At 41.7% G+C, this 243,793-nt stretch overlaps 2 protein-coding genes and 1 long non-coding RNA gene across 6 annotated transcripts in view; 2 read left to right on the top strand and 1 right to left on the bottom strand.

The window, feature by feature from the left end:
* The first annotated feature begins 7,802 nt into the window (after positions 1-7,802).
* ANO6 (anoctamin 6) lies at positions 7,803-144,290 on the top strand. Its single transcript, XM_032221836.1, has 23 exons — positions 7,803-8,129; positions 17,782-17,889; positions 41,720-41,839; positions 48,463-48,553; positions 51,469-51,548; positions 53,069-53,194; positions 60,890-60,955; positions 65,519-65,797; positions 66,988-67,101; positions 80,866-80,981; positions 83,193-83,327; positions 86,041-86,146; positions 90,218-90,278; positions 96,227-96,372; positions 97,873-97,950; positions 100,411-100,636; positions 101,881-102,050; positions 114,295-114,392; positions 114,979-115,109; positions 123,174-123,379; positions 141,495-141,697; positions 142,049-142,154; positions 144,084-144,290. The coding sequence occupies exons 1-23, from the start codon at positions 7,803-7,805 to the stop codon at positions 144,288-144,290; spliced, it is 3,300 nt and encodes a 1,099-aa protein (XP_032077727.1).
* A 50,841-nt stretch (positions 144,291-195,131) lies between these two features.
* Positions 195,132-205,138, bottom strand: LOC116511347. The gene is made up of 3 exons (XR_004255739.1): positions 204,245-205,138; positions 202,846-202,909; positions 195,132-196,073 (listed from the first exon to the last, which is right to left on the bottom strand). It is a non-coding gene; the product is annotated as an uncharacterized LOC116511347 (long non-coding RNA).
* Positions 203,115-243,793, top strand: part of ARID2 (AT-rich interaction domain 2) — a 171,756-nt gene continuing 131,077 nt past the window's right edge. Inside the window, exons 1-4 of one of the 4 annotated variants that reach the window (XM_032221274.1) lie at positions 203,115-204,162; positions 207,677-207,909; positions 208,079-208,172; positions 209,242-209,339. In XM_032221274.1, the coding sequence (XP_032077165.1) occupies positions 207,818-207,909; positions 208,079-208,172; positions 209,242-209,339 (284 nt within the window). In that variant the 5' untranslated portion in view covers positions 203,115-204,162; positions 207,677-207,817. Of the gene's footprint in view, positions 204,163-207,113; positions 207,910-208,078; positions 208,173-208,268; positions 208,324-209,241; positions 209,340-243,793 lie in introns of those variants that run through there. The other 3 variants (XM_032221275.1, XM_032221273.1, XM_032221276.1) reach the window with 3 other exon arrangements.

Below are 243,793 nucleotides of genomic sequence, written 5' to 3'. Positions count from 1 at the left end.
TCGCTGGAGGGATGTTTATGGTAGCCATGAGTCTTTACTTTCTCAAGTTAGGAGAGGAGCCATTACATCGAGCTTTTCGGTACACCATTGGAAGATTTAGTTGTGCTGGGAACAGATAATTCTGGAGAAGAGTTTAGAGTTTTTTTTAGAGTTTTATTGGGATTTATATGCCGCCCTTTTCCCTGAGGGGACTCAGGGCGGCTTACAACCACAGGTCCATATTCTGTATGTGGTTTTGATTCAGCTGGAATGAGCTGTGTAAAAATTGAATAAAATGAATAAAAATAAAATTAAAATAAGATACAATGAATTCCATACTACCTTGAAGGCATATAATCAGTCAATAAACTCTATGAGAGATCAATAACCATAGGCATACATATCTTAACCAGAAAAATGATCAACTGTGTGTAATGTTGCATGTTTCATCAGCTGTCTTTTCTTGTAGACATTGCATCAGTCATATTATCCCCAAATTTTACCAATTTTCTGTAAATCTATCTCTTAATTACACAATTGATCTTGCCATTTATAATCATATTCATTTTCATTATAGTACATGTTAGAATAAAGCGTACTTTATGTTTCTGAAAATTCCAAGTGCAAAATTTTCTTCTTAAATGCAACTCTTATTCTGATATAACATCATACCTTATTACAAGTTAGGGAAAATAAAATGGTCACATATTTGTAATTGTTTTACTTTTACTTGTATATGTTTACTGGGAAATATATCCCAGTGACTCAGTGGGCTTTACTGTCTTTACTTTCAGCATAGGTTTGCAATCTTACAGCATAATTCTATCCATGTCTATTTATTTATTATATTTATTTATATTCTATGAGCAACATGCAATTCCACATAATATTTTGAACTTAAACTGATATGGAGATTGAAAAGTCTATAAGGTGTGTTCTTATTGTCACATGAGATAGGCCACTGACATTTTTTGAAAGAGATGAAATTCTCCTGTAATATTTATTATATTATTGTAATATTTGTCATTCTTTTAAAAAGAAACCACATTAGATTCTAGCAGTATCATATTGATTTAAAACGATTAACAGTTTCATGCATTAATCTGTTTGTCACAATAAAGCTTTTATTTTTGCACTGAAAAATATGTATTAGTCAAGAAGTTGTATTTTAGTCCAAAATTCTTTTCCAGACTTGTGAACAATTTTTTATCTCACCAAAAAGTATTATTTCTATCTTTTTCCTGTCATTATTACCCACTTGCCTGAGTCTTGTACAATTTGCATATGTTTAGACAGTCACCTTCAGGACATTAAAAAAAAACCTTCTGTACCAGAAACTGATGGAGATTCCAATAGTGAAACTGGGTCTATTTGCAATGAATTTAAAGTTGGACTCCTGCATTAAAAAAAAGCAACTTGGAACAAACAAGACATTGAACAAGTTAATTATAATTTCATTGACTTTACCAGGCTTTGATTTTTATTTTCATATCTACCAGGCTCTGAAGTATTAAACATTGGCATTATGAGAAAAGAAAAAAAAGCAAGAAAAATCCTGGAGAACAGTCCTTGTTTTGCAACGTTCATTTAGGAGTGATTTATTAAGGACTACTGAATCGGGCTGATTAAAATGCATAAACAGCTTTGAACAGTAAACAACCATGTCTAAAGATGAAAAAAAATAGGACCCACATGCTTGGCATGGAAATAGCCCTTAACAACATGGCCTATTGTTCAATAGATAGAAAGCCAAAGGTTGCTTGTAATCAAATTTGAAGTTTCCCATCACTTACTTATATAAATATTTCAATTTGTTATGGTTTTTTAAAAAGTGTTTCCTGACTTTCTCCTTACAGAAGCCTGCTTTCTTTGAACATCAGGTGGAGAAACAATTAAGAACTGGAAGTCAGAGCCAGATTTTTTTTTAAGGTGAAAGAATCATGTTGAAAACAAAGATTCCCAAGGATTAACAGATCCATACGTATTAGAGCCTTTTCAAATAGGAACATAAAAAATAGCTTTCTTTTGCAGCAGAAACAGATAAAAATCATTTTTTTTTTATTTTTTATTTTCCCTTTATTTGTAAGCCGCCCTTTTCCCTGTGGGGACTCAGGGCGGCTCACAGTTCAAAAAAAAAAGGGGGGGGGTAAGGACAAACAATTTTCCAACATGAAGACAATACAACATATTAAAAAGAAAACACAACAGTCACACAATTCGAGTGGGGTTAGAATCTTAACCCCAGGCCAGCCGGGACAGCCAGATCTTTAGAGCGGCGCGGAAGGACTGGAGGGTGGTGAGGGTCCGGATCTCCACGGGGAGTTCGTTCCAGAGGGTCGGAGCAGCCACCGAGAAGGCTCTCCTCCGGGTAGTTGCCAGTCTACACTGGCTGGATGATGGAATTCGGAGGAGGCCTAATCTATGCGATCGTATCGGTCTAGTGGAGGTAATTGGCAGTAGGCGGTCTCTCAATCAGAAAGGATGCAATCTATTTTGGTACTGTCGAGCTTCGCAACCAATTTCTTTGTTTGCTATATTGATAATAAAAGTTCAAGGTGAGATATAATTAAAGACAGATATGATTATAAGCATTTCACCTATATATCTCTAGGACTGGATAATTAAATATGAATAAATAGATTACTTACTTTCCTTTGTTGAATGTAATTATAATTTTATTTTAATATTAAGTAGTATTACTTTATAAATTCTAAGAATTCTGGTTAATCCTGGAAAAAGAAGTGTGCTAGTACACAATTCTCAATTGCTGCCATTCCTCCATGGAATTGTTTGTGTGTTTGAAGGAAGCCGGAAGTGTCCCTACAAGACCGGTTGGGAAATAGCGGAGCTCATCGGACCCAGCCGGACAAACTGCTGCCAGGGGATCCTTGGATCAGAACTGTTTTGGAGGAACAGGGAAGAAGGAGAGACATCTCGAATGACCAAGAGGAACTGGCAGTTCCTCAGCAGGTCGGAGATAAAGCTGTCCAAAACTGACAACGGCGGTGGCAGCCATATTCAAATGACCGCTTCAAAGTTGGGACAACCAGACCAAGCTGTTTGAGCAGGAGTGGTGTTGGAATAGAGTGTTAGATTTGGGCGAGAGAGTGACCAATCCAAAGATAAAGGAATTTTAAATTTGGATCTAAAAAGAGACCCAGAGTGGCTATTTGGCAATCAGGATCTTAATGGAGGAAGAAGGACAAAGCGGAGATTAAAACGGAAAAGCCCTAGAAGATTTTTGTTCCTAAAATTGGAGTTGGAGATGTTAAAAATAACTGAAGAACTAAGGGGGGATCCTTTCTTTTTCTTCCTTTTTTCTATTTTTATTGACAGCCAATTGATCAGAGTGTGTACTATAGCCATCTACTGTGAGAAGAGAATACTACAAGACCTAGAAGAGGAATAAAAGAGAAAGGAACAGCTGCAGAATTTGACCTTGACTATAGCAAAAGATACTTTGAAGATACTTTGAAGTGGTGGAAACCATTAAGGAGTATTTGTTTTTGCAACAGTGTTTTGGATTTGACTTACTATTGTTGTGGAAGGAAAAAATAAAATAAAATATTCAATGTGGATTGGACTGGACTAAAATTGGAATTGGACTCTAGAATTTGGAAACAAAAAAGGGGGAAAATCCCATGGACTTCAAGTTTAAATAAATGTGATATAGCAGATTTTTTTTTTTAAAAAATGTTAAATTAGCCAAGCAAGCACTATGGAACTGGATATATGATGAACTACTTGATATGTTAAAAAATGCATGTGAAACGTTAAATGTAAAGACTAAAATTCTTGGTTTTGTCTTAGTTCCCCCCTTTCTGTTAAGATATCCTTGTATCTAATGATATTTTCCATACTACTAATATTTAGATGTGTCAGTACTTCTATCGTTGAAAGCCACATTGGTATTTCTAAATAGTGTTTCCCTTTCTTTCCTATATTGTTAACAATCCATTCATTACATAATGTCTTTGAAAATAACCATGTGCCTCATTTTTACCATACCACAAAAAAGCATGCCAACCTAGTTGTGAATCATGGCCTTCCAGTGTCAATAATCTTGTATTACTCAGTAAAATCCATTTTTTCATCCAAGCTAATCCCTCTGCTTGATAATACAATTCCCAATTTGGTAATCCAAATCCACCTCAAACTCTTGCATCTTGTAACATTTTTATATTAATTCTGCTTCCCCCCTCCCGCCATATATATTTTCCCACTATTTTATTCATGCTTTCAAAGTATTTTTTCTCTAGTTTTATTGGTATTGTTTGAAATAAGTATAGCAGTCTTGGTAATATATTCATCTTTACTACTGCTATTCTTCCCATCAGTGATAATTGCAGGGTTTTCCATTTTTCTAGATCTATTTCTATTAGTTTTCTCACCTTATAATAGTTATCCTCCTTTAGTTTTACACATCTTGATATCAATTGAATACCCAAATATTTCACTTTTTTCACCACTTGTATGTCCAGTTTCCAGAAGTTAAATTTCTGAGAGACCAAGAGAAAATAGTTAGAAAAAGAGGAGGGAAAGAAAAGGATTTACCAGTAGAATAAAATGAAATGTGTTAACATTGTTAATGGTATTGATGTCCAAATATGACTTTTTCAGGCTCGTGCCTCGGTGTGCATATTTTACAATGAGACAAACCAAGACAGGAAGATCATTTTATTCCAATTTATCAGAATATTCAGACAAAAGGAATTCCTCATTCAAAGAGGGAACCCCGATCTTTATCTTACATCCCCTTTTATAGTTAACATAACAAAGAAACCTGAAAGAGAAAAGTGATTGGACAGGATAATAGCATACATGTTTATTAAAATGAGGTCTGAAGGGGAATAAATTGTTAGGAGAAAGGTTGTTTAGGGTTCACAAGAGATAAGCCAGACCCCAATTTGTACTAACAAACTTTTCTTATCTGGAGCTAGTCTCTAGATTGTTTATCAGTTTAAGAATGTCAAAAGCTAATAAATCTTGAACATCACTTTAAAAGAAAGAATATAAATCAGATTAAAATACAAACTAACTATGTTAGTTAATAAATAACAAACCCATGTTATTTGCCCCTCACTATGTAGCTAATTAGGATGTGAGGGAACTAGATTAACACTATTAATTGTGGATAACTAAGTGAAATATTTATTATAGAAAAATTAAATTTGATGATATATGCTATCTGTAGTAAAATAGAACAGATGAAAATGAAATGATAAATTTGATTAACTTGGAGGGGCAAATAATGGTATTGTTTATGTATTAAAAAAAATTAAACTTAAGATGGAAGACATAGAAAGGAAATAATATGGTTGAAATTAGAAATGGAAATATGATGTAAAATGAACTATGTATATGAGAAGATGTTAAAGGGAAAAGCCAAGGCAACACTTTGTTTATATAAGAAGTTAAAATTTGTAACAAAAAATAAAAAACTTTGTTTAAAAAAAAGAATTGTTTGTGTGTTTGTATGTGTGCGTGTGCATATGCGTGCATATAAGTGTGCGAATCTTTGATACAGTGTTGACTCTTGGTGAATGCATAGACTACTCTGAAATTTTCTTGGTAAGATTTTAGAAGTGGGTGCCATTGCCTTTTTCCTAATGTATTTCATAATCACCACCATTCCTAACACTTCTGTTCTTTTTTGCCACTGAAGCCACATATAACCTATGCATTCCAGTCAGCTTTTGAAATAATTCCCTTGACTTCCATCCAATTTAACTCAATATCCACACTTTTGTACATTTTTAATTGAACTGGATATAATTTATTAGACTTGTATGGATACTTGATTTCAACATGGTTCTATTCCTTTTCAGTTTCTAATTCACATTCTTAATCTAAAACATGGAGAACAGCACTCATTTTAAATTCATGCATTGCAGTTTATTAAAAGATTTGCTTTCTCTGAAGAAGAGAGTCTTGGTTTAAAACAGGTTTAATGAATTGTCTGCAGGTTTCTCTTTTAAATCTGCATTGAGTTGGTACATGTGAATCTGTTACAACAACAGAATATTCATTTTGATCTGTTAAGTTTGTATGATGTTAAAGGTTTATTCACATTTCCTTTCATGATCAACTGCAGCTTCATGGAGACAGTAATAGAAAAAGTTTCTTAAATGTTAAATTTTCCTTGTTAAGAATCTTTTAATGTTTTCTTTTAGATGCATTATTTAACATTTTGCCAAATTTGCAATATTTAGATAGATAGCATGGACTCTCTTCTTTATAGCTTATTAAACATCCAATGCTCTGTAATCACTAAGAGGAAAGTTATGAAATGTTCCTGCAGTAATTATATTACTTATAAAAAACTGAATTGGGAAACTTCTTGATATACAACATACGTTTACCCTCCATAAGCTTCAAGGAACATACTTTTTCCTTCCCAACAATTATCTTATTTGCCTCAAATTTTGAGTTTTTCTTAATATAGTTATAATCTATCTGTGCACTTTCAAATGTTTTACACTTTCCAATAAATTTATCCCTGCTGTTCTACTCTTAAAAAATAGAAATTACTTGGTTGTCTGTTTTACTACCTTTTTCCTCCTTCAGAGATAAGAGTAATCAGATTCTTGAAATTAAGAAAACCTAGAGCATGTGTTTGGTTTCTGTGTAAATGACCGTGAGCTCAATTTAGGCACTGTACTGTACATAAATATCTTGTTTAAAAAGTGCTAGGAGCCATTAGTAAGCCTACTGACTTGTAAATTTGCTCATCTCCTGCATATATTGTACACCATCCAACCCCCTCTCCAAGGTAAATGGGCAGTTAAGAAACATGAAATATAAATAAATTCTTATAGTCATGCATTTCAAACATTGTGTTTTCTCTAACTGTAAATAATAACCTACTAATCAAATAATTTCTTTTCCATGTCAGATTAATTTTGTCCAATTGTCAGTTTGGGGATTTATAGGTAAAGGTTCTCCTCGTACATATGTGCTAGTTGTTCCTGACTCTAGGGGGTGGTGCTCAAGAGCCAGCATTGTCCAAAGATGTCTCCGTGGTCATGTGGCCGGCATGACTAAATATTGAAGGTGCATGGAACGCTGTTATCTTCCAACCAAAGGTGATCCCTATTTTCCTAATTGCATCTTTACATGCTTTCAAATTGTTACGTTGGCAGAAGCTGGGACAAGTAATGGGAACTCACTCTGTTACGTGGCGCTAGGGATTCAAACCGCTGAGCTGTCAACCTTTCTGATCGACAAGCTCAGTGTCTTAGTCACTAAGCCACCGTATCCCTAGGGGATTTATAGTTTAACATATTTAGAAGATATTAGGTTGGGAAAACTGATTTAGAGCAAGTTTGTCAACCTCTGCTTCGCTGCTGCTTTTTGGCTGCAATTGAAACGGGTAGGGGGGCATGGTATTTGGGAGGGGAATCATTCTGTGCTGGAGGACTGTTTGATTAGGGAGTTATTCTCACCACCTCTTTGCGCATGCGGAAGGAAGGGAGTTTCCCGCCAAGGCCAACTGTCTAGCATTCCATCCTGATGATGATTTTCGAAGATGTCTCCCACCTGACAGTTGGGTGAATTATGATTGGACTATGGACTGGGGTACCAAGGGGAGGGGATTGAATCTTGTATTTATATCTATTGCTTTCGCGCCTTTTTATTCAGAATCAACTTTGCTTTGCTTCTTTTCGTTTGTAGCCGTAAAAGTACACTTAATTCTGAAATATGGACTTGAGTGGTTTTTTTTCTTGGTTATTAAATGAAGGGGTAGTGACATTAAGCTGAATCCCACCTCACATCCATCCCAGAGTGAAAACTTCTGAGGGGGGTGCAACCAAGGAAAAAAAATGTCCCTCCACGACAGTGATCAAGAGGAGGATATGAGAGCAGCTGCAGCTCCTACATTAACGGAATTATTGGCTGACCTGCAAGTGGAAGAACCGACTGTTCGACCCAGATGGACTTGGGGAGTGGGACAGAAAGAGGAAACTGAAGAACCGTTAGCTGGGATTACGGTGAGGAGACCAAAGAAACCAGCAGCTGAATGGCGGGGTCCTGAAGAGGAGGATTTCATGATGGCCCAAGCCATGAAGCTCCTCGAAGGAGCGTGGGAAAAATTCCAGACTCGAGAGAGTGGGGGTGACAAAGAACTGGAGGGAGAACTGGGAAAAAAGGTACACATTGCCTAGTTTTAAGGAGGCTGGGGGGCCGAGGAATCAGGGGGATGTGCACAAGATGACCCAGAGCCGACCCCACCTCTGGCGGCTAGAGACATTCCAAGAAGGGGAGGGGAGGGGAGGCCTCGCCGACGCCAAATGGCTAAGGTCCCTCCTCTCAGCATGAAATATGCCGGGGACCCCAAAGAACTCAGGTTGTTTTTAATTCAGGTCTGGAATTATATGCAAATATATGGACCTGACCTGAATTCAGATGAAGCTAAAGTAAGAATCGTATTAATGGCTCTGGAGAAGAAGGCAGCTGAATGGATGGTCAGATTACATAATAATGATTCCCCCCTCCTAAGAAACTTTAACGGGTTTATGGCAGCTTTGAGAAAACACTTTGATGACCCTCTCACCAAGCGTCGGACTAGAATTAAATTTAGACAGGGCAAAAGGACTGTGGCTGAGTATGTGCAGGAATTCCAGGAATTGACAGCTTATATGAGAGGATGGTCTGAAGAGGCCTTACTAGATCGTTTTGCAGATGGCTTGAACAAAGAAGTTTACCAGCAATGTGTAAACAGAAGACTCCCCCCCCCCCATTTAGAACCTTGGTATGAGGCAGCAGCAGATGTTGAAATTGATTTAGCCAGACTTCATTACAAGGGAGAAGGAGAAACTGAGGATTCCCCACCTCCCGCCAAATCCCCACCTCCCGCCAAATCCCCCCTCCCAAAGATGCAAAAAGGGGGAAGGGGAGGATTCACGGGCAAACCCAAGCCTCCCGTCTGCTTCCGCTGTGGGAAGGAGGGGCACGTGCTGTAAATTGCCGAGTCAAGATGAGCCACACCGCTCCGCCCCCCCCCCCCCAGAGAGAGAAAAATCCAGAGAAGCCTCCCAGCAAGAAGAGGGAACCTGTTTTGATGGGGGAGGAGATTTCTCAATGCTTTGGCCCGGAGGAAGGAGGGAGCGGAAGCCCCAGTTCGTCTGACAACAGTGACTATGAGGACACGGACCGCTGGGTAAGTTCCCGTTCGGGGCCCATGCTTGTCCCAGTTGAACTTAGAGTGCCCTCTGCTGGCACGCAAGAGAAACTTCTTGCTCTTTTAGACTCTGGTTGCTCACGTTGCATTATAAGCCCAGAAATAGTTGAAAAAATGGGATTGAAGCTGAAAACTTTGAAAATCCCAATTGCATTTTGCCAATTAGATAGCTCTATTGCGGGGGGAAGTCCTGCTCATTTTGCTACTGAACCCATTGAAATGTGGATGGGGACCCATCAGGAAATGATAACTTTTATTGTAGCCCCAGGAATGGACCAGCCCCTTATATTAGGACTCCCCTGGCTCCGTAAATGGAACCCATGTATAAACTGGAGAGATGGGTGGTTACGCATTCGGTCGGCCACACCCCCTGATGAGAGAATGGAGGACCCAGAGCCGGATAAGGCTGGCCCCAAACTGGCGGCCAGAGGGCAAGAAAGAATTGAGGGGGAGGAGAGAATCCCAAAGGAATACTGGGACCTGAAAGATGTTTTCAGTGAGAAATCTTCTGATAATATGATTATATGGCATGTGACAGATTGAATTATTATTGTAGTTATCAAAAAGTATTTTTCCTCATCTAAACAAATCAATGTGCTTAAAACCATTGGAAAAAGTTATTGTGATCTTATACTCACTCTGAATTAAATTTAATTGAATCTCTGGTAGTATTACATACTTCTGTATGTGATTATAGGCATTACCTGCAAACTAAAATAAGACATGTTAATGCCATACTGAGATAAATGGAAATCAATTGAATGATGTATATATAATACTTTTAATAGGGATTTTAGTACATTTGGTTTTTCTGAATTATTCATCTTCAAAGTTATATAGTTTAAAATTAAGCACATTTAAATTCATGTTTCCTATCTGAGTATATAGTCATTTGTTAATTCATATGTTTCCAATCTGAATATAGAATCATTTACATCTGCATTTCTAAATGAGGTGGCTGTTTAACAATTAGTACTTTCCTTTTTTCTACAGCTCAATCAACAACTCTGCTTGAACCATGAACCTACATAGTGTATTCTTAAATAAATCATTCAATGTTGAGGAATTAAATACTTTTTGCACATAGTTGTACTTTAAAAGCGTATCATAATGAGATATTCTAAAAAAGGAAAGTTAGCAAGTATAATAAGTGTAACTATTTTAAAGCCATCCATTCCTGATGAAGCAGGAATTTCAAGAACTTGGGGTACATTGGAGATGCTGGTAAATGGATTTCCGTGACAAAGAATGAAATGGTGAATTACAAATGAGCCCTTCTTTATAGCTAGCATGCTAAATTGGTGTGCAAAGCTGAAGAAAGAGAACAATAACTGCCTCCTGACTCTGGGCTGGTGAGCAGTCCTCACAGCAAATGTTAGTATTGTGTGAGTAGGTTTTTTTTTTTTTTGTCTTTCTATAAAGTCCTAATGAGCTCCTTGGGTGAGAGTGAAACAAGTTGCTTTTTCACACTGTGCTCCAGACTCTTAAGCTTCACAGGGTTGAGCCTAAAGAAAGAACAAAGGTCCATGAGGTCCAGCTTAATAGACCTTAAATTAACACAACAGCAAGAATGTCACCAAATGCAAAGTTAGGGCATGATATAAATTGTCTATTTGTTACACTTAATACCATACAAAGATTACACAGGGATAGTACTAAATCATTGTCACCACTGGAGGATTTTGGAAACCTAAATCTCCCCCCCCACCAAATCTCATACATTTGCCTTTAATTGTCATTAATTATAATTTTGCTTATGCATTATGGGTGTGTGTGTGCATGTGTACAGACCAATGAGAATCCATTATTGCTATTTTCCTGTAAAATTGCCATAATGTCTGCTTCAGGATATTTTTATACAAATGAAATGAAAGCCTGACTGGCCTTGTTATCTAGATAGCTTAAGCAAAGTACACTGTGGATTTCAAAATGCATAGTATGAAAATCCATCATCATCCTTTATGGATTTTGACTAGGATCCTTTATTTGGAAAGTCTCTAAAAACGAATGTAAACAACACATGCAAGAAAGTGATTGACAACAGTAAATTATATTAATTGACTAGCTGAATACCAATGCTTCACTACAAAACTATGTGATGGGGCTTGATAATTTGACACTTAAAGCTTGAAAATTAATGACTAGTTTAAAAAGTGACTGTATTATTTCATTAGAGACAGCAAGCTAAGTTTCTGATACAGATGAAGACATTATTGTAAGTGTAACAACAATGAAATAGATGGCCTTAAGCCCTTTAATCCCAGTAGCAACCGTGGCTGTTTTGTCTATGTAGCCAGAGTAATAAGTTGCATAGCATAGACTTTCAATTCATCCCTCAGATGGACCACCCCCTAAACAACATTTCTGGTTTTGCTCTCTGGCTGGAGAATGACCAGGCTGTCAGGTGAACTGAACCTGGAGCATGCTGCATAGAACTGGCCATGGGAAAAAGAGTCACTCATCAGATGCACACAAGCCACTTTCAAAGTCTGTCCCTGTGCCTTATTGATGGTGATGGCATACAATCTTAACGGGAAATTGTAGACATTTGAACTCAAAGTGGTAGTCTGATGGGATCACAGGAATTCAGGATATGAAAACAGTGTCTCCCTGTTAAAATTGTGGTTTCAATTATGTGTTTGTACAGAGTCTTCACCTGAAGCATGATGCCATTGCACAGTGTTGGAGGGAGCTGTTGACTGAGTCATTTGTTGGAGTGAGAATAGCTCTTTCCCTCAGCCATGAACCACAATCCACTCCAGATTGATGAATGTTGGGGTATATTCTGTCAGTCAAGCTGATCAGATCTCTCACAACGTGGCAAAGGTTACTCAAAGTAGTTATTATTCTTTCCTCTTCCAAAAGCATGCCATCACCAATATCAAGTAATAATTTAGAAATGTTGTGCCCTCAAATCATGTTGAATGTGGACACGCATGATAACTGTCAAGGTCAGGACTTGTTGCCAAGCTGTGTGAGCACCCGAAAAATGTGGCATGGCCTTATTTTCAGGACATGTCATATTTTCGGGAAAACATGGTAGCATTCTTCACCATCACACTCCATTATCCTGTAGCTGTAAAAGGCAGCAGCACACAGAGTCTTCTTTAGAGGAACCTTGGTGTTTGGGTCGCACTGACATATATTGATGTAATAGTCATCTTCTCCAAGCAGAACATCAGAGGGTATTGGAGAGCATCATAGGCACAGTGCATCTCACTGATTCATAACAACCTATTGTCTCTGCTGTGGAGAACAATATCTTGCTTCTCCAAATCCTGGCTGACAATGAGAACAGCCACTTCTGTAGTTGTGACCTCGACCCTCTCCAGAAGGCTTCCTATTGGCATTAATCACCACTTGGAAGTCCTTGTGGCCCTTAGGAACAGAATCAACAGCAGCCTTAATTTCCAGAATATACTTGTAGTGTTCACGCAGCAACCTCTGCAGTTGGCAACCATTTGTAAATTAATGACTGAGTCCACAATGGATGTCCCTCTCATTGTCATCATCACCAACAAAGTATATCTGGAGAAATGAAGGCTGCTGCTGAGGCCTGCCATGATACTCCCTATCCTGTGGTAGATCTGCCCCTGCACTTTGAATGTTGGCATAAATTTTCTGTTCTTCACCTCTCTGGCTTCAAAATATATCATTTGGAAGCACCCATGATACTTCTGGACAGCAGAAAGAAAGTGCTTTGCCGTTGGATGCTGGTGGGTGAGAAGGCTGTGTAAAGCTTCAGGGTAGAGCTGAAGGGAAAGGGGTGAACTTTACCACCATTGCAGCACATCCTGGGACTCTCATCCTGCCACTTTAGAGCACAGCATCAGGCACAGGGTAACCGCAGTCCAAGATCAACAACCTTGCCCCTGGAGTAATCAATCTGAGGTTCATATTTAAAACTAGACAAATACTTATTAGTCCAAGCATTGATCTCATTTGTGACTGATTAATGTAGGGGTTATTAGATGTATACTTTTTATAGCCTGTCTACTGACTCAGGTATGAGTTTGGTGATATTTGTGTGCAGTTTCCCTTACTTGTGTTTTCCTAATTGCATCTGTAAATCTCTTTTTGCGTTTTTTGCCTCTTTTCCCTTTAAATGGTGTTACAGTAGACGGAACAGATTCGTCTGAACTAAAAATAAGGGGGAGAATCTGCCTCTGCCTACCTGGGTGTGGCTTACCTCAACTGTTCTGTAGTAAAGCTGATGGCTGCTGTGAAAGTAAAACTGAAACCCCTCTTTTGAGGCAGGGAGGGGGAGTAGAACTCCTTAGCATCAGAGTGTGGAACATATTTCTTTTCAGGTGGGGAGGAGGTATAGAACTTCTTTGCATCAGAGCGTGTTAATAATAATTTAGGAAATACTAATGCTCTGATGGTCATTTTGAAAAATCCTTTCTTAGTGAGCACCTAGTAGCCAAGAAGAACATACGTGGCATACGAGCCTTGAGATAAAGTTCAAAAGAAATCCATTCATTTATTAAGATCAATATTTTGGCATATTCTTCTGAGGAGCCGAAACTGATTTCCACCTATTGGCATCTGAACTTTACCCCTGTATCCCCTCCCTTCGGTCTGTATATAAATCACATCCAACAATAAAGTGCTGCGGCAGGCTATGAACGTGCGCATTTCACATGCTAGCTGTAGAAATATGAAACCAGACTCTGGCCAAAGGTATGCATGGCATTCTCCTCCCTTTTCTCTCTTTTTTATGTCAACTTGATAATAGTCATGGAAATGCTTTACAAGTTGACATCTGGCTCCCCTCACTTCCCAAAAGCGACCTGTGTGGGGAAAAAACAATTTGAGTACAGGTATATAATTTAGGAATGTGTCCCTCCCCCAGGATTGCTTGGATTTTCTGAGTAGAATTTTGCTATAAGGATATTTCTACTTTTTACCCAAGATGCCTCTGATAAGAGGTAGCCCTTCCACTTGATTAAGTATTGGAGTTGTCTCCTGTGCCACCTCGAATCAAGGACTCATTTTTTCATTTATTTCATTTATTTGGGATTTATAGGCCGCCCTTTTCCCTGAGGGGACTCAGGGCGGCTTACATTCATAGGAAAAGGGGGGTGCAATACAGAGACATAAACAATATGTGAATAAAATAAACAGTAAAAACACAACTTTCATTCAACACTCAACACTCGGGTGGGGCGGATTAGAAACTTATCCCCAGGCCTGACGGGATAGCCAGGTCTTAAGGGCTGTGCGGAAGGTCTGGACGGTGGTGAGGGTGCGAATCTCGACGGGGAGGTCGTTCCACAGGGTCGGAGCTGCTACTGAAAAGGCTCTCCTCCGCGTAGTCGCCAGTCGGCATTGACTGGCGGATGGGATTCGGAGGAGGCCCAATCTGTGCGATCTAATTGGTCGGAGGGAGGTAATCGGCAGGAGGCGGTCTCTCAAGTACTCAGATCCACTACCATGGAGGGCTTTATAGGTGGTAAGTAATACCCTGAAGCGCACCTGGAGATCAACAGGTAGCCAGTGCAGCTCGCGGAGGATAGGTGTTATGTGGGCGAACCGCGGTGCGCCCACTATCACTCGCGCGGCTGCATTCTGGACTAACTGCAGTCGCCGAATGCACTTCAAGGGCAGCCCCATGTAGAGCACATTGCAGTATTCCAGCCTAGAGATCACAAGGGCTCGAGTGACTGTTGCGAGGGCCTCCTGGTTCAGGTAGGGTCGCAACTGGCGGACCAGGCGGACCTGGGCAAATGCCCCCCTGGTCACAGCCAACAAATGATGGTCGAAAGTCAGCTGTGGGTCCAGGAGGACTCCCAAGTTGCGAACCCTATCTGAGGGGTGTAAAATTTGACCCCCCAGCCTGAGCGATGGAACACTGGCCAAATTGTTGGGAGGGAAACACAACAGCCACTCGGTCTTGTCTGGGTTGAGTACCAGTTTGTTAGCACTCATCCAGTTCTTAACGGCCTCAAGGCCCCGGTTCATCACGTCCACTGCTTCATTGAGTTGGCACGGGGCGGACAGATACAATTGAGTATCGTCCGCGTATTGATGGTATTTTATCCCATGCCTCCGAATGATCTCGCCCAGCGGTTTCATGTATATGTTAAATAGTAGGGGGGATAAGACCGAACCTTGCGGCACCCCATAGGTTAGGGGCCTCAGGGACGATCTCTGCCCCCCGACCAACACCGACTGCGACCTGTCTGAGAGGTAGGAGGAGAACCACTGCAAAACAGTGCCTCCCACCCCCACCTCCCGCAGTCGTCGCAGAAGGATACCATGGTCGATGGTATCGAAAGCCGCCGAGAGGTCAAGGAGAACCAGGATGGACGCATGGCCTCCATCTCTGGCTCTCCAGAGATCATCAGTCAATGCGACCAAAGCGGTTTCTGTGCTGTAACCAGGTCTGAAGCCGGACTGGAAGGGGTCAAGGTAACTAGCTTCCTCCAAGGACCGTTGAAGCTGGAAGGCCACCACCTTCTCGACAACCTTCCCAACAAAGGGGAGGTTGGAGACTGGATGGTAATTGTTAAAAACGGCTGGATCCAAGGATGGTTTCTTCAGGAGGGGTCTCACCACCGCCGTTTTAAGCGTGGCGGGGAAGTGCCCCTCCCGAAGGGAGGCGGTCACGACCGCCTGGATCCAGCCGCGTGTCACCTCGCTGCTGTTGGCAACCAGCCAGGAGGGACACGGGTCCAGTATACAGGTGGAGGCACTCACAGCTCGTATGGCCTTGTCCACATCCCCAGAGGCAACATCCTGAAACTCATCCCAGAGATGGTTTGCCAAGTAATCCCCTTGTGACTCGGCTGGATCTGCAGAGGTGGAGTCCAAGTCCGACCGAAACCGAGCAACTTTGTCCGCTAAGAACTGGGCATACTCCTCAGCCTTACCCTGTAGGGGGTCCCCCACGTCCCTCCTATCTAGGAGGGAGTGGGTAATCCTAAACAGGGCGGCTGGGCGGGACTCAGCGGACGCAACCAAGGTGGCAATATGTGTTCTTTTAGCTGCCCTCAATGCCCTGATGTATTCCTTGGTGCATGTTGTCAGAAGTGCTCGGTTCGATTCGGACTTATCGGACCTCCACAAGTGCTCTAGGCGTCTCCTCCGGCGCTTCTTCTCCCGGAGCTCCTCGGTGAACCAAGGAGGCCTCCGGGATCCGCCGACCCGGAGGGGCCGTAGTGGCGCAATCCGGTCGAGAGACTCCGATGCCGCCGAGTACCAGGCAGCAACCAGAGTCTCCGCCGAACTGTGGGCGAGAGTATCAGGAATAACCCCAAGCTCCGTCTGGAACCTCAAGGGGACCATAAGTCGCCTGGGGCGGAACCACCTGGTCGGTTCCTCCTCCCTACGGTGGGGGTTTGGCCTCCGGAAGTCAAGCCTCAGTAGGCAGTGGTCTGACCACGACAGGGGTATGATCTCATTACCCCTCAGACCAAGATCACAAATCCACTGCTCCAAGAGGAATACGAGGTCGAGCATGTGACCCGCTGAGTGGGTTGGGTCCCGAATTACCTGGGTCAAGCCCATGGCTGTCATGGAAGCCATGAACTCCTGCGCTCCGTCAGAGTGTTCACCGAGCGAAGGCAAATTAAAGTCCCCCAGAACCATAAGCCTGGGGAACTCAATTGCCAGCTCGGCTACTGACTCGAGGAGCGAGGGGAGGGCTGCTGCAACGCAGTTGGGAGGCAGGTACGTTAGCAGCAGACCCACTTGACCCTTGAGGTCCAACTTCACCAGCAGGGACTCACACCCGACAAGCTCCGGAGCAGGGATCCTACGAGGTGCTAAAGACTCCCGGATAACAATAGCCACACCGCCACCCCTTCCCTGGGCTCTCGGCTGATGATGCACCTGAAATCCTTCTGGGCACATCTCTATGAGGGGGACTCCTCCCTCTGGGCCCAGCCAGGTTTCAGTAATACATGCCAGGTCTGCCCTCTCGTCAAAAATTAAGTCCCGGACGAGGGGAGCCTTGTGAACAACAGACGTGGCATTTAGCAACAACAGCCTGAGACCAGGGTCCTGACTACTCGCGCCATCTGGCCTCGGAGTGGGACTCATAGGGCCGGAAGGAGGGATCTCTGTGATGTAGCGAGCCCTCCTTCCCCGGTAATGGCCAGCCCTAAAGTCCCCGCCATATCTGCCCCTCCCTGTTACAACCGCAATGCTCCGACCCACTCCCGTGGCAGTAGTCCCCCCAACCACCCCGGTGACCCCCGCATTCCCCAGCAGGCCCTCCGAGTCAGGCATATTCATTCACTCACACAAGCACTCATTGAACTTCATAAAGGGTTTGGCCCCCTATGACCACAGGGCCCGGGGGCTCCCAGGGTAGTGGTCTCAGAGTGGATCTGATCACGGGTTTTAAGAGGCTACTATGAAACGCCAGGTGTATCTTCCCCAGCAGTCAAGACAGTTTCAATTGCACTGTGACTGGATTGATTATCTTTACTATGGGGAATGGTCCCATAAACTTTGGCCCCAGTTTCTTGCTAGGCAGTTATAATCTCAAATATTTCATGGAGAGGTAAACCTTTTCTCCCACCCAGAATGGCTGTTGCGGAGCCCAGTGTTTATCTGCCTGTTTCTTATAAGTTTGTGCCGCTTTAGCCAGTGCTTTTTTGACATTTTCCCAGGTTGCTTTCAGCATCGACATCCAATCAATCAAGCTGACTGTGGAGGGGGGATCCCTTGGATATTCAGGCATTGGGAAGAAGTCCATACCGCTCACCACTTTGAATGGCGTGAGTCCTGTGTTACTGTGAACAGCATTATTGTACGTGACCTCAGCAAAAGATAAAAGGTCTGCCTAATTGGACTGCTGATAGCACCTCAGGTACTGCTCTACCATGGCATTCAGTCTCTCTGCTACCGCATTGGTGCTCGGATGAAAAGCTGTACTAAGACCCTGAGATGACCCAATAGAAGAGGTACCCAATAGTACCTCTTCGAGGTACTCCATGCAGTTGGTAGATATGCTTCACGAACAGTTTAGCCAGCTTGTGAGCCGAGGGTAGTCCACTGTAGGGTATGAAGTGTGCCTGTTTGGAGAACAGGTCCATTACAGTCCAAACCACCGTGTTTCCCCCACTTTTTGGCAACTCTACTATAAAGTCCATTGCAATCTCCTCCCACAGCCTTGTTGGCTCTGCTACTGTTTGCAGTAGCACATCCCAGATACCATGCCCACACCCACTCTGTTTCTATGGCAGCCGATAGCAAGTAAGCGAGGCAGAGGCTGACATCTCCCCACCAAGACGGGGGGCCCGCGCTAAGTTTCAGCTTACTTACCTGAAGGAGGCAGCAATAGCAGCAGGGAAGGCAAGTGAGGTGAGGATCAGGTCAGCTAGCGAGTGACAACACGAGAGCCAAATGGGAAAAGAGGTAAGCATAGCAGTATACATAGGCTCTCAGAGGCAGGGTGATCGGCAAACCAGCAAGTCAGTGAGCGACGGGCAGGTAGACAGGCGGGGCAAGCATTGTGCAGATGGGTGGGGTGAGCAAGCGGCAACCGTGTGGGCGGGGGGAGCAAGCATGGGCAGGCTAGGGGAGGGAGCGTTCCGGTACAGTGTCTCCAGAAGAACAGGTACGGGAAGGCATGTTAAATTTCACCAACTGGTACACCTGTACTGGTGAATATCAGCTGAAACCCACCCCTGCTTTCAACGCTTTTTCTGGTTCTTTAGTACCTTTTAGTGTTGAACATGCATCTTTCAGCATTTCAAGTTTTTCTTCAAACATCCCACATTCCATGTTCAAATTTAACAAATTTAACAAAATTTTAATACTTTATATTTATCACATTTAATTGAGTCTCTTTCTTATTTCCAAATTTTCAGCTGTAGTATTTATTTATTTATTTATTTATTTATTTATTTATTTATTAGACTTATATACCGCTTCATAGGGCTTTCAGCCCTCTCTAAGCGGTTTACAGATTTTTTAGCAAATTGAGTCAGCAACTTGCCCCCACAGTCTGAGTCCTCATTTCACCCACCTCGGAAGGATGGAAGGCTGAGTCGACCTTGAGCCGGTGAGATTTGAACCGCTGAAATGCAGATCACAGTCAGCTGAAGTGGCCTGCAGTACTGCACCCTAACCACTGCACCACCTCGGCTCATCCAGTCCCAAAGTAAATCCAGTATCCAGTCCCAAAGTAAATCAGTCTATTTCAAAGCTTTTAATTTTCTTTCTCCCTCGTTGTAAAACAAAGTCAAAACAACCAAGACAAGCTGTACACTCCTTAGAGCTTTTCCACTTGTCTTTTCTGTGCTCTGTGCTCAAGGTTAAAATTTTCAATTCTTTTCTTGCCAGATGTTGTTGCACTCTCTTCGCTCCAGTAGATGGCGTTTACGCTCTCCCAATCAATCAAATCAGTAAATTGACGATATTTTCAAGAGTCCAAAAGTTCCAAATCAATTCAAATATAGATCTTTCTATTTTCTCTCTGCCTTTCCTTCTCCCTCCTTTTTTTTGATGTTTAATCCAAGTATTTTAGCCACAAACTTCTTGGGCGGTCACCTTTTCCCCCCTCCTCCTCTTCCCTTCCTCCCATTTCCAAACGCCACATAGCCACTGTTTTAAATTGCCAAAGATTTTTTAAAGTTCCAAATTAAAGATTTTTTACCTTTGGGTTGGCCAGCCTTCTTCCCAGTCTCCACACTCCCATCTGTTCACTGCTCCTCCTCTAAACTTGATCCCAATTGCCCCAACTTCAGAATGGTCATTGAAATATGGCTGCCACACCCGCTGCCAGACTAGAGAGCTTGTTTTGGACCTGCCGAGGAGCTTGCCTTGTTCCTCGCGGTCACAGAAATGCCCCTCTTTTTTCACCAAACCTTCAGGATGGATTCTGGCCCAAAGGGCCTCCTGACAACAGTTCACCAGCTGGGGTTTTTGCAAGCCCCCTCGGAGGTCACTATTTCCCTGCCATTCTGCCGCAGCACTTCCAGGTTCTCTCCTTTACCTCCCCTTCAAGGACGCTATCACCCCAAAGTGTTTTCCGGCAGTGGTTACCAGCTGGATTTCACAGGGCTCAGTCGAGCCTGCTATTTCCCAGCTGTTCTCGCTGCAACCTGGAAGTCTCCACCATTTCTTTTCTTAAAAAAGCTTCCTGGGTTGATACCCAAAGGAGCAGCTTCGGAGAGAGCCTTGTTTTATATTTATTCCAAACTCTTAGTATGGCATGTCTAAAAAATAGTTATTAAAATCAATATTAACTTTACTTTTATCATACCATAAGTAGCCGTGCCATCCCAGATTGTGAAGACATGTCTGTGAGGGTGCTAAATGGCCATAACTCCAAGGACTAGTCATAATCACTATTCTTTCAGTTCCATCATAACTTTAAATAATGACTGAACAAATGGTCATAAGTCAAGGACTACATGCATCTCTAACTTAAATATTGTTTGGTACGAGTGTATATGTATATTGACAATATTCTTCCAGTCATTATTGTTTAATACTTCTACTTACTGTTTTGTATTGCCATCTAAAACATGGAAACACCATGAATACTTAAAAGGCTGATACCGTGTTTCCCCAAAATAGGAGCCGGTCTTATTTTCTTTTGACCCCTGAAAAAAACAGTAAGGGCTTATTTTCAAGGATGTCTTAATTTTTTCCCCATGTACCGATATGAGGTAGAGGGAGCAAGCTTCCCCATGCGCCTTGCACCTGCTTACCTAAAAGTCACACAGCCATCCATACAAAACAGCCTTGCAGCGGCCGCTCCAGGAACCCTGACCACCAGGCCACTTCTGCTGTGTAACTGCAGCCGCAAAAAGACCAGGCGGCTGAGCGACATACCCCATGCACCTCAAGCCAGCTTACCTAGCAGTCGCACCAGCCAACCAGACATAAGAGCTGCAGCGGCCACCAGGGCCCAAAGAGCACCAAGCTCAGAGTAGCTGTAACCCAGTGCTTGCAGCACTGAGTAAGCATGCAGGCTGACACTCAGCAGCCCAAACACTTGACAATGCAGGCCGATGCCACACTTTTTGCCCACTTCATCTCTCTCTGGACAAAAAGTACATGGCAGTTCAAGTGATCAAATGTGTGTGTGTGAGAGAGAGAGAGAGACAGAGAGACAGAGAGAGAGAGACAGAGAGAGAGAGAGAGAGAGACAGAGACAGAGAGAGAGAGAGAGTAACAGAGGGGAACTGTGGAGATTGAATCTTCCCAGCCCAGAAGGAATGTGCAGTCTCTCACAGTAATGAGAATTGCAGGAAATTCTGGAAGATTGTGGGAAGAAGGGGAGACCGCGGAGGGGAAAGCGTTTCAAACAGCATTGCCTGCAATTCTCACTTGTTTGGTGCGACCACAGGCAAGCCAAGAAACATTGGGATGGAGTGGGCCATGCATTTGGATCGCCTCTGCCTCCCCCCATGCCTCTGCCTGATGCCGGTGCCACCACACAATCCTCCCATGAGCCTTCCATGAGGGGAAAAAGGGAAAAAGCAAAGCAGCTGGCTGCGGAGTTGCCGGCTTTGGGAAGCAGCCCAACAAGCAGAAAACACGCACCCCGAAAGAGATGGCAAAAGTCATTCTGCCAGCTACATGCAGTTTGCTCCATCACCCCTCAACTGTGGAGCCCGGCCAAGAAGGTGGAGGGCAGAGCAGTGTGCAGTGCCACAAAACCTTTCCCACCTCCCACTGGGTTAACGTGCAGCTTGTCACCTTCTCTCTCACTCCCACCCCACTCCCAGAACCCTCGCCTCCCCCCACCTGGCCCTCTTTTGACTCTTCGGTTCTGCTGCAGCCAGAAAGGAGGTTGTGCTTCACTTTCAATGCACAGTGCTCTCCATTTTAAAGCAGCTGCGCTTGAAGGGTGTAGGCAGTGCTCCCCCAGCCAAGGCAAGCTCACCCCCCCAAATCACAGAAACAACATGTTTCAATGCCTCAGAAGCTGCATTTTTGGCACACGGCAAGATTCTGAGGATCTCTATCCTCTTCTGCACAGAGAGCTTATTACCAGTAGTGAGAGCTTACAGAGGGCAGAGAAACATGCACCAGTTTCCTTTCATGGCAATCAGCTTAAGAGCACTGGGCATGGGAGAAAACAGAGAGAAAGCCTCTTGATTCCTGTGCATGTCTTTTTACTTTTCACTAAGTTTAAATGTGTGTGGGGGGGGGGGTGCGGGGAGCGGATAAGAAAACATATCCAAGAAAAAAACATTTCAGTTTAACATGAAGCTTGTGAAAAAGGCAATTGAAGAAAACAAAGGGATTAATAGAGTAGAATCATGCTTATAAATACAAGAAAGAAGGTTTTTGCATTAAAACGGGAAGGTTATAAGGTTACAAGGTTTATTTCATTTGTATGCCGCCCTATTCCCAGAGGGATTCAGGGCGGCTAACAAACCAAGGGGAGGGAATACAGACAAAAGGAAGAGACAAACAAACAACTACAGAGACAATTTAAAAGCAGTCAACAGCCACACAATTCGAGCGGGGATAGGAACTCATCAGCCCCAGGCCTGCCGGAACAGCCAGGTTTTAACGGCTTTGCAGAAAGCCTGAAGGGTGGTGAGGGTCCGGATCTCCACGGGGAGCTCGTTCCAGAGGGCCGGAGCAGCCACAGAGAAGGCCCTCCTCCGGGTGGTAGACAATCGGCATTGGCCGGTGGATGGGATTCGGAGGAGGCCTAGTCTGTGGGATCTAATAAGTCTGTTGGAGGTAATTGGCAGCAGGCGGTCTCTCAAGTACCCAGGTCCAATACCATGAAGGGCTTTATAAGTGACGACTAGCACCTTGAAGCGTATCCGGAGACCAACAGGCAGCCAGTGCAGCTCGCGGAGGATAGGTGTAACGTGGGTGTACCGGGGTGCACCCACAATTGCTCGTACGGCTGCATTCTGGACAAGCTGAAGTCTCCGAATGCTCTTCAGGGGCTGCCCCATGTAGAGTGCATTGCAGTAGTCCAGTCTTGAGGTCACAAGGGTGTGAGTGACTGTTGCGAGAGCCTCCCGGTTCAGGTAGGGACGCAATTGGCGCACCAGGCGAACCTGGGCAAATGCCCCCCTGGTCACAGCCAACAAATGGTGTTCTAAAGTCAGCTGTGGGTCCAGGAGGACTCCCAAATTGCGAACCCTGTCTGAGGGGCGTACAATTTCACCCCCCAACCTGAGAGATGGAATACATGGCCAATTGTTGGGAGGGAAACAAACAAGCCACTCGGTCTTGTCAGGATTGAGTGCAAGCTTGTTTACCCCCATCCAGATCCTAACAGCCTCCAGGCACTGACACATCACGTCAACCGCTTCACTGAGTTGGCACGAGGCGGACAGATACAGCTGTGTATTTTCCGCGTACTGATGATATTGTATCCCATGCCACCAAATGATCTCACCCAGCGGCTTCATGTAGATGTTAAACAGGAGGGGGGACAGGACCGAACCCCATGGTACCCCATACTTAAGGGGCCTAGAGGTCGACCTCTGCCCTCCAACCAATACCGACTGCGACCTGTCCGAGAGGTAGGAGGAGAACCACCGAAGAACGGTGCCTCCCACCCCCACCTCATGGTCGATGGTATCGAAGGCCGCTGAGAGGTCAAGGAGCACTAGGACGGAGGCATGACCCCCATCCCTGGCTCTCCAGAGACCATCAGTCAGTGCGACCAAAGCAGTTTCCGTGCTGTAGCCAGGCCTGAATCCAGACTGAAAGGGGTCTAGATAATCGGTTTCATCTAAGGACCGCCGGAGCTGAGAGACTACCACTTTCTCAACAACCTTCCCAACAAAGGGGAGGTTGGACAACAGTTATTTAAAATGGCTGGATCCAAAGATGGCTTCTTCAGGAGGGGTCTCACCACCGCCGCCTTTAATGCGGGGGGAAAGAACCCCTCCCAAAGAGAGGCGGTAACTATCGCCTGGATCCAGCCCCGACCAGCCAGGAGGGGCACGGGTCCAGCGCACACGTGGAGGCACTCACAGCTCCCATGGCCTTGTCCACTTCCTCAGGAGTAACAAGTTGAAAATCAATCCAAAGATGTTGCTCAAGACCCTCCCCCTCCCACCTCGGCTGGTTCTGCACAATTGGAGTCCAGGTCCGTCCGAAGCTGAGCAACTTTATCTGTGAGAAATTGGACGAATTCCTCAGCTCTACCTCGTAAAGGATTGCCCGCATCCCTCCCATTCAGGAAGATGCTTCCGTGTATAGAACAAGACAGGAAATGTTAGAAATAATTGGAAAATTCTATTCAGAGCTATATAAAGATGAAAGTCACTCAAATATAGCAACACCCACAAAAGATGAAATGCCAGATATCCTAGTGGAAGAACTATCAAGTGACATAACATTAATGAAAAATGGCAAAACCTCAAGAAATTATTGTTTTATGATTGAAATGCTGAAAGCTGCTAGTCACAAGATACTAGCAAAACCATACTCAAGATGCCTCAGAGAAGAAAAAATACCCAATGCATGGGAAAATGCTAAATAATAAGGCTTATTTCAGTCATCTACAAGATTTTCATAATAGCAAAAAGAATATTGAGAACATTAAATGATGCCCCCAAAGGAGCAGGCAGGGTTCAGAAATTGCTACAGCACAATGGATCAGGTTCAGTAAGTCATTGAAAGATACAAGCTCAGCATTAGAAGACAAGGTAGAAAGACCTGCACATGGATCAAAGAACAAATGAAAGTATATACAATATCATCAAGAGAGTAAAAGAATTGAAATGGAAATGGGCTGGTCACATAACAAGAGAAATTGATGGTAAATGGACCAAGGCAGTCATAGAATGGATCCCACTTGATAAAAAGTGTTCACGAAAAAGACCTAAGACAAGAGAGATTGATGACATCAGCACGTATTGTGGACCCAATTGGCAAAAGAAAGCTCTGTCTGTATTGGTTGGAAACATGCAGAACAGGCCTTCATCCTGCAGTGGATAGACAATAGCTAAAATGATAATGATGATAATGATGATGAAGAAGATGAAGATGATGTTGATGATGATGATGATGATGATGATGATAAATGTATAGCTTGTGAATTTGATCTGTTGTAACATTTGAAAAATTGGAACAGTTAGGAACAATGTCTGCAAACATTGTGATAGACTTCATCTCAACAAGTACATACTTTGTGTCTTTTAATCTAATATCTATGTCTTCTGAAATTCATGTAGATAATCCTTAAAAACAAAGTTCAAATGTATTGATAATTTACACAACAGCAGTCGTAACATAGCATTTAAGCTTAGAAAATATATCTTTCGTTAAAGATAATATAGATGTGCCCTCATGTGGTCAAATAATGACTTACAACTATTGAACACAAATACAAAATAACTAGATTAGGGATAAAGATGCCACTGGATGAAGTTCACAAAGACAAACAGGAACAAACCGACACTGATTAACACTAAGACATGAAAGAAACTTTAATTGCTTGACATTCCTGCAATCTAACCATAATGGTTAAAAAAATATTTCTACCTTCCTCCAAAGACACCTTTCTCTTATGTTTTCACAGCTTTCTTCAATAAAATCACAAAACAACCCATCAGTGCATCTAGGGCAAGGGTGTCAAACTCAAGGTCCGCAGCCCATGATGTGGTGAGATCTGGTGAGGGCTGCCCTTGAGACAGTGGAAGACCCGTCCCAAGCGCCTCTGTCCTGGCCCAGGCCAGTGTGCTAAATTATAACTTGATGGCTATGATCTGGGGCAGAACACAGTCAGCCTTAAATCCACAGGATTTAAGTAATATTAACTCTATTACTTGTATCAGATGGAAGTAAAAAAGGAAAGTGAGATTCCTTTGGCTCAATGATACTAGGATATAGTACTGAGTTTTAGGCAAAGCACTATATGCTACATCAGAAAAAGAATACATGCTCAGCAAAGCACCCATGGCAACCAGTCCCTGGGTTACCTAGGTGATTTACTGGCAATGTCCAAAAGGAGAAATTGTATCAAAGCAGGGAAAATACATGTGCACACAGGAAGGAAGGAAAGAAGGAAGGAAGGAAGGAAGGAAGGAAGGAAGGAAGGAAGGAAGGAAGGCCCTGCAGCAACCTCCCAGCATATAAAATATAGATTTTATATGCTGACAGGTTTCTTCACTCTTTTTATATTTTTCCCAATGTTTATATGTCACCTTTCCAAAATATAGGTTTAAACTGTAGATGAGCTCACTGAGAATGAGAAGCTTCTAAAAGTGACACTGGAATCGATTTTTGCCTTTCTATAATATGAAAAATATGTTGACTAGAAAAGTAAAACAGCCTTCAACTTTGTAGAACAAGCAACTCTATATGGAATGTTGAAAATAGCTAGGAACAAGACTTCTACTATGGTATATATTTTAATGTTGAAATTGGCTATTTTGGTTATTTTTCAAGGGTGAATAAGTTAAATTTTCTTTAACATACAATGCATACAGATATTTCTAGTAGCAAAAGTTAAACAATTCCATCTTTCTTTCCATCTGAAGGTCATTCTTCTATGTCTGGCTCTTCTGTGTTTTAATCTTTGATTTTCATTTAAAAAGAAACCCAAACAAACAACAATAGGAATGGAGTGCAGTCTCACAAAGTTGATAATATGCACTGGATTAAATTTTTAACAATTATAATTAGATGTTTATCCATTTAAATTCAGCATGTTAGTCAATAAAAATAAAGTACAGCTGACTTCCGGTTACATCGCCGTGAGAGCGGCTTGGAAAATAGTGGCTCTGCTGAGCCCAGCAAAATCCAGCCAGCAATCGCTGTAGGAGCGGTAAAGTAAGGAGAGGAATTCACAATTTCCTCATTAGGTCCAAAGCAAGGTCTCCCAAATGGCAGCAGGGACAATGGCCATTTTTGGCAGTCACAAGTTGGAACAACCGAGACTGTAAGATTTTTGCTGAAAGTACAAAAGTATTGGATTAAAATTTGGAAATACTGTAGATACAACCAATTATAGAGGAACAAATAGAATATAAACCAGAACTTTTTCTGCTGGGAATAACCAAGGGGAAATATAGAAAGAAAATTAAATATATATTAATACACTTGTTGTCTACAGCTAGAATAACATTTGCCCAATGTTGGAAACAGAGTAATATTCTCCCAGATGAATTAGTGATTCAGAAAATTCTAGACTGCTCAGAATTAAATTAACATTAAGATTAAAGGACAAAAAAGAGTCTGAATACTATGAAATTTGGGATAATTGGTATAAATGGTTGTTTAACAAAAAGAAAGTTAATTTATCCAAGAAGCAATAGAGAAATGTATAGAACTGTAAATGAATGTATATAAATATAGAAGCGATATAAGATTTGTGTGTGTGTGTGTGTGTGTGTATGATGACACAACAAAATTGTTATAGATGGGGGGGACAATAAAAATCTATTTTAAAAAAAAGATTTGTGTTGGAGCTGTTCATGGACAGAGCATTGAAACTGGGTGAGATAATTACCAACTTTTACTCTAAGACCTGATTTAAGTACAAGAATTTTAAAAGAACTTCCAAGCCTAAGAAAGCAGTGATTAAATACACACAGAGGAGGGTGGGAGGGGACTGAAAATCAAGAGGCAAAAGAAACTCAAGGGAAGCTTTAAAACACAGAAAGCCCCCAAAAAGCTTAAATAATTTGAATGGTGATTTTTGGGAGAAACTGTCTTGTTTATTTGCATTTTGAAACCCCCTGGATTTATCAGATAATCAGCTGTTTTGACAGACTGTTTAAAGTTTTGAGAACAAAAGAGCCATCTACTGGAAGAAGGGAAGTACTATAGCACTATAGCTGCAGTATATTCAGTGAAAGTAAACACAATACACACAAAGTCTAATACACAGAATAGAAGAAATAATATATGGAAGATGGCCTGGCCTTGACTTTATCTTAGAAAATGACCTGGATAATTTGATAATTCTTAATGAGGTTTTTTTCCCTTCTGAAGATTTTTAAAAGAAACTAACTTGCAAATAACTGAATTTTATTAAAATTGGCTATTGAATTATGGATCTGAAAGATTGGAGGAATCTAGTGGATTAATTTGGATTTGAACTATTAATGTTATCTCATTCTATGAGACAAAAGAAGAAGGATGATAGAAGAAAAGAGAAAAGAAGGAAAGTTAAATAAGACTTTAAAATTAAAATCAATTGGGAAGATATATAATTGGAAAACTGTAAGGCTATAAATTACTAAAGAATTTTAAAGATCATAAATTTAGGGGTTTTGTAGGTATAATTATGGGATTGATATTTTATTAAGCAGGAGTTTTAAAATATTGAGGTGTTGGAACTATAGAAATACATAGTAATTTTATTAAATTGTTATAAAATGGATTTACAGGGGATAATAGAGGCATATGAATAAATATTCTTGATGCTAAAAAGTGTGCATGAAACTATAAAGAACAATAAGAGGATTGTTTAAAGACACAGAAATGAATGTAGAAGTCACTCAACAATTGAGGGGAAAAGAGCAACATGATATTCAAAAAATACATGAGAAATTAGAAGAAGCAGTGGAAGGGAGAAATCAAAATGAGACTCAAGAAGCTAAAAATAAAAAAGAGAAATGATTAATCAGTAGGAATCAGTGGTGCAATTCAGCCACTTCTATCCGGCTCGCATGAGGTGGTAGTGTTGGTGGTGGGTGGCTTGGTGAGCTGGTAGCGCCAATGGCAGAAGCCCCCCTTTACCTACCCAGACATCGTTACTTCCTGGTTTTTACCCATTGCACATACACAGTGCGCACATATTTCCAAGCCGGTAAGGAAGATAAGAGCATTTTCACCCCTGCCTCCTTGCCCGGCATGGCTGCCAGGGCTTTTCCTTCATCATGGGCTACAGGAGGAGGACGGACCCCATCTCCCCCATTGGGAAGTGGGCTAAATTTCACTGTGCTGCTGCTTAAGGCAGCAACAACAAACGTACCAAAGAGCCAAGGTGGCGCAGTGGTTAAATGCAGCACTGCAGGCTACTGCTAGATCAGCAGTTCAGCGGTTCAAATCTCACCGGCTCAGGGTTGACTCAGCCTTCCATCCTTCCGAGGTGGGTAAAATGAGGACCCAGATTGTTGGGGGCAATATGCTGACTCTCTGTAAACCGCTTAGAGACGGCTGAAAGCCCTATGAAGCGGTATATAAGTCTACTGCTATTGCTATATTGCTATTGCTACCAGGAGGAAGTGTCAGCCTCTGCTTTGCTGCTGCTTCGGCTGCCATTGTAATGGGGGGGGGGCATGGTATTTGGGAGGGGAATCATGATGTGCTGGAGGAAGATTCTAGACACTGACCTGACCATCTTACTGCGCATGTGGAGGAAGGGAGTTTCCCGCCAAGGTTAACTGTCTGGCATTCCATCCTGGTGATGTGTTTTGAAGTTATCTCCCACCTGACAGTTGGGTGCATTACAATGGACTATGAACTGGGGTGCCAAGAGGAGGGGATTGAATTATACATGATATTCTTAGCTTTCACGCTTAATTAACCAGATTCAGCTTAGCCTTGCTACTGTTCGTTTATAATTAGTAAAAGTACACTTGATTTCAAACAAATGGGGTTGAGTGGTTTCTTTCCTGATTATTAAATGAAGTTGCAGCTGACAGGAAGGCATCTTGCATGGCTTTTTTTAGTCCCACAAATGATGGCGAGAAATGCAATGGAGCTGGGGTGACCCCCCCCCCCCAGGAGAAAGAGAGAGAGAAACAGAGAAAGAGAGGGAGGAAGGGGGAAGAGAAAGAGGGGGAAGAGAAAAAGAGAGAAAGAAAGAGGGGAGGGAGGGAAATTGAGGAAGAGGGGAAAGAGAGAAAGAGAGGGGGAACAGAGGGGAGGGAGGGGAAGAGAAAGGGAGGGGGAAAGAGAGGGGGAAGAGAAAGAGGGAGGAAGGGGGAAGAGAGAAAGGGGGAAGAGAAACAGGGGGAGGGAGGGAAAAAGAAAGGGAGGGTGGGAAAGTGAGAGAAGGTGCTGAGGTGGCACAATGGTTAGAGTGCAGTACTGCAGGCCACTTCAGCTGACTGCTATCTGCAGTTCGGCGGTTCAAACCTCACTGGCTCAAGGTTGATTCAGCCTTCCATCCTTCCGAGGTAGGTGAAATGAGGACCCAGACTGTGGGGGCAATATGCTGACTCTTTAAACCGCTTACAGAGGGCTGAAAGCCCTATGAAATGGTATATAAGTCTAACTGCTATTGCTATTTCTATAGAAGGAGAGAGGGGGGGAGAAACAGACAGGGGGAGGGGGAAGAGAAAGAGGGGAAAAGAGAGAGGGAGGGAAAGAGAGAAAGAGGAAGAAAAAAGGAAGGAAGGAAGGAAGGAAGGAAGGAAGGAAGGAAGGAAGGAAGGAAGGAAGAAACTAGTCCAGAGGTTTCAACTAGTATAAAGTGCAGGAGCTAGATTATGAACTTTTTATAAATTTTAAGTATTTAAATAATTGCCACCTATTACATCAAAGAAGATCTGTTCCAAGCTATTAGTCTGGCAGTGATCCATATTCAGGTGTCAAACTAAGTCCTAAATAAGTAAGCATAGAAAGTGAAAGTAAAACTCCAGTCACTCAGCTATGACCAAAAGGACACTGAAATAAAATGACTTTAACCAGTTTATGGTACTGTAACAAAATGAGGCTGAAAATATTCTTGGGCTGGTGGGGTATGAAGTTGCAGCTATTACAGGGAAAATCTGTTGTTGTCTCACCCAAATCTTGCAAATCTCATAATAGGAAGGAACTTTCAGCAGGTTCTTTCTGAATTTATAGATAGATTCTGTACTGGCAAGGGCACTGCCGAATGTTTTGTGCTGTACTTTTTCAGGGCATTAAAGGAAATAAATTAAAATCACTTTTAATTGGGCCCAGAAGTCTACTGGAAACCAGTGATCACTTATGCTGCTTTGGCTTTTCCCAGATATTCCTTCCTTCCTTCCTTCCTTCCTTCCTTCCTTCCTTCCTTCCTTCCTTCCTTCCTTCCTTCCTTTCTTTCTTTCTTTCTTTCTTTCTTTCTTTCTTTCTTTTTTCTTCATTCATCCTACAACCCACCCACCCACCCACCCACCCACCCACCCACCCACCCACCCACCTATCTATCTATCTATCTATCTATCTATCTATCTATCTATCTATCTATCTATCTATCTATCTACCTATCACACTTATTAGCCACTCTACTCCCTCACAGATATGGGCAGACTAATCTAATTTTCATTTACCCTATTTTAAATTGCTTTATGGCTATATATAAATTAACAAAGACTAAAACCTAAACAAAACTTTGAATTCTATACCTCAATGTAATACTTTCATGGCAGAATATAATTTAAAACAAACATTATTTCCAGCAAAACTTCATACGTATTTCAAACATTGCTTTGTTTTAAATATCACATCAAGCTAGAAAAAACTCTGTATTTCAACAATTTGAATTCTAGGCAAAATTAATTATCTAGTGTTGTAGCTAATCTTTAAATAAAGCCATGATTTGCATTAAAGTAATCTGAAATACAAACCGTGTGTTAGCATTCCAAGTATCATGTAGAATTAAATCAGAATCAAAGGCAAAATAATCCTTAAAGTTCCAATTTAGTAAAGCAGACATCTTAGCACATCTGTGTTAATCCCAATACTGGAAATGACATCAGAATTCCACCCAGTTAAAAGTTCATGATCTTGTCCCCACACCCACAATCCATCACATGGTCCCATCTTCTTCTTCCACACTGGCATCCACACCCAGCTTCCGGTCAGGTGTATTGGTGCGGAGACAAAGGATGACCTTGGCTTCTAGTAAAGAATGAAACAATACATTCCACAATCTCACTCCTGTCTATTCCCCGCTCCCATCAATTATACTAAAGAAACAGCATAATGAAATAAAAAAAAGTGTGGCAGGCCAAAATTCTAAAAGGAATATAATTGCAGGCCTGACACCGTGATTTTGACCTGCCTATTTTCATTTTCACATGCTGTTTTAAGGGAAAAGATGGGATTTTCATTGTGCCCCGAAGAGCATAAGGGGCCATTCATCTTTGGGGTGCAGTTGTTTCAGTGGTGGGTTTCAAAAAGTTTTAGAACCTCTTCTGTAGGTGTGGCCTGCTTTGGGAGTGGCTTGTCGGCCATGTGACTGGGTGGAGTGGCTTGCCAGCCATGTTACTGGGTGGGAGTGGCTTGCCGGTCATGTGACTGAGTGGGCGTGGCCAACTTGTAAAATGTGGTGAAACTCACTTAACAATTCTCTTGCTTAGCAACCAAAATGTTGGCTCAGGAACTCTGGCATTGAAGTGTGCAAGTCTTAAAGCTGTCAAGTTACAAGACCCTTGCACCTCTAACCCTTTAGAAAAAAACCCCAGGGGTGTTCAAACCTGACAGCTTTAAGACTTGTGGACTTCAACTCCCAGAATTCCTCCTCTCGCTCTTCATCTTGATGATGTGTGGACGGGCGGGGGGAGGGAGCTGGAACCAGTTCTAAACGGCACTGTAGATTTGTGGAACCTCTTCTATAGAAGAGGTTAGAACTGGCAGGAACCCACCTCTGAGTTGTTTCCATTCCAGGGGCTCTTGTTTTATTTCCTCAACTGAGCAAGAAAGCTCTCTGCACATGGGAAAGCAGCATCTTACTCTACCTCAGAGCAGCTGGGAGTCCTTTTACAAGTGAAATAGGCTCTGTTTTCCTTTACTGAGATCTGGGCCTCAGACATAGGAAATAGGAAAGAAAGGTGAATTAACTGATACTTGGGGGTTGGGTGGAGGTGTTGGGGTGTGAACCTTTTTTAATACTATTTAAATCTTAAACTTTAGTGGGGGAATTAAAATTATAACTCAATTTAGTCACAGGGATAATTTGTGATAAGTTTTGGAAGGCTATCCTTTTGTTTTAAATAAGTAATCAATCAATTGTACACTTGTCAGTACAAGTGAATAAATCATCCAACCACCAGTCCTAACTATCATTATTCAAAAATAAGATAATTTGGAGTTGAGAGAATTATGCTCTCAAGTAAATATGATTGCCATTTTCCATGAAATTGATCAGTTTACTTTTTGCTTTCAAGTAATGAAAGAGGCGAGGCAGGTTGTGAAACAATAACAACCTTTATTTGCTAACAAGACAAATAATGAGGCAACTCCAGAACTGGCAATGGGGAACTTTCCATCTGACAGTTCTTTATATAGCAGCTGTCAGACGGGCTGAACAATGGCAAGCCTGCCTTCTCCCACCGAGCAGCTGTCAACAGTTCAGCCAATGGGAGGTGCCTTTGAGCCGGCACACTCCCGGATCAGCAACATAGCTTTGAGGACCCCTCCCCTCCATGATGGCGCATGCATAGTCCTCAAAATATGTGGGGCACCAGCCACTCTGTCCAGATCATCTTAGTTCAGGGGCAGTAGCTGTAGAAGGAGGTTGTGGCTGCTCAAACTTCAAAACTCCCAGTCACGTGGCAACTCCAGTTGGGAACTCTACCCTCAACAGAAAGCCTTTTTCCAAAGGTGAGTCTGGCGACGAGAATGCTTCAGTTGTCAGCAGGCAGTGTGGTTCGCATTGGTTGGGAAGGTCTGTCTGGACTGTTGATGCCATCGGGTCAGAGTGCGCCCATATTGGCTGTGGCCTGGTCACGTTGAGACCCCGTCCCCTCAATTGATTGATTTGGTGGTGGCAGGTTCGGGCATCGTCGGGCTTGACCCTATAAGAATAGGGCTCCATTATTTGTGTTATGTGTCCGGTCAGCCATTATGGTTCACCCCCATAATTCTGGGCATAGACCGGGTCTTCGATTGCAAAAGTCCTGGAGTGGCTGATAGAGTCTGGGGCTTGGTCAGTGGCATAGCTGGGGTACAGCTGGTCCAGGTTGGTCTGGAGCCATCGGCCCACTAATAACTCTGCGGGGATGCAGTTGGTGACCAGGCATGGGGTCATATGCTGTGCCAGAAGGCATTTAGTTATTTTTTTCATGCCAGTTCCCCAGGCCTCCTTGACTGAACGGATGGTTTGATCTGCCATGCCATTGCTGGCTGGGTTGATTGGGGCCGTTGTCTGAGACCAAGGTGTCAGGCAACCCATGGGTGGCAAACAGCCTTCTCAAAACTCTGATTACTGCCTCAGAAGTGGTGGATGCCATAAGAGCTAATTCCACCCAATTGGAATAGGTGTCCACCAGGACCATGAAGGTCTGTCCCAAGAAGGGTCCAGCGAAATCCACATGGATTCATGACCAAGGGTCTCTAGGAGTCTCCAATTCCCTAACTGGGGCCGCTGGTGGTGCTGGCCAGGACTGTTGGCACTGCTGACACCCAGCTACCCATTCCGCAATCTCCTGACCCATCTTCGGCCACCAAATATAGCTATAGCCCAAAGGCTTCATCCTGACTATGCCAGGATGAGCATCATGCAGGCGATTCAAAATTGCCACTTGCAGTTCGGGCAGGACTACTACCCAGTTTCCCCACAGCAGGCATCCTTTCTGCATGGATAGCTCATGCTGTCTCAACCGGTATGGCTGGAATTCAGCAGGCACTTGTCCCTGCGGCCGCCCCCTGTGCACCCAGTCCAGTACTTGTGCCAGCATCTGATCTTTGCAGAGTGCCTGGCAATATCAGCTGCTGACAGGGGTACCTGTAGGTCATCGATCAACAGGACCAAAGAAACTGGGGCTGGCAGCGGGCAGCGGCTTAAGGCATCCGCATGGCTTACATTGTGAGAGCTGCATCAAGAGAGATTGGACTGCCATTTGTCAGAAGTGATGTAGGATCTCCTGCTTGGGTGGGGGTTGGACTAGATGACCTACAAGGTCCCTTCCAACTCTGTTAATCTGTCAATCTGTCAAACTACTTTGAAAGTATTACATAACATTGACTAAGTGTTCACAATATAGAGAAATGCACAGAATAATGAACCAAGAATAATCCTGCTGATTTACTGTACCCGAGTAGATATTTCTATTATTCTTCGATCTTTGGTTTTTCCCGCTGCCAGGAACAGGCAAAAAATGGGGTGCGCCAGAGCTGAAAATGGGGCATGCGGAGGTTGAAAATGGGGCACGCAAAGGTGGCAATAGGCTATGGCAATCCCTGCAACACTTGATCATCAGGAGGCCGATCCAAAGGACAATCAGCTTCTTGTCAGGCTGTGCTGAAATTGAAACTGAAACATGCTATTTGATGCAAGGAGGCAAATTGCTGGGAGGCAGAGGCAGATTTTTTTTCTTGTGCTAATCAGGCTAAACTGAAACTGAAACAGGCTGTTTGCTGTTTGCTACAAGGAGGAAAATTGCTGGGAGGCAGAGGTAGGTTTTTTTATCCCTCCCCAAAAGCTAGGTGCATCTTATACTTCAGAGTGTCTTATACTCCGAAAAATATGGCATGTCACATACAGTGTATGCATGGGCATAACTTCCTAAAAAACAACAACACCATGCCCCAAGCATTGCTAATCACGACTACAAAGACATGCTCCATTGCATTTGTTTTTCAGTTAAGCAAGGCATAACTACTGACCTAAAAAGAAATTTTATTACAAACCTTCTTTTCTGAATCCAACATAACAATAAAATCCCTATATCATAATGTAATATAAATATCCATTTCATAGCTTAAGTGAAGAAAGGACAAAAGAGTTCTGCTTTTGTTCTGTTGTTGTTAGAAATTCTGTTTATATTGTGGGAAGTTATCATCCAGCCCTCTCCCAGAAAAATGAAATATCCTAGGAAATATTGAAAAAGCAGAATATTTCTCCTGGATATGAAAAGAAAGAAACATGTTTTAAAAGACAGAATAGTTGCCTGTAGCTTCCTGCCCATCCCCACTGTTAATGGGCCATTAAGAAAGTGAAACTAGTCCCTTTTACATAATAAAGACTTCTCCACTGCAGCCCCAGGGGGGATGGAAGTAAAGGCATGATAATATTGGCTCTTTACTCAATTGACCACATGGCATCTGAGAACTCAATTAAACCTGGATTCAAAGCACAGCCCAGAGAGTTGCCCCTGCATGGCCCTATGGGAGTCTGAAAACCAATCAGAATACATTTCTTACACAGGAACAGGAAACAGAGAGGTGGGACTGAACAGGTTATAAAAAGCCTAGCAAGCCCCTCCCTCAGCCCTTCTCTTCTTCTCCACCAACATTGAAGCATGTGATCACCTTTTCTGTTCAGGGCTCAAGCCATGGGGCCCTGTCCAACAATAAACCATCTTTCCAAGCAACCTCCATGTCTCCAGTGTCTTTTTCCCCACTTGGAGCCGAACCCAGAAGGACATTTCTTTCATCAGTTCATCACAGCATGATAAGGTGCATGTAAGCAAAATATTGTTTACCAAACAATCATTCTTTGTATGTGTTTATTCCATTATGATAAAAGGTGCTGATTTACACTATCTCTGTCTGAACTTTTGATCTATTTTATATCAAATCCATGCATAATCATGAAACATGGGTGGTTTTGAATTATACTTTCCCCATTTCTCCTAACTTACACCACAAAATAATTGTGAAGATTATATGATATAATACCAAACTTTGTGAAAGGTATATAACACTCATAACAGTAATTCTATTTTTTAAAATAAGTAGCACTGTAGACCTCAAAGTTCTGAACTCCCACTTGAATAAATTTATACAGCATTCCTAATATACAGTTATCCATCCTTTGCTTTAAACGTTTCTTAACACTTTTCTAGTCAAATAGGTCATTCTATCGTCGAAGATTCTTTAATCAGCACCTACCACCTCCCCGTATAGATGAATCGGTGAGATATGCTGCAAGATAAAAATGAACTTCTCCCTCAAAAGACTTTGCTAACCGTAAAGCCTTGCGCGGAAAGCAGAGCTTTCTTTTGTTTGACACTCCGGCTGAAACGGAGGAAAAGTTGTTGGCCGCTGAGCGCCATAAAGGGAAAACACAAAGCAAAACATCATTGCTTCCAGCTAAACTTCCGAGGGTCTCTATGGCAACCAGAGGAAACTCCCTTCAGGTTTTCATGTCTTCCAAGTGGCGGCAGCGGCAGGCTGCGAACGAGGCTTGCAGGCTCTTCGCGAAACTCCGTGCCACGACCAAAGCCCCTTCGTCTCACCGCTCCCGATTTCGCCCCAAACCCATCGGGTCTCCAAGAGCTGCGAAAGTCCAGCTTGTGCGTCTCTTGGGAGCTTCTTAGCCGTAACCCTCGGCGATTAAGCTCCGCTAATTGCGCTCTTTTCTTCTCTCGCCCAAGGAACAAGGAAAGCAAAGCAAGAAGAGAGTTCTGGCGTGATGAATGTGGAGAACCGGGAAAGGTTCTCGGAGCAGGAGGAGGGAGAAGAAGGAGAAGAAACGGAAAGAGAGGAAGAGGATACAGAGATTGGTGAGTAAGAAGATTGGGAGAGAGGCAAAGAAAGGGGACAAGGAGAGCAGAGCAGATTTGAGCAAGGGAGGGATGGAAGAGGTTCCTCCAATGTAGATTGGACCTAGAAGTTTTTCTCCTTCTCAAATGACAGCTGGATATTTTAAAAATATTCTGTTTGACTGATGGTTAGGTTCACCCATTGCCACGTCTGCCTTCTAATTCTCACTGTGGGAAAGATGGCAAACAGTTTGGATAGGCTGCATATCTTTTTTATATATCATTTTTTTATTTTTTATTGTTTATACATATCACTGCGTGAATGGTGTGATACCTGAGTATCGTACATTTCAATACAAACAGACAGTATTATTACTCATAGTTATTACATTTCATTTTCATTATTTATATTATTTACCCATATCTTTTACTTTCACCCTTCAGTTCTAAGCCTTCCTTACTCTTTCATATCTTAATATATTGATATATGTATACTATATTTCCCCTTTTATTTCTATATCTATTTTAATTCCCCCTCCTATCACTATTATTTTCAAAGAATTGGTAATGACATTTATTTTCTGTTTCCCCTCTTCCTCTGTTTTGTTATTCATTTTTCCATTATTTAGCTTTTCACATCTGTTTATATTAAAGTTCCATCTTTTTTTCTTTCATTATTCAATATCTCAATATACACTTCTGGTACCAATAACAATCATTTAAAGCATTTAAAATATATCTATTTCATGTTTTTTTCTAATATCATCATTCAAACTTTATCTTTCAATTAAAACTTAATTCTTATACATATATCTATTCATGTTCTTTCCAATCCTCTACTCCATATAATTCTACTACTAATACACATGTTTACATTAAAGTATACTCATTTATTTATCTAATCATTTATCTAATCACCTTTTGTTTAATTCTAACATTTCACTACTAATCATATACTTATACTGTATAATTCTAATATTATTACACATTTTTAAAATACTTTTTTACTTTACTTTCCCTATATTTTTCCTTTATCCAACGTCTCTTGCCCCATCCAAATTTTTAGTCTTCTTTTTTTGGGGGGGTACGGGACCCAAACTCTGATTTTAGATTTTTTTAAGCCTTTTATTTCATCTGCCTTTAAGTCTATATTTTGACTATGCATTCTAGCTTTCTCTCCCCTCTCTACTAGCCCACTGTCTAGTGTTAAAACTATTTGTTCTAACCCCTGTCTCTTTTCCCCAGCTATCTTGCTGTTTCTCCCATTCCCTTTCCAAATCTTTTAAAATGTTTTCCTCTTGTTTTAATTCCCTATTCCCTATTAATTTTAATAATATCTCATTGCTGTCTTCTTGTTGGTCTCTCGGTTCCACTTCATCTGGTAGCTCCATTTATCCTGGTCTTTATTCTTTGTTCCTTATGTATTATGTATTGTTCCTAAATGTATTATATTTTCCCATTTTTGATCTATACGATCAAATATTTGCATCATCTCCTTATGTTGTTCCTTTATAAAATCCTTAATGCTTTAATACATCAGCTCCATTTTGTACATAGGGAAAAATCCATCCTAACAGAAAACAGGTAAGTGCATGACTGATAGTGATACAGAACTCAGGAATTCTAGCATTTGAAAGTTTGGTAATGCTGCCCTGTGGCCAGCTTCCTAGGTGACATTAGAACGAGACCAGGAGCATCTATTATGATGATTGGTCACATAGTCAGAGCAGATGTTTGGACTGGATTTGGCATTTTTAGGCACCTTTCCAGCTATTTGGCATTTTATTCACTTCCCTACGGACCAGGAATAGACAGAAATTGCATAATAGTATTAAAGAATCTCAACGGGATGTAAGCTGTTCTAAAGCTGCCTTTACAATTGACTGATGGTGATTTTTTTCATGGTTAATGGTGTTCAAGTAATGCACCGGATATTTTGGAATTGCAGCCAAGGTATCTCTTACTATTGGCATTGCAATTTTCACTATCCAGACTTTTTTATCTTTCTTATCCACAATTGTCAAGCTTGGGATGTTGCGTGGCAGATGGTTGGTCTATTTGAATTTTAAAGTCATTTATAAAAACATTTTAGATTCTTCATTTTCTATTACTTTGAATTGTGATCCCACCATTTTCTGCTTTCTGGCAAGTGGTATTTCTTGCAAATGTTCCAATACTACTTTGCCATGCTGCCATTTGTAATGAGTCTGTGTGATCTTCTTACAGGAGCTAACTAGGTGGTCCACGGTTTCTTTCTTCCACTTTGCAGAGAGGACACTTGATGTTTGTTGCTCTCTTCTCACTGCTTGAAATATATTTGTTCTTGTGGTTTGTTCTTATGCAGACAGAATTAGCTTCTCTGTCTCTTTCTTCAACTTTCTTGCTCTTATCCATCACCAGATGTTTTATTATCTGCTTTGCCTGCAAGGTTTTTTTAATATATACTAGCTATCCTTTACCTTGCCATGTCTCTTTTCTTCATTTAGTCTTTCTTATTGGTCATCTTGTTTTCTTTGATACTCAGTAAGTGTACTAGCTTCAATGCATCTTCTTCACTGTCTTTCAGATATTCTTTCAATGCCTCTTTTTTCTTCTTCAGTTATCTGGTATACTTGCAATATTCCATGCCTCCTATGTTCTTTGTCAACATATTTTTTTCTGATCTTTTTATTCAGAACTTTTAGTTCAATTTGAATTCAGTCAAATATTCCAAATGTATATCTAATGACTAGAATTGTCCAGTTGACAATGAACAGCAACTGTGTTTTCCATTGTGCAATTGATCTTTGCACAAAGTTTCTAATGTTTCTACTGACTCCTGTTATATCTAGGCACTTGATTATTCAATCATGTGACAGGGATTTGAATGCCTTCTTGTAATCAATGCCAAATCATTTTGTTAATTAAGAGGTGATCTTCTGTCCCTGTATTCTTTCAGTGGCTTCCTTTCTGTTCATCTGGAAAGAGCTTGTTTTCAATTAGATGCTATTGCATTGCATCAGCTACCAAACCAGTTAGCAATTTGAAAGTTGTTGGTAATCAGATAATAGGTTTGTAGTTGCCTGGGGCAGTCCCTTTTGCAGGATCTTTTATTATTGGGCAGGTTTCGCCAGATGTTAGCCACTCTTCAATTTCACCTCCTTGTGAATTATGGTTAAATGAGTGGGTATAGACCAATCAGATATTTCAAACAAAAATAATGCATTTCATCTTCATCTGGTGCTGACCAATTCTTCGTTTTTCTTGCAATTTTTGCCCTCTTTCTTCTTTTATTATAAATTATTTCATACAGTTGGTTTGTTTCTTCTTCTTTACCTCCTTTATCTAAGCTGCATTCTTCTATTTAATCATAATGTCCTATGTCCTACTGTTTCCCCTTTGTCAGGTGTTGACAAGTTCCCTGAAGTTCTTTCATAGATAGTGTCAGATCCCTAAAAATGATACTGCCATTCAATTGGGAGGAGGGGGTCCTTCCTCCCAATTATTAGCAGTGCCTGTGACAACTTATATTTTACAACTGGTTTCCTGGCGTGATCCCCTCACCTTTTGGGGGGATGTTTATGATGGCCATGTGGGATTGTTCACTTTAAGGTCTAATGGAAGATAGCATTGGGAATGTATGTTTATTCAGTTCTCAGGGCAGTTGATATAGGAAACATATTCACACTTGTGTATTGGCTAAAATGTGTGTTCTAACTAATGGGAGGGGTCTCTACTGCTTTAATTCTACTCGCATTGCCTAAGGGGATTCAGACATTGCTTTGAACTGAATGGTTTCCATTCTACTTAATAAAAGGTTCCTTTTGAAATACTCCATTTCAAGAGTCTTCACTTTCTTAAGCTAGGAGAGGAACCCTTACAGATGGATTGAAATAAACCTTTCTGATTCAGTTGAAACTGGGGAGTCTGCTGGTAGTGTGCAATTCAAGTATTATCTGATTTTGACTATGACTGTTATTTGTTGTCACTTTAATCACTGCACCAAACTGACTCTATAGAGTAACAAATGGTAACTTACTGAAATTAAATTGCATTCATTAAATTAAATTAATGAAATTTGTTAATGTGAAAAGTTGTGACTAGATTAATTTTGGGCTTTCATAAACTAATATAGTTCTCCTCCTGTCTTGTCTCTAAGGTGCATTAACATTCCTGATGTTGAGAACTGAATTGCATTTTGAAGGGTAAAGTTTGCCTTTAAGAAGTGGTTGCTCTGTGTTTGGGGCTGGGAGGGTCAGTTGGACATGAGGTGGTAAACAAGTAGATGACTCCACCTGAAATGAGAATGTGCTCTGTGCTTGTCTTTATATTCTAGTGTGAGGATGCTCTGGAATATAGATACTCTTTGGGAATTTTGAGGATTTTTCTGTGTCAGCAGAAGTCATTGGGTGCAGAACCAATGGTAGTGGAAATGTCAGATAGGCGGTCTCAAGAGGTAGGTGATTGTAATTAGTGAGAGGGAAATATATTTGGTTAATGGCATATGGTTGGGAAATATTTGAAGTTATTGAGGAAAGTCATGTGAGTCATATGAGCGGAGATGTCAGAAGAAGCATGGGAGAAGATATAGGCTGTCCATTTCAGCAGAAGGGAGCCTGGCAGTCCCAATTTTGTAATCATGTGTGATGACTCCTCCAGATGTCAGTTCAGAGGAGAGTGAACCTGTTCCAGGCACTTCAGGAGGGGTGTGGGTCAATGACTCCAAGCACTGCCTGAGAGTGATTTGGCTGAAGCACAGCTGCATCAGGACAGTCCTGAAGTTTCAAGTGGGGAAAACATGCAGCTGCAGCTGGTTAGTGGTGGTGAGGAATTGCCTTCTGCATCTAATCCATGTTGAGCAAAGAAAAGACAAAAGCAGTGAAAGTCAGCCCAATTACTCATGAGGAAGCAGCCTTCTCAGTCGTGATGGGCTGCATCAGAAGCTGGTTATTTAGCACAGCAGACAGATAGAGACAATATTGGGAACAACTTGACATCACTCATGCCCATGCCCACTTAGTCACAAACCCGCCAACCAAATCACACCCACAGAACCTGATAGAAAAAAAATGAATTTCTATTCTACCTATTTTCTGCCCAGGCCTGGCCTAATCTGTCAAAGGACTCCTGCTCTCCCTTCACCACATGATGCGTCTATCCCCAACTGGGAGAGGGGGATGAAAATCTCAGCTTTAGTGGACTCGGGGTGCACCTGCTTTTGATCAGCCCAACCCTGGTAAGGAAGTTGAGGATTAATGTCAGGAAACTGAAAAGCCCCATAGCTTTTTGCCAACTAGATGGGTCAATAGCAAGGGGGGAGCCAGCTTCATTTGCCACTGAGCCTTTGCAGATAGGCATCGGAAACCAGGAGGAAATGCTTACATTTATAGTGGCGCCTGGCATGGAATAGCCACTAGTTCTGGGTCTTGCATGGCTGAAAAAATGGAACCCCAAAATAAATTGAAAGCAAGGCAACATAAGAGTGCAGATGCACATGACTTTTGCTGAGAATCCAGACAGTGAACCTGAGGGGGCAGAGCACCTAGAGACAGCAATGCCTGCTTACACTATGCCAACCCAAGGCATAACCAAAGAATATAAGGACTTGGCTGAGGTTTTTAGCGAAAAAGCATCTGATGAGCTTCCACCCCACCGCTCCACTGACTGTGCGATAGAAATCCTACCCCGAGCCAAACTCCCTAAACCCAAGATGTATAGCATGTCTCCAAGGGAGCTGGAAGAACTGAGGGCATTCATTGAAAAAAAACCTAGCAAGGGGTTTCATTGAACCAGCCCGACCAAAAGTTGCAGCCCCAGTGTTGTTTAGAGAAAAAAGATGGCTCCAAACGCTTATGTGTTGATTTTAGAAATTTAAATTCAATCAGTATGGCAAATGTATATCCCCTCCCATTCATGAAGGATATGCTAGCACACCTAGCCAAAGGGATAATTTTTTCAAAGCTGGATTTAAGGGAGGCATACTACCGTATCAGGATTAAGGAGGGAGATGAATGGAAAACAGCATTTAACACCCCTCTTGGTTGCTATCAATTCAAAGTGCTATCATTTGGGCTACAAGGGGCCCCTGCAGTATTTATGCAATTAATAAACGAAGTGTTGCGGGAGCATTTATATAAGGGCTGCATAGTCTATATTGATGACATTTTATTATATTCCGAGACCAAGGCAGAATATGTAAAACTAGTCCGGGCGGTTCTGAACAAACTTTGCAAAACTTTATGCTAAACTCTCCAAATGCGAATTCCACCAAGAAAAAATTGATTACTTAGGATACCGCATTTCACACCAGGGCATAGAAATGGATCCTTTGAAAGTGCAATCGGTACTTGACTGGGAACCACCTAGAACACGCAAACAGTTGTAAAGCTTTCTGGTATTTCCAAACTTTTACCGGCAGTTTATCCCTGCTTTCGCCCAAATTGCTCTCCCCATCACCAAGCTCTTAAAAACGAAGGGTGAGGGAAACCCGAAACCAAAGCAGCCTTTGAACTGGACAATGGAATGCCAAGCAGAAGAACCGATACTAAAGCACCCAGACACAGAGAAACCGTTCATCATACAAGCAGATGCTAGTGATGTGGCGATAGGAGCCGTCCTGCTTCAGAAAAATGAGGAAGACCAATTACAACCATGCGCTTACACATCAAAAAAATTGAATGAATCTGAGCAAAGGGGGGCCATTCGGGAGAAAGAGGCTTATGCAGTTCGATGGGCTCTTTTAACCTGGAGACATTTTCTAGAGGGGAGTAAGATCCTTTTTGAAGTCTGGACGGATCATAAAAATTTAGAAGCCCTAAAGACCCCAAGGAAACTCTCTCCAAAACAAGTACAATGGGCTCAGTACTTTAAAAGGTTTGAATTTACGCTTGGATACCACCCGGGGGTAAAAAATTTCCTGGCAGATGCACTATCCAGGAAACTGCAATACAATAGTATGAAGCCAAACGTAATCAAACCCATGATACAAGACAATCAACTAGCTGCTAGAGTAACCACCCGATTCCAGGGAAAATGAGACACACCCAAACTTTTAAACAAGCTTTAACCACTGACGAATGGGTTTTGAGCCACAAAGACAGCTGTCTGATGAAAGATAACCTAGCTTGGGTTGGAGGGAAGTTGTATGTTCCAGCCAGCCAAAGACTGTACTTAATGGAAAGGTGCCATGACTCCAAACTAGCAGGATACTTTGGTTTTGTAAAAACTTTACATCTAATAAAAGGCAATTTTGGTGGCCCTCACCTGAAAAGGACATAGAGAGCTATTGTCAGCTTCTGCTTTGCTATTGCTTCAACTGCCATGAACCGGGGAGGGTGGGCATGGTATTTGGGAGGGGTTACTAATTGTGCTGGTGGACGTTTCTGGAGTCTACCGATTGATTGGACTACGCATGTGTGGGTGTTTCCCGCCAGCTCTAACGGCACCGACATTCCATCTTCGTGGTGCCTTTTGAAGTTATCTTGCACCTGACATTTGGAAGACTTATGATTGGACTGGGTCTATGATGCCAAGGAGTGGGGAATGGGCTATTCTATATATCAACTGTTTTCGCGCCTAATTAACCAGACTTCGCTATGCATTGCCTTTAACCATTTTTAATTAGTAAAAGTACATTTGATTTCTATGCATGGAGTCTCATGGTCATTCTTTCCTAATTAACTAATGGAGAGGAATTGACAGGTAGCGAAGTCTCAAAACACCTTTCCAGGAGACTATAATCTACCGTGGAAGGTGCAAAAACTTCAAGGAGACAGGAAAAAAAATATGTCTTTGCCAGTTAGTGATGGAGAAAAGGACAAAGAAACCACTGATATCTTGTTTCCTGAAGAATTGGCTCAGCTGCAGATATCGAGCCCTGCTAGTCCCCCCCGTTGGTCTATGTCGGTGGGACAAAGAGAGGAGGGGGCAAACTGGGATGCGGCCATTACCAGAAGAAGACACCAGGAAAGGCCGTTCGAGGCGGGAGCCGAACGAAGACCCCAGGAAAGAGATCAACCTGATTACTTGGAGCGGAGGTACTCTGGGCAAAGATTTGGGGAAGGTGAAGAGGCTGAGAGGGGATGGGAGCAAGAAAACCCACGAGCAGCTTCACACACACCCCTGCCAGGGGTGCTGCCAGGCCAGGGGCCCCCCTCCCCAGAAGACGCAGAATGGCTAAAGTTCCCCCATTACCTGTGAAATATGATGGAAACCCTAAGAAGCTGGGGTCTTTCATCATGCAGGTTTATAATTACATGGAAATCTATGGGCCCGATTTTGAATCAGATACCTTGAGAATACGCATGATTTTACTTGCATTAGACAGAGAAGCCTCTGACTGGGGAACAGGCTTACACCAATCAAATTCCCCCCTCCTGAGGAATTTCAATGCGTTTATGGGAGCTTTCAAGAGACGTTTTGATGACCCCCTGACTGAGAAATGGGGCAAACTGAAATTTATGACCCTCGCGCAGGAGGACAGGCCAGTGTCCGAGTACATTCAGGAGTTTCAACACCTATGTAATTACATGAGGGGTTGGGGTGAAGAAGCCCTTTTGGACAAGTTTGCTTTGGGCTTGGATGAAGATATTTATCAACAATGTGTTAATCGCCACCTTCCCAAACGCTTGACTGTTTGGTTTGAAAACGCGGCAGACATTGAACTGGATTTAATGAGACTCAAATGTGCTAGGGAGGAGAGGCAGAAGAGAAAAGAGAAAGCTGCGAAATCTTCCCCCCCAAGCCGCAAAACCCCTTTCGGAAGCAGAGGCGAAGGGAGGGGAGGCCCCTCTGGGAAATCCAGACCATTTGCTTGCTTTCGTTGTGGGAAAATCGGCCATCGCGCCCCTGAATGCCGCGCCCAGATGCCCACGGCCGCCCTAACCCCTTCCAAACGGGAGGGAAAACCCACCAAGGCCTCAGATAAGAAAAAGAAAGAAGCTGCATTCGCCGTTGATTCCACCCACCCACCCCAATTCGCCCAGGCTTTGGAGGGAGAAGCGGAAGTCTCCACCAGCTCCTCTGATGACTCCGATGACGACGCCTCGCCTCGCTGGGTGAGTTCAAACAAAGGCCCTATGCTAATCCCCGTAGAGTTAAGAGTTCTGCCCGATGGGGGGTCCGAAAGCCTTCCCGCCCTCCTTGACTCAGGCTGTTCCCGCTCAATGATCAATCCTGCTATGGTGGAAAAACTGGGCCTCAAGTTGAAAACTTTGAAAACCCCTATTGTTTTTTGCCAGATAGATGGGTCCATCGCAGGGGGGGGGACCCGCCCATTTCTTCACTGAGCCCTTAGAGATGAAAATGGGATCCCACACAGAACTAATCTCTTTTATTGTGGCTCCTGGGATGGACAGATCACGCATTTTGGGCCTCCCGTGGCTTCGAAAATGGAACCCTCGCATAAATTGGAGGGAGGGTTGGTTACGGATTCGCACGGCCACACCTCCGGAAGGGGAGGGAGTTTCTTCAGAGCCTGTTAGCTGCAGTCCTGTTTTGGCCGCCAGAGGGCAGGAGAGGATTGAAGGAGAGGAAAAAATTCCTAAAGTGTATTGGGACCTGAGAGGAGTTTTTAGTGAGAAATCTTCCAACAAACTTCCGCCCCACAGGCCTACTGATTGCTCAATCGACATTTTACCCGGGATGAAGCTACCAAAACCCCAAATATATTCCATGTCACCTAGGGAAATGGAAGAGATGAGGAACTTCATCGATAAAAATTTGGAGCGGGGATTCATTGAGCCTGCCCGCCCTAAGGTCGCTGCTCCTGTGCTGTTCCGTGAAAAGAAAGATGGCTCTCTGAGATTGTGTGTTAATTTTAAAAACCTTAACGCCATATCGGCCCAAAATTTATACCCGCTACCGTTGATGAAGGACATGTTAGCCCAATTGGGGAAGGGCCGCATTTTCACTAAACTGGACCTCAGGGAGGCGTACTACAGGGTCCGTATAAAGGAAGGGGATGAATGGAAAACTGCTTTCAACTGCCCTCTTGGTTGCTTCCAATTCCGGGTCATGCCTTTTGGCCTGCAGGGGGCGCCTGCTGTTTTCATGCAATTAATAAATGAAATCTTGCATGACCACCTTTACAAAGGCGTTATCGTATATCTGGACGATATCCTTATCTATTCTCACAATTATGATGACCACGTCGCTCTGGTGCGCACTGTTTTAAAGAAACTCAGAGCCGCTGAACTTTATGCCAAATTGTCTAAGTGTGAGTTTCACCAGGCTAAGATTGACTACCTCGGTTACCGCATCTCTCCCGCTGGCATTGAGATGGACCCTGGAAAAGTGAAAGCGGTCACTGAGTGGGAAGCACCCCGAACACGCAGGCAGTTGCAAAAAATTTTGGGTTTTGCTAACTTCTACCGTCAGTTCATTCCTTCTTTTGCCAAAATTGCACTTCCTATCACAAATTTGTTGAAGTCCAAGGGTGGGCCTAGACCTAAGCCTAGCAAACCACTGGATTAGACCATGGAATGCCAAGCTGCTTTCGAAAGACTAAAACGCCTGTTCGCTGCAGAGCCTGTCCTCAGACATCCCGACATGGACAAGCCTTTTGTCGTCCAAGCTGATGCCAGTGATGTCGCCGTTGGGGCCGTCTTGCTACAAGCCAACGACCACGGTGACTTACAACCATGCGCCTACACCTCTCGCAAGCTCACAGACACTGAGAGACGTTGGGCCGTTTGGGAGAAGGAAGCGTTTGCGGTGCGATGGGCCCTAACCACATGGCGCCATTTTCTGGAGGGCGCTAAGCACCCTTTTGAGGTGTGGACTGACCACAAGAATTTGGAGGCGTTGAGGACCCCGCGCCGTCTATCCCCTAAACAAATGCGATGGGCCCAACATTTCAACCATTTCAATTTCACGCTCAAGTACATCCCTGGAGGAAAACATTTCATGGCTGACGCTTTGTCCAGACTTCCCCAGTACAACTGCTCCAAACTGAGTGTTGTTCAAACTGTTGTTCCCACTTCCAGCCTGGCGGCTCCGGAGGTCACTCACCAGCAAGCACGTTCGAAAGTGGAGGTGCCTCAAGATTTTCTGTCTGACCTCAAATGTGCCCTTCCCCAGGACGACTGGTTCCAGAAACATCAAGATGAGTGCACTGTGAGGGACGATCTACCGTGGATCGGCGCCAAGCTTTATGTACCCGCCTCTCTTCGTCTCGTCGTTCTCCAACGGGCTCACGATTCCAAGTTGGCGGGTCACTTTGGATTCGTCAAAACCTTACATCTAGTCAAGAGGCAATTCTGGTGGCCCTCTTTGAAAAAGGACATTGAACTTTATGTGGCCAGTTGCCCGGTTTCTGCTGCCTCTAAGAGGCTGCCTGGGAAACCACAGGGGCTGCTCCAGTCTGTGGCACGACCTGTCGCCCCTTGGAAGGAAATTTCGATGGACTTCATTGTCGAGCTTCCTGAGAGCCAGGGGCACACCGTCATTTGGGTCGTTACGGACTTATTTTCCAAACAAGTTCATTTTATACCTTGCCACAAGATTCCTTCTGCTAAGGCTCTCGCCAAACTCTTCATCTCCCACGTTTACCGGTTGCATGGAGTGCCTGATCGTATTGTTTCTGATAGAGGGGTCCAATTCACCTCAACCTTCTGGAAGGAGTTTCTTAAACGCATTGGCTCCGCCCAGGGCCTTAGCTCCACCCACCACCCTCAGACTAACGGGGCCTGTGAGAGGACTAATTCTGTTCTAGAACAGTACTTACATTGTTTCATTAATTATCAGCAGGATGATTGGGTGGACTTGTTGCCGCACGCTGAAGTGGCCTACAACAATTCTGTTCATACCAGCACTGGTTTTACCCCTTTCCGGGTTGTTTTTGGTCAGGACTTTGTTCCTATTCCTGAGTTGCCTCGTGACCAGCCGCAAGTTTCTTCCGTCGCTGATTGGAGTGAGCGTCTCAGCCGTGTTTGGCCTTTGACTCTTGCTACGTTGGATGCTGCTCATCGCGCTCATAAGAAACAAGCTGATAAGAAGCGTGCTCAGCCTTATCAGTACAAGGAGGGTGACTTAGTCTACTTGTCCACAAAGTTCCTTCAGACCACTCAAAAATCCAAAAAATTGGGGCCTAAGTATGTTGGTCCTTTCCCCATCCTCAAAATCATCAATCCTGTTTCCGTTCGTTTGCAACTGCCTAAGCATCTCAATCGTGTTCATCCCGTGTTCCATGTTAACCTCATTAAGCCTGTTCATGTTTCAACTTTACGTCCGCCTGCTACTCCTCCTCCTCCTCCATTGTTGATTGATGGTGAACAACACTTTGAAGTCCGTGAGATTTTGGACTCCTGCAGGCGGCGTAACCGCATCCAGTACTTGGTTGCTTGGAAACATTTTCCCCCCTCCCACACGGAATGGGTTGACAAGTCCCATGTTCGTGCTCCCCGACTACTTCGGAAGTTTTATGCTGCTTATCCTGACAAGCCTTAATTTTCTCTCTTCCCCCCCCCCCCAATTTTTCTTCTCTGTTTTGTTGTTCATCTGTCTGTCTGTGTTTTTTTCGTTTTACAGGCCTGATCGCCTTTTTTTTCGGGGGACGGCCGGATGTCAGCTTCTGCTTTGCTATCGCTTCAGCTGCCATGAACCGGGGAGGGTGGGAGGGGTTACTAATTGTGCTGGTGGACGTTTCTGGAGTCTACCGATTGATTGGACTACGCATGCGTGGGTGTTTCCCGCCAGCTCTAACGGCACCGACATTCCATCTTCGTGGTGCCTTTTGAAGTTATCTTGCACCTGACATTTGGAAGACTTATGATTGGACTGGGTCTATGATGCCAAGGGGTGGGGAATGGGCTATTCTATATATCAACTGTTTTCGCGCCTAATTAACCAGACTTCGCTATGCATTGCCTTTAACCATTTTTAATTAGTAAAAGTACATTTGATTTCTACGCATGGAGTCTCATGGTCATTCTTTCCTAATTAACTAATGGAGAGGAACTGATAGCTATGTAGCCAGCTGACCAATTTGTGTGGCAGCCAAAAGACACCAAGGCAAAATGCCAGAACTGTTACAGAAGTTAGCCAAGCCCATAGCACCCTGGAAGGAGATAGCTATGGATTTTATTGTCAGACTACCAGAAAGTGCAGGGAATACTGTCATTTGGGTAACAGGCTTATTTTCAAAACAGACACATTTTATACCATGACAAAAGATCCCAAATGCCAAAGGTCTAGCCAGGTTATTCCTGATACACATTTATCACCTTCATGGAGCCCCGCAGAGAAGACTGGAGGTCTCAGCACCTCTGGAGGGATGTTTATGATGGCCATGTGGAATATCTTACTTTAATGTCTAACTAGAGATAGCCATGGGAACGTGTGTTTTATTTGACTCTCAGGGCAGAAGAGTTAGGAAACATCTTCGCACTTGTGTATTGGTCAGAATCTGCATTCGGACAAAGGGGAGGGGTCATTATCAGCTTAATCCCATTTGTATACCGTAAAGGGTTTCAGATGCTGCTTTTCCTCTAATGGTTTCCAACCTGCTTGATTAAAGGCTCCTTTTGAAATAATCCGTTTCAAGAGTCTTTACTTTCTTAAGTTAGGAGAGGAGCCATTACAGTGGCTTTGAAATGGTTTGGGAAACTCTTTGCATAGGTATATACAAATGGAGAAGCTTGAAGAATTATTGTGGGCTATATGTTTTATTTCACTTTACTAACATTTCATCCCTTTTACTACATCTCTGTTATATATGCAGTACTCTCTGGATTTAAATAACATTTTCCATTCTTTCATATTCACAGTAATTCCTACTTTATTTCTCCTCTATACATATTTAATAAGATATATGGTGTTGGGCAATATGAAATTGTATCCTGACAACTTGGAGACTGTTTGAGTCAGCCTTTTTGATCCATTTCATTTCCCTCCATATATTAAAGTTGCATCCAGGGCTGGGAAAATTAAGATTCAATTGTGTAACTTCCCAAATGATTAAAGTCTTAATTCTCCATGAAAGATATAAATGGGCAACCCATGAAATTTGACTCCCCCCCCCAAATAGAGCCTACAGTAACTGAATGCTATAATCCAACATTGTCTTATGGGATTTCTTCCTTTTAGTCTTAGAAGACCTGAAACAAATTGTTGTTCCCAATTATGGAACAGTCCCTGGCCAGCAAGCTCTTCATATGCCTGAATTGGTAGGTACTAATTCATTATTCTTATAAAATTTGTCATATAGTTCATATAAAGATATGCAAATAAATTTGAATTTCTCCTAGGATATTTTAGATTTGGGTTGTAGAATTAAAATTGTTTAAAGCACTTTTTTAATGTGGCCTTTAGCATTAAAATTTCTGAATAATGTAACCATTGGGGCAATATGAAATAGTAGTAATTTTATATTTCAGATTCGAATTTGTACTTTGTTATTTTTTCATTTTATATGTTTTTTAATCACTACTAGCCACCCAGTCTCATATATTTGAGATAGGCAGGTATATAAATTGAGTTAAAGATATTTAGATACATGGCTATCACTATTGTTTGAAGAACTGGAGTCAACTTAAATTACTTTTAAAAATATTCATTCAAAAAAATTCTCAAGGCATGCCAGAAACCAGAAACAGGTGACTCTAGGACTAGCATTATATTTTTGTATTGCTCATATGCCCACTGAATTATGTATTACCTTCCCACCAAAATGGTATCTATTACTCTACTTGAATTTGCATGCTTTTGAACTGCTAATGGGCAGGAGCTGGATCAGGAATGGGATTTCACCCGGCTCTCAGGTTTTGAACCTGGGCTTTCTAACCGACAAACTCAGTATCTTTACCACTGAGCCATAGCACAAATTCAACAAAATTCAGCAAAACCAATGTAATATATACAATTTGCATTTAAAAACTGAAACTGAAAAATGGAACCAGAAAAAATGCTCACAGTGCACAACACTTTTCTTTTTTAAACCCAGAATATGCAATTTATAAGGTTTATTACAACAAACCTTATAGCAATAAACTACAATTGAAAGCTGCCTCTTCCCATTCTTGTATTGGAATTCAGCCATCCCAAATGGACATTGAATGCAAATGCAATAGCATATTTGATCTAGGCAAGTAACTAGGGTCCAGCAGCAAGAACTAGCTCTGAGCAAATGATGCAATAATTTCTGCCTCTCCATCATCATCCTAGTCTCTTCTCAACTAGTCTTGGACAATAAGAAAGGAAAGGAATAATTTACTGGTTATACAACACTGTTACAACACAAATAATTATGTTTTGTCTGAATCTAGCAAGAAACTAGAATTTAGAAGTAATGTTTGACTAGAAGTCTCAGAACATAGATGGTTTCTCCTTAGTTCACAATACACAAAATAGTTATTGAGAATATTTTTTTCATACTTGGAAAACTTTGCAAATCCATATCATATATGAATTTGAGTAAGCTAACCAAATACTAGATGGAAAACTTCAGATATTTTGTTTTCTTCTATTTATTCCCCTGTGAAGACCGATTCAACATATATTTGGCTGAAATATTAACACATTCAGTATGGATTTCAGTATTTGGGAGTGTGACATGTTTTTCAGGCATCTCTTTCTAGGACTCTGCTAACGTACTTTTGCTCTCCTCAGCTAATCAACCACATATATTTTTATTCTCAAATTATATTAGGTATATTAATATTTATATAGGTATTAATATTTATTCCAGGTAGAGTTTGATCTGAATCCTGACTCTCTGTACTTCAATGATGGCCAAAGAAAAGTTGACTATGTCTTAGTATATGAAGATGAAAGTAAAAGGGAAAGTCAAAATACTTTTCATAAAAAGCGAAAGGTATGAATTGCTTTTTATTTGATGGTGCTATTGAGAAAGTTTTAGTACTTATGACACGTTCTCTTAATTCATTAATTTAGATAGATTCCTCTTAAAATTCTGGTAATTACTAAAAAGGTTCCTCTTTTGTTTGTCTCAATTCCACTAAGATGAGTAAGATTTAATAACACTTATATAATTTCAGGCAGGAGGAGGATTTGATCAATGTTCCATAGCTTTCTTGGAACTGAACCATGTCAGAATGCATATTTAAATGTCAATAACATTAAAAAAGAAGAACAAAATCAAACAAGCCAGAATACAGTATTTATTTATTTTTTACAAACAATGTGTAAATATATTTAAGGCAAGAATAGACAATAAAGAACAAAAATAATAACAAGTCAGTGAAGCAAAATGTATACATATATTACAGTAATATGTAAAGATTACTACAAGTTAAACTTTGCCCTAAAGGAATCATATTTCTCCCTTTCTCCCTTTCCATGGCCAGGAATTCTTTGGCATGAAAAGAACCATTCAACCGCATGTTTTTTTCCAATTTAAATTCAGAATAATGAAAATTTCATATGATTCTATGCAAATCAGTCATTATTAAAGCTAAAATAGGGAAATAAAAAGGCTCAAATATCACTATCTTGTAAGAGTCAGCTGCATCAGCATGTATGCTCTGATCAGCATCCTATTTTGCATTAGAATAACAATAGCACTTAGACTTGTACTTTATAACCCTAAGTGATTTACAGAGTCAGCATATTGCCCCCAATAACCTGGATCCTCATTTTATTGACCTTGGAAGAATGGAAGGCTGAGTCAATCTTGAGCTATTCAGAATTGAATTTCTGGAGAGAGCAGTGAGTTAGCCTGCAGTACTGGATTCTAACTACCGCTCCCAAGGCTCTTTTTCAAGAATCTTGAAGTCAAAATGGATTAAATGATAAAAACTAACATTTGGTTTTAGTTTTTATTTAGGATTTACTATAGCAAGTTTCAGACCAGGTTTACAATGGGGAAAAAAAGTCCTAATCAATTTTTTTCTGCCATTATGCTGTTAAAAATACAAAGATAATTAGGAAAGGAGTTGATCTAGTAGTTTTATGGCATCTAAATATTGCATGTTTTATCCATCTTGAAATCTGATTAGACCAGTGGTGGGTTTCCATTATTTTACTACTGGTTCGCTCGTGCGCACACACAAGCTCTTGCATGACACTTCTGCAGAAGCTTTGCGCATGTGCAGAAGCATCCGGGTGGGTGGACAGAGCCTCCCGCCGCCTCCACTACTGGTTCATCTGATGTGGGCCGAACTGGCGGAAACCCACCTCTGGATTAGACTTTAATCAATGGCTTTTTTAGGACTGGAAAGGCAGTTATTCAACTTTTGGAAAGTTCCACTGATTTTGATAACTATATACAGCTATTGTACTGTCCCTCAATTTTTTTAGTTTTTCAAAAATGGGAACAATCTAAATATTGCATTATTACATTGTGAAATTTGGGTAATTTTATACAGGCTTTTCATTTTTATTAATCTGCTTTGTTTGTGGCTAAAATGCTATATTTGTAGGTATATTGATTCATTTATTGGCTTAATCATAGAGTTATGGCAGCTTACATTAGATCCAAAATTACCATGATCAAAATAATTATTTAAAAATTCTAATTATTAACATCTAAGGTGTTATCAACTAAAATGTCCATACTAAAGATAGCAGTAAAACATCCATAGTAAAGTTATAATGAACAGTCATAGAAACAATAAACAATATAACATCCATGATACAATATTTTATGTTAATAGATCACATCAAAATATTAATTAACCTGAAATAGCAGCCTTACAATAATCATAAATACTGTGTCGGTCATTAATCAAACGATTTCTGAAATAGCATAGTCTTATCAATGTTTTGGAAGGCCCACAAAAGATGAACCAATCCAGATTCTAGATACACAGGTTTTATGTTTTAACTGGAACAGTATTAACCCATATTAAAACATTGTAAGGTAAAAATGTTGCATTTATTTTGTTCCTAATTTTATATTTTAAAATAAGTACAATCATATGGAAACATAATCACTGTCACATGGTTGCAAGCAGGAGTAGGTTCCGGCTGCTGCTACTGCTGGTTCACTCAGGGATGCGCTGCACTTGTGTGCAAAGCATGTGCATGCTCTTGATGTGCACTACATGCGCATGTGCAGTACTAAAAAAAGCTTCTGTGCATTTGCAGAAGCAAAAAACAAGATGGTGGTGCCTATGGAGCCACCGAGAGAACTGATTCAGGGGTGTGGCAGGCCAAGTTACTACCTACCATATTTTTGGGAGTATAAGATGCACCTTTTCCCCTCAAAAAAGAGGCTGAAAATCTGGGTTCGTCTTATACACAGAATACAGCATTTTTTGCCTCCTGAAACCCTGCCCCTGCACCAAAATGGCCGTACATAGCCTTTAGGAGGCTTCCGGAGTGATCCTGGAGGCTGGGGAGGGCAGAAATGAGTGAAACGAGTGTACGCTCTGCCAGCAGCTAGCCCACAACCATAGAGCATATGCCCAGAGTGGTCACTGCTGGAAGATTTGGTTTGGAAGTTACTGAAAAAGTCATGCGGTGGCGGCAGCAGAGGTGCCCTGGCTCTGCAGAGAGAGCAGGGTCAAGGCATCGTGAGGCTGGGAGGCGTGCAAGCAGGAGCGGAACAGCCGCTCATGCAACCCCCCCCTCCAGCCATGCAGAGTGCCTTTCACTAGCATTTCAAAGGAGCCAAGCCACAGAAGCCGGGCGGCAGCAAACAGGCGGCTTAGTGATACCCCTAAGTCAGTGAATGGTGCTGTGCCCGGCTGGAAAGGGGGTTTCTGGGTGGCTGCTCATGAGCGTGGTCATTTCATGGCTGTTGTGTTGCATTGCTGCGACAGCGCAAAACAGACATTTGCCCATGAGGCTGTGTCCAGCTCTTTGGGAGCCCACTCGCAAGAGAGCAGCCGCCCAGCAACCCCAAAACAATAAACCCTCGCCTCATAATAAGGCCTAGGCCATATTTTGTGGGTAAAAAGAAAATAAGACCCTGTCTTATTTTCGGGAAAACATGGTAGGTTCTCTTTACTTCCTTGTTCTTCTTCCCTTGTGAAGTATTTTTCATAGAATTCTTGCACTTTTTCTATGTTATCTATTTTATATCTTTTTTCTTGCCAAGAAACCTATATCTCTTCCAGTACCAAACATCTGTACATTATTCTGTTTTTATTTAACTGATTAGTAAAAAATTGGTACCATCTATGTTGTTCCCTGACTCTCCATGGTATCTGTTTATGAGTAATCATCTCTTTTCCCTTGTATGTTATTATCCCTTCTCTTTTTTTTTTTTTTGTACACTTTGTCTCTAGTTGTTCTTTTGGCAAATCTTACATGCACTTCTTTTAGTAGTCTATGTCTACTGGCATAATTGGTGTGTACACAATAAACCTCATCAATGCCTATTGTCATCTCTTGTTCCTTTCTCTGTAAAATTTCAGCAAAAATTTTGGTCATTTTTCCTTTCAGGTCTTCCTCTTTTTCTTCAACTATGTTTTGAAATCTTAGATAATATGAAGCTCTTTCCATTTTAAGGAAGGTTATTGATTCTTCTAACTCTTTATTAACGTGTATATTTCAACTCCATTTTTTCCATCCTCTGATCTGTATGTTCTATTTTTGTTTTGATGTTCTGAATTTTCTGTTCATTGATTGTCATGGTGTTCTGTATCTTTTCAATTTTGTCATCCATGTTTTTGATATCTCCTCTCAATTCTCCCATTTCGTTTTTAATTTCCTCATGGTTCTTCCACGTCTCTTCGTGATTTGTTGCTATCGCTTCTTGGGTTTTTGTTATTGCCTCTTGTATCATCTGGAGCATCAATTGCATACTTTGCATTGTTTGTGCCTGTCCCGCTGTTCCTGCTGCCATTCCGCTTTTCTCCAGTCCCAATGCACTCTTGATAGATCTTTGGTTTGAGGGTGAGGATGCTGCTGATGCAGAGTTGGATATTGTTTTTTCCCCTGTCTTTGTTAAAATAGTACTAGTTTCCATCTTTATCCCTTGGTTTATCCTAGTCCACAGTTGCATACGTTCTTCTTTATTTCTATTTTATTGCAAGTATCAGTGATTATATATATCAATAATTCACAATAATTAACCATTCTTATTATCACATTTCAGTATGTAGACTATCCTATATATTATTCTATTTTTAATCCTCGACTATTATATATCACAGAATTATATATCACACTATTATCTTATGCAAATAAATATCTCTCAGTTATACAGATACTCAGTTCTATTAATCAGCCTCTCTATGATTTTCTTTCAGTAATTCCTCTTTCTTTCTTTTTTCCCCAGTTTCTTCTAGTTCTTAATATTACTTATGTATTCTTATTATAGATTTATATGTATGTATGTATGTATATGTGTGTGTGTATGTGTGTATGTAATTGTGTTTTTTTGAAATCCGTTGGAAATTAATACGTTTGTGAGGGTGTGTAATTCAGTTTTCAGGTGGTCTTTGCCAGCTAGGCGTTTGGTTCTGGAGATGAGGGTCTTGCTACGGAGTTGATAGTGGTTGGTGTGTTTTTTTTCTGGCAGATGGTGTGTCCTAGGGAGCCATTGGGTTTTTTGTAGATTAGGACATCCAGAAAGGGAAGTTGGTTGTTAGCTTCTATTTCCATAGTAAATTGTATTTTGGAGTGTAGGCTGTTGAGATGTGTGAGGAAGTTGTCCAGTTTTTCTGGACACAATATCAATACAGCCTTCAGCACTGACCAAAAAATACCCAACATCTGAAGAAACCCCAAAGACAAGATCCAGCTAGAAAACCAAGGAGTCTATGAAATACCATGCAAAATCTGCCCAGCCACATACATTGGACAAACTAATAGGAGAATAAATGCATGCATCACAGAACACAAAAACACAGTCAGAAAAGAAGAAAAAACTTCCTCCCTGTTCCAGCACCTTAAAGCAACAGGGCATTAAATTGATTTTGAAGGAACCAAATTACTCTCCAAAACTGAACACTTCAACAAGAGAATAATTATGGAAATTATTGAAATAGAGGAACACTCCCACAACATGAATAAATGTGATGATGCCTCCTGCCTACCAGACATCTGGAAACTAGCCCTAATCAATAAACGAGTCCCAGCCACAAAAACTGACACAGGACCCAGAACAACACAGGACACTATCACCAATCACCCTCCCCAAACATCAATTCCATCAACCAATCAAGATGTGACAACACAGCCAACCAATCCATTTAAAGCAACAAAGGCAACATTCCACACACATAGAAAAACAGCAGCTCTGATCATGCTTTGCTCGCATAAGCATGAAGCCAAAGGCATCAGCCTGAAAATGACGAGTGTGACCTCGTCGAAATGTTGCCAAGATACTGTCCATCTTATACGGGAAAAGACCTGAATATGCCAAGGCTGCATACCTATACCCATGAAAATCTACGAATATATATATATGAATATATATATATATATATGAATATATATATATGAATGAATATATATATATATATATATATATATATATATATATATATATATATATATATATATATAAAATTTAGAATATCAATCGTAGCTGGATTTCCCTTATCAGTTAATATTAATGTTTAATTATATCTTTATCCTCCATGTTTGTCTTCTGCTTTTCTTTTTCCCCTTATGTCACTGTCAATTGTTCTTACATCAGCCTTTACAGCTCAAATTTATAATCCACTAGATGTCGCCCTCTTCTCAGTACCACTGTTCATTCTGTTAATCACAGCCAGTAATCACAGCATGGCCCAGAGGCAAAGAGAGAGAAGAAGAGGAGACAAGAAAAGAAATTTCTCCAACAGTTCCAAAACAAAGCTTTTTCTATTGTCCCCTGTCCAGTTCCAACTCCCAAGGAAAAGAAGTACTATATATTTATAACACACACACACAGAGACACACACACACACATATACAAATCCTTGAGGTCTTCATTACCTGGATTTATTATTCATGATTGGAACTCTGTTCAAAGTTCGGCTATTCTTTGGAACAAAAAAGAAAAAACAACAACCAGCCCAACTCTGTCAGGTGTTCTCATCAGCCCATATATCCCAATCCCATTGTAAACACCGGTTTTTACTGCTTTCTCTTCACTCTCCTATCAGGCGTCCCTCTGTGATCACTCCTCTTCTGCTATTCACGCTGCCACTTTCCACTCCCCGCCTCTGCTCTCACTGCTTTTCGGCACTAATCTTGACTGTAAAAACAGTCTTCACTACAGAGCTTTTTTTTTCAGCTTACCTGCTCCACCAATTTCAAGTTGTCCTCCTTTCTTGGGTTGTTGATGATAACAACTTCCTCAATTTTAACTGCTTTCTCTATTCACTTTCTCTTATGCAGCCGCCATCACTCCAGTCCTATCCAAATGACAGGATAGATCTTCATCAGTTTAGTGGGTCTATCCACTGGAGGTTTGCCTTACCACCCCAATGTCTTCAGAGTTTCCCCATGAATTTGCCGATCCCATCAGGTTCCGCAGAACTCAAAAGTGAGCCCAAACAAAGAAATTTGGGTTTCAGGTTACGGGAGCTGCCATTCCTCAACCCCAGCATGATGACGTCACTGCAGGAAGCTCTGTTTGTATTCTATTTGCTGACTTAAGTGGTCCATTTCATCCAATCTTTCTGTTATTTCCACCAGTTCATGTACATTTTGGTCTTTATTTCTCATTCTTTGCAAAATACGGTCTGTTTTCTGATTCATACCATCAATTAAGTTCAAAATATTTTGAAACATCAAGGCCGTCCAATTAAAAAGTTCTCTCATTCCCAGTGCTGTTCCTTCAACTCCAGACACAATGACAATAAATGTAGGGTAAACAATCACGCCTCAATCAAATCCAGCAAACAGGGAGTCCAAGATCCTGGGAGTATGCGTTGATATATAAGACTCTCCTCTCCTGATATTTATTTCACTCAATCTCCATTTTTTCAAAACAAAATCAATTTTCCAGAGGAATCAATCCCAGCAATTACTCAGTACTCTGATAATGCTAAGGGCTCACTCATATGGTTCTTCTTCATTCCACCCTTCTCTCTTTATTTGCCCTCCCTCCTCTTCTTCTACTGTATCTTTGAAATGAGAAACATGTTTCGTTCCATGAGTCAAGTTCTACAAGTCAAAATTTAAACCAACTTTATTATCCTGGTTGGGAAGGCAATTAAAACAAATGTTGATTGTCTTTATTGCAATTGTCAATGGTGGTTTGCTACAAACTTTATAACAGCTAATGAAAAAAAGATGCAAGTGAAGAAAAAAAGTACTTTCATAGTGCCAAATCATGATTATGATTAAATTCAAAACTGTGTTCAATAGCTATAGCAAAAATTCCAATTTAAAAGAAAAATCTAACTTTCTAATTAAATTGATTTTTATTGACTAGTTTTACTAAATACATCTAATAAATCAAATTTTATTTAATTTCTTCAAAAACTGAAATTCTTGGTTTCTATAATTCTATGCATTAATTGCTGAAGGTTAAATTCTAAATTTTGTTTTAGTGATAAATAAAATTAGTTGAAACAATGTTTTATTTTTGTTAAAATGTTTTCATTTCTTTTGAAAGATATGAATCATTAAAAAGTTTCACAATTTTAACCAATTTTAACAGAGGAAGAGACAAGTCTATGAGTCAAACCTGATAAGCCGTGGTTTGCAGCTTGAAGCCACGAAGTCAGTGAGTACAGTCCATTATGCTTTTTAAAAATATATCTACAGTATATCTATATCTATTAAAAAGAAATGAATTTATGCAGAAGTATAATATATGCATTTATATACATTTATATAAATATTACATATTTTGTATTTTATATACTTTGTACATTCATGATTTATAAATTGCTTTTTTAATAATTTGAGGAGATAAATCAATGTGATTAAACAAACAAACAAACAAACAAATAAATAAATAAAGGGGTAATAAATCTACTATCTTAAGATGCCTTTCCTCTGCAGTGTAGCATAGGCATTAGAGGTTGGACTGGAAAATAAATTATACTCTCTTCTGTAATCAAACTGTCAACAAGCTACTCAGTTCATAGGACTTACCACCCCTTTTGCTTGTGCTGGCAACCTATGACAATACATCTATCCTTTGTTTTTGTGTTAAAAGTTTATTCTGTGTCTGAACTAGCAAGATTGTTAAGGGGTTGTGCATGCTTAAGATATGATTGCAAAAATCTTTGAGCCTCAAACAAACACAATCTTTCTCTGCTATTCATTCACACAGCCTTTGGTTTTTCAGGCATTTAAAAAGATTCTGCTTTAGTGAACTGCACAGACATGCCATGCTTGCAGAACGTCCAGAAACCTTTTGTATCAATTTTAAGCATATGCAGCCCTAGTGACTATATCATTACAAAAAAGAAACCGATTCAGTTTCTATAAATTCTGATTCAAATTGAACATAAATTGCAGTCTTTTAAATACCCATCCATAAATATGCTGAAATGAAGTGTTATATAAATGTCCCTTTTTAAATTCACACTTTATAGCAGGGATGTCAAACTCACATCGTCATGACTGAGTCACGTGATGTATTGGGACTCCCCCCCCTTTCACATCTAGCCCACAGGCTGGGAGTTTGACAGCCCTACTTCATTTCTTCTTAGTCCCACTTATATTGTAGGCTAATAAGATCAATGTTATATATTATTTGAAACTCAGATTATCACAGGAAGCAGTAAAATTAAGAAAAAGTAAAGGCTTATGTTCAAATTGGTAATATTTATGATTATAAATCAATTGTATGCTGGTTCCATCATCAGGAAATGTTCATCAATGAAAACATTTTCAGAATGGCAATCATGCTCACAGAATAAATTTACAGTCACAACTAATAATATTGTACTATTTATACAACTTTGCTTGTAATGTGTTTCACACATATTTTGATTAAAGGAATTGTGTTCCATTAGCAAATGAAATCTACCATGAAATCTTAATCACATAAGCGGTATCTAATTTATATACTTATATGTATTGTCAGCTGATTGGGAACAATGATCATTGTCTTGTCAAATTTAATTTATTTGAATGTAGACAATTTCTAAGGAAATATACATACTACATTTGAGTTCAAAAGCAGAAAGGAATTAGTAAAACAGAAAATGAAAATGAAAAATGTTAAGTCTGTTTGGATTGCTTAGAAATTACTGAATTCCATAATAACAGCTAGAATATTGTTACATTGCAACTTATAAAGGTTGCACCAAAAGATAACATTTTAAGGAGATTAATAATGAAAGCATGCAGGTCAAAAGTACAAAAATTATTTAGATATAACACAGTAGGAAACTAGATACAGAAATGTAGGATAGTTGGATAACTAGGAATTTAAGTCAACAATAAAGATATATTCAGATTTGAATATACAGTACGTATTTGAATGAATGATTTGCTTCATTTGGCTTTGACCACAGTTCTCAATGCACAGTCATGTTACTGGGTGGGCATGGCCAACTTGGAAAATGAGGTGAAACTCACTTAATGCTCTTGCTTAGCAACAAAAATTTTGGACTCAATTGTGATCATAAGTTTTCTTTCTTTCTTTCTTTCTTTCTTTCTTTCTTTCTTTCTTTCTTTCTTTCTTTCTTTCTTTCTTTCTTTCTTTCTTTCTTTCCATCCTTCCTTTTGTCTCTCTTTCCCTGTCAGCCTCTACTTTCCTTGCTTGCTATCGGCTGCAATAGAAACTGGGAGGGAGGAGGTTTGAGATATTTGGGAGGGGGAATTACTGGTGCTGGAGGAGTATGAAGAAGTGAGTTTTGTTCTCACCATCTTCTGTGCATGCTGGTAGCCTGTGTTTGGACTTGGTCAAGGCCAACCATCTCGCATACCAACTTGATGAGGCTTTTTGAAGATACACCGCACATGACACCTTAGGGAGGTGCAGATTGGACATTGGGTTGGGGAATTGGGGGGAGAGTGCTGGATAAATGTTTAATATGTACATTTTTGTGACTTTTTGGCTCTGATCTTGCTTTCCTTTTTGCTGCTTTCAATTCATATCTAGTAAAAGTATTTTTATCTCTATTCAAATGGAGTTGAAGTTTTTCTTTCTTGGATATTATAATATAATACAATACAATACAATACAATAGCAGAGTTGGAAGGGACCTTGGAGGTCTTCTAGTCCAACCCCCTGCCTAGGCAGGAAACCCTATACCATTTTAGATAAATGGCTATCCAACATCTTCTTAAATACTTCCAGTGTTGGGACATTCATAACTTCTGGAAGCAAACTTTTCCACTGATTAATTGTTCTAACTGTCAGGAAATTTCTCCTCAGTTCTAAGTTGCTTCTCTCCTTGATTAGTTTCCACCCATTGTTTCTTATTCTACACTCAGGTGCCCTGGAGAATAGTTTGACTCCCTTTTCTTTGTGGCAACCCCTGAGATATTGGAACACTGATATCATGTCTCCCCCAGTCCTTCTTTTCATTAAACTAGACATATCCAGTTCCTGCAAACGTTCTTCATGTTTTAGTCTCCAGTCCCCTAATCATCTTTGTTTCTCTTCTCTGCACTCTTTCTAGAGTCTCCACATCTTTTCTACATCGTGGTGACTAAAACTGACTGCAGTATTCCAAGTGTGGCCTTAAAGTGGTATTAACACTTTACGTGATCTTTATTCTATCCCTCTGTTTATGTAGCCTAGAACTGTGTTGGCTTTTTTGGCAGCTGCTGCACACTGCTGGCTCATATGTAAATTGTTCCACTAGGATTCCAAGATCCCTCTCACAGTTATTACTATTGAGCCCTTTACCACATATACTGTACCTGTGCATTTCATTTTTCTTGCCTAAATGTAGAACCTTACACTTTTCACCATTGAATTTCATTTTATTAGATAGTGCCCAATGTTCACGTTTGTCAAGATCCTTCTGTGTCTTAAGCCTATCTTCTGGAGTGTTGGCTATTCCTGCCAGCTTGGTGTCATGTGCAAATTTGATGAGTTCCCCCACCGATCAGCATTTAACAAACAGAGAGCTAATATTCATTCTGGCTCCATCTTATGGCTTCTTGAGGTAACAGTATCCAATCACATTTACAGCAGTACTTAAAGAAACAGTACTACTATCATGGCTTATATATTGCTAACCCAACTGTTAGCTTACATACCTAACACCCTTATCCAAATCATTGATGAAGATGTTGAAGAGTACTGGACCCAAAACAGAGCCTTGGGGTACTCCACTGCATACCTCCCTCCATGTAGATGCAGTTCCATTGAGGACTACACATTGAGTGCGGTTGGTCAGCCAGTTACAAATCCATCTGGTGGTGATGCTGTCTAACCCACATTTTTCTACTTTATCTAGTAGTAGGTTATGTCTACCTTATCAAATGCCTTACTGAAGTCCAAGTAAACTATATCAATGGCAGTCTTCTGGTCCACTAATTTTGTCACTTTGTCAAAGAATGCAATAAGATTAGTCTGGCATGATCTGTTTTTGACAAACCCATGTTGGCTTTTGGCTATTACTTTGTTTACTTCTAAGTGTTCGCTAATTTGTTGCTTGATTATCTTTTCCAGAATCTTTCCTGGTATTGAGGTCAGGCTGATGGGTCTATAGTTTCCTGGATCTATTTTTTTCCTGTTTTTGAAGATGGGAACCACAACAGCTCTTTTCCAGTCCTCTGGCAGTTCCACGGTGCTCCAGGATCTCTGAAAGATATAGTTCAGTGGTTCTGAGATCTTTTCTTCCAGTTCCTTCAGAACCCTGAGGTGTAATCCATCTGGTCCTGGTAATTTGAACTCATCTAGGGTAGACAGGTGCTCACTTACCATTTTCTTCCCTATTTCAACTTGTGTTCCTAATCTGATTTTTGTGGTGCTGTTTTTGATAGGTTGGACTGTTTTATCCCAGGGCCCATGGGAGTCTGACAACCAATCAGAATACAAGCTCAAGATCAAAGGCCAAAGAGGGCATAAAACCAGGGACTCGGCTTCTCTTCCTTCCTTGCTTTCCTTTCTCTTCTCTTCTCCACCAACATTGAAGCATGTGATCACCTTTTCTGTTCAGGACTCAAGCCATGTGGTCCTGTCCACCATTAAAACCATCCTTCCAAGCAGCCTCCATGTCTCCAGTGTCTTTTTCCCCACTTGGAGACAAACCCAGAAGGACATTTCTTCCAACAAAGTATCATAAGATTAGCTCTTTCAATGGTTCCAAACAGATGTTAAGATTATTCTTGAGATGTGGTATTTTTAAAATCTCAATATATTTTACTGCAGGTCATGGATGAAAAGCTGATCTTTGTAAAGGTGCATGCTCCTTGGGAAGTGCTGTGTAGCTATGCTGAAATTATGCACATCAAATTGCCTTTGCAACCTGATGATACGAAAACCCATGACTCAGCACTTACATGGATTAGCAGGTTCTTCAATGTAGATGAAAATGTCATCAACCCAGAACAGGATTTTTTTACTGCTGCATTTGAAAATGAACGTATTTCACACTTTTATATTCAGGACAAGGACTCTTTCTTCAATTCAGCAACTAGGAGCCGAATAGTAAGTTGTAGAATTTATTATTAAAACATGTATTTTTATGTGCAATATTAGACTAATGTTTATTTTGTTCTTCTGAATATCAAAGCAATATGTAAAAAATGCATTGCAGCATATAATATAATATAATATAATTAAGTAAATATCAAATGTTGGAAAATTAAGTGGCAGACAGAGTACAACCCACTAGTAGAATGAATAATTTGAATCAAATTGGTTCTCATTTCAGTCCAAAATATCTCCAGATGAAGCTGAGTAAGACTCTTTGAAACTGATGGATAAACTGATGTCAGCAAATATAGATAATATTGAAATATATGTACCAAGGGCATTTGCATAAGGCTGGTTTATATATGAAGTCAGTACTACCAATTTTTATTCCCATAATTTGTTTTGCAAAATTACAAAAATGAACATATGAACATCGGCAAATTATAATGTGCTGGCCATGATTTTTCAAAAGATTTTATTATGCAAAAGTTCATTTTCAAAGCTCTGTGTGAAAGTACTCTTAAAAAACAGAAAATCATACATTCACAAACTCTTTTGGTCTGCAAGACATGCCGTAAGAGTTATTATAGATGTTGTAGCCCACAAGAAACCAGGACCATATGCTTTAAAAACTGTATTTTTGAAAAGTCAAGCATTTGTTCACATGGCTGTGGAAGCATTCAAAGCACAAATAAAGAAAAACATATATTCAGCTACTAACCCCTAACTAAGACCTTTCCTTACTGCTGAGCTCTATGATTTACCATCATAGAGATTCAAAAAAAGTAAATGCTGTTTGCCACTATTACAAACCACTGCTATCACCTGATTTTCACCCAAGATAACAAAATCTAATAGTTTTTGCACTGTTTGAAGCTGCCTTTGGACAGTGTCATAATACATGGGAAAATACTATTTTAACAACTAAGGATGATTTATGCCTGTTTCATTCATAGACTGGAGAGAAGATGAAGGCAATATTATGGAGACATAGCAAACAAAAGTTGTTGCCAGGGATGTTTATGCCATAATTAGGAAAAGTATTTAAGAAGAACACTAGTAAATACCAAGAGAAAATTACAGCAGGAAGACATTTTGCCTAGTAACTATATGTACTCATAAGTATTGTCTCATAAATAATTTCCCACTTTTTAAGTCCATCCCCTGCTAATGAAGAAATTTGGGTTGGGGGGGTATTTCAGGTTTACTTTATTCTTTGTCGAGGAGAATATGCTATAAAAGATAATGTGAAAAAGTTTGGTATCAATAGACTTCTGGACTCTGGAATCTACAAGGCTGCTTTTCCACTCCATGATGTGAGTATAAAGAATTACCTTTTTCTTATACTGATATAAAATGTTAATCTTGTAATCTTTTTTAAGATGTACAAAATTCACTCTGTTATGCAAGCTCAACTAAAAACCTTCACAATGGACAACAACAAAGGAATGTATAAATTTTACATACTAAATTGTATTGAAATGATTATGTGTCAGCCTCTGCTTTGCTGCTGCTTCGGCTGTCATTGAAACAGGGAGGGGGGGCATGGTATCTGGGTGGGGAATCATTATGTGCTGGAGGAAGTTTCTAGATGCTGATCTGATCACCTTACTGCGCATGTGGAAGAAGGGAGTTTCCCACCAAGGACAACTGTCCAGCATTCCATCCTGATGATGACTTTTGAAGTTATCTCCCACCTGACAGTTGGGTGCATTATAATTGGACTATGAACGGGGGTGACAAGGGGAGGGGATTGAATTATACATGATATTATCCGCTTTTGCGCCTAATTAACCAGACTCAGCTTTGCTTTGCAACTGTTCGTTTATAATTAGTAAAAGTACACTTGATTTCAATTCAAATGGAGTCGAGTGGTTTCTTTCCTGATTACTAAATGAAGTCGATGCTGACTATAATCTGAGTCTCATTCGCACCCATCCCAGAGCTAACAGCTACTGAGGGGGTGCCCTCACAAGAAGAAAAGGAATGTCTTTGCATGTAAGCGACCAGGAGGAAGAACAGGGGGCAGCGGCAGCACCATCGTTAATGGAAAGACTGGCCAAACTGAGAGTGGATGAATCTGCCGTCCGTCCCAGATGGACATTGGTGTGTGGGACAGAAAGAGGACCCTGAGAAATTAGATGCTGGAGTTACAAGAAGGAGACCAAAGAAAAAACCAGCAGCTGATTGGAGTGGCACTGGAGAAAAAGATTGCAAGATTTCCCACGCCATGAGACTCCTCGAAGAGGCATGGACTGAACGTCGAAGCTGAGAGAGAGCAGTGGAAAGAGAGCCAACAGAGGAGTTGGAATAAAGGTACTCAATGCGTAGCTTAAGGAAGAGTGAAGGGGCCAAGGGGGGTTGTGAGGAAGAAAACCCAGAACCAGCCTCGCCCCCTGCAGCTAGAGTCATTCAAAGGGCAGGGGGGCAAGTGATGCCAGATGGCAAAGGTCCCTCCCTTAACCGTAAAATATGATGGAGACCCCAAAACTCTTGGACTGTTTATAATTCAGGTCTGTAATTATATGGAAATCTATGGACCTGATTTAGAGACAGATGAAATTAAAGTGAGAATGGTGTTAATGGCCTTAGAGAAGAAAGCAGCCAAATGGATGGTTGGCCTACATAAATGCAATTCCCCTCTCCTGAGGAATTTTGATGAATTTATGGCAGCCATGAGAAGGAGGTTCGATGACCCTTTGACCAAACGATGCGGCCGCCTGAAATTTACGGCTCTTAAGCAGGGAAACAAAACTGTGCCAGATTATGTGCAGGAATTTCAGGAATTATCAGTTTATATGAGGGGGTGGTCGGAAGAGGCTTTGCTGGATCAGTTTGCTGAATGAAAAAGTATACCAACAATGCATAAACAGACGCCTTCACCGTCATTTAACAGTTTGGTATGAGAATGCTGCAGACGTAGAGTTGGATTTAGCCAGGCTTCAATGCATGAAAGAGAGAAATCCCTTCCAGCAGTCCCAAAAAAACCCTCCCGCACCAGGAGTGAGGGCAGAGGAGGTTTTGCAGGCAAAGCCAAGCCTTTCACTTGTTTCTGCTGTGGGAAGGAGGGTCATTGTGCTGTGAATTGCCATGTCAAATTGGCTCAGCCCACCCCACACCCCCCGGAGAGAGGGAAAATCAGTGAAAACTCCAAGCAAGAGAAGGGAAGCTGCTTTCGCTGCTGAGAATGTTCCCCAACACTTCCAGCCAGAGGAGGAGGGAGGCGTGAGCCCCAGCTCGTCTGACGAATCGAATGGGGAGGAGTCTCATCGCTGGGTAAGTTCCAGAACTGGCCCCATGCTTATCCCAATTGAGATGAGAGTGCCATCTTCTGGCGCAACTGAAAAACTTTTAGCTCTCCTAGATTCAGGCTGTTCCCGCTGCATGATAAACCCTGAAATGGTGGAGAAACTAGGCTTGAAGTTGAGAACTTTGAAAACCCCTATTGTTTTTTGCCAAATTGATGGTTCTATTGCGGGAGGCGGCCCTGCTCACTTTTCTACAGAACCCATAGAGATGAGGATGGGGACCCACCAAGAATTAATAACTTTTATTGTGGCACCTGGGATGGACCGACCCCTTATTTTGGGACTTTCCTGGCTTCGGAGATGGAACCCCCGCATTAACTGGAGAGAGGGTTGGTTACGAATTCGCACAAACGTACCTTCTGAGAGGAAGGTTGAGACTCCTGACTCTGACACTACTGGCCCCACATTGGCAGCCAGGGGCAGGAGAGAATTGAGGGGGAGGAAAGAATTCCAAAGGAGTATTGGGATCTCAGGGGGGGGAATTAGTGAAAAATCTTCTGATAAATTACCCCCCCCACAGACCCACAGATTGCACCATTGATATTTTACCTGGGGTAAAGCTTCCAAAACCCCAAATATATTCAATGTCCCCTAGGGAAATGGAGGAAATGAGAAAATTCATTGATAAGAACTTGGAAAGGGGGTTCATTGAACCGGCGAGACCCAAGGTAGCAGCTCCTGTACTATTGAGAGAGAAGAAAGATTATGTGTTAATTTCAAAAACTTGAACTCCATATCATCTCAGAACCTCTACCCGTTGCCACTAATGAAGGACATGCTTCCCAACTAGGGAAGGGCTGTATTTTCACTAAGTTGGACTTAAGAGAGGCGTATTATAGAGTCAGAATTAAAGAGGGGGGCGAATGGAAAACTGCTTTCAACTGTCCCCTTGGCTGTTTCCAATTTCGTGTGATGCCATTTGGCCTACAAGGGGCGCCAGCGGTCTTCATGCAACTAATTAATGAGGTTTTACATGACCATCTTTACAAGGGCGTTATCGTATATTTAGATGATATCCTTATTTACACGGAAACACGTGAAGAACACGTGAAGCTGGTTCGTACAGTGCTGAAGAAACTTCGGGCAGCTGAACTTTACACCAAATTATCCAAGTGTGAATTCCATCAGGAGAAGGTTGACTACCTGGGCTATCGCATCTCCCACGAGGGTGTTGAAATGGACCCCGCTAAGGTCAAAGCGGTCACCGAGTGGGAGGCCCCTCATACATGAAAGCAATTGCAAATTTTTTTGGGTTTTGCTAATTTCTATCGCCAATTTATTCCCTCTTTTGCTAAGATAGCTAACCTCCTGAAATCTAAAGGTGGGGCGAAACCCAAGCCTAGCAAGCCGCTGGATTGGACCATGGAATGCCAAGCTGCCTTCGAGAAGTTAAAGTGGCTTTTCGCGGAGGAACCAGTCCTCAAACACCCGGGCATGGACGCACCTTTTGTGGTCCAAGCTGACGTCAGTGACGTGGCTGTGGGGGCTGTGTTACTTCAGGCTAATAGTCAAGGTAATTTACAACCCTGCGCATACACCTCTCGCTAACTAACCGACACGGAGAGACATTGGGCCATTTGGGAGAAGGAAGCATTTGCTGTTTGCTGGGCTTTGGCCACATGGCGCCATTTTCTAGAGGGCACCAAACACCCTTTCATGGACTGACCATAAAAATTTGGAAGCTTTGAGGACGCCCAGAAAACTTTCTCCTAAACAGATGCGCTGGGCTCAGCATTTCAATAGATTTAATTTTACCTTGAAATACATTCCAGGGGGAAAAAATTTTATGGCTGATGCTTTATCCAGACTTCCTCAATACAACTGTTCTAAGCTCAGTGTGGTCCAGCCTGTCATTCCCGCGACGAGCCTCGCTGCTCCTGTTGTTACTAGGAGTCAAGCACTTTCTAAGGTAGAGGTGTCTCAAGACTTTCTTTCTAACCTGAAAAAAGCCCTCACTGATGATGATTGGTTCCGACAGCATGTGAATGAATGCACTATGAGGGATGAATTGCCTTGGATTGGGCTGAAATTATACGTTCCTGCGTCTCTTAGACTCATTGTTCTTCAACGGGCTCATGATTCCCGGATGGTAGGGCACTTTGGCTTCATCAAGATGCTCCACCTCATCAAGCGACAATTTTGGTGGCCCTCTTTGAAAAAGGACATTGAGAAATATGTTGCCAGTTGTCCCGTTTGTGCTGCTGCTAAACACCCTCCGGGTAAGCCCCAGGGGTTACTCCAGGCAGTAGCTTGCCCAGTGGCCCCATGGAAGGAGATCTCCATGGATTTCATTGTCAAACTTCCTGAGAGTCAGGAACACACTGTTATCTGGGTGTTTGAAGAAATCTAGTGGACAAATACCCCAAAAGTCTAAAAAATTGGGGCCCAAATATGTTGGCCCGTTTCCCGTTGTCAAGATCATCAACCCTGTTTCTGTCCGGCTCCAGCTGCCTAAGCACCTCAACCGGGTTTACCCTGTTTTTCATGTTAACCTCCTGAAGCCTGTCTGCACTTCGTCATTGAAGCCGCCTCTCCCTCCTCCGCCCGCTCTGCTTTTGATTGAGGGTGAGCAACATTTCGAGATCCGTGAGATTTTGGACTATCATAAGCACCGGAACCGTATCCAGTACCTGGTGGCTTGGAAGCATTTCCCCCCTTCTCACACTGAATGGGTTGACGGGTCCCATGTTCGAGTGCCTCGTCTGCTCCGCAAGTTCTACTCTGCTTATCCTGACAAGCCCTGACTTTGGACCTTCTCCTAATTTTCCTTTTTCTTTTTCTTTTTTTATTCCCTCCCCGTTTCCCTTTTTCATGTCTTGTTGTCTGTCTGTTTCTTTGTGTTCTTTTCGTTTCTACAGTTCTGACCACCCTTTTCTGGAGGAGGGCCGGATGTCAGCCTCTGCTTTGCTGCTGCTTCGGCTGTCATTGAAACAGGGAGGGGGTCATGGTATCTGGGAGGGGAATCATTATGTGCTGGAGGAAGTTTCTAGATGCTGATCTGATCACCTTACTGCGCATGTGGAAGAAGGGAGTTTCCCACCAAGGACAACTGTCCAGCATTCCATCCTGATGATGACTTTTGAAGTTATCTCCCACCTGACAGTTGGGTGCATTATAATTGGACTATGGGGAGGGGATTGAATTATACATGATATTATCCGCTTTCGCACCTAATTAACAAGACTCAGCTTTGCTTTGCAACTGTTCATTTATAATTAGTAAAAGTACACTTGATTTCAATTCAAATGGAGTCGAGTGGTTTCTTTCCTGATTGCTAAATGAAGTCGATGCTGACAATATGTCTCTGTCATGCATCTTTTAAAAAGCTGTGTTTAGGGGGATGGAAGTGACATCCCGGAGTCTAGCAGTTGCAGGAATGGAGCTCTCCGTATCGTGTGCTGGCTTCTGCTTCTTGTGGGCTTTTTTAAAAAGCCAAAAAACCCCTGGAGGGGAGGGTGAAGCTAAGGAAGAGTGTCCTGTGAAGTTCCAGTGGAGATCACAACACTCCTGCAGGACATTTTTCTTCTCCATAGTGAGGGGAGGAGTATCCAGGATGGGTTGACCTTGTGCTCTCTTGATTGGACTGAGTCAGATAAGCTCTTTTAGCCATGCCTTGGTCACCAGGCTCCACCCAGTTACCAACTCAGTCCATCAACGGGTGGCTGTGTTCATCCTGAGATCCTGAAGAAACTTAAAGGAAAAACTTTAAATTGCTGCAAAAGTGATCGAAATTGCCCCACCCTGCCTGATCAATTACTAGAGGCTGAGGAAACCCCCAGTGGGGATAGAAAGCCCGCACAGCAACCCCTAAGGCGACACACAGCCCAGGTCACAGAGCAAGACCCAGGGTGCTAAATGAGGACTCTCACCAAAGACAGGAAAGCGAGCTCCGCAGAGGCCCCTGTAGTATGGGCAATGCCCAAGGAGGCTCTAAGTGTGCCCGACCACTCCCCCGCTCCCCTCAGGGGTTGAGCAACGAACCGTGGCTTTTTAAAACGCCCCGGAGTGCCTGTGCTGGCAGCGACCAGAGAACAAGGTGAGAGCCGGAGAGGCTCAGAAAGAGCTGCAGGAGGCAGGGCAAGGTGAGAGAGAGATCCCCCAGCGGCAGCAGAAGCCGCGTGGCAGCCTACAGAGGACAAGCCATTTCCATGTGTTCCAGCAAAGAGAAGCCTTTTGAATTTGGAGCTGGGGGCCATTTTTGAAACCACATGGTCCAAGATGGCAGCCCCCAGCAGCTCACAGGAGACCGGCAGGAGCCAAGCTTTCAGCCCTGCATCAGCAACCACCAGAGGCACTGAGGAGCCCTTAAAAGGGTTAGAGACCATCGCATAGGCATTAGCCAAGGGTGGGGGAGGCAAGCAAAGGCCAAAAGGAGGCATATCTCCATCAAGGGAGCTAAAGATGCAGGCTGTGGATCAATCCCCCCGCCTGCAAGCCTACCTCCAAGTATGAAAGGCATTCCTCTGGTCCACTAATTTTGTCACTTTGTCAAAGAATGCAATAAGATTAGTCTGGCATGATCTGTTTTTGACAAACCCATGTTGGCTTTTGGCTATTACTTTGTTGGCTTCTAGTGTTCACTAATTCATTGCTTGATTATCCTTTCCAGAATCTTCCTGGTATTAAGGTCAGGCTGATAGGTCTATAATTTTCTGGATCTGTTTTACTCCCTTTTCTGAAGATGGGAATCACATCAGCAATCCTCTGGTAGTTCCCTAGTGCTCCAGGATCTCTGAAAGATATAGTTCAGTTGTTCGGAGATCTCATCTGCCAGTTCCTTCAGAACCCAGTTCTGGTGATTGGAACTCATCTAGAGTAGACAGGTGCTCACTTACCATTTTCTTCCCTATTTCAACTTGTGTTCCTAATCTGATTTTTGTGGTGCTGTGTTTGACAGATTGGACTGTTTTATCCCTTTGTGTAAAGACAGATGCCAATCATGAGTTAAATAGTTCTGCTTTCTCCCTGTTGCTTGTCACCTTCTTGCCACTTTCTCCCAGCAATGGACCAATTGTTCAATAATGTGGAAGCATGTGTGGAAGACAAAAGTTGTGATTGCATCAAGCATCATTCTTCAATTGAAAATTAATCAGGAAACTTCTGAATATACTTCAGAAAAAACAATATTTTTCATCTTCCAGAATAATATACTAATACAACTATTTTTAAACAAAGCCATTTAGAATGTATGTGGTTTGAAAATTGAACTCTTGAACTATATGTCACAGCTCCTTCATTTAATAACCAAGAAAGAAACCACTCGACTCCATTTTGCAGAATTAAGTGTATTTTTACTGATTATAAATGATGAGAAGCTAAGCAAAGCTGGATCTGAGCAAAAGAGCGTGAAAGCAATAGATATCAATACATGATTCATTCCCCTCCCCTTGGCACCCCAGTCCATAGTCCAATCATATATCACCACAGCTGTCAGGTGGGAGACATCTTCAAAAATCATCATCAGGTTGGAATGCTGGACAGTTGGCCTTGGCAGGAAACTCCCCTCCTTTCACATGTGCAAACAAATGGTGTGAACAACTCCCATTTAACAGTCTTCCTGTACAGATTACTTCCCTCACCCAATTACCATGCCCTCCCTCCCTGTTTCATGGCAGCCGAAAGCAAGTAGCAAAGCAGAGGCTGACATCCGGCCCTCCTCCAGAAAAAGGACGATTAGTCCTGCAGAAATGAAAGAACACAGACAAACAGACAAACAACATAACATAGAAGAAAAGGGGGCAGGGGAGAGATAAGAGATAAAACATTTGAAGTCAAGGCTTGTCTGGATAGGTAGAGTAGAATTTACGTATAAGAGGAGGAGCCCGCACATGGGACTTATCGACCCATTCAGCATGAGACGGAGGGAAATGCTTCCAAGCCACAAGATATTGAACACGGTTTCTAATCTTCCTGGAGTCTAAAATTTTCTTAGTCTCAAAATGTTGTTCACCCTCAATGAGGAGCAGGGTGGGAGGAGCTGCCAAAGGACCCCGCAACGGAGAAGTGTGTTCTAACTTCAAGAGATTGACATGAAATACCGGGTAAACACAGTTGAGATATTTAGGTAGTTCAAGATGAACGGACACAGGGTTGATGACCTTGACAACCAGGAACAGACTCACATACTTTGGGCCTAATTTCTTAGACTTTTGAGAAGTTTGGAGAAATTTGGTGAATAAAAATGCACGATCACCAACTTTATATTCCTATGCCTTCGCCCTCTTTTTATCCGCCTGCTTCTTATGTGCTTGATGCGCTGCATCCAGCGCTCGGTAAGCCAAGGGCCACATTTCTCAGAGCTGGTCACTCCATTCGGAAAGGGACAGCACCTGCGGTTTTTCCCCAGGTATTTCGGGGATAGGCACAAAATCATGTCCGTACATCAGTTTGAAAGGTGTAAACTCCGTGCTGCTGTGTACTGAGTTACTATACACCACCTCACTATGAGGCAATAATTCCACCCAATTATCCTGCTGGTAGTTGATGAAACATTGGAGATACTGCTCCAGTACAGAATTAGTCCTCTCACAAGCCCCATTAGTTTGTGGGTGTGGGCGGAACTTAAGCCTGGGTGAAGCCAATCAACTTTAGAAATTCTTTCCAAAACAAGGAGGTAAATTGGACCCCCCCCTATCCGAGATGATGCGGTCAGGCATCCCATGTAGACGATAGATATGGGTGATGAACAACTTAGCTAAGGATTTAGTGAAAGGGATCTTGGAACAAGGAACCTGCTTGGAGAACAAGTCGGTAACCACCCAAATCACCGTATTTCCTTGACTTTCAGGTAACTCAACAATGAAATCTCCTTCCATGGGGCCTCAGGATGGGCCACCGCCTAGAGCAATCCCTGAGGCTTCCCTGGTGGACGTTTTGCTGCAGCACAAGTGGGGCAACTAGCCACATAAGACTCAATGTCTTTTTTCAATGAGGGCCACCAAAATTGCCTCTTGACAAGATGCAGGGTGTTCACAAAACCAAAATGTCCGGCCATGCGAGAGTCATGAGCACGTTGAAGGACCATGACTCTAATAGTTGCGGGAACATATAATTTAGCACCAATCCAGGCCAGGCCATCCTTCATGGTGCATTCATCCGTATGTTGGCGGAACTACTCATCAATCTCAAGAGCTTCCCTGAGCCTTGTAATGAGGTCTTGTGTGACTTCCAAATTGGCTTCTGGTGACAACAGGAACAGAGAGACTTCTTGTAGGCATGACAGGTTGGACAACACTCAGCTTTGAACTGTTATATTGAGGAAGTCTGGACAAAGCATCAGCCATAAAATTCTTCCCTCCTGGGATATATTTCAAAGTGAAATTGAATCTATTGAAATGTTGTGCCCATCTCATTTGTTTAGGGGATAGTTTCCGGGGGGGTCTTTAATGCCTCTAAGTTTTTGTGATCAGTACATACCTCAAAAGGGTGTTTTGCCCCCTCCAAAAAGTGATGCCAGGTCATCAAGGCCCACCGGACAGCAAAAGCTTCCTTTTCCCAAATAGCCCATCATCTCTCAGTCTCTGTTAGCTTTCGAGAGGTGTAAGTGCAGGGTTGCAACTTCCCGCGTGCATTCTCCTGAAGTAGCACTGCCCCTACTGCAACATCACTAGCATCTGCCTAGACCACAAAAGGTGAATCCATGTCTGGGTGTTTCAGGACTGGTTCAGTTGCAAACAGGTGTTTTAATTTTTCAAACGCAGCCTGGCATTCCATAGTCCAGTTCAAGGGCTTACCCAGTTTGAGTCCCCCCCCCTCTTTGATTTCAGGAGGTTTGTAATTGGCAAAGCAATCTTGGCAAGAGAAGGAATAAATTGACGATAGAAATTAGCAAAACCTAAGCTTTGCAATTGCCTAAGCGTGCGGGGGGCCACCCATTCGGTGACTGCTTTGACCTTTGCTGGGTCCATTTCTATCCCCTTGTGGGAGATGCGATACCCCAGATAGTCCACCTTCTCCTGATGAAATTCACATTTAAATAATTTAGCGAACAGTTCTGCTGCATGAAGCTTTTTGAGCACTGTGCAGACAAGTTTCACATGTTCTTCACGTGTTTCCGTGTAAATAAGGATATTGTCCAGATAGACCATCACGCCTTTGTAAAGGTGATCATGTAAAACCTCATTAATTAATTGCATGAAAACAGCTGGCACCCCCTGCAGTCCAAATGGCATAACTCGAAATTGGAAACAACCAAGAGGGCAGTTAAACGCAGTTTTCCACTCATCCCCTTCCTTAATTCTGATCCAGTAGTATGCCTCTCATAGATCTAATTTTGTGAAAATCTTCCCTTTGCCCAGTTGGGCTAGCATGTCCTTCATCAGTGGCAAAGGGTATAGACATTTTGGACACAAACCCCGTTCAGGTTTTTAAAGTTCACACAGAGCCTGAAGGAACCATCTTTCTTTTCTCTGAACAAGACCAGAGCAGCCACTTGGGGTCTAGCTGGTTCAATTAACCCCCTTTCCAAATTTTTGTCAATGAATTTTCTCAATTCGTCCATTTCCCTATGGGTCATTGAGTAAATTTGGGGCTTAGGGAGTTTTACTCCAGGTAGAATGTCAATGCTGCAATCGGTGGGTCTGTGTGAGGGCAACTTATCTGAAGATCTTTCACTGAAAACATCTTTCAGGTCCCAGTATTCTTTTGGGATTTTTCCTCCCCTTCAATTTTTTCCTGCCCTCTGGCTGCTAGGTTGGGGTCTGACTTATTCGGGATTGGGACCCCTTCTTCCCTCTCAGGGGGCGTAGCAGACCGGATGCACAACCAACCTTTCCTCCAATTTATATGTGGGTTCCATTTACGCAGCCAGGGCAATCCCAATATAAGGGGTCGGTCCATCCCTGGAGCTACAATAAAACTTATTGTTTCTTGGTGGGTTCCCATCCACATCTCAATATGTTCAGTAACAAAATGAGCAGGGCTCAGTCCCGCAATAGAGCCATCCAATTGGCAAAATACAATTGGGATTTTCAAAGTTTTTAGCTTCAATCCCAATTTCTCTACTATTTCCGGGCTCATAATGCAGCGTATACAGCCGGAATCTAAAAGAGCTAGAATTTTCTCCCGTGTGCCAGAAGAGAGCACTCTAAGCTCAACTGGGATAGTCATGGGCCCCGAATGGGAACTTACCAGGCGTTCTGCATCATCAGAGTCACTTTCTTCCGAAGAGCTGGGGGTTTCGTCTCCTCCTTCCACAGGGTTGAAATGCTGAGAAGGATCCTCCCCTTTTAAGGCCGGTTCTTTCTTCCTGCTGGGAGGCTTCTCCAGCCTCTTCTCTTTCTGAGGGGGTGGGGCATTTTGGCTCATCTTGACCCGGCAATTCACTGCACGATGCCCCTCCTTCCCACAGCAGAAGCACACAGAAGGCTTGGGTTTGCTTGCAAATCCACCCTTCCCCCCTTTTGGAACTCTTGGGGGGGTTGGCAGGGGGGATTCTTCACCCTCACCTTCCCCTTTGTAATTCAGCCTGGCTAGGTCAATTTCTACATCAGCGGCTGCTTCATACCAGGGTTGTAATCTACGGGAGGGGGCGGGGTCTTCTGTTCACACAATGTTGGTAAATCTCTTTGTTTAACCCATCAGCGAAATGGTCTAGCAATGCTTCTTCAGACCACCCCCTCACATAAGCTGACAGCTCCTGAAATTCTTGTACATACTCAGCTACTGGCTGTTTCCCCTGCCTAAGAGTTGTAAATTTAATCCTGGCTCTTCTCTCTGTGAGGGGATCATCAAAATGTTTCCTCAAAGCGGCCATAAACCCATTAAAGTCTCTCAAAAGTGCGGAGTCGGCATTGTGCAACTCCACCATCCAATCTGCTGCTTTTTTCTCCAAAGCCATCAATATAATTCTTACTTTAGCTTCATGGCCTACATCTGCATATAATTCTACACTTGAATAAGAAATAGGCCAAGCTCTTTTGGTTCTCCCCCGTATTTTACACTTAAAGGAGGAACCTTAGCCATCCGGCGCCTGCAAGCCCCCCCCCCCTCGAATGTCTATAGCCATGGGGATTGGGGTTGGCGCTGGGTCATCTTGTACAACTCCCCCTTCACCCCCCCCCCAGCCTCTCTCAAGTCAGGCAAGGTATACCTTCTCTCTGCCTCAATTCCTCTCTCCATTCCACTCTCCCGGGTCCGGTGTCTCTCCCACGCCCCTTCGAGAAGTTTCATGGCTTGGGACATCATAAGGTTTTCCTCCTCAGGATCTCACCAGTCAGCTGTTGGTTTTCTGGGTCTCCTCACAGTAATCCTAGTCAACAGTTCTTCAGGGTCCTCTTTCTGTCCCACTCCCCAAGTCCACCTGGGTCAAACAGATTGTTCCTCTACCTGCAGGTCAGCCAACAGCTCTGTCACTGAAGGGCCTGCGGCCGCTCCCATAACTTCCTCTTGATCACCTCCCTGGTGGGACATTCTTCAGCGTTGGGGGTCCCCCCGCCTCAGAAAGTGTCAGCTCCGGGATGGGTGCGAGGTGAGATCCAGCTTAATGTCACGGCTCCTTCATTTAATAACCAAGAAAGAAACCACTCGACTCCATTTTGCAGAATTAAGTGTACTTTTACTGATTATAAATGATGAGAAGCTAAGCAAAGCTGGATCTGAGCAAAAGCGCGCGAAAACAATAGATATCAATACATGATTCATTCCCCTCCCCTTGGTACCCCAGTCCATAGTCCAATCGTATTTCACCCAACTGTCAGGTGGGAGGCATCTTCAAAAATGATCATCAGGTTGGAATGCTGGACAGTTGGCCTTGGCGGGAAACTCCCCTCTTTCCACATGTGCAAACGAATGGTGTGAACAACCCCCATGTAACAGTCCTCCTGTACAGATTACTTCCCTCACCCAATTACCATGCCCTCCCTCCCCGTTTCATGGCAGCCGAAAACAAGCAGCAAAGCAGAGGCTGACACTATATTTTTAATTTATTTTTCAGTTTTATGCATTGATCATTTAATTACGTAATTTGTCCCAATAAAGAAAAATATTTGTAGCTCAGGATTGAATGTGGGTCCTTGGTGCTCTCTGAGCTTGGTTGTTTTATTGCAGATGTTTCATTACCCAAACTAGGCAGCATCATTAGTGCTAGTCTTGTAGCGCTATAATTTGTCCCTTCATGTGGCAAATAACAACTGCCTATAGATTCACAGAAGCATGTCTTCAATGGTATAATTGTTGGCAATCCTGATAATAGTTTTTAGAACGATAATAAAGCACAACAGGCAAATAATATTTGATCCTTATTAATACTGGACAAAATAGAATGTACCAAAATTTGTTCCCAGGAGAAAATACATGGAAAAGAAGTTTCAATGAGATGAACAATGACAGAAATGTTTCCAATGCAGATGCTGCCATTCCATTCAGGAGTAATTCTTAGCTTGGAAAAGATTGCACATTATACAGAAAAATAAAACATTTCTTTATTCAAAGAGACACAAACAACTGTCAGAGAAAATTTCTCTGCTCCAAAAGGTGCCACTTCTGATCCTTAAACTGATTTGCATGAATAAATCTTAGCTCAATCTGTTACTGGAACAAAATAAAGCAATGATGACCACCATTGCCTCTTGAGCAGCATTTCAAAAATAATATAGGAGATTCTAGTTTCCTCCGTAATAATAAAATATATACTGATCTGGCATATAGGAGAGAGTAATTTCAGAAACCTCCAGAGTAATTATTCATGCTTGGTTGCAGGGCTAAATGTGATTAAAATAAACAGAATTTTGTGTCCTTGAATCATCAATTAATGAGAACATATTTTGTTTATAGTCAAGATTCAATTACCAATCACAGGATCCTAAGTGCCCAAATGAACGGCATCTGCTTTACAGAGAATGGGCCTATCCTCAAAATATTTTCAAACTGCAACCCTTAGATCTTGTCAGGTAAGTATTAAGGAGTGTTGTACCATTCCTTATGAGTATTTTATTTTTCTATGAATAATAATCATTTAACAGAAAACAGCATGTATAATGTTGCATTAGGCAAATGTGAGAAAAAGCAAAGAGGTGTTTCTTTACAAAATTTAATCAGTATGTAGGCTATCGAACTGCCAATGACTCTGGCCAGCTAAGCTCTACTTGGTTCCAAAGCCTGGGACAATAATATGTATTATTATTATTACACTATGAGTAGAACTAGTCTTAAAATAATATGTTTAAAGTTCAGTGGTAATGACTACAAATGGCCCAGCAATCCCATTGCTAAGAGTTGGTTGTTAAGTAAGATTTCATATGACTGTGAAGCACTTATGACCACACTTCTTCTGAGGTGGTTAAGTGAGGTTGTGATTAAGAGAGACATCATTTCATCACGATTTGTGATTGTATTGCCAAATTCTCCATTGACTCAGTCTGTGAAACATGAAAATGGCATGACTGTAGGATGCTGCAAAAGTTCTAAATACAAGAAGCAGTCCTAAGTTATATTTTTAGCACTCATAACATCAAATTGTCACTAAACAGGATAGTTGTTAAGCAAGGACTGCCTATGACTATAAAACATAAGCTTCAGAAAAAAACCATATGAATCATATTATATCTTCCTAAATACAGAATGTTGGATTCTTGAAAAGTTCTTGGAAAAATAAAGTTCATAGTGGTGGATACAGTACCTGAGTGGAACTGCTATTATGAGACTCATATAGAACTTCCAGACTGAAATTCACAGTGTGTGATGTGAAAAGATCATCCTAGTGATAAAAGAAATATGACCATTATTATTTCAAGTAATTGCTGTGTATCACAGTTTATTAAATAGAGAATTACTTTTCCAAGGGACTGAATGGAAAGAAATGGAAGCCATGCAGATTTCCAGCTAAGTTAAAGTAGAGCCTATAGCCTTGGTGGCAGTGGTTAGAAGGCAGTATTGTAGGCTAACTCTGCCCACAGCCAGGAATTCGATCCTGACTGGCTCAAGGGGACTCAGCCTTCCATCTTCCCGAGGTCAGTAAAATGAGTACCAGACTGTTAGGGGTAATATGCTGACAAAAAACTGCTCAAAGACTGCTGTAAAACACCAAAATGGTATATAAGTCTAAGTGCTATTGCTATAGCCAAGCACTTTCACTTGAAAAGACCCCAAATATTCATAAAACAGCCCAGAAGCAGACAAAAAAGGAAAGCATTGATTCCGATGTTGCTCATGAATTCAACTTTGAGCAAGGCATGTAGTAAAGACTGATTTGTTTTTCTTTCCTCTTAGATTCCATATCAGGATTTTTTTTTCTTTCTCCCATGGCATAGACCATAGAGTTCCCCAACCTTTTGGTTTTGCGTACCAGTGGCGGGGAGGGGAAAGGGGATGGTTCCACACAAACAATGAGCAAGCATGTGCACATAGCTCCATTTATGCAAATGGAGATGTGTATGCACACTCGTGCACTCACCTGCCACTCCCATGGCCCCGTTTCAAATGCCTCAAGACCCAGAGGTGGGCCTCATCCCAAGGGTTGGGGAACCTGACATGGAGGAAGAAAGGCACGTTTATCTCCCACTTTGAATAAGACAATAGTTACACCACCAGAATCAATTTTGAAACAGCTTAACTGAATTCAGAAGAGTTGCAAGATAGAAAACAGTTGATCATCTAGGATACTGTTCCTTTTGAGCAAGTTTCTATTACTTTGTGTAATGAGAATGCATACATGCATACAATCCATTATGCTCTTCCCATTGGGGGGGGTACATTTGATGCATAGCATAGAAAAAGAAGCAGTAAGCAAAAGAAGTTAAGGCACAAAGTAAGTGAAAGGAAAGGAAATATAAACTTTAGTTTTCAACAACATCATTCATTAAACCTCTCTATAACTTTCTGGAAATCATCATTTCCTTCAATATGTCCATGCAGAGATTGATCCATTCTCTTTTAATATTTTTTTAATATCCTATTTAGTTATTGTATCTTTGAATAATTAAGGTTTTGCTATTTACAAAAAATAACCTTAATTACTTTTTAGTGATCCTGGAATCATTCTTAAACACAAAAATCAGAATAGCACAGTGCATTATAATGTTTTCTTCTTGAATATATGAGAAACTGATTTTATTAATAAAGGAAATACACATCTATATATTCAAGGAATGTTGTGTCCATAGGAAATATTATGGTGAGAAAATTGGAATCTATTTTGCCTGGCTGGGATTCTACACCCGGATGTTACTTCTGGCAGCAATAGTTGGTGTTGGGTGTTTTTTATATGGATATTTCACAAAGGATAACTGCACTTGGAGGTAACCTTATAATTCATGCTTTTCGTGCATAAAGATCTTATCTCCTAATTATGATGTCAGGGTTCCAAGTAACACCCCCAACAGAAGTAAGACTCTGAGGCAGGCATTTCCTCAAAGTTGCATTTTATTAGAGATGTCACATTGGCACATCTGGGAAAACCCGAATCTGAAAATCTCCCAGGTTTTCCTCACCCAAAGGAAAGTCAAAGTACCTTCCCCTGCACCCACATGTCCTTCACATGGTCCAATCAGGTCACCATCCTAACTGGAGTTGTTTCCCAATCATACCTCTCCAGGTGAAGGCTGAACGTCCTTTATTCCCAGGGAAATAATATTTTTATGGCTATACATCTCACCTATCGCCATCCAACCCCCCTCCCATTTCCTACACCATGCCCATCCACCAAGTGGGGCAGCCCTGAAGATCCAAAGAAAAAGATGGCCTCCAGGGCTGACACCTGACCATTCTCATGTAATAATTTATTCTTGTTAGTTCATATAGGTTGCAAATTCTGTACATACTTCTCAGAGAATAATAAATACATACTGAATTCTATGGGCAAAACAGTAAGGATGCAGCAGAAGCATGTTCTCTTTTCTTCTTTGGTGGATCTTGGAATTGATTTCCAAAGGAGTGTCAAACTTGATTTCATTGAGGGCCGTATTATGGGTTTGACCTCAGGAGGTTGGGGGTGGCCAGGGTGGGTATGGCCAGCTCAACGTCACTCATCAAGGTTCTGTTTTTGGCTGTGATGGCCTCCCGCAGCCCTCTGCCAACAAAAGCAGAAGCAGGAGAGACCACACATGCCCCTCCCAGGCTCCATTTTTGGCCACAATGGTTTCCTCTGCCAACAAAAACGGAGCTCAGGGGGCCATGTCCAGTCCCCATGAGATCTGTTTTCAGCTGCAGTGGCCTTCTGCAGCCCTCTGCCAGTGAAAACGGAACTTAGGGGGCATCCTTTTTTGCTGGCAGAGGGCTGAGGAGGCCATCATGGCCAAAAATACAGCCTGGGAGGGCCACTTGCAGCTCACCTGAGCTCAGTTTTCACTGGCAGAGGCACTGTTATCCAGTCATTCGTTGTTTTTATGGCAGTCCCGCGGGCCAGATCTAACCACCCCATGGACCAGATCTGAACTGCGGGCATTGAGTTTGACACCCCTGGTTTAAAGTATCTCCAGGTTATTTTAAGTTAGGGCTTAAGCAGGAAAATGGGGATTTTGGGAGTAGAGAGTTATTGCCCTTCTTTTGCCACTGGAATTCCCCATTTGTAGAGATAATCTCAGCAGAGACGGGGAAGAGACTTGTAGAATTTTGGCCAACACATCAGGGACATCACTATAGATTTTCAACAAAACTGCGCCCTCCTTCATATCCACAGATAGGTTTGTTAATCCTATTCTAATCACATCAGGCATGCCTTCTTCAATATCCAAGAAAGAAAAATCTCAACTCCATTTTAATTGAGATAAAGTACTTTTACTAGATATGAAGTGAAAGCAGCAAAAAGGAAAGCAAGATCTGAGCCAGAAAGGCGGGAACATGTACATATCAAACGTTTACCCAGCACCTTCCGCCCCAATTCCCCAACCCAGTGTCCAATCTACAACTCCCTATCATTTGTCATGTGAGGTGCATCTTCAAACAGCCTCATCAAGTAGGTATGCGAGACGGTTGGCCTTGACCAAGTCCGAACATCAGCCACCAGCATGCGCAGAAGACGGTGAGAACAAGACTCCTCCAGTATAATATAATTCCCTTCCCCAATACCATTCCCCCACCCTCCCTGTTTTTTTGGCAGCCGATAGTAAGCAAGCATAGCAGAGGCTGACATCCACATTTAGCTAGATGATCTGGACAACCAGATTTTTATTGGTTGTGCCTTAGCCACGCATAAGAGTGCATCACTCAATATTTATGCTAGTTTAATGTCAATTTATTATTTCAGTTTTATGTATTCTTTGAAAAATGTAAAGGTATATGGTATCTTTACTATTAACTCTATTCAGTGAAAAACTACTAAAATATGCTGAGAATGCGGACTCTTCACTTAATGATAATATACATTCTGGGGGAAATACCATCTATGACAAAGGTACTAAACTTTTGTATTCCTCAAAAGCTTTTGTGTCATTATTTCAATATTATTTTGCGATATTAAGCATTTTATCTTAATATCTCAAATATATCATTAATATCATTGCCAGGTGATTGCCAGAATATACAGAAATATCAACTCCTAATTAAAATTATAAAGCATTCTGCTGTGAATGAACAAACCATGTGATTAAAAATAAATAAAAATAAATAATATCAGGAAGATAACAAAACAGAATAAAATAATATCAGGAACATCAAAATAAATATAATTATTTTTGACAAGAGGTCCTACGACAGCTGTGTAAGAGCTATAGAAATTATATTGTTTCCAGTGTACATTTCAAGGCCAACCATCATTGAATTGAACTGGAAGGGACTTCTTGAAGAGATTATTCACAAAAATAGAATTATGTGTGGGGAAAGACCTCATCATCACTTATCACATATTTTGCTTGTGTTTTGTATATCAAAAGCGGGCCAGTGTAGCTACACTGGTAGAAGTACATTACTTATCAAGTAGAAGATGATCAGGATAGTAGTGATCAATGAAAACTATGAATTTAGCTCATTCATTGTGTTTCATAATATGTAAGATGGATTTATTCATTCTTTCAGTCAAGAAGTATGTGATCCAAACATAGGAGGTAAGATTATTATGTGTCCACAATGTGATCAAGAATGCACATACTGGAATCTCAACATCACATGTGGCTCTTCCAAGGTATTTTTCCTTCAGCATTAAAAAATATTACTGTGACATAAAATTCTGTTTTGAAATAAACTGATAATATGTGGAGAAGGAAGAATATATGATCAGTAATAAACATAAGAAGTGTAACTGATTAGTACAACCCTCAGCACATAGTTTTAAACAAAACTAATCCAGGTAAAAATCATAACCACCTGAGAGATTATGTAGGCCTGTAAATGTACAAGTGTACTGTACACAGTGTATAGCTGAACAGATTGGGCTTCATGAAATTGTCTTAATAAAGTAAACACTCCTCTTGTATATCCTTATTCTATGAGCAAAGATCAAAAACAATACCATAGTATGGTGAACATGACTAGGGATTAAGGGAAATGTCAAGTTAATTTCATTCAATTTCCCAATCCTAAATTTGCTGTAGGCATTGAACATACGTTTGCAATTTTAAAAAGTATAGGAAATAGTATAAGATTCTAATATTTGACATGTATTTTTCTTGACTAGATATGTTTTAGTGCATCTTCATAACATATATGAGCTGCAGTGGTGCAGTGCAGTACTGCAGGCTACTTCTGCTGACCAATGTTCCCTCTAATTTTTTTTCAGTGTGAGCGGGAAAGTATAGTCTTTGAGCGGCACAGTTTCATGCCTGAGCACCTAAGAGAGCAACAGTTTGAACTGCTGTCACGTCTGCTGGACATTTGCGCAACATTCCAAGCGTCAAGCGCCGATTGCGAGCGAGGTTTCAGCCTGATAAATGCCAGGCATGAAAAGTGCCACTCAAACACTATACTTTTCCGCTCACCCTGAAAAAAAAAAGACTTCTGCTCAGCTTTTACATTGTTAGACTGGCTAGAGAGAGACATGGCACCAACAGGGTCCTGGGTCCTGGCATTTTGCAGGCAACCTGCCCTCTCACATTCCTTTGGAATGCAACCCATCACATTTGAATTAGATTTTGCCAATTATCCTATTAAAAGATAATCCTATTATTCTAAAATACGACTAATTCAATATTAAAAACTGTAAATATTTAATGCTGATAAATAATAGCAGTAATTGTTATTTAGTATGAGTAAAATCAGTATTGATATATCAATATAATATCTATCAAAATTGACAATAAACACTAAAATAACAATACAAATATATAATGTGAAATATAAATGTAATAAGTATAATATATAAATGCAACATAAATGTAATAAAATAATTTATCATGAAACTCTCCCCCTTTAAAGTAGTAAGATCAATTAAATAGTCTAGCAAGTTTGGACTATATGCTATGTTATGTTACTTAAGAATATATATACCTCAGAATCAGATACAGCATCCACATCTTTCCCAACTGAGTCAATAAAATCATACGCCATGCCAAAACTATTTTAAATAAAGATATGAAATTAATCAAGTCTTGCATTTATTTTTCAAAATGAATGTACTATTTTTTTGTTATTTAAGTTTGTACCCCATCTTTTCATCTCCAAGGTATTCAAAGCAGCTAAAAGATTTTTTTAAAAAAATTTGAAATCTACTTAAAAACTGGTGTTAACATCACCATAATCTAATTCAAAAAGCCTGGCTAAAAGGGGAATTATCCTTTTCTAAAACCAAAAAAGAAAGAACTGCTTGTATTCTGTAGTATTTAATCAATGCATAGCTTTCAAATGTAATCCAAATTATATATCTAAACAACATTATAAATCATTTAAATATCAGAAGATTCGAGCATTGTTTTTTCTGATCTCTTGGCAGAAAGGATGTGTACTGGCATTTTATGGAATTTAAAATGATTAAGTCCATGACACAAATTGCACAATAGGAAATCCAGCCCAGAATGCATTTAACTCATTGTATCACCAGGGACCAGAATTTAGCAGGCCCAGGGGAAAAAAAGTAGGTAAGGCCACTTTATAGCTAAATTTGATACCATTAAAAATTAAATAGGATTAAAATCTGTGGTTTATAATTTACCCAGTTGTGCAATGTCACCCGCCCCACTCCTTTCGCAGTAGCCCGCTGCACCAAGGGGGCATGTAAGAGGGAGGGGGAAAACAGGAGGAGAGGTTCAAATCCAGATTTCCACCCGGATGCCTCCCAGATGGGCCCGAAGATTCCGGCCAGGGTGACCACTCTGGCGCTGCCTATCATTCCTGCCGCTCCCCGGGGAGGTGGGGCAGCTGCGTGGAGATGCATCTGCCTTTTGCGCCCACCGACAAGATACGGATCCCAACCCCGGGCGTAATTTGATTCCTCTCTTCCCTGAGCTCACAATAACACCCTGTCTCACAAACCAAGAGCCCATCAGGCCGAGTTTGACGGAGAGGCTTCGAAGAAACAAGCCAGCATATATTTTTTTCCAAACAAAAAACAAAAAACCCAGTCCGGAGCTCAGCTGAGCTGAGGCTGTTGGATGAAGCCGTCACCAACGCGTTTCCCCCTCCTCCCCCTCCCCCGTTCCTTCAAGACAGGAAAGGAAATTAGGTCCGTGGGCCACATCCAGCCCAGCCAATCAGGCGGGAGCAGCCGGCGAGGCCCGATCCTGCCTTCGCTGGCAAAGCGAGTCCAGGCAGCAATTATTAGACAGAGGCGGGTAGAGAAAGACGGACGAGCAGAAGCCCAAATGAACGGAGACAGGCCAACTCATGCATTGACGATTGGGAGGGAAGGGGGGGGGAGAAACAAGGTGAAACGAGAGCGTCAACCAGTTCCCCACCCACCCACTCACTCTCCACTGCCGCTCTCCGCATTTTCTGGGCGGGGTCTCGCAGTCGCAGGAAGGAATCCCCTCTCCAAGGGATCCCCCGAACATGGACTTGAAGAGCCGTGCTCTTCAAAACAAGTCTGGGGAGGTCCTTTGCAGGCGGCCAGTTCTAGCCGCCTGCAAAGGACTTCCCCACGTTTACTTTACAGAAAACTCTGCGCGGCAGATAGAATCTGCTGCGCGGGCTTTTCTTGCGACGTGCGCGGCCGCGCAGGCGCGCACCTTAGAGGGAACAGTGCTGCTGACTGCCGGCTGCCTGCAATTTGGCAGCTCAAATCTCACCAGGCTCAAGGTTGACTCAGCCTTCCATCCTTCCGAGGTGGGTAAAATGAGGACCCAAATTGTTGGGGGCAATATGCCGACCCTGCTTAGAGATGTCTGTAAAGAATATATAAGTCTAAGTACTAATGCTATATATTTTCGCAAATCATATTTCTTTAGCACAAATTTCCTTTTGGTGCCATTTGCTCAAATATATAAATCTGATTGAAATTATAAAGAGATTATTTGGGTTTCATTTTACCTCCAAGAAACTGAGATTGGGATCTTCCCATTTTATCCTCACATCAATCCTAAAAAGTTATTTGATGTGAGAAAGTGATTGGTGTCAATCAATTAATGGTTCCAGGGTTGAGTGGATACTGCTATCTAAGGAAGGTTGGATTTTCCAATTTCGAAACTGTACATTTCTACTCACAATACAGTTGACCTATATTGTAGGTCTGTTCTCAAGGAACATATATTCTCAAAGAATATATTTTCTTCTTTTAAAGGGTCATATTACAATATTATGATTTTATCATATGAAAAAATTACACCAGAAATTAGCATGATTAAAATAGTGAGATCCACAAAAAACCTGTTTCCATATGATAAGCTTATTATATTGGTGTTCTACTAGAAGACCATCTGTTTGCATGATAAGAATGCAACAGTTAGAAAAGCTAATCTGCAGCATTATTTTTATGGATTCATCTTATCTTTAGATAGAATTGTATATACAGCAACAAACAGCACACCCTTTTAGGCTACCTGGCTTACATATTTTCCTCAAGCAAGCAGATGGACATGGCTGTCAGCTATCAGCTGGGGCCCCAGGAGAACATTCAATCATTTCCATAATGAAGAAGGAATGTTGTCGGTCACTGTGCATATAGTGCAGGGAAGCAAGGATTGAATGCAGATGCTTAGGTGCATAATATAATAAAAGAATATATGCACATGACAACCAAATGATAAAATCTACAATGACAACTGAAGAGCTAGAGTTAAAGAATACTGTATTATATGTTAAGCCACTTTCCCTTCATGTTTTTCAGAAACTCTGTATATTTGACAGCTTTGGAACATTAGTGTTTGCAGTGTTTATGGGGATTTGGGGTAAGCTAACTTCTTTGTTTTGCATACTGAGGTGATTAATTCAATAAAATGGGACAAGGTGTCATTTATGCTTATGAGACACCTCAATTGTTATTGCAGAATTCGAATAATATTTGAATTTGTACAAAAATAGACAAAGCCTAAGGTTTTGGCATGCAAAAGGAAAACTGGGGGCATATGCCATCAGTTTCTCCTGCGCAGCTCTGTACACAGAAATTAATCAACCTAAAAGCTTTCAGTAGATATAGTGTATACCTTTTTGTGATGAAAATTATCAGTACTTTTGATCAGTGATGTCATCAAAGTAAACAAACCCACGTGCTGATTACGTCATCAGATCATGCCCCTAAGCAGAAGTGACGTGTGCAGCCCCCACCCTCCTAATATGACGTGCATAGCCCTCCTCCCCAGATGTGATGTGCATAATTGAACCCACATGGTGCAGGACTCACAAGGTCATAACCCTAAACGCATATGTTGTATTGGCCTAAGCCCATCGTGATAAGCATGAGTAGCCCTAACAGATAAGGGGTGGTGCAAGATCCTAGCCCTATTTTTTCAGATAAGACGTGTTGAACCTAACCATCAAGAAAGATGCCAAGCCTCTGGGTACATGATTAGCTTAACCCAAGACTAATTCTATGGACATTCAAGGGGGTGGGGTGGGGGTTGTGAAATAAAAAAAAAATATTTTTTTATATCTAATCATTCTAGCCTAACGATGGCCAAAAGCTGGGGAGGGGGGAGCACCTAGGGCCTGCATTTAACCCCACTTTTTTTTTCTAAAAGGTATTTATTTCTAGGCGGTTTTAAAAACATTTCCTCAAAGGCAGGGGAAAAAAACACAGCCCCTTTTAAACCCCGTAGCTGGTTTTTACCTTTGTAAAATCTAAAGACACCTATTTTGCCAATTGCACCCTCGATCCTTTCCAGTCAGGCTTCAGACCTGGCTGCAGCACAGAAACCGCTTTGGTCGCATTGACTGATGATCTCTGGAGAGCCAGGGATGGAGGCCACGCCTCCATCCTGGTGCTCCTTGACCTCTCGGCGGCTTTCGATACCATCGACCATGGTATCCTTCTGCGACGACTGCGGGAGGTGGGGGTGGGAGGCGCTGTTTTACAGTGGTTCTCCTCTTACCTCTTGGACAGGTCGCAGTCGATGTTAGTTGGGGGGCAGAGATCGACCCCTAGGCCCCTAAAGTATGGGGTGCCGCAGGGTTCGGTCCTGTCCCCCCTTCTTTTCAACATCTACATGAAACCGCTGGGTGAGATCATTCGACGGCACGGGATAAAATACCACCAGTATGCGGACGATACTCAGTTGTATCTGTCCGCCCCGTGCCAACTCAACGAAGCGATGGATGTGATGAGCCAGGGTCTTGAGGTTGTTAAAGACTGGATGGGGGTCAACAAACTTGTGCTCAATCCAGAAAAGACCGAGTGGCTGCTGTGTTTCCCTCCCGCGAATTGGCCAAGTGTTCCATCTCTCAGGCTGGGGGGTCAAACTGTACGCCCCTCAGACAGGGTTCGCAACTTGGGAGTCCTCCTGGACCCACAGCTGACCTTCGAACATCATTTGTCAGCTGTGACCAGGGGGGCATTTGCCCAGGTTCGCCTGGTGCACCAGTTGCGTCCCTACCTGAACCGGGAGGCCCTCACAACAGTCACTCGTGCCCTTGTGACCTCTAGGCTGGAATACTGCAATGTGCTCTACATGGGGCTGCCCTTGAAGAGCATTCGGCGACTTCAGTTAGTCCAGAATGCGGCCGCGCAAGCGATCGTGAGTGCACCTCGCTTCACCCACGTAACACCTATCCTCCGCGAGCTGCACTGGCTGCCTGTTGATCTCCGGGTGCGCTTCAAGGTGCTACTTATCACCTACAAAGCCCTTCATGGTAGTGGACCTGGGTACTTGAGAAACCGCCTACTGCCAATTACCTCCACTAGACCGATACGATCGCATCAATTAGGCCTCCTCCGAATTCCATCATCCAGCCAGTGCAGACTGGCAACTACCCAGAGGAGAGCCTTCTCGGTGGCTGCTCCGACCCTCTGGAACGAACTCCCCGTGGAGATTCGGACCCTCACCACCCTCCAGTCCTTCCGCGCCGCTTTAAAGATCTGGCTATCCTGGCTGGCCTGGGGTTAAGATTCTAACCCCACCCGAATTGTGTGACTGTTGTGTTTTCTTTTTAATATGTTGTATTGTCTTCATGTTGGAAAATTGTCTGTCCTTCCCCCCCCCCCTTTTTGAACTGTGAGCCGCCCTGAGTCCCCCCAGGGAAAAGGGCGGCATACAAATAAAGGGAAATACAAATACAAATACAAATCCTCATGTAACCATTTGAAGCCCACCTACAGGAAAAGACAAGGAATATTAACAGGAATATTGAGATTCTCAGTGTGCTCTATATGTAACAACCTTTGAATCGCTGGAGCTGAATACCTTTTCTGTGTCTTGCGATAATTGTCCAAAGGCTCTAAAGCAATGGTATTGCTTTTCAAATACATGAACAGGTACTGTGCCATGCAGGCAGAAGCCAATGTGATATATTGGAAGGGGTCAATGCATTGAATCTCCTCAACAATATCTGCCCCCGACTCCACTATGGCACTTACGTTCATTTTCATCACTTGATCCTTAAATCGAATACAGGCATCTCTTAATATATCTACACCCTGTATGCCAGCCAGAGCCTTCTTTGGTTTAAACACAGTACCTCTATTAGCAGTGTGCCATTTCAGGAATTCTTTTCTCTCCCCGGGCATCATGGTTTCTGGGCTGTAATACTTGGTTTCAGGGAGTGGTCCCACGTTTGCAGAGCTAGGGGCTTGTAACTGGGGCATAGAATGACATATATCTTCTTCTGGTTGAGATACAATCATAGAATCACAACTAACACTGTCTCCTGGGGATGCAGGAAGTTCATCACCATGCATTTTTGCAGGCTGGCTTTGGTTAAACAAACAAACAAACAAACAAACAAAATGTTATCACCAACATCCCTAATAAACACAAACAAACAAACACACACACACACACACACACACACACACCTTTAGTTTCTAAAAAATAATACTAATAGTTTTGTAGTTGGATAAAATGCTAGATATTATACCTCCTAACATCATTTGTGTTGTGTGGCTTGTGGAAGGCTGAGGGGTCATGTCATGCTGGGGCCCATGGTGCTCTGCGGGAATAGTGAGATCCATAAATGGCTGGTCGGTCTCCCATTCTGAAGGAAAAGAAAAACCCCAATGGCTAAAATTGTTGCAGAAATGTTTATAAGAATCTAAATGTATGAAAGTATGAAAGACAAATACCTTCATATACCCTCAAACATTCTGAGTCTGTCAATTCATTCTAGTGAAAAAAAACAGTTAAACAAGCAAGCAAACAAGAATGTTATTAACACATTTTACATCTAAGAGGGGTCAGTGTTTCAAAAAAAATAGCCATAAAACTACAACTGTAGCTTCGCTGAAACATTCTGAGTCTGTCAATTCATCCTAGTGAAAGAAAATAATCAATCAAACAAACAAACAAACAAGCAAGCAGACAAGAACGCTATAAAAACCATTTTGCATCTAAGTGTTTCAAAATTAGGCATAAAATTACTTACAATAGTAGCTTCCATTCTGAATAGGGGTCTTCTTAGCAGATCAAATGGCTCCGGAGGTAGGGATATGCCAGAAACCAGCAAACATGACTGGACAAGTATGGGCCCGACTTTTATACATGCTGGTGACATCACAAATTAATCACATCGGAAAAGGGGAGTTCTTCACACCTTTTGCAAAACTGTTCACCTTGCCTACCCAGGAAGATGCATTTGAATAGTAGATAATGTCACAAATTAATCACATCAGAGTTGGTGAGTTCTTCACACCTTTTGTAAACACTGGCCAGCAACACCCCCCCCCCCCCAACATCAGGAAATCCCGAATGAGATTATATATAATATCACATGAGCTTTGATTAAACTGTATCTCTGTGTTTAACATCTAACAAGGTTAAACAGGAGGGTCAGCAAAAGAAAAAAAACATAATATATCTTTCATGTGATTTGTAAAGCACATTTTATTATAAATTTCATAGTGGTTTACTGCTCTTCTTGATACACTGTATGAATGTCTTGAGCTTACCAAGGGAATCTCGGGTGAAATATAATTTATTCACTTTGTCAGAAATACTGATGATGATCCACAGAACATGCAGCATAGAAAGTCTAATATATAAGTTGTTAATAAGCTCCGTTTCACTGTTACTGTCCACATTATCTTCTGATTTTAAACAGCCCATTAAACAATGGTGTAATATTTTAATAACACACGCTTTCAGAACCTGTGGCATACTGACATTTTGAGGCTCCAATGTTTCTAAACCAGGAAATAAGGTAGAATTAGATTGGCTGTTTCAACTAATCAAAATACTGTTTTCTTAATTTTTATATTTACTTACCATTTGATATTTTGCAATAACAAGGCTTTATAAGTTCATTCTCTTCAATGAAGCCATGTAGCTCAGGTTTTTTCTTATTCTATGCCCACAGTTGGGAGATTTGGGGGTCAAATTTACATCAAACAAATCTCCATCTGAGATTGCCATCTTCAAGAGACTGTTGGAATTAAGGACTACCTGCACAAACTACCCAGCTCTTGTAATGACAAGTCCTTGAGCCTTGTGCATGCCCAGAATCACCGGGGGGATAACATGCCCAGACATGTTCCTGACATGCCTCTGCGCATGCCCAGAATCACAGGGGGTGGATGAGTGGGTATGACATGCCCGGGCATGTCCCAGGCATGCCTGAACAAGGCTCAACCTCTACATGCCACCTGGCTGCTTGCCTCTTGTGAACATTTTAATTCCTGTTAATATTCCTTGTCTTTTCCCGTAGGTGGGCTTCAAATGGTTACATGAGGATTTGAGGGTGCAATTGGCAAAATAGGTGTCTTTAGATTTTACAAAGGTAAAAAACCAGCTATGTGGTTTAAAAGGGGCTGTGTTTTTCCCCTGCCTTCAAGGAAATGTTTTTAAAACCGCCTAGAAATAAATACCTTTTAGGAAAAAAAGTGGGGTTAAATGCAGGCCCTAGGTGATCCTTTTTTCCCATAGTTTTTGAGGCATTGATTTTAAAATTCCACAAAAATTAAAACCATCATTAGGCTAGAATGATTAGAAATTTTGCACCACCCCTTATCGGTTAGGGCTACGCATGCTTATCATGATGGGCTTAGGCCAATACAACCTATCCTGTTAGGGTTATGACCTTGTGAGTCCTGCACCACGTGGGGTCTATTGTGCACATCACATCCAGGGAGGAGGGTTATGCACGTCATATCCGGAGTTGGGGGCTGCGCATGTCACTTCCGCTTAGGGGCATGATCAGGTGATGTAATCAGCACGTGGGTTTGTTTACTTTGATGACATCACTGATCAAATGTACTGATAATTTTCATTTTAAAAAAAGGTATACGCATTATCTACTCTTCTCAATTTCCCTGGTTAGCTCTCCATGGTACTCCTGAAAAGAGAGAGAAGAAAACAGATCTGAATCTTGCAACAATCTTTCCCTGTACTTGCAACTCTTCCTTTGAAAAATGCCTAGAACAATGTGTCCAACCTTGTTAAGATTTCAACTCCTAGAATTCCCCAACTATTCCATTCTGGAATTGCTTCAATACACATACAATATATCCTTGATAGAAAAAGACTTGTTACAATCAAATTGCTAGTTCATCTTTATCTCTTCAAAAAATAAGGCACAGGTAATTGAATTTACAAGCTAGGAAAGATGTAAGTGAACATGTTTTGAAAAATCTTTTTTTAAAAGAGTGGAAAAAAATACATAAAATGGCATGGAATTGCTGCCTGTGGCAACAATTTGACTTTCACTCATACAATATGTATTGATTGTTTTTCTTGACTTATTTTTTGATTAGTTAGTTTGTTTTTGGAGTTTTGGAAACGACGCCAGGCTGAATTAGAATATGAATGGGACACGGTTGAGTTTTTAGAGCAAGAGGAACACTTACGTCCAGAGTATGAGGCAAAATGCCACCATATAATAGTGAATGAAATTACACAGGTACTTGTATTTACAGTTTTAAACATATTAATTAAAAAGATAGTTTGAATGAATTCACTCAATTCTTCTTTTCTAATTACCAGGGCTGCGTGTGTATAGTTGTACAATCTACAAACATGTTGCAACAGAGGATTATTAAGTTTCAATAATGCTGAGCAAAAGGCAGCTTCTTAGAAAACCTCTTCTCTTGACTTCTTCTACCACAGTCTAGTTTAGTACACTATGATATTTTTCCTCTTTTAACTATGTAAAAAGGTAAATGGTGGTGATAGAAGCAGCATCTCCTTGCCTCTTCATCTGCATTGTAAAAGTGTCAATTAAGGGGGCAGCAGGGGTGTGACCTTTAGATCACAGTGTCCAAAATGATCAGATCTTGCCTTTAAAATTACATGGGAAATTGGCAGTAGAACAGAAAGTGTAGGCCACTTGCTTCTTGTGTGAACTATGTTCCATTTACATTTTTTTATTTATATGAGTTGAAGTGGCACCTGGATATGCAATGTTGCATAGCAATAAACTTCTTTCAGGTGCCAAGTTTGGAGTTTTCCTGGATCATAGGCTCTTTCATGGCAGAGTTCCCATGGTAACACTGCTGGTATGGATATGGTATCCTGCTTTGACCACAGAATAACAGTAGGGGTGATGGTATTTGAAGTTAAAAATGGGCTCTTCTGACTTTTGCTAAGCAAATCACATATGAGGGAAAGAGACAGAGAGACCATGAAGATCTATAATTGCTGCTATCTCATTTAGATTAATATCTCCCATGCAGCAATGCCAGTTTACTTTCATTCTGGTGTGGTTGTCAGGTGCAGAAACTTGGGTATAAGCGCACGTATTGGCCATAACATGATATTTCTACTATTGTTTATTACCATCAATGGTTAATGGTAATTGCAAATGGTTGCTCTATGTGGCAGTTGCTAAATATGGACTACCTGTATTTTAATCTCCATCTTTAAAAACTTAAATAAAACTGCTGTGAAAAAAATGTATAAATGTATTTCTCCTTTTTCTTCTCTTTTTTCTCTCTTTCTCTGTTAAAGCTATAAAAACCCTTTGTTTTTCTTAATTGCTTCATTATAGCAAGAATATACTGAACACAAAGATTATTTTGGGTACCTGTCATATGCAAATTATTACTATATTCAATTTCATTTTGCTAATGATGGTCTGTGCTAAAATAAAGTGTATTAGCACATTGCATTTTTCTTATTGTTTGATTGCTAGATTTGCATATGAAAAATAATTATTCCAAAACATATTTTTATTATAATGTAATAAATAAAATTAATAAATTAATGTAGAAATGAAATAAATGTTTGGAAATAAAAAACTTGCGGTTAATAAAAAACCAATTTCCATCAATTAATGAGATACAAAGAAGAAACAACTAGACAGGTTTAAAGTTTCTAGTTTAGAAATTAATTAGAATGTAAGAAAAATTACATGTTATATACTTGTCCTAATAATCCTGTTTCAATTAACTTGTTTATACAGCAAGAAGAGTATGTTCCTTATACAACCTGTGGAAAGTATGTACGGATCGTCTTCTGTGCAAGTGCTGTCTTATTCTGGGTAAATTTTGTTGGTTCATACTATTTAGAAAGCATTAATTTCTGCTATGATAGCTCCTTGAAAGAGCAAAATTATGTGATCACTATTAAAATGAAAATTACTGCAATAGCATAATTGTTTCTTTTTACAGATTGAAATAGGAGGTTTGCTTTGGAATACAGCACTCCATGTAGAAGGCCAACATAAACAAACTAGTATGTGTGTATATGTGTATGTACACACACATATACACGCACACACACGTATTTCTCAACTTATGACAATTGAGGCAAAAATTTATATTGTTAAATGAGAAATTTGTTAAGTGAGTTTTGCCCCATTTTACAACTTTTCTTGCCACAGTTGTTAAATTAGTAACATAATTGTTAAGTGAATCTGGTTTCCCATTGACTTTGCTTGTCAGAAGTTCACAAAAGGAGATCATATGACCCTAGGACACTGCAACCGTCATAAATATTAGTCAGTTACCAAGCATCCAAATTTTATTCATTCATTCAATAGTCATAAGTGTTTTTTTAGGGCCATTGTAACTTCAAATGGTCATTAAATGAACTATTATAGGTTGAGGACTACCTAAATATACCTACATGCACACACCTACATTTTTTTTTATTGCTAGACCACTCATGATTGTTTCTGGGGTTTTGTCTTGTTTTTTCAGCTTGATTTCTCAACTTCATACCATTTCTTTATTTCTCTTGATATACTGAGACTTAGAATAACTTTATTGTCACTTTGAATATACACTAATCGGCAAACATTAAAATGAAATTTTGTTGCATGCAGCTCTCAAAGGGTCTCCAACTCTAATATACACTACAGTTAATTTCATGCATTACATGGACCATAAGACACATGACAGTAAAGGTTTTATGCAGTTAAACATATCACATATGTACAATAAAGGGGGTTCTGCTATTTCCATAATACAAGGACCTGGAATTAGATATAATTCTACGCCTTCTGTACAAAATGCTCAGTTTTCACCTTATAACAGAAAAAGGAAAGTTAATTGCAACTGCATCATACAGTTGATTCTTTAGAAACACAGTACAGCAATCTTTGCATTAGCTGATTTAGTTGTGTTTGTGTGTTTATAAGTAAATGAACAGATGTTATGCTTTGCAAAATAGCTATTTGCTCTTCCAATTTGTTCTCAGGAAAAATGTTGTACTTAGAAGTCTCTATTTTAAATTTTAGTGTAGTGTTTTCTTAAATATTTTTAAATGTTTTATTAAGCTCATAATTGCATGCAGTGAATGCAAAGTGGGTGATTTTAAAGATAAATCATACTCCTTTTTTCTCTATTTCTGTCTCTTATTTATTTGTTGCTCAATTTGTGTGGTTCAGTATCAAAAATGCAAAACTTTTCCCAAATAGATTTGAGAAATTGTCTTTTTCCAAGCATATTTAGGAAAAAATACCCTTGTTCGGATAGCCAGTTTGGTGTAGAAATTAAGGCATGAGGCTAGATATTGTGTAAACATGAGTTCTGGTGCCACTTTAGGCACAAATCCCGATGGGTGACTTTGGGCAGTCATATCTTCTCAGTCCTAGGAAACAGGCAAGGGCAAGCCACTTTCAAAATGAAAAAACTTCAGAGACCTTTCCAGACAGTTGGCAGGAATCATTGACTGAAGGCACACAGAGTATCTTTTTATCGATGATAACAAGTGCCTCTTCATTTCAGTTAGATAATTTTTAATCTTCCATATTTCTGCTTCAATTAAAAGTTAAGAGACTATAAGCTGACCATGAAAAATATTGTGGAATGCCCAAGAGAATAGCTTCAAATGTGTGTTGGTGTGTGTGTGTGTGAGTGGGACCTAAATTGAAAAATGACTTTCAAAAAGAAAAAACATTAGAAAAAAGAGTAACAACATAACAGAATAATAGAATAACAAAGTTATAAGGAACCTTGGAGGTCTTCTAATCCAACCCCCTGCTCGAGGAGAAACCCTATATCATTTCAGACAAATAGTTGTCTAATCTCTTCTTAAAAACCTTCAGTGTTGGAGCACCCCCAACCTCTGAGTGTAGGAACACAAATTTTGGAGCACGGAGAATAGAGCACGTACAACGTAATTATAGTTATGTTTCATGTTGTCATTTCTTGGGGTAAATTTTGGCTATCGTTGAATAGATTAGAATAAGTCTGTGGTGAGTGACATGATGCCACTTACACCAGTGACTCATGGTTTTCAATGGGTGGCAAATAATTTTGTGTTTCTATAATACAGTTCTCACTAAACTAAAAGCAATAGATTCAGGGTGCTAAAATGTTTTTTTTCTTGCAGTTTAGGAGATGAATTCTAGAAAGAAATATAATTTCTCTTAATGATGAGAGAAATGAGTCTCTTAATGATTTTTTTAAAAAAATGATATGCTTATGAAGGTAGTTGTTATGTTTAGGAAAGTATGTAAGAAAGTAAGAATATATCTTTTGCCTTTTCCTTTTAGATTCTGCTCATTCTTGCATCTGTTGTTGGCATAATTGTTTACAGACTTTCTGTTTTCCTGGTATTTTCTGCAACACTGCCAAGGCACATCAATGGAACAGACACAATACAAAAGTACCTGACTCCACAATTAGCAACTTCAGTATCAGCTTCAGTGCTCAACTTCATCATTATTATGATTCTGAACATTATCTATGAGAAAGTAGCAATCATGATTACTGACTTTGGTAAGGTTATCATAACATTCTATACAATATTGGGAGTAAAATGTATTAAGTACTACCAGTAACCTGCGAAAAATAGCTTCCAACGTTAAAAAGTAAATTCCTTAAAGCAGCATCAACATTTTGCAGGCAGGTGAAGGAATCTAAAAAAGATTGAGTTGTTTTTGTGAATATCTTACTGTGCTGTCTTCATCTTTATGCCTGGTCTAAATCTCTTCTTCAGAATCAATTTTTGAAGTGTGCACAGTTAGCAATAGCAATAGCAGTAGCACTTAGACCTATATACCACTTCATAGTGATTTATAGCACTCTCTAAGTCAAAGGTCCTCAAACTATGGCCCGAGGGCCAGATACGGCCCACCGAAGCCATTAATATGGCCTGCGAGGGACCACAAGGCTGCCCCAACCACATTGCCCCACCTATCCACCCGACCCAACCACCTTTTGGAGGCCGAAGAGGCCAAAAATGGGACACACAGAGTTCTCAGGAGGCTAAAAATGGGCTGGTTTTGGGTGGCAGAGTGGTTCTGGAGGCCAAGGAGGGAGGGAGGGAAGGAGGGAGGGAGGAAGATGCACATCCACCCCAAGGCAGCCACATCCCTTCACTAACTTGCTTTTCTCCCCCAGGAGCATAACAAATTAAAGCTTAATTTGTGTGTATTGTTTACTGGATTGCTAAATTGCCCATGCCCAAGTAGCCACACCCACCCAGTCACATGACCACCTAGCCATGCCCACCCAGTCACATGACCACCTAGCCACACCCATCCAACCCCCCCAACAGTCTGAGGGACAGTGGATTGGCCCCCAGTTTAAAACGTTTGAGGACCCCTGCTCTAAGTGGTTTACAGAGTCAGCATATTGCCCCCAACAATCTGAGTCTTCATTTTACCAATCTCAGGAGGATGAAGGTTGGGTCACTCTCAGCCAGTCATGATCAAACTCCTGGCTGTGGGTGGAGTTAGCTTGCAGTACTGCAAACTGGGCCATTGGGCCATTGTGGCTCTTAGCAGAATGCCTATGCTAAATGATGCTAGCCAGAACACACATGTATAATATCAGTTGATCACCTGGTAAAAGAAGAAAAGATAGTAACATAGTAACAATACAGTTACTATGTAACAGTAATAGTAACAGTTACATATTTGAATAGCCCAAATAATGTTATTTAAGCTATAACACAATATTTTTGCCAAAAAATTGCTCTTGGATTAACAATTTCTCTCTCCTTTGCTTGTAAACTGCAGAATTACCAAGGACGCAGACTAATTATGAAAATAGCCTAACTACGAAGATGTTTTTATTACAATTTGTCAACTATTATTCTTCATGTTTCTACATTGCATTCTTTAAGGGTAAATTTATAGGTTTCCCTGGTGACCCAGTTTATTGGTTGGGAAAATACAGAAATGAGGAGGTATGAATGAATTAATCTTGTTTTATAGGTCTATTTCAACTGATAACTATTAAGCTGATGGCACTTTTTTCCTCTTCACCTTTTTGGACTATGGCATTCTATACATACATTTATTGAGAAGGGAGAAACCTCTGCGTTCAGGTGGATTTGGCAACTGTAGGTGGATAAGGTGGGAGGGTTTGGCATTGCATGGAAGAATAACAGAATTGGAAGAGACCTTGGATGTCTTCTAGTCCAACCCCTTGCTCAAGCATCAAACCTTATACCATTTCAGACAAGTGGTTGTACAATTTCTTCTTAAAAACCTCCACTTTTGTAGACTTCTAGACGTATGTCATTCCACTAAGTAATTCTTCTAAATGTCAGAAAATTTCTCATTAGTTCTAGGTTGGCTCTCTCCTTCATTAGTTTCCATCCATTGGTTCTTATTCTGCCTTCGGGTGCTTTGAGGAATAGGCTGACCCCCTTCTTAGTGGCAGCCCCTGAGATATTGGAACACTGCTATCATTTCATTAAATTAGACATACCCTGAAAGCTATTGACATTCTCAATCACCCAGGTCATGGTGGAAGAAAAGCACCTTTGGGATGGATGTATCCTGCAACCATTTTTCATATGTTTTATGAAGCCCCCTATTATCTTTATTGATCTTCTCTGCACTCTTTTCAGAGTCTCAACAACTTTTTATACTGTGGTGACCAAAACTGGATGCAATATTTCAAGTGTGGTGTTACCAAGGCATTATAAAGTGGTAATAACATTTCACATGATCCCGAATCCATCCCATTGTTAATGCAGCTTAGAACTACATTTTTGGCAGCTGCACCACACTGCTGGCTGGTATTTAAGTGATTGTCCACTAGTTCTGCAAGATCCAGTGGTGGGATTCAAATAATTTAACAATCGGTTTGCCCAGAATGAGGTTGGCCATTGTGAGTGGGATGGCTCATCTCCATCCTCCAGCTCCACTGCACATGTGGGATGAGCCTCCCGCAACGGTCAACATGACCCTGGGTGAACCAGTTGTTAAATTACCCCCCCCCCTGCTATCAAAGTGGATCATGGGTGCTGGACTGCAATGGAGAAATGGGAAATGGAGCGGCTGGCACAAATGGAGGAGGAGGAGCAGGGAAAAGAAAGAGGGAAAGCAGCCTCCTTCCCTGGTGCCAGCTACTCCATTGCCTGTTTCTCTATTTCAGCACAACGCCGTGCTGCGGAGCTTGCCCCACCCACCACCACCCAGATGCCTTTGTTTCCCCCAAGCATTTCTTTGCCTACTTGATTTCCAGCTCTGTCATGTTTCTCCATCATATTTCTCACCATCATGTGCAGGGAAACAAGTTCAACCAATCAATTCCAACTTCTTGCAGAAAAAAAATAGATCTTGTGAAGTTGGAATTGATTGATTGAACTTTTTTTTAGTCCCACAAACTTTTTTTTCCTTGCACACGATGGCGGGAAAGACGACAAAGAAATGCGACAGAGTTGGAAATCGGGTAGGCAAAGAAATGCTCGGGGGAAGTGAGGGCATCTGGGTGCCAGGCAATGAAATGGGCCTGTCCCTCTCCATCAGTTGCCCAGGCCCACCACAGGGAAAGCCAGCATATACTGGCACTTAAATATGGTGGCATTCCAACTCTGGCCAGGAAGGGGAAGCTGACATGGGCTCTGCAGGCAGGACACCCCTTCACTTCAGCACCCTCCCTGACCCTCTGGCACTCCACCAGCGCTTTGGCCTTGGGTTGCCACTTTATGCACAGGCCCTGCAAGCCAGGTCAAGGCCCCATGGATGGGCTAGAGGAATTGAAATGGACACTATTCAGCTGGTTTGCTGAACTCACAAAAAATTAGCTACCGGTTTTACTGAACCGATGCAAACCGGCTGAATCCCACCACTGCCAAGATCCCTCTCATAGTTACTATTATTGAGCCAGGTACAAGCTATTCTGTACTTCTGCATTTGGTTTGTCTTGCCTAAATATAGAACCTTACTTTTCTCATCACTGAAGTTTATTTTGTTAGATAGGGCCCAATGTTCAAGTCTGTTAAGATCCTTACGTATCGTGAGTCTATTTTCTGGAGTGTTGGCTATTCCTGCCAGCTACGTAGTTGTCAGCTGTAGATTTGATGAGTTTCCCTTCTATCCCTTTGTCTGAATCATTTATGAAGATATTGAAGAATACTGGGCCTAAGACAGAACCTTGAGATACCCCATTTCTCTCCATTTAGATGCAGTTCCATTAAAAATTACATGAGTGCAGTTGGTCAGGCAGTTAGGAATCCATCTGCTGGTGATGCTGTCTAAACCACATTTTTCTATCTTATCAAGTAGTAGGTTGTGGTTTTTTCAAACAGTAGGTTGTGGATTTTTAAAAACTTGTTCCCAGCTGTTCTTTCTTTTTTGAGGGGGCAGAGGAGGGCTGGTGTCAAGGAATTATCTTCCCTTTGGTGACATTACATTTAAGAGGTGTGGTGGCGCAGTGGTTAGAATGCAGCATTGCAGGCTAATTCTGCTGGCTGCCAATTACCAGAAGTTCCGCAGTTGGATTCTCACTGGCTCAAGGTTGACTCAGCCTTCCATCTTTCTGAGATCAGTAAAATGAGGAGCCAGATGGTTGGGGGAAATATGCTGACTCTGTAAACTGCTTAGAGAGGGCTGTAAAGCACTTTGAAGTGGTATATAAGTCTAAGTGCTATTGCTATTTCTCCCTGAAACATAAATTTGTAGACTTGAAAGTGAAAACTATGCCAGCAACCAATTTTGAGCAGAAAGAAAGGAATTAATTATTCCTCTGCTATTTTATTTTAAATGTTTGCAACTTTTCACGGGACAGGCACGCTTTTGCACAATTTGTCCCGTGTCCCAGGGCGTTCTTAAAAAGTCCCGATATTTGTGACCGGACCCGGAAGTAAGCCTGCCCCGCCCCCAGCCCTGTATACCCGTCCCAGCCGACTGGTATTTTGTCCCTTCTGTCTCCCCGTTGCTCAGAAAAGCAACTCTGGGAAGGTCCTTTGCTAGCAGGCAGGTTCTAGGACGCCTGCAGCCACCAAAGGACCTTCCCAGAGTTGCTTTTCTGAGCAGCGGGGAGACAGAAGGGACAAAGTACCATCCGTTTTCCCCGTGCCACGAGGGCAGCAGGAAGACTAGGACAAGGATCTCCTCTCGGCTCCAGCCTGGGAGAGAAGCAGCAGAGAAAGGTAAACCAGCATTTTATATTTTATTTGCTTTATTTGTTTTTGGCCCAAGCGGGGTGGGGAAAACACCTTGCCAGAGGCTGCTGGAGAACTCTTTCCGAAGAGAGGGTTTGGGAACTGGGCGGGCGAGATTGGAGTGGGCAGGCGGGGAGCGTACTTGCTCCCCTTTCCAATGGCCTGCCTTTCCCCACGGAGCCTATGGACGTGGCTGCTGGCTGTGCAGGTGGCCTGGAGGGAAGCCCCGAACCTCCTGGCGTGGACCTGGCATTGGAGATCTGCGTTTCCAAAGCATAACATTATTTCACTCCTCTCCCATTTTTTTTTGGGGGGGGGAGCTACGAGAAGTGAGTGGTGGCCACTTGGGGAATATTTGTGTCCCTGGGAGATCTGTTCTTCCCCACCCCTTACCTCCGAAGGGGAGGACAGGCGTGGGAGAGAATGATAATGATAATGACCGATTCCCTCCTGTTTCTGCGGGTTTGGGGGGGGGGAGAGAAGGTAATTGCAGAGCCTGGACTGAAGTTAGGAGGCTGACTTGCTACAATAAGCGGTGACCATTATTTGGAGGAAGAAAAAAAGGTAGCCGTGCGATGGAGATTTGCTCTTGCAGAACTTGCATCATCTTTTTTTTCCAAAAATTTTTTTAAAAAGCCTTTTAAACATTTTTATTCCTAAAGGCAAAAAAACCCCATGAGGCTTGCTGGAGAACGGAATGAAGGTGACGTGCGAGGGAGGGGCGGGGTTCCGTGGTGGAGGGAGATGTTGCTGAAATAATTCCATCTATCAGGAACTCAGAGGTGGGTGGGGAGGTCAGTGGGAAGCCTTTGCCGGCCAGACGCCAGGCGTAGCTCTGAAGTTGCTTTCCTTTCTAACTGAAGCAACAGATGTTTCCCTTGCTTAACATCTCAGCGTTTTTCGCATGGGGCAGGCTGCAAGAGGGAGTGAGTGAAGACCTTTTCTGGATTGCTGCAAAGCAAGTCTGGGGAAGTCCTTTGCGCTGGCTAGAAAAGGTCTTCACTCACTCCCTCTTCTTGCAGCACGCCCCGATGCGAAAAACGCCGAGATCAGCGCACTTGGGGCTGCTGCTGCTGCGATGTCCAGGGGGGCTCAGCTGGTCTGAGTAACATGAGGGATCGCCCTCATGTTACTCGTCTTCCCGGATGGGCTGGTAAAGGGATAGAAAAGGTTTTTCGCCAATCCCAGGTTTCAGCTTCTTGGCCTCATTATCTCTTTCCAGCTTCTTTTGTTCAGCCTGTAATTAAGGTTCTTTTTTATGTCTTAGGAAAGATCACCTGGTTAAAAAGAAGGAAGAGGCTCCGCTGGTCCGGAGCCCATCTGAAGGTTGGGAGGGAGGGAGAGACACACAGAAAGACAGACAGACAGAGACACAGAGAGACACACACAGACAGAGTGAGTGATTAAGTGAGTGAGTGGGTGAGAGAAGACAGACAGACAGGCACACACAGACATATACACACAGAGTGACAGAGAGAGAGGAAGGGAGGGGAGAGAGATAGAGAGATAGTGAGGGTGGGAGGGAGAGAGACAGAGAGAGACACACAGAATGAGTGATTGAGTGAGTGAGTGAGTGAGTAAGAGACAGACAGACAGACAGACACACACACACACACACATATACACACAGAGTGACAGAGAGAGAGGAAGGGAGGGGAGAGAGATAGAGAGATAGAGAGAGAGGGAGGGAGGGAGACAGAGAGAGACACACACAGAGTGAGTGATTGAGTGAGTGAGTGAGAGACAGACAGACACACACACACATACACACAGAGTGACAGAGAGAGAGGAAGGGAGGGGAGAGAAATAGAGAGAGAGGGAGGGAGAGAGCTTTCAATTTGTAGGGATGTAACCTCGCTGTTTTTGCCTGCTCTCAAAAAGATGAGAGGGGAACCTAATTGGAGGGGAACCCACCTGGGAATCTCAGTACTGTATATTTAATAGGAAAATATTAAAAATTGTCCAAAAGCAACAATGACAATTTCCATACTACTGCTAAGAAAATTACGACACATCAATAAAATTATAGGAGCTGAGTTTAACTCAAGAGAAACTTTTCTAAAGGTAGACAGTTATATAACAATTCCACAATTCTGAAAGAACAAGCTTGTTCTATATGAAATTTAATGCTACAGCAGAATGAAGTAACACTGAAGATAAGTGCAGGTAGTTCTCAATGCACGACGACAATTGAGCCCAAAATTTATGTTCTTAAGTGAGAAATTTATTGAGTTTTGCCCCATTTTACAATTTTTCTTGCTACATTTGTTAAGTGAAAAAAAAATTTTTTTAATCACCCCCCCCCCTCAATGGTGTCCCTCTTTACCAATGTTAAAATCTGGTCACCTTATCCTAAATCCAGCCAACAACAAGAAAACAGTCAGTTGAAGTTGTCATTTTTATATTTTCTTATCCAACTTCTGAGTCTGTCTCGTATTTTATGATCAGAATTCTTGATAAAGCAAAAGGGAGAGGAGCTAAGATGGAGGACAGGCAGCAATGGCTGTAAAGAGCTGTTCCAAAAGTAAATTAGGTTTTTTTAAATCTATATATACAGCTCAAATTGTAAACTCAATCTACGAACTTTTATCGTCATAAATAAGGTTGACTGCCTGAAATAATACCCTCACCACCCTCCAGACCTTCCGCATAGCCTTAAAAACCTGGCTGTCCCGACAGGCCTGGGGCTAAAGACTTCAACCCCACCCGAATAGTATGACTGTTGCGCTTTTTAATGATGTATTGTCTTTATGTGTGTATCTTGTTTTGTTTTTTCCCTCCCCCTGGATTGTGAGCCGCCCTGAGTCCCCTCAGGGAAAAGGGCGGCATATAAATAAAGTTAAAATCCAAAAAATAAAGTTAAATAATCTTTTGCAAAGTTTGTTAGGAGCCACCCAAATACTGCAGAAGGACTTGGGAGGATCATCAAGGATAGATATGGGATGTCTAATTCAGAAAATGAAACTAGAGAAGGGCCTTGTCTTCCGTCCAAAAATGTGAACACTCATAAAGAAAACACTCAATCAGGCAAAGACTTAGAGATGACCAGTATAACTACAGTCTGCACACTAACCAGGTTACTTTGCAAATATACAACAACAGAGTGATAGAGGGTGTTGACCGGAGCTATTAGGCTGTCCCTGAGCCAGCTGCTCCACTGTTAATCCACTCTGATAGATCTACTACATGCAGAATGGCTGCCACGAGAAGGCAATGTATGATAATTCTCCTACCGTTCAAGCAGCCCACAATTCCTTCTATGCTCTTTAGAATGAAGCCCTTTCTGGGCACCTTTTCAATATTTCCAATATGGGTACAAAGTGTACCAACTCCTGAAACAGCGTCACCAAGAGGGAACTGTTGCTTTAAATCCAGGCTCCAACAGCCCTCACACAGCTAAGCCTGCAGCTGAATTCACCCTGAGAAGGCAAAGGAGTGATATACACACTGTGTTACCCACAGCTGCAGAAAGTGCTGAGGATGTTCCGGAAAAAATGCTGATTGACCTATTCAGTCATTGCTGGAACCTGAGCAAGTTAATATTATTCAAAGAGTGGATGATCTAAAAGAGGCTCTGACAACAACTCAATCTACAGCAAAGCATCTATTTAATTTGACTCCACTAATCAATCAACCTTGTGACAATATATTTAACCAACAATCTGCCTTTAGCTCAATAGTAAAAAAAGGTAGTGTCACACAGGCTGACAGTGGGGTAACTGCACTGACTGACCCAGACTCTGAGAAACAGCTAAAAGACAAAGGGCTTCATCACATAATGATGTCGACAAACTCTAAGGATACAATCCAGCTTCCATCCTCATTTGACTTAGAAGTTCCCAACACATCTTCTCACAAGATGAATCCTCAGCTACACCCCTCCAAAAATGGACGTAAATCTACATTTAAAGATATAAGCCAGAGTACCTGGCAATTTTAAAAAAATCATTCTTGGAGCAAAGGCAGAGGCACACTGGCAATCAAGATATAGAGGAGCAACAACAAGTTCTGCAGCCCATGAAGAGAAATATCGAACCTCACAACAACTGTGTTTATATGGGAAGCATAGATGATATCGACCCGGCTTCAACGTCAAGTTGACATCCAGAATTGTTACCAGCTAGCCAACCAACCAAGCCAGACCATCTTGCCTCTGGGAACCCCATACAGATAATGACCTGGAATGTAGCTGGCTGGAAAGGGATGGTTGATAGTGAGCTTTCTCCTTAGATTTGATGTCATAGCCTTACAAGAAACCTGGTTAACCAAAGTGGACGAACCAGTACAACTGCCAGGCTTTCAGAGATGGGCCTCCCCAGCCCAAAAGACAAAAAACGAAGGAAGATCCGCTAGTGGGCTATAAAGCAAGAGTTGCAATGGCAGGGAAGAAACTATATAACGAAGATAAGTATTCATACTTCCAGCTGTCAAATTTGAATATGAAAAGTTCAAGTTAATACTGGTAAATGTGTACATCCCTCCAAACACATTCTGGTATAACTCTGAATAATGGATTGGCTTGGAAGTTATCCTAGATGATATATCTGTATTGTACCTTCAGTCCATAGTGGTATTACAAGGAGAGTTAAATGCTAGGTTGGGTCTCTCTTTGTATGAGCTTGCCTAGAAGAAGGGAGTCCCAGGGGAGTTTTTTGATAACCATCCTCAGTGGCTTGAGAGAGACTGCAAAAGTAATGCTGCTGGCCTGCTCCTAGTCTCCTTAATTTTTAAGGGTAATCTCCAAAATCTTGGGAGGTAAGGATAAGAATTACATGTATCCTTACACATACCACTCAGTCAATTCAAGCAGTGCAGTGGATCTCTTTTGTGTGTCTAGAGATAAAATCAACCTCTTTTCGAAGGTCACAGTACATGTTAGCAACAATAGCTATCATCAGCCTGTAAGTGTGACATTGCGAGGTCACTCAGATTTAAGACCATATAACATGGTTGACAGATGGCTCACCAAAAAGGTAGAAGTAGCCCAAAATAAAAGGTTAATTTGGCCCAAAGTTGTTACTAAGACAATATTAAAAGGTAAAGGTAAAGGTTCCCCTCGCACATATGTGCTCATCTCTGTTTCAAAGCCTAAGAGCCAGTGCTGTCAGAAGACTTGTCCGTGGTCATGTGGCTGGCATGACTAAACACTGTAGGGACATGGAACACTGTTACCTTCCCACCAAAGTGGTCCCTATTTTTCTACTTGCATTTTTACATGCTTAAGAACTGCTAGGTTCGCAGAAGCTGAGACAAGAAACAGGAATTCACTCTGTTATGTGGCGCTGGGGATTCGAACCATTGAACTGTTGACCTTTCTGATTGACAAGCTCAGTCTCTTAGCCACTGAGCCACTGCGTCCCTTAAGGCAATATTAGATTGCCGTAAAACAGAGAATGCTACTAAGTGGGCTAGAACAAGCCACTCGTCTATTACTGACTGGCCTTCAATGCATTCTCTGATCTCTGTAATATTCTGAAGAAACACCTAACAATGAAACCTGCTACAAAAAGAAGACCTCATTGGTTTCATCCTGAATGCCAGCGACTGAAAAAGAAATTGAAGGCAGCCATGAGGCTTGCCCAGAGGACTCCTACTGCTCATATACAAGCTGAGATGTTGCACACAAGAAGGGAATATAAAAAAATATAACATTAAAGAAAAAAGTTTTGCCATTTCAATCTAGTCAGAACTTCAGTTGGCTGCCAGAAGTCACAACCCAGTAATATTTTGGCACTCTGTAGCAGGTGTCCTGAAGGAACGGAGATTTGCATTTGACATACCAATCTCTGCTGAGGACTGGGAGAATTATTATCAGTGTTTGTTTGCTTCCACAGAACCTGTAGAGAAACTACCTTTAAGCAATGATCTAATAAACCCTAGAACTCCCCTCTCCTTGGCCATCAGTCTTGGAAAAGGTGATACGATTCATCATTAAAAAATTAAAGAGCAATAAAGCCCCAGGTAAGGAGTTTTTACCAGCAGAATTATTCAAGAAATTTCCCAATTAGTGGAATTCAGCATTGGCAGGTCTTTTTACAGACATAAATAACGCCTGTCATATGTCAGATGGGTGGAAGATGGCAATAGTTGTTCCCATATATTAAAAAAGTCAATAAAAGGGATCCTAGTAATTATAGGCCCATTAGCCTAATTGACATTGCAGCAAAAATATATGGTAGGTACCTTTTGAATAGAATTGAAATCTGGGTAGAGGAAAACAATATCCACACAGAAAAACAAGCAGGTTTTAGACAAAGCCAAACTACTATTGATAACTGCCTTGTCTTGAACCATCTAATTGCCAAATATGCATATAAGAGGAGGCCCCTGTTTTCTGCTTTCATAGACCTTACAGCAGCATTTGATATGGTAAACAGAAAAGTACTATGGAGTAAATTGATATCTCTTAAAATAGAACCTAGACTCCTGGCTTTGATTATTCCTGGCCTTTACACAAGTACCTGTTTGAGTGTGCAGTATGGGGTTAATGGGGCTCTGACTAACAGGATTCACACAAATAAAGGGGTAAGGCAAGGGCGTATCCGGGCCCCATTATTATTTTGTTTATATATCAATGACTTGCCAGGGTTAATGAAGGCTCCCATGGTACACATGCCAATGACCCTAAATACTTACTGCAACAGCTTGCTTTATGCTGATGATATGATTTTACTATCATATACACTAGTAGGGTTAAGTAGCCTATTAAGAAGATTCAGCTCTTACTACCAGGATAACTTCCTAATCATCAGTAAATCTAAATAAAAAATAATGGTTTGGAAAACACCATCAGAGACATAAGTAGCAATTAGATGGGAACCAATTGAACAGATTAACACCTTTGTATATTTAGGCATAACTTTTTCCAAGACTGGATCTTGGGCTTGCCATCATCAATGGAGTGCATTTAGAACAAAAGCCCATTTGAATTTGCTGCTTAAACTAAAGAATCATGGTTACCCAGGCTCCCTAGCCCCATTAATTAAGGTTTATAAAGCTAAAGTTACCCCTATGCCTATATGGAGCAGAGGTTTGGGGTCTATAGTCAACCACAGTCCTAGAACAAACACAGTCCCAGCACTTGAGATGTATTTTGGGTGTAGAGCCAAGAACATCTGCTGCAGCAGTTAGAGCTGAATTGGGAATTCATACAATTCATGCACTATCCAAAATTAGAGCATATAACTACTGGTGCAAAGTCAATGAAATGAGATAGACTCCCCAAGTTATGTCTCCTAGAGCAAATAAAATTACAATCACAAATCTCCTGGATCACCAAACTAACAAATTTTGTAAGAAGCTGTTGTCTTCCTGCTTCTTGCATAACAGGAGAACAACTCAAAAAAGAGCTGCCCAAGGAATTAAGAATATAGAAGCACAAAATGATATAGCTATCCTTAGTAAGGTGGGTAACTTGAAATGGTTGAGTAAATACAAATGTACTTTTCAAGTAGGCATCTATTTGAAGTTACACCTGCCAAAACATCTTAGGGAGATATTTACGTGAGCGAGATTCGAACAGCTTGACACAATGGTCAGATATGGCAGATTCCATTCTATACCCTACAATGAGCAGCTCTGCATTTGCGGAGCAGCAGAGATAGAAGTCCTATTTGACTGTTGCTTGTATAAGGGAGTGAGAGACAGATACCTTGGTCTATATACCAAACAAATGACCCATTGGGATCCTTACATCAAAACAACATTTAACACACCACAGTACTTAAACAAAATGGTTCAGTTGAGATCTGCATATGTGGAACTGATTGGGGTGACCCCGAAGTATAATTTTATCATATTTTACCTATATCTTAAATTATTGTATTGTATTCCAATTTCATTTTAGACTGTATTTTATTCCAATTTCATTTTAATTTGTATTTTATCAAATTCCACTTTATATAGCTTTTATCAAATTTTAGTAATAATTTGTTTTTGAAACTTTGCACTTTGATATGGCCCAAGGGCTAATCAATAAAGATTCAATGTCAATGTCCAGAATTCTCCTGATCCTGAGGATATTGTCTTAAACTTGGGGTTAAGAGAGTGAACTAACTCTCTAATAAACTGTTCACACAACATTGAAGGAATAACGATATGAGGAATTTTGCTGAGATTAAATGTAACCTAATCTCTAGATTATTAAAGCAGGTTGTTTGTGTGTATCGGAAAGTTGCACAATATGGTTTTGTGTGTGTGTGTGTGTGTGTATGTATATGTATATATGTATATAGAGATATATAAAAATGTAATATCATGAAGCTATAACACAAGCACTAAAAATGCTTCCTGAAATGCTCAACCACCCGCCATAGGCATTGTGGTTCTACTTTAACACCTGGATAAAAACCTACCTCTTTACTGGGCAGTATACTGAGGACAAAGAACTAAACTCATTACCTTGCTTGCAAAATTCATTAATCTGAATTAATTTGAAGGACAAGTGATGAGCTTTGTTATTATATCTTTTAGAAAAGGGATTAAATAAAAATATCTGTCATTAGTTAGAACTAGATAGGACAAGCAAGCAATATATTATTGAATTATCAACTTTGGGAAGCAACAACACAACTATATATCTATGATGATTCTCAGTCATCCAGGTCATGTTTATCCCAAATATGCTTTTTCAAAAAACAACTAGCCTTTGTTTTTCCTTGAAGATGTTTCACTTCTCATTCAAGAAGGTTCTAGGGCTTGTGTAAACAAGACAGTTAATTAATCTGTCTCTTTTTATATTCTGACTTGGGATATGAAATTTCAGGCCAGCTAATCTCATTACTGAACATTAAAACTGAAGAAATAGATTTCTAGCATTCTCTAATGCTCAGTTTAAAATGCTATGTTGCAGAAATTATTGTCTGAATAGTTGGATAAAATTGACTAAATACAAAGCAGAGTTTAGTATAAAACATTTTCATAAACTTAGCATAGTTTAGTTGAAAAAAACTATTATGAACTTCATATTTTTTGCAGGGAGCAAGTTATAACATGCTTTATTTCTGCCCCCCCTCCCCACTTCTTTCACACTTAGTGTGATCCAGGTGGATGTCTTCTTGAGCTGACAACACAGCTGGCAATAATAATGGGAGGCAAAGCCATCTGGAATAACATTCAAGAAGTGCTTTTTCCGTAAGTAAATAGTATTGATAGCAGAAGTTGAAAGAAACCCAAAGAACTTATTTGCACTGACCAAAAAGCAATCCCTGAATTAAGAAAGAGAGCTTTATCAGTAAAATAGATTTAATTGTCAAATGCTCAGAAAAACAGTGAAGATCAAGGAAATATTCAGAAAAGAAATAAAGAGAATTAAAGGATTTTTAAGAAATTAGTAGTACTTCTATATCTTGTACTTACCTTGAAGTCAACTAAATCTATAACTCAATCCAGGTAACCTAGATGGCAACAAAAAGAGATACAAAAAACCATAAGCTATTGTTATCATTTTGTGGTCATCTGAATCTTTGCAACTCAGAGTTGACAGCTAATTTGGGGTAATTTGGGATGATGTTGAACATAGAAATTATAAATGAATTGCTTTATTTTTTTCAATTTGAAATAGATGGATTAAATCCTCCCAGTGTGGGGAAAAATTGAAATGTTTAGCTCTACTGTTTTGAGGAACTTTGGGATCTATAAAGAAATGCTAATAGAGTTCAAATGTTACACCTCTACTCTAGCAGATAGAATAAATCTTGCTAATTCTCCAAATGTACAGGTGGCTTAAAAATCTGATTGGAAGATGCCGCTCAGCTACACAATCAGAAACTATTGTTCCTCGCTGGGAGCAGGACTACCATTTGCAGCCCATTGGCAAGCTTGGATTGTTTTATGAATACCTTGAAATGGGTAAGCCAAGCAACCATTTTATTTCTTGTTGTCATGTTATATATTAGATCAAAGTTTGCTTCACAGATTCTGTTAAACAATTAATACAGAATAGAGGAAAAGAAAAGGAAGAAAATATGTTTGTACCTCATGTACATGTGTGCATGCCTACACATATGGAGGCCTAATGCAAAGAGCTATGCATGAATTATATGTAAAATGAATGTGTAAATTTATGCTGGAATTTTGGTTGTCATAGACTTCAATATTAAGAAAACTTCTGTATATGTCTTGAATGCAAAGTCCATTCATGATTACCGCTCTCTGAACAGATGTTCAAACTTTAGTACACCATTTTTTCTTAATTTTGGCTATGCAAAGGGCTTTAACATACTGTAAAAATGGGAAGACTATCCTGGGTATCACCTACGTTTTTTTTTAAACCTTTGTGAGGGCAGGTCAATATTTAACCCAAAAATATATTCATTTCTATAAGGAGATACTGATGCCCATTTTCTGATAAACATAATATGTGTACATTTCAGTTCTTCCAATGTCTTTAATCAACCCTCCTCTACATGGAGAGATATGTTTTTATATATAAATAAAATCAATAGCATTTAGAATGCCTTATGGTGCTTTATAGCTCTCCCTAAGCGGTTTACTGAATCAGCCTCTTGCCCCCAACAATCTGGCTCCTCATTTTACCCACCTTGGAAGGATGGAAGACTGAGTCAAACTTGAGCCTGCTGAGATTTGAACTGCCAAATTACAGGCAGCTGGGAGTCAGCTGAACTAGCCTGCAGTACTGCATTCTAACCATTCAACCACCTGTCTCTCTCTGTGTGTGTGTGCATGTGCATGTGCGTCTGCGTCTGTGGCTGGCTGGCTGGCTGGCTGTATACACATACACATACATACTGCATTCAGAAAGTATTCACACACACCCCTTCAATTTTGTCAAGCTGCAGCCTGATTCAGTTGTTGAAATTCATTTTTTCCCATTGATCTACACTCAGTACCACAAATGATAAAGTAAAAACAGAATTTTAGAAATGTCTGTAAATATATTAAAGAGAAAAAAATAGAAGTATCACATTGGCATAAGTATTCAGATCTTCACTTAGTACTTTGTTGAAAAACCTTTAGCAGCAATTACAGCCTTGAGTCTTTTTGGGTACGACATAACAAACTTTATGTCAGGGTTCCAAAAACATCCAAAATTAAATCAGAGCCCAGCTTGGTGAAGACCTTGCCTTTAGCCAAGTAGTTCAACATGGTTCCACCACAAAACCGTGTTCGACTAAAGCGCGCTCGACGAAACCGCGTAGCTGATGTCATCACAGGGCGACAACAGCGTGGAGACAGAAGCACGCTGTAAACGCTAAACCTAAAATTAACCCCTAAACCTAAACCTAACCCCCCTAAACCTAATCCTAAACCTAACCCTAAACCTAACCCTTAATCTAACCCTAACCCTAAGCCTAAGCCTAACTCTTAACCTAACCCTAACCCTAAAACTAATCCTAACCCTTAACCTAACCCTAAACCTAACCCTAACCCTTAACCTAACCCTAAACCCAACCCTAACCCTAACCCTAACCCTTAACCTAACCCTAAAGCTAACCCTAAAGCTAACCCTAAACCTAACCCTTACCTTAACTTGAATCGGCTTGCTTTCAAAGCGCTATTTAAAGCGCCCTTCTTTCTCCGCGCTCGCTGTTGTCGCCCTGTTGATGACATCAGCAACGCGGTTTAATCGGGCGCGCTTTAGTTGAACGCGGTTTTGTTGTGCCACGGTTCAACATATCTTTCATGAGGGGGAAGGGATAGGTGTTCTTCATGCATACCGCGTTCAAGGCTCGCAGATCAATACAGAGATGAACACCGCCATCTTTCTTTTCTCTGAAGAGCACTGGGGCCGCTACTTTCGATTTTGCTGCTTCAATAAAAACCCACTTCAAATTGGTGTCGATGTAGTTCCTCAATTCAACCATCTCCTTGGGAGTCATGGAATACATTTTCAGCTTTGGTAGGATAGCCCCAGGTTTGAAGTCTATTGCCAATCTGTGGGCCAGTGAGGGGGAAGATAGTTGCTGTCTTCCTCACTGAACACCTCCGCCAAGTCCCAGTAGTCTTTTGGTACTTGTTGGATCCCTGGGGTTTTTGTCTCTGCTGCAGGTGCTGCAGGTTCTGGGTTCTTGGGTTCAATCGACCCTGGGTGGCCCTGTGGCTCCACCGGTGGTAGCGGCCCAAATCCAATAATCAATTTCCTAATGCCATCTTCCCACTTTATCGTAGGTGTCCATTTGTCCAACCATGCAAGCCCCAACATAATTAATTCCGGCATCTTTGGAGCCATAATGAATCTGAGGAGCTCATCGTGGTGGCCTATTTGTAACTTTACCAGTTCGGTCATTAGGGTGGCCAGGGTCCACCCAATTAGCGTTCCATCTACGTGCTCAAACCGAATGGGGTGAGCTAGAGGTCTTGTGCATATGTCTAGTTGCTTTACAATTGACATGCTGATTAAGCATCGGGTGCAGCTGGTGTCCACGACTGCTTCAACTTCCCCTTCACCCCCATTTCGGGTATTTGGAGCTTGGCTTAGATGGAGAAGGGATGGACAGGTTCACTCACAATCGGGTCGTCTACACTATTCTCTTCCTCCGAGATTTCCCCATTGGTTGTACTTTTCATCACCATAGGTTGGGGATCAGCTTTCTGAGGTTGTTGACCCAGATGACTCTTTTCTGGTGGCTTCTGGGGCCTTCTATTTACCACGCTGGCGGTGGTGCATGCATTTGTGAGATTGGGGCTGGAGCCAGGCACTCTGATGCTCTGTGGCCAGGTTGACAGGAACAGTGGCATTTTATCACCACCACCCCCAAGGGAAGGAACCCAGTTACATCTCTAAACTTACATCCCCCTCATTTCCTCCTGTAGTGATAGAAGGGGAAACACATTATGAGGTGAAAAAAATCTTAGACTCCAGGCTGTATAGGGATCACTTACAGTATTTAGTGCATTGGAAGGGGTACCTTTTATCCGAAGCTACTTGGTTGAAAAGCTGGAACCTAAAAGCGGATGTCAGTAAAACAATTCCATGATAATTTTCCCGATAAGCCAAAGGGCCCCCTGAGGGGGGGGGGAGAGGTGGCTAATTCTGTTAACTCCTACATGATTCTCTTTTCAGGAAATGTTTTCTTCTGAGGAGAGGCTACCTGTCAGGCCTGCAGCCAGTTCCTTTTGGGATCTTTGGCCTGCCACACTAATATTCTATTCTACTATGCTGTTTCATTAGTGGGGAATTGGGAGAGGGAACAGTAAGGAGTAGAATGTGATGTTGTCAAAATAAAATTCCTTTCTAGAATCCAAGGTCATCCTTTGTCTCTACACCTCTGCATCTGACCGGAACTGGATGGGTGGAACTGTTAGCATGGCAGTGGAAGATTGGACCATGTGGGGGGGCAAGATCATGAACTCTCAACTAGGTGGGGAAAACCCAGGAAGCTCAGATTTGGATTTTCCCAGATGTGCTAACATGGCTCTCTTAATAAATTGGAACTTTGAGCAATACTTTGCCTTGGACTCTGATTTAATTTTGGATGTTATTTGGAACACTGACACTTTGCCCACCTGGATTGGAGGATTTCCTGCCATTCTTTCTTGCAAATCCTTTCAAGCTCAGTCAGGTTGGATGACGACCATCTGTGGACAGCCATTTTCAGGTTCCTCCAAAGATGTTTAATAGGGTTCAAGTCATTCAGAGTTATCCCTAAGCCACACCTGTGTTGTCTTGGCTAAGTGCTAAGGATCGTTATCATGTTGGAAAGTGAACCTTCTGCGTCTGGGGTCCTGAGCACTATGGAACAGGTTTCCATTGAGGATAACCCTCTGCTTTACTCCATTCAGCTTTCCCTCTCCCAGTCCCTGCTACATGCCACCACCATGCTTCACTGTTGGAACGATATTGGGCAGGTGATGAGTGGTGCCTGGTTTCCTACAAACATGATGTTTAGAATTGAGGCTAAACAGTTCAATCTTGGTTTCATCGGATCAGAGAATCTTGTTCCTCACAGTCTGGGAGTCAGGAGTGGGTTTCAAAAATTTTTACTACCGGTTTGGTGGTTGTGGCTAGATGGAGGCATGTGACTGAGTGGGCATGGCCAACTTGATGTCACTCATGCACACTCAGTCACATGACCCTCTCATCAAGCCATGCACACTCAAATGGTGGTAAAAAGATTTGACGGGGGGGGGGGGGGGGCTCCAGCTTCACTGGAGCTAAGGGAGCGCCTGCAAACTACCCAGTAAGAAAAAAAGTTTTTGTCATCCCCAGCCCCCAGGAACACTCTGCAGGCTCCAGCAGGGCTGGAAGAAGGCAAAAATGCCCCCGTTTTTGCAAAAATGGGCCATTTTTCACAAAAATTGAGGCATTTTTGCCTTTTCCTAGTCCTGCTGAAGCCTGTAGAGTGCTTCTGGAGGCTGGGGAAAGGCAAAAACGCCTCCATTTTTGTGAAAAGATGTCCATTTTTTGCAAAAATGGGGGCATTTTCCCTTCCCCTCAGCACTGCTGAAGCCTGCAGAGTGCTTCTGGAGGTTGGGGAAAGGCAAAAATGCCTCTGTTGTTGCTAAGTATGACCCATCTCTGGGACCTCTCTGGGATTGGTTTGCGCACACCATTAAAAAAGGGGGGGAATTACATTTTTTCAATGAAGGTTGTTCTGCGCATGTGCAGAACAGAAAATAAAGATGACAGTCCCCAGGATACAACCGGTCACGTATCTGGCCGAGTTACTACCTATCCAACTGAACTGGTCCGAACCAGTAGGAACCCACCTCTGTTGAGAGTCCTTTAGGTGCTTTTTTGCAAACTCCAAGCAGGCTTCCGTGTGTTTTGCACTGAGGAGAGGCTTTGGTCTAGCCCAGTGGTGGATTTCAAAAAAAATTTGGAACCTACTCTGTGGGTGTGGCCTCCTTTGTGGGAGTGCCTTGCCAGCCATGAGACTGGGTGGGACTGGCTTGCTGACCCTGTGACCGGGTGGGAGTGGCGCTCAGTCAGGAGCTCCATGGAGCTCAGTTAGAGTGACCATTGGATTCCTGGTTACCTTTATTCCTATGGTCCTTCTCCCCCGATTGCTCTGTTTGACTGGGCAACCAGCTCTTGAAAGAGTCCTGGTTGTGCCAAACTTTTTCCATTTGAGAATTATGGAGGCCACTGTGCTCTTAGGAACTTTCTGTGCAGGAGAAATTTTATTGTAGCCTTCCCAGACCTGTGCCTTGCAATAATCCTTTCTCTGAACTCTGCAGGCAGTTCCTTTGACCTCGTGGCTTTTGCTCTGCTATAGTATGCATTGTCAGCTGTGAGGCTTTCTATAGAGAGGTGTGTGCCTTTCCAAATCATGTCCAATCAATTTAATGTACCATAGGTGGAATCCAATCAAGGCATAGAAACATGTCAGCAACTAACAAGAGAAATGGGAGGCACTTGAGCTAAATTTCAAGTGTTGCTGCAAACATTTCAGGTTTTTTTCTTTTTAATAAATTTACAGACATTTCTAAAATTCTGTTTTTAATTTGTCATTATGGGATACTGAGTGTAGATTAATGGAAAAATGAATTTTAACAACTGTAGAATCAGGCTGTAGCATAACAAAATGACAAAAGTGAAGGGGGTCTGAATACTTTCTGAATGCACTGTTTATGTAATGATAGATAACAACCATGGACTTGACCCAAGTAGTTCAGGGTCCAACTCATAGAGCAGGACACACACTCGACCTTGTATTTCTCTTGGGGCAGTGGAGACGTGATCTTGAATTAAGGGGAATAGAAACCTCACCCTTGTCATGGTCAGATCACTCCCTGCTGAGGCTTGACTTTAGGATGCTACTCCCCCGTTGCAGGGAGGTGGTTCCGCCCCAGGTGCCTGATGGACCCGGGAGGATTTCAGAAGGAGCTTGGATTGTGGACTCCCTTGTCCACAATCCGACAGAGTCCTTGGTCATGGCCTGGAATGTTGTGGCAGCTGAGGCACTGGATCGGATTGCGCCTTTGCGGCCTCTCCGCGGCAGTGGATCCAGGAGGGCACCTTGGTTCACTGAGGAACTCCGGGAGATGAAGCACCAAAAGAGACGCCTAGAGCAACGCTGGAGGGCTAGTAACTCCGAATCTGACCGAGCACTATTAAGAGCCTTTATCAGGACTTATTTAGTAGCGATTCGGGGGGCAAAATTTACACATTTTTCCGCTCTTATTGCGTCCGCAGAATCTCGCCCAGGCGGAGGAACCCCTGCAGGGAAGAGCTGAGGAGTTCGTTCAGTTTCTGTCTGATAAAATCACTCAGATTCGGGCAGACCTGGACTCTACTTGGGCAGTACGAGCTGAGATGCCGAAGGAGAGTCTCAGTCAGATTTGCTGGATGAGTTCGAGTTTGTCACCCCTGAGGAAGTGGAGAAGGCCATGGGAGCAATGAGTGCCTCCACCTGTTTACTGGACCCGTGCCCCTCCTGGCTGGTTTTGACCAGCAGGGAGGTAACACGAGGCTGGCTCCAGATGATTACGAACGCATCTTTGCAGGAGGGGTCTTTCCCGCAACCATTAAAGGAAGCGGTGGTAAGACCCGTCCTCAAGAAGTCTTCTCTGGACCCAGCTATTCTTAAGAACTATCATCCTGTCTCCAAACTTCCTTTTTTAAGGAAGGTTGTTGAGAAGGTGGTGGCACTTCAACTCTGACGGACCTTGAATGAAGCAGATTATCTAGACTCCTTTCAGTCTGGTTTCAGGCCTGGGTACAGCAAAGAAACCGCTTTGGTCGCACTGACCGATGATCTCTGGTGGGCTAGGGATAGAGGACATTCCTCTATCCTGGTGCTTCTTGACCTCTCAGCGGCCTTCGATACCATCAACCATGGTATCCTTCTGCAACGGCTGGAGGAGGTGGGAGTGAGAGGCACCGTTTTACAGTGGTTCTCCTCTTACCTCTCTGACAGGTCACAGTCGGTGTTGGTCGGGGGGCAAAGATCGACCCGTAGGCCCCTTAAATGTGGTGTGCCACCTTACACCTATCCTCCGCGAGCTGCACTGGCTACCTATTGGTCTCTGGACGCAATTCAAGGTGTTGGTTATTACCTTTAAAGCCCTACATGGCTTAGGGCCAGCATAGCTGCGAGACCGCCTACTGCCACATACCTCCTAGCAACCGGTGAGATCCCACAGGGTGGGCCTCCTTTATATGCTGTCAGCCAGACAATGTCTGCTGGCGGCTTTTTTTTTTTCATTATTTCTTTTTTCTCTTTTTTTATAAGCCGCCCGGAGTCCCTCGGGATTGGGCGGCCTATAAATCTTATTAATAAAATAAAAAAAAGATAAAAGATAGATAGATAGACAGACAGACAGACAGACAGACAGACAGACAGACAGACAATCATCACATTAATAATCTAAATATTCTTTTGTTGAAATATTAAATAACATGTTGGAAATGTATTGAATAAAATACTGGAAATGATTGAATAAACCTGGAACGATATGCATCATGTTGTGAATATCTCCTGTATGTTTTGATTTCGAAAGAGAGAAGTATATAGCAATAAAATACTTCAGCAGTATTTTTTTAAAGAAAATATCATAATTAAAATATAATTTAACCACTGGTGGCACTTAGATGACTTCTGCTGGTCAATTCTGGTTAATAAACACAATGTAGGACTTTTGCTGGACTGGAAAGATGTCAGAACATTCCATAAAAGACTTGGCAACTCCATCCCTAAAGCTAGCCAGAAACGTAATGTATTGCATGAACTTTCATTACTGAAAGTTAAGCTCAACTCAAAAACTTTTTTAAAAAATTAGCAATAAGAATCTTTTAATTGTTGCCTTGATTTTTGATAGTTACAAATTGTTAATAAATGTATCTAAAGAAGCATACCAGATTGTTGGGTTCAATTGGTTCACGTTTATTAGGAACCAACGGATTTTGGCTGATCTTGAATAGCTACAGTTTTGGCTGATACAATATTTGAAAACAGATAAAGCACTACTGTTTCATCAACAATATAATAATATATTCATTATTTCCAGTTATACAATTTGGATTCGTAACATTATTTGTGACATCATTCCCATTGGCACCCCTTCTGGCCCTTATTAACAATTTATTGGAAATTCATGTGGATGCTTGGAAGATTACCACACAGTATAGGCGCATGGTTTCCCAAAAAGCCCAACATATAGGGGCATGGCAACCTATCATGCAAGGAATAGCCATTCTGGCTGTGATAACCAATGTAAGTACATTTTACAACAATCATTACCTGTTTACATTACAACGATTTGTACTTCTTAATAATTAAGTTGATAGATATTATAAAAATCAAACCATGATTAAACAGTAGTTGGACTGGAGAGACTCAGATTCAGGTTCACTCTCAGCCACCAAAACTCATGGCATAACTTGATCCTCAGTCAGCCAGTCTCTCCCGCCCTCCCTCCCTCCCCCTCCCCCCCTCTCTTTCTCTCTCTCTCTCTCTCCAATCCATTCCACAGATATATTTTTTGTAGTAATAAAATGAAGTAGACCCTAGAAATAAAATGAAGGAGATCTTACCAGTAGAAAAAATATGGGATTTAAATCTAACAAATAATTCAGGACCTCAGTTAATAGATCTTCATTCAAAAGACATCATATGCAACGAACAGAATCTTTAGTCATTCTTCCCTAAATTCTAGACAAGTAGTCTGGATCAAATGCATTCATGTGTTGTCCTTTTGATTAAGAACCATGAGAGACTTAAGGTGTCTTTGTAATATTTGACTTATCACAAATGTAAAAGCTGAGCGCACTACAAACAGGTTTCAGTAGACAGCCCAATCACTAACTTTGCATTAGAATCTGGGGGTACTTATTTAGCCAAACATTTAAAATCAAAACCCCAAACTACTATCTATTATATTATTATTGGTGTAAGAGAGTGAAAAATAATCCCATTATTAAAAAACATCAATCTCCTCTGTTAAATTCATGTTCTTTTCACTGCACAAATTTGTTGGAAATGGTAGTTTAATAACTATTCCTGACAGTTGTCTGTAACCTTTTTCATGCTCAAATGCAACTCCATATGCAGCATATTGAATTTATCTAGACAGGAAGCTACCAAAGCATGAAATACTGTGACCAGGAAAGATTGCAGCTAACAGAAAAAAGTTATTGGATACCTATTATGTCAAGAGACCATCTGGATGCCTTGAAAGAGACATACTAGAAGCTCTCCTAAATAATTTCCTGGGCACGGAGATATATGAGATATGCCACTTGAGTGCAAAGTGCTTGGAAGGGTATCGGCTGAGAGAAAGCAAATTATCAAGATTCATTTCACTCTGGTTTCAGACCAGAAATTTGGAGACCTATTTGTCCTGCTAAATAACTGCTTCAAGCAGGTCTTTCTGAATGTATTGGCAGATTATAATAGTTGGTCGCAGAGGCAGCCAGATATTTAAATCGGTTTTGGCATATTTGTCCCGCTATTGAATCTGAGGACCAGAGGTGAGTTACTACTGGTTCGCACTGGTTCAGGTAGTGGTTTGTTGGCCTGGGTCACAGAACTGGCATGGATTGCCGGTATGGATTTTTGTCCTTTTTTAATGTTCTGCACATGCACAGAAAATTTTACAAGCAACTGCGCACGCAGTGCCCATCAGGAACGCACAAGAGTGAAGCGAGCAGCAAACTGGCAGTAATGCCGGCAGCAACCCATCCCTGCCAAGGACAAATAAACAGATGAGAGTGTTAAAAATATTGTCACAGGAGCTATAGATTCAAGAGTTCAAAACCCAAATCTCCCTACTTTAATAGTGAACTAAAGATTCTTTCATAAAATTAATAAGAATTGTATTATATTTTAAAATACTTTGTAGATATACCTATAGGCATTCCACAGAAATGAGAGCCAATTTGGTGTAGTGGTTATGACATAGTCTAGAATTCTGCTCCAGTCTTAGACACAAAGACGCCTTGGGCCAATCACTCATTCCCAGCCCTAGGAAAAATGCAATGGCCAAACACTTCTGAAAAATCTTGTCAAGAAAACTGGAGGGAGTCTCTGAGAATTGGATATGATGAATGGAAGAAAAGAAGAAGAAGAAAATCCACATAAAGTGTGTAATATACCAAGATTTTAAAATTACTGAAATATAAGGATAGCTCCTTATATCTTTTGTTCATATTTAAAACGCTTGCCTGAAATATCACACAGGATAACAACAACAACATACTTAGTATATCCATTACAAACAAAAAATGATGATTGGTTAATACATTTGTGAAAGACTTTTTGCAACTGAATTTGTTTCTGTCTAATTTCATCCAATATCCTTTGCATCATTTCCTGGGATATTTATTTTCTCTAAGCAATTATACTGTATAAAGTAGCCCCTCATAACTGCTTTACTGGCATCCCATACTGTTGTTAAGCTTGTCCCTTTTCCGAAATTATACTCAAAGTATTCCTGCAGTTTCTTTTTGCAGTCTTTTGCAATCCATTCCTTTTGTAGAATCGCTTCATTTAATCTCCATTTGAAATTCGAGCTCTTTCCTCTTAAAACCAAAAGCATAGGATTAGGGTCAGAGAAAGATTTGGGCAGAATGTCCACTTTCAGAATTTTATTTCATACATTTTTAGATATCCATATACTGTCAATCCTTGAAAAAGATGTATGTCTTTCAGAGAAGAAAATATATTCTCTGGCATCTCCATTTTTATATCTTCATGAATCTATTAGCGCTAGATTATCCATCATCTAAAAGAAGGTCTTACTGTATTTTTTGGAGTATAAGATGCACCTTCCCCCTAAAAGAGCATGGAAATGTTGGTGCCTCTTATATACTGAATACAGCCATTTTTTGCCTCCTGAAGCCCCATCCCCGCACCCCATTTTTGTGAAAAAAGGCCCGTTTTTTGCAAAAACAGAGGCTTTTTTGCCTTTCCTCAGCCCCAGCAGGCTTCAGCAGGACTGGGGCAAGGCAAAAATGCCCATTTTTGTGAAAAATGGGCAGTTTTTCACAAAAACTGAGACTTTTTTCCTTGCCCTATCCCTACTGAAGCCTGCAGAGGGCTGCTGTGGGCCGAGGGAAGGCAAAAACTTTTTTTTCTTAGTTACCTCTTAGAAATCTTGGTGCATCTTATACACCGGTACATCATATAGGCCGAAAAATACGGTAGATAATTTACCCTCTGAGGGTTTAACCCCTTTTGTTGATTTTCTATCCAAAGCTGGTGTAGTCATTCTATTCCAATGTCCCAACATAAGCCAGTTTCCATACAAGAAAGGCAGTAACTGATCCATTAAATGATCAAAAAAATTGCTTCTATCATCATTTGGCCTGTATATGCTCACCACTATTGATTTTATCCCATTAAGTTCTATTTTCACTGCTACAAATCTACCATGTTCATCTGCTATAAGTAGCTTAGTTGTGAATTGGGATTTTATATATAAAAACTCCATTAATCTTTTTTATACTAGCTAATATAAATTCTTCTCCTAATCATTTATTTATCAAATATTTCTTGTCTTGTTTCTTAATATATGTTTCCTGAAGACAGACTTATATCAGGATTAAGTTTCCTCAAATAGTGAAATAGTTTTTTACGCTTAGATGGGCAAAATTTGTGAAAGACTTTTTATCTATTTGTAAGCCTCCTATAAGACGCAGTGGCTCAGTGGCTAAGATGCTGAGCTTGTCGATCAGAAAGGTTGGCAGTTCAGCAGTTCAAATCCATAGCGAAGTGAGCTCCTGTTACTTTTCCCGGCTTCTGCCAACCTAGCAGTTTGAAAGCATGTAAAAATGCAAGTAGAAAAATAGGAACCACCTTTGGTGGGAAGGTTGTTACAACCTTTGATGGGAAGGCATTCTGTGCACCTTCAGCATTTAGTCATGCTGGCCATATGACCACAGAGATGCCTTCGGGCAGTGCTGGCTCTTTGGCTTTGAAATGGAGATGAGCACCACCCCATAGAGTCAGGAACAACTAATACATATGTACAAAGGGAACATTTACCTTTACCTTTAAGCCTCCTAAAGTCACTTCTAGGTGAGATGGGTGGCATATAATTTTATTAAATAAATAAATAAATAAATACATCTGTCATGACTTAGTTGTATGAATATCCTGCTGCTTTCCTAAAATATTTATACAGAGCTAGAGCCAATGGTGGGATTCAAATAATTTAACAACCAGTTCTCATGGGAGCAAGGAGGGAGAGGAAACTGGGTGAACCCTGCCAGAAAGGGTCCCTCGAGGAGTCCCCACCAGTGGATCCCCTCAGGAGGTGTGGGCTTGTGCAGACAGGGCCAGAGCCTCTTCCACTTGCCCTCTCCTCAGCATTCCTCTTCCAACACCTGAATGCTGGCAGGCACCTGGCCACTTTGCAGGCCCAGGGAGGGTGGGAGTTTGAAGAGCAACTCTTCAAATCTTGGGGGATGGAGAAGGGTCCCAGGATCGGAAACCTGAACTGGCTCTTTATCAGGCTCACCCATCTCATTTGCAAATGGGCCGTGAGCAGCCGGGCATGGGGCAAGAAGAGAGGTTTCCCGGGAGATGCAGCAAATGAGCAGTGTGTGCCAGCTGCCCCCTGCCTTCCTCTGCCTGCTAACTCTTTTCTGAGTTATCAGGCAGAGGAAAGACTGATCACAACCAGATGAGGTGGGTGTTAAATCATCACAGCTGGGTCAGGATGGGTGTGCAGGAACGAGGCTGGCAAAGGAGTGTGGGGCCTGGATTTCCCCACTTCCAGAGAGGTACTGGGCCAGGAAACAGGCCAGGTCACCAAGCCACGCCAAGCCCAGGGCTGTAAAGTACAGGGCTCTGCTGCGAAGATAAAATGTTTGGCCTGGCCTCTGACAGGAAGGCAGCATTCCCCTCCAGTAGACAGCCTGGCTTCCTGCCCTGCTTGCTCAGTTAAGAGAGATCCCCGCGGCACCCCAGATGCCCTCGCTGCCCCCAAGCATTTCTTTGCTAACCCAATTTCCAGCTCCATCATGTTTCTCCATCGCATTTCTCACCGTCGTGTACAGGGAAACCAAAGTTTGTGGGACTTATAGAAAAGTTCAATCAATTCCAACTTTGTGAGATCTTTTTTTTTCCACAAGAAGTTGGAATTGATTCATTAAACTTTTTTTAGCCCACAAACATTTCTTTGCACATGATGGTGAGAAACACGATGGAGAAAGATGATGGAACTGTAAATCAGGTTAGCGAAGAAATGCTTGAGGGAAGTGAGGGCATCTGGGTGCCAGGTGCTGAAAAAGGCCCCTCTCTCTCCAGCAGCTTCCCAAGCCTCCCAGAGCATCTACTGGCACTTAAAATGGTGTCAGGGTTCCAAGTAATACCCCCAACAAAAGAAGTTCCATTTTATTAGACCTGAAAGCCATCTTTTACCTTTTTGTATTTCGGGACTGCCACATTTTCTGCTGTGGAAAAAGGGGAGGGGGATTTATATAGCGTATGGGTGATGTGTAGCCATAACAACATTCTTTCTCAGAAAGTCAAGGTGTCAGGGCTGCTTCACTTAATAACCAAGAAATAAACCACTCAACTCTATTTTGCAGAATTAAGTGTACTTTTACTGGCTGTAAGTAAATAGAAACTAAGCAAAGCTGGATCTGAGACAAAAGCGAGCGCAAGCATAGATATCAATGTATGACCCATTCCCCTCCCTTTGGTAATCCCAGCCCATAGTCCAATCCAATTACTCCACAAGTGTCATGTGGGAGACATCTTCAAAAATCATCATCAGGTTGGTATACTGGACAGTTGGCCTTGGCGGGAAACTCCTCTCCCTGCCACAGGTGCAGTAGATGGTGAGAACAACTCCCTTTTTACAGTCCTCCTGTACAGATTATTTCCCACACCCAAATACCATGCTCCCCCTCCCCGTTTCAATGGCAGCTGAAAAGCAAGCAGCAAAACAGAGGCTGACATCCGGCCCTCCTTCGGGAAAAGGACATAATCCCTGCAGAAACAAAAGAAAACAGACAAACAGACAAACAACATAACACAAGAGAAAGGGGAAAAGGGACAAAATCAATCGAGGTCAAGGCTTGTCGGGGTAGGTAGAGTAGAATTTACGTAGAAGCCGAGGAGCCTGCACATGGGACTTATCGACCCATTCAGCATGTAAGGGAAGAAAATGCTTCCATGAAACAAGATACTGAACGTGGTTTCTTTGTTTTCTAGAGTCCAAAATTTCTTTAATCTCAAAATGTTGCTCTCCCTCAATCAGAAAAGGGGCAGGTGGAGCTGCCAAAGGGGCACGCAATGGAGAAGTGTGTTCCAGTTTCAGAAGGTTGACATGAAACACTGGTAGACACAGTTCAGATACTTAGGCAACTCCAGATATACCAACACAGGGTTTATGACTTTCACAATCGGGAATGGGCCGCATACTTGGGACCCAGTTTCTTAGACTTCTGCGAGGTCTGGAGAAATTTGGTAGACAAATACACTCAATCACCAACTTTATAATCCCTTGGCATCATTCTCTTCTTATCAGCCTGTTTCTGAGCAGCATCCAGTGCTCAGTACGCCAAGGGCCAGATTTCTTGGAATTGGTCACTCCACTCGGAGAGGGACAGAACTTGTGTTTTTTCCTGTGGGATGGGTACAAAAACATGACCAAACACTATTTTGAATGGGTAAATCCCGTGCTGCTGTGCACTGAGTTGTTATAAGCTACCTCAGCATGAGGCAACAACTCTACCCAATTATTCTGCTGGTAATTGATGAAACATCGGAGGTACTGCTCCAAAATGGAATTAGTCCTTTCACAAGCTCCGTTAGTTTGTGGATGGTGGGTGGAGCTTAGGCCCTGGGCGGAGCTTATCAACTTCAAAAATTCTTTCCAAAATAAGGAGGTAAATTGGACCCCTCTATCAGAGATGATGCGGTCTGGCACACCATGTAGACGATATACATGTGTAATGAACAACTTAGCCAAGGATTTATAGCGGATGGGATCTTGGAACAAGTAATAAAATGAACCTGTTTGGAAAACAAGTCTGTAACGACCCAAATTACAGTATTTCCTTGACTCTCCGGTAATTCAACAATGAAGTCCATAGATATTTCTTTCCAAGGTGCCTCAGGATGGGCCACTCATTGGAGCAAACCCTGGGGTTTCCCCGGTGGTTGTTTTGTGGCAGCACATGTGGGGCAACTGGCCACATAAGGCTCAATGTCCTTCTTTAATGAGGGCCACTAAAACTGTCTTTTAGCAATAGCAATAGCAATAGCAGTTAGATTTATATACCACTTCATAGGGCTTTCAGCCCTCTCTAAGCGGTTTACAGAGTCAGCATATTGCCCCCAACAACAATCCGGGTCCTCATTTTACCCACCTCGGAAGGATGGAAGGATGAGTCAACCCTGAGCCAGTGAGATTTGAACAGCCGAACTGCAGAACTGCAGTCAGCTGAAGTAGCCTGCAGTGCTGCATTTAACCACTGCACCACCTCGGCTCATCTTTTAATGAGATGCAGGGTTTTCACAAAACCAAAGTAACCAGTCATGCGTGAATTGTGGCACGTTGAAGAACCAGACTCCTAATGGTTGTGGGAACATACAATTTAGCTCCAATCCAAGCCAGACCATCTTTTATGGTACATTCATCTAAATGTTGGTTAAATCATTCATCAGATTCAAGGCCCTTCTTGAGTTTAGTAACGAGGTCCTTTGTGACCTCCAAATGGGAACTGGTCTGGCTTCTGGTAACCACCGGAGCAGCGAGGCTTTTCGCTGGAATGACTGGGTGGACTACACTAAGCTTTGAGCTGTCATATTGAGGAAGCCAGGACAAAGCATCAGCCATAAAGTTTTTTCCTCCTGGGATATACTTCAAAGTGAAATTGAACCTATTGAAATGTTGTGCCATCTCATTTGTTTAGGAGATAATTTCCAGGGAGTCTTTAACGCCTCTAAATTTCTATGATCAGTCCACACCTCAAAAGGGTGTTTAGCTCCCTCCAAGAAATGTCGCCATGTCATCAAGGCCCACCTGACTGCAAAAACCTCCTTTTCCCATATAGTCCATCGCCTCTCTGTCTCAGTTAGCTTTCGAGAAGTGTAGGCGCAGGGTTGTAATTCCATCAGCATTTGCTTGTGGCAACACTGCCCCCACTGCAACATCACTAGCATCCGCCTGGACCACAAATGGTGAATCCATGTCCGGGTGTTTTAAAACTGGTTCAGCTGCAAAAATTTCTCGAATGCAGCTTGACATTCCATAGTCCAATTCAAGGGTTTGCCCGGTCTAGGTTTGGCCTCCCCCTTTGATTTTAGGAGGTTTGTAATTGGGAGGGCAATTCTGGCGAACGAAGGAATAAATTGACGATATAAATTGGCAAAACTCAAGAAACTTTGCAATTGTTTGCGGGTGCGGGGGCTGCCCATTCAGTGACCGCTTGGACCTTTGCTGGGTCCATCTCTATACTATTGTGGGAGATGCGATATCCCAGGTAATCCACCCTCTCCTGATGAAATTCGCATTTAGACAACTTAGCATATAGTTCTGCTGCTCGTAGTTTTTTCAGCACTGAACGGACTAGCTTCACGTGTTCTTCACGTGTTTCCATGTAAATAAGGATATCATCAAGACAGACCATCACACCTTTGTAAAAATGGTCATGCAAAACTTCATTAATTAATTCCATGAAAACAGCTGACGCCCCCTGTAGTCCAAATGGCAGCACGCGGAATTGAAAACAACCAAGAGGGCAGTTGAACGCAGTTTTCCACTCATCCCCTTCTTTAATTCTGACTCGGTAATAGGCCTCTCGCAGATCTAACTTTGTAAAGAATTTTCCTTTACCCAGCTGGGCCAACATGTCCTTCATTAACGGTAACGGGTAGAGGTTCTGTATACACACCGTGTTCAAATTCTTATAATTAACACACAAATGAAAGGAGCCACCTTTTTTTCTCTGAACAAGACAGGAGCAGCAACTTGGGGCCTAGCGGGTTCAATGAATCCCCTCTTCAAATTTTTGTCAATAAATTTCCTTAATTCGTCCATTTCCCTAGGGGTCATTGAATAAATCTGAGGCTTGGGGAGTTTCACCCCAGGGAGAATATCAATGCTGTAGTCAGTGGCCCAGTGTGAGGGTAATTTATCAGAAGACTTCTCACTGAAAACATCTTTCAAGTCCCAGTACTCTTTCGGGATTTTCTCCTCCCTCTCAATTTTTTCTTGCCCTCTGGCTACCAGGTTGGGGTCTGCATTATTTAGTTTGGGAGCCGCTCCTTCTCTCTCAGGGGGCGTAGCAGACCGGATGCGTAACCAACCCTTCTTCCAATTTATGTGTGGGTTCCATTTACGCACCCAGGGCAATCCTAATATAAGGGGCCGGTCCATTCCTGTGGCCACAATAAAACTTATTGTCTCTTGGTGGGTTCCCATCCACATATCAATAGGCTCAGTTACAAAAAGAGCAGGGCTCCCTCCCGCAAGTGAACCATCCAGCTGTCAAAAAGCAATTGGGACTTTTAGAGTTTTAAGTTTCAAACCCAGTTTTTCTACTATTTCTGGGCTCACAATGCAGCATGTGCATCCGGAATCTAAAAGGGCCAGCATTTTTTCTTGTGCGCCAGAAGAGGGCACCCTTAGCTCAACTGGAATAGTCATGGGTCCTGATAGGGAACTTACCAGGTGTCCGTCATCAGAATCGGTTTCGCTTTCTTCCGAAGAGCAGGGAGAATCCTTCTCCCTCTCAACAGGGCGGAAACACTGAGAAGGATCCTCCCCCTTCATGGTAGGTTCTCTTCTCTTGCTGGGAGGTTTTTCCAGCCTTTTCTCTCTCAGAGGAGGGGGCTTTTGGGTCATCTTGGTGCGGCAATTTGTGGCGTGATGCCCCTCCTTCCCACAGCGGAAACACACAAAGGGTTTTGGTTTGCTTGCAGACCCACTTTTCCCTCCTTTTGGGGCTCCTGGGGGGGGGGTTGGCAGGTGGGAGCTTCTCGCTCTCACTATCTTCCTGGTAATTCTCCCTGGCTAAGTAAATTTCCACATCATACCAGGGTTGCAGTCTACGGGGGGGGGGGGGGGTGTTCCGGTTCACGCACTGCTGGTAAATTTCTTTGTTTAACCCCTCAATTAAATGGTCTAACAATGCTTCTTCAGACCAACCCCTCATAAAGGCTGATAGCTCACGGAATTCTTGTATATAATCAGCTACTGGTCTCTGGGTAAAAGTTTTAAATTTGATTCTTGCTTTACGCTCTGTGAGTAGATCATCAAAGCACTTTCTCAGGGTGGCCATAACTCCATTATAGTCTCAGGGCGGCCATAAATCCATTATAGTCTCTCAAGCCCACCCTCCATGCCACTGCCGTATTTTCCAAAGCAATAACTCTTACCTTCGCTTCATCATTAGCCAGTTCATCCCCATACATTTTCATGTAATTCCATACTTGAACGACGAAAAATCCTAGATCCTTTGATTCCCCCCCATATTTTACATTTAAAGGAGGAACTTTAGCCATCCGGCGTCTGTGGGGGGCTCCCCCTCCTCTTGAGATGTTTCTAACTGCAGTGATTGGGGTCAGATCTGGGTCATCTTGCTCAGTTCCCCCCTCGCCCCCCCAGCTTCTCTTGGGTCAAACAAAGTCTCTGTATACTTCCCCTCTGTTTCCTGGAGATCGGCTTCTCTCTCCAGTCCACTCTCATGGGCTCGGCGCCTCTCCCAGGCCTCTTCAAAGAGTTTCATCGCCTGGGACATCATAAGGTTCTCCTCTTCAGAGTCACGCCAGTCAGCCGCTGGTCGTCTGGGTCTCCTCATATTAATTCCAGACAGAGGTTCTTCAGGGTCATCTTTCTGCCCCACTCCCCATGTCCATCTGGGCCGAACGGATCGTTCTTCCAAGTGCAGGCCAGCCATTTGCTCCATCTCTAAAGGGCAGGAGGATGTAGCTGCTCCCATATCTTCTTGATCTCTGCCTTGGTGGGACATCTTTTAGGTTTTGGGTGCACCCCCCTCGGAAGGTGTCAGCTCCGGGATGGGTACGAGATGAGATCCAGCTTAATGTCAAGTCTGCTTCACTTAATAATCAAGAAAGAAACCACTCAACTCCATTTTGCAGAATTAAGTGTACTTTTATTGGCTATAAGTAAATAGAAGCTAAGCAAAACTGGATCTGAGACAAAATCAAGCGCAAGCATAGATATCAATGTATGACCCATTCCCCTCCCCTTGGTAACCCCAGCCCATAGTCCAATCCAATTACTCCACAAGTGTCATGTGGGAGACATCTTCAAAAATCATCATCAGGTTGGTATGCCGGACAGTTGGCCTTGGCAGGAAACTCCTCTCCCTGCCACATGCGCGAGAGAACAACTCCTTTTTTACAGTCCTCCTGTACAGATTATTTCCCACACCCAAATACCATGCCCCCCCTCCCCGTTTCAATGGTAGCCAAAAAGCAAGCAGCAAAACAGAGGCTGACATCAGGTGTCTTTGTGCCTGTACCTGGACCGATGTGGATGGGAGGAATCTTCCTTCATGGCAATGAATGATTGGACCATGTAATAGACTTGTGGGTGTTGGAGCAGGCTCTTGAACTTTCAATTGGATGAAAAAACTTGGAAGCTTTCAGATTTGGGTTTTCCCAGATGTAATAGCAATAGCAATAGCAGTTAGACTTATATGCCGCTTCATAGGGCTTTCAGCCCTCTCTAAGCAGTTTACAGAGTCAGCATATTGCCCCCAACAATCCGGGTCCTCATTTTACCCACCTCGGAAGGATGGAAGGCTGTCAACCTTGAGCCGGTGAGATTTGAACAGCCGAACTGCAGAACTGCAGTCAGCTGAAGTAGCCTGCAGTGCTGCACTCTAACCACTGTGCCACCTCGGCTCTCTTCCCAATATGACATCTCTAATAAAATGGAACTTTGAGGAAACTCAAACCTTGGAGTTTTCTTTTGTTGGGGGTGTTACTCGGAACCCTGATAATCATATTGACACATCTGGGAAAACCCAAATCTGAAAATTTTCAGGTTTTCCCCACCCAAATGAAAGTTCAAGTCCCTGCCCAGCACCCACATGTCCATCACATGATCTGATCAGGCACCATCTAAAACTGGAGATGCCTCCCAGTCACCTCATCACAGCTGCAGGGCAAGGTGTCCTTGACTATCTGAGAAAGAAATGTTATTTTGACTATAAATCACCCATGCTTCATTTAATCCCCCCCTCCTATTTTCCCACAGTAGAAAATGTGGCAGGCCTGAAGACCCAATGTAAAAGATGCCTTCCAGGTCTGACAGGCTCCCCCCCCCCAGCAGAAAAGCATGTCCTGTAATGAGAGTAACACAGGGAGTTAAAATCATACACCTAACCACCTCTCCCCCCAGAGTGGGAACCTTTGTCTTATCCGGATACTTTCCAATGAACTAAATATTGTAATTGACCCCTATATAACCTAGAGTCTATGATTTTCTTCACTTCATAATGGGTTTCTCCTTGCACTAGGTGGAGAGGTGGCTGGATCTGAGATCTTAACCTAGACCGAAGGGCTGGTTTCAGTAGGCTACAGTGAAACACAGGATGCACTTTCCCTAGTATACACGGGAGGCTAAGCTGATCTGTCACTGGGTTGATTACTTTTACTATTGGAAATAGACCTAAAAATTTAGGTCCCAGTTTTTTACTAGGCAGTCTGAATCATATGTATTTGTCTCCCACTTAGAAGGGGGGTTGAAGAGAACAGTGTTTGTCTGCCTGTTTTTTGTATTTTTCAGCAGCTTCTGCCAGTGCTTTCTATGTATTCTCCCACCCTTTCTTCAGGGACTCCATCCACTCTGTCAAAGTCATTGAAGAGGGGGACAAATTCCATGCCACTGGTAACTTGGAAGGAGTCAATCATGTGTTGCTATGTGTGGCGTTATTGTAAGCCACTTCTGCAAATGATAATAGGTCTGCCCAGTTCTCTTGTTGGTAGTCCACATAGTATCTTATATTCCACCATTACATTCGCTCATTCCACCATGGCATTCGTAGTTGGATGAAAAGTCAAGCTTTGTCCTGGTGGACACAAGTCCTTGTGTGAATCTGACGGATCTCAAGAACTCCGTCCAGAACTTGGCCATAAACTGGACTCTTCAGTCTGAGATGATTTGGGGTATTCCATGCAGTCAGTGGATATTTTTGATGAACAGTTTAGCTAGCTTCTTCGCCGAAGTCTGGAACAAGCGGTAAAGTGGGCTTGCTGGGAAAACAAATCAATTACTGTCCAGATTATTGTGTTTTCCCCATTTTCTGGGAGTTCAACTATAAAATCCATTGCAATTTCTTCCTAAGGTCTGCTGGGGTTTGCCACTTGCTGAAGGAGTCCATGGGGCTGTCCTGGTCTCATTTTCATGGCAGCACAGGTGACACAGCTCTTTATGTAATCTTCTACATCTGCTTTCATCTCTGGCCACCAGAATTGCCTCCTAGTGAGGTGAAGGGTTTTCAGAAATCGAAAATGTCCAGCTGGCTTTGAGTCATGGCTGCACTGTAACATCTCCCATCTCAAGTTCGCAGGGATATACAGTTTGGATACTTTCCATACTAGTCCATCCCTCATGGTCAAGACTTCTTTATTGTCAGTGAGCCAGGGGTTGGTTGGTACAGTGTTTTTTAATGCAGTTGTCAGTTTGTCCTGGCTAAAGTCAGGTGGCCATTTGATTTGGCTTCTGGTAGTTACTTATTCTGCTGATTGTGTAGGAGAAACGATGGCATGGATTACTTCTTCCCGGTGGCTGTCAAACTGCAGTTTTCTTGACAAGGCATCTGCTAACAGGCTTTTTTCCTGCTGGGATGTACTTCAGTTTGAATTTGAATCTCCTGAAGTATTGCGCCCAGCGGACTTTTTTGGGAGACAGTTTTAGAGCTTTGAGATTCTTGTGATCCATCCATACCTCAAAAGGCACTTCCCCCCTCTAGGAAATGTCTCTGAGAGGAGGGCCCACTGAACTGTGTAGGCTTCTTTCTCCCAAATTGCCCATCTCCTCTTGGTATTGGTGAATTTTTTGGACACGTAGGCACAAGCCAGAAGTTGTCCTTTTGGGACTTTTTGCAGAAGCACATCACTGGCATCTCCTTGGATGATGAACTCTTGTTTTGGATCTGGTTGCTAAAGGATCGGCTCCTGGGCAAATAGCCTACTTAAGTTTTTGAAGGCTTTTTGACAGTCCATTGTCCAAGCAAGTTGCTCGTTTGGCTTTTGTGTCATTGGAGGAGACCTGTCTTCAACAGTTCTGTTAGGGGCAGGACAACCTCCAAAAATGCTGAAATAAATTGCCTGTAAACATTGGTAAAGCCCAGAAAGCTTTGCAGTTGTTTGTGAGTGCATGGGGTTGCCAGTCAAGCAAAGCTTTTACTTTTCATAGGCCCATTTCTGCTGAATATCCAGTAGCCTAGGTGATCTAGTGAAGTTTTGTGGAATTCACACTGACAGCTTTGTGTAAAGCTTGGCAGTGAGGAATTTTTTTCAGTACATGGTGTACTAGTTTTACATGCTCATCTACAATTTCACTGAATATAAGAATGTCATCTAGGTAAATGAGGAACCCTTTGTATAGGTGCTAATGCAGCACTTCATTGATCAGCTGCATGAATACTGTGGGGGGTCCTTGTAGGCCAAATGGCATGACTTTAAATTGGAAGCTACAGAGCGGGCAGTTGAAGGCAGTTTTTCATTCATCTCCCTCCCTAATTCTTATGTGGTAGTAGGCTTCTTTTAAGTCTAATTTGGTGAACACCTTGCCCTTGGATAAGTGGTTTAGCATGTCCTTCATGAGGGGTAGAGGGTAGGTGTTCCTAATGCATACAGCATTAATTCCATGAAAATCAATGCAAAGCCTTGTCCTCCCATCTTTCTTCTCTTTGAAGAGTACCGGAGCTGCTACTTTGGACTGGATAAAGCCCCCATTAGGTTGGCATTGATGTATTTTCTCAATTCCTCCATTTCTTTAGGAGTCATGGAGTACATTTTAGGTTTGGGTAGTTTAGCCCCTGGTTAAACTCGATAATGCAGTCGGTTGCACGGTGAGGGGGGAGGAAATTGCAGTCTTCGTCACTAAAAAACCCCCCAATAAGTCTTGGTATTCTTTTGGCACTTGTTGGCTACTGGGTAGTCCGTCAGTAGCAGGGTCTGTGGCTTTGGGTCCACTGGCACCACTAGGGGTTGTGGCTTCTTGGTAATGGTCTGGTTTTATAGGTGGCAGCAACCCAATGCCAATGTTTATTTTTCTATCCCTATCCTCCCAGGTGACTGCTGGTCCCCCTTGTCCAGCCATGTGAGCCCTAATATAATTGATTCAGTCATTTTTGGGGCTATGACAAACTGGATGAGTTGTTTGTGACCGCCCATCTCCATCCTGAAGAGCTTGGTGAATAAGTCTAATTGGCCCTGCTGATTAGAGTCCCATCAACCTGTTCAAAGTAGATGGGGTGCGCTAAGGGTTTTGTGCGTATGCCTTGTGCATATGTTCAACTATGGTGAGGCTGATTAGGCATCAAGTACAGCCCATGTCTATGATGGCCTCTATTTCCAGTTAGACCCCCATTACTGTTACTACTATCTTAGTTTTGATAGTAAAGAGGTGGATGGCTGCACTTACCATTGGGTCATCTTCATCACTGCTTTCCTCATGGGGATTTCAGAGGTTTCACTGGCTGGAGTTCCCTCAACTTCTTGAGAAAGGAGAGGAACATCTACAGCCTGCTTGGCAAGTTGTCCTTTATTGGGCTGCTTCTGTGTGGTTCTTCTCATCCCAGCTGTGTGTGAGACCTGGAAGCCATCTTTTACCTTTTGGATTTCAGACCTACCACATTTTCTACTGTGGGAAAATGGGAGGGGGGATTATATAGAGTATGAGTGATATGTAGCCATAACAACATTCTTTCTCAGAAAGTCAAGGTTGCTTTGTCCCTGCACCTGGATGGATGTGGATGGGAGGAATCTTCCTTTGTGGCAATGAATGATTGGACCATGTGATAGACTTGTGCGTCTTTGGGCAGGGTCTTGCACTTTCAACTGGGTGGAAAAACCTGGAAGCTTTCAGATTCAGGTTTTCCAAGATGTGCCAGTATGACATCGCTAATAAAATGGAACTTTGAGGAAACTCAAGTCTTGGAGTTTTCTTTTGTTGGGAGTGTTACTTGGAACCCTGACTGAAGGCAGGGCTTGGGGAACTGGGGATGGGGCCAAGCATTCAGAAGCCCAGTGTCTGTGCTGGCCACACTGGCAGCATTTGACAGTCCTGGATGGTGTGGGAGGCTGAACTTTGGCTTTTTTCACTTGGGCTCAACACCCCAGTGGCCTTCTCACTGGGTTGTCTGCAATTGGCTTCCTGTTGGGGTGGAGTTCTAGGTCCAAGGCGACAGCTGTGTTGTACCAAGCCTGTATACATTCAGTACTCCCCCGAGTCCTCCTCCAGTACTCCCCCTACCAATGCTTTGGCCATGGGCTGCTGCACAGGTACCACCCCACCCCCACTGCCTACTGTAAAGTAAGATATCCCCCGAAACACAGTAGTTTTCGCCTGAGTGATGTGATTGAAGACGCCGGGTCTCTGTTTCATTTCCATCACTCGTCTCATGGGCTTTTGAGAAGATTTTTCACCCCCTGGAAGGAAGTTGAATGAAAACCAGACGTGTTCCGGAAAACACAGATTTCTTATAACCCGTTCGCCGAACTCAACAAAAAATTAGGTATCAGTTCTGCCAAACTGGAGTGAACCAGCTGTATCCCACCACTGGATAAGAACATAAAATATGATCTCTCTATATATCCCTCTAATATACAACAACTCTCAAGTCTTCCTACTTTTACAAAAGCAGCGAAAGCTTGGTAGTTCCCTCAGCCATTAAAAGCCAGTTGAGTGGTGTTTTCCCTCCCCCCTTTAATGGCAGTTTATTGTGCACTTTGCCACCAATTTAGATTTTGTATTTATATACTGTCAGCTGATTGTTATATTAGTTTGTTTCTTCTTGATTTATTGTGTTTATCTTGTACCCTGTACCCTCAGATTTACACTGACTGAGTTGGGCAGATTTATACATCTTAAAATTAAAGAAACATTTAAATAGTCTTTTTTAAAAAAAATTCAATCAGTCAGAGAAGCTACTAATTCTTGTTGCAAAAAAATTCAAATTGACGTAGATCTGTGGTATAAAAGCTTCTATCTAAGATACGTTCTTAGGTTTATTATACAGATTTGAATAGATATTAAGACATTGAAAGTTTATGTCATGAAAGTAACTATATAAATAATCTACATTTTTAAGAGAGATAATAGTCTTTTAAACATTTTCTTCTTTAAATGATTTACCATGATTCAAACACCATCTTTCAAAAATGTTTGGGATAAACACAAGGAGAGACAATTCAGATCCTTGCATTATTTAACTCAAATTTAGTTTCTTGTATTGCTCTCTGTAAATTATATAAATTAATATAAATGGTAGGCCTCTAGCTAATTGTTACAAGCTGACATGTAATTTAAAGTAGTTAATTCCTGAAGGAAGGAACCATCTTTGAAACAAACTGCACCAGGCTAAGATAATAGTCTCTAAATTTGTAGACATTACCAGTCATCCAGGTCATCGCTGCCCCAAAGGTGTTTATTCTGGAAGGTAACTGGGCTTCTTGTTTTTTCTTTGAAGACATTTCACTTCTCATCCAAGAATATTAAATATTATTAAATATTATTAAATAAATATATAAATATAATATTATTAAATACTATATTATATAATATAAATCCTTCCATTCCCCACTATCCTGTCAGAACTGAAGAAGCTTCTTGAATGAGAAGGGAAATGTCTTCAAAGAAAAAACAAGAAGTCCGGTTGCCTCCAGAATAAACTTCCCTTTTGGGATAATCCTTGGAACTTTGCATATTCTGACAACAGTGAGGAATATTAGGGTACTAAATAAACATACAGCTAAATTGTTAGTGAAAGCTTTATAGAAAGAATAAATTAGATTTATTCATAGATTATTCAATTATTAATTAGATTATTAGTAATAATAAATAGAAAATGCTGTTAATACATTGTAATAATTTAAAGTGGTGAGATATAAAGAAGGAGGTACAATCATAAAGAAGATATAACAGATTTTCCTGAAAGCAATTACAGTGTATTTGTGTGTATTATTGTGACAGTACAAATAATAAATTCGAGTTCTATATTTGTACTCTATATTTGTACTCTTATCCAAGAACACAAATAATTTGTACAACGTTTATCTATGTATATCTCTGTTTAGGAAGATTTATACCATCTGTTTTTATTTGATTTATTTGATTTCTTTAGCTAACCATCTCAGCAAGCAAATGTTCTTATTCCTGTTTTCAATATAGGCAATGATAATTGCTTTTACATCGGATATGATTCCACGCCTGGTTTACTTCTGGTCATTTTCAGTCCCACCCTATGGAGATCACAGTAGCTTTACCATGAAGGGATATATAAACAATACTCTTTCTATTTTTGCTGTATCAGATTTCCGAAATGAAAGCAAGCCACATGCTCTTCCCGTATTTGCCAATTTAACAATATGCAGGCAAGTCTATATCCTGATTAAAGTAACTAGATAGGAACAAAATCAGTATGCCTTTGATGTTAGGCTGTGTAAAATAATGGAAATTAAAATTGCTAAAAGGAAAATCAAGGTCTTTTAGTTCTGCGCAACTATTTTTATTATCTTACATAATAATATAAAAGTAGCATGATGTAATTCTGCAACTCTGATATGGTTGTTTATTTGGTTGTAATTTATTCTGATTACATTACATATAGCGTGTTAGGTTAAAACCAGAGAAATAGGTATCTTTTGCTCCCCCTTCTGGTCTTTGTACATTATTGCAGAGACATTTGAAATAATTGTTTGAATGACTTTCTTTAACTATGTTAGATATCGAGATTTCCGAAATCCTCCTGGACATAAACATCAATATGAACATAATATTTATTACTGGCATGTTATTGCAGCCAAGTTAGCATTCATCCTTGTAATGGAGGTCAGTATATTTATTTGTAAATCTTAATCCCCCCCCCCAATGTTTGGTATTAAAAGCCCTGTCAGTATCTGTTTTATATTTCTTATAACTATCCAGCTTCACTTTCTCTATCCTTGTATCACAGCCTATTCATTCTGCCAGCCATCATAGATTACCATATACAATCTGAAAATTATTAATAGGAGCATGTTATTTAAGGGAACACTACACAATCTTGCTATTAGGGTGTCTCCAAATAATTTGTTACCCATGCTTACTGATATACAGATTCTATTTTGTGTAATTATAAAAGCTGACAAATATGTCAACTCTCAAATATCAATTCATAACAGACATGAATGTATGTATGGATATATTCACTTGTACTTTGACAGGTGCTAAATTCTATACTTTAAGCATTATCTCTGATATTATTAACTCTTCATCCTGTTTTACTATCATTTTTTAACCAGATCACTCCATCCATACTTTTCTGATTCTCACTACCCTGTTTCCCCAAAAATAAGACATCCCCGGATAATAAGCCCAATTGGGCTTTTGAGCACATGTGCTAAAATAAGCCCTCCCCTGAAAATAAGCCCTCCCCAAAAATATTTCAACACAGCAGCAGCCATGAGGTGACCACTCTCACTGCCTCCTGCACCTCAAAAATAATAAGACCTTCCCGAAAATAAAGCCAAGTGCTTATTTTGGGGGTCAAAAGAAAATAAGATCCTGTCTTATTTTTGGGGAAACACAGTATTCTCATGATAGACACCTGTGTTTTGTTTTGTTTTCCTGCCTTGTCTCTTGTCGTTTTTGTCTATTTTTATATTATTTTTATTTTTTATTTTTTATTTTTATTTTTTATCTGTCCTTTCTTTTTTTTCTTTTTTTTGATTTTTTCCTCTCCCACCGGTGTGGGCAGGGATTGTTCAAGATTATTTCTTTCATCAATATTTCTAAATAATAATTACAGTTAAATGAAAATGGATATATAATAATGTTTTAGTTAATATGAGTTATATTGGTTGACTGTGGAGGAGATGTACCAAAACTTATCTGTAATTGATTGATACATTTTCTACAGATGTAAAGAAAGATGTGTACCTGTTTTAAACTAAAATTAAAAAACATTTATTTAAAAAAAAAAAATAATAATAAGACCTTCCCGAAAATAAAGCCAAGTGCTTATTTGGGGGGTCAAAAGAAAATAAGATCCTGTCTTATTTTTGGGGAAACACAGTATCAATTTTATACTAAAAATTTAAAGATTGTTTTTATTTAAATGAAAAGACTTTAAATCAATTTAATTTTACTTTCACTGTTCTTAAAGATATATGATATATGCACTTTGTGGGGAAAAATGTTCAATGAGGATAAAATTTGTATTTTAAAAAAAATCTTTCCTATGTTGTATTATCCTAACAAAAATGGCAATGGTTCTTCCATATAATTCTTTAGGATGAAGGATAAAATTAATTTCCAAATAATGCATATATGGATGCTGCCTTTTCATTATTTTTGTAATGACTGAGATAGGAAAAAACAAATCTAATTTTAATGTTAAGGAGATGGTATTAGAATGCAATGCTCCCATACCCTATATATACAATAATGGCCACAATGCCAGTAGTTTAGTAGTAATCAAGTGCTGAATTAATGGAACAGAAATTGCCAACTAATTAACCTTTTTTTTAACCATCCTGCAACACTGCATAAAAAAATATTTTACTTTTCAGTTGAGCTGAGACAATTGCTCTGTGAGATACATTTTGTTTCTGGAGATCAGATCTCTCCATCACAATGAATGATAAGAAACAGCATTATACACCTTTCACATTAATCAGATAATTACAAACTGGGGTCTATCAATTTTGCTTTTTTTCCACTCCAGTAATACTTGTTCATTGTATGAAACTGATTGTCTTTCTATTGACTTTTTTTCAGCATGTTGTCTACTTTGTGAAGCTTATCATTTCATATACCATTCCAGATGTGTCAAGGAAAACTAAGAGCAAAATTAAACGGGAGAAATACCTAACACAAATACTTCTTCATGAAAATCCTCTAAAAATTATTAAAAAAAATATGGGGAACATTGCTGACAAATTATTAAAAGGAGCAGAGACCACTTTACAACCTAAATGTGAATAAATGCTAGTTAGTTACAACATCTAATAATGAATTAAATATTCTAAGAAATCATCATGAGTTGGATTAAATATTCTAAGAAATCAACATGAGTTGGATTAAAAACTTAATAGGTCAACACCGGAAGAGAATACATTTAACAGAACATATACTTTTCATATGTACTCATACATTCTTCCAAGTTGTTTTCTGGTTTGGAAATTTTGTCTTAAAAGTCTTGATATATATTATTAATCCACCCAACCAAACATCATTTTAGTTCATGAACTTATTGGAAAAATCAATTAGTTGTTATTATTTCCATTTTCATATAAAAATTTATTCGGTATTTCAGGATCTGTTGGACAAGAAGAAAAGAGTAGTTGAATTTCAAGTCAATTTTCTACTATAGTGGGATGTATGCTGTAATATGAAATCATGCAAAAATCTCTGGGAGCAGTATGAAATAGAGCACAATAGATAAAGATGCATTAATATAAACTGGCAGGTGACTTACGTAAACTAGAAAGAGACATATCTTCCAAATGTTTACAATAGAACCTTGTAAAAATAAGTTGTAGCGAGTTTGACTCAATTACTATTCTAGAGTGTAGAAAACTTTATATAAGTGCTGTGAATTTATATTCAACCTAGTATTTTATTATGTTTACCATATTTCTGCATAAGGTAAGGCAGTGTGAAAGAAAACACCTGCTGATCTAAATTAGCGGTATGTGCACTTTCTAATATATAAAAGCACTCTCTGATATATAACAACTTCATAAGAGTATGGATATGTACAATTTGGTATAAAATTTATTTTACGGTGTTGATTTTTTATTTTCAAGTTTATGACTTCCTTTTGTGATCGCTGTATATGAATTGGTTATATGGAATTGTAAGAACACAAATAAGTGTATGTGCAGTAAATTTTTGAAAAGATCAAAAATAGACAACATTATGACATGGTATGAGCAAATACTCAGATTCCTATGATCAACAAGTCAGAATATCCTTGACGTTTTAGATGTTTGATTCTTATAGAACATAGAAGATAGGAAGACCAACCATCTGGAATTGTGCCAAATTGTCCAGATTTTAAAATGTGCCCTCCATCCATATTTACTCTCTGGCAGATTTTCCTTTTGTCAACCATTTTGTCTGCTGTCAGCTTAAAGCAGAATAAAATGTGAATTAAAATATAAAACTGAGATGTGGCAGAAGGGAGAGATAAAAGCCTGCTTGTGAGACATGTACAAAAACAGGAAATAGTCAAAAGCCCTAAACCACAGTCCAGCAAAAGTTCTTATGTCAAAAGCCCAAAACCACAGAGTTCAGCTAAAGTTCGTACAGAGACACGTAGTCAGTACCTGTGGCCCAAGACAAAAGACGAAATAAGACAATATCTACTTAGAAGACATCTTTTCTCAAGGTAACCGATAAGAAATGAGTTAAGTGTTTCCGTGTTGCGCTGCTTTTGAGAATGTATAAGAATGCGTGCTTCCATGAGAAGGGTTGTTCAGAAGTTGCATTCTAGCCTTTGACTACTTTTCTGAACCTGTCTGCCAATAAACGTCTCCTTGATCTTGAGACATCTAAGTCCTGTCATTTTCTGCAACAAGCTAGCTTGCTGCTTGCTGCCATAGAAAAGGGGAGAGGGATCAATAGAGAATTTTTCATTCCAGTTTTGTAACTACAGCCTGAACTTTGCTTATCTCTCTAAGGTCAGTTCTTCTAGTTTTGGAAGCCCTCTGGTTGCCTAGCTACAAGAGTGTTGGGCTGTACAGTTTGTTTCAAGTTGCTATTTTTGCACACCTTGCCTGTTTTCATGAGCTTCCCCACAGCTGGAATTTCTTGCTTTCAGTTCATTCCTAATAAAAGTACTTTTCTCTAATTCTATGGAGCTGAGGATTTTTCTTTCCTAGGAAATGGACAGAGGCAGCACTGACATTAGGCAAGCTCTGCTTTAATGCTCAACCCGGAGACAGCAGTCTACCATTGGGACCAAGCATCCAATGTCCAACCATGGGATTGAGCTGGAGGAAACTGGATATTCAGCCGACTTCCCCACTAGACCACACCATGCTTGAGATGAGGCAGAATGGCAAGAGGAGCTGGACTTCAATGAGAAGCCCAACAGGCGATGGGGAGTCGAAGAGCCCAAGAACCTCTTGCACAGACAACTACCCAAAATTCATGTTTCAACCCAGACCAATCTGCACAAGCTACTCCACCTGTACGAACTGCTCCTCAAAGGCTCCGGGCCCCAAAGATCTCAGCCTTGGGGGTTAAGTACGGGGGAGACCCTGAACAATTGGGGTTCTTCCTGGTGCAAGTCTGGAACTACATGCAGGAGTATGGAATCAAACTGGAGATGGGAGAAGCCCAAAAAAGATGGGTAATAAACATGACTCTGGAGGGTACAGTGGCTGAGTGCAAGTGGAGAGTCCGGGTCTCAGGAATCCCAGTTGTTGTTGGTTAGTTTTGGAGAATTGGTCAACATTCCGAGCAGTGCCCTAATAAAAGCAGGAGCCCCAAGCCATTTAGCAAGAAAAATCCAGTTGTTTATTAGGAGTGCCATGTTGGCACAAACTAAGTGAAGCCAACTCTGACTTCACCCACTTTACATCTTGCCTCTGACCCTGCCCCAGCAGTTGGGAAGTTTCAGTTGCACTGTGACTGGGTTGATAATCTCTACTATAGGGAATGGACTTATGAATTTACGTCCCAGATTCTTGCTGGGTGTCAGGTGCGACTTCATTTAATAACCAGGAAAGAAACCACTCAATCCCATTTGTTTGAAATTAAGTGTACTTTTACTAATTATAAATGAGCAGTTGCGAAGCTAAGCTGAATCTGGTTAATTAGGTGCGAAAGCAAAGAATATCATGTATAATTCAATCCCCTCCCCTTGGCACCCCAGTCCATAGTCCAATTATAATTCACCCAACAGTCAGGTGGGAGATATCTTCAAAAAACATCACCAGGATGGAATGCTGGACAGTTAACCTTGGCGGGAAACTCCCTTCCTCCACATGCGCAGTAAGATGGTCAGATCAGCGTCTAGAATCTTCCTCCAGCACATAATGATTCCCTTCCCAAATACCATGCCCTCCCTCCCACTTTCAATGGCAGCCGAAGCAGGAGCAAAGCAGAGGCTGACACTGGGGAACTTTAACCTTAAGTATTTGGTGGAGAGGTGGGTCTTCTCCCCCCAACTGGCAAGCAGAAGACTGCGTGGAAGGCAGGGAAGCATGGCAGGGCTGCAGGGAATGGAGCAAGTAGCCTGCTCCCTTCCCCACGGCCTTGCCATGCATCCCTGCCTTCCATGTGGCCTTACCAGCAGTCCCCCACGCCTGCTTGCCTTCGGAACTCAGCGACCAGTCCGGCTTGGCCAGTGGGTGGGTGGCCCTTGGTGGAAATGCAGATGTTGCGCTGGGGCTAAGAGGGGTGGTGGTGGCAATGCTGCATGAGGGCAAGCGGACATCCCGGGGCTGCTGCACATGCACCCGCTCCATTTCTGCAAAGGCAGAGCCCCAGGCAGGGTGATCCAAAGAGAGGGGGAGGATGCTGCAGAAAAGGCTGCCTTCCACCTGGGCCTGCAAGCCCCTCATGCAGTCTCTGTGGGGCTTCACAGAGAGAGAGAGAGAGAGAGGGCGGGTGGGAGGGAGGGAGGGAGAGAGAGTGAGTCTGTGTCTGTGTGTGTGTGCTGCCAGGCAGGAGCATTTGGCTCAGTTGTTCCCTGGGCAGCAAAGCGGACTGACTAAAAAGGATGAAGGGGGTCTTTGGTGGAGCTGATCAAGGGAGCAACCCTTGGCTTTTTGAGCCCAACCATGGTTGTTGGCCCTTGCTTTGGGGTGGGAGGTGGGTGGGCCCAAATTGTGCCTCACTGTGAGTGTCTCTCAGCCGTTGTGTGCAGGGAAAAACCTTGCATAGTAAAGAAAACCTCGTGAGTGTGAGGCAATTAACAGTTTCTCAAACTCCAAGGCTACAGGCACCCAGGGAGGGGGGGATTCTGCCCGTCTGCCTGCCCCCTCGAAGAGCAACCTCAGAGGTTTTCAAGCTCGTCTGGAGAGGCAAAACCCTGAAAAAGCCACAAGATCTGGAGCTGCCAGTCTTCAGTAAGATGCACATCTTGTGACCCACCATGCCATGCCTCATTCCCTGCCCCACCTGCCACCCCCAAATTGCATCCCACTGCCAGCATCTCTCAGCTGTTGTGTGCAGGGAAAAACCTTGGACAGTAAAGAAAAACTTCCCAATACGGCGAGAAGTTGTTAATTGCCTCACATTCACAATAAGTTTTTTTTACTGTGCAAGGTAGAACGAGCGAGCAGAGGTGGAGGAACTGCAGGGTGTTGATCCAGTTGACTGGGATGCATCATGCCATCAGGTGGTGGGGATGAAACTGGGGAAGCTTCCAGGACGCACCCTGCCACAGCACACCCTCATGAGGTGGAGGTGAAGCCAGGGAAGCCCCCTCCCCCCCGGGATGCCTGAGAAAGCCTCCAAGATGCATCCCACCACAGCACGCCATTGGGAGGTGGGGGGAAGCCGAGGCAGCCTCTGGGATGTCTGGGGAATCCTCTTGGACACATCCCACCACAGCACGCCGTCAGGAGGTGGGGGTGAAGTCGGGAAGCCTCCAGGACACCTGGGGAAGCCTCTGGGATGTACCCTGCCACAGCACGCTCTCAGGAGGTGGAGGTGAAGCCGGGGAAGCCGCCAGGATGCCCGTGGAAGCCTCTGAGATACACCCCACCACAGCACACCATTGGGAGGTGGGGGTGAAGCCGGTGAAGTCCCCTGGATGCCCGGGGATGCCTCGGGATACACCCAGCCACAGCACACCATTGGGAGCTGGGGGTGAAGCCAGGGAAGCCAGAAAGTTTGTGCCCATTGTGATCCTTCCTGCGAAATTGCAACCCTGAGCCGCTGGAGCAAAACTGAGTTGACACGAGGAGTCTCCGCATGTTGCACCCCCTCCCAGCCTTCGCCCATGCCTCCACACCATTTTCAGGTACCCAGATTGCCAGACTGCCCCACGTCCCCACTGTGGCTGCAACGGTTCACCCACAATACCGCAAAGCCCTTATCCGCGCCGACATAAGCGCAGAGGGCAAATCCGCGCTGTCCGAAGCGCTAAGGAAAAAGGCGACCCTAGCGCAACAACATAACCGCGGAGGGCAAATCCACGCCTTCTTTTTTTTTTTTTAATATATTTTTTATTCATTTTCACATTCAATTTTACAATCACTTATATACTGGATATTTGCTATAAAAAAAGAAATAAAATAAAATAAAAAAGAAAACACGATTCATCATCATTCAGCATAAGACAAAACCCCACCTGACACTTCCAACCTCCATACACCCCATCTTCCCCCTCCAACTTTCCTTTCCTCCCTCTAACACTCCCCTTTCCTACTTCCCTTTCCCCTCTAACCTTCCTTCTTACACCGTCCTTACATTCCCCTCTCACTCCCTCCTTGCTCCTCCCTCTTCTTTCCTTCTACCTCTCCCCTTGGTGTATTCCTTTATTCAACTCTTATTTATTAATATTGAACTATAAAGATAGAAAATAGGAAACAAAATATGATAAAAAGAGAAAGAAAAAAAAAACCAAGGAAAAAAATATAAAGAAAGAAAAAAAAGAAAAGACAACCGTATACAAGTGCATTCTTCTTCTTATTGAAACTATATTACCACCCACCCACCCCCCATAGGTCCCCCTCCCTAGTCCCCTCCGACTTCCCAGGGCCCACACCTGGCATTGTCCTCTGTCAAACCCCTTCTAAAGTATCTTGTGATCCTATGAGTTAAAAATAAAAGTAATATAAAAAAAAATTGATACAAAAAAAATTACAAATTATAAAAAGGAAAAGAAAAGAAAAAAAAAGAAAAAAGAAAAAAAACTCTTTGTATTAAGCTCAGCCCCCAATCTTTATTAATGTTTAAGCAGTATAAATCATTCTATATATATTTTATTCTCGTCTCTTGCTTCTTTGTTATTTACCCGAACTTCCTGTAGACTCCCCAGTTCATCTTCCTTAACCTTATATTCAAATAAAAATTTATGCAAATTTATGCAGACATCAGTTTTCGATCTAGCTCAAAATAATCTCACCAAACTTTCCTTCCTAGTAGGATTTAAACAGTGTGGATCATTCCACCTGTTCAAATAATAATTTACCCAAGAATCAGTTTACATTCTGTCTCGAGATAATCTCACCAAGCTTTCCCTTCTAATAGAGTTTAAACAACGTAGATCATTCCGCATGAATTTTACCCTCATCCCTTGCTTCTCTGATATTTACCACAACTTCCTATAGTCACTCCAACTAATCTTTCTTAACCTTATATTCGAATAATAATTTACACAAGAGTCAGTTTGCCTTTTAACTCAAAGTAATCTGATCAAGCTTTCGCTACCCCTCCACCTACCCCGCGTTACCTGGCTCCCTTCCTCCCAAACCAAAATTCAGTAAAATTACCATCTCCACTCTCTTCACTTTAAAGTCCTGAACAATTTAAGTTAAAGTTCAAACATATAAGTCCCGTGAAATGTGTTCAACATCCGCTCCACGTAATTCAGTCCCAATATCACACCACCAGTATCCAATTCCGCTTTTTCAACCGGAGAGAGATCGCAAACCCCCATTCAATCCACAACTTTGAGAAATATTTTGAAATGTCTAGTAGGAAAACATCGTAGTCTAGAGACTGAATATCTTGCAAATTGTTGGGTCTAAACAGGATTACCGTATCTTACACCAAACAAATATTTTAAAGACATAGCTAAATCCTCGATCTCCGCTCTTCTGCTTCTCCAGGAGGGGGAGAGCTACACCCTCCGTCTTGCAGCCATATGGTCTGCTGCTTGCCTTCCCCTCCGCCTTGTCTTTCCTCTTTTCCGAGTGAGTCAGGAAGTCCCGCCTTCAAAGTCTTATAATAGAAATCTTGAGCTTCCGAAACAGAATTGAGACGAAATCTTTGATTCTCAAATGTGACCGTGATGCCAGCTGGTGCTTCCCATTTATACTGAATCTGGTGTTTTCTAAGCTCTTCAGTTAGAAAAGTATAGTCTCTTCTTGCTTTTAACATCTGGGATGGTATTTCTTTGAAGACAATCAAATCCTGCCCATCAACTCGCAACCTATTGTTGTAAAACTTTTGTATGATCGCATTTCTGGATTCTTTTGTGGAGAAATATATAATTATGTCCCTCGGGAGCTGTCGCTGTTCTGCTACCAACGAATTCTGGCGATAGATTTTCCGAATCTGCCAATCAAAATTAAATCCCGGACTTCCCACCGCATGGCTGAAGGCCTCAACAAAAGTCTGTTTCAAATTCTCTCGCTCCTTTTCACGCAATCCTCTGACTCTTATTGCAAATGCCTTCCTGTTAAAATTTATCATAACGAGCTGTTCTTGAGTATCTCTAATTTTTTGTTGTAATGTTTGCATGTTAGTAGTCAAATTAGAATTAGCCTCCTCCAAACTTTCCAATTTATTCTCCATTTCAGCGGTGTAATCTGTCAGAGCAGACACGGCTACAAACGTATTCGCCTTCATTTGGGCAATCTTAGTCTTTAAGTTATCATATAACTCCAATACAAATTCTTTAATTTCCTGTTTAAAGTCATTAAGCATTTGAAAAAAAAATTCCTGTGTTAAGAAATCTCCAGTAGAGGGCGTAGGAGACAAGGGCAGCGATTTTGTAACAGATTCTTTAAGCACATTCGTAGAAAAACGCTTCGGCTTTGACCTGGGAGCCATCATGAGTAAAGAGATAAACAAATAAACAGCGCTCTCGCTCCCCTCAATTTCCAAAAAAAAATTTGTTTGTAGATTTTGGGTAGTTAATAAGGAATAGTCTCCAGGAAGGTAAAGCCGGCTAAGTACATCCCCTATCAGTCACCAACGGAGAAAAATCGCCATTTTGTAATGCGTTTAAACAAAGAAGCCTCTAGGACAAACGAGGCTGGTGTTTAAGATAGTAATAAAAGTAAAACCTCTCAGGGGTGGGACCCGCTCGTATTAATCATAACTTCAAACAACTTTGCTTTGTCCTGAGGGGGGAGTCTCCTGTCTAGGGCTGCAAAAAAAGCAGCTGAGAAGAACTGGCTGGAGATAAGGGCTCAGCTAACGCTGGATCTAATCTCCGTCCACAGCCAAAAAAAAGGAAGAAGGCTGTGAACTACGAATAGACCCTAGCCACTGGGCTTCTCCCTGCCCCTTTCTTGCCAAAAAGGGGTGATATCTTTGATCTTATTTAGATATACAGACCAGATCTCTGAGAGGAGCTCCGTTGAGCCCCCTTCGGCGACAGGCTCCGCCCCCGGAAGTCCAAATCCACGCCTTCTGAAGCACTCAGCACCCTAACCCTAACCCTAAACCTAACCCTAAACCTAAACATAAACCTAACCCTAAACCAAACCCCTAAACTTAATCCTAACCGTTACTTTAGTTTAAATCGGCTTTCTGCCACCACACTGTTTTAAAGCGCCCTTCTGTCGCCGCACTGTTGTCGCCGCGGTGATGACGTCGCGGTGATGACGTCGCGGCTTTAGCAACGTGGTTTTGTCGCCGCTATTTTGATGAGCGTGGTTTTGTCGTGCCACGGGCTGCAACACCAGCTGCTTTGAAAGACACTGGCCCATTTGGGGGGGGGGGCACAGCCGGCAAGCTTTGCAGCCACATGGCTATGAAGCTTGCTGGGCTGGGTGGCCCCTTCCCCACTGGGCTAGCATCTTCTGAAGCTGCCGCCATTGCAGCCATGGTGAGGATGGGATGGGGGCAGTCCATCAAGATGGGTGCCCGAAAATGGCATGGAGGCACGGGCAAAGGCTGGGAGGGGGTGCAATATGGGGAGGGCTCCCTGCAGCTCATCTGGGCTGCAGCTGAGCCCGCTGCTCTGAGCCAGTGGACGGAGGCACCACGGCTGTAAGTGTGCTAACCTTGCCCTCCCTGAGCACCGGACTCCACCATTGCTCCTGCCTGGCTTGCCCCCGGCTGGCTCCTGAGCTAGAAGGCAGCAGCTGGTTCCCCCTGCCCTCCGGATTGCCAACATGAACATGGCTCTCTAGGAGCTGCAATGGTGGCAGCTTTGTCCCAGTGGCTACGAGGCCACCTGGCCCAGCAAGCTTCGTAGCCAATGGCTGTGAAGCTTGCCGGGCTGCCCTGTCCCTGCCGCAGCTGCAATGGTTGGGTGGGGGTGGTAAACTAGCATGAATGCTTACCTGTGTGTAGGCAGGAGGAGGCAGTTCTGTGGATGCACGTGGTGAGGGCAAGGCAGGGCAAGCATCCAAGCCAGTTCGTGGGCATGGTCACCCTGCCGTCACTCCCAGTTCAGCGACCCAGGCCCAATTTCCACTACCAGTTCATCTGAACCAGTGCAAACTGGTAGGAACCCACCTCTGACCATTATCTGTTTCAAAATATGTTTGCAGTCTTAACACACACACATACACACACACACACACACACACACTTTTCAGTCAGTGTAAACTCCCAGCCACTGCCTAGAGCAGTCTTGTTCTTTTTTCTAGCATATTCCTGCAAATGGAGGATCAGCTTCCACTGTCTAGACCAACCCCTGCAGTTTTCTTTTATAAACAAAACCCATGGTTTTTTAAAAATGTATTATATTTGGTCCACCAAAAAGAAGAAAATCTGAAACTGATGTTTTGCACAATTCACTTGTTTCTTGCCTTTCCTCTAGGAACAAAAGTGGTACAACTATCACTCTATCCTCCATTATTCCACGACCGCAACAACAATCCTGTAAGGTAGGCTGGGCAGCAACTGGCTCAAAGTCACAGAATTAGCTTCCATGGCAGAGGGCAAATTTAATCCCTGAATCTTCTTGTCAGAGACCAACCGGTTTTCTGATAAATATCTGAGCTCTATTACTTTTTAGGTCTCTAGTAAGGCTATTTACTCAAGGATAAAGGAGGGCTTGCTGCTGGACTGCTGTTAGTTATTACACTTAATCAGTCCCAAAACAAAAGTACTATTCTTTACAAAGGATGTAGGACTATAGTATTAGAATCTCTTCAATCAACATAGCAAGATGTTTTTTAAAAAAGTTTGGCTGGATGACCCCAAAGGCCCATCTGGTGAAGGGTTCCATTTTCATCACAGATTCCAGCAAAGTTCACAAGCCGTTTTTTATGTCTTTTATGCAACCCCCCTTTTCTCCAAGTTTCCAGAAACCACAACTGAAACTTAGTCCACCTCTCTTGCTGGACATACTCCTGGAGCCTCACATCCTCCATAAATTTACCACTGCGCCAAAAGTGAGTCCCTACATTTTGTGTTTGTAGGTTTCTCAGTTTAAGAACACAGCATGGAAATGGAATCTCTTCTGTCTTAAAGCTCTAAGTTGGTTAAAACCAGCTACCTCCTTTCTCTTAACGTTTGAAGATTCTGCTGTCATGTATATGAATTTAGCCAGGCAGAGTTCTCTCCACTGTGCATCCTGCTCTAAAATCAACCGATGGAGCAAACTCACAAATGCATGGGAAATGTGAAGAACAGTTTCTGTTTTTCTCCCCAGACTTTTTGTTTTGTTTTGCTAGCTTCCCATAGAGAGCAATAGAGAATTATTTGAATGAGGACAAGAGACACTCAAGAATCAAGAAATGGGGAAAACAGAAAAGGGAACCTGCTCCCAGCTAGCTAAGAGAGAAGACCAGCCTGGTTTCTAACCTTTGTCCAGCAACCAAAGCCCCATGTGGTGCTCCCAAATAGCCTTTATTCAGAGCACCATCTCTCAATTCCCATCCTCTCCAGCGCAGCAATTTATTAGAAATGATGATGAGAGGAGCTGTAATCCAGCACATCTGGAGCGCACTGAGCAGGGAGCAGATGCCCTGAAAAGGGATTTAGAGGCGGGGGAGGGAGGGGTTAGGTTAAAGAAGGGAAATGGGAAGGAAACCAAGGCTTTAGCCCCAAGTCAGCGGCTGGTCAATCCACGAGGGTACATTCCTGGTGGAGGGAGCTTTGAATTAAGTTCGCTGAGGATGGTGGGCTACTTCTGATGTTTAAAACGCCCAGCCTCAAACTTGACCAGGCGACCACAACCCCCACCCCACCCCTCTCTCTCTCGTTCAAGAGTTCTCACCTGCGCCCTCCGGTCTGGCAACCTATCTTGCCCTACCTGGTGAACAGGACGATGCCGTGCTCCAGGGGGCTGTTGCTCACTTTCTGCCAGCTCTCCTGGATCAGCTTCTGATCCGCACTGGAAAGTCCGTCGCGCTCCATTTTTCTCCCAGAGCGAAGTGCCAAAGGGGAGCTGCAGCGCTGTTTCGGGAGAAGGCTCCGCTCGCTGCTCAAAGGCTCAGGCTGCCCCTGGAGGAACAGGTGGCCCGGATCCGGATCCCCGAGCAAATAATAAACAAATCCACATGCGGGGCTCGACGGAGCTTTGAAAGCCGCTTTCTTGCCCGGAGCTTCCCTTCACATGTCTGGAACGGCTTGGCCCAGATCCCGCGCCTCCTCGCCTGGCTCTTCCTGATCTCCGATCTGCCCTGCCCCCGTCTCGCCCGAACAGGCACAAGGACACGAGTGCCTCTCCTCGACGGCAGCACCTTCCCAGCCTCCGGTGGCAACAACCTGGCCACGGGCACTCTTAAAGGCACAGAGCCCTCTTTCAGTCCCCGTTGAAAACAATAGCCCCCAAGATACGCCCACTCTGTGTGTTGGGGTGTGTGTGTGTGTCTCTCTCTGCCCCTGGTGTTGTACTCGTCCCGAATTAGGGGAGGTCTTTTGACTACTTTTACTTTATTTTATTTATCCAGCATTTGAGAATCTGCCACAAAGAGGAGGGGGTCGATTTATTTTCCGAAGTACCAGAGGACGGGACGCGCTGCCGCTGGAGTTTACCTTCTTGGCAATCAGCCTGTCTTCTGCCCTCCCGCGTCCCCCACCTAGGCAACTCTGATCAATCCCCCCCTCCCCGTCTGCTGCAACGATTGATCACTTCTCGAAAGGCTGCCCTATGTTGGCAAGCGCGGTTTCTGTGCTAGGTGGATTTTAGCTTTCCCTGCTTTGCATCGCAACCCTAGCATGACACAGCTCGGTGATGAGCAGCCAGGGACAATTATTGGACGGGGGAGTGGCTGGAGCGAGCGAGCGAGCGTGCTCCGTCCCGGTGGGTGCATGAGCGGAGCACTTTTCCAGCATATGAGCCCGGGATCCGCCGCTGGCGCTCCCTTGCTCCGCCCCGCCACCTGCCTTCCCTATCTAGTGGCTCCTCCAGCAGAAGTAGCAGAGTCGCGTCAAGCGCCGCTCTGCCTTCCTCCGCGCTCTTCCCTCCCGGACGCCCAAAGCCTCCCAGCCCGCCCGGCCCGGGGCGAGTCAGCTGCAGTGCAGCGGGCGGCGATCCCACCACCATCCACCCACTCACTCGCCCCGCCCATCACTTACTCTGAGTTCGGAGAAGAAGCAGCGGCCCCAGGTGGCTCTTTTTGCGGAGGCTTTCCCACGGCTTGTCCGGAAGTGGGGCTGGAAAGGCAAGCTCGCTCCCCCGCCCATCCGCCCGCTCACTCGCTACACTACCCCGCCCATGCAAATGGCAGTGGATGGGCGGGGGAGCGAGTCGAAGAAGGCACCAAAATTAAGCGGGATCTCTTGGGAATGTCCCGGGACCCGGGAAAAATTATGAGAAGGCGTGCCGGTCCCACCAAATGCGGGACGTCTGGTCACCTTAGCTATTTTTAGTCTAGTATATTCTAGCAATTCAGGCAAATATGAATAAATGTGTATCTTGCAATGTCTGGAGATAGTTAATTTCCTAAACAAACAAACAAAAACATACATACGTGTGTGTGTGTGTGTGTGTGTGTGTGTGTGTGTTACCCCAACAAGAAGCAATATTCACAGTGAACTCTGTTTTGGCTACATATGTTAATTGCTATAAATTGCTATATATCAATTTACATTTATATATATATATATATATATATATATATATATATATATATGTATATGTATATGTATATGTATATGTATATGTATATGTATATGTATATGTATATGTATATGTATATACGTATATACGTATATACGTATATATGATGTATGTATGTATATATGTATATATTTAAAGTCACAACCCCTGGTATGCCCAAATATGGGAGGAAGGTCACACTTCCACTCTCTGTCTTCGGCTCGTCACAAGAGACCATCCAGACAGAAACCCAATATTTTTTACTGTTGCCTTTTTGTTACATTTGTTATATTTATGCTGATAAATAAATAAAGGGAGACTAGTATAGATCTATTTCAAGCTATTTAGCTCTCATCAGCTAGCCACACCCTTGTTGAGCACAGGTTCGATTCCCAACAAGGGTGTGGCTAGCTGATGAGAGCTAAATAGCTTGAAATAGATCTATACTAGTCTCCCTTTATTTATTTATCAGCATAAATATAACATATATGTATATATGTATATATGTATATATGTATATATGTATATATGTATATATGTATATATGTATATATGTATATATGTATATATGTATATATGTATATATGTATATATGTATATATGTATATATGTATATATGTATATATGTATATATATGTCTGTGTGTGTATATGTGTGTGTATGTATATATATATATGTATGTATGTATGTATGTATGTATGTATGTATGTATGTATATAAATTCACAGAGTTCTCTGTGAATATTGCTCCTTGTTGGGGTATTAGTTACTGCCATATAAGACGCACCTTTTTCCTCCAAAAAAGAGGGTGAAAATCTGGGTGCATCTTATACACTGAATACAACATTTTTGGCCTCCTGAAATCCCACTCCCTTCACAAAAATGGATGTGCATAGCTTTTAGAAGCCTTGTAGGGTGCTCCTGGGGGCTGGGGAGGGCAAAAACGAGCGAAGAACAGGCATGTTTTTGCTCATTTTTGCCCCTCCAGCCCCCAGGAATACTCTACAAGCCTCCTAAAGGCCATGACACCCTTTTTGGCAAAAAAATGGGCCATTTTTTGCTCACTTTTGCCCTCCTCCCCCCAGCACCCAGGAGCACTTTGCAGGACTCTCAAATTCTCTCATGCCTCATTTTTCACACAAAAATTAGGCATGCAGAGGGTTTGGGAGGTCTGCAGAGGGTTTGGGAGGTCTGCAGAGTGCAAAAACCTTTTTTTAATTTACCTCTTCAAAATCTTGGTGCATCTTATACTCAGATGCATCTTATACTCTGAAAAATAAGGTATGTGCTAAAATACTAAATATTGTTTATTTGCTAAAATAAACAACACCTTGCAGAAGGAGGGGATTGAAACCACAGGTCCACCACAGCAAAACAGGAGCACAGCTCCTACTGATATACTTGAAGTGACATAATGCTGCTGTAAAGTAAGAAGAATTAGACACAAATTGTTTTTGGGAATGTGCATTAAGGTTATACAAGGAACTCTTTCAACTGGTTTATATTTTGCTTCTAAAAAGATAATCTGATAAATAGCATTGCCTAATCATGAAGTTTATACTTTTTTTCAGTCTGTATATATGTAAAGCAATGATACTTTTTACAAAATACTTTTTACATTTTAATTCCAAACTTGGAATTAAACTTTGGGTGGGTTCAGATTATATCTTCTTCCCACTATAAGGTGACCAGACACCCCGATTTTGGCAGGACAGTTACGATTTCTAACAATTTGTCCCATGTCCTGGGGTGTTTTTAAAAAGCCCCGATTTTCTGGCTTCATGTTGAAAGCCAGTGGATTTGCTTAAGAAATCCTAGCCAGGGCAAGACAAAAGACACTCTGTCTAACCTCTCTCTCTATCTCAGTACTTTCATTGAAGATATTAAAACGTTAAAGCAAGAAAACGGAACCTCCCCACCTTTTTTACCTCCTTTTATAAGAAAAGATGACCCAGTACCATAGAGTTCCAGGAAATACATTGGCTAGAGAAGTAGCGAGTGTTCCTTCCTGGATTTTCTGGAGGGGAGGGGCACTGAGGTTGGAGGTCAGCTCGTGTAGAAAAAATAAGTGAATTCCCTGAGACTAATTTCATCGTTTTAATTTGCTCAATTCTTTGTATTAACATCTTCATCATTCTGGATTGACTTGGAGTGCCTGCCTGCTGGTAAGTGAGCTGGGTTTTTTTCTTTTTTTTTTTAATGTATTTTAAAATAATATTTTATTTATTGTGCATAGGATTTTTTAAATTAGTTTTATTCTGTGTGGATTCTTTTTTTAAATTGTCTTAGACTATTTTAAAAAAGATTCTATCCAAAATAAATTGAAGTGAAACCATTTTTAAAAATTCTATGCACAATACTTTGAAATATGTTGTGCATAGAATTTTAAAAAATAGTTTTACTTCAATTTATTCTGTGTGGATTCTTTTTTTAAATTGTCTTAGACTATTTAAAAAAAAGATTCTATCCAAAATACAAAATACCAGCTGCAGTTATTCATTTAAGAACTGTGGCAAGAAAGGTGGTATAGTGACCAAAGTTACAATGGCATTGAAAAAAGTGACTGATGACCATTTTTCATACTTAGTGACCATTTTCACACTTAGCGACCGTTGCAGCATCCTCATGGTCACGTGATCAAAATGTTGATGTTTGGCAAGAGTTACAATTTATATTTGTAAATTGTAGTTATGTTGAAATAAAAAAATATTACAATATTATTTTTGCATTGTATGAAAATTTTTGTCCCCCCCCCCCCCCCGTCAAAGGTGTCCCTCTTTACCAATCTGAAAATCTGGTCACCTTATCCCACTAGCACAATTCCTGGGTTCATACAACATGCAATTCATGGTTTGCTTAAATGGTGACATTGAATACGACATAGCCAACTATGTCTGCAATCTTAAACTATAAATTATAGTTTACAGAGCCCCAATGGTTGAGTTCACACAAGTATTCTTGGATGATGGGCTGAACACCTCATATTGCCATCCCATAGCAGTTTCAACTTGACTCACTACAAATAACATATAGTAAAGAATCCAGAGCAAAAGTGGTGTGATGTACATTTACAGGATCCAATGAAGTATGCTTTGTCCTAGTGCAATTTCTGCATGGGTAGAAAGCTATCTTTTAGTGATTGACAGTTTCTGATCTAACTGTTCTAGATATTAACAATATCCACTGGTTTGCTTCCTCCTTTTTCAGTCACTTTGCAAAGGAAAAAGGTTCAGTAAAAGTTATAGTGGTTACAGCACAGGCTAAAAGATGGTGAATTCTAGTGCTGCCTTAAGTGCAAAGCCAGCTGGTGATTTGGGGTCAGTAACTCCCTCTTGGATCCTGGAATAAGGCAAGTACAAACCGCTTCTGAAAATCTTGCCAAGGAACACAAATAATAACTGTATTTTTTTTCTACTCATTAGCTTGCAGATGTTTGGGACTTTGTAAATCGAGCTGCATTAATTCTGTCTGATTTTAAAATAGCGTGTGTCTTTTTTTCTAACCAATTCATTTAGACAACAACTTGTAGGTTTTAGGCACAGCAGACAGGGTGAACCCAAGGGGAACAATTATCACTTATATTAAGAAAAGGAAGAGGTAGCGATTCACACATGTTCTCTGATAAACAAGGACTCTAGAAAAGAAGTCCCTTTGAATATCATTTGTGGCAAATCATAAATACATAAAAAGAATGTTCCTTTATTAACAAAATATTTAATATTCATTTTGCAATCAATCCATTTTATCTTTTTTAATTGAACAAATCTACTTTAGAGTAACTGAATGCTGTACAACAATTACAAGAGGCTAAAGGAGATATATATGAGTGATGGGAACCCATGTTATAAGTGAATGGAATACATGCTCACAATAATTATGTGTCAATGACAGCTCATCTTTCAATACCTTTTGGAATAATTTTCCTGGTGTACCCCTCGCTGAGATAACATAAAAATTGCATCAATGAACCATAATGTCCCAAAGGAACAAATAGCCATTTGCCTTGGAGACAACTCTCAGAAACCTGCTTCTCTTAGCTGATTCTGGTTTCCTTCGCTTGTTTTCTTGCAAGATTCAGTGTGAAAATTGTACTTCTTGATAGAAATGGCATGTATTCAATTTATGGTTAGTAACTGCCCTTCATTCTTGATATGAAAAGTCTTTTCTAGCATAATTTGAATGAATGTTCTGTCTCTTTTAAAATTGCTTTTATTTATTTATTTATTTATCAAACATATACAAGATAACAAGTATAGGTATGAACATAAATCTGAACAAAGGAAGTAAATATAGATAAAAGGGGACACGCTGGTGTGTTTATGCATGGCCCCTTTACGTACCTCTTAAGAATGGGTGAAGTCAGAGGGAGGAGCCGAAGTTGCGACGACACAACGTGCTATCTCAATGCTCTGAGATCACAGTCGACACTTTTGTCTCTGGGTGGTCTAAACAGACCTAAACCGTCCCGTAGAGATGGTGAATAGGAAGAATACATCTTGCTGATCACAGAGACATCACAAAGTCTCTGATTGATGCAAGAGAAGCTCTTCAAGCTGGTGACAAAAAATCCAGCCAAATGGCTGATGAGGTCTGGGCGGTTCCAAAATGGAAGGATACGGAAAAAGAAAGTGTTTTCAGCTGGTGAGGAATTTTTACTGTTTTAAAAGTGACTGCCTACAAAAAATCTTAAAACTAATTTAAATTGGAGAACAGAAGAAATAAGTGGCGGAATTAAATTTTGACTGGTTTTGAACAGTGGGTTATCTTACTTTTTAAATGCTATCTTTACGAATGGAATTTATGCAAGCCTTTTAGAACAAACGGATTAAGTTTCCTTCTTCTATTTTTTTTTTACTATTCTCTGTAATATATGGACTAAAACTTTCCTCTTTCATTACTGTGGGTGTTTTTGTTAACTCATTTGAGATTCAGACCTTTTTTAAAAACTTCAAATACAAAGAGATACAAAAAAAACCCAAAGAAATGGTAACATTCTAACATTATAGCTGTTACTTGGAAGCTTGTGTATTGGAAACGAAACACTTTTTTCACAGATTATCCTGGCTTGGCACTTCAAGGACTCACAGCTTGTTTATAGAGTGATAAGAAGAAGAAGAAAGGGGAAGAAGGCGGGGCTTAGCAGTGAGAAGACGGAGTTTCAGGCTATTCCTGAAATTCCTCTATTCCGAAGGATTTTTGGACGGGTTCTTTGAACTCTAGCTGTCCTGGAGACGACAGTGAAGGTGAGGGGAGACCCAGGACCTCAGAGACACCCGCAAAGTCTCTGGGGGGGGGTATTAACTCCTCGTGCCAATTCCTTTCTGGATTAGCTGCGTGCTAACTGAAACTGCAGGTTGCCCCTAAGAATGGCAGAAGTGATGTCATCTGGTAAGCTGATTTTATTACTCAAGAGACACTGTCCGCGCTAAAACCCTAAACTAATTGAAACCATAAAATAGAATAATCTAGCGGCGAATTGGTCTTTTTCTAATGGATTTATGGCTGGTGGCTACCTTATTTCTTAAATACTTCAAGGAACGCTTCGGCAACCCCCCTCACTGACTCTTTTTAAGTGGATTGTACAGTCAACTTTCTACTAATTAGCCTGTCACGATCTGACATCTTTACTACCTGGCTGTGTTTACGATCAGATAAGATTGCACAGTTTTCAGCGTGTTTATATTTGGAATTTCCAACTACGACACATCATGGCGTCTGAAGCCTCATTTCAGATTCTTTTCTCCGCATGTCAAGAGCTCTTTGACTCTTTTCAAAAATTGGAAAGAAAACTGGATCATATGATTTTAAAATATGAAAAAAAAACTGAGATTGTTGAATGTTTGAATGTTCCTGAAATACAAATGGAAAATGTGAGAAATGGCGTCTGGTCTATCTCAGAGGAAGAAAGGAGGGGGGGGAGCCATAAAGAAGATTCATTTAAAGAGACAGAGTGCAGGAGAAATGGAAACTCCACCCTGGAGAATTAAAGTCAATCTGAAAAATTTTACAAGCCCGGGACAACATTATTACTTCATCACTGACATTCAGAGCCAAAAGGTGCTAAGATATTTTTGTTTGGACTTGCTTATAAAAACATTTGGTAAATTTATTCAATGAATGGCAACTGGATTAAGAATATTTTGCTGTTGGAGGGACACAGGCTGACAGATGCAAGAATATAACTTAAAATTAGCTAAATCTGATTATTTTAATTTGTAATAGATACAGCTGAATAATAATTGATATTGATGGTAATATATATAATGTGGAATTGGCTGATAGATTGAAGAAATCTAGCTAATCTAATCGCTCTCTTTGTAACAGATATAGCTGAATAATAATTGATATTGATAGTAATGTATATAATGTGGAGTCGATATGATAAATAACAATTGGATATGAGAAAACATTTTTGGATTATACATAAAGAGTATTAATTACAATAACTATCACTATTATAAAAACTAAATAAAATACATACAATCAAATGTTAATCAACACTGGGAAAATGTTATGATATATGATATAACTAAATATTATGGATGTCCAGTTAAAATAGGATATGAGGATTTGATGTAAATAGAGGACTTGATAAGTAGTAAATGAAATGTCAGCATGTGTTATGGATTAATTTTCTGGTATAGCTAAGGATGAAGGATATTTAAATAACTATAGGTAATTAAAACTGGAGGTATAATGATGTTAATATGGTAAACATTTGAGTTAAGATATTTGAATTAATATGAATTAATGGAAGAGAAGCACCAAAGCATGTTGTAACCAGCTGATATACTTCTTTTTTTTAAATAGATACCTGTGTTTTGTTCTTTTTCCCTGCCTGTCGTGTTTTTTTTTTTTGTTTCTTTCTTTTTTGTGCTTTTTTTTTTTTTTTTGCCTTTTCTTTTTGATTTTTTCTTTTCCCACTGGTGTGGGCAGGTATTGTTTAAGATTATTACTTGTATTAATACTTTTAAATAATAATTACAGTCAAATGAAAATGGATATATAATAATGCTTAAGTTAATATGAGTTATGTTTGTTGACCGTGGAGGATCTGTAATCGATTGATACACTTTCTACAGATGTAAAAAAAAATAAAAAAAAATAATTTAAAAAAAAGAAGAAGAAAGGCACACAGACTGTTCCTTTGAAGTAGATCCTTGGCCAGAGAGGAGTGAAATGTTATTGTGACACTTAATTCTGCTAAAACCTTCTAAGCTAGAGTAGCAATTTGTCAGCTGGAAATCATGGAGCTCAGAAAGAAGTTTTAAATCTGCAAAAGATATTCTCAGAAATACAGAAATTATCAAATACAAATAAGAGGATAGAGAAGAAGTTGGATTATTTAGTGCCTCTAACAGTAAAATATGATGGAGAAGTTGAAGATGTTCATCAAATGGAAAAAGTGGCGGTTAAAAACCAAAAAATCGAAGAGGAAAATGAATATAAAGAAATTAAAATTGTTGATACTTATGGTGATTGGTCTGTTTCTGAAAATGGAAAGAGTGGAATACTGAAAAATGAATTAAATGGAGGGGAAACTTACCCCAGATGGGAAGATACAGAAGAAGAAAAAATAAAAGGATTTATGGACTCAAAGAGACAAAACTTATTAGCAATAGTTTTGATAACACTACCAACAATTACAGATAAGCTGATCAAGGAAACAGAAGAAGGGCATCGAAATTATATGAGAGATCCTATAAGTAAAGAGTTGCTAAGAGGAGTCCATACATAGCTGATTAAGGAGATGATTAGAAGACTGATGCTACAAATGGCAAAAGAGATGACACGGTTTTGTTATTGGAAAGATACTGGTTGATAGATGGAAGAGTATAATTTAAAACTAGCTAAGCTTAGTGAAATTTAGTGATAATAGATATAGTTAAATAAATAATTGATAATGATAATAATGTATACAATGTGTAGTATTATGATACGTAATAACTGGATATGAATTTTGAATGGCACCCATGAAAGGAAGATTAGAAACCCTTTTGGATTATATATAAAGGTCAATAATAATAATAATAATAATAATAATAATAATAATAATAACAACAACAACAACAACTCCGCCGTTGCCAGTCCCAAGCCCGGATGAGAAAGGAGGAGGGTTGGGGTCAGGTTGGCATCTGGTCCCGTAAAAAAAACCCGCCAACCCATACAATATGGTGAAAAAAACAAATAAGAATTCCATACCGCATCGGTCGTCGCGCGGGTTAACAAGGGCCGCAGCGGATGTTGGGGTCCCTGGACATCCGTTGACAAGTGGGCTACAAGTGGACCAGCCAACAAAACGACAAAAATATAGTGCAGATGAAAATCGTGCCATAATGGCCTGTTACTACAACTCAGAGCCAGAAAAAAGAGGCTATTTAAAGCGAATGTATGAATTATGGAAACAACAATATCCAGATTCAAATGTTAGTGAACAACGACTAGCAGATCAAAGGCAATTTATTATATGGAATAAAGTGTTTAGTGAAGTTGAACATGAGGAAATTCAGGCAAATTGCAAAACCCAAAAAACAATATCACAAGCGGAAATAACTGATATTCAAGACACAACTAAAGACATTATAGTAGAACTCCCAGAAGAAGCTCTCGGGGAGGAAATAACATCACCTCCACTAGAACCAGTTATCACTGAACCAACTGATGAATTAACTCAAAAACAAAAAGAATTGAAGGATAAGATCATGGAGCATTTTCTGCTTAATGAGGAAAGGCAACGTTTACCATCACTAAAAACTGTGCCTAAGAAAATTTTGGCCCCTATCATGAAAATGGTTAATGCAGTGTTTTCAACAATTGAATCAGGATCCATCTTGGAAACAAACCAGTTAATGTACAGCACAGCTGTAATAGTCACTAATGAACTAGGCATTAAAATCAAAGTACCTAGTCACACAACAGAAAAAGCATCAAAGCCAAAGTGGAAAATCCGATTAGAACAAAAAGTCAAAAAATTAAGGGCAAATGCTAGTAACTTAAAGAACATGCATGAGCAACGGCTCAAAAACAAAAAAATCATAGATCGGCTAATCAGAAGATATAGATTGGATACAAGAAACATCAATGAAGCTGTAGAGATTGTAAAACAGCAGATAACAGCAACAGCTAGAAAAATTGAAAGATATGAGGCACGAATCATCCAATATAAACAAAATCAGCAATTTCGATCAGACCAACGGCATTTTTATCAAAGTCTTAATGTGAATGGTGACACCAAAAGTGAAAAACCAGAAAAACAGGCCACAGTTGAATTCTGGAAAAAATTGTGGGAAAATGCAAAGGACTACAACAAGGAAGCAAAGTGGATACATGACTTTGAGAAAAGCATTGGCAACAAACAAATGCAAGTATTAAAAATAACAACTGAGATGGTCAAAAATCGAGTAAAAAAGGTAAAGAATTGGACATCACCTGGAAAGGACCAATTATATGGTTTCTGGCTCAAATATCTGACCAGTTTACATGCAATATTGGCCAGGCAACTGAATGAAATTTTACAAAAGGGCCAAATTGATGAATGGTTGACAACTGGAAAAACATACTTGATTCAGAAAGATGCAACTAAAGGAACAACACCTGAAAACTACAGACCAATAACATGCTTGCCAACAACCTTCAAATTACTCACAGACATTATTGCAGATAACATGATGGATTATTTGGAAACAAACAACATCTTGCCAGTAGAGCAAAAAGGCAACAAAAGACGGAGCAGGGGCACAAAAGATCAGCTCCTAATTGATAAAATGATTTTAGAAAATTGTAAGAACAGAAAAACGAACTTGAATATGGTCTGGATTGATTACAAAAAAGCATTTGACTCACTGCCACATAGTTGGATCATAAAATGCTTAGAAATTCGCAATTCGCAATTTAATGAGTTTATATGCCGCCCAATCCCTGGGGACTCCGGGCGGCTTACAAATACGAACTGAAATAAAATAACACATAGGGGAAGAATACAAACAATACAAACAATTTAAAAAACACAACATACATTTGGTTTAACTGGGGGTTGAACCTGATTAGAAAATCAGCTTGTCGGAACAGCCAGGTTTTGGTGGCTTTTTGGAAGGCCACGAGGGTGGGAAGGGTCCGGATCTCTGCTGGTAGCTCATTCCACAGAGCTGGAGCAGCTACAGAAAAGGCTCTCCCCCAAGTGGTCGCCAGTCAGCATTGTCCGGTCGACGGCACCCGGAGGAGGCCTAGCCTGTGGGTTCTTATCGGACGTTGGGAGGTGTGTAGCAGGAGGCGGTCTCTAAGATATCCAGGTCCAATGCCATGTAGGGCTTTAAAGGTAATCACCAGCACTTTGTAGCGCATCCGGAGACTAATAGGGAGCCCGTGCAGCTCGCAGCGGATAGGTGTAACATGGGTGTACTGAGGTACACCCAATATCGCTCGCGCAGCTGCATTCTGGACCAACTGCAGTCTCCGAACACTCTTCAAGGGCAGCCCCATGTAGAGTGCGTTGCAGTAATCGAGCCTTGAGGTGACGAGGGCATGAGTGACCATTTGAAGTGCTTCCTGATCCAGATAGGGTTGCAACTGGTGCACCAGGCGAACCTGGGCAAAAGCTCCCCCTGGTCACAGCCGACAAATGATGTTCTAAAGTTAGCTGCAGATCCAGGAGGACACCCAAGTTGTGGGCCCTCTCTGAGGGGTGTAAACTTTCACCCCCCCAGGCTAATAGATGGAAAATCCAGACTATCCTTGGGAGGAAACATCAAAAGCCACTCGGTCTTCTCTGGATTGAATGCCAACTTGTTTACTCCCATCCAGACCCTAACAGCCTCCAGGTACTGGCACATCACTTCCACTGCTTCACTGAGTTGGCACGGGGCGGACAGATACAACTGAGTATTGTCCGCATACTGGTGGTATTTAATCCCACGTGAAAGAGGAGGATTGAAATTACCTAACTTAAAATTATACTACAATGCAGTGGCATTATCTGCAATTAGTGACTGGACTCATCTAACTAATGACAGAATTTTGAATATTGAGGGATATGACCTGTTATATGGTTGGCATGCTTACCTGTTATTTAACAAAAAAATGGATAAGAAATTTAAAAATCATATCTTAAGAAATGCTTTATTGCGGGTTTGGAAAAAATATCAACATAAATTAAATGATAAATTGCCCATGTGGGCAATTCCTAGACATGCAATTGAAAATATGAACGTAGAACAAAAACACGATAGAACCACCTATAGACAACTTCTTATTTCAGAAAGAGGGGTGTTGCAACTAAAATCCTTAGAGGTACTTAAAGAAGAGAAGGTAGTTCAAACGTGGTTTCAGTATGGTCAACTACAGGCTAGGTGGAAAACAGATCAAAAAATTGGCTTTGTAAAAGTTGAGGATAATTTGTTTAAACAAATAAGAGATTAAAGCTCAATGCATATAAAGAGGATATATAATGTACTAATACAGATGGATTCTGAAACGGAACTGATTAAGGATTGTATGATAAAATGGGCTCAGAATATTGAGGAACCAATAATGCTTGAAACATGGGAAAGAATCTGGGTAAGAAATGTGAAATTTACACAAGCACAAAACTTGAGAGAAAATTTTTATAAGATGTTTTATAGATGGCACCTAGATCCTAAAAAGCTTGCCTCTATGTATCCAAATGTTCAACCTAAATGTTGGAGATGTGGTTCTTTTGATGCTACATATTTTCATATATGGTGGACATGTCGTAATGTCAAGGCATTTTGGATAAAAATATGGTGGATCCTGCAAAACATCTTCAAAAGAAGGATAAAATTCACCCCCCAGTTGTTTTTACTGGGTATATGTATTGACTTTACAGCATTAGAGACTAATTTGGTTCTGTACTTAATAACGGCAGCAAGACTCTTGGTGGCGCAGTATTGGAAGAAGAAAGATTTACCTACAATTCAAGAATGGACTTTGAAAGTTATGAACTTAGCCGAAATGGCCAAAATTTCAGCATATCTCAAAGAACATTCAAACGAGAGATATAAACGAGACTGGAAAAAATGGATTGATTACATAAAAAGTAAATATGGGACTAAGAAACTCCAGATAGCTTATGCTTAGTATCAGTAACAATTTAAATTGTTTAAAATTTGGGTAACAGTAAGAAGCTGAGTTCAATGTAGAGATATTTTAGACTGTGATTGTCCAAAAGTTATACCACGTATGGTCTTTGGGAAGTCAGGGGGAGGGAAGGGAGGTGGGGATTTAGGGGGAGGGGGGGAGGGGGGAAATACAATATGTGTTAAATTCCATGATTGCATTTGTATACTGTGGCTTTTTAATGTTAGTGAGAAAACAGAACAAACCGAATATACTGGAAGGTAATAGAAATATACCGAAGGAAAGAGTCGAGTGAAAGAAGAAGGAGGGTGGAGAGGGTGAGAGAGAGGAGGAGGAGAAGGGAGGGAGGGAATGGATTAGAGGGAGTGATAGGGTTAGGGTTAGAAAGAAGGGGAGGGGAAGTAGGCGGTTGTCCAGGCGGTTGTCACCGCCTCCCTTCGGGAGGGGCACTTCCCCGCCGTACTTAAAACGGCGGTGGTGAGACCCCTCCTGAAGAAACCATCGTTAGATCCAGCCATTTTAAACAACTTTCGTCCTGTCTCCAACCTTCCCTTTATCGGGAAGGTTGTTGAGAAGGTGGTGGCCTTTCAGCTCCAACGGGCCTTGGAGGAAGCTAGCTATCTTGACCCCTTCCAGTCCGGCTTCAGACCTGGTTACAGCACAGAAACCGCTTTGGTCGCATTGACCGATGATCTCTGGAGGGCCAGAGATGGAGGCTATGCGTCCATCCTGGTTCTCCTTGACCTCTCAGCGGCTTTCGATACCATCGACCATGGTATCCTTCTGCGACGACTGCGGGAGGTGGGAGTGGGAGGCACTGTTTTGCGGTGGTTCTCCTCCTACCTCTCGGACAGGTCGCAGTCGGTGTTGGTCGGGGGGCAGAGATCGTCCCTGAGGCCCCTAACGTGTGGGGTGCCACAGGGTTCGGTCTTATCCCCCCTACTATTTAACATATACATGAAACCGCTGGGCGAGATCATTCGGAGGCACGGGATAAAATACCACCAATATGCGGACGATACGCAATTGTATCTGTCCGCCCCGTGCCAACTCAATGAAGCGGTGGACGTGATGAACCGGGGTCTGGAGGCCGTTAAGAACTGGATGAGTGCTAACAAACTGGTACTCAACCCGGACAAGACCGAGTGGCTGTTGTGCTTCCCCCCCAATAATTTGGCTAATATACCAACGCTTAGGCTGGGGGGTCAAATTTTATACCCCTCAGATAGGGTCCGCAACTTAGGAGTCCTCCTGGACCCACAGCTGACTTTTGATCACCAGCTGTCAGCTGTGACCAGGGGGGCATTTGCCCAGGTTCGCCTGGTCCGCCAGTTGCGGCCCTACCTAGACCGGGGGGCTCTCACAACAGTCACTCGAGCCCTTGTGATCTCTAGACTGGAATACTGCAATGGGCTCTACATGGGGTTGCCCTTGAAGTGCATCCGGCGACTGCAGCTAGTCCAGAATGCAGCCGCGCGAGTGATAGTGGGCGCACCGCGGTTCGCCCACGTTACACCTGTCCTCCGCGAGCTGCACTGGCTACCTGTTGGTCTCCGGGTGCGCTTCAGGGTACTGATGACCACCTTTAAAGCACTCCATGGTAGTGGATCTGAGTACTTGAGAGACCGCCTTCTGCCGATTACTTCCCTAAATCGACCAATTAGATCGCACAGACTGGGCCTCCTCCGAATCCCATCTGCCAGTCAATGCCGACTGGCGACCACACGGAGGAGAGCCTTTTCTGTTGCTGCTCCGACCCTGTGGAACGAGCTCCCCATGGAGATCCGTACCCTCACCACTATCCAGACCTTCCGCGCAGCCCTCAAGATCTGGCTCTCCCAGCAGGCCTGGGGATAGGCTTCCAATTCACCCGCCCGAGTGTTTGATTGTTGAATGAAAGTTGTGTTTTACTATCTTTTCTTTGTTCACATATTGTTTTGTTTTTGACCTTGCACCCCCCCCCCCTGTGGTTGTAAGCCGCCCTGAGTCCCCTCAGGGAAAAGGGCGGCATATAAATCCCAATAAACCTATAAACCTATAAACCTAGGCGTAGAGGGGTGTGTGAGAAGGAAGAATGAAAGTTGGAGGGGGTTGAAAGAGGGTGTATGGTGGGCCAAGGTGGTATATTGGGTTTGTAATGTAGGGGGCATTTTCTATATAAGTGAGGGCCGTGTTTATTATTCAATGTTATATGCCCTGATTAAGCACAGTAAATATGTGATTGTATAGAAAAAAAAAATCCCATGCCGGCGGATGATCTCGCCCAGTGGCTTCATGTACATGTTAAATAGGAGGGGGGGGACAGGACCGACCCCTGCGGCACCCCATAATTGAGGGGCCTAGGAGTCGACCTCTGTCCTCCGACCAACACCGACTGCAACCTGTCGGAGAGGTAAGAGGAGAACCACTGTAAGACGGTGCCTCCCACTCCCACCTCTTCCAGCCGTCGCAGAATGATTCCATGGTCGATGGTATCGAAGGCCGCTGAGAGGTCAAGGAGCACAAGGACAGAGGAATGCACTCTGTCCCTGGCCTGCCAGAGATCATCGGTCAGTGGGACCAAAGCGGTTTCGGTGGAGTAGCCAGGCCTGAAACCAGACTGAAAAGGGTCTAGATAATCTGCTTCATCCAAGGTCCATTGGAGTTGGAGGGCCACCACCTTCCCTAAGAAAGGGAGGTAGGAGACTGGGCGATAGTTTTTAAAAATAGCTGGGTCCAGAGAGGGCTTCTTGAGGAGGGGTCTCACCATCGCCTCCTTAAGAGGCCATGGATAGGATCCCTCCATCAAGGAGGCATTCGTAATTCTCTGGAGCCAGCCTTGTGTTACCTCCCTGCTGGTCAAGACCAGCCAGGAGGGGCACGGATCCAGTAAACAGGTGGAGGCACTCATCGCTCCCATGGCCTTGTCCACTTCCTCAGGAGTAACAGGTTGGAACTCAATCCAAGAAATCTGATCAAGGCCCACCCCCGGCATCTCGGCAGGAACTGCCCAAGTGGAGTCCAGGTCCGTCCGAATCTGGGCGACTTCGTCCGACAGAAACTGAACAAATTCCTCAGCTCTTCCCTGCAAGGGTTCCTCCGCATCCCTCCCCTTCAGAAGGGAGTGGGTAATCCTAAACAGGGCGGCCGGGCGAGATTCTGCGGACGCAATAAGAGCGGAAAAATGTGCACATTTCGCCACCCGTATCGCCATGAGATAAGTCCTAATATAGGCTCTTAGCAGTGCTCGGTCTGATTCAGAGTTACTAACCCTCCAGCATCGCTCTAGGCGTCTCTTTTGGCGCTTCATCTCACGGAGTTCCTTGGTAAACCAAGGAGCCCTCCTGGATCCACTGCCGCGGAGAGGCCGCAAAGGCGCAATCGGTCAATAGCCCCAGCCGCCGCTATATTCCTAGCAGTGACCAAGGACTCTGTTGGGCTGCGGGCAAGGGAGTCAGGTATATCTCCAAGCTCCGTTTGAAATCCCAAGGGGTCCCTAACTGGCATTAGCAAAAATATTACATACTTTACTGAAAAGACGATGAAACAATGGAGAACTGAGTTGGCAGTAGGGAATGAGATCTACGGAATGGTTAATATCAAGCGAGGATTTTTCCAGGGTGATTCACTTTCACCTCTTCTCTTCATATTCGCAATGATCCCATTATCAGTAATCTTTTAAAAAATGAAATTAGGCTACCAAACAGCCAAAGAAGCTGAAAAAAATTCACATTTACTATATATGGATGATTTGAAACTCTATGGAAAGTCAGAAATAGAAATCCAATCATTGACAAACACAGTCCGAGTATTCAGCACCGATATTTCAATGCAGTTTGGCATGAAAAAATGCGCCACTGTATCCATAAAAAGGGGCAAAATCACTGCATGTTAGGGAATTGAAATGCCCAATGGCCAACTAATTAAATGCAACAAAATGAAGCCTACAAATACTTAGGCATTCTACAGTTGGATAACATCAAGCATGGAGAAGTAAAAACTATTGTCAGGCGAGAGTACACCAACAGAGTTAGGAAATTTTGAAATCTAAATTGAATGGTGGAAATACAATCAAGGCCATAAATACCTGGGCAATACCAGTTATAAGATACACAGCTGGTATAGTTAACTGGACACAAGCTGATTTGGACATTTTGGACTGAAAAAACCAGAAACTAATGACAATGCACTACAGTTTACATCCACGTGGTGATACTGATAGACTATACCTGCCCTGAAAATCAGGTGGCAGAGGATTATTACAAGTGAAGCAAACAGTTGAAGAAGAAAAACATGCACTGGCTGATTATTTAAAAGAAAGTCAAGAACATCTATTAATCGAAGTAAAGAACAAAAATCTATTGCACTGGAATTACATTTTAAAACAGTTAAAAATTGACAAAATCACCATCAGTCAAATGCAAAAAGCCGCACTGCTTGGATCTGCACGCATATTACAAAAATACGTTATGACGTCCTAGGCCCCTGGGCGGGGCCCCGACTAGTAACCAAGGCCAAATCCAGCGAAACAACTGGCCGCTGTGATACAATTGTATAATAATAATAGAATTATTATTGGGTGGGGCCCGACTAATAATCATGCCAAATCCAGCGAAACCAACTGGCCGCTGTGATACAATTCTGTTGTTGCAAATAATAATAGAATTAAGTTAGATTTAGTTAAGTCTTGATTACTAGGGGGAAAATGATATGATGCAGGATATAGTCAAATAAAGGAGGGATAATGATAATAACATGTATGTGTGTGTGTCTGTATGGGTACAATATAAGGAAATGAGATGTAAATTGTAAACAATGATTTGGAAAGAAAGATAGAAAACTTTGTTATTAAACATTATGGATGTTTAGCTAGAATAGGATATAAGGATTTAGTGTCATTGGAGGATTTTAGAAATAGTAATGAAATGCCAGTATGTGGTTATGTATTATATCTGATATATTTTATGATGAAGGACCTTTAAACAACTATAGTCAAATGAAAATGGAGGTATGATGATGGTAATATGTATAAATATCTGAGTTTAAAATACTGAGTTAATATGAATTATGCTTGATGACTGTGGAAGAGATGCACAAAAGTTTTTGTAACCAACTGATACACTTTCTACAGTATGTAAGAATGGAAGATTGTATGTGTTGTGTCTGTTTTGAAAATTAAAAATAAAAAAAACTTATTAAAACAAGAATGGGTGAAGTCCACGGTAGACAGTTTGTGATTGAAACTGTGAGGGTTTGAGACTGTAACAATGGAGTTGGGTAGAGCATTCAGGCATTGACCACTCTGCTGCTGAAGTTGTATTTTCTGCAATTGAGTTTGAAGCAGTTTACCTTGAGTTTGTATCGATGTTTGCCCATGTATTATTGTGGTTGAAGCTGAAAAAATTGTTGACAGGCAAGACGTTATAGCACATAATTGTGTGTACTATGCTTTGATCTAACTGCAGGCAGCACAGTTCCAGATTGACCAAGCCCAAACTTCAAGCCTGGTGACATAGTGAGTAGAGGAGTGGAGTACTCTTTTCGTGAAATTCCTCTGAACCCGCTCAATTGTGTTAATGTCCGATATACAGTGTGGGTTTCCAGGCGGATGAGCTGTATTCAAGAATTGGCCTGGCAAAGGTTTTGTATGCCCTAGTTAGCAATACAGTATTACGGAGAAGCTTTGCAAATTTGGTTAACAACTCTTAATGCCTTTTTGGCAATGCTGTTACCATGAGCTCTGGGGCTTAGATCGTTTGAGATGAGTGTTTCTATGTCCTTGACAAAGTGAGGGTCATCTACGAGATCATTCTGCCCAACTTGTATTTGGTATTCTGATATTTATTGCCAATGTGTAGGGCAGAGCATTTATTAGTTGAAATTGGAGTTGCCAATTGCACAACCATTCTGACACATTGTCAAGGTCACTTTGTAGGGCAGCAGCATTGTCAGTGATGTTAAATAATTTTACATCATTGGTGAAGAGGATGTAGCTGCTTTTTAATATGATGACATAGGTTGTTGATGTAAAGCAGAAAGAGTGTGAGTTCTAAAATGCTGCATTGGGGGACACCGCTGTTAACTGGTGCTGGATTTGATAGGGCCCTCCCTATTTTGACTACTTGTTGCCTGTTTGACAGGAACGTGGCTATCCACTTGTGTAGGGATCCAGAGATGTCATAAAAACTTAGTTTCAACAGTAGTTTGTCATCACCACTGAATCAAAGGCTTTGCAGAATCTATGTAAATTGTGTTATTGCTTTACCCTGGTCGAGTTGTGTGGTCCAAATATTTCTGCAGTGTAAGAGTGAGTAACTCTATTTTAAATATTTATACAATTAAGTCAAGAAGTCTACAATGTTTATTGGTACACATAATTTTAAAATGTTGGCTTGGATATCATACTTTAATGCCGAAAAATCACTCTTAACAAATCAGTGTTTTATAAAAGAACCACAAGCAGCTAAACAGACTTCTAGCAAATTTGCTGAGAGTGAACTCTGGAAAAGGGATGGATGTAGAGAGTGGCTCCTTCTGTCAGCTCTGGTGAAAGGGAACATACTGACGGATTGGGTGGATCTTTGAATTGTGGGTTATTGGTTGAAGTTTTGAGGTTGTAGAATAAACTAGTAAGAGAAGCCAGGAGATTGTTAAATGGAGGAGCCTGAGGACATGTAGAGGTTGATGGAGAACAGAAGATTGAAACTATTTGGTTTCTTGGTATTCTTTGAGCTTGCTTATTTTCCTACATACGTTTCATTAACAGGCTAGGTAACACATGGGAGAGTGGAGCTCGTTGTTTGTTACAGTAACTTGCCCTTCCAGTCTTGGTTGAGGTGTGGTTACATCATGATGGATCCTGGATTAAAGTATTATTTTCTTCATTCTTGTTAACGGTACTGTTTCCTGTTTATCTGGGTTTTGGCTACTACAGAGGATGCACTCTGGGACTGTTTATTTCCTTTCTGGTTTTTCCATATGTTTTTTAAATGGTGTATAGAGGGGATTATCTCTACATGTCTTTTGATGTCTAAATATCAGAAAGCAAAGCTTTCAAAAATTTCAATTTGACTTGATCTAAAAGGTTGATAGTTTCCCCAATGAATATGATTCTATGGAGAAATTAGGGAATATTTATCATATCTTCTGACTTCTGGAATTTATGGCTACATTTTGTCAATTGTCTACTTGTTTGTTCTATATAGTGCTAACATTTTAAGTTGAAGATTAGTCTGCTTTTGCTTTTTTTGGTTACTGGGGTCTTTGGTGAAGATCTTTTAGAGGGACTTTATCAGCTTGTGTGCCAAAGGGAAGAGGCTATTAGTTGTCTGCCAGTTGTCTGAAATATGCTTTTCATCTATGGGAATGTTATTTTTTGTAGTTGTGATAGCTGTGCTATTATACCTCACATAGATTAAATACCTTTTTAAGGAAATTGTGTAGTATCTATTATATAGGAGATGTTTTTGGCTTCTGAATTGTTACAATCTAGTTTTGCTTATCTACACAATGTTCTTACAAATTGCTATTTTTTGGGAGACAGTAGGTTTGTTCTTTGGCAGTGAAGTACAGGTAATTCCCGGGTTATGAGCGTTCCTTAGCAAACATTCGAAGTTATGTGATAAGTGCCCCCTAGAGTTTATGAACCAAAACTATGAATCTTGTAGCATCACTGCAGTTGTTCACCCTTATGAATAACCACAGAGGCTCTGCAACATTTGTCCTGCATGTTGCCGGCCAAAAAGGAGCTTTCTAGGGGCAGATCCACCCAGGGGTAGGTTCCAGCTGCTTCCACTGCTGGTTGGCTCAGGGACGCACTGCCTGTGCACTTGATGCGCTTATGGCCAGTACTGAAAAAAATTGCTTCTGCGCATGCGCAGAAGCAAAAACAAGATGGCACTGCCAATAAAACTGGTTTGGAGGCATGACAGGCGAGTTATTACCTACTCGGCTGAACCAGTCCGAACAGGTAGGAACCAACCTCTGGATTCGGTCCTCTGCAGTCTTCCTTTCCCTGGCACATTGCACGCCGAAATGGAGCTTCTAAGGGGTGGTTCTGCCCCTCTGATGCTGTTTGGGCCTGTTTGCCAGCATATGACAGGCCAAAATGGAGCCATATCCGCTCCTCAGAGGCTCCATTTCGCGGCAACATGGCGGGCAAGGCCTGCGCAGGCCTTAACAGAACTGCAGAGAGGTGGCACATGGCTGAGAGGCTGCTTGCTCAATCTTTGCATGGTAAATGACCTGGTCCAGAGGTTGGGTGGGGGGAAGCAAACTGTGGGGAGCATGAGATATTTCAGTGGATCGGGGAGGCCTTGGGTGGTCTTAGGCAGGTGGCATTTTCCATCACTAGGCCCCCCCATGGCCTTCCCCACCATGAATACCTCATGTACACTTAATGAGTCTCATATTTGATTAGCAAATGCATGGGCAAAAGGAGGGAGTGATCCTGTTCAAGGTATGAGATTCATTCCCACAAATCCTTGGGTTAGGAATGGAATGCGCTGCAGACTGTGTTTTTCTATTGTTGTGACTTAGATGAAGTTCAGAGCCATTTTATGACCAATTCATGAAAAACCTCCACGTAATCCCAGGGGTTCACATACTTTTTCTTGCAACTACACACACACACACACACACACACACACACAACACACACACACACACACACCATATTCCATTTAAGGCAATTTCTTGTATGTCTAGAAAACCGAACACCTCCTTTTATGTATTGTAGACTATAAATAAAAATACCGTTATTGTGTGAACACCTCTATGTACAGTTATACTTGTAGTTTACATTCAACCATTACCAGAAAAATTAAACCATTACTTGGCATCACTTTGCAAGTTTGACCCCCAAGCTCTACAGTGATTCAAAATAATACGTATAGTGTTATAGAAATGTAGATGAATTTAGTCCTATTCATTACAGATTTCCTAATGAATCTCAGTTTATTCCACATTTGTTATTCTGTAACAGAAGTCTTTATAAATTAGTTATAGAAATTTAGAAGTAAAATTAGAAAACCTTCCACACATGAGGCAAATATGCATAATATATCCCAAAGTAGCCATCATTCTCTATACATACATATCCAAAATCAATTCTTTAGCTCAAAATCCTAGTGAAAGAAAATTTTTTAAGTTCATTTCACGATTATAAGAATATCGCATTTACCTTCCACACTGTATCATTGACAAGCAATCTTATGCTTATGTGATAAGATTGAAAATCTTATTTAAACATATTTGTGGTTAACTAATGGGTTGCATCCTTGAAACAGAAAATATTTTAGGGGTGCATGTATGCGTACATTATACAGTATATTGGTACATTTCAACATATTTTATAGATTACAAATTATCTTTTGTGATTACATTTTAACTCATTAGGAGGTCAAATTGACATAGTATCCTCATGAACTTTCAAGTTAGATTGAGATGTGAATATTAATATTTTCAGTTACACATTTAATGCAGTACTAAGAATGAAACTCCCTTTTGACTCAATCATTGACAACTACATTATACATAACTGGATTACTGCAATGTGCTGTACATGGGGCTGCCCAAGGACTATCATCTGGAAGCTTCAACTGGTCAAGAATATGAGAGAATACAGATATTTACTATTTATTTAGATGATTTGTATAGCAACCCAGTCACCCTCAGTGACTCAGGCGGGTGTGAGTATCTTACAATCAATTAAAAAAACCAACATAAAAAAAAACTCAGTAACCCTCCACCTTCCCTGGCAACATACACAATCAAATGAGCTACTTAATGGACTTCAACTCACCCTGGGTTCCCAGGTCTTCAGGGCCTTGTGAAAGTGTGAAAGTTTAGTTATTGCATTTCTGAACTGCCCATCTCCCTCAAAGTTCTGAGTAATATCATTGCTTCCTAAGTTGCACTGGCTACCAATTTCTGAGTCCAATTTCAAGATCACCTTTAAAACTCTATAGACACAGAGAATCGGGTTCTTTTTAGAATTGGCTTTCCTTGAGGCCATTTGTCCAACCTACTAGTTCAATTAGGAGACTCCTCTCTCTTAAATGCTGTAATCTGATGGGACCCTGTAGTTCAGTGGTGTCAAAACGTGTGGCATCACATTGTTGTAACATGATGTAGCATGACTCTTTTCCTTCGCTAAAATGGGGGTTGGACAGTGCGTGACACATCCAGCCCACGGGCCACAAGTTTGCACCCCTGCTATAGGCGAATCCTTCTCTATAGCTACCCCAGTTCTTTGGAAACTCTTCCAGCTGAGATTCGAAGGCTCCCTATCCTTCTAACCTTCCAGAAGGCATGAAGAACTTCCTATAAGCATTGGTCTAGGTGGAGGTTAAATCAGGAGGCTGATTGGTCTGTCACCTGGTGGGAAATATAGTTTAGCTTTTATTGTTTTCATTGGTTGTGGACTGCCTAGGATTACATGAGATAGGCAGTCATGTAAGTTAGATAAATAAAACATCTCTATTAGTCAGAGTAATTTCTTGTCTCCAAGAGTTTGCAAGGAAATAAAACTAAGATATTCCAATAGATGCATTTAGTTTGCTAGAGTAAAATGCAGTTATTAACTCTAAATGTATGCTTTATTTTCTGTATTTTCTGTCAGGTGCAATAAATTAGGAAGCAAGGCAGTTCAAATGAATAAAGATTTATTGCATGCTAAAGCTCTCTACAACAATCTGAATTACTAAGGTCAAAGCAAACTGACAGTTGATAAGAGTCCACAGAATCAAAAGAGGCTGGACTTAGATCTCTTGTGAGCATGAAGAGATTCAAGAGTGATGATGCATCTAACCCCTCCCTTGGGCTTAGCTTGGTCATTTTCTACAATTTCTGTACATGTTAAAGAACCGACTTTACTTGAGGGACTCTGCCTCCCATAGTATCTGATTATCTCATTCTGAGAAGATTTGCACTCCATGTTGTTGAAGATGTTTAAATGAAAGGTTATTAAGGGCCTGGATTGTATGAGAGGATGTAAATTTTACTTGATGTGGTGTTGGTATGAAAATAAAAGCTAATTTGGAATATTGGCTAAGAAATATATTAATTTCTTACCAGTGTTATCCTTGTTATAATTTACAGAAATATATGGATCACAGATACTTTGCCTCAGTCTTATTTATTATATTTATTACTGTATAAAGAATAATATGAAAGAAACCCACTGAGCCTGCTTTCCTAGTAGAAACGTATCTATTAGGACCCTGGAAAGCATCTTGTCTGTTACTATGCCTACTCTATGAACAAGGATCCCATAAGATCAAGATGCCCCCCACCCTGCTAATGTTTTGAAGGGCCTTGGCATCCAGGCCTTTGGCTAGGGCAATTCAAGCCCCTCCCCCTTTGGACATATAGGTTTATTCTTTTGTTTTCATCTGTTCATGTCACTTTTTACTCTTCATGTTTGTCTATTGTTATTTTTTCTTGTTAACCTTATTATTTGTAATCATCCAGAGTTGTTGCGGGTCAGGTAACATACACATTTAAGTAACCACTACAACAATAATGGTAATTATTACATACCAGGACCTTGGGTAGAGCCAGAAGAACTGAGGCGGGAGACGGGAATAAAGAGGCTAACAAGTTTATTCCCTGACAGTATAGGTTAACAGTAAAGAACCAGCTTCAGACAGGAACGCGCGCTGCTCGTTTGGACAGCTCCCTTTTTTTACTGGAGCTGTCAACGACAGCCAATCAGCTGTTGAGTAACTCCCGCTTAAACAACTTTATTTGAGCATGCTCAGAACGTGACACTCCTTTCCCCTACGCTTGCGCAAGGGTAGTCCTGTAGTAGGCTGGGCGCCGCCTAACGCGGCTGGAAACACGAGGCCCTCTGTCGCCGCCTGGGGAGACTGGACGATCTGCCGAGGACCTTGCTTCACAGGATGGCAACCGCCACAGGCTGCAGAGGTTGCCAGGACTGGGCTGGCCCACCAAGTAAGTCACCGCTTCGGTTTTCTGCATTGGCTGCTTGATCTGTCGCGGCCTCGTTTCTGTCTTTCTCGGCCCTGCGTCGTTCGCAAGTGGCTGTGGGTCAGTCAGTGGCTGTTGGTCGTCGGTGGTTTGTCGTCTGCTCTGCACTGGTCGCAATGCGCTTCCAGGTTCTGCCGTCGTCCAGCCTGACCCTGTAGGAGCAGGGCACGGTCTGGTCAGTTACAACGCCCGGTAGCCACAAGGGATGCCCTACATAATTCCTGGCATACACTGCCTCCCCCATGGCGAAGGAGCTGGGCACCCTCATGGGAATCTAGGGCGCCGGGGTGGAGTAGGAGGGGTGCAGGCGGGTCAAGGTGTCCTGATATGGCTACCCATTAGAGTTCCAGCCGCGGCTGGTGTTTGGAGGTCCAGGGAGGGGGTAGTGTCAGCACTTCTTCCATTCACAATCAGGAAAGAACACCACAGGACTCCATTGATAGAATTCAAGTGTAGTTTTACTAATTATAAATGAATAGAAGAGAAGCTAAGCGAAGACTGATTATTTAGGCTCGAAAGCGAATAATATATTGTAATTCATTCCCCTCCCCTTGGCATCCCGTGCTCAGTCCAATCATAATTCTCCCAATTGTCAGGTGTGAGATAACTTCAAAAGGCATCACCAGGATGGAATGCTGGTTCCGTTAGCCTTGGTGGGAAAACACTCCTCCTCCACATGCGCCAGTAAGGTGGACAGTTCAAACTCTAGAATCTTCCTCCAGCACAACATTCAGTCCCCTCCCAAATACCATGCCCCCCCCTCCCCGTTTCAAATGGCAGCCGAAGCAGCAGCAAAGCGGAGGCTGACATCCGGCTCTCCTCCAGAAAAAGGCGGTCAGCCTGGAAAACGACAAAGCACAAAACAAACAGACGAACAACAATAAACGGAAAGCGAAAAAAACAGGGGTTGGGGGAAAGAGAGAAAAAGGAAATATGGGAAACTAGGGCTTGTCAGGGATAAGCAGAATAGAACTGGCAGAGCAACTCAGGGGCCCGGACATGTGATTTGTCCATCCATTCGGCATGAGGGGGAAAATGCTTCCAAGCCACCAGGTACTGAATGCGATTCCGCCACCTGCAGGAGTCCAAAATTTCGCGAATTTTGAAATGCTGTTCACCATCAATCAACAGCGGGGCGGGCGGCGGGTCAACCAGCAGACGTAAAGACGAAAAGCGAACAGGCTTAATGAGGTTAACGTGAAAAACAGGATAGACCCGGCTGAGGTGTTTAGGCAGCTGTAGGCGAACAGAAACAGGATTGATGACCTTGATAATAGGAAATGGGCCAACATACTTAGGCCCCAACTTCTTGGATTTCTGGATAGTCTGAAGAAACTTGGTGGACAGATAAACCTGGTCACCCACTTTGTAATCAGAAGGCTTAGTCCGTTTCTTATCCGCCTGTTTCTTATGTGTGCGATGCGCAGCGTCTAAAGTTTGAAGTGCTAAAGGCCAAACATGCTGAAGGCGATCACTCCACTCAGAGAGATGAGACTTGCGGTTGCTCACGAGGAACTTCAGGAATAGGTACAAAATCCTGTCCAGACACCACCCAGAAAGGGGTGAAATCAGTACTGCTATGCACAGAATTATTATAAGCCACCTCCGCATGTGGCAACAAGTCCACCCAATCATCTTGCTGGTAGTTGATGAAACAACGTAAGTACTGTTCTAGAACAGAATTAGTCCTCTCACAAGCCCCGTTAGTCTGAGGGTGGTGGGCGGAGCTTAAGCCCTGGGCGGAGCCAATCCACTTAAGAAATTCCCTCCAGAACACGGAGGTGAATTGCACACCCCTATCCGAAATGATGCGATAAGGCACCCCATGTAAACGGTAAACGTGAGAAATGAACATCTTTGCGAGAGCCTTAGCAGACGGAATCTTGGGGCAAGGGACGAAGTGGACTTGCTTGGAGAACAAGTCAGTAACCATCCAGATAACGGTGTGCCCCTGGCTCTCAGGGAGTTCGACAATGAAGTCCATAGAGATCTCCCTCCACGGGGCGACAGGGCAAGCCACAGTCTGGAGCAAACCTTGCGGTTTCCCTGGGGGGCGTTTAGCAGCAGCACAAACGGGACAACTGGCGACATAAAGTTCAATGTCCTTTTTCAAAGAAGGCCAACAAAACTGCCGTTTCACGAGATGCAGCGTCTTCACGAACCCAAAATGCCCCGCCATCCGGGAATCATGAGCCCGTTGGAGAACCACCAGACGAAGAGATGCAGGGACGTAAAGTTTCACCCCAATCCATGGCAAGTCATCCCTCATGGTGCATTCATTCACATGCTGCTGGAACCACTCATCATGAGTGAGGGCGTTCTTGAGATTGGAGAGAAAATCCTGCAACATCTCCACTTTAGAACGTGCCCGTTGTCTAGTAACCACGGGGGCAGCGAGGGTTGTGGTGGGAACGACCGGCTGGACCACGCTGAGCTTTGAACAATTGTACTGAGGGAGCCGGGACAAAGCATCAGCCATGAAGTTCTCCCCCCCCCCGGAATGTATTTCAGGGTGAAATTAAAACGATTGAAATGCTGAGCCCAATAGCAATAGCAATAACAGTAGACTTATATACCGCTTCATAGGCCTTTCAGGCCTCTCTAAGTGGTTTACAGAGTCAGCATATTGCCCCCAACAACAATCTGGGTCCTCATTTTACCCACCTCGGAAGGATGGAAGGCTGAGTCAACCCTGAGCCGGTGAGATTTGAACCGCTGAACTGCTGATCTAGCAGTCAGCCTGCAGTGCTGCATTTAACCACTGCACCACCTTGGCTCTTGAAATGCTGAGCCCAGCGCATCTGCTTAGGGGAAAGTCTCCGGGGAGTTCTCAAAGCTTCTAAATTCTTATGGTCAGTCCACACCTCGAACGGGTGCTTAGCACCTTCTAGAAAATGGCGCCATGTGGTTAAAGCCCAACGAACAGCAAACGCCTCCTTCTCCCAGATAGCCCAACGTCTCTCTGTGTCCATGAGTTTGCGAGAGGTGTATGCACAGGGTTGCAAGTTACCTTGATCATTGGCCTGAAGCAATACGGCCCCCACCGCCACGTCTGGCATCTGGCATCAGCCTGAACCACAAATGGTGCGTCCATGTCTGGGTGCTTCAGAACCGGTTCCTCAGCAAAAAGTAGTTTCAATTTCTCAAAAGCAGCTTGACATTCCATGGTTCAATCCAATGGCTTGCTAGGTCTCGGTTTTGGCCCACCTTTGGACTTCAATAGGTTAGTAATGGGAAGGGCTATCTTAGCAAAGAAGGGATGAACTGGCGATAGAAGTTGGCAAAACCTAAAAATTTCTGCAACTGCCTGCGTGTACGAGGGGCGTCACACTCAGTGACTGCTTTGACCTAAGCGGGGTCCATCTCCACACCCGTGTGGGAGATACGATAGCCTAGGTAGTCCACCTTCTCCTGATGGAATTCATATTTGGACTTATTGTCAGCACTTCTTCATTCAACAATCAGGAAAGAAAACCACAGGACTCCATTGATAGAATTCAAGTGTAGTTTACTAATTATAAATGAATAGAAGAGAAGCTAAGCGAAGACTGATTATTTAGGCGCGAAAGCGAATAATATATTGTATAATTCATTCCCCTCCCCTTGGCATCCAGTGCTCAGTCCAATCATACTTCTCCCAATTGTCAGGTGTGAGATAACTTCAAAAGGCATCACCAGGATGGAATGCTGGTTCCGTTAGCCTTGGCGGGAAACATTCCTCCTCCACATGCGCAGTAAGGTGGACAGTTCAAACTCTAGACTCTTCCTCCAGTACAACATTCAGTCCCCTCCCAAATACCATGCCCCCCCTTTTCAATGGCAGCCGAAGCAGCAGCAAAGCGGAGGCTGACAGGTAGCATGGTGAGCCAGCAGGAAGGCGTCAAGGCGCCTGCCAGGCGAGGTGACCCATTTTGGCAAGGGCCTCTTTACGGAGCGCACCGCACGCTCTGCCAGCCCATTACTAGCCGGGTGGAATGAGGGGGTGAGGGCATGATGGATGCCCAGTGAGGCCAGGTAAGCCTCAAAATTTGGCGGACATCAGCTGGGGTCCGTTGTCGGACTCCAGCACGTCAGGGAGGCTATGAGTAGCGAACAAGCGGCGGAGGGACACTATCAGGGAATCAGCTGTGGTTGAGGGCATGTGGACGACCTCAACCCATTTAGAGAAGGCGTCCACAGCGATAAGGAGCATGCGGCCTTGAATGGGGCCAACAAAGTCCACATGCACCCAGGACCAGGGTGAGGAGGGTGGCTCCCAGACACGGGCTCCGCCTTGGGCGGCAGCGCCTGCCATCCTGGCACTGAGGGCAGCCGGCAACATGGGCCGCAATGTCCTGGTCTAGCTTAGGCCACCACACGTAATTGTGGCCCAGGGCTTTCTATCCAGGACGATGCCGGGGGTGCGTGCTATGTAGCCTGCTGCAGGACGGTAGTCCTCAGTGAGGGCGGCACAATTACAAGATGGCCCCACAGCAGGCAGCCGTGTTGGACAAAGAGCTCCGCCAATCGAGACTTGAAGGGAAGAAATTCAGAGCTTCACGGGGTCGTTGGCCACCCTTGCCTAACCCAATCTAAGACTCGGGAAAGTACCTGATCTTTTGCGGACAGCCGGGCGATGTCAGCAGCAGAGACCGGAAGGTTGAGGTTGTCGACCAGAAACCGGGGACACAGCGGCAGGATCTTCGATGGCAACAGGCAGGGGGCATCGGCTGAGGGCTTCAGCGTGCACGATCTGTTGTCCGGTGGTGCTGAAGCAAGTAATCGTAGGATGCTAGGAAAACAGACCAATGGGTCATGTGAGGGGACATGACCTGCGGGGCTGGCCAGTTCACCGGCCAGCAAGCCGAGGAGCGGCTTGTGGTCAGTGACAATGAGGAACTGGCGGCCATAGACGTAGTGGTGGAACCGTCGCACTCCAGCCCAATAGCGAGGGCCTCTTTGTCTATCTGGGGCATAGTTTCGTTCAGAGGCACAGACAGTATGGTGAGCAGTGAGCTGAATCTCTTTTGAAGGCTATGGCAACGACTGCCAGTTGGCCTGGGTCACCGTGCGCGGCATGCTGGAGGATGGCATGGCAATCCACCCTGGGCTTCTTGGGGCCGTCTTTTCTGCCCCAGAACTGCCTCAACCTGTCACCCGGGAAGTCTGAGGAGGACATCGGCTGTGCGGCTCGGCCACACCCTGGCGATGTGGCCCTTCCTGCCGCATAGTTGGCAGAGGGCTTGGCCTAAATCTGCATTCACTCTTTCATGGTTGCCTCTGCACCCACTACATGCAGATCTAGGGGTCGCCCTTTCCGCCTGCAGGAGTTCTTTCTTGGTCGCCTCATTAAGGCGGTTATTGTCCTCCTCCCCATCGAAGTCAGAGTATTCACTCTCTGAGTCTTGGGGCCCAGCAGCCGTGTCAAAAGTGCTAGAGAGTTGTGCAACGGCGGCAGGCTGGCTTTTCGTGATGGTGGCCAGAGACGTAGCAGCCATCTCAGAGGCGTGGACTTCATCGAAAGCAGACTGGAAGGACAGGTCTGTCTTGGCCAATAGCCGTCTCTGGAGCTTGAGATCGCGAAGGCCACAGACAAGGCGGTTGAGAAGGGGCCCTCATCGAGGTCCCTGAACTCACAATGGAGGGCAGCAGACCGTAAGGCAGCAATGTAGGAGCTGAATGATTCCCCCTCAGTCTGGTTCCTCTGATGGAAGGCGTGCCGTCGGGGCGATTTAGAAGGTGAAGGGCGTAATGGCTTTTCAGCTTAGCCATTAGCAACAGGCCACGGGACAGCCCTTAATTGGATACAGGGGCTGTGAGAGCCCTGGCAGTATGGAACACATCCGTTCCGCAAACTGACAAGAATGAATGCGCATTTTCATTCGTCCAGTTAGCTCTGTGATGGTCGTGGGCGACCAGAAAGCATTCAAAACGGGCCGTGGTAGGACTCCCAAGTCTCAGAGCCATGATTGAACGGTGCGAACGTTAATGTGGCCATTCCTGTCAAGCTGTCAGCAACATCTCGTCGCGGCAGACAACGTGGTTCTTAGTGACTCAGCTAGTGACTCAGCGACAGTGACCAGCTAGCTCACACCTCAGTTTGGAAATCCCACCATTCATGGCCAGTATTGTATACCAGGACCCTTGGTAAGAGCCAGAAGAACTGAGGTGGAGGCGGGAATAAAGAGGCTAACAAGTTTATTCCCTGACAGTACAGGCTAACAGTAAAAAGAACCGGCTTCAGACAGGAACGCCCCGCTGCTCGTTGGACAGCTCACTTTTTATACTGGAGCTGTCAAACGACCAGCCAATCAGCTGTCGAGTAACTCCCGCTTAAACAACTTTATTTGAGCATGCTCAGAAGATGACAGTAATCATCTTCAGCATTAGTACAGAAAGGTGCTTTTGTGTGTGAACACATCTCCTTTCTAACACAATTACTCCAACATCCAACTATAAATATTTTTCCACCCTCAAAAGGGTTACATTTGAATGCAATCCCACAGAATGAAAAGTTGCAACACTGAAAACTGTCTAGGATTTTAATTCATTTGTTTCACACTAAATCACTCAATACCCTTGCCTATTCTCATGGCCATTATAGATACTACTGACCTTGAAGGTCCTTACATTACAGCATCTGTATTTTTCTACTTCCATCCCTTTTTCTTAGAAACACCGCATTGCTAAGCAATTGATCTACATTCAGAATATTTCACCCTTTTTATAGGAATGGTGAATTCCAATATATTTTAAATGCTTTTCTTTTAAAATGAGAGATTACTACATTAAACACCAGCACTAACAAGACAAGAATGTGAAAGAGACACTACCGAAGGACCAAGAGAGGATAACTCTCAAATAGCAACCCTTCTCCCCATAAACACATTATCACTTAAAAGAAATGTACTATAATTTAAATATTGTGAAGTAATTAATAAGGTCTTTAGTAAGAACAGTAAATCACTATTAAATGAATCTAATTACTCGAATACTATAATTATTAGATGTAGCTCATCTCTAAAAAAAATGAGTGTGTCTGTGTGTAAACCAGGGGTGTAAAACTCAAAGCCCCGCGAGCTAGATCCGGCCTACGGAATGCTTAGATCTTGCCCTTGTATCTGCCCTGGAAACAGTGAGGGACCGGCCCTTGGTGCCTCTGCCGGGGAAAATGGAGTTCGGGAGGGCTCCTCCCAGGTTCATTTTCACTGGCAGAGGAAAAGTTTGGAGGCTTTAAGACTGCAGGAGGCTGTCATAGCAAGATAGTACCTATATTAAACAGAATGCATGAGTACAGTCATAAAGTATATAAAGTGCCTGTCAGCACCTCTCCATTTAATAATTAGGAAAGAAAGACCATGAGACTCCATACGTGGAAAATCAAAATGTACTTTTACTAATTAAAAATGGTTAAAGAGCGGTTGCATAGCGAGAGTCTGATTAATTAGAGCGCGAAAGCAGTTGATATATAGAATAGCCCATTCCACACCCCCTGGCATCATAGGCCTAGGCCAATCATAAGTCCTTCAAGTGTCAGGTGTGAGATAACTTCAAAAGGCATCACGAAAATGGAATGTCGGCGCCGTTAGTCCAGGCGGGAAACACCACGCATGCGTAGTCTGACCATCCAGTGAACTCCAGAACATTCCTCCAGCACATCGAGTAACCCCACCCAAATACCATGCCCTCCCTCCCCGTTTCATGGCAGCTGAAGCAACAGCAAAGCAGAAGCTGACATCCGGCCGTCCCCCGGAAAAAGGCGGTCAGGCCTAAAAAACAAACAAACAGACGAACAACAAAGACAAAAGAAACAGGGAGGGGGAAAGAGAAAAATTAAGGCTTGTCAGGATAAGCATCATAAAACTTCCGAAGCAGCCGGGGGGCACGAACATGGGACTTGTCAACCCATTCCGCATGGGAGGGAGGAAAATCCTTCCAAGCCACCAAGTATTGGATGCGATTACGCCGCTTGCGGGAATCAAGTATTTGACGAACTTCAAAATGCTGTTCACCATCAATCAGACAAAGGAGCAGGCGGAGGGTCATCAGGTGGACGTAAATGTGAAACACGAACAAGGTTTAATGAGGTTAATGTGGAATACCGGGTGAACCCGGAAAGGGTGCTTGGGCAACTGCAAGCGAACAGAGACAGGATTGATGACCTTCACGATGGGGAACGGACCCAACATATTTTGGCCCCAACTTTTTGGACTTCTGCGTGGTGTGAAGAAACTTCGTGGACAAATAAACCAAGTCACCCCTCCCGGTATTCATATGGCTGTGGTAAGCCTTTTATCCGCCTGTTTTTATGGGCACGATGCGCAGCATCCAGAGTTGCCAGAGTCAAAGGCCAAATACGGCTGAGACGTTCGCTCCAGTCAGTGACGGACGGAACTTGCGGCTGGTCACGAGGCAATTCAGGAATAGGAACAAAATCTTGACCATACACCACCCGGAAAGGTGTGAAACCAGTGCTGGATGGACAGAATTGTTGTAGGCCACCTCAGCATGTGGCAATAAGTCCACCCACCATCATCTTGTTGATAATTGATGAACAACGTAAATATTGTTCAAGAACAGAATTGTCCTCTCACAAGCGCCATTAGTCTGAGGATGTAGGCGGAGCTAAGGCCCTGGGCGGAGCCAATACGTTTGAGAAATTCCTTCCAGAACACTGAGGTGAACTGGACACCCCTATCGGAGATGATGCGATCAGGCACCCCATGCAAACGGTAAATGTGGGAATGAAGAGTTTAGCCAGCGCCTTAGCGGAAGGAATTTTGTGGCAGGGGACGAAATGAACTTGTTTTGAAAACAAATCCGTAACGACCCAAATGACGGTGTGCCCCTGGCTCTCGGAGAGCTCAACAATAAAGTCCATAGAGATCTCCTTCCAAGGGGCAACAGGTCGGGCGACAGACTGGAACAATCCCTGCGGTTTCCCAGGAGGTCGTTTCGCGGCCGCACAAACGGGGCAACTGGCAACATAAAGTTCAATGTCCTTCTTCAAAGATGGCCACCAAAATTGTCTCTTTACTAAATGCAAAGTTTTTACAAAACCAAAATGACCCGCCAATTTGGAGTCGTGAGCACGTTGGAGGACAAGGGACGAAGGGAGGTGGGGACATACAATTTGGCGCCGATCCATGGCAATTCGTCCCTCATTGTGCACTCGTCCTGATGCTTCTGGACCCAGTCATCCTGGGGAAGGGCGATTTGAGGTCAGAAGAAAATCTTGAGGCACGGCCACTTTTGCTCGTGGCCCTGCTGGCGAGTAACCACCGAGCCGCCAGCCTGGAAGTGGGAACCACCGGTTGCACGATGCTCAGTTAGAGCAGTTGTATTGAGGAGCCTGGACAAGCGTCCGCCATGAATTCTTCCCCCCAGGGTGTACTTGAGTGTGAATATGGAACCGGTTGAAATGTTGGGCCCACCGCATTTGTTTGGGGGAGAGACGGCGCGGCGTTCGCAAAGCCTCCAGATTCTTTCGTGGTCAGTCCATACCTCGAAAGGGTGCTTAGCGCCTTCCAGAAAATGGCGCCATGTGGGGTCAGGGCCCACCGTACCGCAAACGCTTCTTTCTCCCAAACTGCCCAACGTCTCTCAGTGTCAGTGAGTTTGCAGGAGGTGGTACGCGCACGGTGTACGCCCAACTTTTCCACTATAGCGGATTGATCATTGACCGGGAACACCCTGAGTCAAGTAAGGCGTGAAGGGATTCCGGCTCCCCATCGGCGGAACTTTTAATTCTATGGGGATTAGCATGGGGCCCTTGTTTGAACTCACCCACGGCGATGATGTCGTCATCTGAGTCATCAAAGAGCTGGGGGGGGCGTCCGCTTCTCCCTCTAAGGCCTGGCTGAGCGAGGGGGGTCTGGAATCCACAACGAAGGCAGCTTCCTTCTTTCTCTTGTCTGAGGACTTGCCAGACCTCTCCTCCCGTTTGGATGGGGGTTGGGAGGCTGAGGGCAATCTAGCACGGCAGTCGGGTGCGCGATGGCCTAATTTTCCCGCAACGAAAACACGTTACTGGCCTTGATTTCCCCGAGGAGCCACCCCTCCCCTCGCCCTTATCCTCCGAACGGGCGTTCCGGCTAGGGGTGTGTGTGGATTTTGTAGCTTTCTCCTTCTTTTTCTGTCTCTCCTCTCCTTGCATAACGGAGCCTTGGTTAAATCCAGCTCGATTTCAGCAGCGTGTTCAAACCAAATGGTTAAGCGCTTGGGGAGATTTCGATTGACACATTGCTGATAGATTATCTCATCCAAGCCCAAAGCAAATTTGTCCAAAAGGGCAGCTTCCTCACTCCACCCCCTCATGGTACTGGGAAAGGCGTTGAAACTCTTGAATATACTGGGACACAGGGTCTGTCGTCTTGCTCGAGGGTTATAAATTTTAACTTGCTTCGTTTCTCAGTAAGGGGGTCATCAAAGCGTCTTTTGAAAGCCTCCATAAACCTATTGAAAATTCCTTCAGGAGGGGGGAAATCGATTGATGTAAACCAGTACTCCAGTCAGACGCATCACCGTCTAATGATAGTAAAATCATCCTTATCTTCATGGTATCTGATTCAAAATCTGGGCCGTAAATCTCCATGTAATTATAAACCTGCAGGATAAAAGACCCCAGTTTCGCAGGGCTTCCATCATATCTCACAGGCAGGGGGGGAATTTTAGACCATTCTGCGTCTTCTGATAGGTGCCCCCCTAGTCTGGCAAAAGGCCCAGCAGGAGGGGGTGAATCAGCTCGAGGGGGGGGTGTGAATCAGCACGTGGGGTTTTCTCTCCTCCCAACACCCTCCTACCTCTTCATCTTCCCCACATATTTGCCCAAAGTACCTTTGTTCCAGTAATCAGGTGATCTCCCCCCCTGGGGTCTTCTTTCGGCTCCTCCGCCTCCAGCGGTCTTTCCTGGTGTTTCCTTCGGGTAACCCCCGCATCCAGCCTGGTTCCTCCTCTCTTTGTCCTATCGAGGTGGACCAGCCAGGGGGGAGGTGGGTCAGCCGGCTTGATATCTGCAGCTGAGAACAAATCCCATGAAGCAAGAGTTCGGCGGGGAGTCTCCCCTCCTTTCCTTCGCATGGTTGGCAAAGACATTTGCAACCCTCCACGGTAGATGGTGATCTCCTGGAAAGGTGATTTTGAGACTTTGCTACTTGTCAGCACCTCTCCATTTAATAATTAGGAAAGAAAGACCATGAGACTCCATACGTGGAAAATCAAATGTACTTTTACATAATTAAAAATGGTTAAAGAGCGGTTGCATAGCGAAGTCTGATTAATTAGGCGCGAAAGCAGTTGATATATAGAATAGCCCATTCCACACCCCCTGGCATCATAGGCCTATGCCAATCATAAGTCCTTCAAGTGTCAGGTGTGAGATAACTTCAAAAGGCATCACGAAGATGGAATGTCGGTGCCGTTAGTCAGGCGGGAAACAACCCACGCATGCGTAGTCTGAACCATCCAGTGAACTCCAGAACATTCCTCCAGCACATCGAGTAACCCCACCCAAATACCATGCCATCCCTCCCCGTTCATGGCAGCTGAAGCAACAGCAAAGCAGAAGCTGACAGTGCACTTGAACATTACTGTATTGATAAAATCCTCATCAGTCAATCGTAAAAGGTAGCTTTAATAGCTTATATCCTGTAACTATACCTTTAACCATCATTAGACACAACATCTGCATATCCCAGGGCCCTGGAAAAGATTCAGTGAGTGGACAAAAAATATCCAATCTAGTCTAGTCTAGTTGTAGCTAGCTAGGCAACAATAAGAATAATTAAGTACAAGGGACCAAAGACTGGATGTGTCAGCCTCTGTTTGCTGCTTGCTTTTTCGGCTATCATTGAAGGGGAGGGGAAATGGGTCATACATTGATATCTATACTTGTACACACGCTTTTAAACCGTGCTAGCCAGTGTTTCATGTCAACCTTCTGAAACCAGAACACACTTCTCTGTTCCGTGCCCCTTTGGCAGCTCCACCTGCCCCTCTTCTGATTGAGGAAGAGCACAATGTGAGATTAAAGAAATTTGGATTCTAGGAACCAGAGAACCGCATTCATAATCTTGTTTCATGGAGGCATTTTCCTCCCTCGCATGCTGAATGGGTCGATAAGTCCCATGCTGGGCTCTTCGGCTTCTACATAAATTCTACTCTGCCTACCCCAACAAGCCTTGACCTCAATTGATTCACTGATGGGCGGCCCCACGCACCCGCAAACAATTGCAAAGTTTCTTGGTGTTTGCTAATTTCTAATCGTCAATTTATATTCCTTCGTTCGCCAGAATTGCCCTCCCAATTATGAACCTCGCTAAATCAAAGGGGGAGGCCAAACCTAGGAACCGGGAGCAACCCTTGAATTGGACTATGGAATGTCAAGCATTGGCACACCGGGTGGTGGACTGATCATAAAAAATTTGGAGGCTTTAAGACTCCCCGAATGATCTCCCAAACAAATGAGATGGCACACATTTCAATAGTTTCAATTTCACTTTGAAGTATAGATCCAGGAGGGAAAAAATTTTATGGCTGATCTTTGTCCCGCTTCCTCAATATAACAGCTCAAAACTTAGTGTGGTCCACCCAGTCATCCCGGCAAACAAGCCTCGCTGCTCCGGTTGTTACCAGAAGCCAGAACAGTTCCAATTTGAAGGTCACAAAGGACCTCGTTTCTAAACTCAAGGAGGGCCTTGAGTCTGATGAATGGTTTAAACCAACATTTGGATGAGTGTACATAAAGAGATGGTCTAGCTTGGATTGGGGCTAAATTGTATGTTCCCGTGACCATTAGAAGTCTGGTTCTTCAACGTGCCCACGATTTACGCATGGCTGGTCACGTTGGTTTTGTGAAAACCCTGCATCTCATTAAAAGACAGTTTTGGTGGCCCTCATTAAAGAAGGACATTGAGTCTTATGTGGCCAGTTGCCCCACATGTACTGCCGCAAACGACCACCCTGGGAAACCCCAGGGTTTACTCCAAGGAGTGGCCTGTCCTGAGGCACCTTGGGAAGAAATATCTATGGACTTCATTATTGAATTACCAGAGAGTCAAGGAAATACTGTAATTTGGGTCTTTACAGACTTGTTTTCCAAACAAGTTCATTTATTCCTTGTTCCAAGATCCCATCTGCTAGATCCTTGGCTAAGTTGTTCATTACACATAATATCGTCTACATGGTGTTCCGGACCGGCATCATCATCTGATAGAGGGGGTCCAATTTACCTCCTTATTTTGGAAGGAATTTTGAAGTTGATAGGTTCTACCCAGTCCTAAGCTCCGCCCACCATCCTCAAACTAGTAACGGAACTTGTGAAAGGACTAATTCGGTTTAGATCAGTACCTCTGATATTTCATCAATGACCAGCAAGATAAGTTGGGTGGAGTTGTTGCCGTCCTGCTGAGGTAGCTTATAACAACTCAGTGCACAGTAGCACGGGATTTACCCTGTTCAAAATAGTGTTCGGTCATGATTTGTACCTATCCCCGAGATGCCACGGGGAAAACTACAAGTTCTGTCCCTCTCCGAGTAGAGTGACCAAATCCGAGAAATCTGGCCCTTGGCGTACCGAGCCTGGATGTGTCAGGTGCCTCGTCATTTATAATCAGAAAGAAACCACTCAACTCCATGTTTCAGAATTAAGTGTCTTTTACTGATTACAAATGATGAGAAGCAAAGCAAAGCTGAGTCTGAGTAAAAAGGTGCGAAAGCAATAGATATCATGTATGATTCAATCCCCTCCCCTTGGTACCCCAGTTCATAGTCCAATCATAATTCACACCAACTGTCAGGTGGGGGATGTCTTCAAAAACAGTGACATGCGGTGAGGTTTATGGCTGGTGAGGCACTGATGTCACACACACAACACACACACACACAAACGGAAGATGACACTGAAATTAAGACCCACCCACCCCCAAAAAAATTAGGGCAACACCTCCCCCCAACTGTTTATGATTAACCTCTCAACAAAATCTAACCCAATTTCCCCTTTTTAAAAAACTTGACAAGAGTTGGAGGCTTCATTTTCCATTCAACTGAGTAGGGCTCAGGACTAGGGTTTGATGCAAAAAGCGCCATTGAAAAGTATCATACCAAGATTCCAATATGGTTATTCTAATCAACAGGGGAAATGGGAGCCTCTTCAAAGGGAGGAGCTGAGAATAGCAGTGGCCTTCTTTTTGCTCTCATATTAAGGGAGACCTGCCTCTGACGCCAGTCCCAAACCAGCACAAGAGAACTGGAGGGCTTCAAATGTGGAAAACGCTCGGGGAGAGGAACTGGGGTCCGAGGGCTCACTTGCGTCTCAGAAAAAGCGAGAGGGAAGGAATAAGAGAACCACCACCGCCTCCAGCCTTTAGCTGCGCCTGAGGGCAGGATGCAAAGGGCCTGTCGCCACTGAGGGCCTTCCTCAGGGTCTTCCCACACCACATTCCCTCTGGTGCAGCTGCCACGTGCACCTCTGGTGTGGCAAAGCGGCCTCGTCCCAGCTTTTTCAATGCACCCTCCCTTGCTAATTCCGGGCTTCATGGCTCCAGGGCGGTCGATGGTCTCCGCCTTGCAGACACCTGCAGCTTTCTTTTCTGGCGTGCGGCGTTTAAGTCTCTCTCTCCCCCCAACTTCTCTCGCTCTCTGGCGCAACTCGCTTGCTTACCTCCTTTCTCTTTGCCCCTTTCATTAAACAAATACAGCTGATCCGCCCGGGCCTCTCCGCACGTGCCAGATGAATAAATCGCACGCCTCGACCGCAGTTGTCTTTCTGCCCCGCCGCTGTGTTTGCTTATTCTCCCTGCAGCTGTAGGGTTGCTAGAGAGAGAGAAATGACCCATAGGCTGGCTTGCTTAGGATTGTTAGTTGTGCAATCCCCCTTAGCCCCTTTGAAAGCCCCGGTTGTATGAATGGCCGGCCGGCCCGGAAGGCATGCCAGCACTTTAGAACATGTTTCGCTGAATGGTGGCATGCCAGCACTTAGAGTGCCAGCTCAGCCGCCATTCAGCGAAACATGTCCTGGTTTGTGGCCGGGTGGCGCGCTTGCACTTTAAAGTGCATGCCGCCCAGCCACAAACCAGGACATGTTTCGCTGAATGGCGCGCCGAGGCGGCATGGCTTTTAAAAAAAAGAAAAGAAAGAAAAATGAAAAATAAAAATAGATGTGCCAGCCTGCGGGCCAGCAGAGACAGGTTACAAAAAAAAACCACACACACCACACACACACATACACATAATAAAAACAAATTACAATTACTTACATTACAAATAATTTAATTCCTCCCCCCGGCCCCCTCCCTCTGACCCACATACCTTCCAGCTGCGTCAAAAATGCTAGATTTGGTCTAGCCAGGGCCAGGCAGGCTAGGCTAGTTGCTGCTAGAGTCACCATGTTGGATGACTCTGCTTAAATGTTTTAAAATAGCCTCTAAACAAGTGCCCTCTGCAGGAGAAGGAGGGAGAATCACGTGCCTCATTTGCATACAGATTTTTTTTGCTTTTTAACCCTTGGTTAACTCTTAAAATGAGAAAAATTCCTTATGCAAAGGAGACCCATAGTTCTCTAGCCTCCTCCTACTAACCGACTAAGCAGACTCAGAGTCACTATGACTTAGAGTCTGGGAGCAACTACCTTGGCCTTTTTAATTATTTTAAAATTGTTTCCTTTTCCTCAGGAGACTGGGTGAGGCCCCGCCTCCCCTGCCTCTAGTGACTGCACGTCACTGTTAGGGTCAGGGCTTATTTCTTTGATCCTTATTTTCTTTTGGGCCTTATATTCGGGGAGCTCTTATTATTTTTTAGGTGCAGGAGGTGACGAGCATGGTCACCCCGTGGCTGCTGTTGTGTTGCAGTATTTTTGGGGGAGGGCTTATTATCTGGGGAAGGCTTATTTGAGAGAAAACAGGGTACTGCTTCAGGTGTTGAGGAAGATACAAAGTCCTGGCTCTTGTTTTTTTGGCAGCTTCAAACATTGTTAATTGATGCTGTTGTAGTCTAAAAACATGCCAACCCACAAGCCTTTAAACTATGTATTCATTATTCATTTTTATAAATCCATATATAGAAATGAGAAAATACTCATGCAAGAATCACGAAATCTCCAGAACCATAAAGCCTACAAACTTGAAAGAATCAGACAGCGAAGAGGTTGGGGGAGCATCATAGGCCAGTCCTAGAGTTTGGGGAAGGCTTGGACTAGGGCGCTGCATTGGAAGCAGAGAGGGGGCCAGGACCATCTGGAAGTTATGTGCTGCCTCTGGAGTCTCCAGAGTCAGACAGCAGCGAGGCAGAGGAATAGACTCCCCTTTTCCCAGTGCGTGCATGCAGAGCTGCTAGAAGGCAAGAATAGTTAAGACAGAACAAACAACTCAGGAGTAAGGCTTGGAGGTGATTGGCCTCTCCCATAGGATATAAAGGAGGAGCAAAGGCACATGAGCCTTTGTAGGAAGCAACTTGGTTCATGCTGGTCAGTTTACCTTCTGAAGCTCCATTTTGACTCTTTGCTCCATGTGGCCAGTCGCCAAGCTAATTGCCAATTAAGTCTTTGGCAGCATGTCAAGGAAGATAAGGGTGGCTTTATCAGCCTTATCCCAAAGGACATTGGCAGCCTACTGTAGGACTCTTTACAACTATTTGGGACTCCTTACAGGCTGTGAAATGAACATAATTCACAGTCTTTGAAATAAAGAGAGGGTTTTAGGGGCTGTGTGTACTTTTTACTGTATCAGGAAGCCTAGGTCAAAACAAGGGGAGGCTTCTGTGGGGCAAGCCGGAGTGAGAGAAGGGGAGAGGAGAGGTTGATAGTAACTACTCATTAATTTTCAAGCTGCATCAATTTATCAAGCCCAATCACACAGTTTCGTAGTGGAGCTAGTATCAATTATAAGACATTAGAATCCATTGAACATTTATAGTGTTGGAAGACACAAATCGTTGGCACTCTTCAATCAAATATCCCATAAATAGTAGACAAACAATATAGCTACTTCTTTCATAGGCCTTTATGACAAAACTGAAAAATTTCTGACAGGAAAAAAGGAAATTTCAGCTTTTGGAAAAACAACTGCAAGTAACACTGCAACATGTCATAGAAAATGGTCACATAACCCCCAGTTTTCCATTAATGAAATTTGGTCAACAGATTTTTTCAGGGCCCGCTATTTCAAGTCAAATGTGCCTCTTTATATTCCAGAGACAACATTTCAAGTAATATTAGCTCCAGAAGGACAAGGTACATCAATTCCTTTGCATGTAGCCAATTCATAATTGAAACAAAGCAGAGTAGCACAGTACATTACTCTCCAGCATGGTATATTGCCATTTTGTTTGAATTAAAATAATATCTCTCTGCTATAATAAGAAATCTACCATTTTTTTACCAGCTTTACAGCTACGAGGCAGCAGTTGTTGGTACAATTTTTACAAACAGTGTATGTTAAGGACTCAAGCTTAATTACTATTAAAATAGGAAAACACTTGTTTGAAAATGCCATTTGGGAGGGAAAATGGAATGGTGGACTAAAACTGTTCCATGCAGTTGAGACTGTAGAAGGGAAGGGGACACAGTGTGTCAGCCAGCAGTAGCATAAAATGAATGGGTTCCTACCCAGGGTAAGAAGGAATCATCTCTTCAGTGTGAAAATAAATAAAAAGCCAGACTCAATGAACAACTGAAGGGGAAGTTTACTACTAAACCTAGAACAGCCGTGAGTATCATATTATCAAAAACAAACATTTAATTACCTTACTATTTTTTTAACAAAGCTGTAGACTGCTTTGCTATTCATTTATTTTTGTAAGGCTTTGCTCTTCTATTTTTATTAGTACAGGTCTCATAGAAATTTGAATTTGGCAAATTTTAATCTATTAGCATTCAAAAATACTGAGACTTTACAAATATAAAAATAGTTTAGCTGTTTTAAAAATAATCATGTTGATTAGAACTGGCCCTCTTACTGCAATCACAGCAATTGAATTGTTGCCTTATAACCCTTTATGATTCTCAAGAAAATTCAGGCTGACTGTTCCCATTGTATATACAACAGCACACTTAAAATATATCCTGGAATTAAGCATCGGCCATGCTTCTTCCTTCACAGACTTAAAAGAAGACTGACAGGCCATAGCAAGACTAGGGGTACAATTTATCTTTAATATTTACTAAATAATTTCACAATATCAAAGAGTCAATTTTACTATTCCAAATATACTCCCATGACCATAACAAACAACCAGATTATTGGATGAACTGAAACTGTTAGCATGTTTGTGTCATGTCACTTCTGAAGTAGTTGTTAGTATAGTACATTGCTTCAGTATCTTCCCAGGTATTGAAAATGCAGAAAGTGTCCTGCTTTTTGCTGAGAAGCCAACTGTTATAGCTAGAAGTAACAAAACCCAACTTCTCCTTCAGTGCAGGATAAAATCTTTACTAGCTTCTCTATATGTCTACTCAAATCCAAGCCTCAGTACTCCAATGGAGTTATGCTCAAGTGATTTATATGCACAACCAAATTAGCCTTAAACTGTCCTTTTGAGTTTAGTAGCAGTTAAGACTTTGTAAATGATTTTCAAAACTAGAAGATTTCCACTAGATAGATCTCCATGCATTAAAACTGGAATATATAAGGAAATTATTCAAAACACTATAACATACACATCATCAATTTACTGGCTTTCTTATCTATTCTACCAGAATGAATCGAAGGAGGATTGAGATTTGAAACTCTTTCTGGGAACAAGTGTCACTTGTTCCTTGTACAGCAGTTAAATAATAGTTAGTTTCCCCCCCTTTTTCCTCTTCCTTCACATCCTGATAGGGAAATTGTATATTCTGTTTTCTGCACTTACTCGGGAAGGATTGATTTTAATCAAGGCAATTGTAATCAATTAATTAAAGAAGAAATATGACAAAATAACAAACTAATACACATTTTCCCACTTAAAAGTAGTACATCTAGTGAATAAACTATGTCAATTTAAATTAAGTATGAATTGTATCCTCTTAAACATTTGGAAGACTTTTTCTATTTACCCAGAGGGAACAGTTTTAGGAGTATTTCCAACAATGTGTAAGCTTACAAAAATATAAAATATACAGATAATCCACTATAATCACAATGGAGCCCAAAAATTTAGTCAGAAGTCATTGCAGTCACAAGTCCAGACACTGCGTGTCCAGGTGATGGTTTTTGCCATTTTCTGACCATAGAATGCTGCAACCTGTTATAATTGCAAACCAGTGCTCAAATGTGATCACATGACTTATAATTTTGAAGATGAAGCCGTAAGTAGCTTTTAAAAGTCCCCCTTTATTTTGAATGGTTATTAAGAAATCAGTTGTAAGTCTAGGACAACCTGCAGGGATCCCGATGCTAGAGAGGCTTAACATTTTTTTAATTCAATGTGCATAATAATTAATTCAGACATTAATTTTAGAGCTATGACTACATCTCAATGTACTGTACTTAACAAAAACTTAGTATCTTCCATTTTTATTCATCTATTTTATTCATTTATTCATTTTTATAATTGATTTGCATTGTTCAGTTTAAAGAATTTCAAAATCTACTAATAGTAACATTCAAAAGCTCCAAAAGTGGTAGTTTGATATAATAGTCAGAACACCAGGCTAGAAACTAAGAGACTGAGAGTTCTAGTCTTAGGCACAAAGCCTTGGGTGACCTTGGGCCGGTTACTCTCTTTCAAGCCCTATGAAAGAGGCAATGGTAAACCACCTCCAAAATCTTACAAAATAAACGTAGATTCAGGCTGTCATCAGGAGTCTACACTAGCTCAAAGGAACATGTGTACACACACAAAACTCTAAAGTTGTAAATGATACATTATCTTGAAAGTTTTACCAATTAAATATGTTTAGAAAAATGTTTTATTGAAGACTGAGTCTAGTAGATGCTTTATAGGTAATGGCATTAAGTAACTGAGGTAGGACAGATTTCTACTTGATGTAAAAACACTGAAAAATTACAGATTAGGAGCTTCTGTACTTATAATTTTGCTATCCTGCCTATTTTTCCGTGATCCTAAATAGGGATGTTTTGTCCAGAAAACATAGCAGTCCATGTAAAGTGAAATTAATGTTTCATATATTTTCAAAGCCAATCTTATTTCCACTATACAATCTCTCCTCATGAATGAAATAGTAGTAGTCAACCTAGACTATTGCAATTGCTTGCAAAAAAAATAAGCCAATAGAACTTCTAATTAATGACCTTAATAAAACTAATATCATAATTAAAGGTTGTTTCACAAAGAAAATTTTCTTAAACGTTTGATCCAAGAATTTAAAGCTATCCCATTTTTCAAGTCAAAAATATTTTTTAAAAAAGTTTGAGATAAACTTAATTTTATTGTAACCCAAGCTATGGAGAGAAGTTTGATGTAGTTGTAGGACATCAGGCTAGAAACCAAGAGACAGTTAAGTTCTAATCCCGCCTTAGGTACAAAACCAGCTGAGCCAGTCACTTTCTCTCAGCCCTAGGAAAGAGGCAATGGCAAGTACTCTTGAAAAACCTTGCCAAGAAAACTGCAGGGATCTCTTGTTAATGGTCAATAGTGCAAAGAGGCATATATCATAAAATATAACACTTTAGTGATTATCCCTTGTTTATTGGGAGTAATTTTAGCCAAATACAAGGTCTTGAATAAACTATGATATACCTTAATTCTTTAAGAAAATATCTCCTCCTGATAGCCAATGAACAAATTTCAGTTCCTACAGGTTCCCCAACTAACAGTTTAAGTTTATTTACTCCTAGTTCAACAATATTGTTTCAAGTTTAATCAAGGTAATAAGTATATAAAGATCACATAAGAAATTTGTAAACAAAAACATTCTGGCGGTTTAGCAATCAAACTTTTATATAAATTAGCTATATTTATTAGCTTATCAAAATCAAAGGATTGGTTGTTTTAAAACATAACCAAATGCATAGATTTTTATCTATTAACTAAAAGACGTTTTCACACATTAAAATATAATAATCAGCTTCAGGAAGTAAGATTACTTCTAAGCAGATCAATCCTATGCTTACCTATATAGTTCAACTTATTTAATTGCTTAGCTTTTATACACAAAACATTACAATTTATTTAATTAAGTGTACAAAAAATTGACTCACAGCCAAGTCCTCCAAAATAGCATTTCAAGTTTTTAACAAGGTTACATAAATAGGGTATGCTTTTGCTACTATAAAAAGATGCTTTATCAATGGCATTTTACCACCTAAGTGAATAAAATGCCTACAAAAACTAGAAGATATCTTTAAGATGCATATAGAAATTCTAGGAAAAGGTGCATATTGTTAAAACAATCTTCTGTATATTTCCCTGGAGTAAACTCTACTGAAGCCAGCACCATTAACATACCTGGTAGTAGCACATAGGAGCAAACTTCATAGGTTCATTATTAATAAGCAAGCATATTTAAAAGCAGTCACCAAACACCCCAAAACAGACTCTGAACAGCCTATACCTCAGAATAAAATCAGAGACGCTTAAAACAGATAAATTGCAAGCAGAAAGTAGGAGATATTTCATAAAACAATGAAAAGTAGATACTGTTTCTTACTAGGAAAGCAGGCGCAGTGGCTTTCTTATAAGACTGAGGCAAAGTATCTGTGATCCATATATTTCTGTAAATTATAACAAGGATAACACTGGTAGAAATTAATATATTTCTTAGCCAATATTCCAAATTAGCTTTTATTTTCATACTAACACCAAATCAAGTAAAATTTACATCCTCTCATACAATCCAAGGCTCTTCATAACCTTTCATTTTAATTTTTATAGGATATTAAAAATCTTCATAGGCTAAGATATTAGGTGGATTTCATACCATTTAGACAGACTCTATTTCCCAACAATATAGCAGCTTCCATTTTTCCCCATTACAAATTATTATCTATGGTGGAGATATAATGATTAGCACTGTAATAAGCAAAGATCTCAAGGGTTTTATGTTTATTTTATTTTTAAAAAACCAAATCTTTAAAAATGCTACCGACAAAGAGAAATGAGATTCTTACACATTCTTATACTTATTACATCTTACAAGGCTGCCAACATTGCAACTTGGAGAGCATCATTCTAACAAAGCAATATATTTAGAAAGGAGCAGTAAATCCCAAAGAAACAGAGATTGGTTCCAAACGCGACATCCTGATTAATGACACAGTCTAAAACCGCTATCCAGCCTTTAGAAAAGAAAGACGCAGCTTTGCAAAGGAAGAGAACTAGGAGGAAAAGTTACACAGGCTGAGTTAGTTAAAAAAGGAGGCAAAATAACCCGAGGCACGAAAGAAAACAAGCCATAAAATAGCACAAGAGAGTTGCTAATTTCGTTCCATCGTTTGACCCAACCGGGTAAAGACCTACGTCGCGGCGGAAGGGGAGGAAGCCGCCGATCGCGAGGTTGGCGAATTTCTGACGGGTTGAGAAAATTCCACAAGGCAAAGGAAAAAAGGCATCCAAAAGAAAAAGGGAAACAAAGCAAAGAAGCCGCCAACCCAAATGACTCCCAAGCGAGAATAAGCCCTATTGAAGACCGGCGGGAGCACAACTGATTGCTCGCAATCCTCCCAGTGGTTCTCGCTTGCTAGCTCCGCCTGCCTTTTACGTAAAGCTCCGTTGAAGGGCCAGGCGGCAGCGCTTACAAAGCAACTCTCATCCCTCCCTCCGTCGCTTAGTGAACTGGCCACCGCCTTCTGCTCCCCTGCCGCCCCCTTAAGCAGAGCCGGTCTCTGCTGACAGCTGTACGGGTACAAAATGGGGCTCTCTTCCCGTGGGCGCCGCCATTTTGTGGAGAGCCGCCCCAAGCGGTCCTTGGCGTGGGCTCCGCCGCTGCAGCGTCCTCGGCTCGGGGATGCGGGTAGCAATAACGCAGGTGCGCTGGAAGGGCTGCTGGGGTCTTTGGAATGATTGGATTAAAATGACCCCCCCCCAGGGAATCCCCAGCTGACACTTACGTAAGGGACGTGCGCAATTGCTGTGCTCAGCCACGGAAACCTTCCTACTCGGGTTCTACGCAATTTGCCTATCCTCGCCTTCGCTGCCGCAGCCGCCGCCACCGCTAGAGTACACATACACTGAAAGTGACTGGCGCTGGTGAGAGAGGGAGACCCCGCTAGTTTTTGAGTCATTCGAGGACTGTCGACGACTCTCCCGGAATGATCGAGCTTCCGTTTTTATCTGACACTGGTCACTTTACAGTATTAGGTTGATGTTGAGCATTTCTGTAGGTCTTATTTCGTTAAAAAGCGGAGGTACCTCCGCCCGAATACTGTCGCTGTCAGCCTCTGCTTTGCTGCTACAGAAAGTTCTGTGGGAGAAATTTCTACAACTTTTCATGTAGAAATTATACAAGAATTTATAGCATTTTTTTAAAAAGCTGGCATGTGTTCCTAAAGGGGTTTCGCTACAATTATATGTCGCAGGCAATTCTTACTAAACATCTTATTACCTCACTTTCTCTCGTTTTAATATAAAACTGCAATGGGATGAAAAATCATGGACTTTTGACTTAATTTCCTAAAGAAATGCAATCTAAATTTTGAAGGGAATATTGGTATGTTTGCAGGGTCCTTGGTGCTCTCGGAGCTTGTTTTCTTGCAGATGTTTCATTACCCAGGTAATGAAACCAGGTAACCTCATCGGTGCTAGTAAAGAGTGCTGTTGTTGTGTAATGAAACATCTGCAAGAAAACAAACAAGCTCAGAGAGCACCAAGGACCCCTCGTGTCAACCCTGAACTACAAATACCGGTATTCTCATTTATTATTAGTATCTTTGCCCGGATCTCTTGAGATCACAAACTACTGCAATTAGTTTTAAACCAAGTTGTAGTTAACAAAGTGTCAAATTAATAGCATGGCGATGGCGGGCTGAGTTTTCAGTTCACCACATAGAGAAAAGTGTTCCCAGTTTCAAATACCCGCCTACAATTTTGTTTAAATGCATCCTCATCCATGTTACCCTGAATAAATTAAAAAGTTAAGAACTTTTTAGCAAACAGCCTTGTAGAATGCAATCATTTTATGGCAGATCTCCTACTTTAAATAGAAAAAGCCATAATTTTAAAGTATGCATTATTGTAATTTGAATTATCAGGCTAACAACTGTATATTAGCCTTCATTCATAACTGTTTATCCAAAATCATTTATGATTAAGGTCCCTTTTAATTTATTTATAATGCTCTAAGACACGGGTGTCAAACTAGTGGCATCATGTTGCCGTCATGTGACATTTTGCAATGTTTTTACCCTTCATGGAGCTGGGCCAGGTATGACCTGCGCATGATGCATCCAGCCCGCGGGATGTCAGTTTGACACCTGCTCTAAGAGAACAAAAGCATTCTTCAATTCCATACATACAGGTTAAGAATTCTAATTTGAGCCACTATTGTGATTATTTTTCTCCTTATTCATATTCTCCTTCAGATCAATTATACTATTCCTATATATTGCCACATTGAAGTCAGTGAAGTAATTGAAACTGAATCCTAGGCTGTTGTGTATGAGATTAAAACTTTACAGATTTTTCCTTCCTTTCCAATCACTTATCATTCTGAAAAACAGTTTCCCTCATTGTACATTATCACACAATATAATTGCTATAAAGATGAGGCATCTATAGCCTTCTGAAAGTTGCTGAGTCCAAGCCAATATGGCCATAGCAAGGGATGCTAGGAGATGTAGTTTAGCAGGAGAGGGAGGGAGGGAGAGAGAATGCATTGAACTCCTTCCCTGCTATAATTCCTCTGATACTTATCTTTTATGGCCCCCAAATCTCTCTTCTGCTTATAAAGAATATGATTAGGTATGCAACATTCAAGATGCACAACATCTTTGGATTAAGAAACCTTGAGCTTTGACTATAATTTTTACCAATATCTATATGACTACTGGACACTTATAGCATGCATTGCCTCAAAAAATAATTTACCACTGTCTAAGGCAGTGTTTTTCAACCTTTTTGTGCAAAGGCACACTTTTTTCATGAAAAAAATCACGAGGCACACCACCATTAGAAAATGTTAAAATTTTTTTAACTCTGTGCCTATATTGACTATATATAAAGTGTTTTTCCCACGGCACAACCTTACACTATGTCACAGCACACTAGTGTGCCGCGGCACAGTGGTTGAAAAACACTGGTCTAAGGGACAGATTCTGCCTTCTACAGTACTCTACAATATTAGAAGCATTCAAAGTGTTTAATCTTTTTACTTCCCATTGCGGAGGTAGAACTGCAGAACAGATTTCCTTTATATGAATTAGTGTTCACTGCCAGGATGAGATTAAAATTGATAGGCTTCATCATTATGCTCTATCAAATGTATTTGGTTTAATTTATAGACAATTTCTAAATATATTTTATAACTTTTTAATTGTGAAATGTATTTTAGTGAGTCTCAAGAAATCACATTTATTAAACTTTTTAATATCTCTTATGAACCACTCATAATTCTAGGAGTCAGAATTATCCAATGATTACTTTAGATGATTTGTGAAAATAAATATGTATTATAAATAACTTCACTAAAATTTTACCTTTTACATTTTCTAAAATCTATTAGAGAAGGATATTTATTACTATTTAAAGAAACACAGTGGCTATATTTTTTCAAAAATACCTAGTCCTCTTTTTATCTTTCAGTAAGTATTCAATCTGTTTAAAGTTTGGAAGAACGGAACATTTCCTCTGCCCCTAACCCTGGAACAACCGGTAGTAGCCCTTCCTCTCTCTCTCCTGCCTTTTCTCTTTCCGCCCGGCTTTGTGTGAAGTTTGCGGCACATTGCAGATGAGCCCTTAGCCGCGAGAGAAGCCTATTGTTCCCCGCCAGGAACTGCTCGTTGGCAGGCCTTGCTTTTGCCATTTCGAAGCTGCTTTTCGCAGTGCCTCGACTGACCGCCGGGGTTCGCTGTGTTGCGCACTCGCCCAGGCAGAAGCACGGCTGCCTCAGATCTTTTTGTCTGAAGAGAGAAGCGAATCTTGCTGCTGCCGCCGCCGCCACCGCTGTACAGTGTGTGTATATATGTGTGCGCGCGCGCGAGTGTATGTGAGAGAGCGAAGGACGGGAGATTTCATGGATTCGCGTCTGTAATACACACACACTGTCAGTATCTCACCCCAGCCTCCCCAACCCCCACCCTACCACAACACTAACCCAATTCATTGTGCGATTCAGCAGCACCATGTTGAGTCTCATGTGCAGGCTGGTTCGGTTGGGCTTGTGGTGTTGAGAGCAGCAGGCAGGCAGGCAGGCGGCGGCGACGGCGAGAATTACCGAGAGGTGCCCCTCTCCCTCCCTGTGTGTTGTGTGGAGACAGGACTTGCAATTGCCACTCTCCGGCTTCTCTTATTCCTTTTAAACTTTTTTCCTTTTTTTTTCAACCAAGCCCCTCTCCATGGCTGATCCCCGGCCGAGTACAGGAACCTGGATCTCTTGAAGGCGAGGAGGAGCCGCGGATTGTTGTTGTTTTTCTATTGGATTTTTTTTAAGGAGACAAAACCCAAATCTTTTAATCCGAGGGGGGAAAATGGCAAACTCGGGCCGAAAAAACCAACCAGACCATCGGAGAAAAGGACTGGCTTTTCTGGACGAGCTGCGGCAGTTTCACCACAGCAGAGGGTAAGGAAAATGGGGAGATGGAAGGGGATGGCGGCGAGGGAGGCTGTTTAAACGGACCGATTTTTAACTTCCAGCCCCTGCCCTGAAGGACGAAGCGGCCCCCCGCGAGGGGAGGAAAGGGGGGCAGAGTTGACAAGTTGTTTGTCTTCCTCTCTCTCTCTTTCACCAGGTCTCCTTTCAAGAAGATCCCCGTGGTGGGTGGAAAGGAGCTGGATCTTCACGCTCTCTACACCCGAGTCACCACTTTAGGCGGATTTGGGAAGGTGAGTGGAAGTTTCCTTCGGCTTTCCCTCCCACTAACCTCCCCTCCAAACTCTCTTCCGACCCTGGGGAAAGGCGGTTGGCGGGGGGTCGGGATCGGTCGTTCCTCAGCCGGCTTGGGAAGGAGGGAAATGGAAGAGGGAAGCAGGCAAGGTTGGTTGGCGGCTCGGCCTTGTTGGGAAGAGCCGAAAAGGGGAGATTCGGGGATGCCGGAGACCGCTTCTCGCGACCCTTCCCTCTGCCCTCGGTGTTCGGCTCCTTCCCTCCTTTCCTGGGGAGAAGGCGAGTGGAGGAGGTTGTGTTTGGGGCAGTTTCTCCCGTGTGTGTGTGTGTGTGGTGTGTGTGTGTGTGTGTGTGTGTGTGTACGCGCGCGCGCGCCTCGCACTGAGTGCAGTTTTAGTGGAACTCAAAATTAGCGGGCATGTTTAACATCGATAATCGGCACGGAGCATGGGCTAGGAAATGGTCCTGGCTGCCATGGGGCGGCCTTGGCGCTGTCCACGGAGCCCCTTCCGGGGAGAAATAACAAAAGGGGCAGCCAAGACGATGTGTAATCAAATAGCCATCTTTAGGCTTCAAGACTAGGGAGAGAAATGTAGGCCTCAAAAGAAAGGCCTCTCTGTATCTGTGGAGCTTGCGGAGGGGGGGGGGGGAGGCTCAGCGGGACGGTTCTCCTGCACCCTCAGCTGACGGGGACGGCCCCCACCGAGGCTTCCTTGGCTCATTTTCAACTTCTTTGGATTTTAACGGACCGCGGGAGGATTTAAAAGCGGACAACAGAGGAACTCCCGATTGGTTATTGTCCAGGCAGCGAAGACAAAAACAAACCTCTCCACAGAATAAAATCCGTTCACGTTCTCACTCCTCTATTTAAAAAATGTAAAACACAAGGGGAAGAGCAATATTGTATCGCAGGTGACTGTCAGTAAGAATAGAAAATCCAGATCCTATCATTTTTAAAATCTTTATCATATTTGTTTGTTTCATGGCAGCCCTTTTGATGGTGGCAATCAAATGGTGGTGTGTGTCTGTGTGTAGATTTGTGCATCTCTCTGTGTGTGTTTTTGACAGGTATCTGAGAAGAATCAGTGGGGAGAAATAGTGGAAGCATTTAACTTTCCCAGAAGTTGTTCTAACGCTGCCTTCGCTTTAAAACAGTATTACTTGCGGTAAGTGCCAACAGGTCTCTTGAAGCAGTGGCATTAAGCTTTGAATGGTATTTCAATGTATATCAAGGTACAAAATATCTTTACTTTCTAAACATATTAAAATTGTGTTCTCTTGCCAGCTGAAAGGCTTCTGTGTTTGAAGTTTTTGAATTGCTTTCTATGTCTACCAGAATTAAAGTTCAGGTGCACAAACAGCTGTTGTAAGCTTTTATTAATAATACTAATTAATATTAGTATTTTAATTGCTTTCCTAAGAAAATATAAGCTGGGTTTTAAAAACTTCATTTGAATAAGGAAATGGAATTCTTGTTCTTTGGAGACTGGCATACTGTTATTTTAAAGGCTGTATGTACACATTGTTATCAAGAGTATTGCTGGTCAGATGTTGGTTTAGTTGCATTCTAAATATAAAAATTTTAAAAAACATTCTTCAAATTATTTCTGAAATTATTTTAAATATTCAATTACAATATTAATCAATTGGTCTTGTACCCTTCTTCAGAGACTTCATTTAAAAAAAGAATTGTCATGGTGATTTTCTTCTGTTTTTTTAAACACTGAAAATATATTTACAAATTATATGGTAGTTTATACTAGAAGATGTGTTACTGTACTTTAGTTTAGAAATCCAGTTCTATCAATTGTGACTTGTTTTAAAAAAGAGTTTTGGAAGTTTATAACATAAATATGAGACCTTATCTCCCACTCTTGTCAATTTAAGAAAGAGCTGCAGTCTTTTATGAAATGCAGGTTCTAATAATTTGAAATCAATCTGCTGAAAAATTATTATTCTGATAGAGAAAATACAATTATATTGGTACAGTTATTATTGGTTGTCCTAGATTGACTTCCAGTTGGAAGCTGCAGAGTTCACAGCCATAGTGTAGAAACAGTTATTGAATTATCATAAAGTCTGGAAATTCTTATGTAGAATTACTTAGGTGTGCACATATATAATTTTTGTGTATTTACTTTTTGCAGTTTTGTACTTTTATTTCTAAACAGCCTAAATAATATTAAAGAACTTTATCCATGTTTAAAATATTTTTTAGTAATCAGTGCTGATCAGTAAATAGACCCACATGATTTATGCTATTAGAGAGATTGAATATCAAGATGCCTTTTTAGGAGTTTCAAACCTAGAATAAAATTGAACCATTACAATTGTAATTTTATACCCAGTTATCTAAACCGAGACAATAAGCATCCTTGACTGAGAGTTCACTTGCTTGTCTTTTGTTTAATCTAGGCGATTCATTTTATACTTTCTTCTCTCTAAAATGTAGTTTGAAAATCCAGTTTTGTACTTTGGTTTTTAAATAGATCTAGCTTAAAATATTTGGTCCCAGTGTTTTCATAGTGGTTTTTATATATTGGGAATATATCAAGAACATATTTTAATGTTATAATAGTCTAACAATAATTTTGAATGAGTTTTGTTGTTTCAGATTCTTCTTTAATCAAAGCAGACAGATGCACTGAATTCTTGGAATTTTCATATAGTGTGATAGTGAAGCAAACTGTTAGAACAATATTAGAAATAAAATGGCTTTTAATATTGTTCTTTGCAAGAGTATTTATAAGGAAACTTCAGAACTCCTAAATGGAGAAAGCTGTAAAGAGGGAGAAATATTATTCATGAATTTATTTAATAAATTTAACTATATTTTAAACCTTTTAAGGAAGAACTTGAACAATCTTTCATTTTCATGTGTTTGAATAATTGTAGTAATGTAAACTTTATATTGTTGATACTTGTATCGTAGTGATCAACCTAGATTCTAAAGCTTGCTTTTCCCATCTCAATTCCTAATCACATATTTATTTTATTGATTAGAGGTTTACCTGTATTATATAAATCTGTAATTATTTTTCAAGTTACACAGATATACAATGGCTTCTTTTCACCCAATTCTCAGGTAAACAATTGTGCTTTATTTTAAGAAAGGATCTTTGAGGTTGTAAAGTGCCTTTCAGGAAGAGAACCCTATTCTTAAACTGAACATATTACATTATTTTATTTATTTATTTTTAAACTTATCTCCTCTTTCTTCAATGACTCACTTTTCATTTTATATTGGCAAGAGCAACTATGTACAATATATTGGATTGAGAAAAAAAGATTTTCCCAAAGTCACCTGGTGTGCTTTAGGGTAGATAGGGACTTCATTGACCTAGTCCAACACTTTAACTATCATATCACACTGGCTGTCTTTCCAGATAGTGGGTTTTGCTAAGTGTCACAGATAAATATACTTAACATCTGCAAGCCACAGGGCAAAAATACCAAATTTATAGTGATATAATGCTAGCAACATTATTCATAAGCATTTTTTATTTATCTTCACATCACATTTTTGTTCGTTGTTCATCTTGGGATAGTGTAGTGAATGAATGACATAACAAAAATGCTTTTCATTTCCATCTAATCGTTTTGATGGATCTCTAAATAGATATTAGCGTGGCTATTGATACATGTTTTTAAATTACTCTTTGATGATAGAAGTATAACTGGCATTATTGATGCTTGGAATGTTTTGGTATGATGTACATTTTCCCATGGAAGCATAGGCTAGGATAAGTGAAAATGTCAAAATGAACAAATTAGGTATTCTATATATTCATGTCTTGAGTACCTTTTAATATTGTATTATATAACTATAGTGTGTTAAATTAATATTTATGGTAGACTAGGATTATAGCCAGCATGATTCAATAAGAGAATACTAAATTTGTAGTTTAGTTATTTATCAAATTTATATTTTGTTGAACTGTGAATCAAATATAATAGTTATAAACAAGCTGGTGTATTTAAAATAGAGTTTCATAGTTGCTGACTTGTTATTTATTAGTTATTATTTTTTCATGACTGCCATTCCCCTTTAATCTTAGAAGTAGACTTTTCAATGTGTGCTATATCTCTTAAGTAAAAAATATCAGAATTATTTCAGAAAGATATTCTGCTATTTTACTGGCTTGAGACATGCTATGGAACTGAGATCATTTATGAGAGGACTATATAATTGAGAGTTTTCTGTTTATCAGCAACCTGAGGGATGCTGTTTCCCGTTAGATCGCACAGGGTCGGCCTTCTCCGGGTTCCGTCTACCAGCCAATGCCATCTGGCTACCACCCGGGGGAGGGCCTTCTCTGTAGCAGCTCCGGCCCTTTGGAATGAACTCCCCGCGGAGACTCGGACCCTCACCTCTCTCGAGGCCTTCCAGAAAGCCGTCAAAACCTGGCTGTGCCGGCAGGCCTGGGGTTGATGAGTTCCCCTCCCCTCTCGACTTGTATGGCTGTATGACTCTTGTATATTTTAATTACGTGTATTGTGTTTGTATCCCCTTTTCCCCTTTCGAGTTGTTCGCCGCCCTGAGTCCCTCCCGGAGAAGGGCAGCATACAAATAAACTAAATCTAATCAAATTAAGTGAGCAAATAAGCAATGATAAAATGGCTAGGATCTCTTATTTCTACTTTGTATTTCCCATTCCAAATAATAGAAGATATAAATACCGTGAGTATTTTAAAATGTGTGAATGGCTTTAGCAATCTATATGTTATGCTTTGATAAAGAAGTGACATTCTTGGTTCTGGAGTGCTGGGGAAATAATTTTTGTGGGCAGTGAGGAATTTTTACAGCTGGTTCTAAAACAAATTGAAATATAATGAAGGTTATTTAATTGGTAATAATACTCAAGGTTTCCCCCTTTAGGAACTAAGAGGGTCATGGACCAGAAACCAGATCTTCACAGTGGTAGCCCCTCTGCTTTGAAATACATTACCCCAGAAAGGTGTCTAGCCCCATCATTGCTGACATTTTACAGAGCTGTGAAAATATTTTTTTCAATCAGGTTTTTAAAGCTTAATGGTGATGGAGCTGTGTCTGTTCCTTTTATGTATTGACAGGAGGTATGATATTTTATTTTTCATTGAGAGGGTTTTATTTATTGATTGTTTTTATATTTTTGAACACCACAAATCTGGTTATATGGCCAGTATAGAAATACTTTTCAAGGGGCATACAGGCTCAGTGGTTAAAGATACTGAGCTTGTCAGCTGGAAAGCTGACAGCCCTGATTGGAGACAGCGGGGTGAGCTCTAGTTACTTGCGCCAGCTCTTGTCCACCTAGCTAGAAAGCATGCAAATGTGAATAGAAATGCCCACTTCGGAGGGAAGGTAACAGCATTTGGACAATGCTGGCTCCCTTGCCTAAGAAACTGAGATGAGCTTTTGTGGTAATTAATTCTTTACTTTGTAAAGTGTCACAAGATTCTTCAGGTTTTTGATCAGGCACATTTACTCCTAGACATGCTTCAGAAATAGTCTATATATTTTCTGCTAATTTTGCTTGCATTAGACATGTTGAGTGGCTTTTCTAATTGGCTATATTGGGCTATTGTTTCTAGTATCTCTGCAAACATGGACTAAGAAAAAGATTTTACAGATTCTTTACTTTGTTGCCGCAGTGTTGGTGTCCCGCAAGCACTTTGGTTGTCAGTGAGGAATAGGTTTAAGATGAATAGGTATTGCTATTTGATCCTGATAGTTCTTTTATCTATTAATTTTGTAAAATGATACTTCTAAAAAGATGAATTTATAGATATGTTGCAGCACTTTTTGCCTGTATTTTACAGGTTAAAAAGTGCAATTTTGTTGTGTTTCATATATATTTTCTAAGGCAGAGGTTGTTCCTATATTAACATTCTGGCCTGTTGAATTTTGTCTACTTGAATATCAAAAATGCTTGTGTACAAATATTTGTCAGGGTTCTGAATAGATAGATATAGATAGATATAGATCATTACTTGAGTGTAGATGTATTAATAACTCATGATGTGAAGGTAATTGTTAATTGTCCTTTTACGTAGACCAATTAGGAAGTATTGTATAGAACAGATGAAACCAAAGTTGACTGACATTGCGCAATAGATAATTTAGGAATATTACTAATTCCTTATTATTGGTTCAAAATAGTAGTTTGTTACCAGAAGCGTCTGTAGTATACTGATGGATTTCAATTATAGTTTTCTAGACAACAGAGTTCACATAAAATAATGCACATGGATCTAAATATGTATAATATTGCTGTGCACTTACAAATACAATTTGTTTTCAATTTAAAGTAGAAGAAACGTGGAAATTCTGAAATACATTTCTTCTAGGGATAATATTAATTAATATCCTATTGTCTGTAATATTTGGGATGTTATATATAGTTCTACATCCATAGTTACTAAACTAGATTTCCATGGAAGTTATTTTAAGTTATGTTTGTTGTCAAAAAAATTGTTGCGTCTTTTAAAAAGTTTATTTTGGCAATAGTTAAAAGTATACATTTTTAACAGAATGAATGTCTTAATAAATCTGCTCAAAAATGAATGGCTAAAAAATTCAAAGAAACTATTTTAATTTTAAAATAGTTTTAGGTACTTTCTATTTTTTTTGATCCATTCCCGCATTTAACAACTTTTCCTTACTTTCTGTCTGTGTGTGGTGGCTCTTGATGCACTGACTCCAGCCTCAGTCCACTCCTTGTGAAAGTCCCCAACACTTTTGAATGGCCTTTTCCTGGCAATCCTCTCCAGGCTGCGGTCATCCCTGCTGCTTATGAACCATTTTCTTCCACACTTTTCCCTTCCACATAACTTTCTATTAATGTGTTTTGATACAGCACTTTGGGAACATCCAACTTCTTTTGCAATTACCTTTTGAGGCTTTCCCTCCTTTATGGAGGGTGCCAATGATGGTTTTCTGCACAACTGTCAGGTCAGCAGTCTTTCCCATGATTGTGATTCCTACAGAACCAGACTGAGAGACCATTTAAAGGCTCAGGAACCCTTTGCAGGTTGCAGGTATTATGGCTTAATTAGCTGATTAGAGTGGGACACTGAGCCTAGAATATTGCACCTTTTCACAATATTCTAATTTTCTGAGATTGTGGATTTGGGGTTTTCATGAGCTGTAAGCCATAATTATAACAGTTATGACAAACCACGGCTTGAACTATCTTGCTTTGCATGTAATGAGTCTCATATATTAGTTTTATCTTTTAAGTTGCATTACTGAAATAAATGAACTTTTGCACGATATTCCAATTTTTCGAGTTTCACCTGTATAATCTTGAGAGTGAAGTGGGTTATATCAACTATATGGACAATGCAGATGGCTGTACAGTCAAATGTTCGATTTATAGGGCAGGAGGAAAAAATCTCCCATGCATGCACTTGGAGAAGAGTATGGTCCATTTTGTTGACTTTCATATAATCCCAATTACATTTACCAACCCCTGCAGTCATACCTATCAATAGGCGAGTTAGTTATCTGGGTTTTCTGGTCATATAATATCCCACTTTATCTATTCCTATCTATATTCGAGATGTTGGAAACCTACCTATAACTTTTATTGGAAATCGAGTAGCAAAAGAGAGTAGATGTGACAGTTACATTAACCATATATGATAGATATATTACTCAAATGATCAGTATAACTGAAAATAGCACACAGTGTAAAAGTAGACAAATTCCGGTCCTCTTCAACTAGGGTGGATGCCATGTAAAAGCTCATATATGAGCCATGAGATAATGTAAGTTCTCCATATCTCTTTATGAGGTTAAAGAGATGTACCATTTTGAAAGATGGGACAGATCCTTGTCTCAGCTTTGAGAGAGCAGAAGTCTGAAAGAAATAGTGCAACAAAGAGATCTGTCTGTTAATTCTATATAAGAAACTGGAGTATTTTTAATTGAAAAACATCAATAGATTTTGGAACCATGTTTCCGGAACATCTTACATCAACAGTTATCTTGGGTTTTTGCAGAATAGTTTATTCATTTACCTCATTGTTTCTACACTTTGGTGGATAAGGCATTATCTATTACAGTGATGGTGAACCTTTTTTGGCTTGCGTGCCATAAGTGGGGGGAGCGCAGGGGGGTCGTGTGTGGGCGTGACGCACCCATAATGCAATGCATGATCCCCCCAGTGCGCATGGGCGCACTACAGGTGCTCACCCCATTTTTTTGCATGCTTTTTTCGCCCAGTGGCTTTATAGGAGCCTGGGGAGGGCGAAAATAGCCTTGCCCCGCCCCGCCGGAGGCTTCAGGGACCTTCAGGAGGCTTCCCTGAAGCCTCCGGAGCAGTCAAAACAACCCTCCGAACAAACCGGAAGTCCGTTCCTGAATTTCCGGTTTGCCCGTAGGGCTGGTTTTTTGCACTCTGGAGCTCATGGAAGCTCATGAAGCCTCCGGAGGGCCTCCAAAGAGGGCGGGGGAGACTCTTTTCGCCCTCCCCAGGCTCCTATAAAGCCTCTGGAGCCTGGGGAGAGCGAAAAATGGCTTTAAAAAGGGTGAACTCAGCTGGCCAGCGCGCACTTGCACGCTGGCCAGCTGACAGGGCAGCGCCTCGCATGCCCTGATAAATGGCTTCATGTGCCACCTGTGGCACGCGTGCCATAGGTTCGCCATCACTGACCTATTACATAATCATCAGTGACATAATAGTATAGTCCGCTACAACATGTCGATTAGTAGTCACACAGAAAAACAGTTAAAATTGTGGTTACTATTGCTAGTCTTATTTACAATTGACTTTTCTTCATGGCCTGATGGGGGAGGAAGAATGCCATTATCTCTGCATTTATTAAAGGTTCGCTTATTAGAGAGCCAAAAAAACCCACAGAAAGACAATAGCAAATTAATTCCATACTTTTATTTGCACATGTTGCAATAAGACTAATACTGAAATTGTAAAGAAAATGAGTTATATCAGCTGCTACACAGAGGTCTGTAATGTTAGATTCTCAATTAATACTTGAGAATTAGGACCTGGGAACTACCAGTGATTTTTTTTTCAATGTACTTACGTTAGCCTCTTTTTGCTAAAGAGAGTCTAATGACTAAAAGACTCTCCTCTCTTTTGAGAATTGTAGCAAAACTGTTTCTTAATTTCATATTGCTGGGCATAATCTTGAAAAACAACTAAATATAATGACGCAAAGCTACTTTTGTGCATGGTATTGTACTTAAAGGAACGTGGTGGCTCAGGGACTAAGATGCTGAGCTTGTTGATCATAAAGGTTGGCGGTTCGAATCCCTAGTGCTGCATAACGGAGTGAGCTCCCATTACTTGTCCCAGCTTCTGCCAACCTAGCAGTTTGAAAGCATGTAAAAATGGAAATAGAAAAATAGGAACCACCTTTGGTGGGACGGTAACAGCATTCCATGCGCCTTTGGTGTTTAGTCATACCGGTCACATGACCATGGAGATATCTTCAGGAAGTGCTGGCTCTTCGGCTTTGAAATGGATATGAACACCACCTCCTAGAGTCGGGAACGACTAGCACATATGTGCAAGGGGAACCTTTACCTTTTTGTTGTACTTAACTTTGTATTATTTAAGTGAGAATACCAAAAGAAGTTGTTTACTAATACAGTTATCTAAAGTAGTTTTCATATATTGCTGGAAGCAAGGAGATACAAAAAGATGCAGGAAAAAATTATAGTATATTTTAATTGTACATTCTACCTTTTTGCTTGCTTTCTTGTGGGATATTTTTGCTTGCACTCTTAGTTGAAAAATGAAATTTGAGAATAGTTATGATGAGAGAGGTTCAGATATGAGCAGATATATATTAGCAATATGCATATCCTATATTTCTTTTGAGTGCAAACTTGTACAGAGTATTTTGCTTCATGATTTCTCTTTCTCCCTATTTTAACATGAGAGATACAGCTTGTTCCTGCATGCCATATCAGGTTGTGGGCACGCTCAGACAGATGTTTAAGTACTAATGAGAATATGCTATGAGTACAGAGTCATTTGTTGTCCTGTATTCTGTTACAGTAATGCATATATGCAAATATCTCCCTTGGATTTAGTGAAGTAATTTTTAACAATAGAGCTTCAAGGACTTCAAAGTTAGGCTGTGTTTCCATTGGTATGTTAATTCTGATCTCTTCGAAGGTCCTTGTGCCAACTTTGAAAATTTGATATAACCCTGAAGATATATCTTTATTGAAACTCAATACAAATACAAAGTGTTTAAATGCATACACTTACAGTCTTGAAATGCGTACATTTACAGTCTTGAAATTTTTTAGCCATTAATAAGTTTTAAACAATGTGCCTTTTACAAAGAAATAATTACAGAGTAATATAATTCTGAATATTAATATTTTAATTAAAGAACTTTGGCAAAAACCTAAGACTAGTTAAGCTGTCAGCAGAATATCCAAATCAGAATGGTGTATCTGTGTATAAAAATAATAATAAACCTATTTTCAATTTTACAGCAGGCTGGAATTTGATGAAACTATCAAGCCAAATATTTTGTTTATTTACATTATTTTATGCAAATGATTTTAATTTTGTTGCCTATTTTGTGAACATACGAAACCATCCAACCTGTGGCACTTAATTTCAGCAATTGCATTATAAGTATGAGAGAATAGTTTCAATTTTATGTAAATTTATATTCAGAAGAATATTATAACCAAATTCTTAGCTCACTTTATCATACGTTCTTAACCTGTTCTTTCTGTTTCAAATTTCAACAAAAGTTTATTCATTTTGGCAACTATATATTCATCAGTACACAATTTTATTTCAAATTCTGATTTACTTTGCTCTTACTGTAAGTCTTTTGATGAATAACGAATAGAGCATAGTATCCTGGAAACATGGTTTGTAACTATGCAATAATTGCAAGTTTGGCCATTTTTCTTGTTAATAAACTAAACTCTTTGTCAGGCTCAAGCCCAAGCCAAAGAGAACACTGTGAAATACAATCAAATCCAATCCTTCATTTGCTTACATCTAATGGACACAATCTAGCCAAAGTCAAGCTATAATTCTCTACCTTGACAGATATATCCTGGGAGATTTTAGGATGTGGTTTCCCTGAATCTCTTTTCCCTCCCTCATCTAGCTCAGAATTGCAGTTTCTTACTTTGGAATGTACTACTGGGACCTTCTTCCTGGGATAGCTGTATGCTGCCAAGACTCTCCTCCATTGCTTCTTAAGATTCACATTCCATTGCAACTCTCAAATCTACTGAGGCTATTGATGCTTGTATTTGAAATGGCAAACACAACAAATTTAAAGTTGAAATTTGGGGTGTAAATAAAATTGACATGACTAGTAGCCATGTATCCTTATTTTATATGTGAAGAAATAAATGTATAGGGAATCCTCTACTTATGAGGTAATTGGGAATTGAATTCTCTTGCTAAGCAATGCGGTAAAAAAAAGGGTAACCACACCACTTATGATAGCAATAATTGAATTCCCAGTTGCTATCTTAGTTGAATCCCACAATCATTAGTTGAGGCATCTTTCTGTAAACTCACAACCAATATCATGGTGTAGTTGGCAGGAAGTTGGAAGTCCCAGGCTAACAGGAAATATCACTTTTTCTGAGAGTGTTTAGCATGCAAGGAAGTGCATGAGGCATTGTTAGGAAAGGTGCATGAAAGTGAGAGGGAGGCATCACAAGGGCAAGAGGGGAGTTGTGAGAAAAGCAGCATGAGTTGGGGATGGTATCAGGAGGACTGGGGAGGAGCAAAAGATACATAAGTATGCAAGGGAGACATAGCAAGAGTTGGGGAGAGGGTGCGATTTGCCAGTGCAGTACAAATGAAGAGAGGCTGGAAGAGAGAAAGCAGAAAGTGGAGAAGACTTAACCCAGCAACTTGCAACCTTTCCTATGACTTTCTGGAAAGCCACCAGAAAAGGTTGTAAATGGCAATCTCATGATTGCAGGACACTGCAAGCAATTGTAACTACAAACCAGTTGCCAAGCATTTGGATCACAATTATGTAACTTGGGGGAGAAACAGCTGGAACTCTGTGGACCAATCATAATCACTATTCATTCAGCCCATCATAACTTCAAATAGTCATTGAGTAAATGCTCATAAGTCAAGAACTACCTGTAATTTTAGTACAAAATATTTGTATGAGTGATTGAATTGAATGTCTGACTCTCTTAACCTCTCTCTGCCCTGCCTTCCCATATTCTGTTTTGGTGCAGTTATTGATTGAAGCACTCCCCCCCCCTTCCAAAAAACCCCCCAACCTGTATGAGACTGAAAGAAAAGTAGTTGTGGTGATAGACCATGGAAAAGGAAGTACATGGAAGATTAAATGCTCCTTCCAAATGCATATTATCAACAATAAAGAAATTAAATTAAAAAAACTGCCCTGATGACTTCCATTTTATATGGATTTGTCTTAACATTTTCCTTTGTTTGTAAGGTTGTTATATAGGTACATAGAAATCAATGCATTATTAGAAGTTTAGCAAAATAATTCTTCCTCCCCGCTCCAGATACTGGCAAAACTTTTAAGTATCATGATATTTCAGAAGATCAGGGGACTAGTGAAAGATTTATACAAATAAACATATATTGAATGAAAATGTAGAATTTAATGTGACAATTCTGTACATGCCTGCCTTCCAGTAAGACTATTACATTAACTAAAATTTAATGAATAAGATCATATTTTTGTTATATACTTTATTCATTAAACATGAAACTCAGTCAACTGAGCATATAAAACTAACACAAATATTAACTGGCACTGATGGTTGTTGTTACTAGCATCCTAGGTATCGATCTAGTATTTTCTTAAAATATACAATGTTCCGAGTACAGTTTTTTGCAGTTTTGGTGGTGTTATTTCAGGAAGCTGCAATTTCTTGATGTACTTCTTGGACATGATGCCAAGTGCCCCAATGACAATGGATATCACTGTCACAAGTTTCATCCATAATCGGGTAATTTCTATGGCCAGGTCACGATATTTCATGATTTTTTTCTAGTTCTTTTCTTCGACTTTTCTGGTACACCAATATCAATAAATTGTATGTTTCAGTTTTTGATGACTGATATCTGGCATGTTGTGTTCTAAATGACGATCCGTCTGTATTCGAAGGTCCCACAAGATCTTCATCTTCTCATTTTTGACAATTTTTTTCCACTTTGTGTTCCCATAACTTACCTGGATACAGGTAAATCCTATTTTTTACATAATGCCCAATGAATTAATTTAGCAACTTGGCCATGTCTAGCTTTGTAATCAGTTTGTGCGATTTTGCTGCACTCACATTAAATGTGAAACAGTTTCAACTTTGTCATTGCAAAGTCAACAGTTTAGATTGTTGGTGGATTTTTGTATCTTCACTTTCATGGCATTAGTTTGTAGTGCTTGTTCTTGAGCAGCAACTATTAAACCTTCCATTTATTTCTTGATGGTTTCCATCTAAAGCCATACCCATGTCACGTTATTATCACATTTTTCTTCAATGTTTTTCAAATACTTCCATGCAAAGCTTTGGTGTAAACTCTCAGTGTTGTCATGGGGTCAGAATGAGGGGGAGTGCATTCTACACATACTGTTGGCTGGAGTCGGATCTCAGATTACTGCAGCCGGTTTAGGAGAGGTGCATCCAGTGGTGGGTTTCATTTTTTTCTGTAACCTCTTCTGTAGGTATGGCCTGCTTTGTGGGAGTGGCTTCCTGGCCATGTGACCGGGTGGGAGTGGTTTTCCAGCCATGTGACTGGGTGGCTAACTTGTAAAATGTGGTGAAACTCACTTAACAACACTCTTGTTTAGCAACCAAAATGTTGGCTTGGAAACTCTGGCATTTGAAGCACGCAAGTCTTAAAGCTGCCAAGTTACAAGACGCTTGCACTCCTAACCCTTTAGGAAAAAAACCCCAGGGGTGTTCAAACTTGACAGCTTTAAGACTTGTGGACTTCAACTCCCAGAATTCATCCTCTCGCTCTTCATCTTGATGATGTGCAGACGGGCGGGGGGAGGGAGCTGGAACCAGTTCTAAATGGCACTGTAGATTTGTGGAACCTCTTCTATAGAAGAGGTTAGAACTGGCAGGAACCCACCCCTGGGTGCATCTTATAGGGTAATGTGATTTATGACACAGACTGAAGGGAGGGAAGGAACGGGTAAAATTCAGAGATAAATCATAGCATAGACTTGACTGTGAATAGACCTTGCTACTAATAAATGACTGGTTTTGTATTGAAAACTTGACTCGATACTTATGAATCAATTAGGGCATTTTTAGGAAATCTGACATTTGGTTTTCCATTTATTTAATCTGTCATCTAGCTGTTTTTCCTTATATTGTGTTGTTTCTGTTGTTTTAATAATGTTCTCCATTTACACAGCCTGCAGCAATTTTTCTGTATTTTGGTTCACATAGTCATTCAAATGTCATTTTTCTTCTTCGACAGTTTGACAGACTTGTAATAACCCTCTGCCACCTATTCTTCTTGGCAGGTATAGCCTGTCAACGTCACTTCGTGGATGTAAAGCGTGATACATATTCAAAAGTTTATGTGTTTTCTGGTCCAAATTTTCCAGTTCAGCCAAAGTCCAGTTGATGATTCCAGCTGGGTTGCATATCACTGGAACTGTTCACATATTAATGCCATTAATTATGTTTCCAGCATTCAGTTTTGATTTTAGTATTTAGAATAGAATAGAATAGAATAGCAGAGTTGGAAGGGATCTTAGAGGTCTTCTAGTCCAACTCCCTGCCTAGGCAGGAAACACTACACCACTTCAGACAAATGGTTACCCAACATCATTTCAAAAACCTCCAGTGTTGGAGCATTCACAACTTCTGGAAGCAAGTTGTTCCACTGATTAATTGTTCTAACTGTCAAGAAATTTTTCCTTAGTTCTAAGTTGCTTCTCTCCTTAATTAGTTTTCACCCATTGCTTCTGGTTCTACCCTCAGGTGCTTTGGAGAATAGTTTGATGGGTTCCCCATCTATCCCCTTGTCCAAGTCATTGATGAAGATGTTGATAGTACTGGGCCTAAAACAGAGCCTTGGGGTACTCCACTGCATACTTCCCTCCATGTAGATGCAGTTCCATTGAGGAGTACATGTTTAATGCGGTTGGTCAGCCATTTACAAATCCATCTGATGGTGATGCTGTCTAACCCACATTTTTCTACTTTATCTAGTAGTAGGTTATGGCCTACTTTATCAAATGCCTTACTGAAGTTCAAGTAAATTATATCAACCATATTCCTCTGGTCCACTAATTTTGTCACTTTGTCAAAGAATGTAATAATTAATCTGGCATGTTGGCTTTTGGTTATTTGTTTGTTTCTAGGTGTTCGCTGATTCATTGTTTGATTATCTTTTCTGGTGTTGAGGTCAGGCTGATAGGTCTGTTGTTTCCTGGATCTATTTTCCCTTTTTTGAAGATGGGAACTACATCAGCTCTTTTCTAGTCCTCTGGCAGTTCCCCGGTGCTCCAGGATCTTTGAAAGATAGAGTTCAGTGGTTCTGAGATCTTGTCCGCCAATTCCTTCAGAACCTTGAGGTGTAATCCATTCGGTCCTAGTGATTTTAACTTGTCTAGGGTAGAGAGGTGTTCACTTACCACTTTCTTCCTTATTTTAACTTGTGTTCCTAATCTGTTTTTGTGGTGCTGTTTGATAGGTTAGACTATTTTTTATTTTTGTGTAAAGATAGATGCAAAAAACAACTTAAGTAGTTCTGCTTTATCCCTGTTGCTTGTCACCTTCTTGCCAGTTTCTCCCAGCAATGGACCAATTGTTTCCTTAACTTTTTTCTTATTTTTAACATGTTGGAAGAAGCTTTTTTTTGTTATTTTTTTTTACTTTTGTCGCAAGCTTTTCTTCATTGTCAGCCTTAGCTTTCCTCACTTTGTCATTACAGGCTCGGGCTATTTGCTGATAGTCTGCCTTAGTTATGTGCCTCTCTTTCCACTTTTTATACTTATCCTTTTTGTCTTTCAATTTGTCAGAGAGTTTTTTTATGACGCCATGCTGGTTTGTTTTGAGAACTGTTATTTTTCTTTTTCATTGGTATTGTGGTAGACTGGGCTTTTATAATCTCATTTTTCAAAATTTTCCAAGCTTCTTGAGTTGTTTTCCCCTTGAGGATTCTCATCCATGGAATCATTTCCAAGCTTTTTCTAAGTTTATTGAAATTAGCTCTCTTAAAGTTCAATAATCTGGTTTGACTTTTTTCTATTGCTTGTGCTTGCATAATGTTGAATTCCAATATTGCATGATCACTTGCCCCAAGGTTCCTGAAGGCTCCAGAGGGCGAAAAATAGCAGAAAAAGAAGACTAAAGTCAGCTTGCCAGTGTGCACATGCGCAATGGAGCTGACAGGGCAACGTCTCGCATGCCCTAACAAATGGCTCTGTGTGCCACCTGTGGCCATAGGTTTGCCATCACAGGTATAGACCTATGGCAAAGTCATTTCCCCCTCTTTCATATTGGCCCAAATAAATTCAAGAAAATTTTCATCACTGTTGTGCTCTATTTCTGTAGAAATGTAGCTGTTTTTTTACATATAGTGCAACTCCACCACCTCTTTTATTTGGTCTATTTCTTTTAAACAATTTAAATCCCTCTAGCTGTATGTTCCATTTGTGGGTTTCAACCCACCAAGTTTCTGTAATGGCAACAATATCATATCTTCCCTCATTTACTCCAGTTTCTAATTCACCCTGTTTATTCCTCATACTCTATCCATGGGTGTATAGATATTTGAGTCTATTTTGATTGACCCTGTATTTTTTGTCTACATAACCTGTGTTGTGCCTGACTGCCCCTACTTTCTTGCCACCTGCACATGGTATTGCACTCACTATTAAATTCTCCCCACCCCCGTGAATGCATGTGCAACCTCCACCCCCCGCGCATGCATGTGTGTCTCCTATATTCGATCGTCCCCTCCCCCCATGCATGATCGGCAGAGACCTGAAAATCAGCTGGCTGGCAGGAGGAGCTGAGCTGGAGTGATGGCTTATGTGCCTGCAGAGAGGGCTCTATGTGCCACCTGTGGCATGAGTGCCATAAGTTCGCTATCACAACTATATAGCAATTAAAGTCTCTTCCCTCTTCACTATATAGCAATGATATCCTCAATAAGTAGATAATTGCGCCAATCTCTTTTAAGTCTAGAAATCATCTGGGATTTGCTAACATTATAGCTCTCACTTGGTGACTTTGGGCAAATTACTCTCAGTCCTAAGAGGGAAGCAAGCAAGTACTTCTGAAAATCCTTGCCAAAAAAACTACAGGAACTAGTTCAGGCAGTCACCAGGATTCAACAATGAGTCAAAAGCGCACACCCCCCCTCCCAAAAAAGCGTATGTCTTGTTGGAAAATGTTATAATAAAACAAGTACTGTGTTTATTTAATACTGAAACATATTTTAAACATACTACACTGTAAAACAATGATTTTGCTTACTCAGTTTTGCATCAAATTTTAGTTCTGCATCTCAAAATAACTTGTTTTAAATAAATTTTCCTTTAAAAATATCAAAAGAAGGGATGATGTATGTTTACTGGGCTTTGCTGATTTCATAGGTGATTGAGCCCATGTATACATTTATGTAATGATTAGCATTAATAGAAAAATAAAGAATTGGGCAATTTTTTATAATAGGAGTACAGGCATTTCAAGATATTTTTGCATTATTTTATATTATTTAAATATTTACTGTGGTCCAATAATAACATTGGTTTGTAGACAGAAACAATTTCCAAGGTGAAAGAAGTATTTACTGGTAGCAAGAATCAGGAAATAGTATCTGGCTTTGATTAAAATAGTGCTGTTCAATATTTGGATATGGATCCGACAGAGTTGCCTAGGGTTCAGAATGATTCTCTTTACCTATTGGGCTTGCCTTAAGTAACAGTAATTTTTCTGAGTTTGAACAGTCTCATGGGCTCAGATAAATTTAATTTAAGAAGGCATCAAAAAGGTATGGCCATGTGTTCCCACTGTGTAGCTGTGCTGTTAATGTCAAGGATGAGTTTTCATCAGCTTACATGGCTACTTGAGAGTCCAGGAAAAAGGAATAAATATATTGAATCCATATGTAATATTCTATAAATATAGATAGATAAGAGAATATAATTAGCAAATATGCTTCTTACTAGAGAGTTACAATTTAATATGCTACATACATAGATTAAATATGTTAAGTATCTCTCAAATGAATGAGCTATTGTGCTCAATGGTAGAAACCCACCCCCCTCCCAGGACAGAAAGTAACCAACAGCTACTGGAAAGAAAAAGGATCTTTAATGAGTAGTCAAAGCATAAATGATGCACATGGGGAAAATCCAGCAGGAATCCCAATTTTTGGTGCAGCTTTTGGTGAAAGTGAGGGTCTGCATTACCTAAAGATACTGTATTTTTGGGAGTATAAGATGCACCTTTTTTCCTCATAAAAGAGGCTGAAAATCTTGATGCATCTTATACATTGAATACAGCATTTTTTGCCTCCTGAAGCCCCTCCCCCTTTACCAAAATGGCCGTGCATAGCCTTATGCAGGCTTTCAGAGTGCTCCTGGGGGCTGGGAAGGGCAGAAATAAGCAAAAAATGAGCCTTTTTTGCCCCCCCCAGCCCCCAGCAGCACTCTATAAGCCCCCATAAGGCTATGCATGCAGGGGGTTTTTTGACAAAAAATGGGCCCGTTTTAATGAAAAAAGGGCCGTTATTTGCTCGTTTTTGGCCCCTCCACCCTCCAGGAGCACTCTGCAAGCTCCCCCAAGGCTCTTCATGCCTTTTATTTGAAAAAAAGGGCCCATTTTTGCTAAAAACGGGCCGTTTGGGGGAGGTTTGCATAGTACAAAAAAATTTTTTATCCCCTTTTGGCAAGTTCTTTAACTGATTGATGAGAATTACATTGATCAAGTGCTGTGCCAGCAGGAACAAAGTTAGGTGCTGCAGATTGTCAGCAATTTCCTTCTCCAGTACATGGATAAATACACCTGGAAACATCTACCTACCTACCTACTCTCTCGCCCCCTACCTACCTACTGTATATTCTCATAGAAACTTATAGCTACTTATAGATAATACCCAGTGTGCATATGCATATGTGAAAGCAAACTTATATAGTATATTTATATATATTTATATAGTATATTTAAATATCCTAGATATTTTTATAACGTAATCAATTTAATAATCAAGTAAAAACATTACATATATTTATTTATATTTATATTTTTACAAGTAGACAAGGTATTAAAACTGCGATGTATTATATTATAAGTATTACTCATAATAAATGCAATATCTATAACTTATATTTCTTATAATTAAATAAAAATTAGATTAAGATTAATAATCTTAATCTTAATTAAGATTAGTGTTTATGTTAATAGTCAGAACTGTTAGGCCATTATTAGATTATTATTAGATTATTAATTGTATTGATCAATTGTATAAATAGGTTATTGATTGTATTTTAATATAGGGTGTTATATATTGTAGTTACCAATAATAGTTAGTGAAGTAGGTAGAAGAATTGTGAGGAAGTGAGGTAGAGACAAAAAAAGAAAGATAAAGGAGGAAAAACGGGGATATATCGTACTGTGGAAAAACTTAAAAAAAAACATTAAAATGACGAGTACAACCATCACAGTTACCAAAATAGGCAGGGGGAAACAACTGCGATGATAGCATTCCTGTCAGGACCACGTTCAGTGGAAAGCATGCTAGGAGGTGAGAAATCAGGCTCCACTATAAATCTACAGAGCATGCAATCAACCCTAACATCAATTCAGGAGACAATGATGAAGATGCAGGAGGTAATAACAAAAAATCATGAAGAACTTAAGAGTGATATGGGGGAGGTGAAAGGAGAGGTATGCAAACTAGATGATAAAATTGGTACAATGCAGGAAACAACAAGACAAAATGAGCAAAAAATAAAAATAGTGGAAGCTAGAACGGAACAAATGGAAAAGAAACTAGATAAAACAGAAAGTAAAATGATGGCAGTAAACAAAGAAATAGAAGAGGCCATTATAAATTTAGAGATGGAGAGATCAATGTTTTATCTTAGATTTCAAAATATAGTGGAAACTAAGGAGGCAGACCTTCCAAAGTTAATGGCCGAACTCCTGTCTGAACGTCTGCAAAAAAGTAAGCAGGAAGTGGCAAACGACTTGGACGAAGTGTGGTCCACACAAACTATGCACACATACACAAACCTCCAAGAGAGATACATGTAAGATTTACAAGAAAAAAGACAAGAGATGAAGTCTACTGCAAAACAAGAGAAGAGTCGCTGGTCTATAAGGAAAAAGAAATCATAACATTAAAGCAGATACCAAAATGGATAAGGGAACAGAGAAGAAACTACCATTTCCTATCGGCCCAACTGCTCAAATACATAATCGTGTTTAGATGGCTTATCCCTGAGGGGATGCTAATAACCTGGCAGGGAAAAAAATCAGTATTGACTTGCTGGAAAAGGCAAGATAGTAGAGAAGAAGCAGAAAATAAGAGTCAGAAAGAACAGACATCAGAGGAAAAACTTACGGAGCAGGATATAAGGGACCGAAGGGAAACAGAACAACAGGAGAGAGGAGGAGCCAGGACAAGAACACAAACTGAGACAAGAACAAGGAAAGGACCAAAACCAACATACAATAAGATGGAAGACAAAATAAAGATGATATCCTTGAACAGCAATGATATCAAGACACCGGCCAAACGAAAACAAACATTAACAGGACTCAAAAGACAGAATATGGATATTGTCTTCCTACAGGAGGTCCATATCAAAGAAAAATATGATAATATTCTAGAATGCCCCAAATTAGGAAAGCTGCATCTGGAGTTAGCACAAAATAAAAAAGAGGGATTGCGGTATACATAAAAGATTTAAACCCCCCAAAATTATATATAGACCTATGGCAAAGTCATTTCCCCCTCTTTCATATTGGCCCAAATAAATTCTACACACACACACACACACACACACACATTTATTTATTTATTTATTTATTTATTTATTTAGTGTCACAACCCCTGGTAAGCCCCAATTATGGGAGGAAGTTAACTGCTTCCATCATCTGTCAATCGGCTCGTCACAAGAGTCCATCACGACAGAAACCCAATATTTTTACTGTTGCCTTTGTTATATTTGTGTGTTTTTTTTAATTTGTGCTGATAAATAAATAAAGGGAGACTAGTATAGACCTATTTCAAGCTATTTAGCTCTCATCAGCTAGCCATACCCTTACTGGGATTCGAACCTGTGCTGTATTGCATCTTAGGCAAACGTCTTAGCCATTAAGCCACAGGTCTCCTCCTTATCAGCTGAAGCCAGGGAAGAAGGTATATATTTAGTGTCACAACCCCTGGTAAGCCCCAATTATGGGAGGAAGTTAACTGCTTCCATCATCTGTCAATCGGCTCGTCACAAGAGTCCATCACGACAGAAACCCAATATTTTTACTGTTGCCTTTGTTATATTTGTGTTTTTTTTCTTCCCTGGCTTCAGCTGATAAGGAGGAGACCTGTGGCTTAATGGCTAAGACGTTTGCCTAAGATGCAATACAGCACAGGTTCGAATCCCAGTAAGGGTATGGCTAGCTGATGAGAACTAAATAGCTTGAAATAGGTCTATACTAGTCTCCCTTTATTTATTTATCAGCACAAATTAAAAAAACCACACCCACACACATATATATATGTATGTATGTATGTATGTATGTATGTATGTATATATGTATATATGTATATATGTATATATACAACATATATGTTGTATTTGTGCTGATAAATAAATAAAGGGAGACTAGTATAGATCTATTTCAAGCTATTTAGCTCTCATCAGCTAGCCATACTCTTACTGGGATTTGAACCTGGGCTATATTACATACTAGGCAGACATCTTAGCCATTAGGCCACAGGCTCTTATCCGTTATCAGCGAAGCCAGGGTGAAAGGTATCTATTGGATTTTACAACCCCCAGTATGCCCAAATATGGGAGGAAGACCACTACTTCCATTCTCTGTCCTTCGGCTCGTCACAAGAGACCATCCAGGCAGAAACCCAATATTGTTACTGTTGCCTTTTTGAATAAATTTATTTGGCTGGGGAAAAAAGCTAGGATAAAATTAAAATTACTACAGGATTCTAGAATCAAAGGAGGATTTGGCCTCCCAGCTTGGGAGCTTTACTACTTGGCAGCAGCTGTAACATGGCTCAAAGAATGGATAGTACTCCAAAATAAAAGAATATTGACAATAGAGGGCCATGATTTACAGCTGGGCTGGCATGCTTTTATCTGGGAACGAAAGAGTAAAGCCCATAAATATTTCCAGAAGCATTAGGTAAGAGGAGCCTTACTAGAAATATGGATGAAAATCAAAAGAAACTTCTACACAAAAATTCCTAGATGGATATCAAGCATGGAAGCAATTATCTACCCCAATATAATAGATTTGAATAAGATATTGACATATAAGGAGTTATTGGATGGGCAAGGAAAACTTAAAACAAATCAGGAGTTAAAATTACAGGGAATTGAATTAAGCTGGTGGCTATACCTACAAATTCAAACAAGATACAAAAAGAATTTAGAACAGTACGGATTTCAAAACAAATGAATTGCCTATAGAAGTTAGCAAATCCCAGGAAGCTTTGTAGCTGTTTGCGGATGCTTGGGTGTTGCCAGTCTAACATGCTTTCACTTTTCCTGGGTCCATCTCTATACCATTGCTGGAAATACGATAACCGAGGTAATCCAATGAGGTTTTAAGGAATTCACACTTTGATAGTTTAGCGTAGAGTTTGACAGCTAGAAGCTTTTCCAGGACCTGCCTCACTAGCTTTACGCACTCTTCCAAGGTTTCAGAAAAGATAAGGATGTCATTAAGGTAAACGAGCACCCCTTTGTATAGGTGCTCATATAGCACCTCATGTATGAACTGCATGAAGACTGCAGGGGCCCCTTGTAAGTCAAACAGCATGACTTTGAAATGGAAACTACCAAGGGGGCAGTTAAAAGCAATCATCCATTCATCTCCCTCTCTGATACATATGTGGTAATACGCTTCTCTCAAGTCCAGCTTAATGAACACTTTGCCTTTAGTCAAGTGGTTCAACATGTCTTTCATGAGGCAGAGAGGATAGGTGTTACTTTATGCATACACAGTTGATCCTGCGGAAGTCGACACTTAGCCTCACCCCCCCCCCCTCCGGTCTTTCTTCTCTTTGAAGAGCATGGGGGCTGCTACTTTTGACTGGTTGGATAAAGCCCCACTTCAAATTTATGCCAATGTACTTCCTTAATTATGCCATCTCTTTAGGAGCCATGGAGTACATTTTCGGGTTTGGTAGGGTGGCCCCAGGCATGAATTCTATTGCACAATCTGTGGGTCAGTGAGGGGGGAGATAGTTGCAATCTTCCTCACTGAAAATCCCTGCCAGATCCCAGTATTCTTTTGGCACTTACTGGATGCCTGGGGGCTTAGTGTCTGCTGCAGGGGCTGCAGGCTCTGGGCATTCTGCTTTGATGGGTTTGATAGTCCCTGGATGGCCCTCTAACTTCACAGGACATAGCAGCCCAAAGCTTAGAGTCAATTTTCAAACACCGTTCTCCCACTTTATGCAAGCCCCAAGATAATTGATTCATGCATTCTTGGAGCTATGATGAATCTGAGAAGTTCATAGTGGCACCCTATCTGCAACATAACGAAATCGGTAATTAGCTTGGCAGGGGCCCCTCCAATTAGCTTCCAATCCACTTGCTGAAATCGAATGGGATTGTCTATGGGTCTTGTGTATATGCCTAGTTGCTCCACAATGGACATGCTGATTAAGCATCTGGTGCAGCCCGTGTCCACAATTGCCTCAACTTCCCTTTCTACCCCGGTCTCAGGCACTATGAGTTTGGCTTTGATGGCAAAGGGGCAGATGAGTGCACTTACCATCGGGTTGTCTTCACTGATTTTCTCCTCTGAATGGGGAGGGGTTTCCCCATCGGGCGGAGTCTCCTCCTCAGGCTGGGGATTGGATCCTTCACATTGACTTTTCAGAGATGACTTTTTCAGGTGGTTTTTGGGGCCCTCTTTTTGTCCAACTGGCAGTTTGGGTGCACGCTTATGGGATTGGGGCCGGAGCCAGGCATTCTGACGCTGTGGCCTGTTGGTCACACCAGTAACATTTTACTGCTCCCGCCAACTTGGAACGAGGCTTTTCATGTTTCTTCATTTGTGTTTGGCGGCCCAAAGTTCTTCTAACCGGGTTTTTTGCAGTAGGCTTTCGATGGGGGTGAAGTTCGTGATCCAGAAGGACTACAGTGCTGTACCAATTCTGGATCCATTCTGGAATCCATTATGCTGCATACCATTCTCAGTTCAGGATCTAAGGCATTTTTGAACGTGTGCACTAGGAGTTGTTTTGGCCACTGTCTTAGTTTTCCTGCCGCTCTCCTAAACTCCCAAATTAACTCTTTTACAGGACGGCCATAGTAGAATAATAGAAAGTGTGGCAGGCCAAAGATCCAAGAGGAATATGGCTGTAGGTCTGACAATGGGGTTTTTTTCCCCTTTTCCTTTTGTTCCCACCAGGTTTTTAAAAGTTGGCTAACAAAAGTTTATTGAGGAGAATTTTTTCAAACATCTAGCAATCTGAGGAAGTACTAGGATGTACTTACGCTAGCTCTCAAAAATACTTCTGCTTAGTATCCTACATCTGTTTCTTCCTGCCAGGAGATTTCTTGACACAAAACCTAGCCTTTAGTACAATGTTGGTAATAATGGAAGTCCAACAAGTAGGGCTGGAATGAACCTTGGAGATCCTCTGGGTCCCACCCCCTGCCCAAAGCAGGAGTCCTTATATTCTCCTGGACAAATAATTGTTCCGTCTTTTATTGAAAACCTCCAACAATGGAGCATCCATAGCTCCAGGAGGAAAGCTGTTCCATTGATTGACCATTCTCACTGTCAAGAATTTTCTCTGTATTTCCAGATTGAATCATTGCTTCTTGTCCTGCCCTCAAGTGCTATGGAGAATAAATTGATACCCTCTTCTCCAATGACAGCCTTTCAACTACTGGATGACTGCTATGATGAGCCTTCCCTTCATTAGACTAAACATAACTAGTTCTCTCAGCTGGAACTATGATTTAGCCTCCAGACCCCTTATAATTTTTGTTGTTTTTCTGTGCATTCTGACTGGGATCGCAAGCATTTTTTTTGTATCGTGATGACCGGAACTGGATGAAGAATTCCAAATGTAGCCTCTTTAGTACAGTATAAAGCATTACTATCACTTCCCAGATGAGAACATTATAGCTTTGTTACCAGATAGTTGAGCCAGTTTTAAGACAGGTATCATATGACCTTTGTACTTTGCACTAGTTAGTAGCTTGAATTTCACTTTTGTACCAACTTCCAAATCACATTTCAAGAATAACTCCAGATAAAGTGTGTTACTTCAGGTACTCCCAACGGTCTATAACTTAGAGATAATAAATGTTACCAAGTCCAATTTAGCTCAAGAAGGGTTGTATTTGGCACATTCCCTATTGTTGTGCACATGTGTTCCATATCATAACTACTATCTGGAAAACTGATGACAACTAGAGTGAAAAGAATATTCCTAGATTGCAAACCTACTCTTTCTTGGGGAGAGGGGGTGTTAAGGGATCACCTCAGTCCTCAGATCCAGTTTTCTCTTTACCAACAAAAAATTCTTTTGTCCTTGGTTTAATTGGAACTTGTTTTCCTCATCCAGCTGATTGGGAAACATTCAAGGGCAGTGCTATTTTCTTGTAGTTATATACTGTAGAATATAATAGTGGGGGGGGGGCTAAAAAGGTAAAGATTCCCCTCGCACATATGTGCTAGTCATTCCCAACTCTAGGGGGCGGTACTCATCTCTGTTTGAAAGCCGCTGTTACCTTCCCACCAAAGGTGGTTCCTATTTTTTTACTTGCATTTTTACATGCTTTCGAACTGCTAGTTGGCAGAAGCTGGGACAAGTAAAGAGAGCTCACTCCATTACGCAGAGCTAGGAATTCGAATTGCCGACCTTTCTGATCGACAAGCTTAGTCACTGTCTTAGCCACTGAGCCACTGTGGCCCTTGAGCCACCTCATCCCTTGAGGTGGCTAGCATGTGCCAAATGACCTCCCTTATTCCATTTAGATGTTAAACAGCAGAGGAGAAAAGATAGAACACTTGACACAGTGGCCACATGTGTCAGTGTATTTCACAAATTATATGTTGAAGATTTTTTCCCCTAATTGTCAATTAGTTTAACTAGAATTCTGAACTGACCACTTTTTATAATTAATATACAAGGATATTATTTTTGTTTTTTAAAAAGGCATGTATAACTTTTGGGAATAATTTGGCATTATGTTACTGTAATGGTATGTGGGAATGACCTTGAGAGAAGAAGGACGAAGTTAGATCAGCGGTCCTAAACAAATGAAGGTATGGGCATACACAAAAACAAACCCTAATCTTTTCCCCCTCCCCCCGTGCTGGACCGCCAACCCAGAAAGGTTGGCAAATGTTGGGTTGCACTGTCATGTAAAAGATATTTCAGCCCATAGAAACGGGATGTGAGAAGCATTTTAGAAGGGACCTGCCCAGATTTTCTAGAGAGTAAATGTGGGGAGAAATACTTTCGGAATTGCAAGATTTTGTTAATATAACTTACAATACAGATAAAACTATCTTAGGATATTAGTGAGACTGCCTTTCGAAGAAAAAAACATGTCTCTAAAACAATATCATCACCTCTTATGTTTTGATCATATGACCAAGGAGATACTGCAATTATCATAAGTGTGAAAAATGGTCACAAATCACTTTTTTCAGTGTCGTAATTTTGAACAGTCACTAAATGAACTGTTGTAAATTGAGGACTACCTGTGATTATTCCATACATAAGTTAGTTAACTATTAACAACATATGCCCAAATTTTACTAGAAATTGAGACTATATGGTTGAATAATGCTATCTGATGTGTGAAATTATTTTGCAAACTATGGTCATAGTAGTATTTAATATGTATGTATATTACTCTGTATTAAAATATTTTGAAATGGATACAATTAAAATAATGATTTTTAAAAAGTAATTGGTTGTCAATGTCATTATAACTTCCATAGCAAATTACCCAGTATTTGAACAAAATTTCTATGTATTAGTCCATATATAATACAGATTTGGGACTTTTATAGAAAGCTTTATGGAAATAATTATTATTCTACCAGTTTAAAAAGAAATAATGTTCATTTGAAGAAAAGTCATCTGAATCAATATCTGCAACTGATCACCATGTATCACCATATATATTCATCCTAAAAGAATGTGCTCATATGGAAAATGCAAGTTTAACTTGCAATGCAAACAAAAATAGAGGATCTTGGATATTTCCCTTTGCTTGCTTCTATTGTGAAAAACTCATTTATTCGTTTTCATTTATTTTGACTTTTTTTATTTCTGTTTGTGGAAGGATGAATTTACTGCCCAGAATGAGCAGGAGTTTCTCCTCCTCTCCTGAAATCCAGAATTTCAGTGCTACCTAGGAAAAAGGGTTAAAACAGCCCCACCTTCTGCTTAATTGGCAGGCATATTCCATAAAACAACCCCAGAAATTTAATGAATGTGTGAATGTGACAAAAGAGGAGTTGAGCCCAGAAGACTGCAGAGAAGTAGAAAACAAAGCTTCCAATATAAAGACAAGCAAATCAGCAGCAGTCCCAGGATGGCAAGCCTTGAAGCTGCAAGATTCACCGAGAGACTGAGATAAAAATGAGAAGGAGGAGTCTGGCCAGTATTTAAAAAGTGACAGCAGAAGCAACCCCACTTGTGCAGGAGTCCATGTAGAGAACTTCATAAAACAGCTCAAGGAAGTGCTGACTCTGAGTTTTGGAGAGGACAGAAAAGCCCCATATAAAAATGCAGAGAAGGAGTGAAAAGAAGTTGTCAAATGCAAAATGGACTGAGTTTGACTGCAAATCAAGCCAAATGAAATAAAGCTAATGAAATTGGGGAATTGTTGTCCCTAATTCAGGTCTGAGCCTGGTGCCGAAGCCAATGATGGACGCCAGACACGAGGTACAGGTTTTCTGATTGCTTTTTATTGGAGTACTCCAAGGAAAAGGGTTCCTGGTCAAAGACCAAGAACACAGAATTAAGTAAGCTTTATACATTTTCACTAAAGGAGAAGGCGGGACAAGGTGAGAATGATGGACGCCAGACACGAGGTACAGGTTTTCTGATTGCTTTTTATTGGAGTACTCCAAGGAAAAGGGTTCCTGGTCAAAGACCAAGAACACAGAATTAAGTAAGCTTTATACATTTTCACTAAAGGAGAAGGCGGGACAAGGTGAGAATGAGAAATATCATCTAATAAACATTTTAGTAATAATTCTACAATTTGTCCTATTGGTCTGTAGCTGTCCCATTCCTAAGCCTTGGCTAATGAATGCCCCAGGAGTTATCTAATACACATTTCATTTGTTGCCAGCCATCTCTATTGCTAACGTTTAGCTGAGGACTGCAAGTTTTCTAATTCTTGTTACTTTTTATCAGCTTTCTAACTACCCATAATTGCTACAAGCTGTACACATGCATATTTCCTGTTGATAAGCATTCTTTGTTCTTCGGACACAGACCCCCAGAATTAGTCTTCCTGATTTACTTTCAAGTATGTGCCATGACCTTGTTTTAGCAGCCAGTTCATCAAACTAAGGAAGAATCCAAGAGCTAGAAATTCATCAAAGTAGGACAATATATAGAACTAAGAACATAATTGTAGGAACATAGAACAGAGAGATGGAAAATTATATATTAAATAGAAATAATTGTGAATTAATAATAGGAAGATTTTAGATTAAGATTGGTAGCAAAATTAAATAGGAAATAAGCACATAATTTTAAGATTAAAAGTTAGAAATATGACTTTAATTGTGTATAATAAAACAAATCTTCATGAAGCAAAACCAAATTAAGCATTAAACATATATATATATATATATATCAATCTAAGAAAAGCAGTGTAAGCAATGGGACTTGATGTGGTAAGAGACATAAAAAATAAAGAGCTAAACATGGAGAGTTCCCAGTACAGATAGTCCTCAACTAACGAGTTCATTTAGTGACCATTCGAAGTTCGAACAACACTGAAAAAAATGACATGGCAATTTTTCACACTTATGACTGTTGCAGCATCCCAATGGTCATGTGGTCTAAATTCATGCACTTGGCAACTGACTCATAATTATGATGGTTGCAATGTCCCTGGTTCATGTGATCACCTTTTGTGACCTTCAAGCAAAATCAATCGGGAAGCCAGATTCATTGACAGCCATGTTACTAACTTAACAACTGTGGTGATTCACTTAACTGGCAAGAAAAGTCATAAGGCAAAATTCACTTAAATGTTAAATAGGGGGTTTGGAGGTATAAATATGGAATCGATGAAAATTTTTAAATACTTAAATTTAAGTATTTAACATTTAAATGAATTTAAATGAAAAGTCATTGGGCAAAATTCACTTAAATGTTTCACATAGCAGCAGGAATTTTGGGGTCAATTGAGGTTGTAATTAAGGACTACCTATATTGAATAAAAGAAAGAAAGAAGTAGCCAAAAAGACAAATCATCTAGCTATATCCAGATTGAAGGACAAAGTAGGGCTAGTGCAGAGATAAGAGGGTGTCATGAGGTAAATGTTACTGTATGAAGTGGTCTCTTCAGCTGGTTTACAAGAACCTATAAAAAAGCAGATGTTGGTTTCATCAAAAATAAATGTGTAATGCCTTATTTAATTTTGGTCCCAATGTATAATATTAACTAAATGGAGATAGATACATGTTAGTGTATTTGGATTTGGACGGAAAGAAGGAAAGGGCCAGAAGAAAAGAGAGAAGGAAAATAAGACTTTAAAATTTGGATAATTAGGAAATACATATTTGGAGAACTATAAGATTGTAAATTATTGTAAAATAAAATGAGGGGGTTTGGAGGTATAAATATGGAATCGATGAAAATTTTTAAATACTTAAATTTTGGAACAATATACTTTTGGAACAACAAATATACTTTTTATAATTTGTATTAAACCACCATAAAATGGATCCACAAGAAACATTAGAAATATTGTTGATGTTAAAAAGTCTGTGTGAACTTCTAAGAGATAGTAAAGAGAAAAAAAGATTGTTTAAAGATACAGAAATGAATGTAGAAGCTACTCAACAATTGGGGGGAAAAGAGAAACATGATATGCAAGAAATAGATGAGAAACTAGAAAAAGCAGGGTTAGGGGGAAAATAGAAATGAGAAACAAGAAGCCCCACAAGGTATAATAGTACAGAGAGAAAAGAGAAATCTTGCTAAAAACAACAACAAAAGGAAATGTTGGAGATGAGTGTTCAAATAACGCAACAAAAAAAGGACAAAAGGCACTCAGGAAGGAAAAAGTAGTAGATACAAAAAAATTAAAAAGAAATATAAGAGCTCAAGAGAGAGATAAAAAGGCTGACCAAAAAAAATCAATAAATGATGGAATTCTAGAAATATTAAGAGATGATGGATAATTAGAAAATATATTAATAAAATGGGAAAATACCATAATCCCAATAACTGCGGATTAGTAGATGGTAATCTAACATTAGCTAATGTAACTATTATTAATATTAACAGTGTGTTAAAATGTGTGTATTCCCATGATGGATTGAATATTGTTAGTAATTGGTGTTATTAGTAATCCCACATATTTGGAACATTGAAGCTATGGTGGAATAATGAGTGATTTTCATAATATTGAAGGACAATACTTAGGAAGAGATAACAAATATAGGGTGCAAAGAAATGTTATTTATTTTAAATGAATTAATAGGGAAATGTGAAAAGTATATGAAATGAGACAAATATTGTTGAAGTTGGAAGATAAGAATTTTACATACTACTATTTATGTTATTATTGTTAATGTTGTCTAAAAAAGATTTGATCCTATCAATGCAATGTCCACAAATTATGTATGTTTATTATTGGAAAAGAAAAAAATATATTTAAAGAAAAGAAAAAAGAAAGTTGCAAGCTTTTCCATCTCTCCATATCCAGCTTGATTTGATGCATTAATTTTGTATAGTTGTCCTCTTTAATTGTTGCACATCTTACTGTTAGATAGATTCTTAAGTATTTCACTTTTTTCACTATGTGGATATCCATTTTCTTTATTAATTCTTCCCTCTGTTTATTTGTACGATTTTTAAACTATCATTTTGGTTTTTTCCTTATTTATTTTTAGTCCACATTCTCCATATTCCTCTAATTTCTTTATGAGTCTCGCGCCTGATTCTAATGATTCCTCTACGATGAAAACTAAATCGTCTGCAAATGCTTGTAGTTTGCACTTTTCTCCAGTGTGCTGAGTAGAGAATCCAAGGAATGAGTTAACTCTGCTTCTCTGCCCGGAGACTGAGTCTTTAAATCTTCTGGTCACACATCCTTTGCCTATGCTCTCCCCATGTTTGAGAGAAACGTCTTCAGATAACTGATTTGATTCCTTGGATTCTCACAGTATGATAAGCGGAATCTTGTCCACGCTTGCTGGAAAGCAAATTGTGTGACTGGATTTCCGGTCCGCCCAGCAAGTTGCCTTACTGACTCAAACGGGGAGCTGAGGTCCCTGCCATTTCTGTGTTTAAGTGGAGGGAGGATGTTACTTTAATCCAACTCAGAGCAACAGAGCTGAGGCCACTGTTACTGTCCCTTGCCACAGCGGCAGGGACTAAGTCACTCTGGGCATACTGTAATCAGCAAAGTGCAATTAGTACAGTACAAGCTGTGGCAGCAGGGTTCTCTCAGAACAAGCATGCCTTTGCTAACAGCAGACGCCTGGGATTGGAAAATGGTGGCTCCTGTGCCATCAGTCAGCCAGGAGGCACAGGGCATAAGCGGGGAAGACAGGAGTTTCCCTGTCAAGTTCCAGATGCACAGACAAGGCTCTTCAGGTCTGAAAACAGCCATTAAAAGAGCAGCGGCCCGAATTAGGGCAAAAGCCTTGTGCACTAAGAGGGTCTCTAAGGCTGAAGAGAAGGATGCCAGGAGGCATCAGAAGGTCATAGACAGTGAGATGCCAAGGCTGAGAGGGCTATATATTGATTTTACAATTAAAATAGTGCAACACAGTGAAGCCTTTATGGCCACACAATCGCAATATATGCACATAATCTCATCCATTAGCTGTCAGCCTACTTAATACATTATCTATTCTTCTATCCAATCACATTATTTACAGTTTGTTCCAGTCTTGTCACCTTGTCTTATACCAGTAATAAAATCTGTTCCAAATTTCATAATATTCTGATTCCCTTTATTTTTTAATTCTAGGGTTAGCCTATCTGCTTCCCCACAGGCCAAAATTTTCTTAATTATGTCTAAATCTGATGGGATATCCAATACTGCGCATAGGTTGTTCGTGCTGCAGTTAATACATGTATAATTAGAAAGAGCACATCTTTCTGCGCATGTGCAAAGGAAGATGGCTGCCTGAGCTTGCCGCTCAGGTTGGAAGACAGAGAAAATACCCGGTCTGTGCTTCTGCCGACCGCTGGACCTCTCAAACGGGAGGCTTTTGGGAGAGAGGAATCCAGAGTGTCCGGAGGGCTGCCTGCTGGAGAGACATTCTTGGGTGTCCTGGGACGAGCCTCGGCGGTGTTGGACAGTGTGGGACGGCCTTCGGGTGGCGTTCCCTCCCCCCCCCCCGCGGATGGTGGTTTCTTAGCCGACAGGCAGCGTTTTTGCTGGCGTGGAGCGAGAGAGGCAGCGTTTTCCATCGGGGAGAGCGGCGTTTCTCATCCGGAGGGAGGCTGAAGGAGACTGCTTCAGTGGCCTGATAATTACTGGTGGTGAGCGACTGCTAGGCACCCCCCCCCTCGCCGCACCCCCTCCCCTCGCCATATGAACAACAGACAGTAACGGCGCCTTCTTAACGAGGCCAACCTACAATCCTGGCCTGAGGGAACTTCGGCCCTCTCTAACTGCTGGCTAAGAGAGCCTCGCCCCCCCCCCCTACTGCTGGGCGGCGTTTTTTTTCGGCTTTTCGGCACTTCAGCTGCGCCTTGTGAGGAATTTGGGATTCACGCCGGGCTATCCATCGCCCCATGGAGAAGGTGGTCAGCCTGGAACAGTACTGGGAGAGAATGGGAGGCTGTTTTCATCTGCTGCCATTGCAGCTCGTTTGGACACCCCCCTCCCTCTCCCTTCGGCTTGGCCTCTCCTTTCGGTGAATTCTCCCCCCCACCTGGCCGCCGCTGCTGCAGGGCCTTCTACAGGGCCTTCTGCTGTTCAACATTTGACTCTTTTTTGAGCGCGGTTTTTGGACTGCATTTCCATCTGTCACGGCCATTGCTACCTGATACCGCCCTGGACTTGCTGCCTCAGAGAGCGCCATTACTAGATGAGTGGGGGTGCTCGCAGTATGTAAGAAAGCCCTCTGCTTCCTTCAACCACTCTGGACTTTTTAGACTTTCCCAGAATCTGCACTTTTTTTAAACAGCTGCGCAATTTTCTTTCTCTCTTTTTCTCTTTCTTTTTTTTCTCTCTTTTGTATGGGATATGCATGGGATATATATGTGATTGAGTGAATGATCCCACTTTTATTGACCTACTATTGTTGTATTTTGTGTGTTTTAATTATTACGTGGGGATTGCTTGGGTGAACGAATGAGTGTGTTTGATTCGGAGGGCCTGCTGGGGAACGCGGGAGCCATAGGGGTGGTTGAGGGAACCACGGACACGGGAGTGGGCCGGAGCATTACGGTCGTAACAGGGAGGGGCAGATATGGCGGGGACTTTAGGGCTGGCCATTATCGGGGAAGGAGGGCTCGCTACATTACAGAGATCCCTCCTTCCGGCCCTATGAGTCCCACTCCAAGGCCAGATGGCGCGAGTAATCAGGACCCTGGTCTCAGGCTGTTGTCGCTAAATGCCAGGTCTGTAGTTCATAAGGCTCCCCTCGTCCGGGACTTAATTTTAGACGAGAGGGCAGACCTGGCATGTATTACTGAAACCTGGCTGGGCCCGGAGGGAGGAGTCCCCCTCGTAGAGATGTGCCCAGAAGGTTTTCAGGTGCTTCATCAGCCGAGAGCCCAGGGAAGGGGTGGAGGTGTGGCTATTGTTATCCGAGAGTCTCTAGCACCTCGTAGGATCCCTGCTCCGGAGCTTGTCGGGTGTGAGTCCCTGCTGGTGAAGTTGGACCTCAAGGGTCAAGTGGGTTTGCTGTTAACGTACCTGCCTCCCAACAGCGTTGCAGCAGCCCTCCCCTCGCTCCTCGAGTCGGTAGCCGAGCTGGCAATTGAGTTCCCCAGGCTTATGGTTCTGGGGGATTTCAATTTGCCTTCGCTCGGTGAACACTCTGATGGGGCGCAGGAGTTCATGGCTTCCATGACAGCCATGGGCTTGACCCAAGTAATTTGGGGCCCAACCCACTCAGCGGGTCACATGCTCGACCTTGTATTTCTCTCGGAGCAGTGGACTTGTGATCTTGGTCTGAGGGGCAGTGAGATCATACCCCTGTCGTGGTCAGACCACTGCCTACTGAGGCTTGACTTTCGGAGACCAAACCTCCACTGTAGGGAGGAGGAACTGACCAGGTGGTTCCACCCCAGGCGACTTATGGACCCCTTGAGGTTCCAGACGGAGCTTGGGGTTATTCCTGATACCCTCGCCCACAGTCCGGTGGAGACTCTGGTTGCTGCCTGGAACTCAGCAGTGACGGAGTCTCTTGACCGGATTGCGCCACTACGGCTGCTCCGAGGTAGTGGATCCCGGAGGCCACCTTGGTTCACCGAGGAACTCCGGGAGAGGAAGCGCCGGAAGAGACGCCTAGAGCACTTATGGAGATCCAATAGATCCGAATCGAACCAAGCACTTCTAACATCGTGCATCAAGGAATACATCAGGGCAATTAGGACGGCGAAAAGAGCTTATATTGCCACCTTGATTGCCTCCGCTGAGTCGCGCCCAGCCGTCCAGGATAACCCGCTCCATCCTAAATAGGAGGGATACGGGGGACCCCCTGCAGGGTAGGGCTGAGGATTACGTCCAATTCTTAGCGGACAAAGTTGCTCGGTTTCGGTCGGACCTGGACTCCGATTTTGCAGATCCAGCCGAGGCACAAGGGGATAATCTGGTAGACCATCGCTGGGTTGAGTTTCAGGATGTTGCCCCTGAGGACGTGGACAAGGCCATGAGAGCTGTGAGTGCCTCCACATGTGTACTGGACCCGTGCCCCTCCTGGCTAGTTGCTAACAGCAGGGAGGTGACACGGGGCTGGATCCAGGCGGTTGTTACCACCTCCCTTCGGGAGGGGGTCTTTCCCCCCCGCACTTAAAGCGGCAGTGGTGAGACCCCTCCTGAAGAAACCATCCTTGGATCCAGCCGTTCTTAACAATTATCGTCCAGTCTCCAACCTCCCCTTTGCGGGGAAGGTTGTTGAGAAGGTGGTGGCCTTTCAGCTCCAGCGGTCCTTGGGGGAAGCTAGTTATCTTGATCCACTCCAGTCCGGCTTCAGGCCTGGTTACAGCACAGAAACCGCTTTGGTCGCATTGACCGATGACCTCTGGAGAGCCAGGGACGGAG

The sequence above is a fragment of the Thamnophis elegans genome, chromosome 7 (assembly GCF_009769535.1).
Source record: "Thamnophis elegans isolate rThaEle1 chromosome 7, rThaEle1.pri, whole genome shotgun sequence".
Taxonomy (NCBI): domain Eukaryota; kingdom Metazoa; phylum Chordata; class Lepidosauria; order Squamata; family Colubridae; genus Thamnophis; species Thamnophis elegans.
The sequence above is the reverse complement of the archived record's forward strand: the minus strand, read 5'-3'. Positions and strand labels throughout refer to the sequence as shown.

What these genes read in the sequence shown, in the direction of transcription:
- ANO6 (XM_032221836.1), top strand. Translation starts at nt 7,803, where the DNA reads ATGTCCCTCCACGACAGTGATCAAGAGGAGGATATGAGAGCAGCTGCA. An exon ending in CTTTTCATAAAAAGCGAAAG is followed by an intron (nt 53,195 to 60,889) that starts GTATGAATTGCT and finishes CAATTTTAACAG; the next exon opens with AGGAAGAGACAAGTCTATGA. An exon ending in CAAGTGCTGTCTTATTCTGG is followed by an intron (nt 97,951 to 100,410) that starts GTAAATTTTGTT and finishes TTTTCCTTTTAG; the next exon opens with ATTCTGCTCATTCTTGCATC.